This window comes from Hibiscus syriacus, unplaced genomic scaffold (assembly GCF_006381635.1).
Source record: "Hibiscus syriacus cultivar Baekdansim isolate YM2019G1 unplaced genomic scaffold, ASM638163v2 tig00112470_pilon, whole genome shotgun sequence".
Lineage (NCBI taxonomy): Eukaryota > Viridiplantae > Streptophyta > Magnoliopsida > Malvales > Malvaceae > Hibiscus > Hibiscus syriacus.
The window spans coordinates 187,599-451,578 of NW_024063339.1; the positions used below are offsets into that span (position 1 = coordinate 187,599).

The 263,980-nt window shown below is 34.0% G+C and overlaps 22 protein-coding genes, 2 long non-coding RNA genes and 13 pseudogenes across 34 annotated transcripts; 17 read left to right on the top strand and 20 right to left on the bottom strand.

Annotated features, from left to right (window-relative positions):
- Positions 1-3,564: 3,564 nt before the first annotated feature.
- On the top strand, positions 3,565-6,789 carry LOC120179846 (receptor-like protein Cf-9). Its single transcript, XM_039185315.1, has 2 exons — positions 3,565-6,547; positions 6,637-6,789. The coding sequence occupies exon 1, from the start codon at positions 3,611-3,613 to the stop codon at positions 6,521-6,523; it is 2,913 nt and encodes a 970-aa protein (XP_039041246.1). The 5' UTR covers positions 3,565-3,610; the 3' UTR covers positions 6,524-6,547; positions 6,637-6,789.
- A 363-nt stretch (positions 6,790-7,152) lies between these two features.
- Positions 7,153-9,008, bottom strand: LOC120179835 (annotated as a pseudogene).
- Positions 9,009-9,196: 188 nt separating this feature from the next.
- LOC120179837 lies at positions 9,197-11,935 on the top strand. Its single transcript, XM_039185310.1, has 9 exons — positions 9,197-9,202; positions 9,412-9,507; positions 9,683-9,786; positions 9,890-10,029; positions 10,127-10,202; positions 10,350-10,447; positions 10,692-11,020; positions 11,264-11,347; positions 11,702-11,935. The coding sequence occupies exons 1-9, from the start codon at positions 9,197-9,199 to the stop codon at positions 11,714-11,716; spliced, it is 948 nt and encodes a 315-aa protein (XP_039041241.1). The 3' UTR covers positions 11,717-11,935.
- On the top strand, positions 10,128-10,367 carry LOC120179843. The gene is made up of 2 exons (XR_005521651.1): positions 10,128-10,225; positions 10,325-10,367. It is a non-coding gene; the product is annotated as an uncharacterized LOC120179843 (long non-coding RNA).
- A 261-nt stretch (positions 11,936-12,196) lies between the features above and the next one.
- LOC120179848 (formin-like protein 5) lies at positions 12,197-34,886 on the bottom strand. Of its 4 annotated transcripts, none has more exons than XM_039185320.1 (8): positions 34,883-34,886; positions 17,125-17,279; positions 15,553-16,237; positions 14,779-15,481; positions 14,496-14,698; positions 13,577-13,812; positions 12,560-13,432; positions 12,197-12,456 (listed from the first exon to the last, which is right to left on the bottom strand). In XM_039185320.1, exons 2-7 carry the CDS (start codon positions 17,272-17,274, stop codon positions 12,581-12,583), a joined length of 2,829 nt encoding a protein of 942 aa, XP_039041251.1. In that variant the 5' UTR covers positions 17,275-17,279; positions 34,883-34,886; the 3' UTR covers positions 12,197-12,456; positions 12,560-12,580. The 4 variants fall into 4 exon arrangements, with proteins under 4 accessions (XP_039041251.1, XP_039041250.1, XP_039041248.1 ...); XM_039185319.1 differs by having other exon boundaries at positions 12,197-12,465; positions 12,559-13,432; XM_039185317.1 differs by lacking the exon at positions 12,197-12,456 and having other exon boundaries at positions 12,475-13,432.
- Positions 21,417-22,499, bottom strand: LOC120179853 (histone H2A.6-like). Its single transcript, XM_039185324.1, has 2 exons — positions 22,232-22,499; positions 21,417-21,795 (listed from the first exon to the last, which is right to left on the bottom strand). The coding sequence occupies exons 1-2, from the start codon at positions 22,418-22,420 to the stop codon at positions 21,583-21,585; spliced, it is 402 nt and encodes a 133-aa protein (XP_039041255.1). The 5' UTR covers positions 22,421-22,499; the 3' UTR covers positions 21,417-21,582.
- LOC120179849 (ubiquitin carboxyl-terminal hydrolase 14-like) lies at positions 24,161-31,000 on the bottom strand. Its single transcript, XM_039185321.1, has 20 exons — positions 30,777-31,000; positions 30,315-30,486; positions 29,517-29,629; positions 29,078-29,411; positions 28,711-28,805; positions 27,852-27,985; positions 27,706-27,762; positions 27,487-27,564; positions 27,112-27,166; positions 26,991-27,026; positions 26,647-26,727; positions 26,156-26,354; positions 25,985-26,042; positions 25,791-25,913; positions 25,477-25,565; positions 25,311-25,400; positions 25,028-25,198; positions 24,788-24,912; positions 24,558-24,696; positions 24,161-24,472 (listed from the first exon to the last, which is right to left on the bottom strand). The coding sequence occupies exons 1-20, from the start codon at positions 30,888-30,890 to the stop codon at positions 24,294-24,296; spliced, it is 2,442 nt and encodes an 813-aa protein (XP_039041252.1). The 5' UTR covers positions 30,891-31,000; the 3' UTR covers positions 24,161-24,293.
- On the top strand, positions 31,852-35,894 carry LOC120179850 (probable serine/threonine-protein kinase abkC). Its single transcript, XM_039185322.1, has 5 exons — positions 31,852-32,056; positions 32,410-33,751; positions 33,974-34,240; positions 34,670-34,825; positions 35,652-35,894. The coding sequence occupies exons 1-5, from the start codon at positions 32,049-32,051 to the stop codon at positions 35,769-35,771; spliced, it is 1,893 nt and encodes a 630-aa protein (XP_039041253.1). The 5' UTR covers positions 31,852-32,048; the 3' UTR covers positions 35,772-35,894.
- A 2,141-nt stretch (positions 35,895-38,035) lies between these two features.
- On the bottom strand, positions 38,036-41,034 carry LOC120179851 (indole-3-acetic acid-amido synthetase GH3.17-like). Its single transcript, XM_039185323.1, has 4 exons — positions 40,594-41,034; positions 40,399-40,500; positions 38,717-39,540; positions 38,036-38,640 (listed from the first exon to the last, which is right to left on the bottom strand). Exons 1-4 carry the CDS (start codon positions 40,872-40,874, stop codon positions 38,072-38,074), a joined length of 1,776 nt encoding a protein of 591 aa, XP_039041254.1. The 5' UTR covers positions 40,875-41,034; the 3' UTR covers positions 38,036-38,071.
- Positions 41,035-56,184: 15,150 nt separating this feature from the next.
- LOC120179819 lies at positions 56,185-58,863 on the bottom strand (annotated as a pseudogene).
- An 11,722-nt stretch (positions 58,864-70,585) lies between these two features.
- On the top strand, positions 70,586-76,322 carry LOC120179815 (annotated as a pseudogene).
- Positions 76,323-81,185: 4,863 nt separating this feature from the next.
- On the top strand, positions 81,186-100,268 carry LOC120179817 (xyloglucan endotransglucosylase/hydrolase protein 22-like). Of its 2 annotated transcripts, XM_039185299.1 has the most exons (4): positions 81,186-81,484; positions 81,575-81,768; positions 81,860-82,238; positions 100,253-100,268. In XM_039185299.1, the coding sequence occupies exons 1-4, from the start codon at positions 81,224-81,226 to the stop codon at positions 100,253-100,255; spliced, it is 837 nt and encodes a 278-aa protein (XP_039041230.1). In that variant the 5' UTR covers positions 81,186-81,223; the 3' UTR covers positions 100,256-100,268. The 2 variants fall into 2 exon arrangements, with proteins under 2 accessions (XP_039041230.1, XP_039041228.1); XM_039185297.1 differs by lacking the exon at positions 100,253-100,268 and having other exon boundaries at positions 81,860-82,364.
- LOC120179816 (xyloglucan endotransglucosylase/hydrolase protein 22-like) lies at positions 86,720-87,853 on the top strand. The gene is made up of 3 exons (XM_039185296.1): positions 86,720-87,004; positions 87,082-87,275; positions 87,349-87,853. The coding sequence occupies exons 1-3, from the start codon at positions 86,735-86,737 to the stop codon at positions 87,725-87,727; spliced, it is 843 nt and encodes a 280-aa protein (XP_039041227.1). The 5' UTR covers positions 86,720-86,734; the 3' UTR covers positions 87,728-87,853.
- Positions 96,631-97,303, bottom strand: LOC120179818 (zinc finger protein 2-like). The gene has a single exon (XM_039185300.1). The coding sequence runs from the start codon at positions 97,185-97,187 to the stop codon at positions 96,714-96,716; it is 474 nt and encodes a 157-aa protein (XP_039041231.1). The 5' UTR covers positions 97,188-97,303; the 3' UTR covers positions 96,631-96,713.
- A 10,579-nt stretch (positions 100,269-110,847) lies between the features above and the next one.
- Positions 110,848-115,291, bottom strand: LOC120179813 (NADPH--cytochrome P450 reductase 2-like). The gene is made up of 17 exons (XM_039185295.1): positions 114,907-115,291; positions 114,764-114,823; positions 114,586-114,662; positions 114,395-114,452; positions 114,141-114,261; positions 113,812-113,881; positions 113,532-113,726; positions 113,344-113,436; positions 112,942-113,167; positions 112,766-112,849; positions 112,529-112,680; positions 112,218-112,314; positions 111,857-112,006; positions 111,703-111,780; positions 111,458-111,580; positions 111,220-111,333; positions 110,848-111,014 (listed from the first exon to the last, which is right to left on the bottom strand). The coding sequence occupies exons 1-17, from the start codon at positions 115,252-115,254 to the stop codon at positions 110,934-110,936; spliced, it is 2,127 nt and encodes a 708-aa protein (XP_039041226.1). The 5' UTR covers positions 115,255-115,291; the 3' UTR covers positions 110,848-110,933.
- A 5,901-nt stretch (positions 115,292-121,192) lies between these two features.
- On the bottom strand, positions 121,193-124,593 carry LOC120179820 (annotated as a pseudogene).
- A 7,100-nt stretch (positions 124,594-131,693) lies between these two features.
- Positions 131,694-133,281, bottom strand: LOC120179811 (glutathione S-transferase U16-like). Its single transcript, XM_039185294.1, has 2 exons — positions 132,926-133,281; positions 131,694-132,106 (listed from the first exon to the last, which is right to left on the bottom strand). Exons 1-2 carry the CDS (start codon positions 133,244-133,246, stop codon positions 131,726-131,728), a joined length of 702 nt encoding a protein of 233 aa, XP_039041225.1. The 5' UTR covers positions 133,247-133,281; the 3' UTR covers positions 131,694-131,725.
- A 4,414-nt stretch (positions 133,282-137,695) lies between these two features.
- On the top strand, positions 137,696-138,834 carry LOC120179845 (ethylene-responsive transcription factor 3-like). The gene is made up of 2 exons (XM_039185314.1): positions 137,696-137,824; positions 137,926-138,834. The coding sequence occupies exon 2, from the start codon at positions 137,998-138,000 to the stop codon at positions 138,601-138,603; it is 606 nt and encodes a 201-aa protein (XP_039041245.1). The 5' UTR covers positions 137,696-137,824; positions 137,926-137,997; the 3' UTR covers positions 138,604-138,834.
- Positions 138,835-139,062: 228 nt separating this feature from the next.
- Positions 139,063-144,491, bottom strand: LOC120179838 (annotated as a pseudogene).
- Positions 144,416-146,726, top strand: LOC120179821 (V-type proton ATPase subunit e1-like). The gene is made up of 4 exons (XM_039185301.1): positions 144,416-144,513; positions 144,628-144,755; positions 145,666-145,713; positions 146,491-146,726. Exons 2-4 carry the CDS (start codon positions 144,658-144,660, stop codon positions 146,555-146,557), a joined length of 213 nt encoding a protein of 70 aa, XP_039041232.1. The 5' UTR covers positions 144,416-144,513; positions 144,628-144,657; the 3' UTR covers positions 146,558-146,726.
- Positions 146,727-149,942: 3,216 nt separating this feature from the next.
- Positions 149,943-152,529, bottom strand: LOC120179812 (annotated as a pseudogene).
- Positions 152,530-158,815: 6,286 nt separating this feature from the next.
- LOC120179842 lies at positions 158,816-160,300 on the bottom strand (annotated as a pseudogene).
- A 2,666-nt stretch (positions 160,301-162,966) lies between these two features.
- Positions 162,967-166,049, bottom strand: LOC120179808 (annotated as a pseudogene).
- Positions 166,050-168,119: 2,070 nt separating this feature from the next.
- Positions 168,120-174,173, top strand: LOC120179861 (inactive beta-amylase 4, chloroplastic-like). Its single transcript, XM_039185332.1, has 10 exons — positions 168,120-168,392; positions 169,260-169,388; positions 169,630-169,876; positions 170,227-170,447; positions 170,549-170,626; positions 170,701-170,860; positions 171,398-171,651; positions 172,784-172,853; positions 173,703-173,771; positions 174,021-174,173. Exons 2-10 carry the CDS (start codon positions 169,333-169,335, stop codon positions 174,171-174,173), a joined length of 1,308 nt encoding a protein of 435 aa, XP_039041263.1. The 5' UTR covers positions 168,120-168,392; positions 169,260-169,332.
- A 2,316-nt stretch (positions 174,174-176,489) lies between these two features.
- On the bottom strand, positions 176,490-178,792 carry LOC120179863 (nicotinamide/nicotinic acid mononucleotide adenylyltransferase-like). 4 transcript variants are annotated; one of them, XM_039185336.1, is made up of 9 exons: positions 178,630-178,792; positions 178,452-178,528; positions 178,295-178,335; positions 177,792-177,875; positions 177,581-177,665; positions 177,267-177,346; positions 177,018-177,119; positions 176,846-176,904; positions 176,490-176,758 (listed from the first exon to the last, which is right to left on the bottom strand). In XM_039185336.1, the coding sequence occupies exons 1-9, from the start codon at positions 178,677-178,679 to the stop codon at positions 176,656-176,658; spliced, it is 681 nt and encodes a 226-aa protein (XP_039041267.1). In that variant the 5' UTR covers positions 178,680-178,792; the 3' UTR covers positions 176,490-176,655. The 4 variants fall into 4 exon arrangements, with proteins under 4 accessions (XP_039041267.1, XP_039041266.1, XP_039041265.1 ...); XM_039185335.1 differs by having other exon boundaries at positions 178,452-178,534; XM_039185334.1 differs by having other exon boundaries at positions 178,295-178,380; positions 178,630-178,790.
- LOC120179868 lies at positions 177,903-178,429 on the top strand. The gene is made up of 2 exons (XR_005521653.1): positions 177,903-178,092; positions 178,268-178,429. It is a non-coding gene; the product is annotated as an uncharacterized LOC120179868 (long non-coding RNA).
- A 1,311-nt stretch (positions 178,793-180,103) lies between the features above and the next one.
- Positions 180,104-181,732, top strand: LOC120179866 (annotated as a pseudogene).
- A 188-nt stretch (positions 181,733-181,920) lies between these two features.
- On the bottom strand, positions 181,921-184,745 carry LOC120179859 (annotated as a pseudogene).
- A 2,794-nt stretch (positions 184,746-187,539) lies between these two features.
- On the bottom strand, positions 187,540-190,448 carry LOC120179860 (heat shock cognate protein 80-like). The gene is made up of 3 exons (XM_039185331.1): positions 190,216-190,448; positions 189,577-189,718; positions 187,540-189,497 (listed from the first exon to the last, which is right to left on the bottom strand). Exons 1-3 carry the CDS (start codon positions 190,336-190,338, stop codon positions 187,663-187,665), a joined length of 2,100 nt encoding a protein of 699 aa, XP_039041262.1. The 5' UTR covers positions 190,339-190,448; the 3' UTR covers positions 187,540-187,662.
- Positions 190,449-192,872: 2,424 nt separating this feature from the next.
- Positions 192,873-195,576, top strand: LOC120179839 (subtilisin-like protease SBT5.4). The gene is made up of 8 exons (XM_039185311.1): positions 192,873-192,963; positions 193,075-193,239; positions 193,316-193,962; positions 194,043-194,140; positions 194,244-194,489; positions 194,561-194,675; positions 194,756-194,969; positions 195,041-195,576. Exons 1-8 carry the CDS (start codon positions 192,873-192,875, stop codon positions 195,574-195,576), a joined length of 2,112 nt encoding a protein of 703 aa, XP_039041242.1.
- A 680-nt stretch (positions 195,577-196,256) lies between these two features.
- LOC120179858 (enhancer of mRNA-decapping protein 4-like) lies at positions 196,257-202,518 on the top strand. Its single transcript, XM_039185330.1, has 12 exons — positions 196,257-196,934; positions 197,122-197,171; positions 197,253-197,409; positions 197,502-197,726; positions 197,921-198,049; positions 198,341-199,963; positions 200,379-200,738; positions 200,814-200,933; positions 201,075-201,245; positions 201,506-201,670; positions 201,839-201,964; positions 202,067-202,518. The coding sequence occupies exons 1-12, from the start codon at positions 196,257-196,259 to the stop codon at positions 202,373-202,375; spliced, it is 4,113 nt and encodes a 1,370-aa protein (XP_039041261.1). The 3' UTR covers positions 202,376-202,518.
- A 2,004-nt stretch (positions 202,519-204,522) lies between these two features.
- LOC120179867 (ubiquitin-conjugating enzyme E2-17 kDa-like) lies at positions 204,523-226,532 on the top strand. Of its 2 annotated transcripts, XM_039185339.1 has the most exons (8): positions 204,523-204,619; positions 205,186-205,312; positions 206,756-206,883; positions 207,570-207,674; positions 207,806-207,950; positions 211,628-211,630; positions 221,581-221,586; positions 226,520-226,532. In XM_039185339.1, exons 2-5 carry the CDS (start codon positions 205,243-205,245, stop codon positions 207,947-207,949), a joined length of 447 nt encoding a protein of 148 aa, XP_039041270.1. In that variant the 5' UTR covers positions 204,523-204,619; positions 205,186-205,242; the 3' UTR covers position 207,950; positions 211,628-211,630; positions 221,581-221,586; positions 226,520-226,532. The 2 variants fall into 2 exon arrangements, with proteins under 2 accessions (XP_039041270.1, XP_039041269.1); XM_039185338.1 differs by lacking the exons at positions 211,628-211,630; positions 221,581-221,586; positions 226,520-226,532 and having other exon boundaries at positions 207,806-208,117.
- Positions 209,046-209,860, bottom strand: LOC120179864 (PRA1 family protein G2). Its single transcript, XM_039185337.1, has one exon. The coding sequence runs from the start codon at positions 209,794-209,796 to the stop codon at positions 209,227-209,229; it is 570 nt and encodes a 189-aa protein (XP_039041268.1). The 5' UTR covers positions 209,797-209,860; the 3' UTR covers positions 209,046-209,226.
- Positions 210,481-224,110, bottom strand: LOC120179840 (annotated as a pseudogene).
- Positions 226,533-227,460: 928 nt separating the features above from the next.
- On the top strand, positions 227,461-228,942 carry LOC120179865 (annotated as a pseudogene).
- Positions 228,943-234,502: 5,560 nt separating this feature from the next.
- Positions 234,503-236,147, top strand: LOC120179841 (annotated as a pseudogene).
- Positions 236,148-256,865: 20,718 nt separating this feature from the next.
- On the bottom strand, positions 256,866-261,304 carry LOC120179857 (major facilitator superfamily domain-containing protein 12-like). 3 transcript variants are annotated; one of them, XM_039185327.1, is made up of 13 exons: positions 261,211-261,304; positions 259,915-260,142; positions 259,539-259,608; positions 259,138-259,334; positions 258,827-258,902; positions 258,665-258,748; positions 258,507-258,586; positions 258,279-258,405; positions 258,093-258,155; positions 257,942-257,992; positions 257,699-257,857; positions 257,490-257,622; positions 256,866-257,196 (listed from the first exon to the last, which is right to left on the bottom strand). In XM_039185327.1, exons 2-13 carry the CDS (start codon positions 260,067-260,069, stop codon positions 257,027-257,029), a joined length of 1,365 nt encoding a protein of 454 aa, XP_039041258.1. In that variant the 5' UTR covers positions 260,070-260,142; positions 261,211-261,304; the 3' UTR covers positions 256,866-257,026. The 3 variants fall into 3 exon arrangements, with proteins under 3 accessions (XP_039041258.1, XP_039041260.1, XP_039041259.1); XM_039185329.1 differs by lacking the exon at positions 261,211-261,304 and having other exon boundaries at positions 259,138-259,294; positions 259,915-259,986; XM_039185328.1 differs by lacking the exon at positions 261,211-261,304 and having other exon boundaries at positions 259,138-259,326; positions 259,915-259,962.
- Between the last annotated feature and the right edge of the window lie 2,676 nt (positions 261,305-263,980).

Genomic DNA, 263,980 nt, shown 5'->3' on the forward strand with positions numbered 1-263,980 from the left:
TTTCTAATATAAAAATATAATTAATATAGAAAGTAAATTTATTAATTTAATTATCATAACTAACAATTTGTTTTAATTTTTTAAAAAGTAATCATATTAATTATCATAGTTTATTATAAATTCAAAATCTTAAGACTTAATCAAAATCTCATAATGTCATTAATTGTAACTTATAAGTCAGATAAATATTAAATCAGTTCAATAACAGATCGGATCATTTATAGGTTGAGTCAACTGCTTATCAAGTTTATAGCAAGTTAAGTTGATAACATGTTGGGTAATATAAGATATTTACTGGGTTAATCTCGGTTTCGGATTCATATTAGGTTGGATGCAGGCCGAGTTCGATTATCACATTGTCAGGTTCAATTAGGGTTTAGGTCGTAAATTTCCAAATCCAAATCGGGTTCAGGTCAACATCAGTTCAGACTCGAATCAATTTTGGATCATCGTCATCTCGGTTCAGAAACAATTTTGACTCAAGTCAATTCCAGTCAGTTTTTTAAGTTGGGTCAACTTTTTACATCCTTATAAAATGGGATACACTTTAACAATATATTAAGGGGTGTTTGGTTCTTAGAAAAGATCATTACCAAGGGGAATGATCTGTTATAGAATTTTATTTTCATGTTTGGTTTATGAAAAATATCATTATCATGTAATAATTATTACCAATAGAAGTATTTTTAATTTAAAATGAAGGGAATATCACTACCTCTAAATTCTTAGGTAATAAATAATTCTCACCACTTAAGAGATAAATACCCTAAAATAAAAAAAAATCATATAGATCATTCTCAATTCTTATTATTCGTGCTTTACTTAAAATTGTAAACTTAATAATAATAATAATAATATATAAAGAGTTTAATTTAATAAAATATTAATAAATTTAAGTAATTAAAATTATTTTATATTTTTAATATTTAATATATTATTTATGATTCAAGGGTCATAAATGCCTCTGTAATATAATAAATTTATCAATTTTATTCTTGTTATATTTTCACAATAATTTTATTCTCAAAATTATTTAATTATATCAATTTCTACCTTTAATCGTCTTAACTAACATAACCACCAACTTTTATTGACGTGGATGACAATTGTTTACACCTTAAATAAAATTGTTCAAGTGACAATTACGAAAATAAAATAAAATAAAATAAATATATTCTTTTAATTTTAAGTAAATTTTTATGGTCACCCAAACCAACTCCGACTCAACCCAAATGCTGGCCCCCCTCTTCGGATCACGTTCCTCCACCGGAGAATTCGATCAATGTTTCCATGGGTTCCCAGTCACAGACTAATCAAGGCATGGCACCGATCTCCAACAGTGCTGCTACTACCATGCCGACTGAGTCGAATAATTACGTGTCTCCTGCTCCGGTACAATCATCTTCCTCCAAAAGTAACCCACTTCCAATAGCTCCCACCTGCATCGGCTTATGCTAAACCCATTTCTCTTTTCCTTTTAATCTTTTTGAATTTGATTCAAAATTTTCAGCGCTTTTGTTTAGCAGGCAAGATGGAATCAGTGAAGAGTGTATTGGGGAAATGGGGAAAGAAAACGGGAACACTCCGCATAGAACTCATTGATTCAACTTAGAATCAACCCAGTAAAACACAACTTGATAGTATCTATTCCTTTATAGTAAAACAACTAAAACCCATTAAACAATCCACAAAAGATTTCTTACAGCCAAAGCCGCCATTGAAAGGTAAAAAGCAAGAAACCAAAGCTTAGCCATTCCTTCAAAGAGACCAACAATTATAAAACTGCCAGAAACATCACACATAATCCTCCATAGCCAAGAACAAATCAAAGAAAATCCCATTGAAAAAGGCAACGAATCGTAAACAATCAACTATCGGAAGGTTGTTGGCGACGAAAGAAAGCGCCGAAGATGAGGCAATCACCGATAAGGCGTTCTTCTTCATCATTGGCGCCGTCGACGTTTTGGCCGATGTAAGAAGAGAGAAAGGAATGGGAGACGGAGTGTAATTTAAGGGAAAATGGAAGTTGTCAGGCCGAGAAAGTTTGTGGGGGGCCGAAAGAGGAAGTAGTGAAATGGAAAATATTTTGGGGGTTGGGGATTTTAGGATGGAGGCAGAGGACGCGGGGGAGCCGAAAGAGATGGGGGCAAAAAAAATTGGTTACTGTATCATAAGGGCAGATGTGACCCTTACGCCATTAATTATTTTATAATTTTTTGAGGTTAAAATATTATTATTATAAAAATGTAATTATTGAGTTATTAAGGAATAGATTTTATATATTAAAAAATAATATATTTATCTTCGAGATCATAATATTATTTTTCATATTATATTTTATATAAATAAATATGATATTTATGAAAATTATTTAAAATTATAAGTTCGATATATTAATTATATTAATTATATGTTAAATTTATTTTTTCTTTAAACTTAGATAGTGTAATAATTAAAATATTTTTATGAGTTTTTAGTCAAATATTTATAATTTAATATTAAAGTTTTACTTGTTAAAATATATATATGACAAGGATAATTTGGTAAAATATGCATTCATACAATCATATATTTCTCCCATCAAACATTGCAATCTTATATTTATGTTAAGCAAACCAAACAGGGTAATACAACATTCCCAAAGTAATGTTATATTTTGGTAATCTTATTCCCAAAGGTAATCTTACATTCCGTGAACCAAACGTACAATGCTTGATTGACCTGATGTGTTCACTTTGTTTTTTTTTCCAAAGAAAAATACAAGTCTTCATAATTACTAACGTATAAAACGGATTACGTCTATAAGGTATGTGTTGTTAATAGATTAAGGAAGTTCTTAATAGAAATTATCTTGTAACAACCCAAATTATTTAATAGAAAAAAGAATTACTAATATCAATTATCAGTTGTCTCAACGGATGAGGCGTTAAGATCTTTTGATAAGATTAGAGATTTAAATACTAACATTATAAATAGAGAAAATTGAACTAAAAGTTATCCATTGTGATTAGAGAGGGTATGAGATTCGGTCTTGGCGGGTTTTAACAAGATTTTATAGGAGTCGTATTTAAAAAAAGAGTTCGTTTTAGGTTAGTTTTTTAGAAGATAAATTCAAGTCGGGTTTCAATTTATGATTAAAAATATCTTAACAATTCTGAAAAAATAATATAATTATACCTTATATATTTAAGGATAATTGCAAAAATACTTCTCAATATTTTTTCAATTATATCTTTATTTTACCAAATAAAAATAAAAATTGTGTATGTGTGTGTATTGAGTCTTACCCAAAAAACAAGTCGGATGTTGGGTCGAGTGAAGTCTCTCTAAATTTCAGTCAAGTCGGGTTTTAAATAGAGATATATTTTCTCGAGTCGAGTTGACTTTAAACATAACCTAACCTTAACCATGACCATCCCTACTCGCTACGAACCTCAACAGCACCTGAACCAGACTATTTAAAATGGGTTAATGGTAAAACTACGACTTGACTTATTAATTACTAACGTTTAAAATGGGATAAGAGTTTACTTGACTTTGTTTTGGTTAGAGGAAGAATTATAAGTCTATACTCTGAACATTCCTTTGGTTCTCAACTTTGTGAGAAAATATGAGAAACCTTGGCCTGCTATTGGTGTTAATGTTGCATCTATCATGGAGTTTGTCTTTCACTGTTCCTCCCCCATCCTCTCATCCATGTCTCCCGCATCAGAGAGATGCTCTGCTACAATTTAAAAACTCCAGTTTTATAACTGACTGCCGGCTTTGGTCTGGTTCTTACAAAAAGACAGAGACGTGGGACAAAAGCATTGATTGTTGTTCATGGGAGGGAGTCAAATGCGACGAGCTGACCGGCCATGTAATCGGCATCGTTCTTAGTCACGGTTGCCTTACCGGTTCTCTCCTTGCGAGTCCAAACAACGGCCTCTTTCACCTCGACAGACTTCGATGGCTTGACCTGAGTTCCAACCTCATCGATGGCTCTCTTAGTAGCCTGTTCCACTTGCATGGACTCAAAAGTCTCAACCTCGCTCACAACAATTTCGATGGAACAATCCCTTCGGAGTTATTTACTCAATTGGTGAGTTTAACTCATCTTAATCTCTCTTTTTCTGGCTTCACTGGCCAGATCCCAAATAAAATCAGCCTCTTGTCAAGTATGGTTTCACTTGAGCTTTCCTCTTATTCGTTCCCCCATTTTATAATCGATGGTCAAGCTTTTGACATGCTTGCAACAAACTTGACCAAATTAAGATACCTTGGGCTTGATTTTGTAGATATGTCTGATGTTGCAGTCACCTCCTTTCTGAACTTGTCTTCATCGCTAGAACATTTGAGTCTTTATGGTCATTACTTGCATGGGGAATTTCCGAGTCAAGTTTTTCACCTTCCGAACCTCAAACATATTGATTTAAGTAGGAATGAAAATCTCACAGTTCATCTCCCAAAGACAAACTGGAGCAGTGGCCTTGAGTCGTTGGACCTTACCTATTGTTGTGGTTTTAGAGGGTCAATTCCACCATCGTTTGGAAATCTCACTCAACTCAGTTCCATAGATTTATCTGGAAATTTGTTTGAAGGACAGATTCCTGATGTTTTTGGGAAACTTACCAAGTTATCTTCTTTGGCATGTTCTTCATGCAATTTGAGTGGTTCACTTCCAATGACCATGTTCACTCTCCCATCTCTGCTACATTTAGATTTCAGTCTTAACAAATTGGCAGGACCAATGGACCCAACTCAGATGCCAATTTCTATCCAATACCTTGATTTAAGTTCCAATGATTTCCATGGTCCACTACCCGCTTCTGTTTTCGATCTTGTGAACCTTATTTCACTTCGTTTGTCGTCAAACAACTTGAGTGGTGTCATCAAGTCGGATATGCTCTCGAAACTCACAAGTCTTGAAGTTCTCGATCTTTCGAATAATAGTTTACTATCATTGAGCACCAGCGGCAATGATGCAAACTATTCCTTCCCTCAGCTCAAAGAAGTGTTCTTCTCTTCTTGTAGCCTTAGGCGGTTCCCGAATTTCTTTCGAGCATCGGGGTTGGAGCTTTTAGATGTTTCCGATAACATGATATCTGGTGGAATTTCCAAAAGGGAAGCTCAAGGGTGGGAGAAATTGCAAAGCTTGAACCTTTCCTATAACTCTCTGACCACATTGGAACAGTTTCCAGGGAAGAGATTGGAATTTCTCGACCTTCGTTCCAACTTGCTTCAAGGGCCAATTCTCTCTACTTGCTTGAATCTTCAAACTCCAAATCAACAGTTGATCCGGGAGTTATTGATTTCAGAGAATAAATTGACGGGAAATATTCCTTCTTCCATTTGCAATTGGAGTTCACTTGCAATACTGGACTTGTCCAGAAACAACTTGAGTGGAACTATTCCTGAATGTTTTGGAAATCACAACAAGTCTCTTGAGTACGTGGATTTGCAGATGAACAACTTCCATGGCAAGATCCCTGATTCTATTGGGAATAATAAGTACTTAACTCATCTTTTCCTCAATGACAATTGCTTCGAAGGATTAGTCTCGCCATCTTTGGCTAATTCTAGCAGATTGGAGATTTTAAATTTAGGGAACAACAAGATCACCGATAGGTTCCCACATTGGTTAGCTTCACTTCCAAGTCTGCAGGTTCTTATCTTGAGACATAATAGATTTCATGGGCCACTGCCTCGTTCGATAGCACCATCTGACTTCTCCGCATTGCGAATGATTGATCTCTCCGGAAATGAGTTCACTGGCACCTTGCCGACCGAACTCTTTCGAAATTTGAGAGGAATGACAGTTAAACCCGAACAGAGATTTCCACTCCCAGCACAGTTCGTCTATAGGGGTATTCATTATTTCATTGAAGAATACCACATTTCTGTGAATGTAACAACGAAAAGATTGGAGCTTGAATTGACGAAGATCATAGCCATTTTCGTATCCATGGACTTGTCAAACAACAAATTCTCTGGACAGATTCCTGAGGAAGTGGGAGAACTTATTTCCCTGCAAATGCTCAACTTCTCTAGCAACAACTTCACCGGTCCTATACCATCATCGTTCGGAAATCTGGTGGCACTTGAATCATTAGATATTTCATCAAACAAACTCAATGGCAGGATTCCTTCTCAAATGACGAAATTGACATTTCTTGAAGTGTTCAATCTTTCGAACAATGAACTTTCTGGACCGATTCCACATGGAAATCAATTTGATACCTTTGATAATGATTCCTACAGTGGTAACTTGGGATTGTGTGGTTTACCATTGTCCAAGCCATGCATCGACCACGGGGAGGCCGAACCACCTGCACCATTGGTGGTGAAACACAAGGGTTCTAAAGAGTTATCTTTCTGGCAAATTGCAATGATGGGGTATGGAAGCGGAGTTGTACTAGGATTGAGCTTAGGTTACATTGTATTCACAACTGGAAGACCATGGTGGCTTGTTCGAATCGTCGAGAGAGATTTACAATACAAATTCACAAAGTGGATCCGAAGAAACAAACCAAGAAGAAACTAGCTATAATTCCAACATCTTGTCTAGGTGAGTTCTTAACAAGTATTTCGAAAGTTTCATCTTGATAATATAATATCTCAGTTATAACACTATTTTATTTTCGTAATTTCTCGTAGTGGCATCGAAAACTTCGAACTGAACTCGGTAAGATCATGCTTGTTGAGTTTCCTCGGAGGCCAAATGAACAAACCAGGGAGGTGATGTTAATTTAGCCAATAGTTTGGTGATATGAAGTTAAAATTGTTGAGCAAATATTACTTCTAACTATCAACTTCTTCTTGCCTAGCTTCCAATGTCAAATTCCATCTATTATTTATATTGTTGATTTCAATTTCAATGCCAACTACTGCTAAAACTTGAAAAGTGTCTCGAAATTTTGCTTCAAATATAAAACTTCGAGGGTTCAGAGATGCTACCGACGTGTGTTAAGTAATGTTACATTCCGTTAATCTTATTCCATTAATCTAATTTGAAATGAAAATGGATGGGACAAAGTCAAAAAAGATTGTTGGACCAAATTGATAGTTTCACTAGTATAGGAGACAAAATAGGTATTAAGCCGATAAAGTAATACACTAATCTTAGAGAACTATTACTCTGATACTTGCATATCGTTCCTCCTGTATAAGTGTGATGTGTGAACTGTAAACTTGTCGATGTTTCTTACGCATTCAATCTTATTCTTGATGGTCCTAATAGTTGTTGTCGACATCCCGATGAAGAGCCTTCCGCGTTACGATTGTCTTGCATTTCCTGATATCCCATTAAACAAAGATTATTATAATTGTTCCAACGAGTCGAACTCAAACCGGAACCAAGAATAATTACATGTTTAGATCCTCTGTCATGCTCTGAATCTCACTTGACCATAAGAGTGGGTCAGTGTTCTTAGGTAAAGAGTCTTGCTGTGAGTTTTCTCGGTCAGCCACTGCTCGGCTTTGTAGCACTCATTCATTATCTGGAAAACCGAGACTTACCGTAATGAGTTCGAACTTGAGTAAGTATTGCGTTTATAATGTGTAAACAAGTAATTAACTTACCGCTTCTCTATCCTCTTTCGGCAACGATTTCGTCGACATTCGTAAATTAGCAATGCACTTGAGTAGATCTCTTGAAGCCTGTGTTCTTGGTTCTTCATCTTTATATCAAATCTCAACCGGATCCACTAACTATAACAAAGAAAAATAGCAGTGTGTCGCAAGATGGAGTTAGCCACAACCGAGTAAACCTTTACGATTAAATAAATAAACAACGATAACCTTCTTAAGAGATTCTAATTTGGAAGTGTAAGCGCCTTCGGTATCCTCCCCTTCATCGTAAAGCCACTCCTCCGTCTCCTGTAGGCTCCTGGAAATGCCTTTTCTCTCATTTTCAGATGCAAAACCCCGATACGTGTTGAAAAGCTTCACATAAATATTATTAGACAGATATCAGTATGTCGAGAGAAAAAAAATAGAAAACGCCTATTATTTAGATCGACCCTCTTTTCCTTATTCCGCATTTCATAGACGTAAGCCTCCGAGGCATTTTTCCCTCTTTCGTTTGTTCCATAGTCAGGTCCTGTTGCGCCAACTTAAGTCCTTTATCTTGAGCTTCCATCAGCTCAACCTTTGTCATTGTACCGTTTATGTTCTCGCAAACTGGTATCTCAATCCCCTCGGTTGTTTTATCATTCATCTCACCATCAGCCTGCATCGAGGGAAAAAAACACGATTAGACTTAGAACCTACACAGTCTATTGAGAAGAGAGACCGATTTATCTACATGCTCATCGAAAACATGACATGAAAACTACATGATAAAACAGTGAATTATTAATGTATCAAAACCCTAAACCATAAAGATGGCACATAAAGAACAGTATCTAATGATGATACAAACTTACTGAAGCATTTGAGGTACCATCTTCACTGCCATTCATCATGTGTCGGGCATGCTTTGTGCTCATCCCGGAATTATCTACGTGCTCCTTGATCAGCCAAAAGCAAAAATTTTCAGAAACTATATATCAATAAGATGTTCAAAGAAAATGTGGAATCCTACTTACCATAGCCGACACAACAGTGACGATGCCATGAAGGTTTAATTGAACTCTGACTTTAACCCTTGCCCTTTCACTATTGGAGCTTTGGAAAGGGCCACTCTGTAAAACCAAATGATGATCAATCAGTAAACTGGTCAATTCCATCGGAAACAAGAAATATTCGTTAAAGGTTAGACATACAGTGAAGGAACTTATTTTCAAGGGTATGGTGAAAGGGATTTCGTTTGGATTTGCATAGAAGGCTTCCAAATGGAACGTACTACTTCTGTGTAATTGCAGAACTTCAGCACTAGGAATCGGCTGGCCTCTCGGGAACATTACATTATTTGTGCCTTGCAAAATCTGGGTTTCATCCAAAGATAATCCTATGGAGAATGGAATACAATCTTGAACCTCATAATCTCTAACACGATATGAATAAATATTAGAAAGTACCAATCCGTACAACTAATATAATATAAATATCTCATGAGATATTATTTAAAAAAAACCCATATATATTATGAAGGGTAAACAGGGAATAGAAATCTCCAAAAACCAACCACCACGAATTAATTCTACAACAGATAAAAAACTCACGAACCTTAAAACATACGGATCAAACCAACACTGCCTACAAGTGCCCCGCCCAAATGATGGTTAAAGCGACTGCAACTCACTACGAAAGTACAAAGAAAACAAAATAAATTAGGCACAATTTGTTTATGATGTCAAAGAAATGGTAATAAAGCACTCGTTGAATGATTGGCAGATGCTGTAGAGATCACTTTTACCTGCCGCGTTAATTGTATAAGAGATGGTGCTTTGATTCAATAAAGTTGCTTTTCTTGTTTATTTGCCTTTGCAGCCTGGTAAAACTCTAAGTGCTAGAAAATGGCAAGCTGCATTTTCTCTGGATGGACATCTGGATATCGGAAAAACTCTACGTCGAACCCAACGTGGGGTAAGTGGATATTCATTTTAGAAAGATTTTTTGTTCCTGGTGGTAGATTTCATTTAATTCAGTTATCAATGTGTGTATGCGTGTAAGGCTATGTTTTTGTTATATATATATATATATGCTTATTTGTTTTAGTTTCTATTTATTATTAATATTTTTATTTGGTTGGCAAGTACAGGGGATCCATCCATCAATTAGGGGAGAAGTTTGGGAGTTTCTCCTTGGCTGTTACGATCCTGAGAGTACATTTGACGACAGGGATCAAATACGGCAGCATCGAAGGTAATCCATTGTTCCCGTCTTGTATCAATTTTCTGCTGGGGCTTCGTTTCCTTATCGGGAGACCATGTTCTGAGGGGTTTTTTTTCTCATTTCTATACCTCAGGATGCAATACGCTAGATGGAAGAACGAATGTCGTGAAATCTTTCCTGTTATGGGAAGTGGAAAATATATTACAGCACCTGTCATCACCGATGACTGTCAGCCCATTCAAGACCCTTTAGTTCTTTTAGAGACGAATCCTGGCAAGTTACCAGCACGATACTTTTTATTTTATTTTTAAATTTATTATTTAGCTGAAAGTGAACTAATCCAGGCTTTACTACATGATCAGTTATTCAGGTAGAGATGCTAATAAAGCCGATATGGTGAACAAGCTACTTCTTCGTGGTCCTTTTGATAAGAAAGTAATCCAGTGGTTGCTTACACTACATTAAATAGGTTACTTATTGTTTTCGACTTCAAATGCATGCCTCGCTTTGATTTGTTGATTTCTTCTCTCGGCCGTGACTGTGTTCCTCATATTTATGTTTCTGTCAGGTCTTGATGTTATTCGCACCGACAGGACTTTAGTATTCTATGAGAAACAAGAGAATTTGTCGAAACTTTGGGATATACTCTCCTTTTATGCATGGATAGATACGGATGTTGGCCATGGTCAAGGCGAGTAATTTCTTTTTCTAAAACATTGGTTATAGTTTCTATTTGTTGACTGCCTCACTCGATCAAACCTTGGATGTACATGTCATTTTCCTTAAAGTGCCATTAATATCGTGTCCGATGAATATCCGAACACAGGTCCGTATGTGACCCTCAAAGGGTCAAAATACACGGAAATTTTTTTAATATTTCCGTGTGACTTAGGTTAGTAGATCTTTATATTGTTAATGGTGTTTAAATTTAACAGTTGTAAAACTCATCTACTGTAATCTCCATTCATTCTACCTCGATTTGTATTGTTTCCTAAACTCTCTGCAGATGATGTGGGCTCTCGAATACGATCCAGACTTGTTCTCTTTGTATGAAGAACCTGGATCAAAGATTGCCAAGGCTGTAGGCTCCAGTAAAGGGAAACCGAAATCAACACGTCAGTGCGGGAAGTACGAGAGAGAAAATATGAAAACCAAAAGCTCTGATGCTCCACTCCCAATCTCCGTTTTCCTTGTTGCCAGTGTCTTAAAAGATAAGAGCTCAAAGCTACTGCATGAATCTCGGGGCCTCGATGACGTGGTTAAGGTGAGCTTGCATGTTTGTAGCTTTTACTCTTCTCAGATTACTCTCCAATGACGATAACACTAGTCTATAAAGTTAAGCACCAATCAACCCGGCACACCACTATCATGCATTGGACCTTCCGAGACCGTGAAACATAAGCAAAAATATCATGAACACACCAACATGTCAAAATTTATACTAAAAAAAAAAGAAAAAGCTATTTTACGTTGTCATAACTCTTTCATGTCTTGTTTTTATTATCAGATTCTGAATGACATGACTGGAAACTTGGATGCAAAGAAAGCTTGCATTGGGGCACTGAAACTTCACAAAAAATATTTGAAACAGGTATAGCTTTTTCTGTTTCATTCTCCCATCAACGCTTTAAGTTTCCCATACCCGTGTTCGGATGTACATCGAAAGAGTCTAGAATGCATGTACATTGTCAATGTCATCGCTAAATGATTCATTCGTGTCTAGCATCATTTCGATGGTTTAAGATTATAGTTTCATGCCTATTTCTGAATATCTGTCAGAAGCATATAGAGATGAGAAAATGAAGAAACCTGAAAGTGCATATAAATGTCAATGTCGATTCGAAATGATTCAAGTTTAAGATTCCTTCTATGAGAAAAATCTTATGCAGATAACTCCATGAACTCGAAAAACTCATTTGTTTCTCATTTCATGTTGTGACCACAGGCCAAGAAGACATAGCATTATGTAAACCAGATGAAGTTTTCCAGAAATCAGTCGAGAAATGATGATTCTTCTCTCTTTTTCACGTCGCATGCTACCACCTCGTGATGAATCCTGGCTCGGGGATTACCGATCTCTGTATACGGATATGTTTTGTTGTATTTAATAGATACCGTGTGCTTATAATCATTCAAATCTCGGCGAAATACGGAAGAAAACAGTTGATTTGTGTATCAATTCTTTACACCATTTTTATTAGAAACAGCAATGGTTTTATATTAAGCTTTGTTCTTAGTTCTATAATTGAACGTCAAATTCATGATTAAGTTGATTCATGCAATATACTGGAAAAATCCATAGTTCCCAACGGATCTGTAGTTCAATCCGATCTTAAACGATCTTTGAAGGTTATTTCTTCGTATCCATAATTCGCAGTGCAAGCATTTCAGAAGAAATTTATTAACAGAGACGTAAATTAACAAAGATTATAATTTATAAATTCAATGACAAAAAAAATGAAAGAATCTTCACTATTCAACTAATATTTGCACAACAAGATGACCGGATGAGGAGGGAAGTCAACAATGACCATGAAACCCAATCCAACAGGAAAGGCAAGTCTCAGCTTCAGTTTTTAATGTTAGCTTCATAAAGATCCACCATTGTATATGAACGCCTTTCTTCTGGTACTCTAGAGGTATTCCTTTTATCGGAAAATTCCGACAGGAACACTTTGACGGTTTCCCCGTATTGATAGACTGGCAACACCAGGTGGAAAAACGGAAGTTACATCTAACTGATATCATAATCCATGGTGCACGTATGTCTTAGTATTAAGTTTCAGCATATAAACAGCATACCTTCTTTAAACTAACAAGATCATCAACCCTCATCATCGGAACTAGAACTAAAATCGTTCCTTCTTCGTTCTGCGATTGCAGAGAAAAGCTTCTGATGAGGATCAGGGGAAGTTGGTGCAAAACGAGACTCAGAGGAAGATGATGATGCATTGGACTCCTGTTTTTTATGTGCTTTTACCGGCTTCCTTGGGGCATCTCTAACTTCTTTGCAAACCTTATCCAAAATTATCAAAAAGTCGCGTACGATGACAAACAAGCGTAAGCCCTCATCCTTGTGTGCGTTGCCGTGAAAATAATCGCCTGTGCTCTTCACCATTGCCATTATTCTCTTATCTTCCTCGAGCAATGATGTGACGTCAACTTCTGCATTCTGCACAAAACTCTCTAACGTTTCATGAAAACCACTTTCTTCCCTTGAATTTTTCATTTCCGAGTTCAAGAAATCTCGTGCTTTTACAAGTCCATGGCTAAGTTTGGTAACGGTTCCTGTCAAGGTTTCGGCATCAATAGCTGCTGCTTTCTTGACATTTTCGAGTTCACTACTCAGATGGGAAACCACCTCAAGACCGAGGCTATGGTAGTGCTCTTCCGTATCCAGGGAAGCATCCTCAAGAAGATCACTGGAGCTTCTGTTTTCTCTTGCAACCCTGGCAACTTTCATTCCTTCAGTGCGTATAATTTCTTGGACAACAAAGTGTAATAGTGTGGTCTTTCCATCTACTCCTTTAACATCCGATAACTTCAAAAGCGTGTCAAGCTTGAAAGCTTGTGCACCACCACGGAATGTCCCATCATTCATGCGATTTCCGGTTTTAAGAACAGCTTCTAAAAGCTTGAGGAATAAGCGGCTGCTTCTGAGTTCCTTGCAAGCAACCTGCCAACATAGTAAATACAGAATTCAAATGAATAAAACATACATTTTGTTGACCATATAAAATAACTTTTTCCATAAATTTTCGGACCTAAAGGTCGACCTCGTGATTCATGCAAGTCATGCAAATTAAAATTAACGACTCACCTCTAATGTTTCGAAGGACTCTCTAGCGAAAGTAACCTCCTCGTAAAGGGAGCACATATAAATCAGGGTTTCCATCCGTTTAAAAACAAAAGGGATGTCAACCAAGACTCTCAAGAACCGCTCAGCGGGACCAAGTTGGGAAATTTCACCATTGAACATTCTAAGTTTGAGTTCTTCATCCGCTGTCGGGGCCATCTTCAATAAATTTTGAAGGAGTTCAACAGGGAGCTCATTTCCTGATTCAAAGCAACAGGTTAGGATATCAAGATCGAAAACTTAACCCATTAGTACCAACTTCTCCATGTCAGGAAAAAGAACAAATATATAAGGGAACCCAATGTGGTTATTTGGCTGTTAACAAACTCATTTTTTAAAACGAGTTTGAAGATAATTTTTCTTTAAATCGAAAAGTATAGAAAAGCTTGGTCGGTATGTTAACTTCATTTTCCTCCTCCACCCTAAATCGAATAGAGCAAGAGAAACTATTGTATAACGTATAGTTAACTTCAACGAAATGCAAATGTTCTACATTCATCAGGCATAAGTATAAGATAACTCATGATAGGTATATAACACGTCTCAACTACAATTCTTTGCCAAGATGATGTACAAAGTACGAAACACCACAGGCTACGAGAGAAAGTAGCAAATCATATATTAAAAAAAATTGCATTCAATGGAGGTCATTTTTAAGGATTGACTGTGACTCAATTCGTGGTTAGCTATCAAAATTGTCCCCAAGTTGTTGGAAGCACGGATATTATAGTTACCGGTGAAAATGCCAGTAACCATAATAGCTAAGCATGCTCTGCTGACGGCAATGAATGCCACACGATCGGTCTGGAGCACGTATAAAAGACCTAGGCATATGTTTCTCACAAGTGCATACTTGAAAGGATAATAAGGTGGAGGAAATCACCTTCACGAAGTGCGTCACAAACTTCTTCTGTGGTCACATTCAATGCCCGCAAAAGTATAGCTAAATTTTGTGCCTTCTTGGGATCAAGGAGTTGAATATACTGAGGCACGGATTCCTGGGTAGAGGTTTCTTTCTTTCTATCATTTTTGTTTTTGTCAGTGGCTGCATACCCGAACAGGGTTTCTATCATTTCCTCATTGAACCTGCAAACATAGTATAAATGTATCCTGATCCATTGGCATAAAGAGTATAAGGAGACACAAGAAAGAGAACCGTTACATACTGGAAAGATCCAGATTTAATCTGATTCCAGACCATTGAGTGTTCAGGGTTAGCTGCAACTTTATCCCAGAAAAATGGCTTCAATTTAGCTTTGGGAGCATTGCCATTGTCTGCCGAGCCAGATCCCTCACCAGAGATGGCATTCGTTGATCGTTGTGGACCACTTGGTGGACGAGGAACCTTGGGACCTAAAGGCATTGGTGGAGGTGGCCTGGGAGGTCCAGGACCAGCACTTGGAGGCATAGGTGGTGCAGGAGGTCGGGAAGGCATAGCGGCAGAAGTAGGATTCATAGACGGCGCCGGCGCAGGTGGTGCAGGAGGACTAACACTAATGGGGGTAGGAGGTGGTGGAGGAGGACTAGCTCTAATCGGGGCAGGAGGCTCCGGGGGAAGAGGATCTGCTCTGTCCGGAGAATGCTTCAAAGGAAGTAATCCAGGTTGGAAAGCACCAATCCTTCCTGGAGGCAGTGGTAGCAATGGTTTAGTATTGCCTGATATATCAGAAGATTCAGATGAGGCTTTGGTGGCAGCAGCAACATCTCCAAGTGACGACTTCCCATCGAAGGAGAGTTGTTGGGCATTAGATTGAATAAAAACATTCCCATTAGTCAGGGGCCTTTTATTTAGGCTTGATTCATTTCCAAATGATTGATGGCCTAGCTTCTCTTCTTTATTAGTTTCAAAAGCATATGTATGAGGAGAACCTGAAAGAAAATGTTTCGATCAACTTCCAGAAAGCTTTTAGAAAATAACAGTTTGAGGGAAAAGTATATACCACCAGAGAATTCATTTAAGCTTAAATTGAGAAGGGGCCTCTCATCCCTTTTTCCAGCTGAAGAACCTCTACGACAGCATAAAACGAAAAACAACGCAGCAACGACAGATGTTACTACTGCAGTCACGACACAAGCAATAATAATTGTTCTGCTATTATCAGTCCCATTATGCATCGGATCCATGTTGGCTGGACTTATAGCGTTCATAAGACCATTTATTGGAGCTGCAGCTTCGTGAGAAGGTATAGGAAGAAGAGAGGGCAAAGATGCTGAACTTTCTGGACTCAAACGAGGAAATTCAGAGGTGGGAGAAGGAGAAGGAGCCGGGGATGGTCCTAAGTCCGAGGCAGGGGCTATGGCAATGCTCTCGGTAGCCAAAGCCCTTCTAGGAACTCCGTGCCAGTGAAACAATGACTCGAAATATCTGGTGTACCAGGTCTTAAAGCCACTATCTTCTCCAGATACTTGGAATAGAAGATTAGACTTTCCTATGCAGTCAAAAAGAGCTTGTTTTAACTCGGGACGGAGAACGCTAATCAATTTTTGAGTGCTTTCTCTGTCTAACAAACGACTTTTTGTAGTAATATCACTGGGCGTTTCCCACGGAAGATGTAAGTTCAGATCTTCAAAAGCTACATTGAAATCATTCAAATCTCGTCTGCAACTTATCCGTAACAACTCAGCCTGCATGTAAACAACTGAATAACTTTAAACATTGTTGCAGCAAAGAGCAAGTGGCTTTATTTCCTAGTTCCTAAACCTATAGAAACCAAAAGCAAATTTAACATGTGCCCGTAATAATTTCATGAACAACTCTGAACCTTTTGAACAATGATCGTGACCATTGAATAGCCTTTGCCACAAATTTATGTTGTCAAAATACATGTCATTGTCATCAGCAAATGATACGATAAGTTTTAAAACACAATCAAACAGCATATTTCAAATCAAATCAGAGTGCACCTAACGTCGCTTTTTCGTCCTCAAAAGTTAAGTACGTACCCATACCCATACCCCTGTTCTGATACCCATACTCATCATTTTTCGTTAAGTACCCATGTCCGACACCTATACCTATAAGGACGGGTATGGGAGAATAATAACCCCGAATCCAAGCAACATAGGTATGTACTATCCATATATACATGCAAGCTACTGATATTGTGAAAAAGCTCTAATTCCAGCAAATAGTACAATGCGTTAGTGCACAATGTACTCTCGCATATTTCAACATCTAATGTTGATTTTCTTTTCCCTGCATATTTCCCGACGACGTCCGAGTAACATAACCCCGATATAGAAGCGATTGGGAAATTACTAAAACAACTTCAACACATCTAACTAATCATTGAAAGATCATCACATGCTACAAATTTTAAAATACTTGAACTGAATGATTGTGTATGGTTCCTAGATATTCCTCAAAGTTCAATTAAACATGCTACCAACCATTTCTACCCAACAATAATAGCCTAAACAAATTGATTGCAGCCGATTAACATTAATGTAAATCCGAACAATCACTAAAGCAAATCAAGACTCGAGCAAATAAGCAAAGCAGTCAACTTTACCAGATTCTCATCAATCTCCCCAGTTGTTGGATCTGCTAATTGGTTAAGAAATGCTTCTTCTCCATCCTTACTGTAACCTAAGCTGGAAGTCAGTGATACACAAAACAAAGCTATCAGAAACCCCAAACAAATTGTTCTTATGCCACCCATGTTTCCTTTATGTCTTCAGCATCATAACAACTTATTAAGCTCTATCATCCACATTCAAACTTTAAAAGCACTCGGCACCGACTGGATTCAAAATATCCTTCAAAGGCAAACCCTTTAAATCTGCCAGAAAACAAGCAGATTCTGCTAAAAAAAGACTTGATGAAAGATTGGAACTTGGAATCACAACTCAGAAAACCAAACAAAACCCTGAATTTATCCTCCTCTGTAAGCCAAAAAGATGGATCAAAACTTTTAAAAAATAGTAAAACCCAGAAAGCTAGAAAGGAACTATACGCACGCTCAGTAGAGGAAGGACAAAATCAATAAATTTCAAAACTTTTTTAAGTTGAAAGACCCCAAAATGGAACAGATGGAACAGGACAAAGATTGGTCCTGTTGATTATGGAATTTATGACTGAATCATATGAATGGCAGCACATTGGAGAAAACAAAATGCATAGAAAACACATACACGGCATGTAAAAAAAAAAAGTTGACCGTCAACTTTCTTTTTTACCCATTAATTCTTATAATAAGTTGACAAAATAGAATATTAACCCGACCAATGTTCGCTTGTTTCTCGTTTTGAGATTTTAAATCTTCTTTCCTGCATGGAAAGATTTATTGGATTTTTTTAGGATATGATTTTTAACTAAAAATATCTCATTTTATTAATTATAAGTTGATTTTATAAAATGATAGATTTTACAATAAATGAGGTCATCATTCTCAATATCGAATTAAAAGGATAGGATGATTGGCCTATCTAATATTTGATTTAAATTAATAAATCAATAAACTAATAATATTAATTATATTTTTAGTAAAAAATTGAATTTAAATTGTTCTAGATTTTAATAAAGTTAAATATCAGTTTATTTAGAAAATGGGGTGAAAGTGTTTTTAAAAATTATAAGTTCTAGAAAAAAAATGATATTCTGAAAGTCGGATAAAGGAAATTGCCAAAAATTGACCTAACGCTACGCGTTTCATTTTTTAATATAATCTAAAATAAATTTATTATTTCCTTTTCCATCAACTAGTTTCCACTTGTTCTATATTCACATAACATTATTTTATTTTATTTTTAACATTTAATTTTCAATTTTTTTAATCTTATCATTTAATATTTGTTTTTTATTACTTGATTATTAATTGGTGTGATTGAATTATCACATCAAATATTACGTTTTGGTAGTTCCGATAGTTTTTAAATTTTGGCTTTTTTCTTTGAATTTTATTCTCTCTTCTTTTGCTTACCATACTTCCAATTTATTTTATTTTATTTACTGAATTTTACAAATTGAATTATTTTGTTCATTCTGCCGTTAACTCTCTAACGGTGTGCTGACGTGTTATTTTATTATTATTATTTAATATAAAATAATTAAAAATATAAAGAGTAAATTACACCGTTTCTCATTGAATTTTATTATCTTTTATTTTACTAATCCAACTATAAAATAAAAAGAGAAAGTGGTCGGATGCTACCGTCGATCACCGTAAATGGTGATCGTTCGGTCTCAAATTTCATGGGTCACTTCATCTCGATATCTTGAGTCTGAATTCGACGTCCAATTTTTTTCGAAATTTATTCTAAAATCCAAGAATCAGAGATTGAAAGTGAAAAAACTAAAACGTTTCAGTCGAGATTTACGAATTTCGAGACTTTTTTTGTCGAAATAATTATTAGATTCGGACTTAGAGGGTCGAGACGAACCGACCTATGAATTTTGAGACTAAACAGTCGCCATCAACGACGATCGACAATAGCCGAAATAAAAATGGCTATGTAGCCAACAATGACAATAGGGGAAAGAAAATGATTCAAAACGATGATGTTTTAGTATATATTTGAGTTTTTCAAATTGATGTTGTTGTAATGCTTGTATCATGTTATAACATTGTTAAAAAATTAACGGCATAATAAGTAAAATAATTAAATATGTAAAGTTTAATAAATAAAATAGAAAAATTAAAAGTACGATAAGTAAGATAAGAGAAAATAAATTCAATAAAAACAATGTAATTTATCCTTAAATTTTTAAATTCACATTAAAGTATACAAATGATAAGATATTTCTTTATTAAATATTTCAACTATTAAAAAATAAAAAATAATCTTCTAATAAGATAATATTATTTTATTATTTCCCTTAACTATTCAAAATTATAAAATAATCACTAAACTATTTATTATATTTTAAACTCATCATTTTTCATTGAAAATTTGACAATCAATTAAACTAAATATTAACATGAAAATTAAAATATAATAATCATTTAAGATTTTAATTCAAATTTTATCATATCACAATTAAATTATTAAATGTTATTATCAATTTTTTAAAAATATTAAAATATAATAAATTATTTAATAATCATTTTATAAATTTTAATAATTAATAAAATTAACAAAACAACGTTATATAATTAAATAATCATTTTATAAATTTTAATAATTATTTTATAATTTTTAATAATCAATAATTATTTTATAATTTTTAATAATAAATAAACTTAATAAAATACCACTTTATAATTATTAGATATTTTTTTATAACTTTTAATAACTGGATATTATTTGTGAACTTAACCCTTATTAAACAACTTAAAATAATATCCTAGAAAACTATTTAATAGAAAATAACCTACAAAAAATGTTTTAGAATATACGATTTTAATCAATTTTTTTTTGGATTTGCCAAAATGACCAACCAAATCGCAATGCGATCGATAATTCGCAACGCGATTTCCGGTATAGCAAATCAGTTTCCATATTCGCAACGCGAACTTCGACTATCGCATTGCGATAGTAGAAGTTCGCGTTGCGATTTTCCAAATTCGTTGCGATAGTCAAAGTTCGCGTTGCGATTTATTCCAAATTCGTTGCGATAGTCCAAGTTCGCGTTGCGATTTATTCCAAGTTCGTTGCGATAGTCGAAGTTCGCGTTGCGATTTATTCCAAATTCGTTGCGATAATCCAAAATCGCAACGACCGGTGGTATTGCATTTATTTCTTAAGAATTTTCTCTAAAAATATAGTATTTGCGCGAACGTGTCGAAGACACGTATTACCACGACCACGACCACGACTCGAGACGAGACGAGACAGCGACGCGTGAGAGTCCTCCTTGTTCTCTATCACTCAACAAGGAAGTGGGAAAGTCAATCCTTAAATACCATTCCCAATAGTATTTCCAATACTATGTGGGATTGAGCATTACCAACCTTATTCTCAATACTATGTGAGATTGAGCCTTAAATAGTAATATTATTTTTGAATGTTTTGCTTAAAATTACAATAATCGCGATTAATTGTAGATTGACTTTGAATTATGACATATTTAATCGTATAATACTAATGCAATTGGTTGCTGATTCAGTTGTTTTAAGGTGCATAATTGTTAATTGTTTCCTGAATAATCACATTGTATTGAAAACAAGTGTTAGTAATGTTCAATCCCACATAGTATTGGAAACACTATTGTGAATAGTATTTAAGGCTTAGCTTTCACACTTCCTTGTTCAGTGATAGAGAACAAGGGGATTCTCGCGCGCCGCCGCCGTCCGTCTCGTCTCATCGTCGTAGTCGTGGTAATACGTGTATTCGACACGTCCGCGCGAATACTATCTTTTTAGAGAAAATTCTTAAGAAACAAATACAATACCATCCAACGAATTTGAAATAAATAGCAACGTAAACTTGAACTATCGTAACGAATTTTGAATAAATCGCAACGCGAACTTCGACTATCGCAACTAATTTAAAAAATCGCAACGCGAACTTCGACTATCACAACGAATTTGAAAAATCGTAATGCGAACTTCAACTATCGCAACGAATTTAAAAAATCACAACGCGAACTTCGAGTATCGCAATGCGAATATATAAATCGCAATGTTATAGTCAAAATTCACGTTACGATAGTCGAAGTTCGTATTACGAATCTAAAAACTAATTTACGATACCAGAAATCGAGTTGCAAATTATTAATCGCATTACGATTTAATTGGTCATTTTGACAAATCCAAAAAAAATTAATTAAAATCATATATTATAAGACATTTTTTATCACTGATGTTATTTTATCTTAATCTCTTGTGCCAATAATGAAAGCAAACTACAAGAAAACGATTGATAATTCGATTCATATTCACATTAATCTAAATTAACTAACAAACCAAATACAAACCGAACTACAAATCCCCACAGAATGAGCTAACAGAACAACAAACCAAAAGCCAAAAATCCCCTATGGGATGATCCGTTAATGGCCTCTTAGGGTTAGTCCAAACTCATCCGATCTAATCATCGTCGCCACCGACGGCCTTGGAGGTTCCGGTTTTCTTGGGGAGGAGGAGGTTGTGGATGTTGGGCATAACACCGCCGTTGGCAATCGTCACATCGCCCAGCAGTTTGCTCAGCTCTTCGTCGTTCCTTACGGCGAGCTGGATGTGGCGTGGAACGATTCGAGTCTTCTTGTTGTCTCTGGCTGCATTTCCAGCTAGTTCCAGGACCTGAGACAAACGGGTAATTATAGATAAGATTATCAGATGATTATTATCAAGAAAAATAATATAATTTAGTATGTTCTTTAGGTAAATAAGAACCCTAGATAATCAACCTAATTTTCGAGCCTAAAATGTGGACAGGTACTGAATTTTGCCAAAATAAAGCGTAGATCTGAAGATGAAATCTTACTTTCATGCAGGTACAATCATTTTATCCATTTAAAAAAACTAATTAAGAAATCTTGAAAAACAATTAACAAAAGTAGATTTGAGAAGAAAATTGTTGATAAAATATCGTAAAATTTCAGGAACAAATGTCGGAAAATCTCAATTAGGTTATAAATCAACACTTCCTACCGAGATCTACCGACAATTTTTTAACAAAAAAGGGAAAAACAAAGATATGATACGAGAAAATTCGAAAGAAATAAAGTTACTGTACCTCAGCAGCAAGATATTCAAGAACGGCGGCGAGGTAAACCGGAGCTCCAGCTCCGACCCGCTCAGCATATTTTCCAGCCTTAAGGAAACGAGCGATACGACCCACCGGAAACTGAAGCCCGGCCTTGCTACTCCTCGATGTTGCCTTCTTCGACGCTCCAGATCCTAGAGTCTTGCCCCGGCCCGCCATTTGTACCCGAAACAAACAATTAAAACGAAGAAATACAAAAATTAGAGCGTTCAGTATGAGAAATAGAATATCAGTGAAAATGTTTGCCGCTTATTTTGGGTATATATAGGGGAGTGAGTGAAGAAGTCATCCAATGGGAAGAGAGTACGAAGATCATGAATGATGACTGTAGGATGGCAATTAAATTGACGGTCTGGATCTGAAAACCGAATACCGCTTTTGTCTCTTTATTATTACGGTAAATTATAAATTTCGTCACTCAACTTTCTTTTTTCTTTTATTTTGACAAAAACTTTCTTTTTCCTTTCATTATATCACTCAATTTTTTTAAAATTTTTATTTACTTATTAAATTATTGATTTATTCTTATTTTGGTCATTATAATGTTAATATTTAAGGGTATTATGATCAAATTTCTATAAAGAAAGACTATGAAATGACCCTAAATTTTATTTGTATAAAAAATAATGATTTTAAATTCTTTTTATTTTCTTGATGATAAAATATTTTCTTTTAAATCCTAGTGATATGAGGGTGGAGAAAGAGAAATCGAATAATATATATTGATTCTATGTTGACTAAGTAGTGGATATAAGTATGTATGTATAAGGACGTTAAAACAATTAATTTAATCGTTAATTAAATTATTTAAAATTAAATTAATTAAAATTTTAAAATATTTAACCATTAATCGAATAAAAGTAAAATTTAAAATTCAATAATCAATTAAATAAATTTTGATTAATACAATATATTTTTTGAATTAATCAAAGCTTATTATTTTTTAAATAATTTCTATCTACAAGATTCCATACTATTTAATTAAGACTTCGCGCTTAAACCATGTAAATAAAGGAGTAAACACATTTAATCGGTTGAATTAGTCGTTCATCTTTATCTTCTTAGGTTATGAGTTCTAGACTTATTGGAAGTATTCTTCTTATCTTCTACTCTATGTAGGATTAAGATTAAACTTAGAATTTTTCAAAGAAAAAAATCATACGGATAGAGAATATAAAACTCGAACAATTTTTCTCTTATTAAAGGTCATAATCGACTTTATTTTTGTACGCTCGATGAGACATGGAGGAGGAATTGTGACGTTTTTTTCAAAGAATTATTATATCAATAAAATTAAAGTTTATTCCATCTTCATTTTTCTTTTTGGTACAATATTCCATCTTCATCTTCATTATCCTCGATTTTTAACTTTATTTGTTATAACTTTTGTTTTTTCTTTCTTTTATTTAAATAAAATTATGGACAACTTATAAATAATATTATTTAAATTCAAATCACCTTTGAGCTCACCTTAATCATCCTCGTATCCATTTATATAATTCATTCACTTGGGAATAATAAAAAAAATATAATGGTTTGAACATACCAAAAACTCTTGATTTCTTTTAAATCGATCAAATCTTTAAAAAAATTATTCTCAATTAACTTTTGTACTCTAAACTTTTATCGATTTATCTTTTCATAAATTTAATATTTTTTAAAACAATTAGAATTGATTACTAATTTAATTTATCGATTCAAGTGTGCTATTTATTCAATTTCTCAATTTGGTTTAATTAATTTTCTTAATTCCAAATGTTCATTTGGGTACAATAAAAGTTCAAACGACTTAATTGAACTTTTTTTTTTTTAAGTTTGAGGGCTTCATGCATCTTTAAACATAAAACAATTTGGGCAAACATGGTAATCACTACCCAGCAAAGCATCAAAAATTGAAAGGAAAAAAAAAACTGTGAAATCATATTAAGGAAAAAATTTATAGTATGGGGATTAAAATGTATGGAAGTGCAATGCTATTGGAGCCACCTCTATAAAAGACCCAAGGGAGTACCTAAAGTCTCCCAAATGGAATTCAGCTACTGATCCTCTCAAAGAAGTACAAGTAACCCATGTCCTTGGGTGGATCGATTGAAGCACCAACCTTATTATCGTTGAATATCACCCATCTGCCATCTTTCAGGATGTGAGCGACATAATGGCCGCACTGAGTCGAGGTTCCGATGTGACTCACTATCCCAAAAAGCCGGTATCCTTGTATTAACGAAGCATTGCCGGGTAAGAAGTCTAGTGTGAAACACACAAACAAGACAAGTTGATATTCGAAAAGAAGACTCACTTCCCCCTCCGTCGGGCAGTCCTGTATCGACCAGAGTAGGCGTGCTGTTGCTTGCTGTATCCGTATCCATAGTTGATGCAGCAGCATACGCATTGGGATTGTTAAATATCCAATCTGTTGCTTTTTCAATGTCGCCACCCTGTAAGAACGTAAAATTTCCGAGCATAAGAAAACAGACGTGGAGAAAGTTGCAAACCCGTAAAAGAAATGAAATACTGCAAAGCCTTTACCGATGCCTTCAATGCCATTCGAGCAATCTCTTCTTGAAAACCAAATGAAACCAAAGTATCAATGGCTGACTGGTCAATAGACAACTCAGCACCTTTCGCACCATGGGAGATAGGAGCATCGATATCTGATAAGATAGATCAATGATTACCACTTGGATATGATGCTATGTTACAGCTACAAAATGCAGATCCTTTGCAGAAAGGTTCAAAATTATGCTTATAATGCTAAATTCCGAATACCTGGATCATTCATATGTGAAAGCAACCAGTTCATGGCATCTTCAACACCAGCATTTGAAGTGTTTATGGCAGCTTTCTGACAATGAAGCTGGTTAAACCCCATTGAGGCAAGCTGGCCAACAATTGCATCATCGGCAACAGGCTGACTTGATTCCACCTCACCCTCAGGAGCTATAACCAGTAGAAATAAAAGATGCCAAAAAAAAATTACAAATCAATATTTCTCTTTTACATCTTTCTTCTAAATTCAATTATCATTCACAGAATCCATTAATTCACATACCAGCCTCTGGCAACAGTTCTTCTCCGGGTTGAAGGCCTTTGCTGCGCATATGGCTTATATCTATGATGTCGGGAACATCTATGTAGACATCTGAACAAACAATACACATGATGAATATCGATTCAGAGTAACATGCAATGTAAGTAGAAACATCACATCAACATACCAAGCTTTTTAGGCACCCAGCCTGCCTCCATGACAAACTTCCTCATGTGCAATACCAAATAATCGGGGAATGAAGTTAAACCAGCAGTCCTGTTGTGTAAAATACAAAAGAGAAACAATAATCCTCCAAACACTATACGGTGTTATCAAAAGAATACTCTACGGTTGCTAGTCAGCAGCAATTGATTAAAACACCATCAGTTAACTATATTGTTATCCTTTCTTTAATGGGAACTGCATGCTTATCTCAGACCCTTCTTCAATAGCATACATTACCTAAGGGCAGACAACCCCATTAAAAAGCACAAATCTTACTTGAGAGCTGTTGTCTTAGCCTTCAATGAAGAGCTATAGAAATCGGGTATCTCCTCTGGAGCTGCAAAGTTTGCTAAGCATGCTTCTAGAGGTACCCTTGGACGAACAATTTCATCATTGGATCTGTAAAACAAGGAAACCTAAGAAAAAGGGTCTAAAGGCTAAAAGTACCATATAAGATCATTGGAACTTACACATCCTTCCCCTCTGACATCTTTTCAGCTTTGATTTTGTTAAAAGCCTCCAGCTCTTCTGAATTGTCAAAGAATAAGGCATTAGGTTTAACTTTTTTAAATAGAAGAACAAAGATATGAATGAAACACAGAGACACGAACATATATATAAATATAGAAACCAAAACTTACGTTTATTAGTAGCTTCGTGCAGTGGAATATTCAAAGATAGAATATAGTCTAGCCTTTTATTATAAGCAACCTTCCCGGATGAACACAAGATACGATCTTCAACACTAAACTTGAAACTCCTCGAGGGATCCAGTTCAGGTTTTGCAGCATTAGAACGTTCAACTTGATCAAGAAAATGAAGGAAGAACTCCAAGGCATCCTACAGACAATTCAAGTGTCCATATAAGTAACTGATGGATACATATAGAGTAGATTATGAGCCCCTAGACACATCCTACTGTGCAATGAGAGGATTAACACACACAAGCCCTATTGCAATGACAAATACTGTCAGATAGTCACATTCCCATATCTAGCCTTAGAACTTTTAAATCATTTTCTTTATGGAGTGTAAAAGAACCATTTTAAGATTTACTGGAAATGTGGCAAATTCAAGTTAATGCTAGAAACCAAATAATTATTTCATAGTACAACTAGTAGAGTTGGCACACCTGTTGTCTCATGGTAGAAAACTCAGGATGGCTGGCTGCAATAACTGCTTTGAACATGCGAGGAGGAATCCCTTCTTGTTTCTGATATTTTCAGAAGGTTAACAAATGAAAAGAGGTTAACGGACAACTGTCAGGATTGTTCAAACATAGCATGTAGGAATGATAATAACATTACTGATGATATGAGACAGATTTTATGGCTAAACACCTAAACCTATGCGGCTATGCTTCGCAAGAGATTTTCAGGTTACGCATATACTTTTACCACAATATATTTGGCACATCCATTATATCATCTAAGAAGTAAGAATCTCCTATATCAGAATACACATTGGGAATCTTACAGCATCTTTTACTGAAGGTGTAGCAGTTCCATCTCTCTGGATGATAAAAAAATTAATTAATTCGTTAATCAGGGGAAAACGCAACTTTACTGAGAAAAACAGATTGATATGGTTACTGTACCTCTGATGCTGGAAGAGAATATTTCCCAGAAAGTAAGCCATGTGCCAGTTTTGTTCTGCCACACAACCAAAACAGTTACATGATCATCGGGGTAGAGAAGAGGCAAAAGTATCAAACTGCTTACTAAATTCATAGCAAAACAAAGAAGGCAGGGAAAATACCAAATCAATAAGTTCAACAACAGCAAACATCAGAATAAGAAGAGAATATTTGTGCATCACTGCTTTGTATATAAAATAACATAAAGGCTCACCACACAATCTTTGTCAAGAAAGACAGCAACAAAAACATCATCATAACTACCAATATTGTGGGAACTATTTTAACACACAAAATATTGAAATAAGGAATTAGTAACCAGAATAAGAAGCTTACAACTGCATGTTGAGGTCTACAGTTGGATCAGCTGGAGCTGTCTCAAAAGCCATTTTTAAGCTTTGGTTCATATAATATCTGAGACCACAATATGAGAGAGAGAATTGGGGGAGGGGGGGCAAGAGAAGCAAAAAAAAAACATGAGAACTTCCAATTAAACTTTGCCCAAAACTAAAATAAAAATTTAAGTGAATTCACGATATTAGCTTTATAACTTACTGTCTACAGAATGACTGCGTTGAGAACACAACTTGCATGGTTGCTGCCATGTAGCAGCTGCATGAGAACAAATTTTGGTAATCAGAAACATCAAATCATTATATTGTTTTACCAGCAGCCTTCGCCCTATTCACAATCAACATTACCTGTTTCCAAGATTCACAAGACCTGTATAACCTGGTCCAAAAATTGGTTCCACATCCTGCCCACTTTCTTGAATTCTATTCCAATCAAAATTGGTATTCTGGTCAAGCTCCCTTTCAGCAGTTGTCATTTCAGTCTAGAAACAGATAGAGATTATAATTTCTAATAAGACGACACTATATAAATCATTTATAAACACTTCAATCTCCTTATATTTTCTGGTAAGCTTTGAAACTTACATTCTACAGTAATGATATGACTTGTTTACCAGTCAAGATATTGTCTGTCATGATTTATACAGAATATTGTTGTACTTAAATGTTTTGTTTTATGGAAACTCCAACTGCAATAAACATTACAGACCTTAAGGCCAACGCAATTCATTTTTAGCAAATGGTTTTTTTATAGAAGTTGGAGGTCTCATTAAAACCCCCCTTCATGCTTTCCGGAATACTATCAAGTATCCGAAAAGTAGCGGAAGGAGGAAAAGAGTACCTCTGATTTTATTAGCACACAGCAAACATTACAAGAAAGGAATATTACAACAGCTTAAACCTCTCCTAAACCAGAAAACCCACTCCCTCTTAAGGATCTGGTAGAATTTTTAGCGAATGTTATCATTCAAAGTGTAATAATTACATTGAAAAGTTTTTATACATTAACATATTACAAAATAGGCATCAAACTTAAGGATTCGGAACCACTTCCAGAATGTAAAACAAAAATGAAATTTGTAGAGATAATAAACACAAAAGTACAATTGCATAACAAAATTGCAATGCAACTATAGCATACATAAATGTATGTGTATCTTAAGGACAACACTAAGCAGCAAATAATTAATCAAAAGAAAAAGCTAACCTTTTGCAATGATGAGAAATCAATACCAAAATATGCCAAATGCTCTGCTAGATTTGGGTCTATAACACTATCATCCTCTGGGTAAGAGAAAACATCTGCAATGCCAGAATAAGTTACCAAGGTAAGTTCTGAAAAATGTCAAAAGACTCAAAACCAAAGCACAAAAGAAAGATAATCACCAAACTGTATTTCAGACTTGCAGTTCCAAAAACCTCATTTTCAATACAAATATATCTAGGGTTGAAATTTCATCAGTATCTGAGAGCAGAGAGAGTTTATAACAATTGTGGACCGATGGAAAGTTACTAAAACGACACCAGAAACAAAAATATATATACAGTGAAATACAACTATAAGGAAGCATTACCTGCAGCTTCAAGATCAGAAGCAATTGTCCCAAGCTTTACAGCTAGAGGATAGCCAGTCTCCTTGTAGTGCTCAACAGCATGGTTGTTACCACCCGTTCCATCCCAATTTTTCCTCCCACAGAGTATCATTCCATCAGTAAGATTTAACCATAGGTTATCTGTTTTATCACACTTGGCACATTTCCAACCAGATGGGGGAACAACAACATTGCCAATTTGCTGCAACTCCATAGCATATCTACTTTTTTGCTTCTTATCAGCTGTCCAGGCTGCAACTTGTTCTTTCCGTTCAGCACCCTCAGCCATTAAAATAGCATCAACTGTCAACCTTACCTAAAGTATTCGTAAGGGATAAACAAGCCTGATTCTCGTCCAAGATGAAGAATTTCTACATTTAATTTGAAATTCTATAAAAATAGAAATTGTGACAATTCATACCTTCTCAGGCAACTCCACAGATGGAAAAGGAAGTGTTACATAGCTAGGCAAAATGACTATGTTGTGAGTTTCTTCATATTCTGGCTCATTATTGTCAAATCCACCATCAATACCTATAAATCAAATTGCATAGATTAATCATTTTCACTGAAGGTAGTACTACGCAATAGAACCCTTCAGAAAACATTTGAACTTTCCAAACTTTGGCTTGTACCAATTTGTAGTTTCACAAGGGTTCAACAAGCAATAGCTCTAATTCTATAAACATGATAGTACATGGATAAAATTGTTTCATTTTTATTAGCACTTCAAGCCTGCAAGCACCACTTTTGCTTTAACACATAATCAAAGTCCAAAGAAATTAAAGACACTGGCCTCAGAAGTGCATCATTTACTGGTCTCAACTCAGAAGTATAGGACATGATTATAGATTTGACATAGGCATTTTCAATGTTTTCCCTTATATTTGGAACCGCAGAAAATAATAACAAATGTCTATACACTGAGATCACAAAAACGTAACCTAAACTACTGTAAAAATAAGTGCAAAACAAGATAGGAACCCTTCTCAGTTCCGGTGTTATCAGGGGCATGCAATACGAACACAAGGTGCTAGAGCCGTTATAGTTGCTTAAGGCACACATAAAAGGGCTTGCCGGAGTAAAGTAAGGAACAGTATGTATATTCCGACCACCAACATGAACAACAACAATACCACATAGTGTTCACAAGAGCAAGCAATAACAAGTGGAAAAAAAAAACATATTAAACATAAGTACAAGAATATTGTAAAAGTACCAATAGCCAAAAGTGCGGGTTTCTTCAATGGCCTATCTTCTGAAACCAACTTTTTTGTTTGCTTAATATGCAGATGAACTGGATTTCCAGTCTTCTCGTAATTCCAAGCCACATGATCTTTCCCGAATGCTAGAAACGTATTCATATCAACAAACAATCCTCCTTCTGACCTCTGCAAAAATTCAACCTCATTTGAGAATTCTTGAAACAAATTTTGAACAAGCAGAACCTAAAAATAGTACCAACAACAAAAAGAAATAGAAAATATTGAGTCAAGAATCTGTGCTTTAACTAACTTTATCGGAAGCAAAATAAAGTCGAAACAATCAGAAGTCAAAACACGTATCGTATCAACAGAGTGTTAGCTAAAACTATTTACAAGAAATCCAGTAGTTCCTCAAGAAACAAAGAGATAACAATCGAGAAATTTATATATAAAAAATAAATGAAAAGGAAGAGTACCGGAGAATCGAAGGAGAGGCAGCATTCTTGCTTGTAGATACGATTGGTAGGTTCGGGGATCCGAACCCGAGAGAGTTTGGATCGGAGCAGCTCCATAGGGTTCATCTCCTCCATTTCCTTTCGGATTGATTTAGGTTATAAAGAGAGGGAAAGAATAAGGTTTTTGCCCTAAGTTCAAGCAAATGCAGAGACTGTTCTTTTTTCAGAGAATTTCTCCTTTAATTGAGAGATATAAAGAGGATGTGTGCTTTTGAAGCAAGACTCTTCGCTGAACCCCTCCAAACCACTCTGGACAAGTGAAAAATGATAATTAAAATTTCATATTTAATAATTAAACTACCAGTTTTAGTATTTAAATTTACGATTTTTTTTAAAATTATGCATATTTTTTAGTTTTTATTCTATTTTAATATTTGTTAAAAATTTAATGTAATTGGTACCTAAATTGTTGATTTTGGTCTATTTTAATGTTTGAACTTTTGTTTTTTTTTCAAAATTTAATGTTAAATTCTGAACAGATATACTAAAATAAAATAAAAACTAAACTTTAAGTATAATTTTAAAAAAAATTAAAAATTTAAATACTAAAATGGATCAAAAACTAATAGTTTAGATACTAATACGAAATTTACCCTTAAAAATAAGACATTAAAAATAACTAAATTCGGCTTTCAACCCGGCTTAATTTCATAGGATTGAGTTTTTTTTAATTGACTTTAAATCAGATCATTCGAGTTTAAATTTAAAATAAAAATGTATAACTCAATCCAACTGACCAAAAATAATAATATAATAATAATTATTATTATTCTTCACACTCGCCGTTAATAATAACAAAACTGATAATATAATAATTTTTTATTTTTATTCAATGATACCACGAAATTAGTTTATAGTGACATGTCGATATTTTTTGTAATCATAGATAATCAAAACAGACTAAAACGTAACGTTAAATATAATTTTGAGAAAAAATAGTTAAGTGACCAAAACAGAGATTTGAGAATAATTGAATGACTAAATAATATCTTATTTTTTACAGCTTAAAGTACCAAATTGAAAAAATGTACAATATAGAAACCCTCAAACAATCACCGCATATCACTTGGATGTTATTCAAAAGCGATCACTATCTCTGCATCCATCGTTCTCAGCTACGTGTACGACTCCACCATGCGCCACTCTTCCGCCGCTGCCGCCGACTACCTGTACGGCTGAAACCAAAATTATTCCTTGCCGGCGACGGTGCTTGCTCCGGCTTTGTATGCAGCCATGTCGAGGTCAATTGCCTTCTAGAACTTTCTCTTGTATTAAGATTTTCAAAAGAACGTGTATTACTTGCTGTTCTTTTCATTGTATTGATCGGAATGGGCTTAAGTATTCGCAATAGGCTTAGTTTACTGAAGATCCTGCCTTTTGCTATTGTTTAGTTTAATTTATGAATTTATGATCGAGTTTTCAATTCTATTTCTTTTAGTTTCATCTTTAATAGTGTAAATGATAGTGTCAAAGCATATTAAAAAATATTTTATTAATTTGAAAATGTTATATATAGAGGTAGAGTTAATTTTATTGTTTTCAGTTTGGTTGTTCTTTCATCTTGTTGAACTGGAACACGTTTAACATTTTGCAGATTTTTAAGCTATGGAAATGCTAGGAGGGTTGCGCAATCAATTCATTCAAACTGGAAGAGTAGCTTCCGGGAATCGAATAATAACGTGGTGCATCCTAAAGTTGAGTTCCCTTTCTCACTATATAGGCTATACTCACAGTTTAAACATTCACTTAGAGAAGATACTATGCCTTTTACATTGTACAAAGTAATGGAAAGATTATCTAAGAGTTATCAGCCCCAGAGCTTTCAGGCACTTTCGCCTAGCTATTCATTCTCGGTCAAACCACAAATTACTTGGAAGAGGCTTTTTCAAGTGTTTTACTATGATGGTCCAGCTTCGACACCAATAAGTAGAATTGCCCGTGCAGCGAGTCTAGCTTTAAGTAGGTCGAACCACATAGCTCCTGGTGTTATTGCATTCTTACTCGGAGAGTTAGCTTGGACCCAGCCGAAATGGGCAGAGGCAGAAGGCTTCTCCACAAAGGATTCTCTTTATATGCAAGCACAAGATGGGCATATTTATTTGGCATCATTTGTATTTTTCCTTTTGGAATTTGTAATTTTGTTATACAGAGCTATCTATTTAGTGATTTTGTTTTTACCCAGCATAGCAATGGCTCCCTTTGTGGATTCTCTGGGTTCTGAGTTCAGAAAAAAATGGATTCATATTCTCCACCATACACTGGAAAAAGCAGGCCCAGCGTTTATAAAATGGGGTCAATGGGCTGCAACTAGACCAGATCTGTTTCCCAGAGATATTTGCAATGTACTTGCTGAACTTCATACGAAAGCTCCATCACATAGTTTCTCTTTCACAAAGAAGTCCATTGAAAATGCATTTGGTCGAAAGTTATCTGAAATCTTTGCTGATTTTGAAGAGGAACCGTTGGCATCTGGAAGTGTTGCTCAAGTTCATAGAGCAACATTAAGGTATAGATATCCTGGTCAGCAGATCAAGCCCATCGTAGTTGCTGTAAAGGTTCGGCATCCTGGGGTTGGTGACGCAATTAGAAGGGACTTTATGATAATTAATTCTGTAGCTAAAATTTCAAAGTTCATTCCTACGCTGAAATGGTTGAGATTGGATGAAAGCTTACAACAATTTGCTGTTTACATGATGTCTCAAGTTGATCTTGCTAGGGAAGCTGCACAACTAAGCCGTTTTATCTACAACTTCCGAAGATGGAAGGATGTCTCATTTCCGAAGCCACTATACCCATTGGTGCACCCCGCGGTTCTGGTAGAGACTTTTGAGCACGGAGAAAGTGTTTTGCACTATGTGGATGAGCTTGAGGGACATGAACAGATTAAAAGTTCCCTAGCTCACATTGGAACACATGCACTTCTAAAAATGCTTTTGGTATTATCCGCTTGTCCATTCTTTCAATCATTTTTATTATTTCATTTCTTCTTCTAATGGTGGTTAAACCGTTTAGCATTGCATTAGATCGTTTGTACGGTTTCTTCTACCCTGTACTCTGGTACTTGGTTTCCTATTTTGCATCTGAAAATTGTATGCGTAAGTCATGCTATGATTTAGAGATTGGTTTTGAACTTATGGTATTCCTTTCTTCCTCTCCAGGTAGATAATTTTGTTCATGCGGACATGCATCCTGGAAATATTCTTGTCCGTATAAAAGATAGACGAACACATAACCAACTCTTTAGTTCAAGGCCTCATGTTATCTTACTTGATGTGGGCATGACAGCTGAACTCTCTGGTACAGATCGTTTGAACTTACTGGAGTTTTTTAAGGCTGTTGCCCTTCGAGATGGTCGCAATGCTGCTGAGTGCACACTTAGATTATCTAAAAAGCAACGTTGCCCCAATCCAAAGGCTTTCGTGGAGGTAATGCACTATGGTGGATTTAACATAATTATTTTCCATACCATCATAAAAGTTTGTAGGACTGTCATTTGAAGAATTTGTTTATCCAAGAATTCAACAACATATTTCATGGTTTTACCATGTTTTGTTTTAAGCATTAAACCATGTTTTCATATCAAAATTGGTTTATCGGACAATGTTAGAACCTTGTCGACCAAGCATTTGACTTTGGTGCAGAAATACCTAATGATGAATTTGTTTCGTCTAGTAATGAAGTACCATTTTGTGCACCATGCATTTTATCTCTATTATGGATAATTGGAACCTTCCTTAGATTGTAAAATGCAATTAATTAGGTTAGCGTGCTTTAAAGACCTAAGCTTTTTACATTGCTCTCTGTTGTACCCAAAAGAAATGATCCAAATCTAAGCTTTTTACATTGCTGTGCAGGATGTTGAGAAATCTTTCGATTTATGGGATTCCCCAGTTGGCGAGTCTATCCACCCAGGTGAATGCATACAGCAACTGCTTGAGCATGTTAGACGTCATAAAGTCAACATCGATGGAAATGTTTGTACTGTAATTGTTACCACATTGGTTCTCGAGGTAATGCAGTCTTTGCCTGCTATTTATCTGTCTTCTCTTCCTAAGGAAGTTGTTGACTTCCTTTTATTCATTTTTTGGGCGTGACAAGTGATGCAATTTAAGCTATGCTGCTCCGACATTTTTTTGTGAATTTCCCATGTTAGACTAGGTATGGGGACATGATCGTGCAAGGACCCTCAACTTGAAAAAAGGAAAGAAAAGAAAGATAAGAACATATCCACGTTAAAACACTTGTCTATATCCAACACTGACAGTCGAGTCTGAGTAACATAGAATATAAGGATGCACACGTAATGCACTGGCATTCTTATCTTTGTTGAACTCATTTGAGAAATCTTCAATGGCACAAAGGAAACCATAAATCCCATTTGCAATGTTCTCAAAGAAAACGTTGTGCCTTTATGGTTGTTTAATATTAGTGCTTGCAGTCTGGAGTAAAATGGATCCCCAAGTGAGTGCTAATGTAGAAAACTCCATAACCGGGCAGCTCTGTGTTAGAACTCGAGCAGGGGTTGCATCACATAACGTCTCGAATGAATTCTGCCTTATCAAAGTCCTATCTCTTTCTTTCTTCCATTACAATAAGAAAAATGCATTGCACTTTGTTGTCATGACTCATGGACATGAGCATATCCAAGAAAACCTCGTAGCATAATCCGAAAGCTGAATCTTTCTCGAAAACCCTCACCGAGATTTGCATCGAGGTGAAAGTAATTATTATAGAATCTATACTTTAACTACTTGTTGAACAATGCTCCATAGATCTGGAAAACTTGAGAAGTAAAACTCGGATTTACATTTGTGTTTCGGTTTCCATCTTTTGTAGGGATGGCAGCGGAAGCTCGATCCTCAGCTGGACGTGATGCGCACGTTGCAGACTTTGCTATTTAAAGTTGACTGGGCTGAATCTCTATTTTACACCATTGAAGGACTTGTTGCACCTTAAAAGGACTCTGTTCATCTCCTCTATCATTTTTACCCAAAGTTTTGATGGCCAGGTATGGCATTAACATGTTACAATAATTAGAAACCTATCGTTCAGTTTCAAGTTCGGGTTCGAGTTTCGCCACTGCACTCTAAGGTTAACCAATATTCTGTTTATATGGATAATGCGGTTCGTAATTTTTATTGTTGACCTCTTTTAATTTACAAAGTTTGAATAATCGAAAAATCGAAAATTAAAATGATTTCATTTTGATCTTTAGTTAAATAATTTTCATTTTGATTTTAGTTAAATAATTTGATTCTTCTGTGATTTGGTTTTTGTTTTCCTTATTTCTTCAATTTTTCTTTCAAAAGCTGACTGTAGTTTCACGAGAACCTGGCAACAGAACAAATTTTCGGCAAAACTAGTCTAATTGGTCAGGCCGATTAATTTGGGATCTAAACACTTATTACTGTGAGAGACGAAATCGTATGACGAATTTTAAAAAATATTTTTTATTCGGACTTAAAATATAACTTTTATTAAAATTTATCATGTCAGGTCGATAAGTTTTAATATATATTTTATTATAATTTGTCATGCCATCTTGAAAAATTATAAGTTACTGTTACTGTAATAAATGTAGTTAGATTGTTAATTATTTTTTGGACCGCTTTATAAGCCTAAATAACTATTACGTCAGGATTGTTTGCCTAATTTTGCCCAAAATTTTGGCGAATTACCTGGGTTTTTTCATTTAGATGCCACGTGTTATCTGTTTCTCACGTGCTATATTTATTGCTAGGATAAATTACATTGTTCCTCAAATTTACTCTCTTTCCTTTTTGTTTTTTTTAGTCACCGTACAATGCATCAAAATATAATATAAAGAAAATTTTAGAGACAATAGTTACTAAAATACTCATATAAAAAAATTAAGAATAAAGATACGAAGAAAATTAAAACCTTCCAATAAGAGTGACGACCAAAATAAAAAACCAATAACCTTTATAAAAAGTCTGTTTGAATGAAAAGATAAAGGAGTAGAGAGCGAGCCAAATAATCTAGTAAATTGTTTTACTATACAATCTAATTATATCGACAAACATTATTTTATTAAAAGAGGGATTTAATTATACGTAACCATTGACTAACTAATTAGAATATAAATGTCGTGATGATTTTTGTGCGAGAACCAAAACGACCACAGAGGTATGCGAAAAACATACCAACAATTATGAGGATCGTGCTACAAGAGTGGAGAAAACGCTTGTCACAAGGACAAAGAAAAATCATATCACTAAGTGTCCCTAAGTCCCTAATAGACACATGATAGAAGACATAATATAAGAAAAAAACAAGATAACTAATAAGCATCTGGGGTCGGTAATTAACTATGTTTAGTGTGTCGTCGGCTAAACAAAAATCAAAGAGAAAGAAAAAGATGACACAAAAATATTAAAAGAAAATTAAGAAGAAGAAGAAAAAGACGCGGCTAAGTATTTTTAATGAAACTTAATACCTAATTAACTTTTTTAATAAAATAATGTTTTAATATAGCTCACGTGGAACATTAAGTGTCCCTCTCTTACTGATATTCCTTAATTAAAATTAAAAGAATAAATAAGACAATTAATATATCTTTAATTATGTGATAAAATGTAATTTAATTGATGTTATCCTTTAAATACTTAAATAAGATGCTGATCTAATTGAAAAAAATCTTTAAAAATATTCTTATCTATTGAGTTTGGGTGTAATTAGATATAATTACACAAAACCCTTAGATATCTATGTATATGATGATGGTTATCTTTTCATATTTTTTATAACATGCAATGGTTTGAAAAATCATTGTTTAGTTGAGTTTGGATGTAATTATATTTGATTATACAATTATAAAATACTTCTATAATTATCATATTTGATAGATCCGACTAAATTAAGTGTAATTAAAAATATTTGATTATAACACGAACTAAATTATTTTGGTGGTTAAAGGAATGATCGTTATTCCTAGAGGTCTCGGTTTGAACACCAATAACTGCAATATGGGTGATTATAGTATTTATTGTTAAAAAAATGATAAAAATGCATAATGTTATTCTTAGAGGACTCTAATTCGAGCAATTGTGTCTGTAAAGTATGTGTATTATTAATAAACTAAGAAAAAATCTGAATAAATATTACCTTATAATCATGTCAGATTATTAAAAAAAAAACTTATAATCAATGTTTTTTAAACTATGGATTCAAAACAAATACCACTGGAAACAAATGAAGGTAAAGGTCTAATCCAAATTAATAAGAAAGTAGTAATTTTAAAGTAAAAGATTCAACTGAGTTTTGGGGCTGAAAAACTTAGCTATAACTCTTGAATTCAGTATCTCTAAGGCCTCCTTAGATTTGATGCAAACGGGCGTCTTATATTGGCTCAAAGAAGCACCTTGGGACACAGAGTAATCCATCAGTTCCTCGAAAGTTCCTTGCTTTACGACCCTGATCTCCAAAGCTGCAATTATATTCTCTCTCCTATACATTCTATAGGTAAAATGTAACGAATCTTCCATTCGAGAGCAACATTCTTCCATTACCTTCGGGTCGAGCTTGTTGCCGTTGTTGCTTTCTTTTGCTTTGAGCTCCCAGAATATGACATAGTGACCTGGTGTTGAAGAAGTGTCACCGTAGCTAGTATAGCCCGTCAAGATGAATCCGAGCGGATCGAGAAGTGTTTTTGCTTCGGTTACGGCCTTTAAGAGGTCCGCTTCGCTTGTTCTTTCCAGATCGACGCTTAGAACGACGTTTTCCCTCCCTACGAATCGGAACTGAGGTGTATTGTTGTAGAAACCAGTCACCATAAGAACATCGCCAACTCTATATCGGTATAGTCCTGAAAATATTAGATCATTATCTGATGCATCAATTTTGGCATTTGATTAAATTTGGCTCATGGTTTAGAAGTTTACCCGTAGAGTTTGTGACAAGCAGTTCATAACATTGACCAGGCTTCACATTTACAAGCTCAACAGGTTCGGTATCTTCGTCGCTGCTCTTCGTTTCTACAGATTCAACCAGATTTGGAGAATTCGCAACACATTCTTCCTTTATCGGAACAAATTCGAAGTAAACCGAATTAGGAAGAAATGTGTAAGAGACATCCAAAGGTTTACTTCGAGGTTCTAAGTTGATCCCAACAGCACCTTCCGAGCAACCATAAAAACCTGACACTAAAGGTAGACCTCCACAATAGAACTCAAGTTCTGCAGTATATTGCATCATTGCGCCTGTACATATGGTACCAATGTACTTTGTTTTAGGCCATAGCTTTCTGATTATTCCCTCCCATGATTTCATACATATATTTTCTATCAAGTCAGCCAACTCTGAATTAGCCTTCAAGATCGACGATGCTGCGTTTTTGCACCCCGAGTCAGTGATCCAATCACTTATTCGACCAGTTCTTATATTTGAGCACAGCTCTTGCCAGTTATTTTCTAAAAACTTGAAACCTCTTAGCACACCAGATGCAAAGACTGAGCCAATCATGACAACCTCATCACGTTGTATTAGACCGAAAAGTATTTGACAGTACATGCTCTGCTTGGCGTCCGGGCAAACGATAGTCTCGAAAGGGCTCGTGTAAAGCTTCGGCAAAATGGCTCGAAAGCCACTCCTCTTGAAAAATCTTGACGAGACTGCAGTTGCCTTGAGGCCAGAAGGAGTTTCAACATCTGGTTTGACAAACATAAGCTCCATTCGTTTACCGGCTTGGTTTATGTCCCCAAAGTGCCTGTAAATAAATTAGCCAGGACTCAATATGGTCACCAACATAACATAAAGTGGGCACCTATGTTACTCATACTCAAGTGCGAGTTCGATAGTCATTTTTTAAATTTTACCATGTATTTCAAGAGCCTTTCAAGAGTTATATCTCTATATCCGTATCCAAATACGGGGCATGAATACTTCAAGAAAAATGAATAATTAAAACAACATAATTCTACCATGATTAAAACCTATAATTATCAGTATGCATTCTAACAAACAATATCTTAGGCCTAAAACCAAAGATAACAAGACCACCATTGCTTAGAACCCCAAAACTTACAAATAATCATATAACCAAATGTAGAAACTAAATAATCTGCTGTTTTTATCCTTTTCCTTTAGAAAAATGGGAAAAAATCACCAATATTTCAAGTCAACAACATAACATATATAGGGCACTTATGTTACTCATACTATGAGTTCGATAAAATTTTACTATGTATTTCGAGAGTCTTTCGAGAGTTATAACTCTACATCTGTATCCAAATACGAGACATGATTACATGAATACTTCATGGAAAATGAATAATTAGAGCAGCATAATTGCTCTTAAAAAGTGATATCCCTTGAAGTTTTAATTTATCTTACTATAATTTAGAAATTTTCTTTGAATACTATATAATTTGTTTCCATCTAGGCTAAAATTTTATAAATTCGTCACTAACATAAAATCATGCATCCTTCCGTGAACATCCTATACTAACACCCAAAGCCATAGATTGCTAATTCTCTTCTTCAGGTCATTAATCAATTGGTAAACAATCTATCAGTTTATAAATCAAACTATAAAACTTCAATAAAAGGGGATGGGGTTGCGTACTTTATCATCACAGACCGAAAAATGTTATTATACATTGTGTGTGTGTTAGTAGTTTCATCGATGACAGGTATCAGCTTCGGCTGCCCACCTGAAGTCCCACTACTGCATTTAATCAAACAGATAATAAACTCATAAAAAAAATAAAAAAACAGAATGGAAAACACACCGAAAAGGCGAAAACAAAGAAACACATGCCTGAGAGAGAACCCAGTGAGGGGTTCAGCTAAAAGAATATCTGAAGACGCCTCCCCATTGGCGATTCGATCAATATAAGGCTTGAGATCTTCGTAAGCAACAACGGGTACATTCTTTCTGAAGAGTCGCTTGTCGTTTTGGCCATGGAGGAATCGGCTTAAATACTCCGTTCCGGCGTTTTTAGTAAGGATTTCACCCAACAACTGGTCCTGGATTTGCCGGGCATTTGTGGTCAATTCTTCCAGCATCTTCAACCCGGATTCATAGTCATTTGTTGCCATCAATCAAACCTAAAACTGATTTCTGCTCCGAAAACGACAAGATCTTGGAAGCTCTTGCTGATGATCTTTATTTCTGTTTACCGATCGCCATTTCCATCTGTGTCGCCCTTAAAAAGATCATCATCAACGAGATTTTCTTCTAATTTAGCACCAAAAAAGATTTACTATATTTACAAAAATGTTTGACGCGTATTTGTGTAGTTACTTAAATAATACTTCTTTGACCAGCTGAGTATGACATTTACTCAACAGTAAATAAATATTATTTTGAAATAAGATAATCATTAAACTTATAAAATTATAAAATTTTATTAAATTAATACAAGATGGTCATTGAACTTATAAAATTATTATTAATTAATTTTTAAATTTATTAATTTTTATCGTTATTTTATAATATATATAACAATTATTTATGCTTTTTAAAAATTTAATAATAAAATTTTTTTCTCAACGTTAGTCAATAATCATTTAAATGTTTCATATTAAAATTATAAGTCGGTCAAATGTGTAGAGCAGTCTACAATTTGGATTTATCGTTAAACGGTTAAAGCGACAAGATTTTTCACACTGTTTTATATGACTGTTCTTTAATCTGGACGGTACTATTGTCTTTTCAAAGTATATGAATATAATTCTATTATTAATGACATTTATATTTATATTTATATTTGTGTTAATATTTTTATTATAATTTTATTAATATATTGAACCATCTCGAACGCGTTGAGAACTTGTTGCGTCTCATTCTTGAACATGTCCTCCATGGACTTGATTTTTTTAAGACGGGACTCCACAACACACTGAATCTCCTTGGCTTCCTCCATGGATTCGTCAAGTCTATCAACCCTCCTTCCTAATGTTGTTGACACCTCCCTCGTTGTCTCTAACTCATTGAGAACACGTTGCATATCGTCTTTGGGTCTGTGCTCCATAGATTCCACTTTCTCAATATGGGACTTCACAATACCCCGGATCTTCTTAGCCTTCTTCATGGATGCTTCAAGTCTACCGACCCTCCTCTCCAACGATGTTGAGACATCTATCCTTAGAGCCAGCACTTCGGCCTTAACGGAATCACACTCTTGGATCTTCTTCTCACCCAACTTCTCAAGAAGCCTTCTTCTTTGATCGAGTTGTTGGACTCTTCCAACCTGATGATCTTCTTTGTGTGTGAAGCGATAGCCTCTATAAGATACTCATGTACCTTATCCATCTTTATTGCCTCCTCCTGTTCACCATCAAGACTCACATCGTCTTCATGTGTGAAAGCAATATTTCCTTGTTCTGTCATCTCAATCATCCGATTTAAAACTTTCCACGAAACACACTCGGAACGATCATTGTCTCGCCACAACGACTCGTTTTGATACCACTTGTCACGCCTCTCAAGACTCCAACTCGAAAATATGTGCTTGTCACGTCCTTAAACCTCCAAAACGTGTTTTTTAGTAATTGTATTAATGTATATTGAATATATGTATTGCACATATTTTTTTAGGGTAAATTACACAAGTGGCTCACTAATATTTGAGTTCGTTTTTTTTTTCTATCAAAGTTTCAAAAGTAACAAATTGGTTTATTAACGTTATGGATTTATAACAAATTGGTCACTCATCAGTACCAATTGTTATTGTAGTAACAAAATATTGATGCGACACGTTAAATCAACAGACTTGACACGTTTGACCATACGAGACATCCTTTGACCAACCATTTTACTTCTTTCATGATAATGTGGTGAAATACATGAAATCTTTCATGATTGAGCTATTATGCAGCTAAAAACTCCATAATAAAACTTTATAAAGACCTGAAACCTCTTTAATTTAATAACATAGAATATTTATTTGTTTCAGCGAAGGGCAAATGATTAAACACAAATAAGATTATAAGCAATCTGGCAATGCCAATGATATATACTGGTACTAGATTTTAATAGAAAATTTTAAAGGGAAAATACAATGAAAGGAAACCATATTAGTAACTCCTATAGTCCATGGATAGCATACATTTAGATCAAGATTTTGGATTCAACTCTATAATCTCAAACAAAGACCATAAACATTTAAGTAACTGCACAATTATTCCATTAAGCCATTGCATTTAAAGGCATGTATCCTTGAAACAATCAACCTCGTCGTCACTCTGTTCCTTATCTGCCTCACCACCGCTCCGTACTATTCATCCTCCTCTTGTAACACCCTCAACCCGTATCCAACCCGGATACAAGTCTGAGGTGTCACATTGACTTTTCAAACTTTTAACTTTTAACGAAAACCAATGAAATTTAAAACTTTTATTAAAATAACATTGTCATTGTACACGAGTTAACCAAAACAAGACAAAACTAATCAGAGCATTTGTAACTAACACTTTTCTTACATGCCAACACACTACATACAACAAAATACCTACTATGATTTTCCTTCTGATCTGATCGCTGAGTGGAGATATGTTGATCTGCAAATTCCTATTCTTTATTCTCCTGCTCTTCGAAACCTACGTGTAAAAATACTTACACACTAAGTCATAGACTTAGTGAGGCATAATTACATAATAAAGAATTACTAAAAATATAAACATGTCGTCTACTATCCAAACGCAATTATACTATCATACCATCATTTATTATACCACATATGAGACAATATAAATCATAATAATACCATATTAAGATACAATTATATACATCCTCGTTATGTCCTATTTAAGCCCATATACACTATTGAGAACCCAAGGTATACGAGTATTATGAGGTTGTACACACGTGTGCTGTCACCACAGCTCAATGAATGTTCCAAATGACCTATCCAGAGGTCATAAAGATCCTCGGTAACTATCCAGAGGTCATAAAGATCCTCGATAACTGTCCATAGGTCCCGAAGAACCTAGGTAAACTATCCATATGTTCCTTAGAACATAGGTATACTGTCCATATGTCTCGAAAGACATAGGTAGTTCTTTGACTCTTGGCATGCCAACTATACCTACAGTTCTCATAACTCATATCATGGGTATTGTCTTTTACCTTATTACATATTCACACATTATATCACATTTTTCTTTTCCTATAGCTCTTTATCACATGTTCATATGATCATCTTATCACCTATATCTTTTCATATAACCATTACATACATACATACATGTCATCATTTATGTTTTTATCATACTCCTATAGTATTATCCTTCATCTCTTTTATCTCTTGTTCATTTTTCATCCAATAACTTATATAAATGTATATATATCACGTATACTAGTTCCTAGGTCCCATCACACTAGCATATTTTCATATATTTGTAATCACGTAGTTTATTTTTCATATAATTCATGTCACCCCTCATATGATTTCATATTCATATGCTATATATTTCATATTCTTTCTTATGTCCTTTCCATACTTCTTATTTCATATTCTTATGAAATCATATTGATCATTTTAACTATTTAACACATTTATCTACTTATTTACACAACTCATATAATATATATATATATTGTAACATGTCAATACATATGCTCATTCATACATATAAACCATAAAAACACATCACACACACTTCATATACCTAATATAGATATCTCGTAACTCATTCAATCCCATATGACACATACATTCATATATAAGCTCTAATCTAGAAAATAAACTTACCACAATCTGCATAGTATATCCCATATGATATAATTCTGATTCTAACCCTTCATATCCTTTAATCAAGTTCGGGACAAGTCAAATTCAACTTCCAATTCTCAATATAAACTTTATTTCGATATTTCATTCAAAAACTCCAAATCTTTAAATCCTCATAAACTCTTCATCTTGTTGTTTTAAAGTAAATTAATCTTTCCTTAATCTTACTTAGCATCAAATAATCAAAACTAAACTTAAATTTCAGCACATAATCAGCTCAAGAGAAAACTCACCTTTGCTTGGCTTCACACGTGAAGAAGAAGAAGAAAAAAGAAGAGAACTCTGGAAACCTCTAAACTTTGTTTCCTTCCTTCCACGTGTATCTATATATACCATATATTATTATTATATTTTTCTTTTCTTTGCAAATGACCATATTATCCTTTCATTCCTCATTCTTTTCAATTTGATCTTACACCTCATTTCTCATATAAGTCTTTAAACCACTCAATTATTCTAATTTAAATCACCAAATTTTGAAACCTTACAATTTAGTCACTAACCCGGTATTGAGGATGTTACAAATCTCCCCTCATTTTAAGAAAAATTGTCCTCGAATTTTCATTACACATACCGATAAGAACATATCTTTCAATGTTCTCATGCTCCTTTCTCTACTTTATCCCATTGCAATTTGTAATCAATGATTTGCTTTCACTTCCCAAAGAACCCAATCCATTTCTAATTACCTTATAACCATACCCAATCTCTTATTCCATCATTTTATAACTCAGAACACAACCCTAAACCTCTTCAAATATTATTAAACGTATACTTTACGAAATCAATCAATCTTTTCATAACACTATCTACCATTTCCTTACCTCATATCAACTTATAATTCACACTTTACACCCCTTTTTCATTTAATTCCCTATATATATACTCATTTATAAATTACTATCTCCTTACTTATCCCTTGAGGAATATCTCCATTAGATTAACAGAGAATTAAATTAACTGAATTTGAATGTAACACTTCTAACATATCTTGTTTACTTTAGCATTGTACCTTAATGGAATTGTCACTACACTATTTCTAAAAAATGACTTCTAACTAAATTCTTAATTCTCTTACCCATTCTCTACTCATATATGGTTATACAAGCTCAGATCAACTAATATCATAAAGCATTTACTGTACAATAGAAGATACCTGTTATTATCTTTGGATCCTCATTGTCTTCACTGATATTAAGATTATATACTCTAGCCGTAGAGCGTATTTCCTGTTGAGTAGAAAATTATGTCTGACTTCTTCCTCTACCTCTACCCCATCCTCTCTGGGATATCGAAGTAGATCGCTCCGACTGCACAGGCTTTCCTGTCCCCAATGGACAATCTCTCATGAAATGTCCTATTTCCCCACATCGGAAATAGGCTCCAGATTCAACTCTACATGCCCCACCATGATATCTCTCACATATCTGACAGTGTCTCTGTTATGCTCTTCCATCACCAGACTTTCCTAATTTAGTCTGTCTAGCTCTCATCTGATTTGATCCTCTAGCAGAGGATACCACTGATTCAGACCTTACTTGGTATTGGAACCCAGAATCTCTACCTCTCTTGGGTGGTACAGAGCTCGACGAAGCCCCCGTTCTTTTGGAAGATTGAGCTTTCTGATCCCCAAACCGCTCATTCTGAGCTCTTTCTAGAGCTTTAGCACGATTTACTACTTCCTGAAACGAGGAAAAGTTCAAAACAATCAACATCTCTTTTAGCCTTGGTCGTAGTCCTTCAACAAACCACTCACATGCTTCTTTCTCTGTCCGAATCAATTCGGCCGCGAATCGACTTAACTTGTTGAATTCACACTCATATTCATACACAGTGCGATTCAGTTGTTTCAAATTCAAGAATTCTTGCTTCATTTCCCTGATGAATTGATCTTCTATATACTTGTGCTTAAACTCTTCTAAAAACAAATACCATATTTTCTGATCATTTGGCATCCTATGAATAACATTCGTCCACCAGATTCTCGCTTGCCCACGGAGCAAAGAGACCATCCCATCTAGTTTCTCCATATCAGAGCAGTGGAGTCCCTCTAACATGATCTTTACATCATTAAGCCAAAGGTCCGCAACAACAAGACCTTCTTCGGCTTCACCTTTGAACTCTGGAGCTCCTAATCCCTTTAACTCTTTGGCTATATTAATCCTCTGCGTTGAGGATGCAGGAGTTTGGAAACGTGTCAAAATAGTGCCCAACGTCCTGAAGAATACATTTTGATCTTGTACAGGCACTCCAGAGGGTGCCTATCCTTTACCTTGCCTGGCTAGGGCAGGTGAATTACTACTTTCAGCTAATCTATCATCTCTTGCTTCACCCCAAGAGATATCTTGTCCGGACATCTAATAAGAGATAACCAAATATTTCTATCAGCTAAACAACATACTCATTACACGTATCAGATCAGAAGTTCTTACTACTGTGTTGGCATGAACGCTTTTTAAGACACTATGAACTCCGGTTTATGCCGAGAATCGACTAAACCGTAGCTCTGATATCATTAAATGTAACACCCTCAACCCGTATCCGACCCGGATACAAATCTGAGGTGTCACATTGACTTTTCAAACTTTAAACTTTTAACGAAAACCAATGAAATTTAAAACTTTTATTAAAATAACATTGTCATTGTACACGAGTTAACCAAAACAAGACAAAACTAATCAGAGCATTTGTAACTAACACTTTTCTTACATGCCAACACACTACATACAACAAAATACCTACTATGACTTTCATTTTGATCTGATCGCTGAGTGGAGATATGTTGATCTGCAAATTCCTATTCTCGATTCTCCTGCTCTTCGAAACCTACGTGTAAAAACACTTACACGCTAAGTCATAGACTTAGTGAGGCATAATTACATAATAAAGAATTACTAAAAATATAAACATGTCGTCTACTATCCAAACGCAATTATACTATCATACCATCATTTATTATACCACATATGAGATAATATAAATCATAATAATACCATATTAAGATACAATTATATACATCCTCGTTATGTCCTATTTAAGCCCATATACACTATTAAGAACCCAAGGTATACGAGTATTATGAGGTTGTGCACACGTATGCTGTCACCACAGCTCAATGAATGTTCCAAATGACCTATCCAGAGGTCATAAAGATCCTCAGTAACTATCCAGAGGTCATAAAGATCCTCGGTAACTATCCAGAGGTCATAAAGATCCTCGGTAACTGTTCATAGGTCCCGAAGAACCTAGGTAAACTATCCATATGTTCCTTAGAACATAGGTATATTGTCCATATGTCTCGAAAGACATAGGTAGTTATTTGACTCTTGGCATGCCAACTATACCTACAGTTCTCATAACTCATATCATGGGCATTGTCTTTTACCTTATTACATATTCACACATCATATCACATTTTTCTTTTCCTATAGCTCTTTATCACATGTTCATATGATCATCTTATCACCTATACCTTTTCATATAACCATTACATACATACATACATATATACATACATGTCATCATTTATGTTTTTATCATACTCCTATAGTATTATCCTTCATCTCTTTTATCTCTTGTTCATTTTTCATCCAATAACTTATATAAATGTATATATATCACGTATACTAGTTCCTAGGTCCTATCACACTAGCATATTTTCATATATTTGTAATCACGTAGTTTATTTTTCATATAATTCATGTCACCCCTCATATGATTTCATATTCATATGTTATATATTTCATATTCTTTCTTATGTCCTTTTCATACTTCTTATTTCATATTCTTATGAAACCATATTGATCATTTTAACTATTTCACATATTTAACACATTTATCTACCTATTTACACAACTCATATAATATATATATACTGTAACATGTCAATACATATGCTCATTCATACATATAAACCATAAAAAACATATCACACACACTTCATATACCTAATATAGATATCTCGTAACTCATTCAATCCCATATGACACATACATTCATATATAAGCTCTAATCTGGAAAATAGACTTACCACAATTTGCATAGTATATCCCATATGATATAATTCTGATTCTAACCCTTCATATCCTTTAATCAAGTTTGGGACAAGTCAAATTCAACTTCCAATTCTCAATATAAACTTTATTTCGATATTTCATTCAAAAACTCCAAATCTTTAAATCCTCATAAACTCTTCATCTTGTTGTTTTAAAGCAAATTAATCTTTCCTTAATCTTACTTAGCATCTAATAATCAAAACTAAACTTAAATTTCAGCACATAATCAGCTCAAGAGAAAACTCACCTTTGCTTGGCTTCACACGTGAAGAAGAAGAAGAAAAAAGAAGAGAACTCTGGAAACCTCTAAACTTTGTTTCCTTCCTTCCACGTGTATCTATATATACCATATATTATTATTATATTTTTCTTTTCTTTGCAAATGACCATACTATCCTTTCATTCCTCATTCTTTTCAATTTGATCTTACACCTCATTTCTCATATAAGTCTTTAAACCACTTAATTATTCTAATTTAAATCATCAAATTTTGAAACCTTACAATTTAGTCACTAACCCGATATTGAGGATGTTATACCTCTCCTCAGCCACCGATGAACCCAAACTACGAACCGCTCTCTAGAATCCTCTCATGTATAAGGAACAACGTCTCTTGACCATGAGAAAACAATGACATTTTCCCCTCAGGGTCACGTCAACGCGTGTTAGATATCTCAATGATGTGTTCTTCGTCGTCAGGAATCAACTTGTGCATGTTGATCCACGTACCGAGTGCAATCTTACAGACTTGATAATGTTACCTGACCTAACGATTACACCCTCAGCTTTCATGTCATGACAGAGAACAATAGTTAATGGCAATCATAAGGGAAGAAGACGAAAAAAAAAGAATAGTCAAACGACCAGTCAAAGGTGTCCCACATAGTCAAATGTGCTAAGTTAGCTGGTTTAACGTATCACATCAGTTTTTCATTACTGCAGTAATATTGTTAATGACAAGTTATCAATTTGTTATAAATCGATAACATTATTGACTAATTTATTACCCTTAAAACATCAATGAGAAAAATAAAAAATTACTCAAACATCAATGACTATTTGTGTAGTTTACCCTATTTTAATACAAAATTCTATAAATTTTAACTTTAATCCTTATATTTTTCTCAATTTAATTATCGTCCAATAATCAAAGTTGTAGATAATTGTAACATCCGCAATACCGGGTTAGTGACCAAATTGTAAAGTTTCAGAATTTGGTGACTAAAGTATAAGAATGAAATAGTACAATGATTATTGGATATATATGATGAAGGTTATTTAGTAATTATTAAAGGAAATAAAGGGCAAAAGGGCCAATTGACCAAGAAATGAATTAAAAATGGGATTGGTAAGGATAAATGCACGTGGAAAGGGAGAGAATTCTCCAGAGTTCTCTTCTCCTTTCTTCTTCTTATTCACGTGGAAGCCAAGAGCCAAATGTAAGTTTCTTTGTTTATAATTGAATTGTTGATTTTCAGGTTGGGTTTTGATTATTAGATGATAACTAAGCTTAAGGAAAGCTTAAATCATCTTAAAAGCAAAGGATGGTGGAGTTAGGAGAGATTATAGATTTAGATTTTACAAATGAAATCTTGGAATAAAGTTCATTTCTTAAATTGGAAGTTAAATTTGACTTGTCAATGGTTAAATTAAGAGATTTGGAGTGATAGAATTGGATTTAGAACATATAGAAAATTTGGTATGATTCTTGAATCTCATAAGGAAGATAGGATTTTGAGGTTAAAGATGATTTACATGGATATAAGTTGGTTCAAGTAATGGTAGTGGAGTTTAATGTCATAAGAGGGGCTTAAAATAGAAGAATTAAGGGAATAGTTGATGATTTTCGTGCTAAAATGTCAGTTCTGGGCAATGTGTATCGATGCACATTCATTGTGCACCGATGCATCGATGATAAAACCCAGAAATATGTTTGAAGGTGTATCGATGCACAGGTAGTGCATCGATGCACTCTTTTAAAATAGAAACATCGAATGCAATTAGTGCATCGATGCATAAGGCATGCATCGATGCATCCCAATAATAATACAACATCGAATGTATTTTATGCACCGATGCATCAGTAGTGCATCGATGCATACCCTTATTGAAAGAAGAAATTGACATTTATCTTGATCTAAAGAGTGAACCATTAGAGTATATTAGTTATAATACTAATATAGATCTATGTATGATTATGTAGATATAGAACATGATCCCGTTCTGAATCAATTGAAGGATTAGAATCGAGTCAAAGCAAAGCTAAGGTGAGTGCACATTATTTAGTATATGATGTTAAATGGAAAATAAGACTTATGATAAGTCTATTTCCAATAGTAAAATGCATGAATTCATAGAGGTATGTGTTTGTTATGATTTATATGTGTGCATGAGTATATGTGTTATTGATATGATTCTATGATCATAGGATGTAAACTATGTGATAAGTGATAAGTGACATATATGTGATAAATGAATGATATGAAAAGTGAGATAAACAAAGTATGGTTGATATAGGGTAATATAATAATAGCTCATAGGTTAGATGATAAAGATAGAACCATATAGGAACATTAGTTGAGTACTTGATAATAAGTCATAAGGTTATATGCATAGGTAATATAAGTTATAAGATGAGAATATATATGAATATCAAATAAGTTATGAGATAACTTATATGAAATTGATATATAGGTTAAATGAAAGTATACACATGAATAAATATATAAGTTTATATGTTATTTTATATGCTATGGGATATAACCATGAACATATGTGATGTGATATATGTTATGAGAAATGACCCATGTGACTAAGTGTGAATTGATATAAGTATGTGATATGAAGTTATGGGTATATGTGTCATATGTTATTATAGGTGATATGATATATATGAGTTTATACAATATAAAAGTGTATATGTGAAATAACATGATAGGTGATAAAACCGTGAGCCTATATGATTATGTGTTATATGTTACATTATATGACATGCAAGTTACATGAACAAATGAGAAATGATATAAGTCATATGAAACGATCTACGTGAATACATGCACTTGTGATACATGTGATATGATATGAGATATATGGTTACACATACATGTGGTATGTGACAGAAGAGAAATAACAAGTGATATGAAATGTTATAAATGATAATGCCCATGTTATGTGATATGAGAGCTAAGGGTATAGTTGGCATGCCAAGAGTCGAGGGTATACCTATGTTCTACGGAACATATGGACAGAATTACCTATGTCTTTCGAGACATATGGACAGTATACCTATGTTCTAAGGTACATATGGACAGTTTACCTAGGTTCTTCGGAACCTATGGACAATTGCCAAGGATCTTTATGACCTCTGGATAGTTACCGAGGATCTTTATGACCTCTGGATAGGTCATTCGGGACATATATGTATTCTTTGGAACATGTGTGAAGTCTGGTGAGACACATACTTGATCTTTGGCATATGTATATGATTCTTAAGGAATGATATATGGTTCTTCGGGACATTTATATGAGCTGTGGTGACAACATATGTGTGCACAACCTCAATGTACTCACATACCTTAAGTTCTCACTAGTGTACATGGGCTAATAAAGAGATTAAACAAACATACTGAATGTGATATGTATACGATGGGTTTATAAATGGTTATCAAAAGTAAGTGGTTTGAAATGTGTTACATGAACCATATGATGTTATATGTGTTTCTTAATGATAATGATAGAGATTATGATAATGATGGTATATGTTTATGTATGCTTTATGTTATATGAAATATTATATGTTTTATATGCCTCACTAAGTCATCGACTTAGCGTGTGATTGTTTCATACGTAGGTTTGGAAAGTGAAAAGAGAAGTAAAGAGGAACAAGGCAGGTCAGTTCTTCTTACCGAATGTCAGATCAGAAGAGAGGTGAATAATATTTATATTTTTTATATAAAGTTCTAGTTGGCATGTAATCAAAAGAATATATTGAATAAGCTCTGAATAGTTTTGTAAATGTTTTGAATAAGTTAACTGTTATAAAAGTTTTTAAAATTACTCACTATTTTATACGAATAAAGGTTTGAAAAGTCAATGCGACACTTCGGACTCGTATCCGGGTTGGATACGGGTTGGGGGTATTACAATAATTGTCATGGACTCTAATAATATTCAAATAGTGATGATAATCATAAAAACATTTATTTTCATTCAATAAAAACAATGTTATTTATACATTCAAATTGATTTGCTTTCTTTTCTCTTTGCCATGGTCTCCCTTTTTTCTTTCATAACGTGTAAGTTTTGAGGACTAAAATTATTATTATATCATGTCAAATCACTACTTTCGTTAAGTCAAAGATCAAACCTAACACTGGTTATTAAAATAGAAATGAAATGTAACGTTAAATATGATGATTTTGAAGAAAATAATAGTTGAATGACCAAAACATAAACAAAATAATATGTGGGGGACCAAATATGTACTTTTCCTTATAATTGAAGTACTAAAATGATCGAGATACAAAATATCAATAATCCGAAAAAGTGGGAAAATCAATTCATGGAGAGAGTATATATTTGGAAAAATGATTCGATAACTCAAAAATCTAAAAGAAACTGATTTGTTTTGATGCTCAATCATATAAGGGGAATTTTAAGGCACAAGAAATTTGATCTCTCATTTCAGACATCTTGTAGCTTCACACCTGAGGTATAACTTAATATGTTCATATAATTCGTATGTGACATCGAATAGCCTCTGAAATTCGAATCTCAATATCTGTAACGATATAATTTGGATACACTTGGTTTACTCCGCCGACTCCCTGCCGGATAATCGGATCTTCGCCTTTAACACATTCACAAGATTACGTATGAGCAAATGAAGAAGAAGCAAATGATCGAATAAGATCGAGGTAAAAACAGAGATGGTGTCATTTGTTGTTTAGACTCACCTGGTAAACTAATGATTCGAGGTCGGGCAATTCACACTTGTAATACGGTAAAACGGATGAAAGGTGCTTGAATTTCAAGCTCGAACACATCGGTTTAGTTGTTGGAGGGGCTAATGTGAGAAAATCTCCATCAAAGACCCCATTTTGTTTGATGCTTTTCTTGGGTTTTGATTCCATATTTGAAGTTGAACATGAAGGTCCTTCCCTGGAGAATGATGCAAAAATGAAACGTAAAAAATGGGAAAAAACTTAGAGAAAGAGAAGTCAGGATTTGAATCTTAAACCTCGACTGAACCTGAAACTCAGGGTGCCAGGTTCGAAATTGATAATAGTTGGAGGACTCAGCAAAGCTACAATCCATAATCATGAGATCTTTTTGTTACTTTGAATAGTCGAGGGACCCCAAAAAACAACACCCTATAGTCGAAGAGACCATTTGTATACTTTACCTTGGTTTAATAAAGCTATCAACTATTAATAATTTTTAAGAAATTTTATAAATTTTGTAGGATGATGTTGTAATTTTAACATTCTACATTTATTACAAAATCCTCACGAATCACATGCCTCAAACCCCACAAATTGATTTAGGTTCCCGTAACGTGAAATGAATGAAACATGCATGCACAGTCAAATTATTTCACGTGCCCAATGTCGACACGTCTATCTCTCAACCATTGATTTCAGCCACTGGAATTTCCTACTTTGTCTTTGTGTTTATACAATAACAACAACAAAACCCTACTTTCATATATAATGTGTTTATAGATGTAACATAATATTTAACGAGAAAAAATATTATTTCTTTAAGTAGAAATAAAAAGTTTGAATTTTCAATGTCTTTTTTATAAAATTATTTCTAATATTGTAAACGAAAAATAGGTGAGAGAATTATCCCGTAATAAATAGAATTAAATTCAGATTAATCAAATAATAAATTTGATAGAAAAGATATTTAGATCACTTGATCGTTAAAAAAAATGTGCATGCAATACATGTAAATCATGCATGTCTATCATCAAGGGACCCCTGAAATCAACACCAACAATACCTTTGATATTATTTTGACAAAAGGGTATGCCCTGTTATTTTTTAGGGGAAAAAAATCAATATGGTCTTCATACTTTTTTATATTCAATATGACCCTTAAACTTAGAAGATACATTCAGTTTGGTTTTTTGACCAATAGTTTATATTATTGACCGTCACGGTGCTAACGTGACAATCTATAGTGATAGTGACGTGCTGGTGACAAGGCATATTGGCTAAATTGAGTTTTTTATCGAATTCGAGGGTCAAATTGTTTTTTTAATTCAAGGGCTTATTTTGTTTTTTTTTTAGAAAAAAATATTTTGAATTTAATTTTTTTAATTTAAACTATACAAATATAGGAAAAAATATAAAAATTAAAAATTAAATCACTAAAAAATTATATATATATATATATATATATATATATTAACCAAAGTGATTGAAAATATGAATTTTAATGTGAATTTGATTTTATTTAGTAGTATAAATATATTGTTATGTTCATACATGTCAATTTTAATGTGAGTTTTTTTTATAGTGCCTAATTTTCTATTCTTTAAAATATTAAAAAAATAAATATTAGGGATAATAAAAAAATCTCAAACAAGTAGATTCCATATTTAATTAATTTTATTTTTCTCTATCATGTTATATTCATTAAAATGATTTTTTAATTTATAATTATTTTTAATATTTTTAATTATATATTTTATAATAATGTATACATAAATTTTTTTAATTTTATAAATTTTTATTTTTATTTTTTATAAGACTTTATAATATTTATTTAGTTCATTTTTATAGAAAAAATTAGTGAAATTGAATTAGAAATACATTTAGAGTTTAAGATAATTAGAGATAAATGTATAAAATAAAATTTATATAGGATGGACAAGTTAATGTTTATGTAAATAAAAATAAGTATAAATTCGATGTAAAATATAATAATATATTTTTTATTTTTAGTAATTTAATTTTTATTTTTGATAAATTTATATTTACTTTTTTGAATAACTTTGTGTTTAAAATTAGAAAATTTTTATTTTTCCTAAAAAATCAAATAAGTCCTTGTTTTTTTAAAAAATTGACCTTCGAACTCGATCAAAAAAATCAATTTAGTTCATCTGTATCATCATCAACCACGTCATCAGTCCCCATGGATTGTAATTTTAGCTCTATGAAGCGTTTCGTTACCACCATAACAATCAACGACGAAAACCGTTGGTCAAAAGATTATATTAATTTTTAATTTTACGGGCCACAATAGGTGTAAAAAAAGTACCTTACACACCCATTTACCTATTTGAATTTCACCATCAAATATTTTCATCAATTTAACTTCAATTTCAACCTTAAATATCAACTCAAAAAAAATATAACATTTAACTAATAAAAAGTCATATAAATTTTAAAAATACTATTTATAACAATTATATATTTACATTGATTAAAAAACACTAAATCACACCATCCTTTGACACACTGAAGTAAAACCTTTATTCTATAATTGATGTATGTTAAAAACCAGCAACACAATTCACATTCACTTGCCAATGACTTCCCAGCTAAAGAGACGGATGATTAGAGTTCAATCTATGAAATCTAATAGCCGGACAGCTCTTCGGGTTTGCCCCAGCAGTGACAGAACAGTGGCGGCGATATGCTTCGAGCTTAGCCCCGCCTCTTTGATCTGATCATTTTGAGATCCATGCTCTATGTATCTATCCGGTAGTATCATTGGCCTCCACTGCACCAGGTCACATTAATTTTAGGCTTATAATCACACTGATTCTTCAATTAAGAATTCAAGTTAATGGAGTATACTGTTACCTTAAGCTTGCCATCTAGTAGTCCATTCAAGCACAAGAAATGAGAAACATGGGTGCTGAACCCTCCGATTGATCCTTCTTCGGCAGTGATCAATATCTCGTGTTCTCGAGCTAGCTGTCTTAGTAACTCTCCGTCAATCGGTTTGCAAAATCGAGCATCCGCCACCGTTGCAGAGACGCCGAGCATTTGTAGCTGCTCTGCTGCCTTCATGCAACTTTGGACTATTGTTCCATACCCCAAAATGGCCACCCTGCCACTTCCTTCTCTCAGTACTCTCCCCTTTCCAATCTGAATACACATTCGAAATTCGGATCACGAAACTCGGAAGCAGGTATTGTCCAATAAGACCCATTAAGAGACCATTTGCTAATCGCAACTAAAAAGATGTCGTAAATTAAAATTGATGTACCTCCAGTGGTGTTCCTTTGTTGTTTGGTGGGAGAATAGAACCAACACCATTGCCTCTGGGGTACCTAAAGCAGCTAGGACGATCATCAATAGCGGCTGCCGTTGCCACCATGTTCATCAGCTCAGCCTCGTCCGAAGGTGCCATCAGCACCATATTCGGCAAACATGCCATGAACGTAGTGTCGAAGGCACCGCAATGTGTCGGTCCATCTGCACCAACCAGGCCAGCCCTCTCTATTGCAAATCGCACCGGTAGCTTTTGAATATCAACATCATGAGCAACCTGCAAGACCAAAACTCTTTTTATCTGATTTTGATCACACGTTGCTTTGAAATTAGCTTATATCATGAATTACCTGGTCGAATCCTCTCTGTAGAAATGAAGAGTAAATTCACAAGCTAAACCAGCAGCAAACGTAACAGCATGCTGTTCGGCTATGCCGACATCGAAACATCGATCCGGGAATCGTTTCTGGAATAAATTAAGCCCTGTTCCTCCTCCCATGGCCGCATGGATCCCAACTATTTTATCATCTTCTTCTGCTTCAGCTATTAAAGACTCTGCAAAGTACTGAGTATACGAGCGTGTTCCCGACTTGTTCTTCATCTGCTTCCCGGACTTGGGATCGAATTTCAAAACCCCTGCAACAAGAAGTAAAATCTATAATGACCCGATCGTTCGTTTTAGTTAAAAAACTTGTGTTCGATGCAAGATCGGTCTTTCCGAGTCTGCATAACACAGTGTTGAAGCATACTTGCCATGCATTTTATCAGGTGCAGTCTCAGCAGGGGCATAACCTTTTCCCTTCTCGGTTTTGACATGAATGAGAACAGGCCCTGGGGCTGGCATCGACCTAACTTCATTCAACACATAAACAAGGTCTTCTATGTTATGACCATCCACTGGACCAATGTAGTATAGTCCCAGTTCTTCAAAAAGGCTAGCTTCGGAGCCACCGGCAGCTCCTCTCACACATGAATCGAATTTGGCGGCGATTTCATGTGTTTGCCCTCCTATATGCTTCGTAATTCCCTGCGAATCATGTCAACACAATCTAAATATGCTTGTTTTTGCAGAGTTATCATAGGAATGTAAGGGGTTCCAACTTCTAAGAGTCGAATTTTGATACCTTTTCAGCCTCGCGTAGTTGACGAAATCCCCTGCTCGAGTGCAGCTTTGTTAGAGCTTTGCTAAGAGCTCCGACAGGAGGAGCCGGACCGTCGACCGTGGCGGTCGGCAAGGAGACTTGTTTGCTATTATTCAAGATGATGATGAGATTTGAGTCAAGATAACCAGCGTTGTTCATCGCTTCATATGCCATTCCAGCAGTCATCGCTCCATCGCCTATTACTGCAACTACATGATTGTTCTTCCCTAACAAATCTCTTCCAACTGCCATACCTAATCCAGCTGAAATGCTAGTAGAACTATGGCCAGCTCCAAAGGCATCATGAGTGCTCTCTTCCCTTTTCGGAAACCCCGATAATCCTTATGTTTGTCGAATCGAGTGCATCCTCGATCTTCTATCGGTTAAAATCTTATGCGGATAGGCCTGCAAACATCACAATCAATAAGTAAACCGATCGATCATATATCAATCGAGCCAATTATATATATATAGCACATTACCTGATGGCCAACATCCCAAATAATCTTATCTTCGGGAGTGTCGAAAACATGTTGAAGTGCCACTGTAAGCTCAGCCACCCCAAGGCTTGAACTCAGATGACCACCAGTCTTTGACACTGTGTAAACCAGATCTTCTCGAAGCTCATCAGCTAACTTCCCGAGCTCCTATAGTTTCAATCAACAAATTTAATTAATTCTTCTGTATATATATAATTACAACCACTCAATAGTATAATAATTTATACCTGGATGGAAAGATTCTTGATATGAATGGGATGGTTGATGGTATCAAGAAGCGGAGTGGACGGCTTTTCACCAGAGAAATTGAGGAATCTTTTGATTTGTCTCGACTGTTGGCCTCCTTTGACCATCGTCTTCCTTTCTTTACTATGGGCTACTGCCCTGCGATGGAAGGTTGAAGATGGACTATATCCATACTGACACTGCTGCAAAGGATGAAAGCTTGTTCTGAGAAATTATCTTACACGTGAAAAAACTTGAGAAAATGGCCATGATCTACCAGACTACCCCAATCGCCATCACTGTCACTATCATCCGCGTCGAGCTTGTCAATGATTCATTCATAACAACATGAATCGACTCGAAGTGTAAACGCACTAAAAAATATTTTAAAACTCAAATTTAGGCGATCTTGATCAATGCGATATAAATTTAATATTATTCGTATAATTAACATGTTTGGTTTTACGTGAGATAGAGATTATGAAATTTAGATTCGATGGCTTCCGACTCGATTTGACTTGACTTTATAAGATTGAAGGGTTTTCATCTCAAATTTTAGGTTAAATACTCGAGTCAAGTCAAATTTGAGCAATGGGATATTCTTTTCGAGTCAGATTGAATCGGGTTAGTTTGTTCAATTCAACTCAACTCGTTATCGTCACTACATGTACTCAATTCAACTCAACTTGTTATCGTCACTACATGTAACTTATTTAGGGTCTAAGGATCTAGGTTTTAAAATTTAGAATTTAATATTTTATGATTAAGAATTTAAATTTCAGGCTTAAAATAAATAGATTATGTTCTACACAAACTATTTATCAAATTACAATTCAAATCCATTTTTTTTAATTGGTCTCATTCAAAATCAATATGATTTGTTCAATTAATAGGACTAATTTTACATTAGATGATATAGTTGTTATGATTGAAAAAAACCAAGATAAGAAGCTAGAGTAAATGATAATGCTATTAAACAATAGGATTAAGCTTATTTTATATGGTTGATGATAGATAAGTAAAGACGGAACTATATTAAAATCATTGTATCTAGTCATTTAAAATCACGGAATTAAAATCATGGAACAAAAGCACGAACCAATTTACCTCGGTGGTTAAAAGAATCGTTATTGTTCCTAGAAGTTACGGGTTTGAGCATCTGTGACTGCATCAGGGTGATTGAGCGTTCATTGTAAAATGATTGAGAGTATTTACAACATATACTACTTTGTAGTCACTTTAGTTTTATCAAAGAAAACCATGGAATTAAAATTCCTTAGTAGTTAAAGGAATAATTGTTATTTCTAAAGGTTTTGGGTCTAAGCATTAACGACTGCATGACATTTAAACGTTCATTTGTTAAATAGTTGAGATAATATAGTATCATGATTTTAAAATGGGTAAATTATAAATTTTACCACTTAACGCTATTTTCACTCCTATTTTGATAACTAAAATTTAAAAGTTTTTAATTTACTCGATAAACTTTTGATTTACTTCTGTTTTGGTTACGCCAACATTAAATACTTAATGTATTATGACTGAACATTTTTCTTTCAAAATTATGAAATGACCCCAAAACTTTTTTAATTTTTTTGTGAAAAAACCTATTTTTGAATTCTCTTTGATTTCTTAATGATGAATCATCTATTTTTTATATAGATTAAGCATCTTATTTCAAATCTCAATAGTGATGGAGAAGGAGACATCCACTAGTACATTTTGATTCCACGTTGATCATATGGTATATATTTTGGATTAATATTGTTTGGAGTTATACGAGTCCTGAGTTTAGGATTGAACTTTAGAGTGATTTATGTGTAATCTAAATTGGTAGAGTGATCGGCGACGAGAAGGCAAGTTTGTTAATACCTTGAGTGGTCGAAAAAGACATCAACGAATGATAATTGTAGCGCCAACATAACATAGGACGAAACTATAAACCTTTTATATTTGAAAGAAGAAAATAAAATAAATAATGTGGATAACACATGTATTTCATGTTAATAAAAGCCGTCTCCATCAGCACATGTGACTTTCAGGTCACCCTTCCATCTATAATTTAACAATATAATGACCAAACTAGGAACAAGTAGAAAGTTTAATGAGTAAATTATTTTTATTTAATAACTAAAATGAGAGTGAGAAGAAAATTGAGTGATAAAATCTATAAATTTTTTTCTTACTCTCTCGATTCCTCGAAATTTGATTTTGACTCATCCAGACCGGTTTAAGTCGTACAACTGACTTTAGTGGGCATAATTTACTCTTTTAAAATTATCAAATATATAATAACAATTAATTCGGGAACTACGACGCTATCACCTATAAATAAGATACATGTATTCATGAATCACGTTGTTGGATGTTGTCTTTCACATTTGATGCAACGTTAATAGTTTTCTACTACCCTCAGTCACCAATTCCTAATTTTCTTTTAACAAAAAACTTATTACTCTTTATTTATAACTCTATAAAAATATAAATCTCAAATATTACATATTATTACAGTCTTAATAGCAAACTTTCACAATAAATTTTAAAAAAAGTATACAAATTTTAAAATTAAACTCTAAATATTAAATTTTAAATACTAAATAGTGAAATATAATTCTTCAATATTGATCCTAATTTTTTTGAAAGATTATAAAAAAAATGGTTGTTGAGTGCTTTAAATAATTTGGAAAAGGTTTGAAAAATATATATAACTTGACTTAATGTAATATAATAAATGCAAAAGTCAATGAAACGAATATGAATCACATAAATATTATAAAATGTAACAATGTACTATAAAATATAATGTCAAAATCATTAATCAAATACTGATTAAATTTTAATCTAGTTTCTATTTTTTTAAGGTCGTCAATTTAAATAGTTTAAATATAATTATATTTAATTTAACGTCTAAGAAATCACGTAAAATCAATAAGAGTTATCAATACTCAGTTGGTCTAATAAGATAAAGCACTAGATCTTTTAAGTAATGTCAGGTGTTTAAATTCTGACAATTACGAATAGAGTAAAACTGGATTGGGAGGGTCACCATTGCCTCTGCATTACCCGATCTAATCTTTCAGATTAATTGATCAATAGATTAAATATCGGCGGTTATACCAAAAAATAATAATAATAATAAGAGTTAAATCTTCTCCCTAGAATTATACGTCGATGATATTTTATTTGTAACAAATGGTTTGAATTGTTGGATGAAATGACTTTTTTTTATAGATTTTATATGAAATATTTGAATAAAATACGAATGAAAATAGTTATTTATTTACGTGAGACCGCTAAATTCATTAGTCCACGTACGTTTTTTGCATGTAATAATCTATAAGATTACTTGAACATGTTCTCCTTTGAACGGAGAGTGACACTAACGGTTCTCAAATTAATTAGTACTACTACTTAGGTTTATTAATTCAGTTCCAAAACTCATGGCTGACCGTTGATTTTAAATGATTTTTTTATTCGCTTATTTTAATTTTTGATTAAGTTAAGGTGATATAAGTATTTGTTTTTAAATACTCTCAACCATTTAATCACCATGTTGCAGTCGCTGGTGCTCGAACACGTGACCTCTACGAACAACAACGATTCCTTTAAACACTGAGGTAAATTGGTTCGTGCGATTCTTTTATTTTTATATTAATTTCAGAATTAATAATTGAATAGTGACAGCGCTAGGATCAAATGTTGAAGAATAATAATCTACTATATTAAGTATTTGAATATAAAAATTGGAATGACAAGAGCCTTGTTTGACTAATATTTAAACTACAAAAAGACCTAAAATGTCATCATGCCAAAATATTCGAGAGAGACAACAAGCTCTCCTCCCACTATATAGATTCGTCCCGAAGTAAATCATTTGTGTAATATACATAAATGGTCGCCCGACTATAAGGTACCATTTTATTAGTTCTTAATCAAATTCTTCATTATCAAAATCAAAATTAAAATCAAAATTTATTTATAATCAAGATTTCATTTAATTTAATTTAATTTAATTTAACTGATTGAAAATAGTTAATTAATATCAAAATGAATAATTGAATCAATGTCAACCATATTTTTGCTCATAAAATTGACATGGTAGAATGGAAAGTTGAATGTTGGAGAAAAGATAGACACCCACGAAATACATGCCGGAAACACAGTAAACCATAACTGATGTACTCTGTGGCCAAGGCTGACCCGCCTCTCTCTCCTCCACCCATTTAATATCCTGCCACCGGTGTTTCAATGAGTGACTCCTCCCCTGAAATCGACTCCGATTTCACCCATTCGAATTCGGAACACATGAAATTGATGTACTTTTGTGGCCAAGGCTGACCCGCCTCTCTCTCCTCCACCCATTTAATATTCGGCCACCGGTGTTTCGATGAATGACGCCTCCCTTAAAATCGACATCGATTTCACCCATTCGAATTCGGAACACATGAAATCGCAGTTTCACACTATTTAATTCCATGTGAGATAATATTACATGCTTACATATGAGAGAGAAAAATCGTACTAGAGTCACATTCTTTATTTTTTAAAATGTAGGGATCTCTGATGTCATTTTACCTTTTTTTCACGGGAGTTAAAAGGAAGAGGTTTAAATAAATATTGACATGACTGAAATATTAAACTTTTTAAGGAAATTACAATAGATTATTAGATATTTAAGCTTAAAATTCAGAAGATAATGCTTAGTTTGTCTAATATTTAAATTTACAATGACATATATTGTTATTAGACTAAAAACTTTGAGAACATGAGATAATTTTTCTTTAGTTAGACCCCTACTTAGTTAAATATTTAATAAGATTTTGAATTTTTTTTTAATTTGAATACTTATTTTTACATGAACCAAGATATTATTAAATTAAAATTTATCGAATATGTAAAATTTTTACAGGGGTCGGAGCCTCTTTGAGCCCAACATAGCTCCGTCCTTGGTACTCGATTTGTATTAATTAATTAATTATTAAAGATAAGAGGTAAACGCATTCTTTACTTGGTTGATAGACTCTTTTACGTAATCTACTTTGTATAATCTTCTATTTTGTTTTATAAACTCTTTTGTACAGTCTTATATTAGTTATAAAAAAATCATAAAATAACAAAATTGTCGTAAAATTGCATGACTTTATTTAAAATATATAAAAAAAACTAAAAGTTCTTAAATATAACGGTTATTAACACTTTCTTGATCTATCCTTAATGATTTCGATCCAATTTGATCCGATCGAGTTAATTTTTTTTTTGAAAACTCAAGTTTGGGTTGAATCGGGTCAGATTTTTCTTAAATAAGGTCAAGTCGGATTGGGTTCAGGTTTATTTTAAAAAACTGACCCGATCGATATAATATTATAATTACTCTTTTATATATTTAAATTATTATAATAATACATTTATTATTTTATTTTTTTTAATTATGTTCTTATATTACCGAATAAAAATGAATTATATATATTTAGGTCGAATATAATCTGTTACGAATTTGACTTAAAAATCAAATTGAATTTCGGGTAAGATGAGAGACTCCTAAGTCCGGATCAAATCAAATACAGAGAAAAATTAATTTTAAAATCAGATTCGAATAGACCAAAAGTTGGCTCAACCCTACCCTACGACCGTGCCTACTTACACCCACGAAATACATGCGTTAAACAAGTTAAAGCATTGATGTACGTCGTGGCCAAGAGTGACACACCTTTCTCCATCAATTTCTTATCATGAAGCCGATCGAATTCCCTGTGTGTTTATATTCAAACACGGCTGTTCTTAAGGCCGAACGTAGTACTTTAGTTCAAGGGACAAACTTTTTCTAAAAAATAAAATTTTAAAAATAAAAAATAAATTATTAATAAAAATTTAAAAATATATATATAAAACATGTCTTAATTTTAAAATTTTAAAGAGCGACCCTAATTGTTGTCCCAATTAACATGTGCGTTCGAAAAGGGAAAACCTCAGTATAAATATAAATGTCAAATGTGTTGTACTATTCCTTATATTATCATTAATCATATGGTACCCAAAATGTGTTTGAAAGGGAAGGCCCTTAGTCTACGTACAATGTCAAGTCATAGATATTTGTTAAAATTGTGTGATCCAAAATTTTCCTAATATTATTAATATTAAAATGGATGTCCTTTGTTCTCATATGTAATAGGATAAGGGGAAGTAAGATAGTAGATTACCCCCAACACTAGGTTGAGAGCAGCTTCCGTAAAAGACTTCTGAATTATGAAATGCCCTCTGTGAGACTCGATCTCACGACCTCAAGATTAAAAACTTTGTGCTCTACCAATTAAGCTGGATAATAATCTCAATATGATTAATACTAAATTCACTTAAAACAAATGTTAAAATAGAGATTGCCAGTGACAGAGGGAACAATGATTGAATTGTACATTTTTACCCTTTTAGTAAAAAAATACAGTTTGAGTATATTTCTTTCTGGACGAGTCTATAACGAGAGACATTCATCGAAATGTACCATTAACATAGAAGGGTAAAATTCATAAATGGTCACAAAATTTCTTAAATTGATTTTATTTATCATTGAATTTTTAGAATTTAAAAATTAGACATTAAACTTTAAACTTTGTTAAAAAATAGATAACAATCGTTCAATGTTATTAAGGGGTGACATAAAGTACCAATTTAATGAAAAATATCTTATTTAGCTCCTCAATTATATCTAAATTTTTATTTTTAATATTTTCAACATTTTTTAATTTTAACAAATAATAAAATTATTTTTATTGATGTTGTGATTTAGGTATTTAACTTTTATTTAACAAATAATGAAATTATTTTTTTATTAATTTTCAAGTTAATAAAATATTAATAATTTTTTATATCTAAAAATTTATATTATCAAATAATAAAATTATTTTTTATTGATGCTGTGATTTAGGTATTTAACTTTTATTTAACAAATTTAAATGTAATTTAAAAATTAAACATCATTAATATTATAATATCATATCAAATAATTTTTAATTTATATGATACAAATTTAATGTTTATAATTAAAAGATGATATTTATTTTATTTTCAATTCAACGAATCTAATAAAAATTATTTCATTAAGAATAAAAATTAAATTTTAGTTACAATTGAAGGGTCAAGTGAGATATTTCTTAATGGTTTTGTGCCCATTTTTTTACCAAAATTAAAATTTAATATTCATTGTGTAACTTTAAAAAAGTTAAATGTTCAAAAAGATAATTTCGACATGGCTTAATGATTATTTTGTAAATTTTACCCTATAAAATTAGTGTTGAATTTCAATGAATGACATGCATTATAGAATTTTCCGTTTCTTTTTATGAAAATGTTTTATCATAAACAACAAACGTGTCCCTATAAATGGATACCAAAGATTAGAGTTTAATCGTAAATTGATTAAACCCTTTTTTAATATAACGTATTTTTTCTTCTTTTATTCATTAATTTTTTAAAGAATATTTTCATTTTTATTTTATTATTGCTTTTATATTTGTTACTGTGTTATGGGCTTAGTCTACAGCGCACGTCATACACCGATATGTACAGTATAAATTTATAAATAGTCATTAAACTAGAATAAAATGATCTTTTTGGTCATTAATAATTTAAAAAATTTATAAAATGAGTATTAAATTTTAGATTTCATAGAAAAAAAAAGAAGTATTGACGTTTAACTATCGTTAAGGGATAATGTGGCATATTAAATTTATAAAAAAAATCTCATTTACTCCATCAATTACGACTAAAATTTTGTTTTTGATATTTTCCAATAATTGTAAGAAATTTAGAAAAATAATTTTTTAAATATATGGATTTTCTAATTTTATTTTTGAAATTATAAATATATTTTAAAATTATATTTAAAACTATTAAACAAAAGTTAAAGAATTAAATCATATTATTTAATAAAAAACAATTTGTTTTTATAAATGAAATTATTGTATCTAAGAAATTATAAATTACAAATTTTCAAATATAATCACAATTAAATAAAAAAATAACTATAACAAATTTTGTGAATTAATAAATTCATATTTTTTTTAAATAATTATAATTTTAGAATTAAAAGATTATTTATAAAGTTATAATTTTTAATAAAATACTTTTATAATTTTAAAAATGAATTGAGGGTTCAAATGAGATTCTTTATGTACCGGTATAAATTTATAAATAGCCATTAAACTATAATAAAATGATATTTTTGGTCATTATTCTTTTAAAAAAAATTATAAAATGAGTATTAAATTTTGGATTTCGTAAAAAATAAGTATTGACGCTTAACTATCGTTAAGGGCTAATATGACATATTAAATTAATTAAAAAAAAGCATCTCATTTACTCCAACAATTACGACTACAATTTTGTTTTTGATATTTTCCAATAATTGTAAGAAATTTAGAAAAACAATTTTTTAAATATATGGTTCAAAATTTCTTTTTGAAATTAAAATATATTTTTAAAATTATATTTAAAACTATTGAACAAAAGTTAAAGAATTCAATCATATTGTTTAATAAAAAATAATTTATTTTTATAAATGAAATTGTTGGATCTCATAAATTATAAAATACAAAATTTCAAATATAATCACAATTAAATAAAAAAAATAACTATAACAAAATTTGTGAATTAATAAATTCATATTTTTTAAAAAATAATTAAAATTTTATAATTAAAATATTATTTATAAAGTTATAATTAAAAAAATACTTTTGTAATTTTAAAAATGAATTTTGAATATATATATATATGTGTGTATATAATTGATTTTTTAGAATTATTACTTCGAAATACTAAAAATATTAAAACGGAATTTAGTTTACAATTGAGGATTCAAATGAGATTTTTTTTATTAATTTAACATATTATATTATTCATATACTGATAATTAAAGATGTGATGATCATTTTGTAATACAATTGAAGGATTGAATGAGATATTATGTAATTTTCAAAAGTTCAATGTTCAAAAAGATTATTTTAATATAATTTAACGACCATTTTAAAAATTTTCCATAGAATATTAGTGGTACATTACGGTATGTGGTATGTACCGTAGAATTTTCCCTGTGTTATTATACGTACGTACTCTTGCCATATTAATGAGTTGACCTCCAAGATTGAATGAAATTCGTCTTTAGCTATCATGAACCCATATGGGCCACTTGAATCTACAACATGGATAATTGCTCGAGTATTTGGAAAATGAAAAAGTAAGTCCAATTGCAATTGAAACTCAAAAACCGTAAACCCAAGTTTCTTTTAGGTTTATTTAGGGTTCTTTTTGTTCGAATTAAGGGGATGGGAGAGGAATTTTTTTTTAAAAATATTTTTAATAGGGTAAAATACCCAAATGGTCTCCGACTACAATATATTATTTTATTAATTTCCTCATCTATTAAAAGTTACAAAATTTTCCTCTGACTATAGAATGTTACTTTGTTAAGTCCCTTGACTATAACACCCCAAATTATGGGTTTGTAGTTTCGAGTTTACCCAAGAGGGAAGTGGACCATGTGGAGGTTGTAATTGAAGTCGTTGGATCAAGTTTGAGCTTAATTTAGTTGGAATTGAGTCAAAAAAAAAAATCTTAAAAAAGGTATTTTTGATTTGGAGTCAAAGTATGAGAGACTAAAGGCGTAATTAGATCGTTAAAAAAGGCTAATACGAGGGGTTTTTGAATAGTGTGGGCATAGGTTGATGGCCAAAAAAGCCTTCTCTCTTTGTCTTCTTATTTTCTCTTCTTTTTTTCTTCTCTAAGTCTCCATAAAGTGGATGATATGATTTTAGTATGTCTCAAACATTTATTACAACCCTTTGTATGTTATTAAATCTTTGTATCATTTGTTGACTAGAGGAAAAGAATGAATAATCAATCAAGAGTATTAACCAACTAAAGGAGTTTCATTTCAGGATTCTAGCATCATCATAGAATATTTCTAATCATTATGATATTAAGGCTTTCATAATCATGATGGTTTGGGTAAGATTTGGATGTTTAAGTATTTTAGGGTTTTTGCTTGATTCATGTCATAGATAGTGTTTTTGTCGCATAGATAGTGTTTTTAGAGTGTTAGGTGACTTAAGTAACTTCCCTAAGCTTTAGCACGTAATTTGAGGCAAAACTAAGACACTTGAGGGGATTTTTTGAGGGGATTTTTTAGTGTTTACCGAGCTTAATTAAGGCAGTTATTGGTTTGAGTATCGATACTAGATGAAAAATATCGATTGATACTGGATGAATTGAGATGGTTATTGGGCAGTTTTACTAGGGAGTATCAATACTGAAGGGTGGAGTATCGATACTGCCCCTCTGATACTGATATTGAGGGTATATGGTATCGATACTAGGCTAATTTTTGTCGCACAAAAACTATTTTTGCACTAATATTCATAGTGGTATCGATACTTAACTAGGAGGTATCGATACTACCCATTTTGTAAGAGCTTTCGAGAGATAGTCATTATATACGTGTGATGCTTGATATCTAGATAGTTAAACTTAGATCAACGTGAACAATGAGGTTAAGCTGGGAAGCAAAACCCTAACTCGTCTTAAAGATAAGGATATGGTTTCAACGATTAAAAGGAATAGGGCTTATTCAATAATATTTTGTTGTAATTTACGCTGAGAGGCATTGTTGTAGCATTTTCACTATCAGGTCTCTTGTCAGAGATAATCTAAAAACACTTTAGCAAACTTTGTTGAGCACTATACTCATAGAAGATATGAACCACTCTAGCAAACAAGACATATGATTCCTTAGCAAACCCAGTCGTTTATCCTTCTTGTAGCTTGTTTGTGTGAGGTTATCAAGTTATCTTTTCTCATATCCTAGTGCTCAACTTAATTTTTCTATCGCATTCTTACTTTACTTTTTACCACAACATTTCACTCATTTCAATACTTTGTTATAACATTCACACCATATGTTCATATCATTTACACTTCATTGTTTTATAGTTCTAGTGCATATACTTTACTTGATTTCCCTCAAATTCCTATAGAGACGATACTCACTCATCACTTTATTACTTGTTTGATCTGTGTACTTGCACAGTTTGCGTAACAAGTTTTAGTACACACATACAAATACATAGTAAAAAATTTAGTTTTTTAAGTAACTTTAAATTTTAAAATTTCAATTCAACTCGAATTAGAAAATTGAATTGATAATTCGAGTTGACCCGAATATCTCGAACAACACGAATAACTCAAAATTGAAAAAATTATTTTTCGGGTCGAGTTTTACTCGCCCCTATTCATACATAATAATTTATTAATGTATTACATATCATGTAACTTAAGTTGACGTGTGCTACATCACCTAATGCGATAACATGGTATGCACTGACTCACTTAAGAAGAAGATGTGACATGTGAGACATCAACAATTAACCATAAATAAAAACATCATGTTAGCAACATGCATTGATCGTTACTAAAATAATCGTTTTCATCCCGTAGATGTCATTTTAACCAAAAATTAAAACATTGGGTTTAAATACTCAAAAAAAAGAATAGAGGCTAAAGTGACAAATCTATAAATATTTGTGGCTAAATTTGGCATTATGCCATTTGTAGATTTGATGCATCAGCAGATGACCCGCGTCACGCCAAAAAAGCGAACGTCACCTCCAAAGAAAAAGGCTAAACATTTAAATGACGTGGCAAATGCCGACGTGCGGTCGCGATTTAGACCACCACCCTTCGTTAGCAAGAAAAAATCCAATCCACTATTAATTATCCACTGAACCCGGCTCCCGCCTACACTCACCTTCGTCAAATCTACACCACTCCATCACCTATTCACCATCATTTTCATTCGTTGACCCCACTGTGTTTACTCTGAATCAGCCGTACATGATCCTTCCTCGAGAATTTCTTCTCAGCGTAAGAGTCGCCAGAATAGACTGGTCTGCCCCCAAGCTCATTAATTTTTCCTCGTTTTTTCTCAGGTATTTTCCCTCTTCGCTTTTATTAATCGGATTTTCCCTTTATTTGTTTTCCGCTGTCAAAAGTCTAAACTGTTCCTGTAATAGTAAGAACATGATTTTTGCTGTTTCTTTTTTTTTTCTCTCACTATTTGATTTGATATTTGGTGTTTTACTGGGAAATTATGTTTTTGACTTTTGAGTAGCGTGAATTTGAACTTTATAAAGTTTAATTTGAAACGGTAGTTTTTTTGTTGAGTGTGGATTTGCTTTGGCTGTGCAGATCTGGGAAAATTAGGGTTTTGAATTTGGTTCTCAGAGAATGCAAACTAGAGGGAAGAGGAGCTTGGAAGTAGATGAGAATCAGCCGCCCGAGCGAAAACGCCCCGCTTTAGCCAGGTATCTTATATTTTGTTTGTGAAAATGGTATTTTGTTTGTTTGCTTGCTTGCTTTTCTCGTACCACGATACTGATTATTGACATGATATGTAACTTTGCTTCTATGTCCAATTATTATGTTACTTGTCATTAAATTTGCTCCTTTTTAGCCCATGATGATCTTGCAGCAAGTTTCTAGGAAGCAGAAAACTAGTAGTATAAATATTAAACCAATCACGGTAATGGGGGGAATAGAAATAAAGTGAATTAACCTTGTAAGGTTTTTGACTTTTTTTTTTCATTTGATTATGTGATGCACTTGGGGAGTTTAAAAGCTTCTCTCTCTGTATGGGCTTAGCAATTTTCTCTGAAATTATATTTATATCTCATGCAGTGTAATTGTAGAAGCTCTCAAGGTGGACAGCTTGCAGAAACTCTGCTCGTCTTTGGAACCCATTCTTCGTAGAGTTGTAAGTTCTGTTTACTACTGTTGTTCATTTTTTTGCAATAAATTCTTTTGTTGTGGAGGATTTGAGGTAACTATTAGTCGATGAGCTATCAGTGAATCTGCATTTTTTTTTATATTCTTCATCTGATGGGAGTTTTATTCGGAATTGGTGCTGTGTCTGCAGTCTTATTTATGCCTGCACATGAACATGCATCTATTTGTGCGCATTTGCCTGTTTTATTTATACAGAGACACACACAAAATGTGCCCTTTTCATAATTTTGGATTATATCTTTTACATTTGAAAGATTTGAATGAAGAATGCTCTTTTTTAACTGTTCATATGTTTACTCATAAAACCTACGAAGGCTGTTCTCTGTCAGTCTTTTTGGACTGTTTCAGCTTTCACCTCACTGTTACCTTGTTAGGTATGAAGGCTGGTCATTCAATCAGATTTTGATGTGATTAGTCACCTGATTTCCTAATGTTTATTACTGCTGTCATAAAGTGCATAATTCTTGCAGATATTTTCAATAAATCCTAGACTAACTTATGCTTATGGGAGATTGAGTCCTGAATAGAACTTTTAGATGATCCCATGTTTTGCTTATCACTATCTTTAAGAATGGCTATCCCTTTTGGGATATTACTCATTCTTTCATTCTCTTCCTGACCCTTTTGTGCAAGTGAATGATATGGAAAATCCTTTCGTTTAACGCTAATTGTTGATCACTTGTCCACGCACATGTTCCTACCTATGGAGTCTGATGAATGATGATGTTCCTTTTAGGATTTTCGTATCTTAAACACTCATGCCAAAGGGTTTCTGAGGTGTAGACACTAGCCTGCTTGCATCCGTGTAAACATAGATGTTCACTGATTGTGTTGTAATTTTGTTGGATGGTTCTAAAAATACCATTTATGTAGCACTTATGAGCGCAATTTAGAACAACCATTCCTAGCACATTTCTAAGGTATATTGTGTAGTCCATCATTTTACCATTTGGATTATATTCTTTTCCTTGTGTTTCCTTCTTATGTCTGCTTGAAACTTTTCAGGTAAGTGAAGAGGTGGAAAGAGCTTTGGCAAAATTAGGCCCTCCTAGACTTAGTGGAAGGTAAAATAATAAAATATATGTCTGATCATTTAAGATTGTAAAGGCAATTATTCTATATTCTGATGTCTTAATTTTATATATATATATTTCTTTTTCAATTGAAGATAATGAAGCATGTTGGGTGGTGTTGAATGACCAATGATTTTGGTTTGGTATATCAATAGTAGCCTTATATATGGCATTGTTCCCTCTGCCTATTGTTCGTCAGGATCCCTATGCTTAACAATGTCAAACCATTTGTGAAGTTTGTGATTTGAGAAGGTCAACCTTTATGTGATTAAAGAACTGTTTTGCTATTGATTGATGTATCTTGCGGTATCTGGAAATTCTAATATTCATTTTGGAGCTTCTGGGTTTTAGTAAATTCTAGTTATTGTGAGAAAGTCCAGGATGTTTGTTCTTTGTGCATGATGATAATGTGGGAACATCATATTTAACGTATTTTTTTGTCTTTTGTTACCACTCATTTTAGCAATTGCTGGTGGAATTATAGGTATTTTTTCTGAATGTTAATAACTGTAACTGTTGACATTTCTGTTAATTCTAATAGTTTGTGTTTGTTATTGTCTCATTAAGTAGCCATTGTTTAAGAATATTGTGCATGAGAATTGAAGTGCTGCAATGAGATTTTGAAAGAGTTCTGGAATGCTTTGAGGTTTGATTCTTTTCTTTTTCTTTCTTTGTAGAATTCCATTGGTTAATTAACTGCTTGGCTTTTGATATACTTGAGTTTTATTAATGGACCAATAGAAATAGATGAACCCATACAATAAGCTTGTTTTGATGTTATTTTCTATTATGTTTTTGGCTGGTTGATTGGTGTTGTACTTTCTTTAAATGAACTATTTTTTAATCCTTTTTTATGTCGATTATTTACAAGAACCACCTCTCGGTTAAGGTTCCTATTGTCTCAGTGTCTCCCTACTTTTCTTTCGTCATTTCCTGCGATGCCTTTTCTTATATGGATGAATCTTCTAATACTTTTGTTTTTTAGGTCTTCTCCAAAACAAATTGAAGGTCCAGATGGAAGGAGCTTACAGCTCCACTTCAGGTCCAGGTTGTCTCTACCTCTTTTCACTGGAGGAAAGGTTGAAGGAGAGTAGGGTGCTGCCATCCATGTTGTTCTAGTTGACAATAGGAGTGGACATGTTGTAACAACTGGACCTGAGGCCTCTGTTAAGCTAGATGTGGTTGTGCTTGAAGGTGATTTCAACAATGAGGATGATGAATTTTGGACACAAGAAGAATTTGATACCCATGTGGTAAAAGAGCGTGAAGGTAAAAGACCACTGCTGACTGGTGACTTGCAAGTGACCCTCAAAGAAGGGGTAGGGACACTAGGAGATCTAACTTTTACTGACAACTCAAGTTGGATAAGAAGCAGGAAATTTAGACTTGGCCTGAAGGTTGCTTCTGGATGTTGTGAGGGTATACGTGCAAGGGAAGCAAAGACAGAGGCTTTTACTGTTAAGGATCACAGAGGGGAATGTGAGTTCATACTTTATACCATATCTAATTTTTCATCTGTGGATTTGTAGATTTTTTTTAATTGAGTTGCATGACAGTGTATAAGAAGCACTATCCACCTGCATTGAATGATGAAGTATGGAGATTGGAAAAGATTGGGAAAGATGGGTCATTCCATAAGAAGCTTAACAGTAATGGAATATTCACTGTTGAAGACTTTTTACGGCTTGCAGTCAAGGATCAACAGAGGTTACGAAATGTGAGTTTGGATTTTGGATATGAAATCAAAATGATATTGCTTTTGACTTTTCTTTTGACATTTTTGTCTATGTTTGTAGATTCTTGGAACTGGCATGTCAAATAAGATGTGGGAAGCTCTCTTAGATCATGCAAAGACTTGTGTGCTGAGCGGAAAGTTTTATGTTTACTATACTGATGATACGAGAGATGTCGGTGTTGTCTTCAATAACATCTATGAGTTGAATGGCCTTATTTCTGGGGAACAGTATTTACCTGCTGATTCTCTATCTGATAGTCAAAAGGTGGGTAAGATATATTCTGTTTTTCACCTGTCAATAAGATGCTAATCTCTGGTACTTATTTACTTTTCAGAGATTACCATTGAGATGTGTTAGCAGCAATATTACTTGGCCCGCTGTAATATTTATCAGATAACATGGAATTGCTTTGATTTTCTTCCCAATGTAGTTTTTTTTCCCGCCTTTTGATATGCCTTTAGTTGAGATTGGTTATTACTTTCAACTGCTTAAGGCTTGAGGTTGGTGTTATTTTCAATTTTTATTTTCAATTTTTATTTTCAACGAATAAAATAGTTTCGCTAATGTAACAAAGGTAGCAAAATTTATGTAGGTTTATGTAGATACGCTGGTGAAGAAAGCATATGACAATTGGAATCAAGTCATAGATTACAATGGCAAGTCACTGGTGAACATCAAGCAAAATAGGAGGTCAAGTGCCCGAAATGAACTTCAGATGGATGCATTAAACTACCCTAATGCATTATATCATCAATTGCAGTTACCGAGGTTGCCAGTTCTTGTTCCTACGGAGCATGTGCACTCAGGCCCTCACGTTGGAGGTAAGCATTATAATCACTTTAATGTATCTACATTAAATGATTTTTATGTTCAATCTTATGTAGCATAGCTTCATCTTTCCACAGTTGATTTTATAAACATCATTTTTCTTATTGTGTGCTTACTTCCCCTTTCCTGTGGTACGAGATAGAAGATTAACATCTCTAAAAGATGAATGTTTGTTTATGAATTAAGCTAAATGGATAAAAAGAATGGAATCGCCTAATATAACAAACCCCTAAAAATTGATCAACATATTGTAAAAGAAACGTGTGATCTAGTAATTATCAAGTAGTTCAATTTCCCACTGGCCACTTATATTCTATAACAGATGGAATCAGTTTGGATTTGAGTCAATAGGAAAAGATGCATTGATTGATGGAATCAGTTTGTTTTTGTTTGTACTGAGAAAGGGAAAAAAGTTCGGGTTTAAGAATACCCTTTAACTGCTGGCATTTGGTTAATTTCTTTCTTGTGGTTACCACAGGGTTTAATGATAATCAGTCGACCAGATACACGGGACAACCTGAGCTTGTGAATTCGAATTCTCGTAGTCAATTTTACAGCATGCAGTTTTTGCCATATGACCAGCTGGGTAGCAGTTCGCAGCAACCAAAAAGCTCAAGAGCTGATAACAATGCTGTTGGGCTTTCTCTTGGTCCTCCACAGTCATCTGCCTTGGGATTCCACCATGCTGGATCTTCTACGCAGACGTCGAATGCTAATCATTTTGATGATTGGACGAACAGCAGGGACAGGGGAGTCGAGGACTTTTTCTCGGAGGAAGAGATTCGCACGAGGAGTAATGAAATGCTCGAGAATGAAGATATGCAGCATCTTCTCCGCCTCTTCAGCATGGGAGGTCACCATGCTTCTGTGACAGAAGATGGTGGGTTTGAATTCCCTAATATGCCATCCCCAATGATAAACTTTGCAGACGAAGATCGTTCACGCCCCGGAAAAGCTGTTGTAGGGTGGCTAAAGATCAAAGCAGCAATGAGATGGGGTTTCTTTATCAGGAAGAAAGCAGCCGAGAGACAGGTACAAATAGTCGAGTTAGAAGAGGAAGAGGAAGAGGAAGAAGAATAGCCTAGCTATCCAAGCCTCACATTTCTTACTACGGTTTTGGAAGTTACCACCACCACCACCACCACCAATACCACCAATACCAAAGAGAAAAACTAGAGGTACACCGATCTGATGAAATTATCGGTTTCAAACCCGAAGAACCCTAATTGAGACATTGGGAATCCCCTGTACAGTTAATAAGTAAGCTGTTTATTTGAGGGGCCGAATTTGCTTTTTAAATTCAAATGGCCCCTCCCTCGTTGACTCATTTTTCTAATGCATTAGGTGTGTTAGTTGATTCAAGAGGTGCCTCTGCGTCTCTCAAATTCGGGGATCTGTATGCAAGTATGCTGTGTTTCGTCTCCACTGAACAACAATTTCACTTGCATGTTTATCGTTTGTAGACTCTCCTCTGTCTGTGTGCTTATATAACTTGTGTCAATAGCAGTGTTTATTAATTTGATTTGAAACCCAGAATCATTGAATTCTTGGAAAGGTAATTTAGAAATAAAATTCATCAACTTTCTTCACTCTTATTTCACCATATGTCTGCACACAGTACTTCCGTTTTGAAAAAAAAATTAAATTTGCATATCAAATTTACACAATTGTTTTAGATCCTTACAAAATATAATTTTCCTCTATCCAGATCTTAAGATATTAACTTTTATGGTTTTCTTAATCTTAGTGATAAAATAGAAAACAGAGAAAAAATGTAAGCGACAGAATTTATAATTTAGTTTTAAAATAAAAATTAATACTAAATTTAAAAAAATCTTAAATAAGATAAAATGATGTAAAGTTTTCAGAAACCAGAGCTCCAGCACAGAGACGACAGCCGTTGTCAGGATGTTATCGGCTTTGCACCGCCGTTTCCACCGCTTTGTCAGCTAGGATAAACCACCGCGGGCTAGAGGAAAATGCAATGAGCACATTTCTTTCATAAAAATTATCCATCTTGGATACACAGTTCCACTTGCAATAAACTATTTTTTTTCAAAAAAGGATAAATTATGAGTTTAGACCTAAACTATCAGTTTTAGTTCGTTTTAACACCTAAACTTTTAATTATTTTAAAGTCATACTTAAAATTTAGTTTTTGTTTCAATTTAATACCTCTGTTCAAAATTTAACGTTGTGTTTTGAAAAAAAATTAAAAGTTTAAGTACTAAAATGGATCAAAACTGATAGTTTACGTACTAGATGTGTTAAGTTTATAATGATGGTTACTAAAATGAAACAAAAAGTAAATGTTAAGTATGATTTAAAAAAATCAAAAGTTTAGGTACTAAAACGGGCTAAAATTAATAGTGTGTATACTAAATGCGTAATTTACCCTTAAAAATTACATTTAACTAGTCTTCCGTATTGTTTAGTGGAAATTAAATTTGAATTATAAAAGAAGGTTTAATGTTTATTGGAAATTAAATATTCAATACGAATATATTATTCAAACATATTAAAAGTTTCAATTTTGTCATCTTATTCTTATAATTTTAAATTCAATTTCCAATTCTTTATTAGAAAAATTGTTCTCAAACTTAAATTTTAGGGTAAACTACGCGCTTAATACCTAAATTATCAGTTTTGATCTGTTTTAGAACTTAAACTTTTAAACTTTTCAAAACCATATCTAATGTTTAGTATTTGTTTCATTTTAATACCCTATTAAAATATTAACGTTAAGTTTAAAAAAAATAAAAATTTAAGTACCAAAGCAGATTAAAACGGATAGTTTAAATATTAAACGCATTAAGTTCTTAACGACCAGATATTAAAATGAAACAAAATTTAAACTTATATATAATTTTAAGAAAACTGAACAGTTAAATATTAAAATAAACTAAAATTGATAATTTAAATAATTTACCTTAAAATTTAACATGAACAATATATTTATCTGAATTGTTACACGTTATGTTCGTGGACAGCTTTTACGTGGGCCATTTCTATAATAATGTTTTTGTGACATTTAACAATGATTTGTTCGTGTGTTGTGTGTTGGCCAGCCGACTTGAAGCTCAATGGACATGCATCCACCAAACAACACCTCCGTGGCCCCACTATTTTCAGTTTTACCATTTAATTTATTGATTAATTAGTTTAATCAATAAATCTGCTTAACTAATCCCCTTTTTTCACAATCAGTGAATCTCACATTAATCACTTGGCAGCCAGCTGTTGATTCCAACCTTATCTCTTTTTTATAGTTATCCACAGACTTTGAGTTTCGATTTTATGTTTAATATTATGATTTAACACGAACCAACTTACTCCAGTGATTAAAAATATTATTATTGTTCTTAGAGGTCACGGATTCACGGTCATAGTAGGGTGATTGAGCGATCATTGTCAAATGATTAAGAGCATTTAGAATATATATATATTTTTAAATAAATATTCAGAACATATATTACCTTATAATCACCATAGCTTAATAAAAATATATATTATGATTTAGGTTTAACTACAAGATTGATAGTGTGTTTTGTTCATTTTCTCTTATTGATTTAAATATATAATATATAGCCCACTTTCGTTTTTATTTAACTAAAATGAGGTTATCACGAAATAACTGTCGTTAAATATTTTGGTATAATCACACATTTGATATCTGTTATTTATAATTTAACCATACTTTTATTAAATTAAAATAAATTTATCATGTTTTTTTAATTAATAAAGAAAATGGATAAAAACATAAACATAAATGATTAATCATGTAATTAATCCTAAATCATAATTATTGAAACGAAAGTGATCATATCTTAGTTAAATAAAAACAAAAATCATCATATCTTAATTGAATAAAAATAAAAGTTACGACATATTGTATTTTTTTTAAATCAGTAAATAAAAGTGAACAAAACAAAAACATAAGTGATCAATCACGTAATTAATCCTATGATTTAAGTGATACAAACTATGATGATATTAAAATCATGCATATAAAAATAAAAACTAAAATATTTGATATTTACTATTATTTTTAATTAATTGATATTTATTGATTTTAAATATAAATATGACGCAATTATATTTAAATATATTTAAATCAACACAATCAACTAAATATTTTAGGTAAATATCTTGTTTGACGTGTGGATCTCAGTGGATGAGTTTTTTGTCAATACGTGTTGGCCCCATCATGTAGCTTTTGACCTAAAGTGTCAAACCAATATGACAAAGGCTTATTCATTTAGGGTAAAGTACATTAATAGTATATGAATTATAATTTTCATATCATTCTGGTCACTAACCTTTTAAAAATTATAAACTTAATATTAAAATTATCATATCATTACAAAATGATCGTCATAATATTAAAATAAATTTAACAATTATTTTATTTTTATAAATTTTAGAAAATTTCAGAAATCATAATTTTTTGTTAATCTGAGATGATTACAAGATATTATCAACTTAGAATTTTTAGTCAATTGACAATGAACACATACATACTACATATACAATTGCATGAATTTAAGACTTCTAAAAATAACAATATTTGTTTACTATTAAAATTAAGCTTAAATATAAAATAAACGTCCAAACTATAATTCTTTTCACGAATAGGTGCCTAAAGTATTTTTTGATTCATCTCATCGCTTAATGTTACAAACGTTATTCTTTTAGATGTTCAGGTCATCAACAATATTAATTTCCATCATTAAGTGACATGTGACACAATTTGATAATTTTAAATATTTTTTATTTAAAATTTTAAAAATAAAATTTTTTAAACAATAACATAATTTTTGAAATAGCCCCAAAACTGTAAAAATATTCATTTTAATCCATAAACCCACGTTGGTTGCCACCCTTTATCGTCAACAAAGCTCCACTTGACCTCACCCCCCACAATCAAAACCCCTATGAAATCGTGAACGATCATCAATCGATCAACAAAGATTTAATTGTTTATACCTCAAGAACCCTAAAATAAAAATCGTGATTTGATACGATTCCAACGGTTAATCGGTGACATTTACAATAGCATATGATTAGGAGGATGACAGGGACTACGTCGACGACAATAATCATGGTCGAAAAGGGCCGCATCAGTATGTTGGGATTTGGTTTTTTGGGATTTGGATTTTTTTTGTAATTTAAGAGAATTTAGGGTTTTTATAAATATAATAATATTTTTTTTAAATAAATTTCAAAATTACAAGATTGTTACACGTCACTTAGTGGAGAAAAATAATGTTGTTGACAGTTTAGGCACCTAAAATAATAATGTTTACAATGTTAGATGCCAATATAAGATAAAAAATATTTTAGATACCTATTCTTAAAAAGAGATATAGTTTCGATACTTATTTTATATTTAAGCCTTAAACTTATTTGATGGGTCTGAAAAATCATATTTAAATACTAGTGGTATAATTGTTTGAACACCATTGGCTTTGGCCCAGTGAAATCTTCGGCCACACTCAATTTGTCCCAAATAAAGCCGCATGCCTATGGACAGGCGGCCTATTCGGTTCGGTCGCCTAAAATCCCAACCGCGTTTGCTTTCGGTGTGTGCATCAACTAGGGGAGGACAAATCAATCCACGAAACTAAAAAATAAAATAATTGCTGAATTATCAAATAAATTAAATTTCAATATATATATTGAATAATTTTGTATCTATCTATAACAGTTGAGAACCTATACACATTTAAATTAAATTAAATTTTGGAAGTAGAACTCGATCAAATTCGAACTCGAATAAAATAGTTATTAGCTCCGACTACGAATTGAATTCATGTTTGGTTGCACTGTAATCAAACATACCAAACGCATGAAATTACATTTGCATGGGCGGAACCAAGCAGCAGCCATCAATTAATACACTATGTTCCAGCTGTTCACAACTATTATCCACAAGCAGCAGGAAGCTTCCAAATCCCTCTGTAACTTCATCTTCTCCCCTATATTAACACTCCCACGCTCCCAATCCCAAATCATCAAAGACCAAATCAAAAACACATGAAGATTTCTTCTCTGCTAGTGTCTGTTTTGCTCGGCCTCGTGTTGGTTACTTCAGCTGCAAACTTCAACCGAGACATAGATGTCACATGGGGAGATGGCAGGGGCAAGATTCTGGAGAACGGCCAGCTCTTGACGCTCAGCCTCGACAGATCCTCCGGTTCTGGGTTTCAGTCCAGGAATGAATATCTCTTCGGGAAGATCGATATGAACGTCAAGCTCGTTCCGGGAAACTCTGCCGGCACCGTCACTACGTATTATGTAAGTTCTTTCTTCTTCTGCAAGTGAACCAACTCTGTTCTCAAGTCTCAACTGTTGATAAAATTCTATGTTTATCTGTATATTGAACAGCTTCGTTCACAAGGATCGAAGTGGGATGAAATAGACTTCGAGTTCTTGGGGAACCTCTCCGGCGAGCCGTACACGGTGCACACGAATGTATATTGCGGGGGGAAAGGAGACAGAGAGCAACAGTTTCACCTTTGGTTCGATCCCACCAAGGATTTCCATACCTACTCTCTTCTTTGGAACCCTCAACGCATCATGTAAGTTATATTTCACGGTTTTGATGTTTTACCGATTGTTTTTGAATTTTGATTGTGAATTGTGAATCATTTTTTTTGGAATGTTTTCCAGCTTCTCTATCGACGGCACTCCGATCAGGGAGTTCAAGAACCTGGAGTCCATTGGCGTTCCGTTCCCGAAGAGCCAGCCGATGAAAGTGTCCTCGAGTCTCTGGAACGCCGATGATTGGGCGACTCGCGGTGGACTCATCAAGACGGACTGGAGCAAAGCTCCTTTCACGGCTTCTTACAGGAACTACAAGGCCGATGCTTGTGTGTGGTCTTCCGGCAAATCAAAGTGTTCGTCTTCTCGAAATTCGTGGCTGTCGCAGGAACTGGACATCACCAGCCAACAGAGGCTCCGATGGGTGCAGAAAAACTACATGATCTACAACTACTGCGCCGATACCAAGCGGTTCCCTCAGGGACTTCCTAAAGAATGCACTGTTCGTTAACGACGGCGGCGACTTATATGAATGCTTGTTTAATATTCGAGCGTAGTTCAAAAATGGCTTATTGTATTATTTTTTTTGTATTCAGTGTCTTTTCAATATGTAACATAAGATCAATAATAATTTCTATATTTTGATGGCCTACTGTATTGTAACTCAAATTCTTGTTAACATGTTCTGTAATGTACGGACGGAGTCACTAGGTTGGTTTTTTTCTTTTTCTTTAAAGCTTCGTAATCGTACTGATTAATTTGGATTGACTCGGTTATATACTTTACTTTGGTAATTGAATCTCTTAATAAGAATTTTCTGTATATACAAAAATTTAAATTTGATATTTTATTTAAATGATATCAAACTATTCTTAAACATGAATATAAGACACTAGGTTTAACATATAGATTTTAAAAAAATATATATATATTAAAAATTTAAAATTATTAAAAATGCGACTGACTTGTAACACCCTCAATATGCGCCTCTGTGATCATTGCCTCACGGACATGCTTGAACGCCTAGCGACCTTATACTGGCGAGATGCCTAATTACCGATATAGGTAACATTTGTTATTTAGGGAAATTTAGGTAATCGTTATTCGGAGCACATAACGATCAACATAGGTCGTTTGGAAGATATGACGACCTATGAAAAAATATAGTCCTAGATGGGCAAATAATCCTTCGACTGCATCATATGAGCAAAATTTTTTTCAACACATTATTTCACAGATTTTGCCCTTTTCAGTTGTTTATATTTATTAATAATTAATTTATATATTTTTTGAAAATAATTATGAAAATATTTGTATTTGATTAAAATTTTAAATAAATCTATGTATATTTATAGTCTTGCAAACAAAACTGATTGAACTCTGATTGAACTTGAAGAACAATATTTTTTTATCATTGAAATCATTTTTTGAGTTTTTAAATTTATGTAATTCTCAAAAACATATATTACAAATAACTATTTAATGTATATCAACCCTTTTATTTAGGTATTTAAATTTTTTTAGATTGAATTCATGCAAAATATATAAGGTTAAAGTAAGTACACAAAAAGAATGTTGTTTTTTAGGTAATCTAAATTCGTGTAATTTTATCTATATAAATTTGTGAATTTAACCAGATTTATTATTAAATATAGATACTATTTTATAATTTGATATATTTAAAAAAGTATTTAAAACATATATTATTGTCAAAGTAGGTAGGGATGAATGTAGAATTTCATGTTAGATAGAACGAATTTATAAAATTTTAATTATGAAATAATTTATAAAATTTTAAAGAAACGAGAACATATTTTTAATAAAAAATATAAAAAATATAAAAAAAAACTTTTAAAAAAGGGGACGAGTACCCTCACTCGCCCTCCTTTAGATCCATCCCCGAAAGTATGTATTTAAATGTACAATCTCTTCATCAAGGTACCTAAAGTATTTTTTTAATCAATGTCATATATAAACTTTTAAGAACCTAGATGAAATTTATACTATACTTTAGATATTTATTTGGACCAAAATATTTTTTTATTTATTTTTGAGAAAGATGGACCAAAGTACTTTATGTATCTGGATAAAAAAAATGATAACTTAAAATATTTATTTGTGATATAAACTTTTTAATCAATGTAATGTTTAATTATTATTTTTTGGTGAAAGGAGATTATTACTATATGTCTGGTTAAAAACCTTTTTAAACCTGTAAGAGGAAAAGGGTACACACAACAAAAATAGTACAACATGCGCAAATTAAGAGCAAAACAGTTTGCCCGAGGCCCACATCAGGATACCCAAACAACAACGATATCACCCCTTATTCAAAAGAGGAACCACCTCATCGGGAGAGACATCAACGAACTGCGTGGATATAATCTCTGGACCAGCACTTCTCGCAAGATTGTCAGCAACGTGGTTACCTTGTCGCAAAACATGTTGTAAACGATCCAATCAAGCATCCTATAAATCGAGCACACCCAGAGAAACTTTCTAAACCCCAACATCCAATCCCCCACATGATTCCGGGCTACACCGCCACATGAAGCAAAGCCATTGCTATCTCTACGAGCACCATCAATATTAAGCTTAATCCAAGAGTCTGGCGGCATCATCCAAGTAACAGCACCCACATGTGAATTATGTCTCTCCCCCCCCACCCCCAAATTTACACGCTGCTGCTACGTTCAAGTACGCCGGCATTATCATCCAAAGGACTGTCGAAGATGATTGCATTACGCTGTCGCCATGTGTTCCACAGGATAGCACCAAATAATATTTCCCAACCTCTGTCATCCTTGGCGAAGTAGCTCGTATGTACCATATTGACATGGATCCAGGATTTAATATCCATAGACATAAACTCCTCCAGCTTCTCTTGCTTAATAAGCAGCACCCAAATGAAGTAAATAATGTTGCATTTTCGAAAAACATGATTGATGTCCTCTAACGAATCAGCGCAGCAAGAGTGCCTTTTCAAGCGGTCGGGATTAGTCATGAGTTTTTCCCAACTCAGAGTCCATAAGAAGATCTTCACCCGTTGCAATCCTTTGTACCTTTGAATAGCTTTCTAGACATTATCAGACGTACCAATATTAGGGCGATTTCGAATCTCATCAGCGGACTTGACGGAGAAGTTCAAGTCATTACAAGGACACTAACCAATTGTATCCGTCGAACCACCTTGCACCGGCCCTTTAATTGCAGCCAATCTCAACAAAATATGAATCGGAAGCAAATGGTCAAATAAAACCCGCTTCATCCGCCATGTTGGTAAAAGAACTCGAAACACACCGGCTGAGCTCATTTTGGTTAACGTAGTTAAATAATGGTTGCAAATTCGGGATCCACTTATCCATCCAGAAATCAATAGAATGACCATTACCCACAACATGAGTAATGTTATTCCGAACATCTTGCCAAACTATGCCAATACCCTTCCAAAGTTTAGAACATCTTTGAGAACGGATAGTTATTGGCACATCTTCCTCCGTTTTGTACTTCGCCTGAAGGAAACGCACCCAAAGAGTATTCTTGCACTTAATGATGTTAAAGGTGATTTTCATCAAGAAGGCTTCGTTCTGGACATCCATCCGCCGAAAACCAAGGCCCCCATGAGAAACTAGTTGGCACACCGTCTCCCATCGGACTAAAGGAATGCCATTACCCCCAGACTCCTTCCCCCAAATTACGTTCGTGTCCATTTAATTTTATGGAGATTTTAATACGATCATCAATCTTTTAGTTTTATCAATTAAACAATTTAATTATTTAAATGATGTCAATCAAATCACATGTCGTTACCATTTGTAAAATAGTTGACAAATTTAGGATAATTACATATTTCATCCTCATTACTTACAAATTCCTTCAATTTACTCCTAATTTTAATCCTCAAAACTAAAACTGAATTGATGGAATATGTATGCAATGAGGATGAAATGTGTAATTATCCCAAATTTTCTTTCTTAGCATTGTTAAAATAGTTAAGTGATATGATTGATAAAAATAAAAGATCGATAATTAAACTAAAATCCCTTATAATTAAGTGGTTATAAGTTAAAATAATTAAGTGACATGTTTGATAAAAATAAAAGATCAATAATCAGACTAAAATCCTCTTATTATTTAGTTGTTATAAGTGTATTTTGCCCCTTAATTAAATAATTATGATTTAAATCAAATTTCATATTAATTCAAGGGTAAAGTACACAAATGGTCCCCCGACTATAAGGTGATGCTTTATTAAGTTCCTCGACTATTAAAAGTTACAAAGTGATCCTTTGACTATAGAGTGTTGCTTTGTTAAGTCCCTCGACTGTTAACAGTTATGTTCCAAACTTGTCCTTTATCGTTAAAAAATTAGCAGTCGTCTAAGGTGAACGTTAACATGATGACTGAAATATGATAGTTATTTGAGATTTTAAGATCATATTTTATCATATCATAGTCAATAAGTTAACATTTATAGTCAAAGGACGAGTTTAGAACACAATGAATACTCATGTGACTATTTTGTAACTTTAAATAGTCGATGGACTCAACAAAACAACATACTATAGTCAAAGGATCATTTTGTAATTTTTTATAGTAAAAAAACTTAATAACACAATACGTTATAGTTGGGATCATTTGTATACTTTACCCTCAATTCAAAATCAACCGAATTAAACTCGAACCTATCAAATAAAGTGGAACCCTTTTAGTATTCGAACTACCGATTAAATTCCTGGCAAGCACTGTAATCAAACATAGAATGGCAGCACCAAACGTATAAGCATTTACTTGCATGGAATGGAACCAAGGAATGGCCATCGATCGCCATTATTAATATTTGGACCCTCTCTTTCTCTTCTTCCATTTTCCAGCTGTTTACAGCTCCCAAGCACGAAACTTCCCAATACCTCTCCACATCTATTTTCTCACCAAATCCTCCCCTATATAACAACACTCCCCGTCTCAAAAACGCTCAAAAAATCAAATCAAAACCCCTTGGAGATGACGATGAGCTCTTCATTTGGCCGTGTAGTATCTGTTTTGCTCGGCTTTGTGTTGGTTGCTTCGGCTGCGAACTTTAACCAAGACGTTGAAGTTACGTGGGGAGATGGCAGGGGGAAGATTCTGGAGAACGGCCAGCTTTTGACGCTCAGCCTTGACAAATCCTCCGGTTCTGGTTTTCAGTCCAGAAATGAATATCTTTTTGGGAAGATTGACATGAGCGTCAAGCTCGTTCCGGGGAACTCTGCCGGCACCGTCACGACGTATTATGTAAGTTGTTAGTTTGTATTGCGAATAAACGAAGTACTATTTGGTGATGTTTAATTATCCGTGGCTGAACTGAACAGCTACGTTCACAAGGATCGACGTGGGACGAAATAGACTTCGAGTTCTTGGGGAACCTCTCCGGCGAGCCGTACACGGTTCACACGAATGTATATTGCGGAGGAAAAGGAGACAGAGAGCAGCAGTTTCACCTTTGGTTCGATCCCACCAAGGATTTCCATACCTACTCTCTTCTTTGGAACCCTCAACGCATCATGTAAATTATATTTCACAGTTTTTATGTTTTACAGATTATTGTCATTGTTTGACTGTGATTTGAATGTTCTCAGCTTCTCTGTCGACGGCACGCCGATCAGGGAGTTCAAGAACCTGGAATCGATCGGCGTTCCGTTTCCGAAGAGCCAGCCGATGAGAGTTTATTCGACTCTTTGGAACGCCGATGACTGGGCGACTCGCGGTGGGCTCATAAAGACGGATTGGAGCAAAGCTCCGTTCACAGCTTCTTACAGGAACTACGAAGCTGATGGCTGTGTGTGGTCGTCGGGGAAATCGTCGTGTTCGTCGAACTCTTCGTGGCTGTCGGAAGAACTGGACATCAGCCGCCAACAGAGGCTCCGATGGGTGCAGAAAAACTACATGATCTACAACTATTGCACCGATACCAAGCGCTTCCCTCAGGGACCCCCTATAGAATGCACTGCTCCTTAACTGGGTTTTAAGTTTAGTGTATGGCACTGCCAGCATACTGTGAATCTTTCTTCATTACTTCATGTATTATCAAATGGATTGATTTAGTACTCGTATTATATAAATTTAATTTGAAATAGTTTGATAGAATCCGATTAAATTATGAATCTTATTTTAAGTTGATCTTTTAATTTTAAAATATTTTATATCAATTTTTGAATTATGATCTTATTTTAAACTGTTCATAAACTTTAAAAATATTATATTCGTTATCATTTTATTAATGTATTGTTAATTATAATGGTTAAAAAAATTAATCTTTGTTTAAGAAAATAAGTTAATTTTCTCTTAAAAGGTCCATTTTCAATGATCTTGAAAAATCAATAGAGTTAACTGTACATTAATAGAATGATCAAAATGAAATGATACTGATAGTTTGAGAATTGATATAAAATATTTTTAATTTTAATAATCAATTTAAAATTAGAATTTTAATTTTTAATCTACGACGATGTGTACACGCTATACAAATACAACCGTTCAAACTCGACTCTTAAAAAATATCATTTTATTTTATCACTAAAGTCGCTTAATGACTTCTTTTATGGAATGACAACAACAAAAAATCATTATAATTTTGAAACTATTAATAATATTATAAAATAAAATAATTTAAATTATATCAAATTAGAAATGTCAACATAATACAAAGACTAGAATCGTAATTAAACCGAAATTTTGTCTTCACGAGTTCCGGTACAAACCAAATGTTGAACATCCCCTTTTGTCTTCTTTACTTAAGAAATTGGGGCATTTTTATATAGAAAAATTCACATACATTCTTCACCTACTTGCACTTAATTCTCAACCGTTCAATTACAAGAAAATGTGTTGAAGAGGTAAATAACAAATAGTCAAAACTAGTATATCCCATAAATGTCCAATGTTTGTTAGTTCGTACCAAACCAACAAACCAGCTACTAAATAATAAATATAACACCGCATAAATAATTTAAAAAATAAAAGATATAAACAAACATAATTATTTTAATTATCGTGAAAGATAAATGTTATTAACACTAATATAAAGATGAACATAATGATACCGATGTAGTTGGTTCAAGTGGTAAGTTGTTTGATATCGTTTAAGTGAGTGTATCTGTTGTTTAGGTTCTTTCCTCGGGTCTTGAGGTCTGTGTATGTTTCTCAGTGTGTTCTTTATTCTCGTTATTGGGTTGTCTATGGTGGTCTTATTATGTGTAAGATGGGGCTTGTGGGATGGAGGGGGTACGGTCTCATCGATGTAAGAGTGCTATGTGTATTTACCTTTACCACCTCAAGGTACAATTTTTTTACTTCATTTAGGGTTAGGGAGGTTTTTAAAGGAGGTCATTGAGATGGTGTACTTTGTTATCCTTTAATACAAAGTACCCTCTTTCAAAAAAAAAAGATCTCAGGTTCGAGTCCTTATGTAGGTAGGAAATCTCCGTTGGGAGACTCACCCAGCAAAGCCATGTGCGAAGCCTTGGAACTAGACGATGGCAACACGTTGACAGTCGACTTTATTACAATTCAAATATCGATAACTGAAATAGGGATAGATCAACCGACATTGGCTGACTATTTCGTACTAAGTATTGCAAAGGCCCATTATAAGGGTGATCCTCTCAATCCGATTTTCTCCTTTCACAACACCGGAATTCAAACCTCTAACCTAGCTTAAAGAATCTATTAAGCGACCTCGGTGGAAAAAGAGAGTGTTGTTCTCGCTAAAGATCCTGAGTTCGAGCAGTTGGTCTGCAGAGTATGTGCGCGTTATCAATGGTTAAAAAAGATTCTAAACAAATTCTACCTTATAATCACTTCGAACTATTAAAAGAATATAACATTAATAAGTTTAAGTTTTAAAAACCAATATTTATAATTTCTTAAGGTCGTATTATATATTACTTGCCTATTTTAATAAACTGATTTTCTTTTTATGACAATTTATTAGATTGATAAAACTTAAATTGCTCAGTTGGTAGAGCACAAAGTTCTTAACTTTGAGGTCGTGGGATCGAGTCCCATGGAGGGCATTTCATAATTCGAAGGTCTCATACGGAAACTGCTCTCAATCTACTGTTGGGAGCAACCTACTATCTTACCTCCCCTTATCCTATTACATATGGGAACAAGGGACAGTCATTTTATTGGATTGATAAACAAATGGAAATGTGAAATCAAATTGTTGAAGAATATGAATAAGGTAATAAATTACAGTTGAAAATGCCAAACTCTATATGTGCAAATGCAAGCTGTGAACAAACTGGAAAGCAAAATCTTACGTAACTGATACAAGACCTAATGCACTTTCAATATATGGACCTCATAGATAGGGATAGCAATATATATAGTGTATATTCATAAAAAAAAATTATATATTTATATTTTATTTTAATAATTTAATACTAAAATTCTCAAAAAAATAATTTATTATTTTTAACAATTTATTTTAATTATTTAAAAAAGTAAAATTCATGATTTATCTATTCAAATATTAATAGTGAGTTATATAAAATATAATTTTATTATAATTATACTTTTATTATAGTTTAAATTGATATAATTCAAATATAATATTATTTTTTTAATTTATTATAATTTATATTGATACGATTCATATAAGTGTAAATATAATTTAAATATTATACTTTTAATTTACAACATAACATTTATAATTAATATTTTATTTTTTCAAACTCACTTTTTAACAGCACTTTTAAAATTCGTTTCTTACTTTTAAAATTCACTTTTCAAAAAGATATAACAAACTAGCCCTTAAATGAATTAATTTTTCAGTCTCATTCCTTAAACTCACTATTTTATTTTTATTATATTATTGTACTTTTACTTTTCTTTTAATTTTATCCTAAACATAAAAAAATGACAAATTAGAGCAAAGCCACAGACATATGAGGACCATTTTAAAAGATTCACTCCACTTTAGTCACTCAACTTTGGTAAATTCCTATTTTAGTTCTTCCATTTTTATTTCTATACAATTTGATTGCATTTGGCTTTACCAATCACTATAGAATTCACTCTATTTTCCTAAATAATTTCTCACGATCCTCATTTCTCTTATTTTAGTTTTCAATATCGATATTCTCCGTATTTAACCGATTGGATGAGGATCAATATAATGGATATCCAAATTAATTGTACCTTTTTAAATATTAGATTTGAATATTAATTAAATATAAATATTTCAAAATATTGGATTTTATAAATAATTTAATCAATTTAAATATCTTTTAAAATATTTATTTTTTATAACATTTGAAAATTCTGATATCCAAATTCAAATTATAAAGTTTCATTAGTAGAGTAATTTATTAAGAGGATTTGAGAAACCAATGGCGATAGTTACTCAATTGGGCTCAAATAGTCATGGTTAACCCAAATTAGTTGCCCAAGCCACATCCTTTTCTCCCGATCTGACATTATGTTAAAATAAAGAATAATATCGAAATTAGTCTCTAACGTTTATCCGAATGCTAATTTTAGTTCTTAATTATTTTTTATAATAATTTAGTCTTTAAAGTTTCAAGTTTTAGTCAAAATGATTATTATTGGATGGAAACAGTTAGTTAACTAACATCTAAATTCTAATGTATATTGTTGACATAATATTTTCACAAGTGTTAAATTGATAATCTGATATATATAAATATCATCTAACATAATAATGTGACACATGTCATATCGTCTAAGATAATGATATGATATGATATGTATCACGTTAATAATTAAATACATGTAAAAATATCACGTCGAGAAAACGCGTTGACTATTAATTCACTAATATTTTTCATCTAATATGAATTATTTTGATAAAAAAGCTAAAATGTGAGACTAACATATCCTAAAAAATAATATGAATTAGAGTGATCAAAACATTGAAGATTAATTTTGATATTATACCTTAAATAGATAGGCTTATAACTTATAAGAGTGTTCAAAATCGGATACATGCATTTTCAAGTACATGAAGTACCAAATACCCAATTCATCGGGTAGTATATTTGTCGAATCGTGACCTAACCCATCAAGTTTGAGTATTCGGTAGTCGTGTATCTGTGTAAAATATGGGTACTCTCATTTTCATGTCACGAGTACCTAATTCATATATATATATATATATATATTATATTTTTTAATTTAATTTTAAAAAATCACATAGAAAATACATACAAGTTTAAAAGTTCATAATATACAACCCACCCACAAAAATTAGTCATTTGAAGTTAGTTTTAATGACAAATAATATATATATATATTAAAGTTTATTTTCGAAAGAAAACATTAAAAATATCAATATCAATCGTGTTTTTAAACTCATAATGATAAATTAATAAAAACTTCTTTAAAAGTTTAAAAAATTTTAAAAATAAAAGTACATAATACAAATCTAAGAAAAAAAATAGATATTAATTTAATTTTAAGGTAAATATTTGAAATCTAAAATAAAAATATAATTTAAACTATATATATTTATACATTAAAACTACTCGGTCGAATCGAGTACCCGGTTATAAAAATTTGGTCCAAACCCAATCTAACTACTAAAAAAAAGTTACGGATCAGATACCCGGCTCGATCGAATAATTTTTTTAGAAAATTAACTATTTTTTAGGTTTGGATCGATATATCGAATCAATCAAATCGAATATTTTTAAATACCCCTACTTATAAGCGAATATATTTGTAAACATGATAAAACTAAACAAATAGATCTATTTAAAATCATTTTATTTAATTACAATTATAATTATAGTTATATAAGATCCATAATAATAATATCCTCATAACATCAAATATATAAACATCCTGTAAGACTAGTGAAAACAAGGAAATTTACACATCCCGTAAGATAATAAAGTTCCTTGTTGCCGTGCTTTGCTCGTACACTCCAAACTCCAAAGGCAATTCTTTATAGTAAAAGAGGCGTTGTAACTAGCTAGTATGGTGGTGGATGAGGGCGAGTCCAATGCGGCGCTGGTCTATACGGATCGAAGTAGGGCGGCGGCGGAGGTCCAGGAGGTGGTGAAAAAGCATGAGGCGGTGGACCTGATTGGTGGTTGTGATGTGGTGGTGGTGGAGGAGGAGGTGGTGGCGGTGGACCTGATTGGTGGTTGTGATGTGGTGGTGGTGGAGGAGGAGGAGGTGGTGGCGGAGGCGCACCATATAACAGTGGTAGATCCAGAAATTTAAGAATGGAGTCCAAAACTTTAATTTTTTTTAAATAATGAGTATGCAAAAATTGTAATTTTTTTTTCTTAACCCATTAAGTTAAATTTAATTATTTTTTAAAAATAATGAGGATGCACTTGGCCCCTATGAGACTTAGTGTATCCGCCGCTGTCATATAAGTGTGGTGGTGGCGGTGGTGGCGCAAAAGGGTCTTGTGGTGGTGGGTGCCTGCGAAACGCCATTACGTTTGGAAAAAAAGGGAATTGATTGTGTTATAAATAGAAACAGGAAAGGAGAGGGTAATTACTTTATATGAGACTGTCAGTTGGATGACTGACGGCTTAGAACGTGGTATTTTTCTTCTTGTCTAGGAAAAGTCAGTTCGAACCGAATTGGGTTGTGGGTTTTAAGTTTAATGCATAAATAAGTGTCCAAGTTAGACCATTGTGTTAAATAAGTATTTACAATTTTTTCATCTAAATGTCTAACGTTACAAACATTCGTACTTTAGGTGTCTGGGTTGTCAATGACGTTAGTTTTCTCTATTAAGTAACACATGTCACAACTCAGTATTTTTAAAATTTTTATATAAACTGTCAAAAAAAATAAAATTATATATATATTTTTTTAGAAAGAAAACACAAATTTTGAAATAATTCCAAAACTTTGAAAACTTTCATTTCAACCTCTAAACAAATGTCGACCGCCGCCCTTTGTCGTTAAAGAATCTCCAGCCGACCTCCCCTCCCCCAACGACCAAAACTCCTATCAAATCGTGACCTGTTGACGACCTATTGACGACAAATCAACGTTTTGAATCCCACGAACCCTATAATGAAAATCACAATCCCAAGCGATTCTGATGGTGAATCGGCAACAACTACTGTGGCATATAACTAGGATGATGACAAGGACTACGACGGCGACGGTGGTCGTGACCGGAGAGGGCGGTGACAGCGGAGTAAAGTTAGGATTTGAGATTTTGGGGTTGTTTTATAATATAAAGTTAGGGTTGTTTTTATAAATATAATAATATTTTTAATATTGTTTAAAAAATAAATTTCAAAATGATCAGATGTGACAAGTGTCATTTAAAGGGAGAACCTAACGTCGTTGATAACTCATGCACCTAAAGTGCTAACATTTGTAACGTTAGATACCCGAATGGACAAAAAAATGTAAGCACTTATTTAGTCCAAAATGTATAATTTGAGCACTTATTTGGACATTAAATCTTTTTTATGAATAAAGTAGGACGGAGTTTGAATTTGAGTTTAAATTTAAAAATAATTATAATAATATTTATCTTTTTATAATTTTTAAGTATATCTTTACTTTATGAATTATATATATATTCGTGTCATATCATATTATATAGGATGCGGGTGTAGGTTTTTATCTCAAAATTTTGTCAGATGAAGCCTCTCTCACAAGTGGAGGGAGTAGAATATTTAAGTCGAGTTAAAGTCCATCAAAAATCTAAACTGACATGATCTGAGTCATATTCATCCCTATTTATTAGTTTCATTAAAGAATTAAATAATTTGAAGGGTAAACTACATATTTTGTCACTCACCTATTATTGTTTTAGTCACTTGTAGTTAAAAAATTAACGGTGATATTGATGTGTTACCATAAGATAATATCATGTCAAGACCGAAAAATGATTAAGAAAATGTTATGTCAGCATCACTATTAATTTTTTAACGGCGGATGATCAAAACATAACTAGAACGTAATGTTAAATATGATTCTAAAAAATAAGTGGATGACCAAAATAGAAACTAAATAATAGGTGTATGACCAAAAATAAAAACTAAATAATAGGTGGATGATCAAATAAGTAATTTATCCTGATTTAAATTAGATAAATACAATTCGTTTGACGAAATTTTGAACAATGTGATTTTTTCTTTAATTTGAATTAAACTAAATTAAAATGTGAATGATACAATTAACGTTTTCATTTAAATTTAATTATAAAATAAAAAATAATATACCATTTTTAATTTTTTATTATTTGAATTATGTTTTAACCTGATTAAATTATGAGGGAAACTTAACGAAGTGATATCATCACTGATCTTCATAAAAACGATGACATAAGTCTAAATCTTTAAAAATATATAGAGAGTTAATTGCATCATAGTCCTCAAACTATGGTTCTCATTTTAAATTGGTCCCCTAAACTTTTAAATGTCCTAATTTAGGTTAATAAAATAGTTATGCCAAGTTATATTATTATATGCTTGAAAAAAAATTAGGCTAAACTATGGTCGAAATGGATTACATATTTGGATGAATTTGGGGATAAAATTGAAAGATTTAAAAGGTTAGGGACCAATTTAAAATGCGATTCATAATTTGGGGATGAAATTAGAATGTTCAAGTTTAATGATCAATTAGAAGGTGTATCATAGTTTGGGGATATATGATGCAATTAACTCATATATTTATTGAAATTTGAAAGGATCTTATTTTCAATATTGTCGACTCGATAAAAGTAAACTCAAGTCTAAATTTGGGGTGACCTAAGCACCCCCTAGATGAACTCTAAAATGTGGTTAATTACACTAAAAGGACAACATGATTGGACCCACTTATTAGCACTACCTTACGTCTAAAATTGCCCTGCCCAAATGCTGATGTCGATCAATAAGCTTCTTTTTGGATGCTCTAAAATTCTGGTTTGAAAACATCAAATCAAAAGAAAAAGCAGTGATTACATAAATCTGGTCTTACATTATCTCAAACTGATTGCCCTTATCACTTGCCCTAAACGGACATCTTCAATATTATTGACCTTAACTTGCCCTACATTTTGTACAAATGGTCTTCATTATCTCTCCTAATCCTTCATGTTCTACTTATTTGTCTAGGAGGGGCTTAAAGTTTCCTATCTAACACTTAAGATTTTTCGTTCGCTGTCTTTTGATCACCTTTTCCGATCTCTGACTGATTTAGGTTCTCGAGTATGTATAGATATTCACGATGGGTTTTGTTTAGTTTGCTATCAAGGAAAGATATTGTTATTGGGTTCCGGCTCAAACACTAAGAATGTTAGAGGTATGAGCGTTCAATGTCAAATGGTTGAGAGTTGTCTTTGAATATATATTATCTTGTACTTATTCCAGATTAATAATAATAATAATAATAAAACTACATACTTGCATGCACCATTAAAGTTTCTTAAGTACCTAGGTTTGACTTTAATTTTATGTAAATTGTAAAAAAAAATCAGCTGACTCTTATTCCCATATGTAATGGGATAAGGGGAGGTAGGATAGTAGGCTGCCCCCAACGTCAGGTTGAGAGCAGTTTCCGTAGGAAACCTCCGAATTATGAAATGCCCTCCGTAAGACTCGATCCCACAACCCCAAGGTTAAGAGACTTGTGCTCTACTAACTGAGTTGGATGGTCATTTCTTTATGTAAATTGTAGTTATCTTTAAACTTTATCACGTGTGAATCATCTTTAAATATATTTGAATTATTAATTCATTATACCTTTAACAAGATGCATGTACTATAATTGTGGAGGCATAGGTAAACGAAGATATTCAAGATAGTGTAAGATGGACTTTTATAGCCCACGCTTTAAGAATATTTTACATTTTAACCGTGTAAGGTTATAAAACAAATTAAAATGAAATCAGCATGAGTTGAATAGTCATTACACACGATAAAATACTATAAAATCGAATCGAATAATTATTACCTTAGGTATCGTAATAAACACGACACAATCGAAAATACATCTACAAACTACGAGTTCATAACCTTAAAGACAAGTCGAGGTGGCTAAACTCGTCTTGGACGTCTTCAGTTCGGTACCCCATGGACCAAGAACCGATCCCTTCTCTAGGACCTCCGAAAAACCTACCGGCTCGACCGTGTTGCTCGAAAGACGTCACTGACATCTGCATACGTTGAGAATGGCTCGAACGTTCAAGACCGGACGACTCTGGATAGTTCGAACTCGATCCCCCGTGAACTCGAACCGACGAGCTTAGCTCTCGGCTTTTCTTAGCAAGAGTTCGTTCGAGCTTGTGAGCATTTTGATGCCCACCGAGCGCCTGTGAACTAAAGAACTTCCTCTGGCAATAGTTACAAGGGAAGACCTTCAGTTCGGTCGGACTATTTGACGATGAAGAAGACGACAACGACGACGGCTCGAGAACGAGGTCTAGGTTAAGTTGATCGTTGGGGAGGCTTAAACGAAGTGAAGTATTAGGATGATAATCCATAAGATAAGCTATCCTCGAGCTAATTTTAATGGCGGAGAAAGAAGGAGAGTGGTGGTAGTAGGGCAAAATGATGAAAGAAGATGAAGTGGTTTGAGAGAGATGGGAGTGTTGTTATAAGAGGAATGAAAAGGTTTCACTGTTGGTGGTGCAACTAGAAATAGTGAGTTGAGTGAGAAAAAAAGAGAGATGGACCCAGTGAGTTACTGAGTGAGAAAGAGAGTTGAGTTTATGTGCAGATATCTATGGAGGAATCAAAGTGTTGTCGCCTCCATTAACGGCAGCATTCTAATCTTTTGTCGGTCCAGGGAAATCATTTTCATGTTTATTTATTTATTTCATTCCTCAAAATACATGTATCTGTGTGGTGTTATTTGTGTATTTAATTATATTCAAAGGTCGAGTTTATCGATTGACCTATGCGGACAGGGATGAAATTAAAAAAAAAACATATAGGGGAGTCGAAGTTGAATTCAAGTATAATTTTAATATCTTATAAATTTATGGTTTCAAAAGGGAACAAATCATAAAATCATTATTTTTGGGACTAGACTATAATGTTTTCATTATACTAATTCAAAATGTTACATATCCTGAAGAAATTCAAAACAATGTTAGTGTTTATGCGTATATATGACATTAGGAATAGAAATTTGATAAGATTTGATTTGGTTCGATAAGGTTAATTTAAAAAGTTTGAGTCAGATTGAGTTGAATTTTGTAAATATAGAGTCTTGGCATCCAAATTTTTGGAAAATTTGTGTTATACTTGGAAACATGCATCGTTCGGGTCGGATTGAGGTTTTGACCTACCCGAATCTGACTCGACTCAAGTTTAGAGAGGCTTCATTCGATATGAAATCAACCCAATTTTTAGATAAAAACCCATACTCAACTTGAAGCAAATATATATAATTATAGTTCTTATTCGGTAAAATAGAGGCATAACAAAAAATCTACATAGAGGAATATTATTGCAAGTATCCTTAAATATATAAGGGATACTTGTACTATTAACCCGTGTAAGAGATTTTTTACTTTAAACCTAAATAGATCCGACCTGACCTCATCCTAAAAAACGAGAGATACTCAATCTAAGTTCAAACTTGGTTTTTTTTTTTAAAATCGATCCGATAAAATAAAGTCAAATAAAAAAATTGTTAAGTCTGTCTCTTACACCCATCCCTAATTATACCTCAAAAATATATTGCAAATTCTACTTAAGCTTTTCTAATTGGGAAAAAAACTCACGGAGTATTAAATTTCTAAATATTTTAATTACGTCCCTTAAAATTATTAAAACTTTTCATTGAATCTCTAAAAAAATTAAAAAATTACATACTAACATTTCTTTTAAATACTAACGTGCCAACATGAAAACACACACATCTGCTTGACATATCCTAAGCTGCACTGAAATAGCCGTACAAGATTAGACAATTATCATAATTGCCCCACTCATCCCCATGAACCTAACCCAGTCTTTGCCCATTGGTGCAATGTTCCTTGATCCATTTAACATCTTCTTCTTCTTCTTTTTTATCAAAATCCCCCCATCGAATCTTACATTGTTCCTTTTTTAGTACCTTAAAATTGAGACTACTTGATCACATGGTGTGTGTGGGATTTAAGAGTTCAATTATACTGTGGGAAAATCATTCAATTCAAATAAGCTCATTAAAAATTAAAGGGTAAATTACACGGTTAAGATTCTCTCTCTTATTTCACTCATAATATTTTTAATTTTTTCAATTTGCTCACTGAACTTTAGACTTTGAACTTTTTTTGTCACTCGACCGTTAAATTTCTAACGGTGTTATGACATTGCTATATTAATTGGAAAAAAAATTAAAAGTATATTTATCATTTTAATTATAAGTCTTATGTGGCATATTTTATTATTAAAATAAGTCACATGAGAAATGTTTTTAAAACCAGACTGGACCTTAAACCGGTGAAGGTACTGATTCACTGGTTCAATCGGGTTAAACCGAGGTTGAACTGGTTTATATAAAATAATATATTTTTAAAAAAATTTACATAATATTCAAAGCAATATATCTATAACTCTTTTTAAGTTCACAATATTAAAAGTTATAAAAATATCACAAGTCATAAAATATATAAGTTAAATACCATAATATCAAGTGAAACAAAATGATTTAAATAAACTACACCATACTATTTGGGGCCGAAAAAATCAAAAAATAAATTTTGGGCTGAAAAAAATCATAACAAACAACATCGTTTGGTTTAATTTTTTTTAAAAAAACATAACCGTGTGAACTGGTTTAACCGCCGATTCACACTGGTTTTGCCGGTTTCCAGCCGATTCTACCAGTTCTTTAGCGGTTCATTGCAAAACTGGTTTTGGAGGCTGACCGGACATGCAACTGGTTCCCGGTTCAACCGGTCGAACCGGCCAGTCCAGTCCAGCTTTGATAACATTGCACATGAGCACCCCATTACTGAGTAAACGGTCGAGTGACAAAAAAAGTTCAATGTCTAAAGTTTAGTGAGCAAATTGAAAAAATTGAAAGTAAGGTGAGTGAAATAGGAGAGAGAGTAAAGTTCAGTGAATAAGTGTGCAATTTACCCAAAATTAAATGATAAAGTATATTGGAGGTTGCTGAACTATGTTATATTCTTTTTTATCAATAAACTTTAAAATGTTACAAAATAATCATTAGATTTATTGAATTGTAGCAAAATGATTCATATTATGTTATAAATAGTTATCCATTTTGATAAGTTCAATGACGATTTTATAATCGTTTGATCAATTTAATGACCATATTGTATTTTTTTTTTGTAAAATTTAAAAGTTCACTGGTTAAAAAGATTATTTTAACGTAGTTAAGTGACCTCTAGTGTATTTTATTCGAAAATATATTAATTTATCAAACTTTTATTTATTAATGTGTTTATTAATTAGGGTTTGATTGTTGTGGGAGCATAATCTTGCAGGTCGGCTATGATTGCACTGACCCTTTGTCTATTAATCTCCACTCTAAGGAACATTAATTCTCTTCATAATTGTTTAAATTGTTCCAAATAAATAAATACAATAATGTGAAATATATTAGATATTATCAAATTAGATCCAAATTATTATTTTAATGATCGAACTTTTAAAAATTATAAATAATCATTAAATTTATTTGATTGTTACTAGTTATAATTAACATTATAAACATAATAAAGGAATAATATAACAACATTATAAATAAAAATATGTTAATTACGATATAGAATTATATTTTTAATATTTTTATCATTTACTTTTAAATAAATAGTAATAATAAAGTTGTTGTTATAGTTTAATTTTAAAGGGAGTTGAAGGGTTCTAGGTCTAGATTTGTTGAGTTTCGAATATTTTGTGTGTGAAACAAACACTAAAGTCATATTCAGAGCGTTAAAAAGGAGTGAATTGTAAATTTTAAGGTCTAACAGTCGACTGCGAAGGCGACCGATGTCGATCGACGGTAATCGACAGTTACGTTGATGAGTGGTAACGATGATGAGAGACTTTGGTTGAATTCAGGAATCAATTACATATTTTATCTAAAATTTAGAGGTTAAAATGATGCTTCATCTAAAGTGCATGGTCTAACTAATATTCTATATGAAGTTCAAAAGGTAAAACTAAAATTAACCTCTTTCGACAAATGTGTCACATTATCAAACAATTGAGAGTTAACGGTTTAGTAATCAAAATATAACAATCCATAACATAAATGATCAGATTTCAGTAAATTAGTAATGTAAGCAACCAAAATTCAACGAATCAATAACACAAATGACTAAAACTTGAATTTTTTAAACTACATAAACTAAAGTGTACAAATATAAAAGAAAAATACCAGTCTAATAGTTTACCCCTTTTATTGTTTTCATGATTTTTTTTTGAATTAATCACCGGTATTCGATCTATTAACCGACTAATCCAGATCAGGTACTACAGAGGCCATGGTTTGAACCCTTGGCCTTGCTTAAAAACCCTAATGTCTCGTCCAACTAAACCAACATGTTGTCGGTTGTTTTCATGATTGATTATTGGTCATTACCTGTTATAATACTCAGTATTTTTATTTTTAATAAAACACGATATATAAAATTGTAAGGATTTCATTTAAAGCGGTGAGTAATGAAGTTGATGATTTGCAAATTTCATGCAAGGAACTGTGGGAGGGTTTACGATTAGGGTGTCATTTAAACCCACTTTTGCCCTGCATGCACTTTGTGCTCCTATTTCTTGTGTGTTTTCTCTGTCTCAGGTTTGGATGCATTAACCATATATCACTATTTGCCTACAACAAAATACATGCCCTTTTCAACTCCAATTTCTTTTATGATCTTTTATATCGAATATGTTCGGTTTTCCATGCTAATAAATAAACATATTATCGATATGAGATATCTAAATTATAATGAGAATTTAATTTTTTTTAAGGGAAACAACCGTCTCTGTCCGCCTTCTCCGTTTCATCTCTGCTTATAAAATATTTTTTTTGAATCAATAAATGCCACCACGTTAATTAAACTTTAAAAACATAACTCAGAGTACAACCCCGAAAAACAAAGGTTAAGGAAAACTACTGTAAAAACACACACCACAAAAAGCTAAAACAACAAAAAAGAAATAAAAACAAAAGAAATCCAAAAGACAAAGTTGACCTTCTCTTTCCTTGTTCTCTCCAAGTCTTCGATGAACGCTCTAATAAGGAAGTTGTGATAGAAAATGGAACCTGAAGATTCACGAACCACCTCAAGCACTGAAACTTCAAGGAGGATCGAGCCACCGCCGATCTTCAGCTTCTTGAAGTTTCATTGCCAAAGGAGCTTCTTCCACCCAGTATATGTCGGTGGAACCCAAATCCGACTGGGAAGCTAGAAGATGAGTAGCAACATTTCCTGCCCTGGGAGTGAATGAAAAACGACATGCGTGAAACGACATATATCTTTGGCGAGCTTCCCAAGTGTAAGAGCTTATTTCCAAACGATCCAAGCCCATTGAAGTTAATTTTCTGATAACCGTTCGAGAATCGCCTTCAACAATCACATCCGAAAAACCCATGTCCACAGCGAGTTCCACTGCGTGTACTGTCGCCATTGCCTCCGCCATAAACGCCGAGGTAATGTTCTCACCAAAACGTCTGCAAGCTCCCATTATTAATCCAACATTATTCCTCACAATAACCCCGACCATGCAATTGCTTGACTTTTTAGATATCGAACATCAAAATTGATTTTAACAGTGGTCCCAGGAGGGGGTTTGCATCAAATTTGAGACGTGCTCGAATTGAGGTAATCAGTTCTTTCTTCCTCATTTGACTACCTTGATGATACTGTCGATTTCTTGCAAACCATAACGTTCAAATTGTGGTTAGAATTTATGAGATCTCTGCTTATAAAATATATAATTAATTGAATGTGTTTTTGTTTATAAGATGTTCTATGAAATATGTTATTTTAATAATTAATAAAAAAAAGTAATTTAAGAAATAATTTTTTAATGATGGTATTTAGATTAATAAATCAATTGATGGAAATGTAATGGGATAATTAATTGGGCGGTGGAGATTCCTAATTATGTACGGAGACAAATGAAATCCAACTTTAAAACAACCTTTGATCTTGTCTGTCATTAATCAATCAAACTTCCCCCGTGATCTCAATTACCAAAGTTCTAGGCGGGGGCGGTGGAGGCGATTGTCCCTAAAAATATAAAATTATCATATATTTTAGAATTTTTTTATGTATTTTTTATTGAAAATATATTTTCGTCTCCTCTAAAATTTTATATATTCAAATTCGTCCCCTTGAAATTTTACAAGTTTAAGTTCGGCCTCCTAACGTAAAATCTTACGTCCGTCCTTGAATGCCAGCATTCAATGTCAAATGAATAAGAGTTATTTTTAAACACATAATGTCATGTACTTATCTCAAATTAATAAAAAAAAGAGTTAAGAGTTTCGCGTCCGACGTTTTTTTTAAGGCATTTTCAATAGAAAACATTTTTAAAGATGTGTTTTTATTTTATGTTATATAGAAGAGTATTAATAAGTAAAATTGGCAAAATAATAAATTTAATCAATTATTTTGAATTAATATATATTTAACTTTGATCTGATCTTAGAAATATAAGTAAAAACTCTAACAAAAAATAACAAACATTTAAAATACAAAATATATATTCATTCTCTTTGTTCATATTAAATCTTATGAATAACTAAAATTGCTTAATAAAATTATTATGGGAGCAATTGGATATATAATGTACACGAAGTGAGAAGGGAAGAGACAGACAAAAACAGTTATTTAAACAGTAATCGGGCACAGTTCTCATAGTGTCGATCGATGATTACAGACTTAACGATAATAGCCATAGGTATAGAAAAGAATGTTCAGAGGCGAGAAAGAAAAGTAGGGTTTTATGTATGATAATATACGTGGCACACAAAAAAGAGCAACACCAGTTGACCCTAGAAATTGGAACGTCGTTGGATTATGGAAGGCTGAGGTGTCGGCATTGAGGTTGTTTCAGTGGTGGGGGAGGATGCAATTGCACGTGATTAACCTCTTGCAATCTCTCTTCGTAGGAAAGCACTCATGTTCTTTAAGGGGGCTGATATTCATATCCGGGACGGATCAAAAATTTATGTCATGAGTACGACTTTAAGAAATTATATTAAAAAGTTTAAGGGATGCAAAATTATAAAATTTTAAAAGGTACGATCACACCCCCAACTCTCTCTCGATCCATCCCTATACAAATCCCAAACAAACTTATCGCTATATCATCTTGTAGGGTCGTTATTTTACAGTGACGAAATCAAAAATATTATTTAAAAACATAAAGATAAAATATAATTTTTGAAAAGATTAAAGTTAAAAACTTTATGTTAAAAGAATTCGAATAGAATTGAATTAATACGATTCAGTTCGATTTTAAGATTTTCTCCCACACTTATAAGCCCGATTCATCAAGACATCAAAACCCCATAATTATTATCATATGGTTCTTATTTATATATATAAAAAAAGGCAACTCATGAAATTGAATAGGGAGTGGGACGGATTGGTTCCCACATCGAATTGGACTTCACCGTTGTGCCCTTGGTTGCTCTTTCTAGCATTGGGCCCTATAATTGAAATATGGCCAAGTTTTTTTTATTACTCTCGTAATAGGTAAGAGTGAGCGTTTGGTCGAGTCAAGTTAATTTTTTTTGAATTATTCGAGTTGATGAGTTGTATTTTATGACTTGAACTTGACTTGAAATTTTTTAGAGTCGAGTTATCCGAATTTCTATACAAACTTTATTATAATTATTTATAGTATTATGATATAATTGGTTTCAATTTATTGACTTTCTCTAACCATATAAGATCTATATTTATTCATATTCTTTTCATAGTATAATGTTATTTAATATATCAAGTACAATCTAAAATTATAAAATATATTTACAATATTATATTTTAAAGAAGATATTTTGAGGTTAAAGTTTTGATGAGAGTATAAAGGAGTCAAGAAATTGATAAAAAAATAATTATAATAAAAAGTGAGTTATTCGAACCTAGGAACTAAATTAAGTAAAATGCAAAATTAAGGGACTAAATATAAAAAGTGAGTACATTTTTAGTAAAACCTAGGAACTGAGGTTACATATATATTCTATGTGGAGTTTTGATCGAATAATCAAGAGATCCCTTAATAATATTATATAATGGTTCTAAGAACCCAATTTTAGTGTCCTTGTATTAGGGCTGCTTAATGAGTAGAGCAGCTAGTGAGTTATTCGAACTCGACTCGATCAAAGCTCAACTCGAGACCTTAACAAGTTGAGTCAAGCAACGTTCAACTCGACTCGATAGGTTCGCGAACATCTTGTTAATTTTTTTAATATTTTTTTAGTAGTTTGGTGACTGCAAGCAACAATGAATGGATCGAAGAGATGTTGATTTCCTTATTTTTAATACTGCTTATGCATCGTTGAACTTCGTTATTGTTACTTTGGAGTTTAGACATTGAAATTGTTTCATACACTCTTTTGATAATTTTTTAGTTAAATTTATTAATTTATGTTTACATTATGCTCTATATAGTATTAGTAGATTTTACCTATAGTTATAAAAAGTAAAAACAAGGTAAAATTTCTACTGAGTTTAACGAGCAAAGAGTCGAGTAGCGAGCTTAACGAGCAAAGAGTCGAGTAGCGAGCTTAACGAGCAACGAGTCAAGCAAAAAAAAATTAACAAGCACGAGTTAAACAAAATTTTAACGAGCTTAACGAGCAATAAGTCGAGTCGAGCAAAAAAAAAATTTAACGAACACAAGTTGAGCATTGTCCAACTCACGACCGACTCGCTCGATAACACCAGTACCTTATATTATTTGAATTATAACTGAAATTTTAAATTTTAAAAAGTAGAATTGAAATTAAAAAATTAGAGTGTGTGGACTAAATCTACCATCTGCATGTAATATAGAAACTGACAGACATACAAAGATAAATATTTAATATTTAATATTTCGTCTTTTTAAACTTATTTAATAACATCTTGCAGGCAAAACTTTCGAGATAATGTTCTGGAAGAAATTAATTCACGAGTCAATGCACTCCCAAGATTAATTGCTCAAATAAGGTGAAATCCACAGGGTTGGCCGTAGGTCGCCATGCACTCCGGGCGACCTACCCTTGCTCAAACAGAGATAATGAACGTGTTGCATGGCACATGCACGTCCCAACACATAGGTAGCCATGCCTTCCGGGCTATCTTGTAGGTCGCCATGCACTCCGGGCGACCTACCCTTGCTCGCTCGCTCTGATGCCCTCGCATAGCTCGCTCAGCTGCTCTCGGATGCCCTCGCATAGCTCGGTCGGATGGCCTCGGATGCTCTCGCATAGCTCGGTCGGATGGCCTCGGATGCCCAGCGTGTTAGGACGTGCATGGCACATGCAATCTCTTGTAGCTCGCCGGGAAGACATGGCGACCTAGTAGGTCGCCCGGAAGGCATGACGACCTACGATCAACACTGTGGATTTCACCTTATTTGAACAATTAATTTGGAGAGTGCATTATCTCGTGAATTAATTTTTTCCATAACATTATCTCGAAAGTTTTGCCCATCTTGCATTGTCATTATATATTTATAATAATCCAAGCAGCATGAAACCCTGGACCTCCACATGAACTGATCAGTGAAGAAGTAGAAGAAGAAGAAGATGGTTGCAAAAAGTGTTGATTTGTGGCAAAAAGATGGCTTCTTTTCCGCAGCAGAAGAGGTTCAAGAATCTGCTGATATGTATGTATTTTTTTCCTTTTAAAATTCAACTTCCATGCTAATTTTATGCTTGGGTTTGGTTTCCGGTATGGGTTCTTGTTGTTTCTTTTTGAATGTTTGGTTTAGTTTCATATAATTGACTGCTCAATTTCATATATATTTGATTAAAGGTTCCATCTTTTAGAGGAAGATTATATGCTTGATATCTGGAAACTTTAATGGGGATTTTGTAACGCTTAATATCATTAATCAACTACATAAACTAGGGTTTTGCATATATAACAAGTTTATGCTTGAAGCATTTTTGAAAATAAGTGTGGAGATCTTAAATAAGCAAAGGTGTGGAGATCTTCCTCCGGCCAAGGGTGCTTTTAATTTATTCTATCAGGTAAGAACCGGGGGGTTCGTTTCCTTTATTTCTTTCTTATACCGTTTTTATGCATTACTATATTTTTTGTATAATCAATACTCGGGGAACCTAATGAACGTAATATTGCAGCGCTCTGGGTAGGTCAGAGGGTTATTACGACATCTGCGAAGTCCAGTACACTTGCAGTTTAGTTGCTCACTGCAACTTACACTTGCTTTATTGATAGCTATTTTTCTTATCGGTGAGTCATTTCTCCATTTCAATTGATACACTGAAATGCATTGGTCTCTTAGATGCATATAATATATTTGAAGGACCATTTGGTATCATAGACAGCAGTCTCATAGTCATTGCCATGTGAGCTAAGGCTCCACATGCTTAAATAAACATTACATTAAGAAGGATTGTCAATGGTAATAGCATTATGAACTTGAACCTACCCCCTTTGTAAAGGATGCTTTGCCCCCGTATTCACTACAAATTAATGCTCGAGAAGCTTGCTTCCTTCGTCATCGTTCGTCGTTGCTTCGAATTTGGTGAAACTTGTTTTGTTATATGCATCATCAGTTCACCTTTCTATTTTTGTTCCATTTGAATATGTTTTTTCTTTTCAGTGTCTATTGGTTTGGTGCTTTTTTTTTCCTTTGCTTTCAAGTCTACAAAGGCATTTCAATCCATTTCTTGGCACGATGTTCTATCATGGCCTTATCTAAGCTTGCATTGAATTTTGGGTTTTACCGTCGGCTCTTGGTATCTTTAAGCTCCATCCTGGTGGAAACTTAATCGATCCGAACATGAAAATGTACCACATTGGCTTAACGACCTTCTTAGGCGAAACCTCGGATTGGTCGAAGCTCTTTGTCGACATAACCCTCTCCTTCATGTTGAGACGGGTGAAGCTTCTGCTTCTGAGAATTCAAAGAGCGGTTGATTCTAAGAAGAGCGCTGTTGTTTCCGGTGGAGCTGATGGCATATAACTCGGAGAACGACCGGAATCATTTTGCGTGATGATTGTTTGTGCAAGGCATTGGGTTTTTTACTGGTTCATTCTTCCAAAGGAACAAGTTTTCCATCGGAGATTATGTTGTTGGCCGGGCACATGTCGGAGCTGTTATCGTTGTGAAACTCGAAGAATTCAAAGATAACTTCGGGAAATAATTTTCGAACATATATATTTGTGTTATCGAGATTCTCCATTATCCATATATAACTTTTGCATGCATATGAGTAAAACAAATTAAGATAGGAAAGACAAGGGTGAGCAATTTATTCAAGGAAAAGAGATATGCGAAGTCCCTGTATTTTCAAAAAATAGTAATGAGTTCTCGTATTATTTTTTTTATCTAATGTGGTCCTCTAATTTTAAAAAAAATCAATGTTGTCCTTTAACCAACATTTTATGCCATTGGCCAATTTAGCGTAAATTATTTGCCATTAGGATGCTCTAAGTCAATCACAAATTTCTGTAAAAATCATCTCCATGATTATTTCCTTCTCTACCAATTGTCACAAGTAGTATTCCATTCGTAATAGATTTCATAAAGCATCCACGACAATAAGAATTAACAGAATCGTTGTTCAATGACGGAAAACGTTAGTCAAAGGGTCACAATGAGTTCTTTTTTTGAGTTGGAGAGTCACATTGAGAGAAAATAATATGAGAGTCACATTGGCTTTTTTAAAGTACATGAGTTTTACGTACCCTTTTGCCTTTATTTAATTATAAGCGCAAACTAAGCGACCTCGGTAGTAAAAGAATTGATGTTATTCCTTGAAATCTCAGGTTTGAGTATTATGAATGCCAAGGGTGAGAGAGTTAAATGTCAAATGATTGAGAGTTATCTTTGAACAGATACTACATTATACTTATCCAGATTAATCAAAAAAAATTATAATAAAAAGGCTTAATACCAAAATAAGTGCCCAAATTATAACCTAAAACCCAAATAGGTGCCTAAACTAATTTTCGTATCATCTAGGTACCTAATGTTACAAACATTACCTATTTAGGTGCCTGGGCCGTCAACGGCATTAATTTCTACCGTTAAGTGACACGTGTTACGCTCGGGTGATTTTGAAATTTATTTTTTAAAAATAAAATATTAAAAATATTATGATATTTATAAAAAAAAATAACTTTTATAATATTATAAAATTGCTCCAAAATTCCAAACTCAAACCTTAATTCGTCGACGTTGCCCTTTCAGGCCACCGTCATAGTTTCCGTTGATTGGCCTTCGAAATCACATATGATCGTGATTTTAATCCTAGGGTTCAGGCGGTTTAAAACGTTGATTCGTCATTTGAGACACCACCTGCATTCAACCCTTTTATTGATGTCATTTGAGACAGCTGATGATAGTTTAGGGGTTGGAATGAAGGTTTTCAAAGTTTTGAATTTATTTCAAAATTTATTTTTTTAATATATAATTTTAATTTTAAATAAAATTTTCAAAATCACCCGGTTGTGACATGTGTCATTTAATAGGGAAATTAACATTGTTACCGGCTCATACACCTAAATGTGTAACGTTTGTAACATTAGGCACTTGGATGAGACGAAAATTAGTTTAGTCACCTATTTGGAAAATGAGTATAGTTTGGTTACTTATTTTGATATTAAGCTCAATAAAAAATAATTTTTAATTTTAATTTATTTAATCCGTAACAATATTATGAAATTAACTAAACTAAAGACATCAGAATCTCTGGACAAGCTAGGAAAATGTGTGCTCTGCCCGCGCAGGTTCGAATCCTGCCGCCCACGTTTTCTTTCCTTTTTTTTTTTGCCTCTTTGTGGTGGCAATGCATGCAATTTTCATCCTTTTGTTGCCTTCATATTTTCGTTGTCAATTTCCACAACAAGAGAAAATAATGCGAATATGCTAAACTATGAACTACTGATAATTAAGGATTCATTTTTCTTCTTTTCGTTTACCAAAAGGGAAAAAAATACTAAATAACGAACATAGCTATTAGAAAAAAATCACATCAAATTATTCGACTATATGAATGAATCGAGAAGTGTTACGATACGGTCATATCTCTTAAAGAATTTAAATTCCCGTACTATTTAATAATTTTTTACTAATTATTTAATTTTATATCCTTAAAATTTTGATTATACGCTTTAAATTTTTTAATACGATTTCTTAAATTCGCCTCTCTTAATACAAAATCATGTATCCATTCCCCGAAAAAATTAACTTCAAAATTAATATTATACATTTCGGGATAAAATTAAAAAAGGATCGAATTAAATAAAATTGGCCAAAAACACATAGAACGCGACCTTATATACAATATGACAATATGTTATAAGAACAAAAACAACTTTTAATCTCTTAACTTGTTTATCCACAATAACCCTAAATTTGAGTAGTGGGACGGTGAGTTTGAAATAATAATAAAAAACAATTCAATCTTTATATATTTTATTTAAATTTAATGGTATTTGTGAAATATACAAATTATTAACAATAAAACTATATTTTAATACTTTGTTATTTTTAACGATGAAAATAGATGGGCCAGCCAGGCCGGATTCAAGCCGAACTTTAAAATTATTTTAAAATTAAACTTTTTTTATTAAGTAGTATTTTATTATAAATACTCTCAATCATTTGACAATGAATGCTTAATTACCCGAGTAAATATATTTAACTCTCGGAGTTATGAGCAATTACTTGAAATTCCAAACTTAAATATCATCCATTCAGAAAGAATGAAAGTTACAATGTTAAGAGTAATAACAACATTTGCTTGTAATTCGAACTTCCTTTCCTCGGCCGGTTCATGCAATATAACCGATACTAAACTCCAATGAAAACCAGAGCCCATTACTACGCCTAATATTAATAATTATATAATGTAATACATAAAGTACATATATAAAAAATAAATAATAGAAGAAAGAAATCCCTTCAAATTGCAATTAATGAGTTAAAAAAGAATCACAGACCTCATCGCTTTCCATTCGATGCGAACGATCCGGCCTTGGCTTGTGTGTGTGTGTGTATATATACTTTTATAAGTATACGGATAGAGAGAGCGAATTCTTTTCTTTCAGTAATTTTCATGGTGTAATCATTCACCATACATCACGTAGATACCTGCCAGTAGTTTGCAGGTTTTTCACCATGCTCTCAGCCTTCGAGCTGTCTATACCTCCCTGAAATCAACAAAGTTTGGAGCATGAAATTACCAAAGCAGGAAAAATTCCGGAAACCGTCCTCTTCCGGACTTTCCGGTATCGGATTGTAAAGTTGTAAAAGTTGCGGTAACTTATTTTTGATCGAATTGCCTTCTAACATGGCAGCTGATAATGTTATTGATATCGGCAATCATAGTCTCAGATTTATGTATAATAAACATACCTGTTCTTGCAAAATAGTGTGTAGAGTTCGATGCACATCTCTAGCCATGCCCTTGGCATCACCACATACATATAGGTAACCTTCCTGAGAAATCATGTTCCAGATATCTGCGGCCTGAAAACGAGGCGGAAATGCGCTCAGAGCTTGAAATTATGGGAACTGAAATGCCGAATTTGTAAAATAGAAAAAAGAAGTTCTATTCTGCGATTCATGATGGTAGGTTAAACATGTCCAGTACCTTCTCCATCATCTTGTGTTGCACGTATTCCTTGGTAGGTCCCTCGCGTGAAAAAGCGACCACGAGCTCAGAAAGTGCACCACTGTCGACGAAATTGTTGAGCTCGTCTTCATAAATGTAATCCTAGACAAAAGAAAAAATGTATTGAACTAAAATAATTAGTTTAATAACTAATGTATCCTCAAACCAATGGCGCCGGAGATGCAAAACTTATCATGAGACTGGAAAGCGCATGCATGACTTACCATTTTCCGATTCCTGCAGCAAAAGAACAATACAGATGGACCTAGATCAGCTCCAGCTTCTTTCAGGGCGAGTCTTTCCTGAAAAATAAAATATTAATAATTTGTTTATTGTATTCTCTCAATGTGACGGCACTGAAAAGGTGATAGACCTTACCTGAAGGATTCCCCTGAAAGGAGCCAATCCAGTACCAGGGCCAATCATAATAATCGGAAGTTTAGTGTCAGAAGGAAGTTTGAAGTTCGATTGCCTGACAAAAATAGGAGCCCAGCTGCAGTCATGGCTTTTCTCCAATGGCATGGAATTCTTAAAAGAAGGGGGCAAATGGGGATAAAGATTATATTAATACTATTATTCATCGAAAAACGTGTTAAATACAACAGGGACGACAAGCATGAAAGCATGGCAACAAGGAATTAGATATCATTTATCTTATCAAATGTCATCTAAGTTTCCATCGACTCCAAAGGCTGCCTTCTCCCGACTATGTAGAAGAGAAAAAGGAAACATGGGGTACCTTCATCCAAGTCGAACAAACACCTTTGTGAATTCGACCTGTCGGTGTCTTCTCGTGAACCAATGCACAAGTTACATGAATTCTAGATGGTGCCATCCTGTAAAACATAATTATAGATGGTAAATATGTCCACATACATTTAAAAATATTATAGGTAGAACAAAAACATTAAATTGAAGATGGTAGAAGTGTTCTTAAATGATATATCCATAATGCTACTGACTCAACCATTTATTACACATTTTCCCACCTTACTATTTAGAAGGCAAACCTACTGGACAAATAGAAAGAAGACAAGAAAAGAGGATCACCTTGGTGAGGATGAGATGGAATAGTATCTAGGCTGCAACCGTGGGGCAACAGCTGCAAAAAAGACCCCAAGTGGTGGCTTGGCTGAAGGAAATTCAGCCATGACCTCAAGGAGACTTCTCTGACTTGCAACCATCCATTGTGCATATTCGTCCTGTAAAAATATCAGAATGTACACCAGCTTACAAATAAGCTGCAAATACGGAAACCAAGCTATAATATAAATTGACTCCTCGGACCTTTCCAGCAGGCGATGCAAGGTGTCTTAATCGATCAGCTTCAGTTGGATCAGATGCATGAGCAGCCAAAGCAAGTAAGGCAGACTGGAGGTTATATGCATAAAAGAATTAGATTCTTTATTCAAAGAAAATACAAAAGTGTTTATGATATAATGAGAAGGAAAAAATAATCTAACCTTTTTTGGTGAGCTCAAAAGATCAGTATATCGTGCCAGTGCTGTCCTTAGAGTGCAAGGTGGGAAAGGAGGAGGCAAAGAGCTTCCACCAAGTGGAGTACCATCCTCTTTATCAGTATGAACAGAGAAATAGGTATCCGGTGATATCCCCAACAATCTCAATGCTTCCTCTACAACTTCGTCTAGATTCTCACAGTAAACACCAACATGATAACCTGTTTCATATCTGAAAAGGAAGACAATTGTAAGTAGGCAAAGTTATCTATGATGTTAAAAAGAAGAAATTACCAGCACTTGGCATCTAGTTTTAAAATGAGGATAAGAGAGGAGCAGAGGTGGTCATAATAGAAATAACAAGAAGTTACCCACACATTTACCAAAATATTTAGGAAAGCAACTTACGAAAGTCCAGTGCCAGCAATATCAAATTCAAGATGGGTGCAAGAACGATCAGACGCAAGAGTATGAAGCTCCTTCCTCACAGCCACATTAGACCTTTAAGTTAGAAACAAATAAAAATGTTAGGTTTCATCAAAGAACAAAAACTAACAAATTGCACTAGTATATCTGAAAACACTATTCTCGCACACTTGCATGGATGTTGAGCATCATAGATAGTGTGTCCATTTGCAGTGCTCCAGGTTTTATCATGAACAGGTGCCTTCGTAGGATCATAAAATACAATACGGTATTCCAAAACAGCAGCAGTGTATGGAGTAGAAACAGTTGTTGCATCATCTTCATCACGCAAAAGCTGATCTAGCTCGGGCCACACTGATTCACGCCTAGAAGAGAAAAATGGGTTCAATAAAGGGTAAAGGTTAAAGAAGGAAAAACTTTTCATTCAAACAAAGTGGAGGTTCGTAATACCATGCAGTAAAGTCATCTTCAATACATTGGTCATCATCTCCAAGACCCGCAGGAACTAGGGGCTTTGCTCCTGCAAATATAAAGGATAGTGTTAGCCCATAGGTTCCTAAGTAGTGATAATTTGATTACAATATATATGAACCAACTATACAACAAACTTTTACTGGATGGACCTAGATTTTATCCATCTGAATATTTCTGTTTGAACATTTGAATACATGTCAAGACTCACTTTATCTCACTGAAATCAGAATTTTCAAGGATTGAAAACAAAAGAAGAATACGTTTATATAAGCATGGGGGAGATTAAAGAAAATTTAAGAGCATACCCTGCTCAGCAAGGATGTCATCGACCACCTTTGCAACCTTGTTAAAATGTTCATACTGTCTGTTACCAAGACCAAAAACTCCGTACTTCATGTTTTGAAGCCATTCTCCCCGCTCTTTTCCCTAAATATCCAAAAACACATTCAATATTCCAATAATACCTAACTGAAAAAATTCTAGTACAACTGTAATTACAATAATTTAGCTGATGAAAATAATTCATTATCATCATTGACCAACTACAATCAACCTTTACCTCAGTGAACCATTTATAGAACCTAGCTGCATTATCAGTCGGTTCACCATCTCCATATCTACAAGTTCACCAAATTAAGCGAATATGCTAAACAAGTTCTCAAAATATATACATATAATGTACACATAAACACATCAATACATGATATAAAAGTATACTTACTAAAAAGAAAATGATTCAAAATAACTCACGTGGCTAAGAAGAAAAACGCCAAACTCTCTTTCTTCATCTTCTCCTCGTATTCATCATCATCAGCCGCATAGTCATCCTATTTATAGCACCACAAACAAGGCTCAACAGTTAAAATCGTCAATTCGAGTTCAAAAACTTAAACAACAAAAGAAACAACGAGTTCAGAATTAAACACACCAAATCTACAACTTTAAACATCGCCTTATCGTAGCGTGCTTTTGCCTCCTCAGCTAGAGCCTGAGTCACAATAAAAATCAAATCACGATCGAGAAAAATAAATCAACGAATAAAAAACGATAGAAATTATGTATAAATGGAACCTTGGCGAAGCCTTCGGCGGTACCGGTTTGAGTACCGAAGAAGATGGTGACTTTCTGCTTGCCATCATCAACTTCAGCGTCGAGATCTTTAACGATCAATGGCTTAGAAGGAACGATTTGCTTAGGTTTCTGAGAACCGGATCTACGCCAGACCAAAACGACGACGCAGCCGACGAGCACGGTAATGGAGGTAGTTAGAATCATAACGAGTTCTTTGTTCTCAAGAAAGATGGAGGCAATCTCGGCGGCGGAGGCGTTGGAAGGGTCCGTTTTGGCCTTGATTAGCGCTGACATCAGATCGAGTGGCGAAATTTTCATGGAACCTGAAGAGGAAGGGGAAGACTCCATTGCTGTTGTTGTTGAAGAATCTGAGGTACTGTGAATGACGAAGCGGAGGAGGAGAAGATCTTTGAATCTGTTTAATGCAAAGAGGAAATGGCGTTGATGGGAGATTGGTGATAGTTGAGAGTTGTGAGAGACTTGAAGGTGAATTATAAAATGGGTGTTAAAAAATGGCGTTGTTGGGAGATTGCCGTTGTTGTTTTGATTCTTGCTTAAAGTTTAAACATCAATCTGGATTTGCAAATCGGGGCATATTAACTCCACATAATTTCATAGTATGGATTAGTTGAGCATTGGTATTTTTTTCATGATGATTATGATGATGATGTATATTAACCCATCCTGAATTTGATGGTGATGATGATTATGTTATAGCTTTATTTAATCCCAATGAACTGTTTGTGGATGAGTTTTTTTTCATGCATGAACTTGTATCTTAGAAATCTAAAAAAAATGATTATACGTCACCTAATAACAACAAGGTTTAATTTCTTTAGCCAGTCCCTAGAGTATAGCAGCTTGAATGAGGATTTTAAATGTGAAAGTACTTGGACGTTTCAGTACATGAGATGATTTATAGAGAATATGAGCTTGAATTTGATAATTTACTAAATAGGTATTGTAGAAATCCGTTTTTGTCCCGGTTTATAAAAATATTTTATTATATTATATTTATTTATTATTATTATTATTATTATTATTATTTTTTAGTTTTACAAGGCCCCACACTCAACAACCCTGATTTAGTAAGATTCAAAAAATAAATCAACGTATTTGAATCATATTGAAACACTAAAATCAACGTATTTGAGTCTTATTAAAACACTAAAACTGAAGCATTTGAGTCTAAGTAGGACTCTAAATCTAAGCTAAAAATAGGTTTATTTATACTATAAATAGACTCAAGCATCAAGAGGAAAATACATAGAGAAAAACATGGAACCAAAATCAGAGCGACAACGATTTACATACAAAATATAGAGGAAAGCACGAAAAAAATACAAAGGCAATACTATTGTAAACGATTCGAAAATGAAATAAAAGGTAGCATCTTTTTTATCTTGATTCGTTCATTTCTCGCATATGCATGTTATTTTTCTTGATATTTGGTTCGAATAACCCAAAATGTGGATTGCGTCGATGACAAAAAAGGAGTAGGGTTTCGAAATTTCAAACTTAGATCTACCCCCGAGGCGTGTTCCTATTTTTAAGTATTTAATTCTCCTCCTTAAATCAATTTTTTTTTTCTTCAAAATTTGCTCATCGATTTGTTTTTCCTTTTGATTCGGTCTTTTACATTTACGTTTTAATTATTATTGTTTTATTTATTTAACTTTATTTATACGCACATTTCCCTTATTATTCATTTTATTTAATTGTTTTGTTATTTTTTTTATGTAATATTTTTTTACATTTTATGCGCTTTCTTTTTAATTTAGTATATATTTTTATTTTTTAGATTACATATATATATGTGTGTGTGTGTTTATTTTTTTATTATATGTTTTATTAATATATATATATATATATATATATATATATATATTATTTTTTTTATTTTTATTTATTTATTTATATTTTTTCTTTTTCTTTATTTTTTAATATTTTTTACATATTTATTTATTTATTTTACTTACTATTTTATCTTTATTTTCTTTATTTTATATTATCTTTTATTTAATTTATTTTTTTCATTTTAATTCAATTTATTTATTTATTTCTTACATTTTTTATCTAACATGATTTTTTGACCTTCTTAAGGGCCCACTTTTAAAACTAAGGTAAGCAATTGAGATCGTATTTTTACTTTTTAATTTTAAATTACAATTTTCTTAATTTAAGACAACTGGAAATTGTGTAGTACCGAAAGGGCAGTTCAAGGGTGGCGACTCTAATTCGTTTAATCCAAGTCGGAGCCCAATTCCGTGCACACCCGAAAGACGGTTCCGACAGGTATATATATGTTCTTCCTTTATCCAATATTCGAATTGTATGGTTAACTCATTGCGGGAAAATTATACAAGAGTTAGAAATGATGTATGAGTGATTCTACATGCTTTGAATGTGATTTAGACTGATTTGGAAAGTTGATAAAGTTTGGGGACCAAAATGAAAATTGCATAATTTGCGAGTTTGACACTTACTGAATAAATATGAATTTTAAAGCACTGGAAGTTTAAATAATAGAATAGTAGTTCTGATGTTATTGGAACTTATTCAGAAATATGTATAAGTTAAAGGATTAAATTGTAAATATAGAGAAATTATGGATCAAAGTAAAAAAAATTGAGTATAATATGATTAATATAAATTTAAAGTAAGTGTTAAGGGATTATTTAGAATATTTTTAAAATATTATATTTTATTTGAAAGAAATGTTATTAGCGATAAAATGTGAAATGTTGAAAAATCATGTGAATGATAGAAAATAATAATAATAATAATAATAATAATAATTATTATTATTATTATTATTATTATTATTATTATTATTATTATTATTATTATTATTATTATTATTATTTAAGGGACTTAGAAGAATAATTTAATAGAATTAAAGTTAGTCTCAATTTGGTAAAAGAAATTAGTATTGTATATACGGTAATAATCTTTTTAAAATATTTATACGAACATGAGTTATTAAGTTAATTAAAGTATTAATATATTAAAATAATATATGAAGTTGATAATTGTTCTATAAATGTTTTATATTAAAAAGGAGATGAGATTTAAATAAAAGCTTAGTATATAAAACATAAGAGTCAATGACGCACGAGATGGTGTAATTGTCGAATACTTGTACAAATCACATAATGAGACTCGTATACTTTTGTGGTGCATGAGGTGAAGTGGTAATTGAATATTGGAAAGATAACTCAATGAGACTCATGTATGACTCTCATTTTAAATTGATCCTTAAACTTTTGAACATTCCAAAGCCATCCTCAAACTATGACTCATTTTTCCTGAATTGGTCCCTAAAATTTTGAGTGTTCAAATTCATCCCCAAACTTTTGAATGATTTTAAGGAGGTTATTAGAATATCCAAAACTTTAGGGATCAATTTATAAGAAGGATTATAGTTTGTGGGATGAATTTAGAATGTTCATAAGTTTATGGATGATCTAAACTGATATTCATAATTTGGAGATCAAATTAAAATGTATATAAGTTTAGAGGATAATTTAAAATGAGGGTGACAATCTGGGATCCATGAATGTACTTAACTCTTATTTTTATTGTCATAAAAAAATATCGAATTTAAGAAACAAAAGGAAACCAACGCCTACCAAACAAGACTCTAACCCACCTAACACAAAAGTTAACCATGGTTAAATTTAATGAATGAACCGATCAACGCGGCATTCTCCAATTCATCACGTTTTGCGTATATGGTATCTACGTAAGATATTATTCATAGTGTTTAATAGGGTTGTAAATGAGAAGAGACAGATCGCGAGTTATTTGAAATCGAATTGATCAAGACTCGAAAAATGCTTGGATGAATGAACTCGACTCAAGCTCGAGTTCTTAACGAGCCAAAACGAACTACTCGATATTCAACTCGAAAAGCTCGTGAGCTGTTCGAAAAATATAATATATTAAGATTTTATTTTTAAAAAATAAATTATTAATAATATTAATATTTATGTATTGATTGATTTATTTTTAAAAAAATAAATTATTAATAATATTAACATTTATGTATTAATATATTAATATTAATATATTAAGATTTCATATATTTAATGTTCATGTTCGGCTTGAGTTTGAGACTTCAATCGAGTTAAATTTAAGATTTTTTTTTCATTTTGAGCATTTTCGAGCTGCTCACGAGCTTCAGTTTGTAATTTCGAGTTCGAGTCGAGCTTGAAAATTTTAAGCTCGTGAGTTTTCGAGTCGAGCTCTATTTCAGAGTTTTCGAGTCGAGTCGAGATCAACAATACTCGAACTCGACTCTGCTCGTTTACACCCTTGTGCTTAATACAAAAATAGGTGAATAGATAATATTTTAAAAAATGTTTTAATGTCTAAATAATATTTCAAAAAATATTTTAATGTTTAAAGAATTTTCCGTTAAAAATAATCTAAAATTCACTCTGTTATATTTTTAGGTGTTTACCGTTAAAAAATCGTTAAGTAACACGTGCCGCGTCTATTTTTTTAAATGAAATATTATTTAAAAAATATTTTTTAAAAATTTGGGCGTGACACATGTCACTTAATGGTTTTTTTAAACGATAAAAATCTAAAAGTGTAACGGATAAAATTTTAGGCACCTATTTTTAAGAAAAAATTCTTTAGGTACCAAAAGTTAATTTCGAGTATAGTTTAGATAATTATTTTATGTTAAGCCTATTCATATTATATAGATTCTTTTTTTTTTAAGTTTCATTGATTGGAAAAACAGTTTTTTTCAACTTTAGCCCTCGTACCAAAATTAGCCCTATAACAAGGGTGCGTTTGGTTCACGGAATGTAAAATTACTAATGAGAATGTGAGATTACCAAGGAATAAGATTACTGGGAATGTTGTATTTTGTGTTTGGTTGGCTTAGCAGGAATATAAGATTACCGTGTTTGGTTAAAAGAATAAAAGATTATTGGAATGTATATTTAACCAAATTGTCCTTATTATATATTTGTTTTTTAACAAGTTGGAATGTACGATATTTGTTATAATAACTCGAAATTTGTCACATCAACGTAATGAGTTTTTATAATATTTATTTTTTTATTAGAATTCGTTATTTTAACGTAATAAATTTAAATAAAAAATATTATATGAAAAAACTCATTACGTGAGCGTAACGAATATACCTTGTACCATAACATTTGTCCTAGATCGCATTTGGAGTTTGTTTAATGGACTAATTTTTTTTACATGCATGGCCTATTGGGCCCAAAGTTAAACTACTCCAAAACGCCGCCGTTGTACTTTTCTTCTCCGTTTTCGGTCAATAGTAAGAAAAGAACCATCGCTTTTATTGTAGCCCGCCAATAAAACGATGTCGCGTAGACAAACTCTACTGCGTCCGCCACGTGAACGCGCATCTTCGCGGGTTCTCGAATCGATTATATGCTGAAATCTGGTAAATGGGTTGGTTTTTGAGTAAAAAAAATTAACGTGTTTGGTTTTGAATTTAAATTATTGATTTATGTTTTTTGTTTTTCATTTTGATATTGGGAAGAGAAGGGATTCAATATCGGTGATGTTGGGCGCTTTAAGGAGAAAAGTTACGATCGGAGGCTCTTCGGCTTCGGTTAAAACTCTTAAATCTAACTTGTTTTTGAAATTGTAATTTATTTAACTACAACACATGGATTTTATTGAAATTTTCTTCTTTTCAGGTATTAGGGAAGTCACTGCAAGCGATTCGGCATGATATTTCAACTTCTAGAGTTTCCGCCAACGCTGGAAAAGAGGTAAAATAATTAAGTTGAAAATGAATCGGATTTGCGAATTCATGCTCGTAGTTCATTTTTGAATTTTGATTGATGATGATTCTATTTTTTATGCAACTAACCTCGAAGATGCTTGATTTGTTTTGGCATTTTTTTCTCTCAGTAAAACGATATAAGGTAAAAAGATATAAAATTAATCACCGACTAATCATATGTTACAAATTCGTTATTTTTTAATAAAAAGAGATATTAGTCTAAAGTGAATGTTAACCTATTGATTATGATATGATACAACATAATCCCTAAATCGTTTGAATTATATTTTGAAAATTAACTCTCCATTTACATTATACCATCAAATCACTATTTGAGGCATCATATCGTCAAGTTTATGTTTAAAAACAATTATGATGTCAGTAGACATCATAATCGATGAATTTTCATCATAATCGTCGAAATACATCAATCTAAGTCATTCATTATAAAAGAATTTAATTATAAATAGATGATATTAATTATGGGTAAAGGATAAAAGTATGGATCACGTAAGTTTCTTTCTTAATAAAAGCGTCATCAGAAGCTACAATGTTTATATGCAAATATTATCATTCGATACCTAGTCCCACATTTATTCCTCTGCATATTATACAAGACTAACGAGGTTTTAAACGTACCACAGTTACGCTTTATGCAGCTTCTGCGAATCCGACTTGCAAGTTCCCGTGGTCGAATACTGTATGGAACTGCCCCATAAAGACATCGCCGAGGATCCTGAATATCGATTAAACGAAAACATTAGTTTGATTTCTCGGATATTTCAACGGACGGAAGTTAAAGATATTGAATATGAATGCAAGTGATCGAAAAACGGTGTTATTATCCACGGATTGTATGTATATGTGGTCAAGTATATACCAGAGCGGTCCGCGAGGTGGTGGTACATCGAGAGCTGCAAATACACTAATGCATTGAGCTACCTCTCCCTCACCAACTTCCAGGACATACTGGATTTGCATCACCGGAAAAGAAAGGAAAGTCAAGAAAAGAGAGAACCGGTGAACACTGACGTGCCATTGCCAGCCAACGGCATCAAAGTAAAAGGCCGATGTAACCTTAAACAGATCTGGCATAATACATCATACCTGCTCGGGGGTAAGCTCGAATATCTTTCCACCGATTGTGAAGGAGACACTAGGCATAGAAGATAGACCATCACAATCAACAACTGATTCTCCCATCGGACTGGGCAACCGCTCACAGAGCTGCAATTATTGATTTCGTAAAACGGTAAGCCACTAGTTAAGGTTGCCATAATTTATAAATGTTTGAATAAGGGGTTGCTTCCTTACCTGATTGAGGTACTCGAGTATACGCTCCTGAGTCTGGTTCAGCTTGAGCTGGTTTTGCGCCCAGACAACTGCCATCTCACAGACAGAACACATTGCATCACCGATACAATTTACAAAAACTAATTAACAAAAAATGTTCTCTCAGATACAACTAAAATTTCATCAAACAAAGATTTGTGCCTAACCTTACACCTCGAGTTCCATCAAATGTGCACAAACCTATTTGTGAGCAAATTTTCATCGGTTGGTCCTGTCGATGCAGAATAATAAATACTATTAATTAGGCGGTCGACCGAGAAACAACAAGAATCTTACTCTTAACCATTTCCGGAAACCACGTAGCTGGAACTACCAGAACCTTATTCTGGCCATCTCCGGATACCACTTAGCTGCAACACAATGATCACATGTTTAAACAGATCATATACCTTTGATAATAGCATGTTGATTATCGTTTCTCCATATTCTGAAACTACAGCCTTGCATTCTTGACTTACAACCCCTGATGCACCAATAGCATGATTGACTTGAGCAATGATAGCCTGAAAACATGCATAAGAAACCATATCACCAATGGGAGATCTGACTAAATAATCGACACATGCATTATGTTTATAGTGCATCCAGATAATAGTTTGGAGAAAGAAAAGGTGAGCAGCTGCTTGCTTAGAAGTGTTAGTTATAACCGCCAAGGGATTAATGAAAAATCCAACGTTTCCGCAAAAACCATCACCGAAACGGGAAAAACGTGATTACCACAACCTTGCTACATAAAACATACATGCACACATAAAATACACAGAAATGTACAAACCGTAGGGCCAGTCAACAAGGAAGTTCCGGAATCAACAATAGCACTGCAGCCACCGGCACAGAGTCCTGAAACAAGTCAAAGAAAGGGAACCAACATGGTAAATCAGGCATCCAAACATCATTGTAAGACAATTTTGTCAGTTTCTCACCCGTTGTTTGGTCACCAATCAAGACATCACCCATATCAAACTGCAAAACTCAAAGAAACAGTAGCATTACTAAAATGAATATATGACATCAAACATTATACAACATATAAGTAAACTTTAGAATTCTAACCTGCCAGTATCCTTTATGTGTTACAGGAACATAAGTGTGTTCTCCCTTGTAATGTTTTGGATCCATCCCACCAAAAACCACTTCTCCGCCTAAATTATCCTCAGGTTGCGGTTAAGCCAAAATGAGAAAACTGGTTCCTTAACAAGGCCTTGATTGACCATATTGTACCTGTAGCACTTACAGAATCAAAACTATGCAACATCATTTGCATCATTAATTCTTACACTATAAACATCTTATGCCCATAAATTGAACCCGACAAAGCATAACAACACGTAAAGATATAAAAGGTGTTATTGCATACCACACAGGCACAGCATGTCCAACTGAAATCTCTTTAAATCCAAGTCCAAGTATACCATCAAACTTGGCAACCAAAAATGTTATGCCGGGTTCCCTTGTTGACTCAATAAATTCCTAAACAGATAGAGATGAAAAGTAACTTCTCACATAAAACATCAAAAATAAAGTACCACTGAGTTACAGCTCAAACACATATAACAATAATTTACTAAATATACCTGATGTTTAACTACAAGTTCACCAACTGTTACATGGTCCTCACTAAAGAATCCAGAAATGGCTCCAGTGCCATATTGGATATCCGCTCGTTTACCTGCAATTACTCATTAAAAAGTAAGTACATTGTCATCAGCTTCATTATCTTCACTTCGATTTGTATAAACAAGGATTAATTGTAATGTCCTCCTTGTCCTCCTTCCAAAGTTTAGCCAATCAAGCACAACGAAACCAATTGTGCATAACAAGCACACATGATCTTTTATTTTTGTTTTTTTTTAAGTAGCCAAAATATCATAAAAGTAAAAAGAACAAATAACACCCAAATTCAACTACGTCACCTGTTCTAAGTGGCATTTTTAGTTGATTAAAGAAAACCAGTTTATAAGTGGATTTCAGGAAAGCTTGAATGGACCAAGGCACATAAACAAACCATTAGCCTTGTAGGTACGTGAACGGCCTGATTTATATCTTGAATGTAAATAGCAAGCTATCTGCACCCAGAAAACATGTAAGTTATATTCCAAATCACATGCCCACTTCTTAAGCACTCAGATATCAATTTAAGGAGTAAAACTTACTGAGAAATAACATTTAGATGAAGGTACCCACAAATTGGAACTACCGGTGTCAAATATCACAGTGAATTTTTTGTGGTGGAGTGCCAATACCAATCTCACCAAAGTACTGAGCATCCAGGTAGTTCTTTAGTGCCACAATATCAATGTCTTCAGGTTCCCCCAAGTTCTCATGAAGACCATACTTTCTAATAGAAGCTTTCAAAGCCTCACCAGCCAACCTATTGTTTCGGTCAATCTTTATCTTTTTGAGTCCAATTCTGATCAACCGTTCATTAGGTGTGGAAAAGACAATAGGAAACAGAAGAAGACAAAGAAAAAGAGTGACAGTAGTAGTTTTGATTATTGTCCCCATTCTGATGAACTCCACTCTGCAATTGAAAGTCAACAAAACAGATATTCTAATAAGCTATGATAAGAACTCCAAACGGGAAGCTTCAAAATACGATACCAACACACAACTAGAATTAATACAGCTGGAAAAGTTACTTTCACATGAAAACTAGCACACAACCACGTTTTGCCTACATGGGAATAAAAATATCTCTAGTTCACCTATGCCTAAAACATCTATTCAGATCATCTTTGGTCGCTTAGAAAACATTACACATGACATAGATGCACACAGATAAATAGATAAACAAATATATAAACAATCTGCAACTTAAAAGTAAACATTATTATGGTTAAAGTAATTTGATTAAAGATACGAGAAATCTTATTTAAAGGCAAATAATTGCTCTACACGTCAATTAATTGAAATTCAGTAGAATCAATTTTTGGTCAAAGTAATTTGATAAAAACTAAGATAAATCTTACTTAAAGTCAAAACCCTTGCTCTACAGTTCAAGTTACTGAAACTCGGTAAAACCAATTACTGATCAGGTGCCAAATACTGAATTTGGTTGCAGGACAAAAGGATGGAAATTAAATCTATCTTATTAGAATTTCGAAACAACAGCGTTAACTTAATTCAGCTAAACATTAAAGTCAAAAGAGATTTCCATTAAATTCAAATCATTTTCACGTTACTCAGGTTACAAACACGCAATAAAAAACAAAAGACGGTACCTCGTCAGACAAACAGAAAACACGACAAAAATTACTACAAACTAGAGCGGATAACCTGAATTCGAAAACCATTTAATTTATTTTTTCCCTGAAGTTTCAATTTCTAAGATAACATACTCCAAAAAAGATCACAGAAGAACAAGATTGATCAAAAGGAGATCTAATTGAAAAAATTTAAAGAGAAATTACACTAACTTCTCACAGGTTAAAGGATGATTTGGCTAAACTTAAAATAGAAAACACTATAAAAATGACTAAAGACGTATATGGATAACCTGAACTTGAAGAATTCCAGAGTCAACTCATGAGTCAGAACAAAAATTACTCAAAGTCTGATAGTAAAACTTTTCACTTAATTTTTCCATGAAATTTCAGCTCTAAGATCACATCCTCGAAACATCGCAACGATTTCCCAACCAAAACAAAACATAAAAGAGAAATTTAACAGAAGAGCAAGAGTGATGATCAAAAGGAGATCTGACAAAAAAATAGAAACAAAAATTATACGGATAATTACATAAATAATTCAGAATTAGAAAGAAAAGAAAGAAAGCTTCTTACAGTTTCGATGAAACAACGAAATGGAAAGCAAAGGAGAAGATATTTCTCTTTATAGGCTCTTTCGTGGTGCATCCAAAGCTCATTCAACAGTTGCCTGTTTTTCCTTCTTTCCTCCCGCTAGCTCAGAGGGATGTGTTGAATTATTTTTAGGGTAAACTACACGGGAGACCACCAAACTATGGTCATTAATCAATCTTGCCACCGAACTATTTTTTGTCTCAATTCAACCATCAAACTTTTTAATTGATTCAATCAGACCACTCTCTGCTAAAAAAATAACGCAACGTCCGACGTGGCTGTTATAAACTAATGCCGATGTTTTTATATTATTATTAATGCCACCTAAGAAGACACAGGTTTTTTTCACACAAAACCCATTAGGTTCCTTCCACCATCCACCTTCCACCATCCTCGCCGCCACCTTTGTTCCTTCAATCTGGGTATATAAACTACTTAGAAAGAAAAGCAAGAGAGAGAAGAAGAAGAATATTGTGAACGACGGTAGTAACAATGTTAACAATAATAAATGGTTGGGTTTCTCTCTTTCACCCACATGAAAATGGAAGTACCTACTGATCCCCAACACCGTCATCATCACTACCATCAATATAGTCAAACTTCACCAGCTACTGCTAATGTTGTTCCTAAAAGCTTCTACTTGCCTTCTTACTTAAACGGGACTGGAATCTACTATGGAGTTGGAGAAACTGAAAGCTTTCACGCTCCATTGTCTATTATGCCGCTTAAATCAGATGGCTTTCTATGTTTTCATTTTTCGCATGCTTCTCTTATTTGCTTTTTTCCTTATGTTAAACTTATATTCTCATATTTTTTCTGTTGAAGGGATTGTGCCCACTTCTTCCCCAAAACTGGAGGACTTTCTAGGTGGTGCAACAATGGATACACATCAATATAGAAACCACGAAAGGGAGACAACGGCTCTAAGTTTAGATAGCAATGTGTACTACCACCAAAAGGGAGATGACGTCAAAATCGGAAGAGGAAAACACGGTGAAGAGAAGGCTAGAGAGCCTAATTACGCCATAGGGAAATTCGAAGTGAGCGGTGGGCTTGGACAACAAATTAGAGGTGCTTCAATGGAGTCTCAGGGCTTCAAACACGAGAAGATCGGTGGAAATAGACAAGAGAGAGGTGCTTCAATGGAGTCCAAAGCCAAATGTGAGCAGAGTGCATGTGCTTTAATGGAGTCTATGGGCAAACGCGAGAGCGATAAAGAGACAATGCATAGCATGGAAACGGCCGGCGAACTGAGGAACATCGATAAAGAATAGGGTGGCGAGAAACTATAACAGCTATCTCTAGAAGAGATATCTAAGCTAAGAGGAACAGCTCAAGCGAATTCGATGGAGACTTTACACGCTGCCAAAGAATGGTATAACAAGGCAAAGGAGTCGGTCGCCCAATCGCTTAACACCGCAGTCGAGTACACCAAAGATAAGGGTTAACAAGCAAGGGAAACCGCTCGTCAAAGCACTCAGTATGCGGCGGAGAAGGGTGGACAAGCGACGGATATTGTTCGTCGAGCTGCTCAACAGGCGAAAGAGATGGGTGGACAAACGAAGACAAAAGGTTGTGGAGAAGATGGAGATACATGTTTGAAATTATCTATTCTTCTTCCTTCACTCTTTGAGTGCTATTTATTTTTTTCTTATGTGTTAATTGACGTGCAGCGGTGCATGTCCATGACGTGGTGTGGTGCATGTTCAACCTGGAAACAATACGCTTATTGAGCAGCCACGTCGGACTCTCCGTTATTTTTTTAACGGAGAGTGGTCTGATTGAATCAATTAAAAAGTTTGGTGGTCGAATTGAGATAAAAAATAGTTCGATGGCAAGATTAATTAATGACCATAATTTGATGGTCTCCCGTATAGTTTACCCTTATTTTTACTTTTCATTATTGTGGCTTCTAGGAGAATCGTTGCCGTTGGGAGACCTCTTGGAGAATCTTAGCCGAACGAGTATGTGTCCAGTATGATTTTTTTGGGTATAAATTACATTCATACGTCATTCAATTATTGTAACCGTATAAATAGGCCAATTAGTTTTCTTTTTTAAAATAAATTACTCAATTAATCGATTATTATAAATATGTCACTCTGACATTAGTTATAATTGAGTAATTTGGTTGTAATAATTGATAAATTGAGTATATGGTTGTTATAATTATAAATAGAGTGACTAGGGATTGGCATGGGTAAGGTATGATCAGATTTTCGGTCCATCCGACCTTACTAGAAAATCATAAATCTTCAACCCGACTCAAAAAATATACACCTTCCACTTGATCCGATTTTTTGAGATAAAATCCGAATTCAAATCGACTTGAAATAATAAATTTATTATAAATATTATTTTTATTCAATAAAATTAGGGATTTGATTGAAATAAAATAATATATAGAGGGGGTATTATTGTAATTATTCTTAAATATATAAGGTAAAATTAAAAAAAATTGGGTCGAGTTAGATCAAATATTTTTCATTCTAAACCTGAATTCGACCATATCCGAACATAACCTTGAAAAAAACCAAACCTACCCGACCTGAACCTGATTTTTTTTAAATATGATCCTATCAAATTGGATTGGATCAGAATCTGTTCGATTCGGGTCTCGTGCCCATCCCGACAGGTTTGTATCTAAAAAAAACTAATGTTTGTTTCATTTTTTTAATGACATATCGATATATTTGTAATCATCGCTTTTTTTTTTGATAAATTATACCATACTTACTCAGTTTTCAGTAAGATTACAAATAGATCAATTTTAAATATTTATAAATAGATTACTCAGTTAATTAATGGTTATAAATAAGTCACTTTGTCGTTAGTTACAATTGAGTAATCTGGTTAATAGTTGATAAATCAAGTAATTGGTTAATACAATTATGAATAGAGTAACCTATTTGTAACTAAAAAAATTAACATTTGGTTTATTTTTAATGACATGACAACGTATTTTTAACAATCGATTAATTGAGTGATCTGCTTATAACAATTGATAAATTGAGTACTTGATTGTTACAATTAATAAATAATGTGACATATCTATAACCATATTAAAGAGCGTGTCGTTTTTAGATAGAACAATATTTTTATAACAAATCGATTAATTGAGTGATAGATTTAGAATTTTTTAGAATTTAATGACGAATCTATAATACTATTAATAATTAAGTTACTTATGTTGAATTTAACTTTTTTTTGTATGATAGTGTTATTTTTAAATTTGATTGATACTTTTTCTTATTGTGCAAGAAATGGAGGGCGTTATCGAGTGCGGTTGAGTGAATGAGGATTTTGGATAAGACTGGATAGTACATATGGGCCCATTTGTAATAAATGGGCTGATATCTGGTTACTTGTTTGTCTGAATATACCGGGTTACTCCACGGAAAAGATTTAAAAAGGTTGGATTTATCATTATAGTCCTACCCACTAATGGACCGGGTACTTTTTTTTTACAGTTATAATGAAAAATTTAAAATTATTATATATTTTAAATTGAAAATATATTTTTTCTTTATCTGGAATTTATTACGTTCAGGTTCACTCCATGAAATTTTAAAAGTTCAAGTTCATTTTTTAAACATGAAATATTTCGTCCGTCTCTCTGATCCTGCCTATACAAAAATTATAGTTTTATTTTTATAAGTATTAGGTGGCGTTTGGTTGGCATGAATCCCTTGGAATTAGGGGGAATTAGAATTCAATTCCATCACTTTTCCATATTTGGTTCAAGTTTTCCAAGAGAATTGGAATCCCTCATGGCTTCAACTTTCCATCAAATAAGGGAAAGTGAATTCCATCCAAGAATGGAGGGAATTGAAATTTGACTATACTACCCTCATCAATCTTTTGGTAACTTATTCATATATTGAATAAAAATATTTTTTTATTATTTCGGGTCGGGTCGGGTGAAACTTTATTTTGGTCTGGTCGGGTCGGTTTTTTTAAGTGTGATATTCGGGTCGGGTTGAGTTCGGGTTTAGGGTGAAAAATACCCGACCCGAAAATATATATAATTTTACCTTATATATTTAGGAATAATTACAATAATACCCCTCTATATATAATTTTTTTCAATTAAGTCATTGTTTTTATTGAATAAAAATAATTTTTTATTATTTCGGGTCGGGTTTCTAATTCATATATTAGGGTCGCGTCGGGTGAAACTTTATTTTGGTCGGGTCGGATCGGTTTTTTTAATTGTGATATTCGGGTCTGGTCAGGTTCTGGTTTATGGTGAAAAATACCTGACTCAACCAAAAAAAATATATAATTTTACCTTATATATTTAGGAATAATTACAATAATACCCCTCTATATATACTTTTTTTTCCAATTAAGTCACTGTTTTTATTTAATAAAAATATTTTTTTTATTATTTCGGGTCGGGTCAGGTTTCTAATTCATATATTAGGGTCTAGTCGGGTGAAACTTTATTTTGGTCGGGTCAGGTCTCGGATGGAGGTTCCCTTGTACTCGGGTCAGGTGGACCAAAAACCTGACCCAACCCGACCCATGGCCATCCCTAATTGGGATGATTTTAACTTATGATGTTTATTAGCATGATTTTTATAATTTATTGAAATGAATAATCAATCAATAAAATTAAATTTTAATTTTTTTAATTTTTTATAATATATTGTTACATGTAATTTATAAAACAAATTAAAATTAAGCAAAAAAAAAACAAGAAGGGAAATACTGTCATTTTATATTATTGAAATCAAATTCATCTGACATGTCTGCGAACCAAACATAATATGGAATTGGATTCCAATTCAATTTCCTGCCAACCAAACAGAATATGGAATTGGATTCCAATTCCTGACAGATTTCAATTCCTTCACAGATTCTAATTCCAACAGAAATATTCCAGCGAACCAAACACCACCTTAGAGTTCATTCAGAGTCACCTATTGTAAACCGTCCTTGTAGTTGTAATAAAGATGGATGTAGATGGAAGTTGATATGTATCTTGGTTTATGCATGCTTATTTAGACTCTTGTTTTAATCATTAAAATTTAAAAATTTTATTTTACCCATTATACTTTTGATATACTCTTATTTTAGTCACTAAAATATCAAATCATAAATGAAAATGTGACATTAAAGATAAATGTTTACAATTTTATTCATGTGTCACGTATGATATGACCACTTTTTATTAGTATGGAAATCATATGTCCTTCATATCATTTTACATTTTTTATTTTATTTTAATCATCTAAAATAAAGGTTTATAATTTTATTCATGCGTCGCGTCAACATTGTAATTATCATTCTTTAACGTATTTTTTGACCGCACCAGATATCAATGAGCTCACCTAATTTTCTCATGTCATTCTATCAATTAGAATTTTATCTAAATCACTTTAAAACTCATAAAACTCAACCAAAAATTCAAAACTCATGAAATTGCAAACCAGTACTCCAATCTATAATATACACTATCCGATCAATGTGGAATCAAGAAATGCAACTTGCTTCTCCCTTCTCCACCTTCCTACCGTTAAGAATAAGATAAAGAAGAAAAATATATCTTCACCGAAAAATCAAAGAGAAATCAAAACTAGAAGTTTTTCTTATAAAAATGAAGAAGAAAACATTATCAATCATCATTGCATAATTTCAAAAAGAAAAATATATTACATATCCTATGCATGCATGCATGCACATATCAGTATCATATTACATATCCTGGAAACATATTTATCGTTTATAAACGTATGACGACGTATGCATGTATACGTTATTTTTTATTATAACTGAATGATCACCATGGGTACATTATTTTTTTATTAGAGTTGACAAAACAAAATACTAAGATTATGGTGGCCAAACTTGGAACCTTCAGACTGGATGACTGAATTGATCACTTGGTAGAAAACCTAGCTATTAAGAGGGGCCTCTGTTTAGCAGAATACTCGGCAAGCTTTTCGAGGTCAGGCAAGAGATCCTTGACGACTGGATGGGGGAAGAAGCTCTTATGAGCCCATCGGAGCAAACCCGGCGTCTTGTCGTTGGAGAGCAGCTTCACCCCATGAAGCTTGCCGATGACTTGGATCCAGAGAAAGAATGGACCGAATGCGATGTCCAGGTAGCCAATGTTATCCCCACTGAAGAAAGCTTTCCCTTTGCTCAGCTCTCTCAGGCATCCCTCCATCGTCACCACCGCTTCTTCCAGTTTTGCTATTGCCGCCTTTTTGGCATCCTCCGTCTCGGCGATCACCGCTAATATCAGGGCAGGGACCAACTACAGTAACAGAAAACAACAACAAATTAATGAGACTCCACACTCGACATGTTATGTCAAGATTCAAGGCGTAATACTAAAAAATTGTCTCCAATGTTTAATTAAATAATCAATTTAATCTTTTTTTTTTGGAGTAACTTAATGTTTTATTCTAATAGCAAAAGTATCCATAACGTATAATTAAATAGTCACTTTTTTCTCTAATATTTTATTTTAAGATAAAAATACTCCTAATATTTAATTAAATAACCACTTTAACCAAAGTTGATGCACTAAGCCCGTACGAGCAAGGATGTAACTATGTGCAAGGTTGGGGGCCATTGCCCCTAATTTTTTATTATTAAAAAATATATAAAACTAAATATGTATTTAGACTTCCAAATTTTAATTTATTTTGATTTTACCTTCCCATTTTGGTTTATTTTGATTTTATCGCTCTCATTTTCTATATTGTTAGTTATACCTTGCCCCTTGAATTAGAATATTGGTTCCGTCCCTATCTAGGTGAGTAAGTGCATACCCATTATTTTAGAAAAGTTGTTAAATTTAGTTTAATGTGTTAAAGAGAGAAAAAATAAAGAAATTTGCATATCATTTGTTAAGAAAGAGAAATTTAAAATTTTAGATCATATTCTTAAATTTATGAATTCATTATTGAGCCCTATTCTTTTTGTTTTTTTGTAGTATTTTATCCCAATATTTTATTTTAGGGCAAACAAACTCATATTTTGGAATGTTGAACGTTTGTTGACATTATGTGTTATACGAATAAACTTTATCATTTTTTAACGAGATGTGACCAAGATTAAACAAATGAACCTTTTCGTCGATGTAGGCAACCCAGATTCGAGCGTCGGCACGTTGTTGAGGATGGGAAGGGAGAACGGAAGGGGCATTGGGCCAAACCTCATCGATGTATTGGACGATGGCTTGGGACTCGATGATGGGTTTGCCTTCATGGACGAGGACAGGGACTCTCTTGTGAAGAGAGTTAAGTTTGAGAAGAAGATCACTCTTGGGTTCCAATAAGTTCTCCTCGATGTACTCGTAGTCTATAGATTTGAGGTGAAGGGCGATCCTTGCCCTCAACATGAAAGGGCTTGGCCATGAACCTATAAGCGTCACGTTGCTCTCGCCCATTGTTGTTTTGTTCCTTCTTCGATGTTGAATATAAACGTAGGAAGCAGTGAATAAAGCTGCCTTACAAACACGACTACGCTGAGGATATATTTATAGTACGTAGGTTGGTTGAAGATGGTGGCCATGACGTGGTTTGGAAAGGTAAAAGTATACTCCACGCGTTTGAAATTTGAAATATTCATGGCCTTGGCCCTTTGAAATGAGAAATTTATCTTTAGACCCTCTAAAAAACTAAAGAATTTTAAGTTAGTATAATGATATATCCATACACGCACACCGTATAACTATGTCGGTTGGGATAATTGTATGATTTTACGTCATCGTATGTATTTTTAGAAAATTATATTAAAAATTCAGGGATGTAAAATTAGATTATCAATTAAAAAAATACATAAACTGTATAAAATTTAAAAATTTTAAGGAAAAAAAAGTCTCGAACACTCCTTCAATTCATCTGCGCATAAATATACATATTCAGTCATAAATTAAAAAAAAACATGTATGCACAAGACAAGAAATGAAAAATCACATGTTATCATACATGCATGCATGGCCTCCATTATCCTACGTGTATTTGCTAAATTTTGCATTCGGGTTCAAATCTTCTCGAAACACATAAGAAATAAAAATTCAAAATTATATAAAAACAATTGAATTTATTACAACTGTGGGTCCAACGGAAAATCAAGCAAGACAAATGGCAACAATCTTGAATTTATAAAATGAAAATTTTAAGAAAACGTTTATTAAATGGAAATGAAAATCTATTCTCATCTGTACAGAAAAAATGAAATATTTTAAATTTAATTACTATTTATTATTTATTTACCATGTTTCTAATGTCAAAACTTTTTTTTCGTTATTTATAAATAAAAATATTTTTTTATTTTTATTTAATAAATTTAAACCATTGTCAATTCCTCAATTAAATTTAAATTCTAGGACTTGATTTTATTTTGAATTTTCAAAGTCATTTCCTCGATATAATTATTTCTTGATGATGTAAAACTCTAGTTGTTTCTTTTTCTCCTTTCCGTGTTAATCTTGTTCTAATTTTATTACATTTTATCATCATTGATGACAACACTAATCTCGATTAATTATCGACAGTTAATTTTTCTTTTTATTTAGATTATATTTGACAAGTATTTTCATATTTAGATTACGTTTATTTTGGTTATACGGTTGATATTCACAATGATATGCTCATAAATATTTTAGAGTAGACATTCGTGTATACAAGGATGACAATAGGTCCAGTTAGGATCGATTTTTTGTCAATCCGATCCGATCCAAAAATATTATCCTCCACTCGAACATGATCCGACCCGAAAAATATGTATCCTCCACTCGACTCTGACCCGACTTGAATTTTTAGAGTATAGATATGACCTAATTAGATATAGAATAAGGAATTAATTAAAATAATATATTTTTAAAAAAAGAAATTACAACTAATCAGGTCAGGTCAGGTCGAAACACGTTAGATTCGGGTTAAATTGTCATTCTTACACATATAAACTAATCACAAAACTTTTATACAGGGTGGGTACAACTAAAATTTCAAGTTGACACACCTATTAAAATATGTAATTTTCAGACAAATTTGAATTTTAGTGCCCACTCTAGATCTTTAAGAAATCTGCCACTGCATATGCATGTTTTGGACCCTAATACTTAATACTGATAGACATTTGCGATTACCGAAAATAGGCCGCGGTTGAATTAAGGTAATGTAAGATTGTAAATGATTTTTCACTATTATATGCATTTTTATGTTAGTATGATGGTGCTATCCTGATGTTGTTTGTATTTAGCGGTGGATCCAAAAATATTTTTTAGATTAGATACACATATATATTAATCACACGAAGTTTTATACGGGATGGACACAACTAAAATTTCAGGATGACCACAATCATTAAAATATATAATTATCCAAAGAAATTTCAGATTTTAAGGTGTGTACGTGCCCACCTTAATTCCTTAATAGATTCCTGCTCGTATCTATTATTTATTCAAATTGTTTGATTAGGTTTTTAACATCTGTTTGTATTTTTATTTTTAACGTACTAATTTGTGCTCTTTAGCAATTTCAAGAGAATATTCTATTTATGTGTCTAAAATTTAATCCGTTACATTTTTAGGTGATTATGTTAAAAAAAACTCGTTCAGTAACACATGTCATATATAAATTTTTAAAAAAATATTTTTAAAAATATTTTTAAAAACTGGACATAACACGTGTCACTTAACGATTTTTTTAACGGTAGACACATAAAATTGTAAAAAAGAAAACTTTAAGCACTTATTTTTAGCAAAAATTTCTTTAGTCACCTAAATTAATTTTAAATATAGTTTAAGTATTTATTTTTATATATGTTTAAGTATTTATTTTTATATAAAGTAAAAAAAAATACTTTACTAAAAATAAGTTAAACTATAAAAAGTCTAATGACATTTTCAACCATTAAATATATCAAAATAATATTTTAATCTTTATTTTTTTATATCTTTTCACTCTATATCTTTTGTTAAATTAAATCTAAAAATAAATAAATTTATTAAAATGACATCGATTCTTTTATTTGTTTATAAATAAGTTTGTTATATTTTCTATTAGTTGATTTTTTATTAAAAAGAGTAATTATGAAATAATATTTGTTTAAAGATAATTTCAACCTTTTAACATTAAATGCTAACACCCCTTACATCTATGATGCTTGAACTCGGATCCTCAAATAATAACAATAATTTTTTTTATCACAGAGGTCACTTTATTAGTGAATATTAGTTGATTTAATTTGGCAAAGAACTTAAAATTTAAAAGTAAAAATGAAAAAAAAAAGTTAAAATAATTTTTTTTGAAAACTTCGAGAGTTAAAACTGACATTAATCCTTCGTACAAACATGAAGAAAATTGAATTCAAATTCCATACATCATAAAAATTCGTGGATGACTCTTGCATTTATAAAAAGGGTAAATTACATAGTTACTCATTGTACTATACTCTCTCCTATTTTTCTCACCCAACTTTTAATTTTTCTTTTTGCTCACTGAACTTTATAGATTAAATTATTTTGCTTACTCTACCGTTAAGCTTTTAACAGTATTATAATGTGGTACAATAATCAAGACGACGCCGTTTTTAAAAACTAAATATAATAAATTGTCTTTATTTTGGTGAGTAAATATATGAAAGATAGTAAAGTTTAATGACTCATGATACCCTTTTTCCTTCTCTTCCCCGTTTTCTCTCCGTCGACCACCACATCATTTTCATTCCGGTCACCGACGACCACCGTAGATGGATACCTTTCGGTCCCAAAATGGAACGGGTTAGTTCGTCTCGACCCCTTGAGTCCGAATCTGGTGGTTGTTTCACCAACAAAAATTCCCAAAACCCGTGAATTTGGATTGAAACGTTTCGGTTTACTCACTTTCAATCACAAATTCGTGGACTTCGAAGTAACTTCTGATAAAATAGAGGTCGGATTCAAACTCACGACGTCGACACGAAGCGACATATCATTTTGGGACTTAACAGCCACCATCTACGGCGGTCGACGATGGCATACGACCACCTTCTATTTTTATTTTATTTTTAATTTTTTAAATAAAATAATAATATTAAATGTCACCTCATCAGCAGTTAGAGAGAAAATGGAGAGTGAGCAAAATGATTTAATTTTAAAGTTTAATGAACAAAATAAAAAATTAAAAGCGAGGAAAATAGAAGATAGAGTATAATACAATGAGGAACAATGTAATTTACCCTTATAAAAAACATTAAAAACACTATATGAATGTATAAACATTTATAAAATAAAATATTAACCAATAGCTACTGTTAATAGCTGAAATGATAGAAGAGTTTATATAAATATATACATTTAAAACATAATAATAACATTAAAAATTTAGCTAATGCTTAAATTTAGAAAATTTAAACCTTCCCCCATTGTCTATTTGACTCCGTCATTGATTACACTGTCACATAGTCACATACTTCAAAGCTTGCAAGGCAAGTTAATAGATAAAACCTTTGTGTTTAAAGTTTTATTCGTTATAATTTTAGATGTTATCGTTAAAAAAATCGTTAAATGACGTGTCATGTTTAATTTTTAAAAAAATTTAGATGTGACATGTGTCTTAACGAGTTATTTTAACGATAAATACCTAAAAATATAACGGAGAAAACTTTAATAATCAATAAATCATTTACGTGCTTCACCCATAATAAATTTTAAAATTGTTATTACTACTGAAATATGCTTTAAAGTAATAATAAAATATTATTTATTTAACATGTATATATGAAACCAACATAATTAATTTTTTTTATTATTATTTTCATAAGAGTGTATTAAATATCAAGAAATAGAATTAAAATAAATAAATAATAAATAAATCGTCCAGATGAAATATAATTCGTGCACAAGAGAAGGTTGTGCCGTCCCACCTATCATCTTTCTCTCCTTCCATCTTCCCTTCTTCATTCTTTCCTTAAAATTTACATTTTCTTTTCATTTTTTGTTATTCCTTTGTCTAAATATTGATTTTGGGCATGTAGATTGGTGAGTTTACCCCTTTTTAATCCTAATCTCTAATATTTTCATCAATCTCTTTGTTTTGATATAATATTTTTTGCTTTTTTTTTCTTCTTCAATCTTTGAAGTTAAACATATTTTTTTCTGGATAACCCCTTTGGGAGGATCGGGTGGATTTTTTAAGATTCGATCATTTTCCGATGAGGAAAGGGAGAGGATCCGACGTAGCGATGAAACCGGCGGTGGAACCCAACGGATCTGTAAAAGAACAAAGATACAGAGGTGTCAGGAAAAGACCATGGGGAAAATTCGCGGCGGAGATCAGAGATCCATGGAAAAAAACCAGGGTTTGGCTTGGGACCTTCAATTCTGCCGAAGAAGCCGCTCGAGCATACGATGCCGCGGCGATTTCCCTCCGTGGAAACAAAGCGAAAACGAATTTCGCTTTAAATTCTTCCGATCTCCCACCTTCTCATCTCATCATCAATGAAGCCTTCATCGACGGCGATTATAAAGATCCGAAAGTGAAACCGCAAAGACCGGCGAGGAGTAGCATGAGTAGCACGGTGGAGTCGTTTAGTGGGCCGAGACCATCCCTACCACAGCAGAAACCGACGGCGACTACGACTCGGAAGTGTTCACCGCCGGTTACGCCCGACGATTGTCATAGTGAATACTGTGATTCATCGTCGTCAGTCGTCGATGATGCGGATGTTATCGCATCGTCGTCTTGCCGGAAAACTTTGCCTTTCGATCTCAATTTTCCACCGTTGGATGAACTCGACGATCTCACTTTATGTCTCTGATCAACGGTGACGATCAACCAGTCGATCTTAAAGTATCCCTTTTTGCTATTTATCAAATGTTAGATCTTCGTTGCTGGAAAAATGATGGTGATTTAGGGTCTATGATCTCATATCTCACCTCTGATGATCTCAAAGATCTTTCATCTTGTATAAACAATTTGTCTAATTCAATACCTAAAGAAAATGGGTCTTTGATTCTATGATTTATGAATGCGATTGCTTTCACCTTCACGACTGATCTCTGTAGTAAGTAATGATTTCTTGGTGTTATCAGATCTGGAGTTCTTTCATCTTCTAGCTTTAGATCTTTTCTTTATTGACATTCGAAGTTCATGAGATCTGGGATTCTGTAGTAAGTAATGATTGAACATACATTTATTGAATGATTGAAGATAAGATATATACACATGCATTAATATTATCGTCTAATTATTCTTATTTATATAAAAGAAAAGGTTGAAAATGTTTTAAAAGCTGAAACAGATTGATTTATGATTGTTTAAACAATATGGAAATGCATGAAGAAATGAACTTAAAATGCTAATCAAACTATGGATACACAACTAGCTCTAGGTCAAAGACTACTTATAATACACAATGCAAATAGCAAGCCACGATCCTCAGATATGCAACAGGTCCAAGCTGCAAGCTTTTAATACTGTGTTCAGCATAAACAGTTACGACTCCAAGATAATGTATCGGGAAAGATCGGTTCCGGAAAATATTAGAAAACCACAAACGAAATTGAGATATCAATACTACATTTACCTGATCTGAGTAGTGACATCGTTTGCCATGTCAACTAGTCAAGACATCATGCTAAGTAAAAAAGATGCATAACTGTTAGCTTGATATACGCTGAAAGCTTACTTGAAATTCATCATAAAGCCATCTGCAGAATGAAGATCAAGCATTAATCGAAATCCGATTCTTCATGTGCTTAATACATGATAAGTTTATCGAATGAATACACGTACTTGCATAAGAAAATTGCCCTTAATCCTTCTGTTGATTCGGTTTCTAACTGATTTCGCCTTTCACTTTCTTCTTTGAATTTAGCAGCAGGAAGAACTTCACACGGGCATTGAATTGAGGTTGCCATTACAGTGCTATCATTATTAGATTCATAAACCTACAAAGAATAGCAGAAAGAATGATTGACGAGCCATCGGATTTTACTTGCTATCATGACAGACAAGAAGTAGACAACAGAGAGAACAATAGTAAGAAAACGGTCAACTTAATCGTGCATGAAAGATTACCTCACTCGTTTCAGGAGCACATGGATAAACAACACCCTCCGGCAAATCATTAGGAAAGTAGCACCTTTTGACAACCACCCACTTTATCCCGGTTTTAGCATCCTCCCACATTGCCTGAAGTGAAGATCGAAAATTATGAAGTCTGTTTTTACAGGACATAGGATCTAGCAAAGCTCATCATATAATTCTTATGAACATGCTTACCTGAAGCTTAGATGGTATCAGTTTATCCTGGCCAAAATGAATAAGAGCATGATCATGAACTTCATAAGTTATGCCATTGATGCAACAAGACCGGTAAAACTCCTTCTCATCGACAACTTGAAGTACGTCACCATCCCATTCAACAGCACACAAACCATCACAAGAAAACTCCGGATGCCTTGGAATCACAGTATGAGTTCCAGAATTTCCAGTAGGATTTACTTGTGCATTTGCAGCATCTTGTTCACTTTGATTAATCTGTTTAATGCAGTCAATGTCTCCTTTCAAACCTTTCTCCAAATATTTAATTCCGGAACTTTCATCATGGCAATTATTTGAAGGGATTTCAGCACAGTTTTGCTGCTCTGTTAGGATATCTTGTTTGTTATGTGAAGGCTGTGAATGATCTGCCTTGTCGCTGATAGTGTTACATGATGTATCCGCAGGTTGTGACAATGTTGTGTGATCTTTTTTTTCTTCATGATTAGATGATTCAGTCATTTGAGAATGTTCTTCAGGTTTCTCATTTACTCTGCCAACAGAAGGTGAATCACGTACAGCCTCCAAAGGTTTTGTCGAGTTCCCTTTTGGAACCTTGGAACCAGATGCTGACCCAATAGAGTTGCAGTTAACTGTAGTTGACAAGACAGGAGTCTGCAATGCTGAGCTTCCATTTGCAGTTACCTTCTCATGATTGAGCAGAGGACCCAGATTTTCCACTTTCTTCTCTGAAGATGACTGAGCTTCGGTTGAACAAGCCGGCACTTTGGGTACATTGATGCTTCTCATGACACGACCATATTTGGGGGGCAAAGGCTTCCCATTGCAAAATGACAAGCATCTAGCACAGTGCCACTCACCCTAGGGATACCCTTCAACTGCAAACATTTCAAGTGGAATCCTTTCTCACATGCATCACAAAGCAGCACATTTTCCACTTCATTAAAGGTAAGTTTGCACGTTTGACAAGTCACAGCCTTATTCATATACTCTCTAGAAGGAGGAGTCCAGGTAAGATGTGCAGGAAGCTTCGGTTGCAACAACTTTTGAACAATTCGAGCAATTTCAGTGTGATGATTAGTAAATGGAGGAGCTTGTGTAAAGTTCACACCTTGCGCGGGCTGGTGCACACTTGGAAAAGTTCCGGCTGCAGTTTGAGTATTGAATGGTCTAAAGGTTTGATCTCTCACAGCTTGAGGAGTCATCTGTGCCATAGTGAACCAGAACTTCCTTCAACCTTGGTTGGATGATGAGCCAAAACCTTGTTCTCTTGCCCAGGTTTACCAAATGCTGCAGGTTGAGCTTGCATAGACCAAGTGGGAGCATTGGCGAGTGAATGGCTTGCTGAAGAATTAGCTGAAACACACAATATTCGAGATGAAGCACGGATAAAGATGCTTAAATGTTCAACAGAACCAAATAAGAGGGAGAATAGTGGTAATATAGTGGCAAAATTTCGAATAAAGAAACCACAGCATTAGAATTTGCTAGATTATAGAATCAATCATTTCATGATCATCATAGAACACAATTCTAAGCCAAGAAAACGTGTCCCACCCATGGAAAAAGTAGGTAGAACATATCATCTAATCTCTCCCAAAAAGTTTCAAATTATACGTAAACAGGTCCATCAACTTTTATGCTACCAAGGGTCAGAGACCAGGTTGAAGAGAGAATTACCGGTACATGTGAAACATAAGAAGCCACGTTTGATCCTCCATCCAACTTAATTGTGGTCTGTTTACCCTGGGATATGCAAACGAAGACGAATCTCCTAGATGACCACTTGGTAGCCCAGTGGACATTGTTGCCATTTTTACATCGCCAGTGGGCAATTGATGTTGCAACAGAGTTGAACCCGCTGCTGTAACATGAGACGAAACTGGGGTGCCTCCAGAAGACACAGCTCCATGAATGAGTCGATCTGATGGTAAAATGCGAACAGCATTCGATGAGCCACGGTTTTCAGAGTATCCACCGACATTAGTTTGCACCGACTGAGATGTATACGTAGCAGGAGTAGTGAATTTTTTGGGTTCTTCCATCTGAAAATCATTATGGTAATCGAACACTCAGATTCCAATAACATGAACTTTTTCACTAAAATTCAGTATCACATTCAAAATATCATAAGAATTCTACAACATTCATAAATGTCCTATGGGCAATTTGAACCAAATTAAACTTCTCACAGCTTCAGACATAATCTTTAGTTCCCCAAAATTAACATTAAAATCAGTGAAGAACATCAAACCATATAATAGATCGAGGCCTTTAATTTTCCTGATTCCCCAAATGTATCAATTATAAAACATAATAAATGCAATAAATTCATTAAAATAATAAAAAAAAATTACCCTCATTTTAGAAAATAAAACCTTCTGAGAAATCGACATCCCCATACCCCTGAACCCTAAACTCCGCTCTTTGAGATGGGAATTAATCCCCAGCTCTTCAATCACATTCCCTATCGCCTCCCTCCCAACAATATCCTTAGGCGACATCTCCCCGCACATCTCCGCCAACGTCTCACGTGCCTCCGCCATCAACGCCGTCTCAGCCGACGTGGGATTCCTCCCTCCGCCTCTCATCTTCCCCATCGTGGACAGCACCAGCACAATCTCCGCCACCTCTTTAATCCCCCACCGCACCGCTGCTTCTTCAACACAGAAACATCCCCGTTCTCGACCCCCCGCTTCTCCCCCACCGCCGGAGAAGGCTCAAACGCTACGGCGTTTCCGCCGACACCCACCTCATGGTCCATTATAAACAATATCAATCAAAACCCAGTGTTGTAACTTCACGAGAGTGACCGAAACCAGAACGAGAGAGAAAGGGAAGGGGAAAAATGGTAGAACTAAAATTACCAGGAAACTTTTTGGCGGGTAAATTGTGGGAAAGAGAGAATTTTTTAAATAAAATTTTTACCTTGAGGAAGGAAGGGATCAGAGTTATGGTTGAGAGAAGAAGGGGATTATGAGAGCCTCGAATGACAATAAAGATTAAAAAATATATATATGGTTTTTTTGGGAGTTTTGTGATTTAAATTTAACCGAGCGGCTTACTCAAATCGGACCGGATACGAGGAATTTGGGGATTTTCGATTCTGAGGTGAATGAATCTAGGGCTTGGGTCTTTGGGAATTCTATACGGTGCCGTGAGAGTATTACCCACGTGAGTTAAAGATGTAAAGTAGCATTTAATGCATTGCCTTTTTAAATTTTGCATTTTGGTCCCTAAATTTAGAATTTTAATCCTCAAAATGGCACATCATCCCACAAAAATAAAATGTGCTTTTAAATTTTTCATGTATGATATGGTATAATTAGCGATGGTTAAAATATTCAAACTCGACAGATTTTGACTTCATCTTATAACAATGGAATGTTTTAATACCTAAACCTTTAATTGTTTTAAAATTATACCTAAAGTTTGATTTTTGTTTCATTTTAGTACTAAAAATTAAAAATATAGATACTAAAAAGGACAAAAACTAATAGTTTAGGTACTAAACGCATTAAGCTTTTAACAGTGGGGTACTAAAATGAAACAAAAATTAAATATCAGGTATGCTTTTGAAAAAATTAAAAGTTTAAATATTAAAATAGGCTAAAACTGATATTTACATATTAAATGCATACTTCACCCTAAAATCTCTAAAATTTTCTAATACTTCCTTTTAGGCCTTGTAATTTTGAATTTAATGCCATTTTAATTGAAAAAATGTCCTGATATTTATAGATTTAAACTGAAATTCATCAATTACGTTGTCTATGATCTTATTCCTTCGTGGTTTGATCAAACTTAAATATAACTATATTATTTCTCTCACCAAAAAAGTCTATTGGTGAGATGATAAAATAAAATAATCTAATTTATATTTGAATAAAGTACACATATGATCCATTAATTATGGGTTACTTATTTGTTGAGTCCATTGATTAATAAAAGTTATAAAATGGTCTATTGGTTATATGAGTTGTTTTGTTGAGTCCGTTGACTATCATAAGTTATAAAATAGTCATTTTGCTATTCACATGTTCTAAATTCATCATTTTATGTTAAAAATTTAATGGCCGCATGAGCTAGAGATTAATATGTTGACTGAATATAATAAAATATTATATCAGAAACTCAAATGACAATCATATCTCAATCAAAACGTTAACGTTTATCTTGGACAATCGTTAATTTTTAATTAGAAAATGATGGGTTTGGAACATATCTTACTCGGGTTACTTTAAAACGTTTGGGCCATATTATCCCAATATGGACTCCCATTTACGCAAGCTTGGGCTCAAAGAGACGGGTCATTGATGAACAGTCGATTTTCCGAAGATCCGAAACTAAAACCTCTACAGAACGAACCTTCCGATATACAAATCCAAAGTTGAGATCCCAATTACTGATATTTTCTTGCATTTTCTCTGAATCCAAACGGAAGGTTTTAGTTTCTCAGCATATGGATTATATCTTATCTCCATATTTGTTTTTGGCTTTGCTCAGCCTGGAATCCAAGTTAAATAATATAAAAAAATAATTTTCCCTTTTTTTGCAGGAAATTTTGTGTAAAATCGATATCTGGAATATGGGTTTCTTGATAACAACCCTAATTTTTGCTGTAATTGGGATAATCGCATCGCTTTCTACCAGAATATGCTGTAACAGAGGTCCCTCTGCTAATCTGTGAGTATCCTTTTAAACAATAACTCTTTTGAGAATTAAAATTTGCTCGTTTTATTAGGCTTCTTTAGATTTAAAATTTATATGTTAGAATTAAGTTTAAAGGGTATCTGTTGATTGGTATACTTGGATGAAATATGCTTTAATTCGGTATTATAACTTGCAAGAACAGCAAACTGGCAACCAATGCCGAGTTCTTTACTGTGGTTGTTTACTCTGATCCGGAATGAACCTTATAAAATCTCATTGCATTGGGCTGTGCTGTCAACGCATCCTTAGTGTCAGTCAACAGAATGGCCTTGACCCTCTACGGGCATGGTCATTGCTCCGATCAGGCGACACTTGGTGCGCTGAGACCTCTATCTTTAAGGAAATATGTGCCCAAAAAACCTCACCTAATTGAAGTTCTCTTTAATTTCTTCTAATATAAATATACTATTCAACCTTAGAGATGGGATATTGGGATCATAAGGAAATCATGGATATTGGCCAATGAAGAGAAAGAGAACTTTTCATGTTTCGTAGATAAACCAGATCACTCTTTGGAGTTATTTATCGTATTTACATGTTATAATTTGTAACCCTATTTTATAAGTAAATACGGACACATACAAAAATACACTTGTATACATTTTATGCCTGTACTTTTTTGTGCCTTGTGGGCAGTATAAGGATTCTAGGACCTAGAGGGTGCCTTGCCACTGACGCTGGGTAAAGATTGGTGATCTAGCAAACTGGATTGACTGAATTTTTGTTATTTGGTACCATGTTCTGCTATAGAATTGCTTGATTTGCCATTTAGAGTAGTTACTAAGATGTTTTCTTTTGTTCAATTACGACCAGATAAGAGTAGTTCTCCCTAGCTTTTCCTTGTTTTCATCGAAAAACTGCTTTTCTATGTTTTATTACGCAGGCTCCACCTAACACTGGTCATTACGGCAACAGTCTGTAGTTGGATGATGTAAGTTTATTCTTGTTTTACATTTTATCTTTCTTCTTTAGCAGCTTGACTTTCATATGAGTTCTGTTTGTAAATTATAAAAATATGAAATCTTCAATGTGCAATGATTATTATATCAGCGGCATTCGGGATTCCTTTGGCCATGCCGTCCTAAAATTTTGGTCTAGATGAAGAATAGAATGCCTGCCTTTCTGGCTATCCTTTCTGCGACGAGGAACTACCTTTTCTTCCCAGGATTCTGAATTTGCATAGTGGCACATAAATTGAGAATCAATGCCCTTGCAAAGACCTAATTTGAATGTGTATATAAAGAACTTGTCATAAAATGAGAATAATATCTCGTGTAGCTTGTTCAATAGGTTCTTTAGCTATGAATTCAGCAAATGTCACCTTGTTGAAGGCCGACTTCTTTAAGAGCCTTAATATGCTGCCCGGTTTCATGATCATTGCAATAATAATTTTAGAATAAGGCAAATTCATAGCTTCATTAGGCTGCCTTGGTACTATTCATGTATACTATTCATACAGAGGACCTATGTCTTGCATTGAGCACATAGTTTGGTACCATGTTTCGACTCTATTTTTCTAAAAGTGACACTGATGACATACATTCTCGTTCGAGTCCAAGTAACCCGACATTGGTATACACTTTTAACCAGTGATTTCGAGGAAGTTAATCTATATAGCTATTTATAAGTATATATCTAGTTTTGCAAGTAAATAGGTTTTGTTTCTGTGTCTTATTAATTTGTAATGTTAGTTCTTTTGCTTTGACAGGTGGGCAATTGTATATCTTGCTCAAATGAAACCACTCATCGTCCCCATTTTGAGTGAAGGAGAGTGAAATCCTTTACACGATCGATTCGGAAATGTGGGATTAGCCCCTCAGAATTTAGTTGTCATGTAACATGTCTTCTCATGATGTTTCTGTAAGTAATCCTTATTCAAAGTTTGAACTTTGAATTGATATTATGTTAGCACTTCACTATTTGGTTCACATTTGTTTGATTTTCTTAAAATAATAGTGTTTTTTTTTGGATAATTAGATTTTATTACCCATGAAGGCAGAGAAATGCTTACAAAACAATCCAATCTTAGGATAAAGAATAGGGGAACCTATATACAACAAAATTAAACTATACCCCATTGGTTACATAGTAGTAAATTTGTGTTATCATTTCTGTTAACATTCCTATTGCTTAAAACAATTCCAACAATCGACTTAAGGATGCTAATAATTTCTTCTTCGCTTTTGCATTTCCCTGTGAAGGTTCTTCGATTTCTTTCCTCCCATATTGTGTAATTAAGAGCACACCAAGAAATTTTCAATATTGAAGAAATCAGAGATTTACCTTTCCATTTTGTAGCTGCCCATTCCAGCAAATTGCACCATGGCAAGGGTGGTATGTTCAAGCCTGAAAGTTGGAGAATAGACTTCCAAATTGAAGTTGTCCATGAACAACTGGCAAAAAGATGATCTCGTGTTTCATTTGCTTCAGAACAGAAAATGCAGTTTGTATTAGTAAACAGACCGAAGCGTTGCAGTCTGTCCTTAGTGGGGAGTCGATCCAATACAACCATCCAAGAAATCACACTATGTTTCGGATTATGAAAGGGAAACCTAATAAGTTTTTCCCAAGTGACTTTGTTGTCTCTTGGCCGAATACCTTCCCAAATTTCTTTCGTACTAATTACAGAAGAAGAAGCAATCAGCGGTCTGGCTGTGTTTCTCAATTTCAGCATTCGTCTGAAGCACCAGGAAGAATTCATTGGTTCAGGAATAGTCCAAAAATCATTATGTTTGATGATATGTTTATGCGTCCAAGCTACCCACATTGAACCCTCCCCTGCAAGCAGTTTTCGAATCTGTTGAATTAAGCATGCAGATTCCAGGACTTTATATCCTTGAGGCAATTCCTTCGGATTTGGTTTACAAATTTTACCCAATTCACTCTAACTCCAGCAGCAGGTGAATCAGAACCCTTCCAAAAAAATCTCGAACATAATTGCTCGATTTTCTTGATAATGGATTGGGGTAAGACAAGTTGCCTACACCAATAGTTAGCAACGCTAAATAAGATCGTCTTAATAAGCTCAATACGACATGCATAACTCATCTTTTTCCTAGACCACCGATGAAGTCTATTTTTTATGTTGTCGAGAAGGGCTTGACAGTCTTTATCAGATAGCTTCTTGGTGACAAGAGGGACTCCCAGGTAGCGAATAGGCAGTCGGCCATGATTAAAGCCAGAGGATCTAATGATAGTGTCTAGAGATTGGAAAGATAAACCAGCAGTGAAATTTCACATTTTCTGCTTAAGCTTAGCCCAGATAACTCATAGAAGCTGTCCAGAATTGAGATGACTCCCATTACCGACTGTAAATTACTTTTGCAAAAAATTAGTAAGTCGTCGACAAAAGATAAATGAGTTAGCCCTATTTTCTTGCAATTCGGATGGTAGGCAAAAATCCCCTTATTAGCAGCAATGTTAAGCATATTGGACAGAAAATTCATTACCAGAACAAATAAAATGGGAGAAAGAGGATATCCTTGTCTAATCCCTTGGCACCTTTGAAATAACCAATCAAACTTCCATTGAAATCAATGGAATATCGAGCATCAGAGTACCAAGTAGTAATCCATACAATGAATTTAGGGGGAAATTCCATGGCCTTTAAAATAGAATAAATGAAGCCCCAATTGATGGAATCGAAAGCCTTTTGAAGATCAATTTTCATAGCACACCTTGAAGAGATTATTTTCCTCCCATAACCTTTTACTATCTCCTGGCTAGAAGAGTGTTGTCGACGATACTTCTATCCTTGACAAAAGCAGACTGATTTGGAGCTATAAGCCTCGGAAGCATAGTAGTCATCCTATTGACAAGAATTTTAGTGATGGTCTTGTATATCACGGAGCAACAAGATATAGGACGAATAAAATAATAGTGTTGTTTCCTTCAGACATTATGCAGTTTTTAATGAAATAATTATGGAAAGTGCATTCCTTTTTATTATCGTTCTTTTCAAAATACTAATAAGTAGACTTAATAAAATAATCTGCTAGATTTCTTAAACAAGGTTAAGAGGTTTAACCATAAGGTTGTAAATAGGTATGCTTATCGAGCGAGTCGATCGCGAGTTGGACAGTGCTCGACTCGTTCTCATTAAAAAATTTTGTTACTCGACTCATGCTCGATAAGAAAATTTATTGCTCGGCTCGTTGTTCGTTATGTTCGTCAAAATTTTACCCGGCTCGTACTCGTTAACAATTTTTTTTACTTGATTAGTTGCTCGTTAAGCTTATTATGCTCATTGCTCGTCTCATTACTCTTTAAGCTCACCGATTTAAAATCTTCTAACATTATATAGAACTTAGTATAAACATAAACTAATAAATTTAACCAAAAGATTGTACGAAACAAATTCAAAGTTTAAACACTAAAATAACAATCCATAAAATACATTAAAATAATAATTAGGGTGATTTTTAAGTGTAGTAAAATAATAATCATTAATTAATAATTTAGTATTTTTAATTACTTATTAGAAAATCAATAGATTAGTAATTCATCATTTTTTTATTATCTATTAGTATATTAGTAATTTTTAAATGATGTAAATTTTTAAGATAATTATATAATGTTATAAAAAATTAACGAGTTGCTCATGAATAATAATCATTAATTAATAATTTAGTATTTTTAATTACTTATTAGAAAATCAATAGATTAGTAATTCATCATTTTTTATTATTATCTATTAGTATATTAGTAATTTTTTAAATGATGTAAATTTTTAAGATAATTATTATAATGTTATAAAAAAATTAACGAGTTGCTCATGAACTTATCCAATCAAATTGAAGTTTTCTCAACTCAGCTCGTTAAAGTCTCGAGTGAGCTAAAACTCAAATCAGCCCGATTCGAATTTTGACTGAATTGAGTTCAAACTACTCACGAGTTACTCAATTCATTAAGCACCCTGGTCGTAAATGGAACAAGGATCATTAGAATAAATGGTCTAAAGACGCAAATAAGACTTAAATTACTCGTAAATTTACGAAGTTGCTAATACAAACTCACTCGGCAACTAGTTCACACCTTGTTACACGTAGTCTTCATTTTTCTTAAACACGTGTCCCATACTTGCATAGGACACATTAAGGTATGCACATCTCCAAAATATATGAAAAAACTTTCAAAAAATAACGAGCACATCCTTATTGGATGAATACTTACATCTATCACTCACTCCAAGAAAATAACGAAGAAATGCGGGGGAAGCCGATAATAAAAAGTTTTCAAGCTGAAAACAAATTCTACCCATACAGACAAAACAAATGAACGAGCTTCTGGGTTGTGTGTTTGTTGGTATTACAAGTATTTGATGAGTAGAAATATGACAACAACCAGAATCACGATCCCGATGACAGCTAAAAGCATGCACATACAAGAACAACCTCCTCCGGCTCGCTTGGTCAAAATCGCAAGGTTTTTCTGCACCCTCTGTTACAAAACAAGATACATCCAACAAAATTCGTATTTATTTGAACCCACCATGATAGTCAAGTTCCATTTTTTGTAGCAATTAGTAGTTTTGTCAACAAGTGTCCCTCAACATCAGGCACCATTGGCACTAAAGACATTATCAGACAAGTTAGCATTTGATCCGAGGCATGCGGGCCTAAAGCACCTAGACATCCTTTTTGGAAAGACAATAGGTGCAAAAAAAGCTCATGTAATTGAAATTCTCTTTAATATCATTGTTTTAAGCTTTTCTTTCCATTAGCTTTTTACCTTTCCTAGTAAGAAAGGGGAATAATATCAGACTTTACTTGATACTCGAGTATTCAACAATAAATACCAGACCATAAGAAAATCATTCATACAGCCTAACAAGAGGTACAAAAATTGCTCATGTTTTGTAGACGGACTAGAGCACTCTTTAGAGTTCATTATCATACTTATATTCATATCATCGAACACGTCTACAGAACACACATACAAAACCCCACACATGAACATTTTGCACCTTCCTTCACCGAGGTGAAGGGTATTTTTTGCACCTATTGCCTTAAACGCGCCAAGGTTTCTAGTGCCAATAGTGTTCTATATTTTAACTATTCTGGACTTCGGGCACTAAGAAAATATTCAAATTGCATTCAACATGGAATATTTCAAACAGTCCATTCTTTCTCACACCGACAATGCATCAATGATCACAAACAATATAAAAGTAAAACAAAAAGCAACATTTTCTTCCTATCAAAAAAAAAAAAGCAACATTTTCATATCAATTGCTTTATTCTGCTTTCATCAAACTGCCATAGAATACTACTTATAACCAGATTATTTCAAATATAATTTGATAACCAATGACTAATTCTTAGTTAACTTGAGAGAACTTCCATATTAAATAATGCTCGGATGACCATGAAATATTGCCTTCCTCCTTGAAGCAATGCTATGGATTCAAGGCTTAGTTCACTCTCTAGTGAAACGCTAGGACTCATTCAACTTTAGCGGAATGCCATTAACTAATAGGTGGACCAGATTAAATACATTAAAAACAGTAATTGGATTTTTTTTCCATTCAACAAAAAGGGAGGATATAGTGCTGAGTAAATAAAAATGTTAATTACTAAACGTTTACCCGCAGCCGAGAATCAGTAACATCCACATGATAGTCCAGGTCGTCCTGCATGGAGGAAGCACAGGATAACGTATAGTTATGGATGATGAATCAAACCTCACGAAGCAATTTTTAAAGAAATAAAAACCAAAGAGTATAGCAGAAACAAACAGAAAACATGCAATAAGTCGGGTTTGCAGATCAAGTTCTTCATTGACGGCCAATGCGATATGCTTCGTGCTTACTACAGTCTCCTCCAACTTTTCAAGATCCTCATCTTGCTCTGCTCAAAAATGACAACCTCATGAGTTGAGGGAAAATACAGTCAATTTACAAGCTAGCACTAAAATAACTTGCCCTTCATTATTTGTCGTTGAAAACCAACAAGGCCAGAATTATCCAAACCAACTGTTCTACTCATGGCATCTGGCTTAATTTCCAGCCCCAACAAGCTGTCTCTATTAGCAAAGTTTGACATGTTGAAATGCAGAAGCCATCTGATTGGCTTTTGATCTTAAATTTGCGATCATTTCCTTGCGACGATTCATCTCCTTCTCTGTTCTGTAACCAAAACTCGAAACATCAACAAGTACTGAAAAAGCCAGTTTGCTCATGATAAAACACAGTTCACACAGCAAGCAGATACAGAACAACCATATTTATAAATATCACACGTGAACAAAATTAGAAATTGAACCTCAATTTACTCCTATATGCACCTCTTTTAGATGACTTACAGGGGATTCCCAGCCGGCCTAGACAAAAGGGACTGCAATCCATCAAGTCTAGTCCCTAAAATCGTAATCTTCCTTCTTATAGCCATGCATGTCGCTGAAGCTCCGGCCCCGATGCAGGCAAGGAACTCCTTTCAGATATCATGGCATTGATCATCCGCAATTTTGACTGCTTCATTGTATTCTTTAACCCATGGATCTGAAGAAGATGCCATTGACCTTAGACAATCAACAATCAAGTCAGAATCTAATATAAATGGCCAAAAAGATACATAAAATCTACAAACTTGAACTCATCATTCAGAGTATGAAAGAATAACATATGAGAGCTCACTGAACTTGCAAAATTAACCAAATATTAATAATTCTGAGGGGGTAAAAACCCTTTCCTCTCTATGTCCTTTTGAATTCCATGGATTCTTTTAAAGAATTAGACCATTACGCACAAGAAGAAAAAAAATCTTTCTTCTAACAACTGGATATAAGCTTGTATTGAAAAAGCGGTAGGTGTCAAGAACATTGAAAAAATGAATCAAAATCATGAAAAAGAATCCAAAATTTATTAGTCCAATTAACCCCAATGTAAAAAGAAAATAAATTTGGGAAATCCAGTTGAAAACCCATCAATACAATCCCAAATTCTTTTAGGGAAAAAATGGAATTAAACAAAGACCCATATCATAAAATGCAAAACTCAGTTTTAAAAAACGAAAAAAAGAACGTCGATCAACCCCACAAAAGAACAAGCGTAAACCCAGAAAGGGGAAAGTTCTTTTTAGGTGTCGTTTGGTCGCTGAAATCCTTGCAATTAGGGAAATAGAATCTAATTCTACCAATGATGAAATTTAAATCATTTGGATTATGAAATTTGACTATATTATTCTTATCAATTTTTTGTATTTGGATCAAGTTTTTTTTTAAAAAAAAAAATTGGGTTCGGGTCGGAATTTTTTAAAGTTTGATATTCGAGTCGGGTTCGGATCAAGATTTTTTAAGTGTGATATTCGGGTCGGGTCGAATTTTTTTAAGTGTGATATTCGGATCGAGTTCGGATTTAGGGTGAAAAATATCCGACCCAAAAAAATATATAATTTTACCTTATATATTTAGGAATAATTATAATAATATCTATCTATATATAATTTTTTTTAAATTAAGTCACTATTTTTATTTAATAAAAATAATTTTTTTTATTATTTCAGGTTGGGTTGAGTTTCTAATTTATATATTCGGGTCGGGTGAAACTTTATTTTGGTCGGGTCGGGTCTCGAGTAGAGGTTCCCTTATTCTCGGGTCGGGTCGGATGGACCAAAAACCCGACCGACCCAACCCATGGCCATCCCTAATTGAGATAATTTTAACTTATGATATTTATTAGTATGATTTTTATAATTTATTGAAATGAATAATTAATCAATAAAATGAAAATTTAATATTTTTTTAAATTTTTATAATAAATTACTACGTGTAAATTATAAAACAAACTAAAATTAAGTAAAAAAACAAGAAGAACAATTCTGTCATTTTACATTACTGAAATCAAATTCATCTAACATGTTTGCGAATCAAACAGAATATGAAATTGGATTCCAATTCAATTTTCTGCCAACCAAACAGTATTCAGATTCCAATTACTACAGATTTTAATTCCTTCACAAATTTCAATTCCCTCATAAACATTTCAACAAACCAAAAATAATTTAATTTAAATTAAATTAAATTAATCCTATCCAAAAAAGTTATATTATTATAGGATATGACGTGGCAAGTTAAAAGAAAACTAGTTGCCCTTGACAGCGGCCACACTGGCCAGGCCTTGAAGAGATACAATACAAGCCAATAGACAACCACATGCAAATTGATCCTCAATATGCCGGTCGAGCTTACGATCCTGCTGACGTTTCTCCAGATTCCTCACAACATGGTTGCTCTTCTTCACCTTCCTATAAACAGCAATACCATCATATGAAGACGTACAGAACCAGACACATACCAACTGATATGCTACCATGAAAGAAATCAATGTTGCTTCAACAATTATTTTCCTTCGATGAATCAGAGTACATATCCAGCTGACACAAGTATAGAGGTCTGAACCAGTAAATATCAAACACAAACTTGTATCCAGCACTAACATCACATTCCAAGTTTTATATACATGAGTAAAAAGACAAATGGTGTATTGCAGGAACACGAGAAAGAAACAAAAATCTGCTACAACACTTGCACAAAACAAATAGTTACTAATACAACAATTAACTCATTCCAAAAGAAAAGTTCAGGCTTGCTTTGGTTTTTGTGTTTTGAAGCCAATCCCAAAAGAGAGTGAAGCTAGGGTTTGAGAGGCAGCACGGCAGCCATTAGCGGAGATTGAAGCTTTTTTATATTGTAAAACCCTAGCTACTTGAAACTACGGTGATACCCTCGTTGCAATTGATTTGTTGTAGGGTAGAGTAGTCAATGAGTACATTTTAAAAATAAAATTTTTGGGCTTCTTCACTTAGGCCTATCTAGTATTGGATGCTTTAGATCCAAAAGTACGAGAAGTTCTACGGTGCGGTAATTTTAATATACGGTTAAAGAAATGTATTATCGGTTTTGTTATTATTTTTTTAGTATTTTTGATAAAAAAAATTACCGAAAATATTATTATTTCTACCTAAAATATTAATGTTTTTAGCATTTCCGGTAAAATGCCCTATAATAATAAAACTGATAGAAAAAATAATTTTTTAAGTAGCGATTTACCAAACCTGGTAAAGCACCCAATAATAACAAAACCAGTATAAATAATAATGTTTCCGGTAATTTTTTACCTGAAATGTTAAAAAAATAATAACAAAACTGATAACGCATTTCTTTAGCCGTATATTAAGACTGTCACATGTGAGACTTTTCCCAAAAGTACGGTTTATGTATTTTCTTATATTATTCGATTTGATTTAGTATAACAATTTTTAGTATATAATATTTTATCTATGATATTTTTTATTGAGTAAAGTACATAAATGATCACCTGGTTCTAGGATATTATTTTATTAAGTCTCTAACTATTGAAAGTTATAAAATAGTCTCTTGATTATTCATTATGTTCCAAACTCGTCATTTTTTTGTTAAAAAATTTGATGTCGGTATGAACTGTACATTAACCTACCAATTGAGATATACTAATTTTTTTCTTATAATCTCAAACAACTATCATATCTTAGTCAGCATGTTAACATCCAACTTAGATTAACGTTAATTTTTTAATAAAAAATGACGAGTTTAGAATATAATAAATAACCGGGTAACTATTTTGTAGCTTTTAATAGTTGATGGATTATTTTATAACTTTTAATACTCAATGGACTCGATAAAACAATATCTATAGTTGGGGAACCATTTGTGTACTTTACCCTTTTTATTTTGATTAAGCTAAGGTGATGATTCTAAATACTCTTAACCAACTGGAACCTCTAAGAATAATAATTATTCATTTAACCATTGAAATAATTTGGTTCATTCATACTTATAATATTTTTAAAATTTTGAATTTAGATTATTTTAAACTTAAATTTTTCGAAATATTTGAGTTGTGTTTTAAGATTTATAATATTAATTAATTAATTAATCATATCGGAGGTATAAAATATAGATAAAAGAGACAACATTCATCACAGTTTGCGATAAAATACGAAAGGATTTCACAAAAGTACACTAAATCTTAGATTCTTAATTACATACGAATAGTTTATACAAACCCAGTAAACATAATTCAATTAAATTTTATCTTATCACGAATAGTTATACAAATCTTTGGATAAATTATACATTTAGCACCTAACTATTAGTTTTGATACACTTTAATACTTAAACTTTATTTTTTTAAATCATACCTGACGTTTAATTTTTGTTTCATTTTAGTACTCTACCCTTAAAAACTTTCAATGTATCGGTACCTGAAGTATCAGTTCGGGTCTATTTTAGTACCTAAACTTTCAATGTTTTTCAAAACTTAATGTTAAATTTTGAACAGAGTACTAAAATGAAATAAAAATCAAACTTTAGATATGATTTTAAAAAATTGAAAGTTTACACACTAAAACAAACCAAAACTTATAGTTTAGATACCAAATACGTAATTTACCCCAATCTTTCTCACATCCTCGCAGACCCCAATAGCAATATTTCTTCTACTAGGAGACTCGCGTTTGAACAATATTATTTACACGTGTGAGTTCGAACAATTTCATTTACACGTAATTTCGAACAATTTTACTTACACGTGTGAGCTTATCCAAACAAACAATAAAGACTAATGTTTTGTATAGAGAAAAAATTGTCAAGTTCAGGAATTTAAATACTACTTTTATCTTTTAAAAAGGGTAAATTATGCGTTTAGTACCAAAACTATTAATTTTAATCCATTTTAATATCTAAACTTTTAATTTTTTTAAAACCATACCTAAAGTTTAATTTTTATTTTATTTTAGTATACCGTTCAAAATTTAACGTGAAATTTTAATATTCTTTTTGAAAATTTAGGTACTAAAACCGGCCAAACTTGATAGTTTAGGCACCAAACACATTAAGTTTTTAAGGACAAAGTACTAAAATGAAACAAAAACTAAATGCTAGATATGATTTTGAAAATTTAAGCACTGAAACGGACTAAAATTGATACTTTGGTACTAAATGAATAGTTTATCCTGAAAAAAATATAAAGAGTTTAAGTGGAAAATAGTATCGCACAAAACAAAGTTGATTGGTTAATGGAAACCTCCTAAGATCCACATGACAAAAAGGGCATAAAACCAAGTCCCGTGCACTTTCTCAAAGGGTAAAAGGACAAAATGCCATAAATTTTCACGTAAAAGGCACAGAGGACCACAAACATGGTAGTATCTATTTTTCGTCGCCCACTCTAAAAGTAAATTTCAAATGAAAGTGATCTTGAAAACCCTAGCAAGATATATCCGGTATACTCGTGTTTAGCACGAGTGTCTAAACACGAGTATCCGTCACATATCCGGGCATAGATATGAAAATATGGTACTTTAAATACAAGAAAAGAATGTGACGTGCTCATACAAGACACGTATTGTATCCGATACTTTCAGCTCCCGAGTCTGTGTAACATAAGAATAGACATTGAGAACGAAGAAACACAACTAGAATGATAGTTGATGCAGCACGGTAACAATTCTATACGATCTAAATAGAACGAGTTTTCGATCACATCGGTGCATGTCTTAACCATTGGAATCACGTCTTCTTTCATGCACAAAATAGCATGGAGATGATTTTATCATGTTCTATACATATGACACACAATGAACTAGAAAAGAGAGACGTTGAATGCATTCACGGAGAGCTTATCCGCAAAACGGTTACAGAAAGAGCGATGTTGAGCCTAGTAAAAAGAATGAATCAAAATACGTCGTAAATTATTTGATTATGTTTTTTTTTATGGATATCCCTCTAATGTTTCACACTAATAACTTGAACAGAAACTCCTTACAATCTGAGAGAAAAACGATTCCGGATAATACGAAGAAACCACAAGGACAAGAAGTAGCAGCAACCCTGCTAGGCATTCCGGCAGCTGAAAAGGTTATATAAAGGGAAATCGGAAAAAATATATTCATAACCTATGTTTGATGTGCCACTACCAGTACAGTTTTTTCGGAGATGCAGGGTATATTAATAGGAAACAATCTTCCGGAGTATATATCCCACAATCTGATTGTACACCTCACTCAAATGCCAAGAAAGAAGCCTAAAATGTTCGATACTAAAACAAAATAGGAGTATATATCCCACAATCTGATTGTACACCTCACTCAAATGCCAAGAAAGAAGCCTAAAATGTTCGCTACTAAAACAAAATAGAAGGGAAAAAATCGAATCGAATTGGATCTCAAACCTTACAGAAAATTGCTTGTAAACTGCTCGCTCCAAATGTATTATCAAATCAAATAACCCTCGTTAGTGCTATACGATCAATTTCCTTGTATGCTGACATAGTAATGAAGCCTGTTTTTACATAATTTCTGATATCCGAATAACAGATCTCCTAGGCAGCAATTCCTGCATACTAAACAAACATATAGGAGAATCAGCAAAAAGGCAGCAACTAGCATTCCCCTCTCAAGGTTCAAATATCGGTATATACAAAATGCTCGTATTACTTAAGTTCTAGTCCACAGATAAAGTTAAAGTTCCCAACTGATTTCTTCCGTGTTATTTATGACATCAGGGAAGTCGGATAAAGTAAGTGACACAGATGGATTCTGTTGTGGTACCACAAGCAGAGTACATCTAGTCGGCTTTACCTAGGGGATGTGAAACCAGACATGAAAAACAACTAAAGATAATCTTCAGAGTCCTTTTGAATCAAATAGGCAAAGCAAGTAGGATCTCCATCTTGAAAATAAAACAATTTTGTAAAAGAAAAGAGTATGATCTCCATTTAAAATTCCGAACTCTATGAAGTTGAAACAAATTTGTTCCAACTTATACTAATGGCTTTATCCTCTCTTTGACTCACTCCGCTAATCAGATGCCAGAAACAAGTTTTAAGCCAAACATCAATAAACTATGACTGCAATTACGTAATTGAACTTTCAAGAGGGAAGTAGTTATTTCCATCGAGTTGAACTTAGAATAGGCGTAATGTAAATTCATATGCGATGGCTAAAGCGTCCACTTCAAGAAGAATATTACCTCTATTGGTCTGTCTACTAGCAACACTAACTTCCAACATAGTCCTCGGATGTTCTAACAGCAACTTCTGAGGATATATCGCCAAGCCGATACCCGAATGAGTCGGAACCATCCAAGTCAGGAGTTGCAGACTGCCAAGTTGGGTCACCATAAACTGAACCACCAAGGTAAAGATCCCCATAGGACCCCTCAAAATTACCAGTTGATCCAGCAAATGACGATGTTGGAGCTGCAACAGTGCCACTGTTTCTTCCGTATCCTGCCCTTGCCAAACCAATGTTATCATCGGTACTCACATAACTAGAATTCCTACCGGTGTAGCCGGAAGCATTACCTCCACTTTGCATAGGCAGAGAAGGGTTCCAATTAGCCCCACTGTTTCCCAAAGCACTGAAATTCCCAGTTGCAGTCTCCAAGTAACCCCCAGGGCCGGAAACATTTGTGGCATTGCCGAGGCTTCCATTTCCCCAGACATTACGAGTAGGAGAGCTCAAACTAGGATAATTTCTTCCACTTCCAACACCATAGCCAATAGGAGTTGTATACCTGTTTGGATTCCCACTATAATAGGGGTTAATTATCCGCCCATACCCCAGACTGTTGGCAAAGTCGGAACTCCCACCATAGCTCGGGTTCATGGCTTGTTCTACATTCATACCAATTCCATATCCGGTGGTGTTAAACTGAGGAAACCCTGTTCGAGCACTAGTAAGAGGATTAAACCTACCATCCATCCTGACTCCAAAGCCTCCTAGAGGGCTTAGATTATATCCCTGAGGATAATCATCGACGATGTTGGCAGCCCGACTCAAACATATTATATCTTAAAACAGGGCTACGGCTGGGGCCCGGAGATTGTTCTTTAGGGATTGCCCTCTTGACCTCAACCAGTTTACCATTGAGTTCATGAAATGTTTTGTGAAGGACTCTGTTTACCGCTTCCTCTGAATCATAAGTGATGAAGCCGAACCCTCTCGGCCTTTGTGTGATATGATCATACATCACTACAACATCAGTAATTGTACCAAACTGATCAAAGTAGTTCTTAAAGTCACTCTCAGTGACTGTAGATGCTAAACCTCCCACGAAAATCTTTTTTGTGCGACCAGGAGCGGGAGATCCAGTGATGCCACCAATGTTCCTGTTTAAATTGTTTTGGTCCTCTCTAGGGACAGCCTTCTTTGCCTCAACCTGAAAATCGATGAGCCAGCAAGTTTAATTAAACAATTGCATGGCATTTTCTGTCCCTCCCTCCCTCCCTATAAATTGGATAGAAACAATGATCTCACCGTACGACCGTCGATCATATGCTTATCCATAATTACCCTCTCAGCAACAGCAGGATCAGCAAAGACAACGAAACCGAAGCCACGGGCACGACCGGTGACACGATCTCTCATTATCATTGCCTCCACCACTTCTCCATACTTCCTGAAATACTCCTTCAGACGTTCCTCATCAGTGTCCCAAGATATCCCACCAATGAAGAGTTTACCAAGATCTGATTCCATCTTATCTGCAATCATCAATCACCATTTTTCAAATCTAAAAATCTAAACTTTTTTCGGCACAACTGGATTCAAAGATTAAATTTTCAAATTAAACCAGAACTCTAACAGAAACAATTCAGTAAATGAAATTCTTGGACAAGTTTAAAGCAAGCAGCACATGAATTATCAAATCTGCAGCAGCAGCAGCAGCAGCAGCTAAAAATGATCCATCAACAGATCAAAATGTGAACAACAACAACAATCAAACAGGATTATTACAAGAAACAACACACCTTTCGATATGGATTATAGACAGAATCCGATCAAATACAAACTGGGTAGTTGTCAAATCCAATCTAGGATCATCTGAAAGAAATCCATGCACCAATCAGAGAACAACCCATAGTTCCTGGAAAATTGAGACCCAGTTATGTGGATTAAGACAAAGTAAAAGTGTGTAGAAAAGATCAGGAAACAGAGAAGAAAAGATGAAAAATTTTACCATAATGGAAATAACCCAAATCAGAAAATGGGGATGAAATCAAGATCTGAGATGATGAATGATGACAATGGAGACAGACTTCAGCTCTTTCTATTCTTCTCCCGTCTCTTTTCTATATTTAATTATATCAAAATAAAGTAATTTGAGGAGAAAGCTAGATAGAGAAGATAGAGAATATATATTGGAGAGCGAAACAGAGACTGAAGGATGCAAATTCTCTAAGAATATCTGGAGTTGCCTCGTAAATGGCAGGAGAAAGTGATGTAATTTAATCAGGGTAATTTATGGAATAATATTTATTTAGTATTTTTTCTCTTTGAAAAAGTATTTATTTAGTTAAATAATATTCAAATAATTTTATTTAAAAAATAGTATTTATTTAGTAAAATTATATTAAAAGAAAATCATTTTTTGAAAATATTTTATACGACATATCTTTATTGAAATGATAGATTTTTCGAATATAATATTTAATAATGACATCACATCTTTAAAATTATTCTTCTACAAATTAAGATTCATCCGCTTAATAAAATTTTCGAACACACTATCTCATCAACTAATATATCCTCTTGTCAACCATCACCTCTTAATATATGATCATCGACAAACTCAAAAAAAAATTGTCAAGACCAAATTTATGAATAAATAGTTACTCTTAATCATCGGTTTATATATCATCATGATCATAGGTTTCACACTAACATATATAAGGGGTCAGCATATAAACCTCTATGCCAGGAACGAGAGAAGATCCCCTTCTTCATCTTTTGGTTCGTGTTCATTTGCTCTCTCTTTATCTGTTCATTTATTATAAACGTAATTGATCAATCGTTGTTTAATCACCTATTTCGGTTATCCATTCACATTAGGAGAATGAGTCGTCTACTACCATCATAATCTCTTTGTTGTCATCAACCTATTTGAGCAAACTCAATGAGAATGGCCACATACAATGACACTTTTTCAGTCGTTCTATTTGTAGCGGTCTCGACCGACCATCACGATGTTGTCGGAGTTTCAGAAGGGTGGTCGTTCAAAACACGAACACAAACTGATTTACAACCGGATTCATAAAGCTCAAACTCTTCTGCATAAAGAATGCCATCACTGCATGAATCATGCACCCCGGTTGACTCAGTTGATCGTCACGCAGATGCTGAGAACGATAACCACCAACACCACCGGTTGTGGCCTTTGTCGTTTCACTTTGTGGAGAGGGTCCCCCACAGATGTGTCGTATTAGTCCATGTTAGCTTTCAAACGTTGTGTTTGTTTGAGAACCAAGATGAATGGAATCATTCCATGGCTACCCTCTTGTCACTGCATCAAAGAACTTGTCACTTGAAAAAGGGTGGAAAATGATTAACCCCATTAATTTAGCTTCAGATTTAGTGATTAATTCCATTATTCATAATTAAGTAGGGATATTCTATCTCTCGATGGGTGCTGATTTGAGAAATAATCGAATTCAAGATCAATTGGTTCCAATTCAAGTTTAGATGAAAAATATTCAACCCAATATGAGAATAATAATTGTTATAACATCCCTCCACCTAAAATTTTCAGTTAAATCCTTATTTTACCATTGTGTGTCAAACCATATACTAATTTTTACCTTAAAATCAAGTCAGGTTTCAGATCGAATGAAGCTTCCCAAATTCAAATCATTTGACAAATAGAGGAATGTTATATTCAGTTCGAGTTCAAGTGGGTAAAATACCTAGCCCGACCCATGACCATCCCTATCCATATCTAAATGAATTATTAAAATATCAATTGTTCAAAAATTATAAATTGTAAACCTAATTTAATTTCTTGTTAATGTAAGTAAATCATTAATCAAGAGTTGATTTATCAATCACTCAGCTATCATAATTCTGACTGCCAGCGGTCTCCCACGGAAGTTGTTATCAATCTGGCGTTGGGGACAACCTACTATTATACCTCCCCTACCCCATTACATATGGGAATAGGGTCAGCTAATTTTTTTTCCACCTATCATAGACTAAAAGATTATTCATGTGGCAGTAGTAACTGAATATTGCAACAAAAAGAAACCCTAAACATCAATTGTTCTCAAATTTTTGATTCCATCAAACCATCTAAAGATGTTGGAAGCTTGCCTACATGTAACCCAAAAGAACTTACAAGTTATTCTGTCAGATATTTAAATAATGCAGTGAAAGATGCAATTCATCAATGTATAATTTATCAGCAAAATGTTTTTTTCTTCCTTTTACTGGCAAAAATTGAAGCTTGAAAACTTGATCATATTCTTCGATTCCATCAACTATACAAGAATCTGTCCTCATCGCCACCAGAAGCGACCTTGTTGTTGCCTTTGTTATTGCTTTCGCCTGTGTTACCATTGTTCCAAATCAAAAGGCGTTCGTCGAACCAGATTTCACCAACGTTATCGAGTATGAAATAGCAAAACCGACAGGTTTCGAGGAATATGCATAGGTAAGAAAGAACTAACCTCTGGTACTCTTTAGAACGTTCAAGAAACTCTTTGGCGATATCTTTTCTTTCGTAAGATTGTATTACTTGTCTGATACCAGGTGGACTATTGCGGGCTACATCTGTTGAAAAACCAAAACAAAAATACTAATCAAGAGAGGCTGTTTAGATCAATCGGCGTTAACCACATTGGTTAGCATGCATGCCATGTTATAGATTTGAACAACGGCATCAAGCAAGGGGAAAAGAAACTGCATAAAACTTACATTCAAGAAAAGGAATAAGATCCAAAAGTGTTGTATCCTCGCCCTCGAGTTTGAATGGCTTAATAGGGACACAATTTTCAGGTTGAAGGCTAGACTCGAACGCGTGAGCACTCACATATAAAATCTTGGCTGGATCCCGGTTAAGCTTTGAAAGATCCTGCCAACACCAATCGTTTCTTAAAAGAATACTCGAGCTCTTAAAGACACACCCATAGATTAATACACTTCATATAGCATAAAACCAAAAGGAAAAACAATGCAAACAAGTAATCAACTATAACATACTCTATAATGCTTGCCATTCTGATATTTAGTGTCGCCCCTTGATAGCCTATATCGTATACAATGGTTAGGATCCAATCTTTCGCAGACAGGATCAACGTACTGGATGAGCCAAAAAAAAAAAGTAAATTAAATTGCTGGTAACATTAGTTATCCGATGCTTATGTATTCATATTGTTTTCACAAAGGAAGAGCTTAAATTACCATATTCATCTGGTCAGAATACACAACAATTTCGTAATATTTTGCCAGATATTCCAAAAAGGCATCAACTCCAGGTCCTTTGAAGGTACGCCAGCCTCTCTCTCGCTTTTCCAACCCAAAAGGAGGAAAAAGAGAGTTGCAGACATTGATGTGAGCTTTAATAAAACAAAACCAAAAAATAAAATGTTTATAAGGAAAAATGGAAAATAGTTTTAAGTCAGAATATTACCTTCCAATCTGAATAAAGTAATGTCTCATTCAGATCCAGGACAAGCGTAAAACATGTTGTTCTTCAGGATGCAAATCAGGAAGAAGCTTATCTGAGGTCGGTTCAGTAAATTCCTGAAACATGAGATGCATTATAAGAATAAAGAAAACGAGAGCTTCATGCTAGTATAAAGAAGAAAAGACAAAAGATAGGAAGGCAATACTAAAAAACCAGAGAGAAGGGAAGCACTCACCAACACATTTTCTTCCACTAACCTCCTGAGATCCAGATAAGATTCAAGTGCTTTAGCTGGAACTGAAATTTTACGAGCAAAGAAGCCATGAGCAAATGGGGTGGAAGCAAAACATGTAAACAAGACGAGTGTTGAACAAGTTAACAGAGTGTAATGAGCACCGAACTATGAACTTCTTTTTGCTGGCTCAATAATCTTATGATGAAATAACCCAATTATTCTAAAGAAACAATTATGGACAGTTAACTAAAAAGGCTAAAACAAAATGTGAAAAGAACTCTGTTACCAAACTATTTTTCTAGTAATTGGATTAGCATACAGAAGAAAGAACGTAGAGAAAACTGCAGCTATGAACAAAGAAAGGAGCAACAAGAAATAAATAAATATGCTCTCACCTGTCATAGCAGTAAAGTAAGCCTCGATATTTCTGAAAAACGAGATGGAAAACAACTGATTCATTCATAGAAGCAACAAAACAATGATTATATCAAATTACTAGGACTTAGCAGAAGTGACACATATATCCATTCATATGCATAAAGACACTAATACACAGGCTGGTATAACTGATATTGATGTACTCACTGCATGAAAGCCACCTATCATACGGGAAATGACCTATGGGGCACAATGATGGATGGCTTTTATGTGATTATTACAAATGTAGCAGATAAAATATGTTCCTACAGATTGAAAAGAAATTGTAGCAAGATTTTATAACTAATTAAATGGAAATGCAGAGAAAATCAATCGCATATAAATAAGAATCAAATTATACGTATAGCAGTTATATAAATTAAACAATTTGTAGACAGCATTATTCAAATACTAAGCTAAAATGAGAAAATTCATTTAAAAATAATAAAATTCCAAACAAACTCAAACATACATCAACAGCAGATGCATCTTCACTAGGAGCAAAACTTGCAGCAGCCCGCAATGCCTTTGCCTTCTGAGCTACTTCCTCGTACGAACACTCTGCAAAACGAATTAATTTTTTCAAAAAAATATATACATTTTTAATCATATTAAAAACCCACATTTAAACTGCAATATAAATTAAATCACAAATGACCCAGTCTTAATCAAAAGAAAAAAGACTTACTGTAAGAGAGATAACCAGCATAGCCAGCAGTTCCTGTAATAGCCGCGATGAGTCCTTACTTGAGAAAGCTCCAAGCTTTCCCTCCCGTAGCTTTTGGGGCAACTTCCGGCGCCGGGGGAGGAGAGGAGCCTGAGATTGATCGGAAAGAATGGATTGTGAAGCAATGATCGTTTCTCGAGATGGATTTGAAGAAGAAGAATCGACTCCTGAACTTAAAAACTTCGATTGAAGATCTTTGACCTGCATTTATTTGGAAGTATACGAGATCGAAAAACTATCGAAGACATTTTTATTAGGGTTTTCGATCTGATGCTGGTTGGGTTGGTTTGTCACTTTGTCTGATGAAGCTTTCAGTAAATTGTTTAGGGCTTTTCGGGTTTTACAGATCGGAATTAGCGATGAATTCGACACGGCGATGTTAAAAATGGACGTTTGGAAGCTGGTTTTGGTCAATCTGATCTGAGAATAGTGTAATCTAAGTGGGAATGGGGCTGATTCGCCACTACTCTGTCTCGTTTAGCCGTACTTAGGGATAGTCATCGGAACGAGTAAGATCTAGTTTATAGTCTATTTGTATTTGATTTTGGCATAATCAGTTTAATTTTTTCTATTTAAATTTTTATTTTTTTAAATAATACTTAAACTTTTGTTTATATATTGAATGCATTAAGTTTTTAACGTTGATATACTAAAATAAAATAAAAATTAAATGTTAGTTATATTTTGAAAAAAATTAAAAGTTTATATTAAAATGAACTAAAACTAATAGTTTAGGTACTAAATATAGTTTACCCTAATATTTTTATCTGTCATTTGATATAAATTTAGAGAAGTTAAACCAAATTCTTTTCGAATAAAAAATCGTATTCAATATAATTCAATATAAATATATAAAGATAATTATCTTTATTAGGTAAAACAATATTTTAAATGAAAATATAAAAATGACATTATAATAATTATCTATAAATTCGTAAACATCAATTATACTATATTCTCGTTTTGAATAATGTGTTTTCGTAAAAAGAGTCTCTTATAAGGTTAAGTGAAAACTTATCGAATTTGAATCGAATGCATATCTTTGATTTTGAAGTGATGAATAAATGATTTGATTCTAATCATATGAATGAATGAAAATTAAGAGTAAACTGCATATTTAGTGCTTAAATTGTTATTTTTGTTTCATTTTAATATTCAAATTTTCTTTTACAAATTTATACCTAATGTTTAGTTTAAGTTTTATTTTTAATATTCTGTCATTACAACCTTAATAAAATTGTTGACATAACATTTTTTATTTGTCAATGATGACGTGACATTACCTTATGGTGATATGTTAACATCATCGTTAAGTTTTTAACTACGAGCTACCAAAATGAAACATAAATTAAACGTTAAGTATGATTTTGAAAAAAATAAAGTTTAGGTACCACAACAGAAAAAAATAATAGTTTAAGTACTAAACGTATAGTTGACCCTAAAATTAAATTGGTTAACATATTAATGTTTGTGATCTTAAAAAGATTATGATGATAATTAATACAATTTTTTTTATAAAAGAAAGGATTAATACACTTTTGTGCTTAAATTATATCTCAAATTGATCTTTGGTGTATAATGAATTTTTCGTTAAAAATAATGTCTAATGGTTTTTAGTTACATTTTTAAGTGTCTATCGTTAAAAAAATGTTAAGTGACGCGTGTTACGTGCAAATTTAAAAAAAATTATTTAAAAAATAAAAAACATAAATTTGACATTTGTTACTTAATGATTTTTTTAATGGTATGTACTTAAAAATAATAAAAAAGTATTAGATACTTATTTTTATCAAAAAAAATTCTTTAAACACTAAAAGTAAATTTGAAATATAATTTAGACACTTAAAAATATATTAAGCTCGAAAGAAAAGGGAAATAATTGTTTGAAGTCGAAAACCAAGATCGAAGTATTATTATTTACATGTGATAATTTTTTTCTGAAGACCTATTTACAGGTGATAATTACTTTGTTGAAAATATGGACAATTTCATACATTGTACACGATATTCACCTTTTAAATTTTATTAATCAAAGTCGGAAATAATAATGAGATTGTGGACCTACATGAATAATTGCAAAATTACTTTGTCAACAAGGACCATTTTCTGAGTTTTTGTTTTAGGAAGGGCATTATTTATTATATTCTTATCCATTTTGGATAAGAATTTCCACGTCTGAATTTCTTTTTGTAATGTTTTAAGTTTTATATTGATAATTTATCTACAAACTTTTGTAAAGAATTTGAAGAAACATGTTGAATCTTATTTTTAAGATATTATGAAATTTATTTACATTATTTTTGTTTAATCTAATTTATTAATAGATTAATTCAAATTAGAAAAAATAAATCGGGTTAAATTTCAACATCTTGTGAAACTTCAAGGGCATAACTGAAAATTTTCGCATAAAACATTTGTACATATGAAATATAAAAGGATGGGAAATTTTTTCCTTTTAAAAAACGAAGGAATAATAATAATACTGGCACTTTATATATATATATAATTTTCCCTTAAATAAAATAGAAAAAACACCTTTCACAATTATTATTTTTATTTGATCTTTCTCTGCGCAAAACCAGAGAAATTGATGAGAAGGAGGAGAAAAAGAAAAGATGGCGTGCAAGTGTGGAGGCTACTACTACACTTTGAACGTAAAAGCGAGCTTCGATCGCGACTTGAACAAAAGGAGAAAGTTTCTTCTCCGGAACGTTTCGGTGATCCGCATGTTCACCAGCGGCTTCTTCCGCAGTAAATGGCGATCCATTGCCGGTAAACGTCGCATCTTGAGGTCGGTGCCTGATATTTTCATATTAATTTTTCATTTATAGCCTTCCTGTTTGAATACCGAGAAAATTTAGGAAAATGAAATTTTCGATATCCGTGTTTGATTTTTTTGCCTAATGTTATTAGTTTGACTAATCGAAGAGCTGATTGGAAGCGTTTATTTTACGAGGATGTTTAGGTTTTCGTATCTTAGAGCTGTACATTGGAGTTAATGTTTCGTTGGCAATAAAATAAGAGAACAAGGAAAATTGTTGCAGTGATAAAATTCAAAACCAGTTTTTATCAGATAGAGCTGAAATACAAAATTAAGTGAAAATATTATAATTTATTAAATCAGAAGAGAGGAACAAATACGATTCAGATCTAACAAGAAAAAGAAAGAAGAAAACACTTGTAAATTGTAAAGCTTCATTATCAAATTTGAATTGATGAAGTCACTGTTTTGATTGTTAGACGCTTAGTTAATCAGTTATTAGGAAAATTTGTTCTGTTTCGTTTAGATTTTATGGCAATGTAACGGGAAAGAGGATGAAAATAATTTCATCCATTCACTTCCAGTAGTTAGTATGTTGTTTTCTTTAAAAGCAAAGCTCATGTATCTGGTTGTTACTGAAATGTGATTATCCTAATATAATGAACTAATCGTGTGGCTTTGTTGTGGCTGAAGTGTTTCTGAGTTCTATGATACTTCTTTTTCCTTTTAATCTTCAAGTGAAGGGATTGTTTCTGTTCATAGAAGTTCCTTCTTGGGCTGCTTGGATTGAAATGATGTGATATTACTTAGCAAACTTAACTAATTTAAAAGTTTATGGCATTTTCTTTACCTGAATTCTATGCAATGCCCTGACGTGGAAGTACTGATTTCTTGCAGCATGGACGCTTGAGAGAAATCGAGATCAACAATATTGGAATCATCAAAAGATAAGAGGGTGCCTATTTTTGTAATGATGCCTGTAGATATATTCACTCTTGATTCCTCTGGGTGTCCGAAAATTAGAAAGTAAGGTTTTGGTATTACATCTGCTTGGTTATCAATATATGGTTTAGCTTTCCTAAAGAGAGGTAGACTCATTGTCTGCCTCATCTTATCCAATATATGCTGAATATAACTACCTTTGTCCTGATTAACATGCTCATTATAAGATCTTTTTTTATTCTTTCAATATCTTAAATCTTATATATTATGCCTTGTTTTGCTTTCAAATATAAAATGGTTTCTATTTTGGTCTTTGTTGTTTCAGACTCAAGGCCTTAACTGTATCTCTAAAAGCACTCAAGTTAGCAGGTGTTCATGGAATTGGAATTGAAGTCTGGTGGGGAATAGTGGAGCGTTTTTCACCTTTTGACTACGATTGGTCTCTTTATGAGGAACTTTTTAAATTGGTTTCTGATTCAGGGTTGAAGTTGCATGTTGCTTTGTCTTTTCACTCAAATATTCATTCGAATAATGGAAAAGGGGCTTTAAGTCTTCCACTGTGGATTTTGGAGGTTTGCCATTTACTTGTTATCTGCTATGTAGTTGCCACTGAGATAATTGTATGGTTGCTTTGCTAAGGTTTATTTTGGTGCAACTTGTTAGACTTGTGGGACTCTTGCCATCCTATCAATCATGTGATTTAATAAGTTATAATGGAAAAATGCTATTTTTTCCTCAACCACCAATTTCATTTGCTTGGTGATTTACTTTTGTTATCCTGTAAGTAAGACTGCTTTATATCTTCCAGTATGTCTTAAGCTGCTCCAGTGAAAAGATTATGAGATTAGAAGTATACAAAGAGTATCTTATTTAGAATTACATTATGGTATTGCTAAATAGTACCTTTTCCTTTTGCTCTCAGATTGGTGATGTAAATAAAGATATATACTATAGAGATCAACATGGGTTCTCCAACAATGATTATCTCACACTTGGGGTGGATCACATTCCTCTGTTATCTGGGCGGACTGCACTCCAGTGTTATGAAGATTTCATGCTTAGTTTTGTTAACAAATTTGAATCCTTTATTGGAAGTGTAATTGAAGAAATAAGCATTGGTCTTGGTCCTTCGGGAGAACTTAGGTACTTTATGGTTCTTAATGTCATTCTTTTACTTTTTGTTCAAACTGTGAAGTTCTTGTTGAAACATGATATGAAGTCATTGCATCATTTTCCTACTGCAGGTATCCTGCTCATCCTTTTGGTGATGGTAGATGGAAATTCCCTGGCATTGGTGAATTCCAGTGTTATGATAAGTACATGTAGGCATAAACATTTTCCATCATATGATACAAACTCAGGTGTTTCGGTATTATCAAGATAGTTGAACTTACAGGATGGATGACTTAAAGATGGCTGCATGCCGAGAAGGAAAGCCTCAATGGGGGGACAAAGGGCCGCAGAATGCTGGTTGTTACAACAGCGTTCCATCAGGGGTGCCATTCTTTGAAGAAGGAAAGGAGAACTTTCTATCTGATTATGGCCGTTTCTTCCTGGTACCACGCATTATCTGTAATATTTGGCTACTTGCATACCAGATTTATGTCTGTACATTGTGCAGATTAATATTCTTCACATTCATGTTCCAGTACTACATTTACTGCTACTATACATTAACTTAGAGGACTCATACCATCCATTTGAATTTAATGCATTGACAAGATATTTGAAATATAGAAGTGTAGTACTGTGTTTCTTGATGGTCTATTGAGAGGGTTATTTATGATCATTATGACATCTATTTTCTAAGAAGTTACTCATCTATTAAAATGGTAATGTATGAGGTAGAGCTCCTTCTGGTTGAAGTTGTTGTTTCCTTAACTGTAGCTATCTAATATTTCAGAAATGATCAAATATCAGTTTACCCCGGGGTTATTTTAGTCATATACTCACAGTTAAGTATTGATAGGGGAAATGATCAAACATCTTTCTTTCTGAAATCCAGTGTGGAAAGGCTGCCTCACATTAAACATGATTATGGAAACAAAATTACTCAGAATTTAGGAACCTGGTTTTGGAATGATCTTTTGCAGGAATGGTACAGTGGTAGGCTGATTTGCCATGCAGATGCCATTCTCGCGAAAGCTGCAAAGATACTGAAAAAATACCAAGAACGTGAGCAAACTTCTGTTATGTTGGTGGCTAAAATTGGTGGAATTTATTGGTGGTACCAGACTCTATCACACCCTGCTGAACTTACTGCTGGTTACTACAACACTGCCCTCAGAGATGGCTATGATCCAGTCGTCTCAGTGTTGTCTCGCCATGGAGCTGCTTTGCATATTCCGTGAGATATCATCACTATCTAGTTTTTTTTTCCATTTTTTAGTTTTTTTTTCTTATATACCTAGATAGGTTTTTGTTTGGTTGGGTTTCCCTTTCTAAAACTTTCAGCAAAATGCATTATTCATTTAATGACTGAAAATAGTAATTTTTGGGGTAAACTGATACTTGCCTGTGAAATACAGTGGACTGATCAATATACAAGGCTGTGAATCTCCTGGAAAACCCATCGTGGAATCTCCTTAATGAATTTTTTTCTTATAGAAGTTTGGAATCAGTTTGTTCCTTCCTTTTTGCAGATTGATCGCATCTTGAAGTTAAAGTTTACCACATGTAATATTTTTTTTGATAGGAATAGTAGGTCTCGTTAAAAACCTCCTTCTTAGTAGTCATTTACCATTAGGCAAGAACCGACTAGCGGAAGGAGGAAAAGAGTACCTCAATATATTGATTATAAATGAATTACATAAGACTTAAAAACACTCCTAGAAGATACATAATACTTAAACACACTCTAATAAGACCCTTGCTGTAAAACCTCTGAACCCACTAGAACAAAGAAAAGCACTACCCAATTCCCTCCTTTGCTAGCTTATCAGCTTCGCAATTACAGCTTCTCGGAATCCACCTCACAATGACCTCATTCTCAGAAACAATAGACACAATATCCTTAACAAAATTTAAAAGAAAAGTAGGAACTGAATCCTGAACTTTCATCCAATCCACAGCTAGCTTGCAATCACTTTCAATAATTAACCTTCCCTTCACTACCCATTCTGATGACACAAAGAAGTCTAAGCCTCTTTTGATAGCTTTCAACTCTGCTAAAATGATAGGAGTAGGACCTACTTTTTCTGAAAACGACATAAGCTTATTCCGATTCCAATCTCTAAGGATTCCCCCGATTCCAGCTAACATCCCAACACTACTAACAGCTCCATCCACATTCAACTTGAAAAAATCGACTGGTGGAGGACTCCAGCAGACCACATGTTTACCACATTTAATATAGATGTTTAGGGAATAGCAAGCATCAATAATTGTAGTTTGCCCTGTTTTTTTGGTTGCATGCATATTGGTTTTAGATATTTAGCCATTTCCTTCCTGCATTTTCATTTCTATAGCTTATCTTGCAGCTGCTTAGAGATGATGGACAGTGAAACCCCACCAACCTATCTCTGCAGCCCTGAAGGATTACTGAAACAGGCATGAGTTCTGTTTATTGACAAAATTTTCTTTTCTTCTCTGACTTAGAATTTTGTGATTTTAGACGTTGCAATTTTAGCTGTTTAAATATGCAAATTGTGTTATTCGTTTACCTGAATTTATTTTGTAATATATTAAAAATAGTTTGTGGTAAAACATTTTGGCATTTCCCTTTATGCCTATAGAGACCTTCAATTTGTGTATTCTTCAGGTATTTTGTCATGTCATAATTTTGTTAGGTATTATATATGCTTTAATAGTACTTTTTATGTAGATTCTGAGACATACATGTATTTGTCTGGAGTCTTTTTTTCTTCCCCCTGCTGTGTGTTGTTTATGGTCATATTTTAGTTATTTTTCTGTGTCATGTCAATATTGGCAAGATTTATGTGATGCTATTTTAAGTTACTATTTAGCTGAATTAATTTACATGGGTAGCCACTCCCCTCAAAAGAAAAGAGAAGATTATATTGTATTATCTCCAACGTAGCTGAATTAGTTTACGAGTGAAGCTTCTCACCATATGCCCCCTCAAAAGAAAAGAGATAATATTATATTGTTATATCTCCATATTTTTGCAACGAGTGAGCTTGAATATGTGTTATTTTTTAGGGCTTAATGGGCTAATACTTGAGGCCTAGTTCTTTTCCAGACATCATGTATGATTATGAAATCTCTATGACATGTATAGAAAACAGCTGGTTGCATGTTGTAAGAAAATTTAAAGAAGTTGTTTAAGACTATATTATATGTGATTTAACCACCAAAAGAATGAATGCTAGATGCAACTTGTCTCACCAGCCATTCCTGTGCCAAAACTTTTTTTTTACCTTCTGACTTTCGATGCAGATGCAGTCTGTTTCAAAGAAAAGGATAGTTAACTTGATTGGAAGAAATACGACCGAACGACTTGACAAGGTAAATATCATTCTATCTTAACACACTCTTGTCTTCCTTTAGCTTAACAATAAGATTCGGTAATTTAATTGTTTTTTTCTGGTAATGATCAATATGGTACTTGTGATAGCTTTTAACTCCCAGGTGCGTAGTTAGTCTATAGCTTTATCTAGTTCAGTCCTTTTCCTTTCTTGGTTCCTTTAAACTTTCTTTTGTATTTTCTTTACTAGAATAACTCATTTGCTCTCGTGCTCTTTTAAATTCTCGCAGACTGGACTATGGAAAATCCGTTCGAACTGTTACAATCCCCAAGCAGAAGTTGTAAGATCATTTACTTATTTCAGAATGACTGATAGCATATTTAGGGTTGAAAATTGGAATAACTTTGTACCTTTTGTCAGAATGATGAGCACAGATTTGTAATATACTGTTCCAAACTCACCATTTTACTAAGCTCATTAAGATATCCCTGCCCCTACTTTATTTTTTTCTCCACACTGGGGAGTGGAACGGGGCAATTGCAGAAGCTTTTGTGCCTGCGTTATATACCTAGTTAGTACATCCTTTTCTCATTAATGCCCACCTTTGAAATTTTGTTAGATGTTGGAAAATAAATCTAAAGATTGTCAAAAGTTTCATCTAAATCTTAGGAAGCTAAAATCGTATGGAAAAAGGTAGAAATTTGGTTGGTTAGATATTAATGCCTGTGTCCCATTTCACAACTTAGAGCTATGCTGCTTTGGGTTTTCAATATCTGAAGTATCCTTACCAACACCTGTATCTGACATATATTCGGACATGAGTATGGGGATATGACCCTCCAAGGACTTATCAAGCACATGGAAAGACAGAAAAACTGGAGATACCCATACCGGATACATTCCCGTATCTAACACTAACACTCGAGTTTGAGTAATATAGACTTAGAGTTTGAGCAACATACTCTCTTCTCCTCAAGGTGTGAAAAAAAGGCACCATGAAGCTCGTAGATTGCATTTGTAAAGAGGTTGATGTACATGGTATACAAACTTAGATCAGTTATTTTAGGAGAGAGATTCCATGGAATTGCACCTTTTAATAAAGTTTTTGCTTGTTTTCTTAGGCCACGTTGTGCTATAACTCATTCTCCATGTTTATGTTTTTTTTGGTAAATTTGAAGGTGCCAAGTGTCATATTTCTGTAGTCCAAATCTATGTTGCTACAATTCTTCATTTTTCTGAAGTACCTACCTGCATCGAACATATATTCATATCCGACACTCACATCCAAGTCCAAGTAACATAGGTCCAAATAGAATCGACGATTTTAGTACTTGGTATAGCTACATCTATAGGATTGTTTTCTAATTCTACGAAGATATCCAACATTTACGCCTGAATCCGATCGTCGTAGGCCTAAATAAAATGCATGGTGCTAAGTCTAGTATAGGAAACATTTAGGTAGAGAAACTTGCATTATCTGCTGAATCGTTTTCTAGTGCTACGAAGATATTCCCTTGGCTACATCTCTACTTCGTTGTACAGGCTGTTATAGGTGAATGCTATGCTACCTACGAACCATGACTTGGCCACGGAAATCAGAGTCTAAAAGTTTATTTAGACTTTGAATTATTTTTGAAGTTTATAAAGTTCGAAAATATTTTTAGATTTATTTATTATTTCAAAATATTAAAGTTGAAATTAAACATTTATAATTTTTTAATAGAAGCAGCTAGTATTATTAAAAGATGAAAATATTCAAAATTACAATAGAGTTTACAACTATAATCGTAAATTAAATACATAATTTTGACATTTTCCTATAATATTGAAACTGATCACTTTAGATCATATAAGAATCATATAGGAAAAGGTTAAAAACCCAACCAAAAGACTTGAACAAAAATAGATATGAACAAATCTGATTACATAGGTAAACGAATTACAAAATGGAATTAAGTTATTGAAGACTACCGAAAATCGCAAATCAGAATTGAGCATCATGAGTAACTATCTACTAACACAAAATCGCATCCAAATTTAATCCAAATGTCCATAACAAGGAAGATCAACGATATTTCAAATAAACGTCATCTTAATAAGTAGTTGTCGTCAAATCCAACCTTAAGAAAACATAAATAAAATAATGACCAAACGATCGAGAAAGAAAAACGTACCACAAAGATAGAATTAACGTACCACAAAGGTAAAATAAACGTGTCACAAAATAAAATTATTCTTATTAAAAAAATAAATAAAAAACAGAGAGGAGAACTGGTGATCGGCAACTAATATCAAAACTAATATGTATACGGCTAAATAAAATCAAATAAAAAATTGATATGATCTATAAAAAAAACATAAAAAAGAAGAAAGAAACACACAAACTTTATTGTTAATGTCCCTCAATTCGAGAATAATTAGTCAACTGATACTTAGATACTTGGGAAAGTGAGTAATGATCCTATAATAAATTATATGAGAATGATCTTTTAACGTGCAAAATTTTATGGGTTTTTTTAAAATAACCATAATACAATTAATCAAAAATAGCGTCAAATACAATTAATCAGCAATACAAGGATGTTACAAATTTAAAATTTTAAGAATGGCCTAATACGAGAGAAAAATATAATTGACCGAATCAGTTTGGGTTCATTCGAAAAACTTCGAATTCAAACTCTGTTATCGTTTTGTTGAGTATTCCGAACTATTGAATGAATCAAATTCGATGTCGAATAATTGACTTTAACAGTAATGGTGATCAAGTTCAATCCATAGCTCAGATATAGATAAGAAACTGGAATTGTTGCACCTATATCTATGAAAACAAAACACTAGCAAGTGAAAGAAATGTTTCTTTCGATCAACAATGATCTTTTACATATAAGAATTAACGATTACTAACCCGATCTGTTAGTCGGTAATCATTTCTCATCTGATTTCAGGTAGAGATGCTGTTTTCCGATATAATCGATCACTTCATCTATGGTCAAATATTTTATAGACAATCCTCTTGAAATGCATTCCCTGGAACAAAAATGGATCTACATCAAAACTAGACTGGAAAACGAAGTTGAACATTATCTAAACACCCCTAAACCCACTACTATTTACCTCAATCTAGTTGAACTGATTTGGTTCGGGACAAGTTCATCGACTATTTTAATGTTATCCTGAAAGAACGAAAAAAATCAAATGAGCCACAATCGATGAGATGCACCTTAACCCCGAAAGATATTGATTTGCTTTGTATGAAAAACTGGAAAGAAATGAGAAATCCACGAACCCGGTTTTCATTCAAAATCTCATCACCACTGATGATTTTTTCCAAATCTTGTCCTTCTCTACGAATGCAAACCACGCCGTAATCTTTGCATATAGCTCTAACCTGAATTTTGATCCAAAATCCCGAGGTTACCTTAATACATCATGCTAGAGTATGCTCTACGTATTATATTTAGACAGAACGATATAGCATTAATGTCCTTATCTTCCTTTAACACCGATACAATAGTAGAAAATAATAAGCAAATACCTGCTCAGGGATCCAAAAGCCGGGAATGCTGAAAGATTGAAGTAAATCAGAACCACAAACAAGCATGACTTTAAGGGATTCTGCGAAACGACAGAGATATCATTATTGTATCTCCGCCGTTGGAGGAACAATGAGAAAACTCACATATAAATAGTATTAACAGAATCTAATCTTTCAATTTAATAAATTATCAACACATTCTGGCAAACTGATTATAATGTGTGGTTATATATATAGAATATTGTGCATCGATGAGTATCTGTGAAACGTATAAAGTGATGAAATAATGTAGTTAAAAGTTGCCGCTTGCATACCCTTACGTATCAATCCACCCTCCGCCAAGAAACTCTTGACTCGATTCAGGACGGTTAGAGACCGCTGAAAAGAGCTTTGTTTTGCCTGTAAAAGAGAATGAGATTAACAAAAAAAAAACACTACTTTGCAAATGCAACAGATATTCCTCACAATTCAACTCCAGTTTTCCAAAAAAATGCAAAACAAAATCCGGAGAAAGAGAAGTAGCACCTCCCAAGGATCGACCATGATAAAGTCGGAACTTTTGCAGGCTAGGTTACACATCTCGATACGATGTTCAGAAGCTACAAGGCCCTGCATCATCATCATCAAAGATACTCAGGCAGAACTAGATAACACATGTAATTAGCTATTGCCGTTATCCACTAATTTGCTAACATTTTTGGATTATTGGCCGGTGCACCAGAGATCAAATTCTATCGAATTCCGGCAAACAAATTATTCACCATTTTCTAGATGCTAAAGAATAACAAAACCAAGTTTATAAGAAAATTTGTAGATTCTACCATTAGTGATTCATTCTTGGATATCAAATCTATGCAAAAGTAATTGAATTCTATCAAATTCAGCAATCAAATTGATGGATGTTTCGAGTTTCAATATAAACATCAGAAATCAAAACTTTGATCATTTCTCCAGAAGCAAATGAATCAAAAAAATGAAAATTGTAATTCTACCATCAATAGTTCAGTAAAAGGAAAAGAAAAACTAACCCTTTTCTTGTAAGCATCATTTACAGGAGACATATAGCCTCCTATAACACAAAACCCATTTGAATTCAACGTATCTCGAGCCAGTTCTAACCATTAACATTAAAAAAAAGAATCAAAACCCATAGAAAATGAAAAAAAAGAAAAAAAAAAAACTTACCAAACATGCGTAAGTGCATCAAAGTAGGAGGATTGAAGCTTCCAGTAGCTACTAAGACTACATATATTTTGTCCTCACTTTGATTAAATTAAAAAACATATAAAAATCAAGAGAAATTAATATATCAATAAAATTAGAGAATTTGAACTGAAAAAAAAATTGGAAGAGAGTAACTTACTTGTTTTCTGATGGTAGAGATAGTTTATCCAAAGGCAATGGGATTTCCATTCCAAGAATTTTTTTTTGCAGTAGTTTTAATAAAATTCTGGAAAAAAGGAAAAGAAAAGCACAGTTTTGTAGAATTAAAAATTCAATGGACTTGGAGAAAACGCAGAGAGGAAAACAAGGGAGAAGAAGCTGATTCCGATTACAATCGTGTACAAAACGACAGCGTGTGGCTACAATCGGGTTTAGGATAAATTGAGGGATGTAATAATACCCCTCTCTTTATATTTGGGCAAGGATGATGTGGTTTTTTAATATAATCACTGATTTTTATTATTTATATATATTTTTAAATTAGTTATATTTTTAATAAAATTAATTATTTAATTGAATAATGTCATGTATCACTGATGTTATATGTCGTGTCATACGTGTCACTATTCAATTAGAAGATTAATTTTATTTTATTTTTAATATATTTTTATGTTAAAATATTTTAAAGTTAAGATAAAAATAAAATGTATTAAAATAAAATAAAATTATTCTTACAACCGAATAATGACGTGTTAAATGTGACACCAGTAACACGTGCCATCTAAGTGAAAAATTAAATTTATTATAAGTATGATTAAATTGAAAAATATATATAAATAGCACGTATTAAATGTGACTTTTTAAGCGTTGTCGTTCCTTGAGTATTCCCCAGATCGAATTAGTCTTTACAGAATTGGGCAAAGGCAAGTTCATTTAGCTTTTCAACTCTCATATTTTTACGGGAAACAATGAAGTATGCATCATATCAAAATGAGAAATTACCATAAAAAAAACAGAGATGATGAAAGAAAATTACAGAAGTCTAATGTAAATCCAACTACTTTCATCTATGGGTCTTCTCAAAATCCCATTTTTCAAGTACCCATTAACCAAAACATTGTAAGGAAGAGAAGATACCTGGAAAGCAAGGACGAGGGATGGCAGCTATGAAAGAAGAGAACGACGCGTGGTGGTGGAGCTTGGTTTTGAGGAAGTCGAGAAGGTTTTGAGATTAAGGGTTGATAGTTATTGTCACCGTGAAAATATTGTGTCCGTTTGTCTGCCGCCGGAATAGTTATCGCCACTAAGTAGTGGTGGTTACTGGCGTGGCTAGCCCCCGTTGGAAGGCTGCTAGGGCAGCGACGGATGCATTAAACTCCCAATGGTCAAGTGCATCCTCGTTATTTTGAAAAAATAATTAAATTTAATTTAATATGTTAAAAAAAATATATTTTTGTATACCCATTATTTTAAAAAATAAAACTAAAATTTTAGATCTCATTCTTAAATTTCTAGATCCACAATTGTATTGAGGTGTGACTGAAGACTTTTGGTTGTGTTCTTTACTGGGGAATTGAATTTGAGTAATATTATTTAGGGCATCCTATATATATTTTTTAATTATTTTCTTTGTTTTACCTATTTTTTTAATGATTAAAAAAATATTTATTCATATTATACAAGAAATTGCAAAGGTATACGAATACCAAGTTCGAGCATATTATCCAACAGCCTACCAAAATATGTACAACAACACAGCATATGTATATGCAAAATGAGTAAAGATTGTGTTTGATGGTGTGCAGGCAGGGAGAACTGTGACCGCAACAATTCACCAGTCATCGAGCCAAATGTTTCATCATCGCGATTCATCCCGGAAATAGCAATGAATCTGGCCGAGTTCTAGCTAGATTTAGCGACTGGCCGAGTTAATGGAATAACACTGCCTGAAGATCTAGTGGCATCTCAAGGAAGGGATGATTCCCAAAGGGCTGTAATCTCTTCTTGGATAACAAGTTAGTGAATATTTAATCCATTCCTTTGTTTGATCATCTCCCTCTCTCAACATTTTTTCTTTACATCATATCGGCATCTTCAAGTGTAAAACTCATCTATAGCCAAAGGAAAAGGAAGAGAACCATCGAAGTACCAAGGCGCCGAAGCCCCAAACATCTTTGAATGGCTATTAAAGTTAAGAAAGAGTGGACAATAAGGAAGAGAACCTTTCGAGAGAAACGACAGGATTACTTCGATGACCTCAGATTACTACAATCATTAGGAGTCGCGGTCTTGCTGGGTCTTCTTTGGTGGAAATCCAGTGTTGCAACTGAAGCTCAGTTGAGGGATCAGGTAACATTTCCGGAACTTCATTTTACAATCTTCGATTCGGATTACATCTGCATTTCACTCTTCTATTTTTAGAATGTCCTGCTATTCTACATCTCATTTTTCGGACATCTTCGTTGGTTTTTGGTTCCATATATGTTTTCCCTTTCGAAAATGTTTATTTGGTGAAAGAAAGGAAAGCAGACATGTACAGCTATGTGTTGCACTCTGTGTGACATGGTAGCGCATGTCATTTGATTATTCCTCACATTGTTTACCGTCTTACTGATAGCTGTCATAAGCCAAGTAAGCCAAGAGATTTCAGATATATAACATCCTTTGCTTTAAATAATCGAACACTTCTTCAACTAATGTGATCTTCAACTTGACAAATGACAAAAAAGGGGAGCAGGAGGGCTATTTGGAGCTGCCGTTTTGAGTATTAAAAGGGCAGGGATGATGGCCTCTCTGGTGGTGGTGTCGTTTCTTCTCACCAGAGGTTACTATGTCCAGGTACTCAAAACTACTATGAAAATTGGTTTCGATTATTCATCGGACGAGTTCGCTTAAGACCTTGCTTTCTTTTGCAGCATATACCAAAATTTATGCGTCCGCTTAAGAACATTGCATTGTTTTGCAGCATATACCAAAATTTTTTTGGTGGATGAAGTACTGTTGCTCATGTACCATGGCTATAGGCTTCTAGTGAAAATGCATTACACCGGGGACCAATTGTGTGAATGTCGAAGCAAAGACGGATGTCGGACTACACAGAATTCACCATCGTTCGACACGGTTAACCTGAATGGATGCTTGCAAGAAGTCTGGAATTTACTATGCCTACCGGTTGTGTGCTTACGTTTGCCTGTGCAAAAGAATTAGTTCACGTCATATTTGAGCAGATTCTACATTGCTGATAAACATATGTAACAGAAGACAGTATAAGCTTGAGGAGCCTTGATTACTACTTTACAGGTACCTTACGAATACCGAGAATGTATTAGTGACCATTTCATAAAATTCAAGAAGTTCAATGATTATTTTGAAACTATAAAAACTTTAGAGACCAAAGAAACCATTTCAGCATATATTAGAGGCCATTTTTGTATTTTTAAAATGAAAATTATGGGCTATGGATGTTTTGGTTATCTGCCAGAGCCACAAATCAGAGAAACAAACACATTTATCATTCAAGATCGTCACCAAAAGTAACCAACAAAACCTCCAAAATGAGGCGCCTTACAAACTGAAAAACAAAAGCTAAAGGGTCGTTCAGAAATGAAATAAAACAACTGATATTAGAACATGCCAAGCTTAGTCAACTTCCTCCATCTTGCTGCCTTCAGCATCGGCATCCTCCAAGGGGGGCATGTCTGCATCGGCTTCAGCTTCACCTGCATCCTCATCAATGCTAAGACCGAGTTTGAGCATCCTGTGGATTCTGTTGCCAAAGGTGTTAGGGTCATCGAGACTGAAACCAGAGGTAAGGAGAGCGGTTTCAAAGAGGAGGAGAACGAGATCCTTGACGGATTTATCATTCTTGTCTGCATCCGACCTCTTTCTCAGCTCCTCCATGATGGGATTCTCCGGGTTGATCTCCATTGTCTTCTTGCTGGACATGTAACCGCCCATGCTGCTATCCTTTAGTGCCTGCGCCTTCATGATCCTCTCCATGTTGGCAGTCCAACCGTACTCGCCTGTAACCAAACAGCATGGAGAATCAACCACACGGTCAGAAACAACAACCTTCTCAACCTTGTCGCCCAAGACATCCTTTATAACCTTGCAGAGACCCTCAAACTTCTCCTTCAATGCTTCCTTCTTTTGCTTCTCATCCTCACTCTCGTCGAGTTTCAAACCTTCCTTGGTAGCAGACACAAGCTTCTTTCCCTCAAATTCTTTCAGCTGCCCTACAGCATACTCATCAATTGCATCGACCATATAAAGGACCTCATAGCCCTTCTTCTTCAGCTTCTCAAGGAAGGGAGAGTTCTCCACAGCTTTCTTACTCTCACCAGTGATGTAATAGATTTCATTCTGACCCTCCTTCATTCTGGTCACATAGTCCTTCAGGCTCGTCATCTCTTCACCACTCTTGGTGGAGTGGTAGCGGAGCAATTCAGCAATCTTATTCCTGTTCTGAGAGTCTCGTGGATACCAAGCTTTAGGTTCTTGGAGAAAGCCTCGTAAAACTTGTTGTAATCTTCCTTGTTCTCGGCTATTTCAAAAAAGAGCTCAATGCACTTCTTCACCAAGTTCTTGCGGATAACCTTCAATATCTTGTTCTGCTGCAACGTTTCTCTGGAGATGTTGAGAGGAAGGTCCTCCGAGTCAACAATACCCTTCACAAAGCTGAGGAACTCGGGAATCAACTCCTCACAGTTGTCCATGATAAAGACACGCCTGACATACAACTTGATGTTGTTGGGCTTCTTCCTTGTGTCGAAGAGATCAAAAGGAGCTCGCTTGGGAACAAAGAGGACAGCCTTGAACTCAAGTTGTCCCTCAACCGAGAAGTGTTTGACGGCCAAATGCTCTTCCCAGTCATTTGTAAGGCTCTTGTAGAAAGCAGCATAATCTTCCTTGGTAATCTCCTCCGGCTTCCTCATCCAAATGGGCTTCTGTTTGTTCACCAAAGACCATTCATGCGAGACCTCCTTAATCTTCTTCTTTTTCTTCTCTTCCTTCTCCTTCTCCTCATCAACATCCTCAACTTTACCTTCTTCATCCTTCTTTTCCTCCTCATCCTCGTCATCAGAGATCTCCTTCTCGATAGTCTTCTCAGTCCAGAGAGAAATGGGATAGCTAATGAATTCAGAGTGCTTCTTAATCAAGTCCTTCAGACGGCGCTCTTCGAGGTACTCAAGCTGGTCCTCTTTCAAAAAAAGAGTGATCTTAGTACCCCTTCCAAGATTCTCCCCAGAGGTATCTCTGGTGATAGTGAAAGAGCCACCAGCTTGGGATTCCCATACATACTGCTCATCATCGTTGTGCTTTGAGGTAACGATAACCTTCTCGGCAACCAAGTAAGCCGAGTAGAAACCAACACCGAACTGTCCAATCATACTAACATCAGCACCAGCAGCCAATGCCTCCATGAATTCCTTCGTCCCAGACCTTGCAATGGTTCCGAGATTGTTCACCAAATCTAATCAACAGCGATAGTCACATTACAAGCCTATTTAAATAAAAACTCTACTACTAAATGGGCAAGTAAGCACACTTACCAGCCTTGGTCATACCGATACCACTGTCAATGATGGACAGGCTGTTGTTAGTCTTGTCTGGGACAATATGGATGAAGAGCTCGGGCTGAGCATCGAGCTTGCTCTTATCTGTCAAGCTCTCGAATCTAATCTTGTCCAAAGCCTACAAGAAAAAGGTTTAGCATTATATCAAACACATGGATTGCACAAATTTGGTCATCAAACATACAGCTTACGATTTAAATTTCAAGAAACATACACTAATTCCCTGCAAAAATGATACAAGCTTTCACTTTCACTTAACCTTCACGCCCATAAATCATTACTCGTTAAACACAACCAATATGCGAATAAGAACGAACAGCCGCTTAACAGATCATTACTCATTAAACATCAGAACATCTTATATTTAAAATCATGAAAACCCAAAATCATTCTATCATACAAACAAAACCCACCTTAATCAAATCAGAGGAGAAAAAAATCAGATCCATGAAATGATGCACTGAAACGAAACTAAAAAAATTCATTTCTCTAAAAGTGAGATAGAAGGCGAGAACTTACATCGGAGGAGTTGCTGATGAGCTCACGAAGAAAGATCTCCTTGTTACTGTAGAAAGTGTTGATAATCAAGCTGAGAAGCTGATTGATCTCGGCCTGGAAAGCAAACGTCTCTGTATCCGCCATTGATGAGCAACCTCTAAGCTACCGAATCGAAGAATAGAGCTTTGGATTTTGGCTCTCAATGTGGTAGAAGAAGATGGAACGGAACGAGGCACTGCTATGAAAATGGCTACGAGGAGAGTTTATATAAGGAAGTTCATTAGGGTTTCTAGATCCTTCTATTATTTATTTAATATATATATATATATATATATATATATATATATATATATTAAAAATACAATATATCAGGGAATAAAGATTGCGGGAGCCACTCGTTTATACTAAATACTTTTCTTCGCTAATTGGATTTTCTCTTTTTATTCGAATTCTCTTTTTCTTTTCTTTCTTAAAACTAAATAGAGTAAAATAAGTATATAGTGTCTAAACTATCTGTTTTAATTTGTTTTAGTATTTAATTTTTTATTTTTCAAAACAATAGGTTTAATTTTTATTATTTTAGTACTCTCCATTAAAAAAAGTAACACGTTTGGTACCTAAACTATCAATTTTGATCCGTTTTAGTACTTAAACTTTTAATTTTTTCAAAACTTAATGTTAAATTTTGAACGATGTACTAAAATGAAACAAAACTAAATTTTTATAGTGGGTACTAAAATGAAACAAAAACTAACTTTAAGTATTGTTTTGAAGAAATTGAATGTTTAAGTATTAAAACTGATAGTTTAGATATTAAACGTATAATTTACCCATTTAAATAATTAAAATGTATATGTATTATTATTTAACATTTTAAATGAATTTAACATTATTAATTACCAGGCCAACCCTGGTCAAGGTAGAGGGCGCCCGCCAGAGCCCATAAATTAAAAAAATAATATAATTTTTTCTTTATTTTTTATAATAAATTAAAAAATTGTAAAATAAAATAACGGGCTAGTGAATTTATTAGAATTTCAATTTTTCTAGTTGAATTTTTATATTAATGTTAATAAGTTTTTCTTCCATAAAATTCTAATTCAATATTTCTTTCCTAAAATTAAAAAAAAAATTAATATCTTTAATTTTGGTCTTTACAAATTTTTTCCATCAATTTACCAAATCTCTTTCCAATTTTCTATATGAAAATTTTTATTAACGTTATTTTTTTTCAAAACTCATGAGAGGGAAAATTTAAGTATAATTAGCATGTTTATTTTCTATGTTTCACGATTCCTATGTAAATTATTATTCTCATTTTTTAAATATCATATTTCTCACAAACACAATTGTTTATCATCAATTGCGGTGCTTAAATCATATTGAAGATTGTTCTTAAAATTATAGGTAGATCAATTTTCATATTATATATTTTGAATTTTATATATTTTCACATTTTAGATAAGAACAAACTTTGACCCAGTCAATTATTTTTTTAAGTATTAATTAATGTTATATATATATATTTGATAAATAATGAAGAAAATTTTACCACTCCCCTCAATTAAAAAATGTATATTTATGAAGAAAAAAATATCTTAACCCCAAATGCTACGATAAAAAATGAGAAAAATATTTAAAAAGTATTGATGTTGACAATCATCAATGATTTTATATCAAGAAATATATAAGGTAATATTTTTTATAAGTATTTGTATGATTATATATATTTTTGATATTTTTAATATTATAATGAACTATTATTTGTTTAATTTAATAAAACAATTTAAATAAACATCTTATATTACATATTTCTTAATTTTTTTAAATTAGGGGTCATTTTTTCACCCAAAAAAAATAGTCAGGATCGACCATGTTAATTATGTTATAATTCAATTAAAAATGTAATTTAAAATCTAACGTAATGATTTTATAAACTTTCATAATATTTTTACATTTATATAAATAATTAAATAAAACAAGTAAAATTATTACTCTAAATTCAAGCAGACTATTATAAAATCATAACAAATATTTTATTACTCCATTAATAGTTATTTATTTATTTAATCTATATAAAGTTAAAAATGTTCACACGCATAAATGTTTAATGATATTTTAATACTTTGATATTATTAAAACATAAATTAAATATATAAAGATAAAATATTCGATCAAATTTTATCTGACATGAAATATTTTACAAAAAATATTTTTATATTTTTATTTTATTTTGTCTTCAGGATCTCTCCTCCTATAAATCTTCTCTCTCTACTATCAAATTTCAAAAAGTTCAAAATCTTTATCAACAAATGATCATCGTATCGGCCTTTATCATATGTTATCGTCGAACTTCAAAATTATTCAATAATTCCTTTTAAGTGTTTTAATAATAAATTTGATGCCTGTTTCACTAAAAAAAAATACTCTGATATTTATTAATCTGAGTTAAAACGTTCGTTTTTTTTTATTTAAGATCGAATTAAAATTAAACATCATCTTTTCTCTTACCAAACAGAATATATTTACAATTAAAATCGTTGAAAATATCAAAATTATTACACCGAAAAGATATTTTTTTTCTTTTGTTTTATAGGTTATTTTATTTTTTGTTTAATTTTTAATAAAAATTTAATTGAATTGAATAGTTGAAAATTTTTTAAGGTTTAAAATGACATAAATTAAGTAGGAATATCGGATCCAAAAAAAAAATCACCTTCTTAGATCGAATTTAAAACAGATGAAACTCTTCTAAAAAAATTTATAGAATTTTTTAGCAGAAACTCATGTCCATCAATAGCTATTAGAAAGCATTAAAAAGATTGAATTCTCAAAATATAAAATACCCTAAATGTGAAATATAAAAAATTAAACAGACACGCAGATTATTTTATAAATATTTTTGTATTTTTCAAACTTTTATAAGCATTAAACATAACAATTAAAAAGTAGCAACTCATATAGGAAGAAAGAAAAGATCAAACATTGTACTTGATGAAATTTATAAAATAACCCAAAACAAGCATCAATTATCGTTAAGGCTCCAACACTTGCTCCAAAAACACTAAAACGAAACGTAAAGCCATTAAACATACTAAACCTGAGGGATAACCCTCAAAATAAGATAAAACTAACAAGAGTTCATGAGCACGTTCAGCTTAGTCAACTTCTTCCATCTTGCTGCCTTCAGCATCGGCATCCTCCAATGGGGGCATATCTGCATCTGCTTCAGCTTCACCTGCATCCTCATCGATGCTAAGACCGAGTTTGAGCATCCTGTGGATTCTGTTGCCGAAGGTGTTAGGGTCGTCGAGACTAAAGCCAGAGGTGAGGAGAGCAGTTTCAAAGAGGAGGAGAACGAGATCCTTAACGGATTTGTCGTTTTTGTCTGCATCAGACCTCTTTCTCAGTTCCTCCATAATGGGGTTCTCGGGGTTGATCTCCATTGTCTTCTTGCTGGACATGTAACCAGCCATGCTGCTATCCCTCAATGCCTGCGCCTTCATGATTCTTTCCATGTTGGCAGTCCAACCGTACTCGCCCGTAACTAAACAGCATGGAGAATCAACCACACGGTCGGAAACCACAACCTTCTCAACCTTGTCGCCCAAGACATCCTTTATAACCTTGCAGAGACCCTCAAACTTTTCCTTCAATGCTTCCTTCTTTTGCTTCTCATCCTCACTCTCGTCGAGTTTCAAACCTTCCTTGGTAGCAGACACGAGTTTCTTTCCTTCGAATTCTTTCAGCTGCCCTATGGCATATTCATCAATTGCATCGACCATATAAAGGACCTCATAGCCCTTCTTCTTCAACTTCTCAAGGAAGGGAGAGTTCTCAACAGATTTCTTACTCTCACCAGTGATGTAATAGATTTCATTCTGACCCTCCTTCATTCTGGTCACATAGTCCTTCAGGCTCGTCATCTCATCACCACTCTTGGTGGAGTGGTAGCGGAGCAATTCAGCAATCTTATTCCTGTTCTGAGAGTCCTCGTGGATACCAAGTTTGAGGTTCTTGGAGAAAGCCTCGTAAAACTTGTTGTAATCTTCCTTGTTCTCGGCTATTTCAAAGATGAGCTCAATGCACTTCTTCACCAAGTTCTTGCGGATAACCTTCAAGATCTTGTTCTGCTGCAACGTTTCTCTCGAGATGTTGAGAGGAAGGTCCTCTGAGTCAACAATACCCTTCACAAAGCTGAGGAACTCGGGAATCAACTCCTCACAGTTGTCCATGATAAAGACACGCCTGACATACAGCTTGATGTTGTTGGGCTTCTTCCTTGTGTCGAAGAGATCAAAAGGAGCTCGCTTGGGAACAAAGAGGACAGCCTTGAACTCAAGTTGTCCCTCAACTGAGAAGTGCTTGACGGCCAAATGCTCTTCCCAGTCATTTGTAAGACTCTTGTAGAAAGCAGCATACTCTTCCTTAGTAATCTCCTCTGGCTTCCTCATCCAAATGGGCTTCTGTTTGTTCACCAAAGACCATTCATGTGAGACCTCCTTAATCTTCTTCTTTTTCTTCTCTTCCTTCTCCATCTCCTCATCAACATCCTCTACTTTACCTTCTTCATCCTTCTTTTCCTCCTCATCCTCGTCATCAGAGATCTCCTTCTCGATGGTCTTCTCAGTCCAGAGAGAAATGGGATAGCTAATGAATTCAGAGTGCTTCTTAATCAAGTCCTTCAGACGGCGCTCTTCGAGATACTCAAGCTGGTCCTCTTTCAAAAAAAGAGTGATCTTAGTACCCCTTCCAAGATTCTCCCCAGAGGTATCTCTGGTGATAGTGAATGAGCCACCAGCTTGGGATTCCCATACATACTGCTCATCATCGTTGTGCTTTGAGGTAACGATAACCTTCTCGGCAACCAAGTAAGCCGAGTAGAAACCAACACCGAACTGTCCAATCATACTAACATCAGCACCAGCAGCCAATGCCTCCATGAATTCCTTCGTCCCAGACCTTGCAATGGTTCCGAGATTGTTCACCAAATCTAATCAACAGAGATAGTCACATTACAAGCCTATTTAAATAAAAACTCTACTACTAAATGGACAAGTAAACACACTTACCAGCCTTGGTCATACCGATACCACTGTCAATGATGGACAGGGTGTTGTTAGTCTTGTCTGGGACAATATGGATGAAGAGCTCGGGCTGAGCATCGAGCTTGCTCTTATCTGTCAAGCTCTCGAATCTAATCTTGTCCAAAGCCTACAGAAAACAAATTTAACATTAAAAAAATTACTAATCATACGTTAAGGCCCATTCATTTGCAACATGTTACACATACATAAATCCAAGAAAGTCCACAAATCCAATCTAAAAACGTACACTTTCATTAAGCTTAAAGAATGAGTCCCTGCCTCACATAACTTCTATGCCTATAAAACCAATCGCTTTCATTCGAACTTAATTAAATACATCAAATTATATTACTAAGAATCTCTCACCAAGTATCCAAAGCAATATATAAATCAAACTGAACAACCAATGAACATAACAATAATTATTAAAAATAATAACACCTGTTATATAAGCCCTAAAATTTCCATCATTTAAATAATCAAACAAAACCCATGAACATCAAATCATTAAATTCCAGAACCACTAACTAATGTATCGAAAATAAAAGCCAACAAAAAAACTCAGAATTATCGATTTCCAAAAGTGAAACAATAAAAACAAAAACAAAGAAAAAGTGGACTTACGTCGGAGGAGTTGCTAATGAGCTCACGAAGAAAGATCTCTTTGTTACTATAGAAGGTGTTAATAATCAAGCTGAGAAGCTGGTTGATCTCAGCTTGAAAAGCAAACGTCTCTGCATCCGCCATTGCTGGATGAACTCTAACCTCCCGATCCAAACAGAAACGACGTCGATTTGGAAAGCTAAGAGTTTGTGATTCGAATGGGGAGAATAACAGAGTAGGCACTGCTTTAGACCGGCGAGGTAAGGAGATGAATATATTGGAGACTTATTAGGGTTTCTAGATTCTTCTATAAACATGCTTTTTCTCTTTAAAATAATTGGATGTAGAAATGGAAATTGTATTTTCATTTTTCTTTTCTTTTTTATACAAAAACTAGTCATTTATTAATAAATAAATTATGTTTTTAATTATTAATTAAAGTTAACTTTATTAAATAAAAATAATTTCATTCATATATTATTTTTTAAATTATTATAGCTTACAAATTATTTACTAAAAGAATAAAATAATATCTTATATCTAGTAACTAGGAAAATAAAATTCTAAGTTCAATATTCATTTTTAGTTTGAAGGAGAATAACTGAGAAATTTGAAGATTTGATTTGGTTAATAATGTCGTAAAAATAAAAGAAGAATTTGTTTAAGAGGGATTAAATTAAAAATTATATGAAAACGTGGAGGATAACTGTGTAATTGTGGATTAAATTAATAGTATTTATAAATAATAAGTTTTTTTGATTAATTAGGGTAATTATAAAATAATATATGTTCAAAGTTTTCTTAGTTAATTGATAATAAATACACCAACATTTCATATGAAATTACTCAAATTCGAGACATCTAATGAAAACAACATTCATTTTTATTATTTAGATCGCTCCATGAACTTATAAATATTAAAAGTTAAATGCATTATTATACTAATTATTAAATACTCACGTTATTCTTTCATTAGAAGTTAGCTTAATAACCAAAATGATACAATATAATTCTTTCATTAAGTGATTTTGAGTATAATCTACTCACGTAATTAATACAATGTAACATTCTTTTAAATTATAATTTAAATCGAACTCATTCAGCGATCTTAGTATTAAAATAAACTTTATTATTCTCCGCCTTCTCAGTGATTTTCTTTGAACACTGATAGTGTTGTGGACATGGCTACAGATCCAAGCTCGATTGGTGGTGTTATCAGCTCTAGTGATGATTCTTGAGTAACCGGCTTCAATAAGTGCATTGGTGTCTCTATTCCTCTCCAAACTGAGCTCCGGGAGATTTTTCTTGGTTTACAGGTTGCATGGGCTAATCAATGACTCGAGTGTCGATGAGAGTCGTTTTACTCTGGTTCGCTCAATTGCCGAGTTAAAAAAGACGCTGTTGGTTTAATTTGTCCTGTATAATTTTCTCCTAACGTAAAATTCTGCATCTATCTCGCTCTTTTAATTAGAAAAAAAAATGTATCGTTCTCCTTGTAAGTTAAAATAGTAACACGTGCAGAGTATGTGTAAGTTAATTGTCAATTACTTAAAAAATATTTATATAAATATTATTTATCTCATCATCATCTCAAATTAATTAGAAATAATATCTTGAATTTTCATAAAAAGGACTGAATAGTCAAATAGATATGATAATTAAATATAGTCGATAATCTACGTTCTACAATGTGTATTAAATTATTTATTTGTTTTATATTATAAATAAATTAAACATTGATTTAAATTATAAATTTAAATAGTAAAAATGAATGATTGAAATAAAAATAAAATTAAAAGATAAAAATATAATTTAGTTTAATGATTTTCGACAAAATATAATTAAAGACCATGACTCGTTAACAAATCTAATACGATTTGTTGATTCAAACAATCTCTTCGAAGATTCATAGCATCCAATCAGATTTTCTCACTCCTGCGAATTTGCAGATTTTCCTGGAAAATTTCAACCAATGTATTTAAATTACAATGGAAACAGACAAACATTACAAATCCTTGCCAACTGCATCGAAACTGCAAACGTTACAAATGCATCGAATGAATGAACGGACAATTGATTTTAAAATCCAATCATGAACGTTAAATCTTCACTAAAATCAAAATTCCAAAATATTTGGCTGATTTCCATTTCCGATCCTTCTTCACAGGGGGAAGGAAGATCATGCAGCAAATTTGTTTCCAAAAGGACGGATTCCAAACACAAAGAGCATGAAATATATATATATATACAAACACACACATGCATACATATATACAAAACAAGAACAAATCATATCAAAGCAAAGCAATGGTGTTTTCAGTTCTTTCTTCTTTGCTGTCATCACTCTTTGTTTTATCATTCATGCAGATTCCTACTTCTGCTATCAAACAGGTTCAACTTTACTAATTCTGGTTTTATCTTTAAATTTCTTTAGATTCGGTTTTTAGTATTGTTTTACCTTTTTGCAGTCTTATATAGTGTACCTGGGAGCACAAACTCATGGTATAAATCCGACGTCGGTTGATCTCGATGCCGTCACGAATTCGCATTATGAATTGCTGGGTTCATTTGTGGGAAGGTGTATAGATTTTTCATGCTGATAAACAGTCTCTGAACTCTGATTTAATGCATTTTCTCAATTGTAATTCAATATATATGTGTTTTGTTGCAGTTCTGAGATGGCTAGAGAGAAAATATTTTACTCGTATACTCGAAACATCAATGGATTTGGTGCTGTTCTAGATGAGAAAGAAGCAGCAGATATAGCAAGTAAGAAGTTCAATCTCATGCATGATGCATGTACTTGTACACGTACGTATGTTTTTGGTCTGATTTTGTAATATATGTATGTATGTATGTTTGGTTTTTGATTAAATGCAGAACATCCGAAAGTCGTGTCGGTTTTCTTGAACAGAGGACGGAAGTTGCATACAACACGATCGTGGGATTTCCTCCGGTTAGAGAGGGATGGAGTTATCCCTACTGATTCTCTTTGGAAAAGGTCAAGTTTTGGTGCAGATGTTGTTATAGGAAATCTTGATACAGGCAAGTTGTATCATACATTCATGCTGTTGACATGTTTTGGTGGTAATGTGATGTTGATCGGTTTTGTTTCTTGAAGGCGTTTGGCCGGAATCGAAGAGCTTTAGTGATGAAGGAATGGAGCAGATTCCATTGAAGTGGCGAGGATCGTGTCACCGTGATACCGATGACGGAGTTGTTTGCAACAGGAAGTTGATCGGGGCGAGGTACTTTAACAAAGGTTATAAGGCTTACCTTGGTGGGAAACTCAATGACACTTTCAAAACAGCACGGGACACCGTCGGCCATGGTTCACACACCCTATCGACAGCCGGAGGCAACTTTGTTGCCGGAGCTAATGTATTCGGTTACGGTAATGGAACTGCAAAAGGAGGATCCCCGGGTGCCCGTGTGGCGGCTTATAAAGTATGCTGGCCCCCTGTCAATGGTCAAGAGTGCTTTGATGCAGACATCATGGCTGGCTTTGATGCTGCGATAAGCGATGGTGTTGATGTGCTTTCTGTGTCATTGGGTGGAGATCCATCCGAATTTTTTGAAGACGGGCTCTCGATCGGAGCTTTCCATGCTGTCATGAACGGCATTTCTGTTGTTTTGTCTGCTGGAAATTCCGGGCCAAGTCCAGGCAGTGTATCGAATATCGCTCCATGGATGTTCACCATTGGTGCTAGCACACTCGATCGGGAGTTCGTAAGTTACGTTGAGCTAGGAAACAGCAAGCAAATCAAGGTGTTCCCTCTATAAAAGACATAAACAACATATATGTTTAACTCATTCCACCATTAAGATGATGTTGTATCCGTTGCTAGGGACAAAGTTTGTCGTCTGCAACCTTGTCACGTAGGACTTCGTATCCATTGATCAGTTCTGAAAAGGCGAAAGCGGCCAATGCATCAGTGGAAGACGCGTATGATTCGCTCACACTCTACTCCTTATTTGTATTCTACATCATCGAATTTTTGCTCGAGAAATCACATTCGGTTCACTTGTATGCATCATGTTTACTGCAGAATCCTGTGTCAGCCTGGATCAATTGATCCCAGAAAGGCCAAGGGGAAGATATTAGTTTGTCTCCGAGGAGGCATCGGAAGAATGGACAAGGGAAAGCAGGCTCTTCTTGCGGGTGCGGTCGGAATGATTCTTGCAAACGATGAGCCAAGCGGCAACCAACTTATAGCAGATGCACACTTTCTGCCTGCAACACACATAAATTACACCGATGGTAGAAATGTGCTTGAATACATCAACTCATCCAAGTAACCCTCTTACTTTCATATCGAATTCCGTTTCCTTTTTCTCGGTAAAAAATATCGAATGCTTCACCCAGGAATCCCACAGCATACATTACTCCGGTGGAGACGGAAACGAGTATAAAACCAGCTCCGTCCATGGCTTCTTTCTCTTCTAGGGGACCTAATATGATCGAGCCATCGATCCTCAAGGTTAGTTTTCAACGACGAACGACCAACTTTTCGGTTTAGCATGTAATGTTTTCTAATTTTTTTTCTAGTATCCATTTCAGCCTGATGCAACTGCACCAGGAGTGAACATCATTGCTGCTTTCTCCGAATCAACCGGGCCGATCGAAGATGAATCCGACAAGCGTAGGGTACCTTTTGCTTTACAATCAGGAACTTCCATGTCATGTCCTCATGTTTCCGGTATCATCGGCCTTCTCAAGAGCCTACACCCCGATTGGAGTGCTGCAGCTATAAAATCCGCGATCATGACCACCGGTATGTCTTCTTTAGAACCGACTAATTAGTTCTAACTCCCGACAACATGTAACTCCGATTCCAATTCGCAGCAAGAACAAGAGACAACACGAAAAAGCCAATGCTCGATTCAAACAACAAGAAAGCAACCCCGTTCGATTATGGTTCGGGGCAGGTGAGACCGAACCGTGCAATGGATCCCGGTCTTGTTTACGACTTAACGACCGAAGATTACTTGAACTTCTTGTGTGCCCGAGGCTACAATCAAACCACCATAAGACTATTTTCGGGCAAGCCATTTGTTTGTCCCAAGTCGTCTAGTGTGATGGACTTAAACTACCCTTCCATTGCAGTTCATGAGCTCAATGGTACGGTGACGGTTAGCAGTACGGTTAAGAACGTCGGTCCTGCAAGGTCGACGTATAAAGCACGTGTCAGGTCACCGGCCGGAGTTATGATCTCGGTTAATCCTTCGATTTTAGAGTTCGAAAAGAATGGTGAAGAGAAGAGGTTCGAAGTGAAAATCGAGTCGAACAGTGATGTACAATCTCAAGAGTATGCATTTGGGGAGTTGCTTTGGTCTGATGGCAAACACAATGTGAGGAGTCCAATCGTGTTCATGTATTAATGTGAAATTGACCTCTATTTTTAATTAAAAAAAAGGGAAATGGTTTAATTCTCTCTCAGTCCCTATATTCTTGACACATTTAAAATTTAATTTTTTTAGCTTTCAAAATTTTAATCACTTTACTCTTTTCATTTAAAATCAAAGTCTATTTGATATCATATTGAGAGAAAAAACGAAGAGCCTAAATTTATGGAATTAAATTAGCAGAGAGTGCAGGTACTAAAAGCAAATTAGACCAAAGAAACCTCCGCAGTGAATTAATTTGCTTAAATTAATGCACTTGGTTGAAGAACAGAATAGAAAGGGGACAACCCACAGATCCAAAATCTCGAAACTAGATAATCTGGATTTCTTCTTTATCAATATGCTTTCTTTCTTGGATTTTCATTCTTATTCTCAAAAGGGTAAAAAAGCAATTGAATTTGGTCTTTTTTATGCTAAAAATCCCCACAAATCAATCGAAATTCAATTTTAAAGCCTCCAAAGGCCCAATCCTTTCCACCTCTTCCCTTTCCTCATTCAGATTTTCAGATTTCTTCTTCTTCTTCACTCAGATCCTTCATTTCTGCCATAAAAAAACAAATACCCAAATCTTATTTTTCTTGTAAAAGAATTCATATAACCCCAAAGATCCTTTGATTGTTTGTTTACCTCTTTGTGTTTTTTCCCCTTCATGTGAGATGGCTTCGACAGGAAACCCGAATCAAGCCATCCCATTCGATGTGCAGAGTTTCTTCAAACCCACGGTTTCTAACCCGTCGAATTCAAACCCTCGGCCGCAAAATCCTTCGCCATCACCGTATCCCACGCCTTCGCCTTATCAATCACCCTCTCCTCCTTTCTTTCACCCGCAGTATCACCAATTCTACATGCCTCCTCCTTCGTCCCCCACCCATTCTAATTACCAAGATGCCAAATCCCTTTCTTTCCCTTCCGCTCCTCTTAGTCCTTACAATGCCGGCAACCAAATTCTCGCCCTTATCAACTCGTCCCCTCAAAACCCTGATTTATCACCTCAGAATCAGCCCCCCAAGCTGAAGCAGCCGCCTCACGCCGAGTTTTCGGGGTCCGGGGGTCCCAATGTGGGGCCTTCGAGGGTGTCGAGCTGTAAATTGCCGAAAGGAAGGCGGTTATCGGGCGCTCGGGTGGCTTACGATATCGATACGAGATTGTCCGGCGAGGTCCAGCCTCAGCTTGAGGTTACTCCCATAACGAAGTACGGGTCTGATCCTCAGCTGATGCTAGGAAGGCAGATTGCTGTTAATAAGTCTTATATTTGTTATGGTTTGAAAGGTGGCAGTATAAGGATTCTTAATTTAAACACTGCTTTGAGGTCTTTGTTTCGGGGGCACACACAGGTTTTTCTCTTTAAACTCATTAACTCTTCTGTTTTTAGTTGTATATATTTGATTGAAATGATTATAGAATATAGAACATAGTTTATGATAAATGGTGAAATAAATGTGCATTTTGAGTTCTGGAATGTCAAGCTTTGGATGATTATGATTATCTATTTGTCCAACTGATATTTTTCTTTTCTCTCAGAGGATCACGGACATGGCTTTCTTTGCTGAGGATGTTCATCTTTTGGCTAGGTATTTGTCTTTAGTACTTGGTAATTTAACTCTTTTTTTCTTTTTTCTTTTTTTGCTTCTTGGTAATAAATATTTCTGCAGTGTGAGTCTAGAGGGAAGGGTATTTGTTTGGAAGATATCTGAAGGTCCGGATGAGGAAGATAAACCACAGATTACTGGGAAGATAGTTATTGCTGTTCAGATATTAGGTGACGAGGAATTCATACATCCGCTTGTTTGTTGGCACAGACACAAACAAGTAATGTAACTTTTTTAATGTTCATCCATATTTAGAGAGGGTTATTGTTACTTTTTTTTTGTTGCCAACAGTATTGCAATCTCATTTTTCAGGAAGTTTTGGTGGCTGCGATTGGTAAACACATTCTGAGAATTGATACTATGAAAGTTGGGAAGAATGAAGTCTACTCAACTGATGCACCTTCACCTCTTCATTGTCCTGTTGATAAGTTGATTGATGGGATTCAGTTGGTTGGTAAACATGATGGAGAAGTTACGGATGTTTCAATGTGTCAATGGATGATTACCCGTTTAGTTTCTGCTTCTACAGATGGCACAGTTTGTATTTTCTCTTATCATTTTGTTATTTTGATTTGTGGATATCTATGTGGTCTTTCTGTTTTTTGTGGCGGTGTAGGCTTGGAACCATCTTTTGGTTTCTTGTTGTTTAGTGCTGAAATTTTATGGTGAATACCTGGATAAATGTGGTTATGTCAAGGATTTTGTATTTACAAGCTTAAGTTATGACACAGATAAAGATATGGGATGACCGCAAGGCAGTGCCACTAGCAGTGTTGAGACCACATGATGGCCAACCTGTTTATTCGGCTACATTCTTAACTGCACCTCACCGGCCGGATCATATTATACTCATAACAGGGGTAATGATTTCCATGCTTTTCTCTGTGTGTTTTTGCCTGTTTGTTATTCACTGACTTGTTGATATAAAGTTCATAGTTGTTTAAATTCTAATGACCTGGTTGATATGGTATTGAAATCTGTGTATTTACCTTTTGACTTCAGTCTATTTTAAATGGAGGTTTATTTAGTTTGTTATGTTTTTAATTTAAGTACTATTTATGGGTTTCTTTTCCATGCGCTAATCTTGTTATTCTGACGAATATCCATATATCTGATTTGTCATATTTTACATTTTTGATAATTTTTTCCAGGGGCCCCTAAACCAAGAAATCAAAGTTTGGACATCAGCAAGTGAAGAAGGTTGGCTACTTCCAAGCAATACTGAAAACTGGACTTGCACCCAGATATTAGACTTTAAGAGCTCTGCTGAACCTCAAATGGAGGACGCATTCTTCAACCAAGTTGTTGCATTATCTCAAGCTGGCCTTTTCTTACTTGCAAATGCTAAAAGAAATGCTATATATGCTGTACACTTAGAATATGGTTCTTGTCCTGCTGCATCACGCATGGATTACATAGCTGAGTTCACCGTCGCTATGCCTATATTAAGTTTTACTGGGACAAGTGATCCTCCTGATGAACATATTGCTAAAATATATTGTGTTCAGACACAGGCTATCCAGCAGTATGCTTTGGAATTATGCCAGTGCATCCCACCACCACTAGAAAATATCAGCTTAGAGAAATCAGATTCAAGTGTTTCGCATGATGTTACCAACACTGATGGTTATGATTCTTTTGATTCATCTGGAAATAAACCTTCTGAGTTACCGCTTTATACTTCAGTCCCCAAACCAAGTAAACCAGTAAGTAGCTCTGAAAATTTAAGTGCACCAAGGTATCCTTCAGCCTCCTATTCTACCACTGAGGTAAATGCAGCACAAGAGTTGAATACTTCGAATATTGATCCTAAATCTGCTTCTGCTTTGGCATTAACAGCAAGTGATGTTGATATCAGTTGCGTTGCATCACCACCAGCAGTTCCTCCTAGTCCTAGGTTGTCTAGGAAGCACTCTGGCTTTCATAACTATGAGCCAACTTCCCAGCTTGTTGACCATGTTGGAAACCAAATGGTTGTGGATTATCCAGTTGACAGACAAATGGACACTGTTCGATCAAATTTGTCTGGTATGCATTCATTAGAAGATGGTTCGAGGAATGACGACAAGAAAATAATATCAGATGAGAAATCTAATGCATATAACCCACCTATCATTTTCAAGCATCCAACTCATCTTGTGACGCCTTCAGAGATACTGATGGCTGCAACATCTTCTGAAACTACTAATGTCAATGAGGGAAAGAGTGAGAGCGAGGTGCACATTCAAGATGTGGTTGTCAATAATGATGCACGCAATGCTGAATTGGAAGTAAAGGTGGTGGGTGAAACAAGATCATCTCAGAACAATGAATTTGGTTCTCATGGTGACTCCCAAAATCAGAATTTCGAAACTAGGGAGAAATATTTCTGCTCTCAGGCTTCAGATCTTGGTATTCAGATGTCAAGGGATAGCTCTGCTATGTCAAGGGATGCTTACGTTGTTGATGAATCTCGGCAAGCAGATGGTGTTGGTGCATCAGATTCGCATGTGAAGCCTAATGCGGGCGAGGAAGAACACAATGATTCCAGAAAAAATCTGTTTGGAAAGATTTTAGAATCAGCCATGCCTTCTACATATCAACAATCTCCGGCACCAGGTGGGAAAGGGAAAAAGCATAAAGGGAAAAATTCACAGGCATCTGCTCACTCTTCTCCTTCTTCAAGTGCTTTCAATTCTGCAGATTCTGCTGCTGAACCAGGAGCAAGTTCCAATCCCCCCGCAACAGTTGCTGCGTTTCCTCAAGTTGCAGCTATGCAAGAGATGCTAAATCAGGTGATTGCTGCATACAGAAATAAAAAAATAAAAAAAATGGTTACACCTGTATGCATCTGTTATATGCACATTTCTTCTGTGTGCGTTAATAGATAAATATGCTGGGAGAATAGTATAGGTAGTTAAGTACATGGAAGTACTATCCTTCATTATCCTCATATAATCTTTTAAGTTTTCGATTGGGTTTATAATCATTGATCGTACCATAATCGTGGATAAAAATCAAGCCAGGTTCCTTTATTCATTTATATGAAAGTTCACCTAGGTAACTCTATGATTATTACGTATTCACCTATTTTTCCCTATATGTATTTTGCATGCCATATTTTATCTTGCTTTTCTAAATAAATGTGGTTCAAAGCTTTTTGCTTCACCATATATGGTGTCTTGATCGTGATTTCTATCATTTTTGCAGCTAATTACTACACAAAAGGAAATGCACAAACAAATGTCCAATATGGTCAACACCCCGGTTACAAAAGAAGGCAAAAGGCTGGAGGCTGCTCTAGGACGGAGCATTGAGAAAGCCCTTAAGGCCAACTCTGAAGCTCTATGGGCTCGATTTCAGGAAGAGAATGAAAAAAATGAGAAGCTGCTTCGAGAACATACACAGCAGATAACGAGCTTGATCACTAATTTTATGAACAAGGATTTGGCAGCAATGTTGGACAAAGTAATCAAGAAGGAGTTAGCTGGAGTTGGACCAACTGTAGTCCGTACCATTACTCCAGCAATAGAGAAAACCATAAATTCAGCAATCAATGAGTCCTTCCAGGTTAGACTTCTGAAAATCTAGTTCTTTTCCGCAAAATCTGTCTTAGTGGAATCTAACTAGTCCCTTGATTGACAGAGAGGGGTTGGAGATAAAGCAGTGAATCAGCTAGAAAAATCTGTTAATTCAAAACTCGAAGCTATAGTTGCCAGGCAAATTCAAGCACAATTTCAAACTTCTGGGAAGCAAGCTCTCCAGGTATATGCACAAGTTCACTGTGCTTGGTGATAGCCGTAGAATGATATTTTCGTTCTCTTGTTATGATATCGAATTACTGTCATTCTGCATCTTCCAGGCAATTTATGGTTATTAATTTATAATATTTTTTTCCCGTTTCAGGATTCTTTGAGGACTAGTGTGGAAGCTCTAGTGGTCCCCGCCTTTGAGATTTCATGCAAAGCCTTGTTTGAGCAAGTAGACGCAGCATTTCACAAAGGGATGGTTGAGCATACCAACGCTGCTCAGCAGCAGTTAGATTCTACAAATTCTTCTTTGACAATTACTTTAAGGGTATATTCCCGGGTCAAATTTACTTACTATTTCACTTGAAGGCTGGTATCGCGTGTTATTTTCCAAGATTTATGACATTTGGAGCATTAGATGTTGAAACTAAGAATTATTGTTGGCGTGTGTGTGGGCTTGTTTTTGGCCATTTGAGGCACAGCATGCATTAGAACATGGAATATTACTTGTTGCTATAGATCTCTTGTAAGATGTGTTTGTTTGTTAATTTACTCCTTTTTTTTTAAGTATAATCTTTTTAATTGCAGGATGCCATAAATTCTGCATCATCAATTGCTAAAACCTTAAGCAGGGAATACGCTGAAGGACAAAGGAAAATTTTAGCACTTGCAGCTGCTGGAGCCAACTCCAATGCCGCGACTTCGTTGGCTTCCCAACTCAGCAATGGACCTTTAGTTTCACTGCATGACAAGGTATATTTGTTTCACCCATTTGCTTTGGTTTCACTGCAAGAAACTGATGCTCCATTATACGTGAATCGCCAGAGTCGAACGTGGCTGTCAAGTATCGCTTTTTTTATAGATGCTTCAGTCAGTTAGTAGCTTAGTTTAATCTTAAGTGAATTTCAATCGGTGCCTCAGGTCATTGTGCCGATGGATCCAACGAAAGAACTATCGAAATTATTATCTGAACACAAATATGAAGAAGCTTTCACAATTGCCCTGCAAAGAAGTGACCTCTCCATAGTTGCTTGGTTATGTTCACAGGTAATCGCTATGGATTCTAACGTGTCTCAAGTTCTTACTCGAAATTGTGGTTAAAAAGTCTGCTGCTTTATCAGAAATTGATACTTTTTCTCGCTTTATTAGGTCGATCTACGTACGATTCTGTCAACCAATCCTTTTCCTTTGAGCCAAGGGGTGCTGCTCTCCCTCTTACAGCAATTGGCATGCGACATCAACAAGGACACGCCACGAAAACTCGCATGGATGGTAGACGTGACCACGGCTATCAACCCTGGAGACCAAATGATTGCAGTTCACGTGCGACCAATCTTTCAGGAAGTCTACAAGAGAGTGCACGAAATAAGTAGCTCTCCGTTGCTTACGGGTGCTGAACACGCGAGTATCCGAGCTCTCATTTATGTCATCAATTATGTTCTAATGACATGTAAATGATGAAAACATGATCATGATTTTGGGGAAGTCGCAATTAAGTCTGTACAAGTTTCTAGTTGTTTTCATGCAAGGAGTAAAGACCCTCTGATTTGTTTGGCATTACAGGACGGATGGTGTCCTGATTTTGTTATCCATCCATGTTTTGAACTGTGCGAATTGTAGTAGTTCTCAAAAGAAGGAAAAAAAGGGGGAAATGGAACAAGAAACGTCGATACATTTAATACCCGACTGAGGCGGCGGGAGGTTGTGCATACAACTGCCGCCGCCTCAGACCAACCCCGACTCATGAAACACATGATAAACTTTGGAGTTTCACATTTCAAATTGTGAAACTTTGGGATTAACGGTTTATTTTTAGCATTTTTATTTAGCTTGCAATGAAAAGATAAAAAGTAGTATTGGTTGTTAAATATTAAATAAATATTAAACAAATACGTTCACGAACGTAAATGAATTGAACACTAGTACTTTAAAAAATAAAAATGCGAATATGATGTTAAAATTCTAAATGATCATAAAACGAACATGAATATATCTTTAAAAATAAATAAACAAGAATAAAAACTTAGGGTAATTTTATCAAGATTTTGAAAATTGACTTTTAAAAGTGTGGTAGAAGAACCAGTTCAAAAGTGTTTAAAATTTAACTATTTGAGAATGTTTTTAAAAAGTGAGTTTGAAAAAAAAAATATTCATTATAGATATTATGTTGTAAATTAAAAATTTAGATTTAAATTATATTTACACTTATTTATACTATGACATATTAAATATATCAATTTAAACCATAATAAAAATATATTTTATAATACTCACTATTAATATTTTAATATATAAACCATGAATTTTATTTACTTTTAAGTCATTAAAATAAATTATTAAGTAAAAAAATATTTTTTAAGATGTTAATATTAAATTATTAAAATAAAATGTAAATACATAATTGAGTGTACCTATGCATTAATAAGATAAAATTATAATTTGCTTCCAAACACATTTAAAAACGAAAAAAGCGAAAGATCCTAGCTAGTTTTTTCTGTTGGTTTGAAACCATCGTTTTCACCTTAATTTTTTTTTCTCATTTTTTACTGTTTGGCATTGATTTAGCGGTCAAAACAAATTTTTAATTAAAATTGCTTTTAGATAGTCATACCAAACGAGGCCTTATAGTTCATATTCGATCTATTTACACCCCAATGTATATTCAAAAAATCTAAATATAACAAAAGGATCAAATAAAGATTTTATATATTTTTTAATTTACTCGAATAATAATCTAATCTTCAAAAACTATTTTCAAATAAGGATCTCATTTGAATAAATTAAACTTATCTTGAAAATCTTAAAGTACTTTTATAAATATTGTGATAAATTCATAAAATTTAATTTTTATAAATATTTTAATATATTGATAAATTTAAATAATTTTAAAAATACATTTAAAATTTTGATATATTTAAATTTATAAAAATAAAAAATATATTTTTTAAAACTGATGTGAATTTTTTTTATTCGAACAATTTTTTTACTCTTGTTTTATTACTTTTACTAATAAAAATATTTATTATTTTTTAAAATAAAAGCAAGTTAATTGCATTCATACATCACAATCTATGACCTCATTTTAAATTGGTCCTTAAACTTTTAAATATTTCAATTTCATCCCTAAACTATGATTATCATTCTAAATTACTCCTCAAACTTTTAACATTTTATTTTTATACCCAAACTATGATCTTCATTCTAAATTGGTCCCTAAACTTTTTTAATATTGCAATTTAATCCTAAATTATATGTGTATTCTAATAACATCCCTTGTTAACAAAATCATTAGACCAAGTTATATTATTACATGTTTGAAAAAAAAAATTTAGGTTAAACTATGGTTGAAATGAATTACATATTTGGATGAATTTAGGGATAAAATTGAAGAAGCAAAAGTTCAGGGACTAATTTAGAATGATATTCGTAGTTTGGGGATAAAATCAAAATGTTCAAAAGTTTAAGGACTAATTTAAAATGAGAGTCATAGTTTTAGTGTAAAAGAATTTATATGATGTAATTAACTCAATGTGTAAAAGTGTGCCGCGTGTCAGAGAATCATTACTACCTTTCTGTGTATTGATTAATTTCAATTTTATAATAAATAACCACACAGAAATCTAAATTCCAAAGCACAAGTTTGTGTTGATCATTAGTTCATAAAATACGCCGCTTCTTCTTCTGCTCCAAGGCCAAGCCAAGGTTCCTCTGTTCTTTTCTCCGTTTTTCTCTATTAAGTTATTTTCTTCCTGTTTTTCTGAGATTAATTTCATCGTTTTTTAGTTATGATTGATGTTTTAATTTACTGTTATTTTTTGTTTGTTTGTTTCTAATCTGATTATGATGGATCAGCGTTTTCTTGTTTTTCTTTTGTATATTATTTTGAAATCAATCAGGTATGTTTATTTTAATCTCTCTTTTTCATTTAATTTAATGCCTCTGTACTTGATTGACTTGCCGCTGCTTCACCGCTCGTTTTACTGTTTGGATTCCTGGAATTTGCTTAGTTGATAGAGCAAAAGGTTCTTAACCTTTTAAGTCGTGTGATCGAATTTTATGGAGGGTATTTTATAATTTGAAAGTCTACTACGAAAGTTGCTCTTACAAGAGACATTAAAAAGTTCCTGGAATTTTTTCTGCCTTTGATAGTTTGTTGAGAATTTCGTGTTAGGTTATTGTTTGCTCGGTTGACTACTAATTAAAAAAGGAATTTTTCTCAGTTGATGATTTAGATATTGATTTTTTTTCAATTTTGATTTTTGCTGCAGTTTTGGCACCCGTCATATTGTTTGGTCGAGACTTTTGAGTGGGTTTTATTGAATCCCATGGCTTCAAAGCGGATTAACAAGGAGTTGAAGGATCTCCAGAAGGACCCCCCTGTATCTTGCAGTGCTGGTTTGTTTTTCCTTTTGTTTTCTCTATTTTCAATTCATTTTCCCCAATTTTCCATCCATAAGAATTTGTGGAATCAATAAAACCCAGTGATTCATGTTCATCTTGCTACAAATTATTTGCCTATTTATTGCTTCACCCATCAAATATTTTTCTTTGATTGTTTAATAAAAAATTATGCTGCTTTCAGTCCTGTTGACAGCAGGTTCAGGGTTTGAAACCATTTTTTGGTCCCAAAAAACATCATCTTATAATTCTCTCTCTATATATATAGCTATAGTTAGGACAAACATAGAATTTTAGACCAGTGCAAAATTACGAAATTTTAAGAGTACAAAATTAGATCATCAATAGAAATTAAAAATAAAATACCAAAACTACACGAGAATATGAAATTTTCAGGTGCGATCACACCCTCTGTCCCTGACCATAACTTTTTTGTGCCATGAAGGTGGCAACTGGTTATTGTTTCGTTTTTTTAATTGTTATTAACATATCCGAAAATCTAACGATGGGCACTGTTGTGGAATAGAGAACAGAGTCTGAGGTGGGTTTGATAGTTGAAAAATATTTGTGAGAAAATGTTTTTTTTATTATTATGTGTTTGATAGTTGTAATTGATTTTTCCAATAATTTGTTTTTTAGTTCTTTTGTATTTTTTGTAAATGGTTTTACCATATAATTTTCCGTAAAATATTTTTTTTAACTTTTAACTTTAGGTATAAGCACTCAAAAAATATTATTTTATACATTTAATATTAAATTAATATTTATATCATTTTAATTAAAATATTAATTATTAAAATATTTAATATAAATATAATATAATTTTAATAATATTATATTAATATATACTCATATATATATTATAATAATATATGATATTATATTTTAAATAAATTATTAATATTTATATATTATTTTATAATATAATATTATTAAATTATTAATAATGAGTAATATTAATTTATATATTTAATATCAATATAATAATTTAGTATTATGTTAATAAAACATTAATAATTAAAATTAAGGGTGTTCAAATGATTAATTCAACCTCCTATTGAATTGAATTGCCATTTACCAAATAAACCAAAAAAAATTTCTTTAATCATTAATCGAATAAAAAAAATTAAAATATTAACAGAACCAAACTTTATTCCTTTTATGTAAATCATTTTCTATAAATTTAATTATCAAACAATTGAAAATGATTTACACAATAACATCAAAACACGGTAAAATAGTTTCCAGAAACTATTTTCTGAAAAATATAATTCATTTTATGTAAAACAATTTTAGGTAATTCATTTTACGTAAAATATTTTTCATATAATTTATTTTACGTAAATTATTTTTCAGAAAATTAATTAAAGTTTATCAAACAGACCCAGACTCTTATTGTTCCTTTTCATTATATTTAATTTAATGTTTTTTTAAATACAGGTCCTGTTGGTGATGATGTGTTCCACTGGCAAGCAACAATCATGGGCCCAGCAGACAGTCCTTTTGCTGGAGGACTCTTTCTTATTGCCATTCACTTCCCCCCAGACTATCCATTCAAGCCTCCCAAGGTATTAAAAAAGTTAACATCAACATCATTTAGGTTTGGGTTGCTGGTGTTTGGGCTAAAAACAGATACATTGTTATAATCACATCCAGAGAGATTTAAACCCTAAATGCATAAAGAGAATATAGAAAAAGGGAGTGATGCTTGGGAGCATAACACAATTAGTTGGTATGCTAAAAATGGACATTGTAAATGGTTTCCATATTTCGACACTGTTTGGTTTTTGCGTCTGAAACTCTGATCTGATCCACCAGGAGTGTAAATGAATACCTTGAACATGTATTAGCAAAAGCGTTTTGTTTATGGTGATTTGTTGCTGTGATCTAATCCATGGGCCTCTGTTTTGTTACTTAAAAGTGTAGTTTATTACCTGCTATATCAGGCTGATTTCGGTTACAGAAGTTGGCATATATATAGGATCCACCTATACTTTTAAACTCATTAGTTTTATACGAATATATAGACAGCAGATGAATCATGACTGAGATTAGAGCAAAATTATCCATTTTTTCTGTGGAAATTGGCAAAGAAAAAGGATAATGTTAATGCACAAAATTTTAATTTCAACCATCCATTAAGATTCATCTAATGGCTGTATATGTATATGTGTGTATTGTATACTACATCAGGAAAACAGGTCGTTGGGGTTATATTCGAGCTGATTGTCTTAATTTACTTGTTAAAATCCAGGTTTCTTTCCGAACAAAGGTTTTCCATCCTAACATCAACAGCAATGGAAGCATCTGTCTTGACATTCTGAAGGAGCAGTGGAGCCCTGCCCTTACCATATCCAAGGTGAGATACACTTAAATGTAATCCGTGTTGTGAAATCTGTATGAATCATAAACCAACATCAGTTTTTATCATCAAATACGATCCAAATCCAAATATAGTCAAGGAATATGCTCACTTCTGTACTTCTGCAGGTGCTTCTGTCAATATGCTCACTTCTCACGGATCCAAATCCCGATGACCCTCTGGTACCTGAGATCGCTCACATGTACAAGACCGATAGAGCCAAATATGAGAGCACTGCCCGCTCGTGGACTCAGAAATATGCAATGAATTAAGGTTTCATTTAACCTCAGGATGCCAGTGTTTGATCCCTATTATTGAATAATAGTAATAACTAGTGTCTGGGTTATCTTCGATTAAGTAGTGGTGTTTAATAAGCTCAAAAGGTGTGTGTTAAGGGTATTTTCCTTTTTACCGAATGAAGCTACTTAAAACTACTTGTACCAAGTTGAACCCGTTTACTTTTATAGTTATAAAATATGATATTTAGAATATCTATGTTATATTCATTTATTTTCTGAGATGTGCTCCGTTTTGTCATTGCCGAAATATGCGACTACTGCATCGAATGCGATCTCCGGCGTAATTTCTGTCAAGAGAGCAGGTGCGGATGACTAGGATGATCCAAAGTGTTGGTAGCGAACCACATTGAAGGCAATCTTGAAGCTGCATCTTCTTGTGTCAAATTTGTAGCTAAATCCATGGTGGTAGTTCCGACAACAATCACAAACGAATGATATATGCCTCGTGCTTTCCGACGACAACCATGAATGATTTGAAAAAAATCACGATCCCTGGTACAGATGCGCCAGAGTCGCAAGTGCACATCTCTAGATGAGCCATATCCCAAAGTCATCAAAATATGATATAAAACGTTCTAATCAAGTCCGTCACTAACCAGTTACCTGAACTTGAACTCCGAAAGGTAACCCTAGTCTTGTTATTCATCCATCACCATCATTCCCATGCAGAGGGGAATTCGAAGTCTGATGATATACCAAGTAGTTCATAACACTCCCTAACTGGAATCATCCTCCAGTCTCGAAGCTCAAGATTGTAAGCTTTGTTCCGGTCAGAATTCCTGCTCCATCCGGCACCTTGGATTTCCGGTGCAAAAGCTACTGATTCTCAGGAACTGTGATGGTTTCATTGACTTCCGCAGTCGAAATCCGGACATGCCTAGACCCTGTTAAGATGCTTAAATCAGAGCTAAATCCTCTGGGGATCTTGCAGTATTGCAGATAGAGCAAAATTGCTAAAGCAGGCACGCTATCTTAAAGGGTTGCATACTTGCAGATGAAGAAATCCATAAATTTCCCAGGAAAGTTACATTTATTAATTTGAAACAAGAGCTCAATCTCAACCCCAAATCTCAATAGTAGAAAAGTAACAAAAATCTCAACCTCAATCTCAGTGAATTGAAAAAACAATGGCAGCCAGAAAGAATCACACACACACAAATTTTCAAAGCAAGGAAGCTCATCAGTGACAATCTGCAATCAAATATATTCCCACAAAGAATATTTGGAAAGAAAAAAGATCACTCTTAGCTCTAATCTGATGCAGCAGGGCGGACCAATCCGGTTGAAACGGCGGCGTCTTCATCAATATAGAGTCCATCGGAATTTCTCAGAAGGGCGTGGGCGCCGCAGATAAGGACGCCAATCACTAACCCTAACGCCAAATTTTCAAACAAGTCGCAAACCCAGACGGCCAACACGGAGAGGAAAGCCAAAGAGAGGAGAACAAAGCGATCGCTGACGCAATGTCCCCAAAGCACGAGCGGATCCTCTCTGAAGAAGTAGAGGAGTAGCCAAAGAGCGAAGACGCCGGAGCAGAAGAAGAGGGAGAGCGGGAAACCGATTAGGGAGAGGGCGGAGGTCGCGGCGATCACGATGGCGTAATTGGCGCGGAAGTAGCGGGAATTGGCGGAGGCGTGGGCGAGGAAGGAGTTGGGAGGGCGGGAGAAGGATTGGGAGCCGGAGCCCAAGAGCTGAGGCCAGGGGCGGAGGTGGCGGGAGAGGGTGGTGGATAGATTGTGGAGGGAACGGGAGATGACGTTAGAGTGAGAGATCGGGATGGTGGTGTACGTGGCGGATGTCGATTGGTGGTGGTTCTCCATCTCGCTATTTTAGACCGCAGTTCTTTGTTTGACTACCGAGGAGAAGAGACGAAAACGAGACGAGACAGAGACGGCGACAACTTGGCGTTCGAAATCAAAGAGGAAAATGTCAGCCTTAGGGATTATAATAAGGTTAAATTGCATGCTTGTGTATTGAACTTTATTTTCTTTATCACTAATTGTATTTTTAATTATTTTAATTTGTTCACTAAATTTTAGATATTTAATTTTTTTGTTCAATCGACCATTACGAAGATGAGGTATTCATGTGGCTTATTTTAATAATAAAATATACCACATAGAACATATAATTAAAAAGATAAATTATATGTTTACCACAAACCTTTACTCTCATTTTACTCACTATACTTTTAATTTTTTTCAAATAATATAACGTCATAATGTCGTTAGAAATTTAACGGTCGAGTGAAAAAAAAAATTAATGTCTAAAGTTCAGTGAACAAATTAAAAAAAAATTAAAAGTACAATGAGTGAAATAAAAGAGAGAGTAAAGTTTAGTGAGTTAATGTGTAATCTACACTTATAATAATGGTAATCGATTTTACTTTAAAGCTTTAAAATTTTAATATCAAATCCAATACAATAATAATATAAGGAAGAACCGAGCAATGGTGAAATGCTCATTCATATATGAGAAAATAAACATGCTTCTATCTTGCTTCCTCACAATTTTACATGTGGTCCCAGAGGCAGCCTACTCATTAGTTGCTGGTATACTGATGTGTTGTTGGATAGGTTCAAACCGGGTTCGATTGACGGCTCCATCTTCGTTTCTCCTTTCGGGAACCCGAATCCCATTTCGTTACTCTGGCGTTGATGAGGCATGTATGGATGAACGGGTAGAATCGGAGGCTTCAGTTGCCCGGGGCCTAACCGGCCCATTGCCAAATTCGCCAAACCTGGTTGATTCATTCTGAAGGAGAAGCCGGGAGAAGGCACCAATTGTTGCCTTTCGGGTAGAGTAAATGGACCGAATGATGTAGGTCTAACCCTGTTATGAAATTGTGATGGCTCTGGCCTGTGGGCATGGGGTTGCACGGAAGAAGCCATGGCGGTTGCTGCTGCGTTGGAAGTAGCGGAATTGGCATGACTGCTGTTATGAGCGGCCGGAACATCGTGATCATGCTTCCCTTCGTACGTAGTGATTACCGATTTAAGGTCATGTGATGCCCTCTCCACATGTTTCATAACCGTGCAGCCTGCACTAGTTCATTTGTAGTAACTCCTGCATCGAAACAATAGTGAGCGATGTTCCACATTATGTCGGCAGCAGTCGATAGCAGTAAACTGCTATATGGACTAGAGAACAAATGAGAGAGATTATATAAGATCGAAAAATGAACGAAGTAAAAAACCTTGGATTTGAATTTCCTTTTACTACTTTCTGGCCATACTTGCGACACCGATATCCATCGTCGAGGATATCCACCTCACTGGTTGTCTGGACCACAACTCTAGGCTCACGAATAGCTCATGCGGCTCCACTCATTTCTGTTACATAAGCTTCGATTTTCCAGGTACAAAAATGAAAACATTCGTATAGTGATCTCAGTAGTATCATTATTCAAACAGTTTGTAAGATGTAAACCTTCTCTTTGACTCGGACTCATCTCCTTCACCATCGTAACCTAAGGAGACACTGCCATGCGTCTCCCAATCATCTTCATCTTCATCATTAGAGAAGAGGGGACCATCTTCATCTTCATCATTAGAGAAAGTAGAGGAGACGTCCACTGCATCACCGGATTCAATGTAAATAGTAGTGTCTGGGGCCTGTTCATTGCCATTCTCGGGAGATATAGTTGCAGAGGATGTCATCTCTATGTTGTCATGTGTCCAATCCTTAGCAGCAGCGACCAGTCCCTTTTGTGCCGTTGCCCAGACGGGATCACCATCTATTCCATTTTGAAGGCCGGTTTGTTCAGGAAGCTTGAGTTGCATGTCACTTAGTAAGTTGGACGATCCGATGGATGAACGGCGGTTGGGTGGAGGCTTGGGATGGTTGTGAGCTCCCTTGTATATGATCTCCGTTATGTGACCTTCGTGGGAATGTTCCACTTTCTTCTTAACTTGACAAGTCGGATGCGTGCACTTATAATAACTACGAGGATACTCGCTTCCTTTAACTTGTTTTTGTCCTAATTTTCTCTAGTTATATTGTTAACTTCCTAAAAATGTTATTTTTAAGGCCTTTTTCATTTAAGTTATTGTTTGTTTAAAAGCTTATCTTAGACATTTTAGGATCATGTAGTTGCATATAGTGTATTTGTGGTGGTTGTGCTATTTTATTTATTAATTATGCTGTTTGAGGGAAATGTGCAGTTTATTTGTGGTGTGCAGGGAATAGCAAGAAAAAATGATTCTTCGGGAAGTAATGTCGCGGCATCACACGTTGCTAAAGCAGATTTTCGGCGCAGAAAAAGACAAAAAAATATTTCTGCATAAGGACAGCTGGTTCTGCATAAGGACAGCTGGCACTGGACAGCTGTCTCTGCACGTGAAGGACTGCTTAACCGCCTGCCAGAGCTGCCAAAGTACCACTGTCACTTGGAAGATAAGGTTCACACCCAACATGTGATTCTAGGGGTATGAGGAGTATTTTGCACCCAACAACCTTATCATTACCCCTAGATATTTTTTATTATATATGACGCCTCATAAGAAAAAAAAGGGAGGAGGACACATACGGTAGCAAAAATCAGATTTTTATTTTTTTTCTTTTCCTTTCTTCTTCCTTGGATATTCCTCCATTGATAAAGCTCCAAGGAGTGGCGAGCTAGGAGCCGAAAGGAGCTAGCGAGCTAGGTGGTTCACGGTGGCCGAGAGGAGACCTCTGGTGGCATGTCGAAGGCTTCTTCTCAACTTCCCTTTTTGCTTCTATTTTATATTTATTTGTGGGTTGTTGGAACAAATATTTTCATGACTTTGTGTTTGGATATTTTGAACCCCACCATGAACTAACTTATTTGGTGGTGGTTGATTTAATGATTGTTTGAACTTTATTTTTAATGGTATATTTAAGTTTATTTTGGTTCTTTATTTGCTTTGCTTATGAATGCTTCACCATCTAGGCTTGTAAGAAGCATGAAAATGTCCATTTCTTAGATGAATGTTAGGTATTCGGAAGAATCCTAGACTAAAATACATGTAAGTATTCGGAAGAAACGCAAGATAAGATCCTCATAAGCAATGGGTTATAGTATTTTCAAGGGACTTTGACCCGGCCTAGGAATATTATAACTTAATCCCTTAGATCTTGGAAGATGCTAAGATAGGATTTCAACGACTAAAAATGGTGTATTTATCAATAGGGTAGGCTGGCCAACATCGTTGAGTGAGAGTAGATGCCTTGGCATCTTATTCTGTTAGGTTCTTTAGAACACTTTAGGAAAGCCTTGTCGAGTAAGTAAAGACCAGTTAGCTTAAATATACTTGAAAAATAAGTTTAGCATCCGTAGATCAATCCCTACCATTCATTCTCTTGGAAGCTTGTCACGTGAGGATTATTTTCTTTTCATTTTATCTTTATTTACTGTTTTTACCATTTTTAATTGCCTTGACATTTCACCATACTCAACATTAAACATCCATCATTGTCATTGCATTTCCATTTGCTATACCATCAGACCATCACTCCATATCCACCAGCATACATATTTACATTACCGTGACATTTGTATATATTAAGACTAACTATACTTAGATAATTTAGTGCATTGCTTTGGTTAGACTTTAGTAATTTCACCCAATTCCTGTGGAGACGAGACGATACTCACTCATTATTATATTACTTGAGCGATTGTGTATACTTGCACATTATTTACGTATAATTTATAGTACTCACAACACGCGAACATATATCTATCCTCATATGGTGCACCCCCGGCTTCTCCGCCGACTCTTTGATCTCCTTCCTCATCTTGTGGCTCATCAAGAGGCCGTGAATGTTCAACACTCCCACCAACAGTATCTTTTTCCATTAACGATCTAGAGAAATCCGCCTGAAGGTTGAACATAGTGCTGTTTTGCGGGTGGAGTTTCCTCGGGTCTACCATTTGAGATGGATGAGAACTCTCGGGCTGAACCGAAGCTTCAGTATTAGAAAAGGACTGCTGTGGAAGACAGGTCGGATTAACCTGCATTCAGAAGGAAATTTGGTCTATCCACCTAAAGAAATAATAATACTCGGTCCGTTCCGATTTCTAATTCAACACAGTCTAATCTAGTATTTAGAACTCGAGGATAATAGAAGTGGGAACAAATGTGAATAAAATTGTGCATTCGGAAGAAAGTCCTTTTTATTCCACAGCTTACTTTACTCATTGCACGGAGGAGAAACGAGGAATTTGAATCCGCGATAGGCTTGAATGCAAACGATGATGCATCGATGTCTTCCAAATAGATATCTTCACTTTTATCATGAGACTTGGGATTGCGGCTCCTGTCATTAACATTAGGAATGAAATGGAATTTTCCAGTGGCGGAGATAAAATGAGAAATTCAAATGCAACATTAACTCCGATAAACAAAAGTAAGCCGGTTCTTAGTCGAATCAATTGATATTCTGATTGCAAACACCTTCAAGTCGATTAAATCCAAACAGAGATTGTTCTGAAATGTTATCTATACCACAGGACAACGGCATACTAAAACTTTCGAGCTAAGCGAAATCACCAACGAATTTGAAACAAAAACCGGTGATTCTAACATTGTCGTAGGGCTGAGGCCAGGAGGTATTGTCAAGTAAGGAGAACGAATGCCGGGGTTAAGTGAAGGATCAGCAAACCTGATGCCTTCAGTATTCAATCTTGTAGCATTAAATCCAGCTCAGGCTGCCATCCTTTCCACCAGACCTCCCCGTGAGCTCGATTTTTGCTCAGAAATCAACCCCGAATGCACAATTTTATTTTAGAGTTCTTCCTCCTCCATCAGCTACTTCCGTTAACCCACTTCAAGGTAAGAAAAAATTTCTTTTAATTTTTGAGCTATTTTAGTAAGATTTTGGAAAAAGGTGTGAAATAGAAAAATGTTCTACATCAAATTCTCTATCATTTGGTGTAAGGAACTCATGCTAAACATGCTTGGATGTTGAGATTTGGTGATTAGGGTTTATAAAGGGTTTATGGATTTTGAAGATTTAATGAAAGATTGTTATGTTTTTGATGTTAGTGATTAATCCTAAGGCATGTACGATGATTAAAATTAATTGTACATGCTTATATGATATTCAACCATACTAGGATTTTAGAGAGTGATTGGATTTTGATGTAATTTGATGTTATTGTGATTAAAATAGCATGAATTTGATGCTAGGACGTTGAATTCATATTTGAAATTGAATGGAAATCAGGTTTATTTGTTATTGGGGTGTTCGGACATATGAAGAAATTAGGGGAAAGTAATGGAAAATTTTCTATGGTCTACAATTGATATTAGAAGTGTTATATGTGACTTGGAGATCAATTTGGAGCCTTGAGTTAGTAAAAGGGTTAATGTACAACTTTTGAGAATTGTGGGATATTATTGCAAGAATGTAATATTTGAAGGGTTAATGCAGATTTTTTATAGTTGAAAATGCTGGAAATTTAAGTTGGAAAGTTGCTTGGAGCCAAATTTCAAATTTGGTAAAATTTGAGGGTGGAATTCGAAAAGTCTTAATATTATGGGGACTTGATTTTAAGTTTATTAAATGTGGAAGTATCATTTGATTAAATTATTATAATGCTGGAAATTTATTTAATATGTTGGTTTTTGGGTTTAATTCTTAATTTGAGATTTAATTTCAAGATTATCAAGTTGTGTGGTTTAATTTGGAAAGTCTAAGAAAGTTTAGGATGAAATTGCTGACTTTTGAATATTTAAGTGTTGATTTGAATATTTTATTGAGGTGCTGAAATTTTATGTGATTAATATGAAATGATCATAATGGTGAAAAGTTATTATGAATTAAATAGGAAATTTGATACGAATTATAAAAAAATTATAATTAGTGGTTGGATTACGAAATTAGTAAAAGTTGAAGAGTTAATAGTGAAACGAAATATTCATGGAATTTAAGGAATATTTTGAGAAGTTTGAAATTACGATGGAAGTACAATTTAGTTTTATATCAATTTAAGTATCGATTTTATTTTTATCGAATTTTATATTTAAATTTAAATTATGTTAGTTCGATACTAATATAAAGCTTGAATATTTTATGATGTTATATGACGTCGTCTGACTACGGTAAATTTAGTGATTTATGTAACTCAAAATAGAAGGAAATGACGCGAAATTAAAGATTATCGGGGAGAAGATTTGATAATGAGGCAAAGGTGAGTGCATTTCATTTGTATATATGTTTTGATCAAAAATTGGCTTGCGATTAGCAAACTTCGGAGTTACGTTAAGAAGTGACTTAGTGGTTTGTGAAGTGTGATTCAACAACTTCTGTCAATCAACTTTGAATTTTTTTTTATAAATTGTACAAATGGAACTAAACAGAGTATCTTATATGGTTAGATTTGTACTTGAGTCTAGTTTTCAGTTGTTCAAACGAAATAATTTTTCAATATATAAATTAATACAAATATATATTTATTTGAAAGTAGTGTAAACTGTCAAAATGTGAAATTTCTATAAATTGTGTAGCGAAAGTAATTTTTAAAACTTAGTGAGGTTTATAGTTGATTTATAAGTAAATTGTTCAAATGATTATAGTTTATTTATTTAATTACTCTGATCGAGACCGACTTACGATAAGTCAATCTCATTTTATTTTCCATTATGATTTATAAAATTCTCAGTAAGAAATATTTCTATAATAATTTTCATCAAGTTTTATGAATGATTTTGGATATGAACTGCCAAAGTATGATATTTATGATGATAAATTCTAAATGTTTACAGTTATCATACATTTCACCGTTATCAGATATTTACAATTATCAGATGATTTTTAGTTATCAGATATTTACAGTTATTAGATGATTTTTAGTTATCAGATATTTACAGATATCAGATGATTACAGTTATTAGATATTTACAGATATCAGATGTTTTATAGTTATCGGACATAGATTAATAAATAAATTATATGATGATACATATAAGCCCATTGTATGTTACATTGAGAGTCATAGATACATTTGAAATGTCATTTAGTGAGTACTTATCAGTTATCAGTTATCGATTCAACTTTGGTACATTCGTGTATCAATGTTCAGCACCGTTGATGCTTAGGTAATGATTGCACTGAAGTGCATCATATCGTAGTTTCAGTTATGATTATGCACCGTGTTGTGCCTAGTGAACACCTTAAACTTACATACCTTATATTCTCCTACATATACATTGGGATATAGCACTAAGTATGAAAGTTATGACACTATATAAAAGAAAAGAACATAGAATTGAAAAGAAAGTTATGAAATATGTTCTAATGAAAATAATAAAAGTTATTTATGATATTTAATGACAACTTACATGATTTTTGATAAAATCATGAGATGATGATATTTCAGGTTTTTAGAAGAAAAACGACCTAACTAGCTCGGCTTGAAGTTTTATTTTTTTTATTTAAATTTTCAGTTTATTATTTATATTATATGAATTTTGTGTTTATGCTATACTTCTGCCTCACTAAGTTTTACTTAGCGCGTGATGATTTTCATGCGTAGGTTCGAATAGAGTAGAGGGCGTGAAGAGAGGAGCTTGCGAGCATCTTCTAGAAATCAAGCCTACCGACAATATCAGTAAGATGTCATAACTTTGACTTATTAGTGGCACGTACATTATATATGTTGGGTTGCTTTATCAGATTTATTTTAAAAGGGTTTGTAATAGTAATTATGGATTATTTTCTTTAGTTTTGTCTAAGTATTAATCGTATTTATGAGTTAATAGTATAAATGTTATATTTTAAATGGTTTAAAACAAAGTTGTATTAGGCAGTTGTATTTGGATATGAAGCAACACTGAACTGCATAATTACTGACTGAAATCGGATTAGTTTCAATGATCAAACAATATTTTATAAATTTATATGATTAAGGAAAAAAAATTAAAGTTAAAAAGAGAATTCTTAAATGAAACAAAATTTTTATACATTTAAGTTTAACAAATATTAGTTAAATTGATGTGACATCTTTAACTCGTATTACGAGATATATACGGACTAAGGGTGTTACATTACTTCAAAATTATTTCATTCAAAAAAATAAATCTAAATAATAATTATTAATTTATTAATGAAAAATAATAAGTTAACTAATCTATTATTTTTTAAAATAATAAAATATTATTAATTAATAATATTATTTAATACAAAACAAACTCAATCTTAATATCCTCATATAGTATTAGTAAATTTTATTTTTAGTTAAAAAATAAGGTATTTTTTTAGTGAGCTTAATGAGTAACGAGTTGAGCTTAACGAGCATCAAATTTTTTTAACGAACATGAATCGAGCACAATTTTAACAAGCTTAACGATCAACAAGTCGAGGTGGGTCAAACAATAAAATATTTTAACGGGCACAAATTGAGCATTGCCCAACTTGTAATAGACTTACTCTATAAGCACCCTAATACTTACCAACCTTTACTGCTTTTCCTTTAATCACATATCACACGTGTTTAGGTCATTGTCATGTAAACTTTATAATATTATGTTAAATTTATTAATATTCAATTCATCAAATAATTTTAGTGAGTAGAAGAGTATTATTTTCTTTAGTTATTCTGAATTTAAACTGTTATGTCTTTGTGTGTGAATATTTTTTTTTGTATAATCATTGGTATCAGAGATCGAGTACTGTAGAGGCAAGGACGACACTCACAGCCTAGTTTACTCTATTTTCAATCATCAAATTTTGAACCCTTAGTTTTACTTAACGAATCTAGTGTCTCATCCCACTTAGAGTTATAAATGAGACGAAACAGATCGTGAGCTACTCGAGATCGACTCGATCAAAGCTCGATAAATACTCAGATCGAATGGACTCGACTCGAGTTCTTAACGAGTTGAAATGAGCTACTCGATATTCGACTCGAAAAGCTCGTGAGCAGCTCGAAAATATAATATATTAAGATTTTTTTAAAATATTAATAATTATGTATTGATTTTTTTAAAAAAATACAGTAAGATTTCATGTATTTAAAGTTCATGTTTGAGTTTGAGTTTGAGGCTTCAATCGAGTTAAGTTTAAGATTTTTTTTTTCATTTCGAGTTGCTCATGAGCTTCAGTTTAGGATTTCGAGTTTGAGTCGAGCTTGAAAATTTTAAGCTTGCGAGTTTTCGAGTCGAGTTGAACTCATATTTCAGAATTTTCGAGTAGAGTCGAACTCATATTTCAGAATTTTCGAGTAGAGTCGACCTCAGCAATACTTGAGCTCGACTCGACTCATTTACACCCCTAATCTCACTAGAACAACTTCTTGTGGTTGTATGTGTACACATTATCAATAATCAAGAATGATTCTAAATAAATACTACATTGTAACACTCATGAAAAACTAGTATCAAAAATAAAAACAGACAAAGATGAATACAAGAAAAGTTACGGGGTGAAGAATTTTTAAGAAGGTAAAGTATATAAATTGTTCTTGAACTTTTAGGGTGTTTGTATTTTAATCATCCAAATTTTAAAACTTGTAATATAATTATTGAATTTTTAGTTCGATTTCAATAAGATCATTGTGGTTACATCCCGTAATTTTTGTTGATGCAACTGTTAACCTTTTATTACCTTCTCTCTTTTTTACTGACGTGGCAGTGACCCCTTCGTTCTTCTTCTTTATCTCCCGTTGACCCCTGCTTCTTCTAATCTAACTCATTCTTTTTCTCTGTCTCTCTCTCTCTAGAACCAAGTTCCGATGATCATGTGTGCTGATGTCGTTGCTTTCGACACTTTCTAGGTTGAGCTGTCTTCACTCCAAAAAGATTGTCCATAGAGATGTCAAAACCGAAAACATGCTTTTGGACAAGACGCGTACGGTCAAGAGCCAATAAGGGGGACTGATCGAGTTCCTAGTCATTGAATCATCATTAGTAGTTACCTTTCCGAGCCAATAAGGGGACTGATCGAGTGCCTAGTCATTGAATCGTCATCCTAATTCTGTGTTATTTAGTTGGATCTAGTAGTTGTTTTAACATGTTTTCAATCTGGGATATGTTTGTAATGTTTGGACTTAAAATCATTTTAATGTTGGACTTAAAAGCATTTTAATGTTGGGTTTTAACATGATAATTCCAAGCCTTGGGTGCTCAATATTCAGACTGTTAAATCCTGAAAGATATGATGAATGAAAGCAGGAAATATCTTTCGAGAGCAACACCGATATTTTGTAGAGATGTAATCCTCGAACTGAAAGCGAAATTAAGCAAATATCAGAATCTTCCAATTCAACCATACACACTTGTTTTTTTCCCCTTTTGCCTGCAATAGTAAGAAGAAGATGAAGGAGAAAGCTTTGCATTAACTCATTAGCTTCCCAAAACTGAATTAAGGACTACAAATATATATATATATATATATATATATATATAGAACTATGCCTTTTACCCTTTCTCAAACCAAACTGAAAGGAAAAATTCATAGACAAAAGAACAAGAAACTGGAAATGAGTCCATTTTTGTTCATGTTTTTACGCAAATTGCTTTTTGGCTTTTTAAAACATAAGAACCCTGAATTAGGCAAAAAAATAATTCCTAATTTGATGAACATATCTAAAAGGAAAAGTAATCAAATTCAAGAACAAACTCAGGTCTTTGAATAATGTTCACCAGCAAGATCTAATGTTAAAGGAATCTGAATCATACCAGGCTAAGGTAAAAAATTTGTAAGATTTGAAGCAAATGATTACCTGATTGATTAAAGAGCTGATGAAGACAGAAACATGATGAGCAGCAACTAGAACAAAATCCAAATCTTTGATCAGATTTTTCTCTTTTCAATACACATGATTTTTTTTTATAAAAAATCAACTTTATTCATGGGGTTTTGAAAAGAAACAAAGGGTCTAGAAGTTTATTCACCATGAATGGGTGTTTCTGGGTAAAAAGAGAGAGAGAAAGAGAACGAAATTTGTTTGATTTAGTGTAGATTGATACGATGTGATGATTAATGGTTTTCTTACATAGAAAAAACTACAAAAGAAACAGGTGCATTTACAGTATTCTGTAATGATAAAGTAATATTAAAATTATTAATTATGTTTTCTTGTAAGAGAATGAGGAGGGAGAAAGGAGATGGTATTGGCTATAGTGGTGGACCGGTAAATGAAATGGAATCTTTAAAGAATGCAAAAAGGTAATTAACTAATCAAATTAATTAAAAAATAAAAAGAAAAGTTGGGATTTTTAATTATTCTAAAAAATTATTTGTAATGAATAATGATACTTGTTTTTGGAGGGCAAAACTTTCGAGATAATATTCTGTAAAAAATTAATTCACGAGATAAAGCACTCCCAAGATTAATTGCTCAAATAAGGTAAAATCCACAGTGTTGGCCGTATGTCGCCATGCTTTCCGGGCGACCTACTAGGTCGCCATGTCTTCCCGGCGAGCTACAAGAGATTGCATGTGCCATGCACGTCCCAACACGCTGGGCATCCGAGGCCATCCGACCGAGGCCATCCGACCGATGCCATTCGAGAGCATCCGAGGCCATCCGAACGAGCTATGCGAGGGCATCCGAGGGTAACCGAGCGAGTTATGCAAGGGAATCTGAGGGCAGCCGAGCGAGGGTAGGTCGCTCGGACCTACAAGGTCGCCCGGAGGGCATGGTGACCTATGTGTTGGGACGTGCATGTGCCATGCAACACGTTCATTCTCTTTGTTTGAGCAAGGGTAGGTCGCCCAGAGTGTATGACGACCTACAAGGTCGCCCGGAGTGCATGGCGACCTATAAGGTCGCCCGGAAGACATGACGACCTCCGGCCAACACTTTAAATTTCACCCTATTTAAATAATTAATCTTGAGAGTGCATTAACTCGTGAATTAATTTATTTCATAACTTTATATCGAAAATTTTTCCCATTTTAGAGTGGGGTTGAAGGGGTAAGGGCAAAGGTTGGGTTGTTTTCAGCTTTGGAATTCGGAATTGGAACAGATTTTAAAATGGACATAATAGGCCCCACCTCTCGGCCCCGATTTGGGAGACAGCTCGGTCAGTCATGGGCAGAACTTCAAGGAATCAAGGAGAACCTTGGTCTCCGTCGATTGTTTTTAAATATTAATATTAAAAATATATATTTAAAAAAACAAATAGAAAAAAAATTATCCGTCTTTCTTTAATTAAAAAATATATTTATAAAAAATAAAAACTATTTAATCCTGTTATAATAATAAAAAATCTGCCCTTGCGCCCAGCCTCTCCCAGCCGGCTGGACATTGGATATATGGTAAATCAAGTGTTACCAATACACGTGTAATTATTAAAATAAAATATTACTTTTTTGAGAAAAAATATATTAGAATTCACATTGTCGTAGATTCGAAGACTACATTTTGTAATAATAATTTAATTTGATTAATTATATTAAATTAAGATTTAATATTTCTAATAGTTTTAAATGATTATAGGCAAAGTATATATATAATTATTTGAACTCAGTATCTTAAGATAGAATAACACACCTTTTAATCTCTAAGGTCACTTAATGGTAAAGCATGTGATTATAGGCAAAGTATATATATTATTTGAACTCAATACTCGTTAACTTTTTAATAATAAAATATTAAATTGAAATTTAAACTAAACATCAAATATAATTTAAAAAATAAAATTAAATACCAAAACATATAAAATTAATAATTTAGGTACTTGTTTATTCTACTGCATGGCGTATGATATGGGTAGGGATGTAATATGATATATTCTTGTAACGCCTTAAATTTGATTAGGCCTAAAGTGTCACATTGGGCTACCGAAATAATCCCTGATTTTCAAAATATGTTCATTTTCTTTCACAACATATTGAATGATATCATAAGTAAAACATAAATAACTATTATAAAATATTTTTACAAAATCGAAACTCCGTGATACATAATTTAAATTCAAATAATATAAACCCAACTTTAACAACCGAATACACAAGGTTCTATGAGTACATTTTGCCCACTAATTACAAAACACTATTATGAAGGAGATGCTAAAAATCCTGCCATGATAATGCTCTACAAACTGCATAAGCTACAATTTGCCAATGGAAAACATTCGAAGGTTGTGCTTACAAAGCCCAACAATATAATAGTTAATCTAAAGCAACATAAGATTTCATAAAACATAAGCATGCTAAAGATATGGTACTATACAGTAGGTACAAACAAGATCTAAATCAAGTGCTGCTCACTCAAGGTTCAATAATTCTATCGCTATAGTATGAGTCTCATGCTTCTCTCAGTCTTCTACTAAGGGCCTCGACATGAGTTCACCTCTAAGGGTGCGTTTGGTTCACGAAATGTAAGATTACCAGTGGGAATGTAAGATTACCAGGGAATAGGATTACTGGGAATGTTGTATTTTGTGTTTGGTTGGTTTAGCAAGAATGTAAGATTACCGTGTTTGGTTAAAAGAATAAAAGATTATTAGAATGTATATTTGACCAAATTGTCCTTATTATATATTTGTTTTTTAATAAGTTGTAAAATATTTATATATTTTCTTTAAAAAATTTAAATTCATAAAATTTATATAATTTTTTTACAAAATTGAAAATATAAAAATGTTTAATGAAAGGGTAAAATTTTATTTTAATCTCTGAACTTTATATAAAATTTTAATTATAGATTTTTTTTGTAAATCTAAAATAGTTTAAGGATAAATTTGTAATTTAACATTCGTAGAATTTTTATTATTCAATGATAGAAAAATGATATTTTTGAAGAAAAAAATAACGGGCATTTTAGTCCAAAACGCTGGTAATCCAACAATACCTAAGGAAAGTGAGGTAATGACATTCCCGGTAATATACCTAAAAGACTCTACTATTAGTAATCTTACATTACCGGAAATGAGATTTTTGGACTAACCAAACGAGAGAATGTGGATTTCATTTCCATGGGAATCCTACATTCCTCCATCTAAACGCCTCGGGTTTCTAAGCCTAATACCAACCAGTGACAAAATGCAATAAGCATGATACACATCCAAACATACCGTGATTGCTTAACTTCGCCGGCACTTATCACCATTGCAGATCCATAAACATAAATTTCTTTGAAAAGGTAACTGAAAGAGAATATTCACAAAGTCAATTGTGTTTTACATACCTAACGTATGTTCCAGGGGGATACATGTCCATCACCAACTTTGTCCAAGATGAAGGATTACTCCCTTTAAAGAAAGAAATGTGTTACGTTACTGACCGATTGACTGACGCGTCCCATGGTAACTACGTTCATAACATTTTTAAGTTAAAAAATAGTTCATTGCACTAGTTCCCTAAATTATTTTTTTTATTTTAAATAAATCCATAGACTTTTCAAAAAAATTATATTTATATTTAAATTGTAACTCCCATTTTAAATTGATTTTTAAATTTTTAAATATTTTAAATTCATCAATAAACTATGACTCTCATTCTAGATTGATCATTGCAATTTTTAAATGTTATAATTTCACTTGTAATGTTTTTAAAAATAAAATATTTTTTTTAAAAATCTAAAGTTGAATCTAAATTAAGGTCATGGTTAAAAATCATATCTATTGTAATATTTTAATTCGTAAAGAAAATATTATTATTTTTCAATCATATATATCGTTGACTTCTGTGTAACATTCTCTTCACTTTTAAATTTAGTCGGGTCTTACGTTTCTGTCTATATGCAGAGATTTTTTCGCAGGGATTTATTTGCAGGGATTACTGCCCATTACAAACGCGCATATGATATTAATGACTGCATATGAATACTATTCAGCTATGTATTTACGTATTTATTTATACATGCATTGCATTTTATCTATATTTTTAATTTTCTGACTGCCGGAGGTCTTCCACGGAAGCTACTCTCAACCTGGCGTTGGGGGCAGCCTACTACCCTATTTCTCCCTTACCCGAAAATTGAGTTTTGTTGTTATTGTTATAATCAGGGACCAAGTCACTAAGGACTTGGGAGGGCTGTGGGGCCCGCTAAAATTTGTTTTTTAAACTTTAATTTATATATATAATTTAAATATGTATGGGATAATTATGAAATTGTCATCTCCAATTTTGAAAAAGTTATACTTTGTCCCCTAAATATAATATCACGGTTATATATATTGTAATTATTATTTAATACATAACAATTGTTGCAGATATAATTTGTTTTAAAAAATCATGGTTATTGTTACAACTTGTCATCTCCATTTTATAATTTGTTCTCCCCGTTAAGTGACAGGTGTAACAATTTGATAATTTTGAAAAATATATAAAAAAATACATTTACATATTTGGTTATTGTTACGTACACATTCAATCAATTTAATCCGTAATGATGATCAAATGTGTAGATATACAAATTTTTTAACTACTACGACGGTGAGAAACATATCCCTATCAGCATTGCTGGAACCTTAATTCGCGACGGTGAGTGGTTGTATGTTTATCATGGTTTTTATAACCGGACCGGTTAGCGAACCGGTCATGCTATCAGTTCACTGGTTCAACCGGTTCGAAGAACCGGACGATGTCATAATTATTTAAAAAATTAAATAAAAATACCAAAAATATTTAATAAAAAATAATTTGTTATATCACAAGTCATATTCAAAGCAAGTCATAACATATATAAGTTAAAAACTATAAAATTAAGTGAAACAAAATGATTTAAATTAACTACAACATAATATTTAAGGTAAAACATATTAAATAATAAATATAATTATATAACTATAATTAAAAAATAAATTTGGGACTAAAAAAAATCATAACAAAATGATATTGTTGGGTTTAATTTAAAAAAAAACAATCTCACATGGCTAAGAAACATAGAAGAGTATCCCAAAAGTCTAAAGAGTAAAAATATGAGAACAAAATAATCCCACATGGTTAAGAAACATGGAAGAGCATCCCAATTAACTTCTATAAATAATAGAGGTAATTTGACATTCAAAATCATGGATCATTTTGGCGAGCATTAAGTGAACTATTCTTTTACTTCAATCAAACTCGAATTTTAGGCTTCAATCGAGCTTCTATTTTTTTTTAGTTCAAGTTTCAATATTATATTTCGAGTTTGAGTTGAACTTGATAATTTTTAGCTTGTGAGTTTGAGTCGAGTTGAGCTTACTTTTAAAGTTTTCAAGTTTGAGTCGAGCTCATCAATACTCGAGTTCGACTTGGCTCGTTTAACAAACGACGTCGTTTGGTTTAATTTATAAAAAAAAACAAAATTAACAGTTTTTTCCGGTTTTCAGCCGGTCCGGTTCAAACGGTTCAGTGATTCCGATCGATTCACTAATAGTGGTTCAACTGATATAGATTAAACCGAACTAAACAACGAATCCCGATTAAACCGGCCGATCCAGTCCGGTTCGATTTTCAAAACACTGATGCTGTCGTGAGAAAAATATACATTTTGGGCCATTTAGAGATTTATTGCAGTATTATGACACAGTACATAGTTTGCTGTGCGTTACATGACAATTTCTGACCATAAAAATCATGGTGTGATTCTTTCGTAAATCTGTATTGATATTATAATTTGATAACTTTATAAATCATGATTAGGGATGGTATTAGTTGGGTCACGTTGTTTTTTAACTTGATTTGATTTAAAAATATATATTTTTCACCTGAAATCGATCTGACTTAAGGTTAGGGATGATTTCATCCGATCCAAATTTGATCCAATATTTTGAGATAAAATTCGATTCTAACCCGAATCGATCCAAAATAAATATTTATAAAAAAATATTAGTTATATTCAATAAAAATTTGGATCTAATTTAATAATAATAATAATATCTAAAGGGTTATTATTTCAATTTACAAAAAAGTTATTATTGCAATTGTCCCTAAAAATATAAGTTCACACTAAATTTTAAATCTGACCTGATACAAACATATTTTCTGAAAAAACCAATCTGATCTAACCCAAATTCAATTTTTTTTTAAAAAAAAAACCTTGATCCAATTGGATCAGATCCATCAAATTCGAGTCTCATATCCATCTCAAACCATGATGATATAGTATTACGTTGCGTTCTTGTCGTAATTTAATATTATTTTGTCACCCAATGGAATAAGATAATATTGAATTCATTCGAATTTAAGCCCAACAGCCAGAAATTTATGTTTATTTAGCCCAACAATGCCAGTACAGTAAAAAACAAATTCTTTTTATAGAGATGACGAGTTTTTAAAAAATATTATTTATTCAAATTAATCATACGAGCATGATAATTTTCGAAAAAAATATACTTTTTTAATTAAAATTTATCACATCAAGATAACAAATTTTAATAAAAAAATATACTTTATTGAAACTCGTCAAACCTACTGGACAAGTTCTATAATACTGTAGTAAATGCCTAAATTGTTAATCAATATTTTTATATTTAAGCATCACGGCCGGAGATCATTTGGGCCGAAAGTAAAGGGCCCACTACGGCAGGTAGTGACATGTTGCGTCAGCAGCTAACTTGCATGATAAAAAACTACGAAGCTTATCTTCTTCCCCTTCGCCATCGGTTTAGCTTTTTTGTCTGTTTCTCTGTTTCTCTGTACATATTTGACATCCTATTGCAAAGACCCAATTGGATCGACGGCCGGCTGCCTCGGAATTTAGGCGATTGTTGTTTCTGCAGCTGAGACTGATAGAGTAAGTTAATTTGATTCTCTACCTGCCACTGCTACGCCTGGCTGAATCGATTGATTTACCAGTTTGGAGGATAGAAATCTTATAAAGGTTTTTTTTTCTTTATACACAATCTGGGTCACATTTTGTTGTTGTTGTTGCTAAATGATTCTTAATTTCAAAAGTCAAAACTTATTGCTTCTGACGAACGCTTTATTTCAAGAGCAAAATCCATCCATTTTGGTGAAAATAGTTGTTATCAAAGAAGTAATTGATACAATCTCACTATTTTTAGAATTTTAGCTGCTAAAAATGAATTAGTTGAATTAGCTACCTTAGCTCATCCTTTCCTTGGTGTGACTCAGTATGGCAACAGATGCATGCCATAAAGTTAAAATGTACACTCTCTAATTCTAGGGGGAGAGGAAGAGGAAAGTGAAGATTTCATTCTTCAAATTTGTTTTGAACATTAATCTTCAAATAACTTTTGCTTTAAGCTTGTTTCCGAAACTGGAATTTATCAGGATGTTGGAGGTTACCCATGTATTAATTATGGTTCATGACTGCTTGGGAAAGAGTTCAAAGGATATGCTCTAATATGTGGTAGTGTGGTTTACTAATGTATTAATTATGGTTCATCTTTGCTTGCTTGTTTTAGCCTACAATGAACTGGATATGCCCAAAATTTGTATTTTAATAGTTGAAATTGCAGAAACTATAGCCGAGCTTCTTATTCTGCAGTTTTTTATCATGTGACGTCCTTATGCTTTTGCATAGCAATCCTGCAGGAAAACATATGGCTACCTTCGCAACCGCTGAAGCATGTGATTCAAACACGGCACTTTTGGTGAGCGGTGAACTGCGTGCTCTAGAACCAATCTTCAAGATATATGGACAGCGTCATGCCTTCTCAGGACCCATTGTAACACTCAAGGTGTTTGAGGACAATGTCCTGGTGAGGCAGCTTCTTGAAACCAGGGGTGAAGCAAGAGTTCTGGTCATAGATGGTGGGGGAAGCACAAGATGTGCTTTGGTTGGAGGAAAACTTGGCACAGTCAGCTCAAAACATGGGGTGGTATGGTATCGTAGTGAATGGGTGCATTCGAGACGTGGACGAGATTAATGCATGCGATATCGGTGTCCGAGCACTGGATCTAATCCCCTGAAATCAAATAAAAAGGCAGTCGGTGACAAAATATCCCTATCAGCATTGCCGGAACCTTAATTCGTGATGGTGAGTGGTTGTATGCTGATAGCGATGGCATTCTCATCTCGAAAATGGAAACTGTCTATCTAAAGCAGTTAGTAGTTACCTTTGCAAGCCAATAAGGGGACTGATCAAGTTCCTAGTCACCGAATCATCATCCTAATTGTGAGTTAATAGTTGGATATGATCATGATCATGATACTTGTTTTAACATGTTTCACTTTGGGATACGATTGTAGTCTTACTGTTGAATCTGCAATGTTAATTGAAATTCAAAAGTTTCAAGTCTTGTTGTCATTACTCGGCACATTTGGGACCAAGTTTTATCCGGTACCATCTAAACTTTCTTGCAATATTACTGGTTTCTTCTTTGGTTTTGCTTGTGTTTTCTATGTTATAGTTACCTTTCAGTTTTAGGATTTGGAGTTGAGGTTTTAGGGAGTTGGTAGTTCAACTTGAGTGTGTTAGAGAGTTGGGGTTTGAATTTGGACCCGGATACCGTCTAAGCTGAATTTGAGTCTGGCCCCATGTGAGTTTGAGCTTCGAGTCAAGTTCGGACTCAAGTTGGTCTTGGGTCAACGTTTGAGCATGAATTTGGGCCTGGTGGATTGACCTAGATGAAGTTTAGTGCTCACCAATGTAGTTCAAGAGGAACATTTGGGAGCTCTTATAGAGCGAGACGATCAAGAGTAGGGCATTACTCGACTCGTGATCGTTAAAAGATTTTGTTGTTTGACTCGACTCGTTGCTCGTTAAGTTAGTTAAAATTTTGTTCGACTTATACTCGCTAAAAGAACTTGTTGCTCGATTGTTGCTCTTTAAGCTCGTTGCTCGTTAATCCCGTTGCTCGTTAAGCCCGTTGCTCATTAAGCTCACTGAAAAATTTATCTTATTTTTTTAACTATAGGTAAAATTTACTAATACTATAAATTAATAGATTAGTCATTTATAATGTTTTATTATATTAGTAAATTAGTAATTTTGAATGAATAATTTTTTCAAATAACCACTAAAAAATTATAAAAAAATTAAGATGCTTGGGAATTATCGAGTCAAGTTGGACTTATTTGACTCAGCTCGTTAAGGTTTCTAGTCGAGTTCGAGTTGAGTCAACCCGAGTCGAGCTTTTTTTTACTGAGTCGAATTCAAACTGCTCACGAACTGCTCAACTCATTAAACGTCCCTAGGAACATTGATATGATTAAATCTGATTTTTTATGGTAGTTATCAGTTTTATTGATAATGTCCACTCTAAAACTTTATTTGTGCCTAGATACACACAAAATTTTGTATTATAAATATATTTTTATACTCAAAATAATTTTAAGCCCACCACTAAATGCAAGATAATTCTAAACCCTTTTTCAAAACAATAAACGTCCCTAGGAACATTGATATGATTAAATCTGATTTTTTATGGTAGTTATCAGTTTTATTGATAATGTCCACTCTAAAACTTTATTTGTGCCTAGCTACACAAAATTTTGTATTAAATATATATTTTATACTCAAAATAATTTTAAGCCCACCACTAAATGCAAGATAATTCTAAACCCTTTTTCAAAACAATTAACCTGTACTTGTACAACATGATAATTCTTTCGGTTTGGATTTTACAAGGTGCGCCTAGGCGCGAGTCGATGCCGAACGACGAAGGTGGCATCGCCTGGGTTGGGACGGACGATTTACGGGAGGCGGCCAGAGGCAACGCCTACGGCTTTAGGCACTAGACGTAGCGTGTTTGCGCTTTCATTTTTTTATAAGGAAAATAAGAAAAAACCAAATTAAATTAGGAAAAAGAAGCCCATAACTTCTTTCGTTGTTTACTTGCTTTTTATTGAAAAATTTATTGTTTCTATATAATATTTATGTTCTTTTAATTAATTTATTTAAAAATATATATAATTAATTGATTTTAAAATACTAAATATTAAATTTAATAATATTATTTAATTTTATTAAATATAAAAGTTAATTTTTATAATAATTTAGAGTATATGAATATTTTAAATTAATAATTAAATTAATTTATATCATTTAAAAATAAATAAGATAATGGTTTTAAATATTAAAATAATTGTTATTCTCTCTAAGAAATTCAAGTTTGTGTAGTTATGTTTGTCCTACAAAGTATTTGTATATTGTCAAAGTATTAGTTTGATTTATATCATATAATACAAAAGGTGCACCTCGCATACGAAAGACGTGCGCCAACACCTTATGCCTAGACTCCAACAACCTTTTGCGTTTAGGCGCACTCTGCGCCCTTAAAAATCAAGCTTTCAATGACATGCAGTCCGGATATCAAAGGAATATACAAGAAAAGAAGAGTTAATGAGACCTGAAAGGTGATGTTCCATGGAAATGGATGCATGGTTTGAACATTCCAAGTGGCCTTTTTGGCAATCGGAACACACTTTGCCCCTTACTTATCGGAATGGCCTTACTTGCTTCAACCTTTTATTGCATGTGAAAGATGCCATACGCTACCCCATCATTTCATAGGAAAAAGCAGCCATTTTTACGCCCCCACGTGCACGTGGTGCAATGACGATGGGGACAAATGGGGTTGCTTGTTCTAATCTCCAACCCAAACCTGAACCCCACTGTTCACTCTGCTGACACCGAAATGGTGCCTTCGTCTTGATGCTCCCCCATCTGCAGGCAAGTGTTCTTCAACCCCCACTCTTAAACATAGTTTAACGGGCATGGATCTTGTTGGAAACTTATTTTTAATCGGATTTTATTGAGATTGTCGATGACGATTCATTCTTTCCGACTTGAATTAAGAAGTATTTTGAAGACGATAATAGAAAGAATTCGTATTTTTAACCGAGAATAGAGAAAGAGAAACGAGGGTTAGTTCGAGTCCGGTACTAACTATACTATATTATACTACACTACACTACACTACACGAATTGTTTTGGTACAGCGGAGAATGTATAAGTGGCAGTGGCGATTGTTGCATGGGGGTCCACTCAAACACATGTAGGGAAGCAAAGAAAGTAGGTGTGATTTTGATGATTCATTTGTCATCTGTCTATCCATGCTGTCCGTGTGGGAAATTTAATGCCTCATCCATGGGGGCCAAAAGTGAATCCCACAAGAAATACACCTCATTATATAAAACGAATTCCGTGATAACCTGAATTGTTGTTTTCGTTAAATATTTGGTCTAAACGACTAATTTTATCACATTTCATTACAACACAAACGTCTTACGAACAAATGCTTTAATGGTGTTAATTATCCGAATGAAATGGAAAAGGTTAGGAGAGGATGACGCTTGGTTTGGGAGAGAGAATCCAAGAAGCGGACAGTAAAGGAAAATCAGGGTGTCAGCGTTAAAAATAAAAAGGTTGGGGGCAGTACCGCATATGTAAATTCCGCATTTATGCTTTGCGGTCTTCATTCACAGCACACGGATCAAATATATCTTTGCCTTTTCTCTTCCCCCTTTTCCTTTGTCTTTTTCTTTCCCTTCTGTTAGCTTAATCTTATTCCCATATATAATGAGATAAGGGAGGTAGGATAGTAGGTTGCCCCCAACACTAGGTTGAGAGCAGCTTCCGTAGGAAAGCTCCGAATTATGAAATGTCTTCCGTGGAACTCGATCACACGACCCCAATGCTCTACCAACTGAGCTGGATGGTCATTGTTCTACTTTTTTCTACTATATATATATATATAAGGGACCTCAGTACTCGATTTTAACGAATTAACTGATCAAACTAAATTAATTCGATCGATTACTAATCAGTTCAGTTTGTTAATTTTTTCTCAATATTCGATTAACAATTAATTCTATTTGAAGTTGGTTAACTAACCGGAATTGCTAAATATTATATATATATATATATTTAAGTTGAATTCATTAAGAATTAAGAATTAAGACTTAATTATTTTTTAATTACACTAGATCTATTAAATTATCAATACCTATTTAAATTTTAACTCAAATAAAAAAATATATCTACTAAACTCAAATTAATCTAATTTTAAAAAATAGGTTAATTCGTTCCCCGACTTAGTTTGGTTTGATTAACATTAAAGAAAAAATTCAGTTAATTCGATTAATGAAAGCTTAATTCGATGATGACTGAATTAACCATTTGAACACCCTAATATATACACATAAATATATTTATATATTAATATTCAATCTAGTTAATGGTAATAACTTCTGATTTTGATGAATTTCTGAGTTCTACTCAGAGGTTCACTTCGATCTTTGTAAAATAGTAAAAGAGTATACTTGATAGTGTTATAAGTTAGTGATTTCTTTTATAATTTTAGGTGTATTAAAGTGTTTCTTAACAGAATAATGAAATAATGTGTATGATAAAGTTTAATTATGTTTCTATGATTTATTAATAAAATATTAAGTAATTGTTCAAGATAATAGAATATATTTCCATTCTATAGAGGTCATTTTAAGTTTTTTAAAGATCGGAAATGTTCGAGACAATTTGGATATAATCTTACTGAGTTAATTTAAAAAATTAATTGAATTCAAGAGTCGGATAGAATTTTTTTAGAGAAAATGTTAGAATCGACATCGAAATAAAATTAAAATGTTATTGATGGAGCATTAAAGATGGTACGGCTCTCTCTATGTGTACATTAACTCCTACGATTGTGTGTGTGTATATACGGTAGAACATGCAAGAGTCGTTTTCTATGCGTAGGTAACGCCTAGTAATTTACAAAGCACAAGCCAGTGCCAAGCTTTTAACTCATTTTCAAGTTCCTTTGCACAAGTAATGTAAGTGTTGAATGCGTGAAGGGAATTCATGTTTCAATTTGAAAGCGACATTAGTAAAAAAGACAATTTATGAATAGGGTGTGTTCGGTTTTTCGATTCATTGTTACAAAACTAACAAAGTTTTAATTTAACGATGAGCCTAAACATGTAAATCGATCGGATTAGATGTTGGTTTGTGTCGGTTTCGGGTTCAAATCATCGGAGTTCAATTAAGTTATAACATGACAATTTAGATTTGTCTATTTTAGATTTTATGTGTTCTGATTGTTTCGAGTTTTAACTATTTTGAGATTAGATCATTTAGAGTTTGAGTATTTTTGAATTTGGATTAATCATGTCATATTTTCGAATTTGGGTTATATTGATGTGAAAAGTGGAATTGTGATGTCCATTAGCGGTTCGCTTCTTCTGTTTTGAGTAGAGAGTCTTAGCCAATAATTTCATAGAGAAAGAGAGAACGGGTTGAAGATGATGATGAATAATCGTCGAGAGAGACATTTAGAGAGGGAACCGTAGAGAGAGAGAGAGTCCTCTCTCATTTTTGCATGGTGACTTATATATAGACTTTTGATGTTGGTATCAAACGTAGGATGATGATGATTTTTTGTAGGTTGACATGTTAAATAGAGTTGATTGTCGGACATTAAATTATAAATCACACAAACTCTGTCAGTGGTTAAGTCAAAGACTGAAGTTATCTTAAGATATAAGATTTCAACTCTCGATAAAAAAAGAAAAAAAAATAATAACAGTCCCTTACGAAGGAGGTACAACATGTTAGGATTAATATATGTACAAGAAACTTGTGTGTTGTGAAAAAGGCTTCCATTCAAAACCTAAAAACTCCCCACTCCAAATAAGGTATAAAACAAATTAACAACATAGGAGGTGAGGTCGATAATTTGCTATATTTATTAGTCCTCTTAAGTAGTGATATATTTATGTGGGAGAAGCCTACTATTTGTATTAGGAACTACTACAAAGCATCAGTCTGTTCCCTGTTGTTGGCAGATAATGTTCCATCATCATCATCATCATCATCAGTATCCATCAGCAGCTTTCATTAGTAAATCTTACGTTAAAACCATTCCCATAACCATAAGCACCCGAATCTATATAGCAAACCCAACCCACTACTCATTTGTCCTTTATATCATTTCCCTACTTAGCTATATAAATATACACAGTCCTCAGATGCAAGCATTGCTACTTTTACTATGTATGTTGCCTCTGTCGGTGCATATGTATATATGTATGTGTGTGTAGTTTCAATTTTAAGTTCATTTATTGATTTGACATAATATGTGAGCTCATTGATTTCATTATCTTTCAACGATCAAGAAAAGGAGGATCTCTTTGCCCCAGATCTACACCAAAACCACCAGCAGGGGGGGCTGCGGCCGTGTCAAGCGATACAGATGCGTCAACTACTCATCAACTGCGCCGAGCTCGTGTCTCAATCGGATTTCCGGGCGGCTATCCGTCTTCTCTCCATATTATCCTCGAACTCATCCGCTTATGGGGACTCCATAGAGAGATTAGTCAATCAGTTTGCCAAAGCGCTTCTCTCCGCATCAATCGTCTTCACGGTCCTGGTTCGAACCTACTGCTGCTGATGAACAACATCAACTTCCCGATCGCCGGAACGAGCGGCGTCACCGGCATCGATCCGTCGCTACAGTCGTGTTATCTTTCGTTAAACCAAGTGACCCCGTTCATTAGGTTCGCGCATCTGACGGCGAACCAGGCCATACTCGAAGCCATACAATTAGGGCAACAGCAATGCATTCACATACTAGACTTTGATATCATGCACGGCGTTCAATGGCCTCCGTTATTCAGGCGTTAGCCGAGCGTTCCGCCAACACGCTCCGTCCCCCACCGATGCTCCGGATAACCGGAACCGGCCACGATTTGAACATACTCCACCGCACCGGCGACCGCCTTTTCAAGTTCGCGCAGTTGTTGGGGCTTAGGTTTCAGTTCAACTCGGTTTTGATCCTCAACGACGATCCTTCTTGGATAGCTGCAAACCTTCATTCCATGGTCACGATCCTCCCCAATGAAGCACTGGCGGTCAACTGCATGTTGTACCTACACAGGTTGCTGAAAGACGACTCTATTGACCTGCGGCTCTTCCTTCACAACATCAAGGCCTTGAACCCCACCGTGGTGACCGTCGCCGAGAGGGAAGCGAACCACAACCACCCGCTATTCCTCCAAAGATTCGTGGAGGCCTTGGACTATTACACGGGGGTGTTCGATTCTTTAGAAGCAACTCTGCCGCCGAACAGCGGGGAAAGACTAGCCATGGAACAGATATGGTTCGGGAGGGAGATCGTGGACATAGTGGCTGCCGAGGGAGAGAATCGAAGGGAACGGCATGAGAGGCTCGAGACATGGGAAGTTATACTGAGGAGCTCAGGGTTTTCAAATGTAGCATTGAGCCCATTCGCACACTCACAGGCCAAGCTTCTCCTCAGACTCCATTATCCATCAGAGGGTTACCAGCTTCAAGTTCACAACAACTGCTTCTTCCTAGGTTGGCAGCATCGTCCCCTTTTCTCTGTATCCTCTTGGCACTAATTTAAGGAATAATTAGTTATACATTATCACCATAGCTTCTCTAGAAGCAATAATACCACAAATGGTGCTAAATTACGGATACGGCCCTGATGTCGTGGTTGTGGATATTACGGTGTATCCGTTACACTGTATTACGGCTGTAATTTAGTACTGCTGATCCATAACCCTCGGGCCTAATCACCGATCAGTGGCGTGCACAATGCATGCATGGATATGGCATCTAAGATAATCCGTACGTTGCATGATTTTTTTTTTAATAAATGGGCTAATGCCAGGTAGTTCCTGTCGAACTTCGGCAAACATTTTATTCGAATCGGATCGAGAAATCGGAAAATGATGGTATAATTTTGATAGCATATTGCTCAATTGTGTAACCAAAAGGGATCTTTCATTGCCCTTAATTTACTCCATTAAAAGTTTCAACTTTTAAATCACCATCTTGAATTGTTTGTCTCTTTATATATTTGTTAATATGTTAATGATTCTCTATCTTTATTAAAGTACAGGGTAAATTACATTTTTAGTCACAAAGGTTTTAAAAGTTATAAAATGGTCGTTGAAATTTCCAAGCTTGAATAATAATAAAAAATCATTTCAACATAGTTCGGTGACCGTTTACGAGCTTTAACCTAAAGTAAAATGTAGGAAACAGTGATACCTTAGTGATATTTTGTTCCCCATGTCGGAACCGTCTTTCGGTTGGGCCCGGAATTGGGCTTCGACGTGAAAAATGGATTGGGAGTCGTCACCGATCATTTATTTAAAAATAAATGGGTTGACCGGATACCTTGTAATTTACCTGATCTGCGTCTTACCAAAGATGTGTCGGATTCGGGAGTCGGTTACAGTCTAGGAAGGGTTAGCACCCTTGAACTACCCTTTCGGTACTACGTAATTTCCAGTTGTCTTTAGTTAAGAAAAAAGTAAATTTAAATTAAGAGGTAAAATAGCGATCTCGACTACTTACAATTGATTGATTTGAAAGTGAACCCTTTAAGAATCAAAATGTGTATTAGAAAATGTGATGAAAATAAATTAAAATTGAAAAATAAAGAAAACGAAATGAAGAACAAAATAACAATAAATGATACACTAAAAGTAACATAATCGACATGGAGATATAGAACATGAAGGAAATAAGAATGAAGACAAGTATGACAACATATGATAAAGTAAAAAAAATGAAAGAATGAAGAAATAAGAAAATAAGACACAATAAAATGGAAAAAGAAAAGAATAAATAAATAAGGAAAGCATAATAAAAGTGAAATAAAATAATATATACAAATGTAAAATAATAGCGTACAAAGTAAAATAAATAAAATTAATAAAAACATATAATAATATCAATACCATATATATATAATAGCTAAATATGAGAGGGAGGAAAAATATATAATAATAATAGAAAAACTATAAAATGAAAATAAATATAATAATAAAAAAGTAAAGAAATAATAAGATAAAATACAAAATGTATACATATATATATATATATATATATATATATATATAATATAACATATAAGTAAAATAATAATATACTAATAATACCTATATACGAGAGTAATAAAAAAAATATAAAATATATATAAATATTATAATGTAATATAAAAAGATAATTAAAATTAAAATCCAGAAAAAGGATTAACTTGAAAGAATTACAGGCTAGAGGTCAAAATTCCAAAGCAATATTAAGGGTTAATTTCGATTTGGGGGGGGGGGGAATAACTCTTTTAAAGGTGACGAGGGATCAAAAGGGTAGTTTACCCTATTTTAGATAGAAACACACGGATCCCCGGCGTATGGGTCGGGTCATCGGGTCTGATGGTTTAAGTATAACAGTCATTTTTTTTTTCGAAAACACTCATTTCTCTCTTCTCCAAGCCAAGTGACACCCCCCTCTCTAAACATTTCTCTGAAATGTTCTTCGCTTGAAGAACAAGGGTCACAGTTTCTAGAAACCGGCCTCCAGCGCCGCCTCGCCGCCGTCGTTGAACGGCGCCGGCCGTCGTTCATCGGCGACGAACCTAAAAAAAAATTGTATTTTTATAAACTATTTTTTACCCACAACTCAAAAATCTAAACGTTTTTTCAAAACTAGCCTCGTAGGAATGCGGATCTAGAAAAGAAGATCTGAAACTCCATTTTTGTTCCTCGGCTAAAAACGTTTTTTTTTGGGGTTCGATCTGAACCAAAAGCGACGGATAAGCACACAAGCAAGGACCACTCGAGCAAGAAGGTAAGCAAAGATATACCTTTCTTTTATTTCCACTTCAAAAAGTTCTTACAAAAACGCCTTGGTTTCTTTGAGTTTCCTAGTATTTTTCTGTTAATTCGTGTAATCCGAATTGTATCAGACCTTTTTTTCTCTCTGTTGATTACATGTATTTATACTAGAAAAAAATGACAACTTTGAGTCATAATCAAACTCTATTGTTCTTGTTTGTTTCCGGATATCTCGGGACCGAGAGTCGTGCAGTCGTGGGAGGCGCGGGGATGATGTTTGACCAAGCAGCTGGGATGTGTGAGGCGTAAGGGCTTCTCGAACAAAGTTGTGCGGCGCTAGGGTGAAGCTCTTGGCTAGGGTTTGAGACAACCCTAAATATCTCCATTATGGACCGTTGGATCTCGTCTAGATCCAACGGCCACTGTTGCTGGCGGCTGGAGGCAAGAGTGGGGTTAGGGTTTCTGGAAACCCTGATCTTCTACGGGTTTGGGCTACACGTGATGTTGGTTTTGTTTGTGATGGACCTGTATACAAACATAAAAAATACATAAGTATGTATATTATATAATATAGTTAGTAACTATCATATAATATAACAACATCATTTAAAACCGATAAAATTTAGTGTCTTCAGCTGCCCCTCTTTGCTCATTGTCGTGTAACGACAATAGAGCAAAGATTTAAAGACACAAATTTCGGCCATATCAAATATCCTCTGTCGAAGAGTTAAAATTCGATACGGAAACTGATTTGTCAATACGAAATGACCCCCTCGTCGTGATGTTGAGTCAAAACTAGAAAATTCTGAGTCTGAATCATTCGTTATGAAGTTGAAATCGAGCTCAGAGTACTGGAAGTAGTTCATGGATTGTCTTCTAGCCAAAGATACTTCGTTGTGAAGTTGGGTATGGCCCATTCGTTGTGAAGTTAAGTCTGGGAACTGGATATCTTTCGTCGTGAAGTTGAAATCCAAGTGAGTAGTATTGTTCCGAGTCCAATATCCTTCGTCGTGAAGTTGAAATTGGTTCTGGAACTGGAAAATTGTTTGTTGACAACCAGCCGTCCCTTCGTTGTGAAGTTGAACTTGTGTTGTCTGGAGTCCAATATCCTTCGTTGTGAAGTTGAAATTGGCTCTGAATTTGAGAAATGTTTGTTGACAACCAGCGGTCCCTTCATCGTGAAGTTGAACTTGCGTTGTCTGGAATCCAATATCCTTCGTTGTGAAGTTGAAATTGGCCCTGAATTTGAGAAATGTTTGTTGACAACCAGCGGTCCCTTCGTCGTGAAGTTGAACTTGCGTTGTCTGGAATCCAATATCCTTCGTTGTGAAGTTGAAATTGGCTCTGAATTTGAGAAATGTTTGTTGACAACCAGCGATCCCTTCGTCGTGAAGTTGAACTTGCGTTGTCTGGAATCCAATATCCTTCGTTGTGAAGTTGAAATTGGCTCTGAAACTGAGACATGTTTGTTGACAACCAGCGGTCCCTTCGTCGTGAAGTTGAACTTACGTTGTCTGGAGTCTAATATCCTTCGTTGTGAAGTTGAAATTGGCTCTGAAGTTGAGAAATGGTTGTTGACAACCAGCGGTCCCTTCGTCGTGAAGTTGAACTTACGTTGTCTGGAGTCCAATATCCTTCGTTGTGAAGTTGAAACTGTCTCTGAAATTGAGAAATGTTTGTTGACAACCAGCGGTCCCTTCGTCGTGAAGTTGAACTTGCGTTGCCTGGAGTCCAATATCCTTCGTTGTGAAGTTGAAATTGGCTCTGGGTAAAACCTGCAAAGATATGCATATATGTGATGTTATGGATGTCATGCTCTTAGGTATGCCTAAAATGCATATGCAACATATGTTATTCTGAGCTCTGGAGAGAAATCTCGATCTCGGGTGGCCTGTCGTTATTGACTCTTGATTTTGAAAGCTTGAAGTTCCGATCTCTGATCTTGAATTCTTCAAATGTTTGAATTTTTTTTTGGGAGATGCTTCTCAACCATCTCAAGCATGTGCATGAGCCTTGATCGGCTTCTGGGTACCTGTACTTTTCAATGAATCTTTGTACAGTAATATGCGATTATCTTTCACAAAAAATAAATAAATCATTAGGTTTAAATCTAATTCAAGATGCTCAGAAGGAATTAGAGGAAATATTGTCTTTATTCATAAGGGAGGAGAAGAACAAATAATACATGGCAAACATTCTAAAAACGAATACACGAAGATGTGTAAATGAATGTCTTAGATCTCGATAACGTGGGCACTTCTGAGCTGAAAAGCCGTTTGGTGACCTTGAATGCAACCTTTGCCAAAGGATCTTTGAAAATGCGACAACGTTTGGGAGGGTGCAACATTTCTCTGATTTGTTGAGTTCGTAGAAGATTCATGTGTCGGGATGTTCCCACCGTTAATATCCAAATCACCATTTCCGGGTTTTCAACTTGGACTCATCCTTGGTTGCAAGACGCCCTTTGCGGGTTTTCATCTTGAACCCACCATATTTTCTCTTCTTTTGTTCTTTTTCCTCTTTTTCTTTTTCTTTTCTCAATTTAGGGCGCCCTTTCGGGTTTTCACCCTAAACGTTCTTTTCTTTTCTTTTTTTTTTCTTTTTTTTTTCAACTTAGGACGCCCTCTCGGGTTTTCATCCTAAGCGAAGTATTTCTTGACTGCGTCTGAGTTAATGAGATGTGGCAGTTCAGGTTCGTCCATTTCAGCCAGGATGAGGGCTCCTCCGGAGAAAGCCTTTTTCACGACATAAGGTCCTTCCCAATTTGGCGTCCATTTTCCTCGGAAATCTTTCTGGACTGGCCAAATTCTTTTTAGCACTAGATCCCCTTCGCGGAATATTCTCGGGCGCACCTTTTTGTCATGTGCCCGAATCATTCGTTTCTGATAGATTTGACCATGATGAATGGCTTTCAGTCTTTTTTCCTCTATCAGATTAAGCTGATCATATTTGGATTGCACCCACTCTGCATCGTCTAGTTTGACTTCTGTCAAGACCCGAAGAGACGGAATCTCGACTTCAATGGGTAGGACTGCTTCCATTCCATAGGCTAGTGAAAACGGAGTTGCCCCAATCGAAGTTCGTACCGAGGTTCTATAAGCGAACAAAGAAAAAGGTAACTTCTCATGCCAATCTTTGTAAGTTTCAGTCGTTTTCTCCACTATCTTCTTAATGTTTTTGTTTGCTACTTCTACTGCTCCGTTCATCTTTGGTCTGTAAGCAGTGGAATTGTGATGTTTTATGTTGAACTGTTCGCAAGCAGCAATCATCATCTTGTTGTTCAAGTTTGTTGCGTTATCGGTGATAATCCTTTCAGGCAGACCATACCGACATATAATTTCTTTCTTCAGAAACTTGCAAATGGTGGATTGAGTGACACTGGCATATGACGCAACCTCTACCCATTTCGTGAAATAGTCAATTGCTACGAGAATGAAATGGTGACCATTCGAAGCCTTCGGATGGATTTTCCCGATAACGTCCATGCCCCACACAGAGAAAGGCCATGGTGACGTCATTACTTGAAGCGGATGGGGTGGAACATTTATCTTGTCTCCATAAATCTGACATTTATGACATCTCCTAGCATAGTTGATGCAATCGCTTTCCAGCGAGGACCAAAAATATCCGCATCTCATTATTTGTCTTGACATCATATGCCCATTTGCATATGCTCCACAAACTCCATCATGTACTTCTTCCATTATCATTTTTGTCTCTTCAGCATCGACGCACCTTAACAGAACTTGGTTATGGCTTTTCTTGTATAAAACCTCTCCGTCAAGGACGTATCCAGCTGCCAACCTTCTAAGGGTTCTCTTATCAGTTTCGGTGGCTTTTTCTGGATAACTCCGATGCTTGATATACTGCAGAATGTCGTAGTACCAAGGCTTAGTGTCTTTCACTTCTTCAATTTGGTAACAATGAGCTGGGTACTCATACGACTGCATGTTAATTGACATCATTTCAGACTCTCCACCAGCCCTGAATGCGGCTGCCAATGTAGCTAAAGCGTCAGCCATCTGATTTTCTTCTCTAGGCACGTAGTGGAAGGTGACTTCGTCGAACTCTTCGAGTAGATCCAGCACTAGTCTCCGGTATTCTAACAGTTTTATATCCTTAGTTTCCCATTCTCCTCGGAGCTGATAGATTACTAAGGCTGAGTCTCCATACACCCGTAAAGTCTTTATATTTTTCCCTAGTGCAGCCCGAATTCCCAAGACACAGGCTTCATATTCAGCCATGTTATTGGTGCAATCAAAGTTTAGTCTGCTGGTAAATGGGTAATGACTCCCTTCCGGAGAGATTAGGATTGCCCCGATGCCATGTCCTAATGCATTTGATGCTCCATCGAAATGCATTCTCCATGAGCTGTCTGTTGAAGTATCTGCTTCTTCTAAAGGTATGGCCATCAAGTTTTCATCTGGGAAATCAAAGTCCAGCGGCTCATAGCTCTCATCAGTTCTGCTTGCCAAAAAATCGGATATGGCACTGCCTTTTACCACTTTTTGGCTCACGTATTCGATGTCAAATTCAGACAAAAGCATCTGCCATCGGGCTAACCTTCCGGATAGAGCATGTACACCCATCATGTATTTTAATGGGTCTAACTTGGAAATCAGCCAAGTGGTGTGATACAACATGTATTGTCGGAGTCTTTTTGTAGCCCAGACCAGAGCATAACAAACCTTCTCCATAGGAGGATATCGGACCTCGCAATCGGTGAACTTCTTGCTTAAGTAGTAGATGGCTCTTTCCTTCTTTCCGGACTCGTCATGTTGACCTAGGACACACCCCATGGAGCTCTCGAATATGGAGAGATACAAGAACAGAGGTTTTCCTGGGATAGGGGACATCAGGATAGGAGCGTGGGACATGTACTCTTTTACCTTCTCAAATGCAATCTGACAATTTTCATCCCATGTTCCAGGGCTGTTTTTTCGGAGAAGGCGAAAGATTGGATCACACTTGTCAGTTAACTGAGATATAAATCGGGATATGTAATTCAATCTTCCTAAAAAACCTCGGACCTCCTTTTGTGTTCGTGGAGGAGGTAGACTCTGGATAGCCTTAACCTTATCAGGATCAACCTCAATGCCTTTTCTGCTGACTATAAAGCCTAATAGCTTCCCAGATGTCACCCCGAAGGTACACTTGCTAGGGTTCAGTCGTAACCGGAATTTCCTCAATCTCTGGAAGAGCTTTCTCAGATTCTCGACATGTTCATTCTCGGTCTGTGCCTTGACAATCATGTCGTCGACATAAACCTCGATCTCTTGGTGCATCATGTCGTGGAACAGGGTTACCATAGCTCTCTGATATGTTGCCCCTAGCATTCTTTAATCCGAAAGACATCACTTTGTAACAGAAAATTCCCCACATTGTGACGAAAGTGGTCTTCTCCATGTCTTCGGGATGCATCTTGATCTGATTGTACCCCGAAAATCCATCCATGAATGAAAAGTAGGCGTTCCCGGCCGTATTGTCCACCAGAGTGTCTATGTGTGGCAGAGGAAAATTGTCCTTGGGACTTGCCTTGTTAAGGTCCCGGTAATCGACACACATGCGTACTTTCCCGTCCTTCTTCGGCACAGGTACTATATTAGCTACCCACTCCGGGTATTTGGCTACTTGGAGAAAATCGGCATCAAATTGCTTCTTGACTTCTTCCTTGATCTTAAGGAGCATTTCTGGTCGCATTCTTCTCAGTTTTTGCTGCATGGGTTTGAATTCTGGTTTGATTGGCAGTTTGTGAACTACCATATCTGTGTCTAGTCCCGGCATGTCTTGATACGACCAAGCGAACACATCTCCATACTCCTGAAGTAAGACTATCATGTTTTTTCTTGCTTCAGTCGAAAGAGTTGTGCCGATTTTAACCTCCTTTCGATCTTCCTCAGTGCCCAAATTTAAGATTTCGATCGCCTCCTCATATGGCAGTATTTGCTTTTCTTCTCTTTCTATCATTCTCAACAATTCGGTAGGCAAGTTGTACTCCTCTTCATTATCGCATTCATCAAATTCCCCAAGACAAATGGTTGATTCAAAATCCACCTCCGGATCAGGATCATCAATGCCCACATTATCGTTATCTGAGAACCTGAAAGGAGGAAGATGTGCATGTGTGAGAGGATAATATCCCACACGGAACGGTCAAGAACTAACTTTGAGAATAACTGGAAATGAAGTACTAGAATGAAGGAGATAGATAATGAATTCAAAAATAAAAGAAAAATTTGTTTGCCATGGAAAAGAAAAATGCATCTTTTATTAAACTTAAACAAAATGTTTATTCACCCTTACAAAAGATCACCTATTGCCCCGGGTATAGGCAAATAGGGATAGTTCGAATATTACTCTGAAAGATTCTTGTAAACCACATGTAGTTCTTCCACCGACCAACTGCTAGGCACGAACCCATGTGGCAGAGGGCATATCCTGGATCTATCTCCGTTGTCAACATCTTCTGTGGTCACGGCATTGATGTTCAGATCTTCCAGAGCCGTTTCTAACTCGGATATGGTGGTCTCAAACACATAACCACCTGACTTGAATGTTCTGAAAAGCGGCGGGAATGTCATAGGTTTCCATTGGAGTTCGTTTCCAGTCAATCTGGCCAACCTTCTCTCCCGGTTCTTTTGGATCTCCTTTCTCTTTTCATGATAACTGGGCTGAAAACCGAGCCCAATTTGGTCTAATTTTGAGATAGGAATGACAGGATTAATCATTCCTTGCAAATATTTCCCAAAACCTCTCCCAGTTCTGGCGCCTCGGCCCAGGGTTTGCTTGATCTCCATCCTTGTGCATTTGGAGAGTCGAGGTCTTGGGATTCTCTTTCATTCCGCCACGAATATGGCATTCACAAACTCCAAGGAGTGGAACGAACATTCTACCGCTTCCTCGTCTACTTCGATGTATGGAGCCTCCGTGGTCACGCTTGCCACGATATTTTCCTCAGCGTTGATAATTACTAAGGCCCCGTCAATAACAAATTTAACTTTTTGGTGCAACGTGGAGGGTACTGCACCTGCTTGATGAATCCATGGCCTTCCCAAAAGACATCTATAGGACGGCATGATATCCATCACAAGGAACTCAACATCATAGGTGGCTGGTCCGATGGTCAATGGTACCTCGATCTTTCCGATTACCTCTCTTTTGGTCCCATCAAATGCTCGGACCACATTCTGACAAGCTCTCATATGAGAGGTATCTATTGGTAGCCTCTTCAATGTAATCGAAGGCATCACGTTCAGGGCTGAACCATTATCGATTAAGACACTTGGTAAAGCGTGCCCCTTACAGTAGGTAGTAATGTGTAACGCCTTTGTTCGGCCTCTTTCTCCGGATGGAATCTCATCATCTGAAAACGAGATGAGATTATCAGCTTGAATATTGTTCACCAGTCGATCCATCTTGCTGACTGGTATGTCTTGTGGCACGAACGTTTGATTAAAAACATTCAACAGCGCTTCTCGGTGTGCTTCCGAGCTTAAAAATAGTGCTAGCATTGAAGTACGTGTAGGTAAGTTGTGGAGTTGTTCTACAATGTTGTACTCGCTGTGCTTCAAGATCTTGAGGAACTCTTTAGCTTCTTCCTCTTTTATAGGTTCATTGACAACTAGCACATCTTCTTTGAACGGCTCAAGTGGTCTTTGCCCTACTTTACTATTACATCCTCCGGAAGTACTCACCTGACATTCGTACTTCCATGGCACTTGCCGATTGTCTTTATATTGAAAAGGCCGAGGGGCTGAGATTACCACCTTGGCTGGTGTTGTTACTGTCATGCTTGCCTTAGGGGTAATTATCAAAGGACTACCCCTACCAAATCTTCTATCTGATGATTCTCCAGTGGCACAAACATCTACTTCCAAGGACCCTTGAATTTCTTCGTAAAACTCCAGCTCCTTCCGATCCATCATGAGCTGGACTAACAATCTGAACTCTGGGCAATCTTGCACTTTATGCCCCTCTTTGTTGTGGTAACAACAATGGTTACCATCTTCATTTTCTGTCGTATCTAGATATGGTGCAAGAAATCCTGCCTTTACCATTTGGCTCCATACCCAAGCCAAAGGAGATTTAATTTCCGAAACACTTAATTTAATTCTCCTGTCCCCTTCAGTAGTAATGGCATTGATTTCTGTCTCCTGATGATTGGGCAAGGGATTCTGGGCGACGTTTGGTGCCCCGGAGTTGAAAGTGATCCAATTCTTGTTCCGCATTCGTTGCACAAGTCTCTTGAATGCGAGACAACTTTCAATCGAATGCCCCTGCACACCGCCATGGTATTCGCAGTGAGCGCTCTCGTCATACCATTTCGGGTAAGGGGGACTTATTGGATTCATAGGATAAGGCGACACTGCATGAGTGTCGAAGAGCTGTTGGTATAATTCTTTGTATGTCATGGGAATGGGTTCGAACTGCACCCTTTCCCTTTCTCTTCTTGGTTCTCTCTGATTCTATCTAGAAGTACCGGATGGCACAGCTGCTGTGGAATTTGAGCTTGAGATCGTAACCTCCTTGCTGACGTTGTAGGTGTTTACATTGTTGATCTCTCGCTCTTTGTTTTTCACGGGAGGTTTTTTACTGGAGTCTCCTCCCTTAATCTTTCCTTGTTTAATGGCCAACTCGATCATTTCATCGGCCATGACTAAATCTGAGAAACTTCCCGACGTGATTGCTACTAAGTTCCCGAAGTAAGGTGCCTTCAAGGTCTGTACAAACAACTTTCTAGTTTCCTTTTCATCCAATGGTGGATGAACTTGCACAGATAAATCCCTTCATCTCTGTGCGTACTGTCGAAAACTCTCATTGTGTTTCTTCTCTAGGCTTTGTAACATGACCCGGTCTGGTCTCATATCGTTGATATGCTTATACTGCTCCAATAAAGACTTGGCTAAGTCTTTCCACGTCTTGATATGAGTCCGGCTAAGCTGGTTGTACCACCGAATAGCTGAACCGGACAGGCTCTCCTGAAAGCAATGGATCAGGAGTTGGTCATTCCCGCCATATCCTGTCATATTTCGACAGAACATAGTGATATGGGCTGAAGGGCAGCTGTTCCCGTTGAACTTCTCAAACTCAGGAACTTTAAACTTTGGTGGAAGCACCAAGTCTGGAACTAGGCTCAGCTCCATTGCGTCCACTCCATAATAATCATGGTCTCCCTGGACCATCTTTATTTGATCTTCTAATATTTTTATCTTTTCTTCCATCTTTTTGGCTTTACCTTTCTCATCAAAGTCTGGGACATGATAATCATCCGGATGATCGTCAGGGATGATCGTAGAAGTTTGTATCTTCACAGCAGGTGTAACTTTCGCTTTGGTAACGAATGAGTCCTCGGGTAGTGCTACTTTCCCTTTAGTAGCAGATGCGTCCCCGGGTAATATTCCGGGTGAGATAACCACTTGCGGGGTTGGTGGTATGGCCACCCCCTCGGAAGAAATGCCCCTGATGCGCTAGCTTGTTGTAGACCCGACAACTTGGCTACGATTTGGTCGACCAAGGACTCCTGATTTTTCTTTATGGACTCCAGAGTACTTTCACTGTTCTGAGCCATCTTATCTTCTAATTCCTTTTGAAGTCTTGCCATATTCTCTTCGATCTTCTCTATTCTGGCTTCCATTTGTCTCTTTTTTGCTCGAGTATTATGCGGGTGATGTGTATCTGATGCTTGCGGTGGTAAGCTCGGTGTCTGAGACATGTTCTGTTTAGTTAATACGAATGTAAAAACATGGAAAATATAAAATAAACATCCATGAAATATAAAATGCAAGAAATGCAATGCATGATGTATGCAATTGGAGGCATTGATCCAGAAAAGTGTTCATTATTATAAATAACCCTTGTTCAGACAAAAATGTCTTATCTTTTAAGAGACATAAAAACAAATTAAAGGTACATTCGAACTAAATCCTCTAGACCCCGAACAGCTTCCAGTAGGTTGACAAGTCTTCTGCATTCATCTGGCACTGGTTGAATGCCTTGTCGAACCACACCAGCTTCCCTTGCTAGGCCATGAAGATGACGGGCTGCTTTTTGCACTTGATCCAGGAAATCTCGGATGGTTGCGTCTCGGGCCCTCACCCTTCGCTGTGCTTTTTCCCAACGGAAACGCCATTGTAATCCTCCGTCGAAGGGCACCATCTGAAGCTCGTTTGCTTGCCTCTTGAACTCATCTACAATAGCTTCTAACTCAGCTATTGTCTTGCCATCTTTCTCATGCTATTTTTCTAAGTCAGCTACCCGAACTCTCAAGCGCTGGTTCTGATATTGACTATCTGCCAAGCGTCTTTGGGCAGTCCTCATCTGTTCCTTCCAAGCTTTCTCATCAGGCCCCTCAAACTTCCTTTTCAGGCTATGAGCTTCATCTTTCCAGTATTCAAAGGTTACCTTTAATTTGGCGTTATCCTTGACCTTATCTTGATACCCCTTTCTCAAGTCTTCGAACTCAAAACAGACTCTTTTCTGTTCTCTTTCCAGTTTATTTGCCCGGTCTTTCTGAGAGTCAGCATCTAGCTTCCACTGATAGCGCTCGGCTTCAAGTTCCTTTATCCTTTGCTTCAGCTCACTATTCACGGCTTCAAACTCGGTCTTGGCTATCTCGAGTTCAGAAGGGACATGCATGAGATGTTCTTCCATGGTTCGGGTGTCATCACAGTCTGGCACATGAATGTTGTCATTCTTTCTCAATCTTCGCCACTCCACATAATCCGGAGTGAGCATGCTTCTGGCAGCTACAACATCCATCCGGAATACTTTCCTCCACGAATCGGCTGCTTCTTTGATCATCTTCTTATAGTTGTCGCCGTGATACTCAAACTCTGACCTAGCCAACCCGCATGTTGCTGGGACAAACTGGCGTGCTCCATACTGTCTAAGTGCTAATAACGGAGCATACTCGACTGTTCCCCAAAGTCCAAGTAAGGTCACAGTGTCAGAGTCACCACATCGGAAAAGAACGTCACTAAGAAATAGCCAGGGGGCTCTCCAGATAATATCCCGGTCCTGAAGATGCGTAAAGACCTTCATCCATTTTTCCTTCGAGGCGCCTTCATGCCATTTTAAGGTGATAAATTCACCTAGAGGTGAATAGGTGGTGCTGAAACGGCAGTAGGCAACCCCGTTAGTCTTCCAGAACTGGCTGTGCATCCAGACCTGAAGGAGTTGAATACACCTAGTGAATCTTCCTCCGCCAGTTCTTCGGCAATGGTTGAGAGATCGAAAGGTCTCGGCCAAGATGGCTGGTGCTGGATTAACTCGTTTAGAAAGTTGCTCAAATAGTTCCACCACGGCAGCGTCAATGCACCCCAAAGCTTTCGGAAAGATAATCAAACCGTACAGACCCAGTGCAAAAAGGTCTATAGTCTTCCACTCATCAGGGTGGTTTTTCATTAGTTGCTTTATGTGGATCCATTCAATTCCTTCTCCACTGCCTCTACGCTGAGTCCGATCGATTACCCATTTCTCATATACTCCTGCAACTTTGGCCAGTGCATTCTTGAAGGGCTGGCTTTTGATGTGTTTAATGTAGGCTCGCTCAAGCTTGATGCTTTCACAATGCAGCAGTGTAGTGTATTCTTCGATGGTAGGCACCATGTCCTCTTGGTTAAAAGTGAAGCAACTATATCCCGGGTTCCAGAATTGAACCATGGCTCTGATCAAGGGCTCATCAGTCTTAACATGAAGCAAGAGTGCCATGTCACCGTACCGTTGGCTGAACTTCTGTCTCCGATCATTCTTCCAACTGTCCCAGATATCTCGAAGCTCTTGTACATTGTTCTGTTTTAGGCTGATAGGGGTGTAGCGAACCAACTCTGACACATAGCTTCCTTGAAGACTGTCTCCCTTTTCACTTTGAGTCTTCTCGGACCATGAATTCAGATTATTTGAGTTTTAATAAACACCTTTTTAGGGATCAATGGCCTCTTGTTATGATGCAAATACTAAAAACAAACACAAAGGCAAAAAGGTTAGTAAAATAGAAACAAATAAAAATAAAAAAAATGGTAAAGGAAAAAAACATAAGGACACAAAAAAAAGGTTAGGAAAGAAATGTCCTAGGTTTTGGAATATGGTTTTGGGGGTAGGCTCTATTTATCCAAAGTCTCCCGGTTTAGGTTCTAAAATCGGTACTCGAGTTCTCCTTGCTGGCGCCCCCTTGGACCGACCAGACCCTTAGTCCGAAACCCATCACAGGCTTGTGTGGACTAAGTTAAACTCGAGAGGACACATTCCCTTATGCCCATACGGAGAATAAATTCACACGAAGGCATAAGGTATATGAATCCCGAAGGCTACTTGCTAGGCCCATACGGTGAATAAATTCACACGAAGGCGTCGTTTTCACCCCCACTTAAAACGGGTTCGGAGCTCGGGTTTAGAGCCTTAGATGAAAAATGTTTGGAAAGCTGAAATCATTAGAAAACGGTCAGTCCAACTATTTACTCGAAAAAATATAATCAAAAGTAAGTAATAAGGATCGAAATATTACCTTAAAATTTAAACTTACCCTTTTCGTTAAAAAGACAACTGTAAATTACCTTAGCCTGACTCACTTACATGTATCCCCAGCGGAGTCGCCAAGCTGTCAGAACCGTCTTTCGGTTGGGCCCGGAATTGGTCTTCGACGTGAAAAATGGATTGGGAGTCGCCACCGATCATTTATTTAAAAATAAATGGGTTGACCGGATACCTTGTAATTTACCTGATCTGCGTCTTACCAAAGATGTGTCAGATTCGGGAGTCGGTTACAGTCAAGGAAGGGTTAGCACCCTTGAACTACCCTTTCGGTACTACGTAATTTCCAGTTGTCTTTAGTTAAGAAAAAAGTAAATTTAAATTAAGAGGTAAAATAGCGATCTCTACTACTTACAATTGATTGATTTGAAAGTGAACCCTTTAAGAATCAAAATGTGTATTAGAAAAGGTGATGAAAATAAATTAAAATTGAAAAATAAAGAAAACGAAATGAAGAACAAAATAACAATAAATGATACACTAAAAGTAACATAATCGACATGGAGATATAGAACATGAAGGAAATAAGAATGAAGACAAGTATGACAACATATGATAAAGTAAAAAAAATGAAAGAATGAAGAAATAAGAAAATAAGACACAATAAAACGGAAAAAGAAAAGAATAAATAAATAAGGAAAGCATAATAAAAGTGAAATAAAATAATATATACAAATGTAAAATAATACGAGTTAAATAAAATGTACATATGTATATATAAAAAAAAATGTAAAATAATAGCGTACAAAGTAAAATAAATAAAATTAATAAAAACATATAATAATATCAATACCATATATATATAATAGCTAAATATGAGGGGAGGAAAAAAATATATAATAATAATAGAAAAACTATAAAATGAAAATAAATATAATAAAAAAGTAAAGAAATAATAAGATAAAATACAAAATGTATACATATATATATATATATATATATATATATATAATATAACATATAAGTAAAATAATAATATACTAATAATACCTATATACGAGAGTAATAAAAAAAATAATATAAAAAATATATAAATATTATAATGTAATATAAAAAGATAATTAAAATTAAAATCCAGAAAAGGGATTAACTTGAAAGAATTACAGGCTAGAGGTCAAAATTCCAAAGCAATATTAAGGGTTAATTTCGATTTGGGGGGGAAATAACTCTTTTAAAGGTGACGAGGGATCAAAAGGGTAGTTTACCCTATTTTAGATAGAAGCACACGGATCCCCGGCGTATGGGTCGGGTCATCGGGTCTGATGGTTTAAGTATAACAGTCAATTTTTTTTCGAAAACACTTATTTCTCTCTTCTCCAAGCCGAGGGACACCCCCCTCTCTAAACATTTCTCTGAAATGTTCTTCGCTTGAAGAACAAGGGTCACAGTTTCTAGAAACCGGCCTCCAGCGCCGCCTCGCCGCCGTCGTTGAACGGCGCCGGCCGTCGTTCATCGGCGACGAACCTAAAAAAAAAATTGTATTTTTATAAACTATTTTTTACCCACAACTCAAAAATCTAAACGTTTTTTCAAAACTAGCCTCGTAGGAATGCGGATCTAGAAAAGAAGATCTAAAACTCCCTTTTTGTTCCTCGGCTAAAAACGTTTTTTTTTGGGTTCGATCTGAACCAAAAGCGACGGATAAGCACACAAGCAAGGACCACTCGAGCAAGAAGGTAAGCAAAGATATACGTTTCTTTTATTTCCACTTCAAAAAGTTCTTACAAAAACGCCTTGGTTGCTTTGAGTTTCCTAGTATTTTTCTGTTAATTCGTGTAATCCGAATCGTATCAGACCTTTTTTTCTCTCTGTTGATTACATGTATTTATACTAGAAAAAAAATGACAACTTTGAGTCCTAATCAAACTCTATTGTTCTTGTTTGTTTCCGGATATCTCGGGACCGAGAGTCGTGCAGTCGTGGGAGGCGCGGGGATGATGTTTGACCAAGCAGCTGGGATGCGTGAGGCGTAAGGGCTTCTCGAACAAAGCTGTGCGGCGCTAGGGTGAAGCTCTTGGCTAGGGTTTGAGACAACCCTAAATATCTCCATTATGGACCGTTGGATCTCGTCTAGATCCAACGGCCACTGTTGCTGGCGGCTGGAGGCAAGAGTGGGGTTAGGGTTTCTGGAAACCCTGATCTTCTATGGGTTTGGGCTACACGTGATGTTGGTTTTGTTTGTGATGGACCTGTATACAAACATAAAAAATACATAAGTATGTATATTATATAATATAGTTAGTAACTATCATATAATATAACAACATCATTTAAAACCGATAAAATTTAGTGTCTTCATCCCAAAATTCCATTGAAGGTAGGTTTTCAACAATGGGGGGTTCTTGTTTTGTGCAATTTAAGTAGAAGTATATGCATGTTTATTGTCTCCGAGATTGCACCATTTGGTACCTTAATTTCTGCCTCTTGTCCCCCATGGAACAAAACTATGAAAGTTGACAAAATAGAGCATTTTATGCTCAACCTTGCCTCCTACACACCCATGCATCTCGAGACACCTTCTTCTAGCTAGGGATCTCTCGTGTCCCGTGGAGTTTCTTGGACCACTTCTTGTGTTCTTCTTCTTCTCTCTCTCTCTCTCTCTCTCTCTCTCTCTCTCTCTCGTTTCACTCTTTAATCTCTTTAGATATTTCTCGATACTCATATGGTGCTCGATTATCGTCTATAAAATTCGAACGTAAAATCTTATTTAAGGAACATCGAATTCTATATCATTGGATAAGATAGGGTTTGATGTCTTACCTCCTCTTAAAACGATACTCACTGCTCTCAATATATCCATTGCTTATGGGGTTTGTTGCTTGCTTCTTGTCATTTGATTCCCTTTGGCTGAATTCGTGAAATTGCCCTTCTACGCTTCTACTTTTGTAGGGAAGCTATAGACTCGATCCTCACATATATATATAAATAAATACGGTCACTGACTCTTACTAGATTAAATGATAAAAAAATATTATAATTTTTTAAATAAAATTTTAAATTTAAATTTTTATGAATAAATGAAAATACGTTTAAGAGAATTTAATTTATTTAGTTTAAAGGCTGACTTAATTCCGAATATAAGTTTAATTATGATTTTAAACCTTTTACCATGCTGAAATTCGGGACCAATCTTCCAAGTTAATTTAGTATAATTTAATATATTTACTTTAGTAATGGTATCATTAGACTTTGGGGATTTGACTAGAGTTTAGGGAGATTCTATTTGCCTCGAATATTCTATTTTTTCACCTACCGCTCGATTCGATCTAGACTTAGAGAAGTTTTAACCGATTCGAAATTAGACTTGATTTTTAGGGTAAAATCTCTCACCGGACTCAATTTATAAGATTTTATTTTTATTAGCTAAAATAATTACTTAATTGAGTACGTATACGTTTGTTATTAAAATTATCTCTAAATATACGATGAATAATCATATTATCATTTTGAGTCAAGTAATATTGAATTTTTTTTACTCTGAAATTAAATTCGACTTGATCCAACTTATTATAATATTCCATGAAAAATTCAACACGACATAAACTCAAGTTTCTAAAAAAAGAAAAATTAACTTTATAAAATCAAATCCAAAAAGAGTTTATGGAATTTATATCCAATGTGAATGATAAAGCTTTGAGGGAAATGGTGGGGAGCTCTCTCTCTCTCTCTCTCTCTCTATATATATATATATATATATATATATATATATTCTTTCCTTTTACGGTAGGTGTTTGGATGAAACCCTAAATTCTGCTTTAACCCATAAATTATTGGACCTTAAACCCAAATTTGGGGATTATTCCTTTTTGCTTCTTTGGTCGACCATCATCATTTGCAGCTTTGGAGATACGGAATCAAATGTGTATGCAAATGGTTTTAGTTTTTTGCATGAGGTCATGGGGGTAGAAGTTCCATCTTCATATGTATGTTGTATTAATGCAAGGATAGTGTGAGGGAATCTTCCTTACCTTTTAGGTTTTATTCAAAAATAGATACTTAAATTATATTATTTCATTTAAGTACTTCAAATGCTTTCTTATTGGAGTAGGTATCTAAAATGTTTTCTTAAAATGGGATTTAGAGCCGGCCTAATCTTATAAGGTCATTGAAAAAATGTCGGGTTTTGTGAATGGTATGGTCGAAACAAGTTTGAGTTTAGGATGGAAATTTTTCAATTTGATCCGACCTGACCTCATAAAATAATAATAATAATAATCTATATATATCTAAAAATAACTACAATAATACTCCTATTTATATTTGTTTTCAATAAGGTCCCTATTTTCCCTAATAAAAAATAGATTTTTATAGATATATGTGTTAGATTAAATGTAGGTTTTTATCCACAAATTAGTTCAGAATTGAAAATGATGGAAAATGAAGATATATAATATTAAGGTCGAATCGAATTTGAGTAGACTAAAATACGATCCGATTCGACTTGACTCGACTTATACACATTCCTAATCTAAAATGTTCTTTTTCAAAGTAAATGCTCAAAATATTGTATTTTCATCTAGATATCTAAAGTGGTTTTAAATCAATGTCATATGACAATTTTTAAGTACTCGAATTATAAAAAGTGGTATATTTTATATACCTACTTTAACAAAAAAAAAATATTTTAAATACTTGGACCAAAAAAACTTATACTTTATATACTTTATAAGTATCTATTTTTAAAATAACATACCTTCTTATTAAGGATGAAAAAATCATAAAAATTATGGTGTTTAGAATATTTTATGTTCACATGTTAAAAAAATTATAGTTAAAATCATAAAATAAAATATCGAGAGATAAATTGAGTTTGGTAGCAATAGGTGATTTGGTATAATAAAAAATTTGCATAGTAATAAAATTACCATCAACGTTTACGTTTAATCACTTTGTCTCTTATTATTATTACTTTTTGAATATTTTAGCTTTTAACGTTTTATTTTGAAGCAAAATACTTCTGATTCTGGTTGGATAAAAATCATTAGTTGACTAACAGTCAATGATTCCTATGCACGTGACAGGTCCACATGTGATGCTACGTCAATTTTTTTATAAATTAAACTATAATTATAATTAATTACATATACACTTATAAAATATATTTAAAAATATTTTTTATTACGTGGCATCACATGTGGGTCTATTACGTCAATAAGAATCATTACAATTAGTCAACTAACAATTTTCTTTAATAAAAGAATATTTTATTCCGAAATAAAATTTTCCAAAACTAAAATACTAAAAAAAAAAGACAAAGTCATCACTTCACACCAAAATATGAAGAAAAAGGAAACATATAGTTGCGTTATAGGCACATCCCAATAGGCCGAAAGATAATAATGTTTGATATGGCATCGCTCATGAAGTAAACTACAAATAATGACGTGGCATGGGCTGGCCCAGGCCCAGACCCCACCACTTTAATTATTTCCTCCATCATAACATCATCAATTAATAATAATATTTTGATTTAAACTCGATAAATCTTAATCAAATTCCATTTTATGGAATTATTTTTTAAAAATATTTGGGTCCAAATTAAATTTTATAAAGGATAAAGTCGAATAAATTTTAGAATGAAAATCTTCAACCCTAAATAACGATGTAATTTTCTTTTATATACTTGATAATAATTACTCTAAATTTTTATATTTTTTCTAATTAGATACCTAATTTATCGAATGTATAATACTCAAATCGATTTCAAAATTGTCAAAAACTCGTCAATTTTCAGGTACAAATATTTGTATATGTGAAAAATCTCGTCAAATGACTCATCCTCTAAAATCAGGTATATAACCCTAATTGATCTAGATTAGTCAAGGTTGGACCGAACGCGACCAAAAAAATTGACAAAAATAACAATAATTTTAAACCTTCACATTTTTAGTATAAAGCATACTATAAAATTTGGGAGATCATACTATTAAACAAATAATTAAAATCACTACAATTGTTATGAATACATTAAGAACAAATACGTGGTATTAAATAGATAATTAAAATCAATACAAGAATCGATGCACGTTGCATGTTAGTGTTCAACGTGATAGTTGGCGTCACTAAATTGTTGATCATCTCCATCGCTACTGATGACATGTTGGTATTATAGACATTTTATGTCATTCCAGTAGGGTTTCCACCAGTGGTTTATACAATGGGTAACGTAGTTCCATGGTCCAAGTAACAGCTATTCCGACAAGTGAACAAAACGCCGGTACGAGTCCTAAACCGTATCTAGTGATCGAGATGTGACCGCTTGCAATGTTTCCGGCGACCATCGGTGAGCTACCTGCATCGAAGTTCATAGGACCAAAGCCATCAATATGAGAAATAGCAAGTGAACAATTATAGAACTTTCGTCTCTTCGTTTTTTATCGAAACACTCGTGTCGACATATTTCTAGACGCAAGGACATGATCCTCAAAGACCTAGACCTACATATATACTTCTATCGGAAACGAATTCGCATATGAAACTCACATCCGAGTTCAAGAAACATATAGAGATCTTTTTTCCCCTAATCTTTTCCCCCCTAAACTGTAACGAAGAGCCACGAACACACAAATAAGACCGAAAACTTACTATGATAGGATTGAAGAACAAATAGGGTGAGTCCACATGACATTTTATCCAAGAAGCTCAATGATCCGCACACGAATGCACAACCATTAAGATCTTGACCGATTAGTATATTCTGCATGCTCACTGCGGTCACCTACATGGTTTAAAAATCGGAATAAGCGATTTTAAAGCAAAACAGACTAGACGGAGAGCTAAATTTCCCAACATACCGTCACTAATGCGTTTGCTATTCCAATAAATATCGATATGGCATACACGAAAAGACTCATGCTTTGTGGTAAGAGGACAATCGCTATGCCGCAAAAGATCCAAAGAATTCCTCCAGCAGTATAATAAGCTTTCAGGCGTTTTTCATTCCATGCGATCTCCTATAAGGTGAATGCCTAAAGCTTAAGCATTGACAAGTTAATATAAAGCTTTTTGAAAACAAAACCGAGTTTTACGAGGCAGACCTGAAGAAGAAGAGATACTGTGAAGCTGGAAATATAGATAATGGCAGGAACCTAACCGGCCAATAAGACAAGATATTAAGCCTAGCATTCATCTCCAAAGCATACTGATGACTAGAAATAAAACTAATGTCAACAAATTTCATTCACATACCAAAGCTTTAGCGGAGGACTGCACCATGCGCAAATCATCAATTACATAGAATGCAAGATATGCCTTCGCAAAACGAAACCATCTTTAAGTTTAAAATCCGTAATATTGGATTACTTTTAATCAGTTTCCGCATTACTGAAATGAATGTTAAGCCTCGGTAATCAAAGAAAAAAAAAGTATGCTTACCTGTGAAACATTAAGTGCTAGTCTCGTAAGCGTATAAACAAGAGCAACTTGATAGTATAGAATTTTCAAAAACCAGTAGGTCCATGAAATCCTAGCAACAATATTTCCATGTATACCCGTCTTTGAACTGCATAATAAAAATATGAAATTTCTTAGAGGTGAGGAACTAGTTACAACAGCCTAACCTGCAAAATACGCAGGGGAATTCTGTTAGAAGGTAAAGCTCACCTCGGTTCATTTGTTCCGAGATGAAATATGACCACAAAGCAACATCCAATGAATATTGATAGGTATGCAATCCAACGATACTGCTCGACGGAGGCCAATACAATGATTATGTCCAAATATAAAATACCGAAGGATCATGTCTTCCGTAAAAAATGTACCTGATTTTCAATATCTGTAGGTGTTTTTGCTTTGATGACTTCGAATATTATAAAAGCAATTCCGTATAGGCTGAGATTTGCAACCTAGATTTAACAGGAAATTTAGCATCAACCATACTGCTCATGACCTATGAAACAAACCAATAGGTGAGAGGATTTGACCATTGTAAAGGCATTCCGACAACTTGCAAGCACTACTCTGCTCGTTGAATTCAGAGTGATGCAACTCACCATGGACCTACAACAGAAAAAGTAAGATACAGTATATGAACACTTCATTAAAACTCTTCATATGAACATACAGAAAAAATTTCATCCAATCCAATCTTATTTTTTCCGAATGTGTGAGCTTGCACTGCTAGGTCCTTCTATTACTAAAGCTTTTCCTTCTCTATCTCTCTGCCTAGAAGAATTAAATATGATGTCTAATGCATGTTTCAATGGGAAGATAAATGAAGCTATAGAAACATTACATGTGCGAAACTTGAGTAGCAGCCCAGCCGATATTAAAAACTGCGGCAAACGTACTATATGAAACGGTCTCCACCATTGACGTAAAAGAAGAAAAGACTTTACAAGGTAAACAACCACCAAAAACTGAAGAAAATGAAACAGCAACCAAGATAGATCCTGCACCATGCCATATTTTGAAATGTCCAAACCTGTCGATCTATCAAGTAAATGATCAAAACCATTGCAATAAGTCATTAGGGGTGAAAAAAGAAGAAAAACAATGAGCATAAAATGAAAATTCTTTCTAAAAATTAGAATTATAGTTTAATTTCAATCACTTTACACACACGACAAGCTTGCAAAACTTGATCCAACTGCTATGAGATGAGTAGTATTAAAACAAAGATTTGAAATCAGTTACCAGTTCACCAAAACATATGGTGGCTAAACCATCCGCTATCTGTCCGGAAAGCATGACAATGGCAGCATCCCTACACAAATCAAATAAAAATACATGGCACATGACATCTACAAAAAAGAAAATTAAAAAAAAAGCATGAAGATGGAATTTTCTTAATGATTTGCATGAATGGCAAGGATGTGATCTATATTACTAGATTAAAGCTTACTATACCAAATTCTATGCGAGATAAGATAAACAATATGCATTTTCCGGATCATTTTTTATTCAAAGCCATTTAGATAAACAAAGAAAAAAGTGACAGATTAAAGAGGGAAAATATAATGCAAAGCAATTACGAAGGTATAAATTTCAGACATGGTAGAAAGACATATACCTAGAGGAGAGCCCTATCTCTGTTAAGAACAACAGAAGATAAGTAAACCAACAAGCAGAAGTGATGTCATTTAGCATGTGACCAACACCATAACAGTAAACAGACCATCTTCCAACAGGCTTAGAAAATGAATCATCCTCGATGCTGTTACTCATTACAGTCAAGGAGGTGATGTAAACCTCTTCCAAATGTGCAAAGAGACGTAGTTTGTGATCAACCCAAACCTACAAGGAAAATATTCATGGTTGAGATAGCTGAAGAAGAAAGTATGAAGAAGACAGGTGAGTCATGCTCTTTTGCTAATAGTGATACGATGCATCCAAGACTCGGTATTGCAAACTATGACTAGCATATAGGACTGGGACACAAGGTCGCAAGCTTCATGATATCAAATTTCCAAATAACACACGGTACAAGCAGAACAATTACTAAAGAACTAATGCAGAACAAATACATGTAAATCAAAGAACTGTGTCTTTTAGACCGTATTAATCATTTTGTTCTCCATAATCTTTACCAAATCACTGATTTCTATTACACTTTCCACTGTTTAGCATATACTTAATCCTGTCATATCATTGAATTCTAATTATCATCCATCCATTGAGGTTTTTCTAATTTTTTGGAATATATATTTTAGTCATCCAAATCAGGCAAGCATATGATCTTCTAAATCTCAGTTGAGACAAATGGTTCAATTAATCATATCCCCTGTTATATTGAAATACCATGAAGATTGCTACAAAATTCTATGTTACTAGGACTTTACAATTTTCCTTTAACTACTTGTGTCCAACATGTGGATATAAAGATATAATTTGATCCTCCAAATTCATGGAAACCCTAAAAAAATTCTAATCAAATCCGTATCAAATACATACACTTATCCGACACTCGAACTCCGGTCCAATTAACACAATTAACATAACTATAATTCACCCTACAAAATGCAACTCAAGGTGGAAGTATCAAATCTAGACTTCTAATCTCAAACCCTGTTCCTGCTTCTTAGAGCAAATAAATTAGATCATTCCAAAAACCATAAGAACAACCCCAAAACCATCCCTTCAAGCTTATGTTTTTGCCCATTGGAACTCACAGCAGCCATCATCCCCAACCATCAATTTCAAACAAACCATTCATCTAACACATCTAGAGAGGAACATGCAAAGAATAACATCAACAAGGACTAACAACAAGCAAGCTTTCATTGAAAATCAACCATGAGTGTTTCTGGAATTCAATGGAATAACGTTTTGCTTGCAAACCCAAAGCAAAAAGAATACATACCGCAGACCCAAGGAAACAAAGGAAGGATACGATGTCTTCGAGTTGTAAGATATACACAGATAGACCAATATTAAACAAAGAAGGAAGAGGAGGAGGAGGATATGAAAACTGGAAAACCAAGAAGGGAAGTGAAAAGACAATTGCATACTATTGGAGGTGAATGTCGGCTTGTCTTGTTAGGCGTTAGCTTGGTTCTGGGAAACTTAGAAAACTGGGAAACCATTTGAAAATTGTGTACTTTCTAATAAATACAGGGATAATTGCATATACGTGAACCTTGGAAATTGAAGTACAATCCAAATTCTTGGATAAGAGGATTTTAGACCATAGAAGTCGGAAAAAGAAAGGTTTATGTGGGAGGCGTTTACATAAAACTATAAATTTGGGGGTCAAAGCTAGAAAATCTCATTTTAAAAGAGCTTAAATTTAATAATTATTTTAGGAGGGGCAAAATTGCAATTTAGACACCTAACTAAAAAGTTAAAATGCTTAAATTAAATGTTAATACTTACGGTCGGTAGCAAATGAGTCATTCTGATCGTGTTTGGATCAGATCATTTAGGTTGAGTAATTTCAAATCTAGATTAAATTTTTCGGATCGGATATGGTTCGAATTTGGTTCGAGTATATGGTAAATCAGATCGGGTCGGGTATTGGGTCTGGTGATTATTGATTAGTTGTCTACCGATTCCGATCAATATCGAATTGTTTATTTTTTGATCGGGTCAATATCGGGTCGGGTCAATACAGATCGATTGATTTTTGGGTCGTTTAATACCGAATCGATTAGATTCGGGTCGGTCAATATTAGATTGGTTGATTTTCGCTTTAGGTCAACCTTTAGATCAGATCAATTCGGGTTGAATTGATTATGAGTCTAATCAAATTAAGTATATATAGAATAATTGATATACTTGTAAAAATATGATTTCTTATTTGTTAATTTTCATTTAGGTTTAATTTCAATTACAATAGTTTAGTATTTTGAATTAAACCGCCATTTAGAGATAATAAATCGATAATTTGACATAAATACGATCTTATAATATGTGTTAGAACTTGTTATCAAAATTTTATATGATCTTATATGAAAAGTTTATAATGAGAACTATTTGATAAAGAAATAATTTTTTATTAAAATTTTATATTCATTTATAAATTTAATATTTTTATTAAATTTTAAAAAAATAATAAATAGTTTTATTTGTTAAGTTTTAGTCCTAATATAAGTAACTTTATATTTTTATTATAAATCTAATATTATTTCTTTTGTTTTAGTTGTTTTCTATTATTTTTATTATATATCTAATATTTTTATAACAATAAAGATAAGTAAACTTTTTATTATTGTTTCAATCTTACAATTAAATTCTTATTTTTTATTCCTCTTAAACTTTCTATTACTATTATATATATAATTTTTAATAAATTATCAATTTTTAAATTAATTTATTATTAAAAATAAATTTTATCGTTTAATAACTTTTATCAACTTCAATTTGTTCGGGTTGCTTTCGGGTCGGGTTAAATTTAGTTTGGGTAATTTCGGTTTGGTTCGGGTTAATTTTGGTTCTAGTTGATTTTGGTTTCGCTGAAATTTTGGATCGGGTATAATTCGGGTCGGGTATCAGATCAAATTTATCATATTCGGGTTAATATAAGATATTAAGTTGAATAAATTAATTTGGATAATCAATTCGGATAAATTTGCCATGTCTAGTCCTACACGATCAGCGTTATCGTTCAAAGTACATCTAAATGAGAGAAAAGTAGAAAACAAGTTATGGAAAGATGAGCAAAAAAGAAAAGAAAAAATGGGGTCAAAATAATTAACCAGGATCAAACCATAATAAATATAAAATTAAACATTGTCAATATATATATATATATATAATCAGAATCAAATCATGTCAAATTATCTATAATAAAATACTAGATTACGGAATCATACTTGAATTAATTGATAGATTTAATCTTTGAGTATATCTTTGGTTGTGATCTTCAAGAAGATAGAGCTCCTTTAAGTATAAACTCTACAGGGATAAGAGTAATACGAGATGTCTATTTGTTGGGATCATAACCCTTTATATAGCTATTATAACTTTGCCCTCATCAAATTATAAATTCAACTTTAATAGTATTTACACTTTATTTATATATCACCTTTGATACCTTATGACTTTATATTATTTAGTTACTTAATTTTTATCATATTTTATGATAACAATATGCATTATAAATATGTATATATAATTATGGATTTCAATCCAACAGAAAATAATAAGAATATATATATATATATATATATATATAGGTGGTACATAATGTAGGCACAAACAGATGATGATATGTATTATAAATTTACCTTCAATTATTGATGAATATATATGTTTAAAAGATTAAGACACTTATTGACAATTTTATTTTATTTTTTAAAGAAAAACATAACAAATTATGACGAAATTGACTCAATATAATAGGCAGACTAATTATTTACTCTAATACGATATTAAATATTTATTTTGAGAACTACGGTATTACTTGGAATTCGTCAGGTTGGCGTGACGAGTTTCAATAAAATATATTTTAAACTGAAACTTATTACTATGATGCGACAAAATTCTAATAAAAATATATTTTTAGAATTTGTCATATCGAAGTAACGAGTTTGAATAAAAAAAGATTATTTGGCCAAATTCGTCATGTGGGCTGACAAGTTTTCCCTGCACTGTGACAAATATATCCCAAATTAATTTTAAAGATAACTTAATAGACC

Excerpts from the sequence above, each read along its gene's own strand:
- LOC120179863 (XM_039185333.1), bottom strand. The coding sequence starts at position 178,679 with ATGGAAATCCCATTGCCTTTGGATAAACTATCTCTACCATCAGAAAAC. Across the intron at positions 177,666-177,791 it reads TCATGGTCGATCCTTGGGAG|GCAAAACAAAGCTCTTTTCA; the intron begins GTGCTACTTCTC and ends TCTCTTTTACAG. Across the intron at positions 177,120-177,266 it reads GCTTTTGGATCCCTGAGCAG|GTTAGAGCTATATGCAAAGA; the intron begins GTATTTGCTTAT and ends ATCAAAATTCAG.
- LOC120179861 (XM_039185332.1), top strand. The coding sequence starts at position 169,333 with ATGATGCCTGTAGATATATTCACTCTTGATTCCTCTGGGTGTCCGAAA. Across the intron at positions 169,877-170,226 it reads TTCCACTGTGGATTTTGGAG|ATTGGTGATGTAAATAAAGA; the intron begins GTTTGCCATTTA and ends TTTTGCTCTCAG. Across the intron at positions 170,627-170,700 it reads CAGTGTTATGATAAGTACAT|GATGGATGACTTAAAGATGG; the intron begins GTAGGCATAAAC and ends TTGAACTTACAG.
- LOC120179848 (XM_039185320.1), bottom strand. The coding sequence starts at position 17,274 with ATGGGTGGCATAAGAACAATTTGTTTGGGGTTTCTGATAGCTTTGTTT. Across the intron at positions 16,238-17,124 it reads GGGAGATTGATGAGAATCTG|GCTGAGTTGTTACGGATAAG; the intron begins GTAAAGTTGACT and ends GTTTACATGCAG. Across the intron at positions 13,813-14,495 it reads TTGTGACGCACTTCGTGAAG|GAAATGAGCTCCCTGTTGAA; the intron begins GTGATTTCCTCC and ends GCTTTGAATCAG.
- LOC120179845 (XM_039185314.1), top strand. The coding sequence starts at position 137,998 with ATGAGGAAAGGGAGAGGATCCGACGTAGCGATGAAACCGGCGGTGGAA.
- LOC120179857 (XM_039185327.1), bottom strand. The coding sequence starts at position 260,069 with ATGAGTAACAGCATCGAGGATGATTCATTTTCTAAGCCTGTTGGAAGA. Across the intron at positions 259,609-259,914 it reads GAGATAGGGCTCTCCTCTAG|GGATGCTGCCATTGTCATGC; the intron begins GTATATGTCTTT and ends TGATTTGTGTAG. Across the intron at positions 257,197-257,489 it reads TGTTCTTCAATCCTATCATA|GTAGCTCACCGATGGTCGCC; the intron begins GTAAGTTTTCGG and ends ACTTCGATGCAG.
- LOC120179839 (XM_039185311.1), top strand. The coding sequence starts at position 192,873 with ATGGCTAGAGAGAAAATATTTTACTCGTATACTCGAAACATCAATGGA. Across the intron at positions 194,141-194,243 it reads AATGCATCAGTGGAAGACGC|AATCCTGTGTCAGCCTGGAT; the intron begins GTATGATTCGCT and ends TGTTTACTGCAG. Across the intron at positions 194,970-195,040 it reads ATCCGCGATCATGACCACCG|CAAGAACAAGAGACAACACG; the intron begins GTATGTCTTCTT and ends TCCAATTCGCAG.
- LOC120179858 (XM_039185330.1), top strand. The coding sequence starts at position 196,257 with ATGGCTTCGACAGGAAACCCGAATCAAGCCATCCCATTCGATGTGCAG. Across the intron at positions 199,964-200,378 it reads TGCAAGAGATGCTAAATCAG|CTAATTACTACACAAAAGGA; the intron begins GTGATTGCTGCA and ends TCATTTTTGCAG. Across the intron at positions 201,246-201,505 it reads CTTTGACAATTACTTTAAGG|GATGCCATAAATTCTGCATC; the intron begins GTATATTCCCGG and ends TTTTAATTGCAG.
- LOC120179818 (XM_039185300.1), bottom strand. The coding sequence starts at position 97,187 with ATGGATTATCATCCTAATACTTCACTTCGTTTAAGCCTCCCCAACGAT.
- LOC120179811 (XM_039185294.1), bottom strand. The coding sequence starts at position 133,246 with ATGGGCGAGAGCAACGTGACGCTTATAGGTTCATGGCCAAGCCCTTTC. Across the intron at positions 132,107-132,925 it reads TTGCCTACATCGACGAAAAG|TTGGTCCCTGCCCTGATATT; the intron begins GTTCATTTGTTT and ends CTGTTACTGTAG.
- LOC120179867 (XM_039185339.1), top strand. The coding sequence starts at position 205,243 with ATGGCTTCAAAGCGGATTAACAAGGAGTTGAAGGATCTCCAGAAGGAC. Across the intron at positions 206,884-207,569 it reads ATCCATTCAAGCCTCCCAAG|GTTTCTTTCCGAACAAAGGT; the intron begins GTATTAAAAAAG and ends GTTAAAATCCAG. Across the intron at positions 207,675-207,805 it reads CTGCCCTTACCATATCCAAG|GTGCTTCTGTCAATATGCTC; the intron begins GTGAGATACACT and ends GTACTTCTGCAG.
- LOC120179813 (XM_039185295.1), bottom strand. The coding sequence starts at position 115,254 with ATGGAGTCTTCCCCTTCCTCTTCAGGTTCCATGAAAATTTCGCCACTC. Across the intron at positions 114,663-114,763 it reads TGTTTAAAGTTGTAGATTTG|GATGACTATGCGGCTGATGA; the intron begins GTGTGTTTAATT and ends TGCTATAAATAG. Across the intron at positions 114,262-114,394 it reads TCTATAAATGGTTCACTGAG|GGAAAAGAGCGGGGAGAATG; the intron begins GTAAAGGTTGAT and ends TTGGATATTTAG.
- LOC120179817 (XM_039185299.1), top strand. The coding sequence starts at position 81,224 with ATGAAGATTTCTTCTCTGCTAGTGTCTGTTTTGCTCGGCCTCGTGTTG. Across the intron at positions 81,485-81,574 it reads GCACCGTCACTACGTATTAT|CTTCGTTCACAAGGATCGAA; the intron begins GTAAGTTCTTTC and ends TATATTGAACAG. Across the intron at positions 81,769-81,859 it reads TGGAACCCTCAACGCATCAT|CTTCTCTATCGACGGCACTC; the intron begins GTAAGTTATATT and ends AATGTTTTCCAG.
- LOC120179853 (XM_039185324.1), bottom strand. The coding sequence starts at position 22,420 with ATGGCGGGCCGGGGCAAGACTCTAGGATCTGGAGCGTCGAAGAAGGCA. Across the intron at positions 21,796-22,231 it reads TTGAATATCTTGCTGCTGAG|GTCCTGGAACTAGCTGGAAA; the intron begins GTACAGTAACTT and ends CGTTTGTCTCAG.
- LOC120179816 (XM_039185296.1), top strand. The coding sequence starts at position 86,735 with ATGACGATGAGCTCTTCATTTGGCCGTGTAGTATCTGTTTTGCTCGGC. Across the intron at positions 87,005-87,081 it reads GCACCGTCACGACGTATTAT|CTACGTTCACAAGGATCGAC; the intron begins GTAAGTTGTTAG and ends TGAACTGAACAG. Across the intron at positions 87,276-87,348 it reads TGGAACCCTCAACGCATCAT|CTTCTCTGTCGACGGCACGC; the intron begins GTAAATTATATT and ends GAATGTTCTCAG.
- LOC120179846 (XM_039185315.1), top strand. The coding sequence starts at position 3,611 with ATGAGAAACCTTGGCCTGCTATTGGTGTTAATGTTGCATCTATCATGG.
- LOC120179837 (XM_039185310.1), top strand. Across the intron at positions 10,203-10,349 it reads GATAAGAAAGTAATCCAGTG|GACTTTAGTATTCTATGAGA; the intron begins GTTGCTTACACT and ends TCGCACCGACAG. Across the intron at positions 11,021-11,263 it reads GCCTCGATGACGTGGTTAAG|ATTCTGAATGACATGACTGG; the intron begins GTGAGCTTGCAT and ends TTTTATTATCAG.
- LOC120179849 (XM_039185321.1), bottom strand. The coding sequence starts at position 30,890 with ATGGAGGAGATGAACCCTATGGAGCTGCTCCGATCCAAACTCTCTCGG. Across the intron at positions 28,806-29,077 it reads TTCTGATCTTGAAGCTGCAG|ATGTTTTCTCTTACCCAGAG; the intron begins GTAATGCTTCCT and ends CTGGCATTGCAG. Across the intron at positions 25,914-25,984 it reads ATGTCAGAGGGGAAGGATGT|ATCCAATGATGAAATTGTTC; the intron begins GTAAGTTCCAAT and ends CTTGTTTTACAG.
- LOC120179864 (XM_039185337.1), bottom strand. The coding sequence starts at position 209,796 with ATGGAGAACCACCACCAATCGACATCCGCCACGTACACCACCATCCCG.
- LOC120179821 (XM_039185301.1), top strand. The coding sequence starts at position 144,658 with ATGGGTTTCTTGATAACAACCCTAATTTTTGCTGTAATTGGGATAATC. Across the intron at positions 144,756-145,665 it reads AGAGGTCCCTCTGCTAATCT|GCTCCACCTAACACTGGTCA; the intron begins GTGAGTATCCTT and ends TTTATTACGCAG. Across the intron at positions 145,714-146,490 it reads ACAGTCTGTAGTTGGATGAT|GTGGGCAATTGTATATCTTG; the intron begins GTAAGTTTATTC and ends TTGCTTTGACAG.
- LOC120179860 (XM_039185331.1), bottom strand. The coding sequence starts at position 190,338 with ATGGCGGATGCAGAGACGTTTGCTTTTCAAGCTGAGATCAACCAGCTT. Across the intron at positions 189,719-190,215 it reads TCATTAGCAACTCCTCCGAC|GCTTTGGACAAGATTAGATT; the intron begins GTAAGTCCACTT and ends TGTTTTCTGTAG. Across the intron at positions 189,498-189,576 it reads TATCGGTATGACCAAGGCTG|ATTTGGTGAACAATCTCGGA; the intron begins GTAAGTGTGTTT and ends TCTGTTGATTAG.
- LOC120179850 (XM_039185322.1), top strand. Across the intron at positions 33,752-33,973 it reads CACTTCTAAAAATGCTTTTG|GTAGATAATTTTGTTCATGC; the intron begins GTATTATCCGCT and ends CTTCCTCTCCAG. Across the intron at positions 34,241-34,669 it reads ATCCAAAGGCTTTCGTGGAG|GATGTTGAGAAATCTTTCGA; the intron begins GTAATGCACTAT and ends ATTGCTGTGCAG.
- LOC120179851 (XM_039185323.1), bottom strand. The coding sequence starts at position 40,874 with ATGGCAACAAATGACTATGAATCCGGGTTGAAGATGCTGGAAGAATTG. Across the intron at positions 40,501-40,593 it reads CTCACTGGGTTCTCTCTCAG|TAGTGGGACTTCAGGTGGGC; the intron begins GCATGTGTTTCT and ends GATTAAATGCAG. Across the intron at positions 39,541-40,398 it reads TTTCGGTCTGTGATGATAAA|GCACTTTGGGGACATAAACC; the intron begins GTACGCAACCCC and ends ATTTATTTACAG.